The sequence below is a fragment of the Monodelphis domestica genome, chromosome 1 (genome assembly GCF_027887165.1).
Source record: "Monodelphis domestica isolate mMonDom1 chromosome 1, mMonDom1.pri, whole genome shotgun sequence".
In the NCBI taxonomy this organism is placed as follows: Eukaryota; Metazoa; Chordata; class Mammalia; order Didelphimorphia; family Didelphidae; genus Monodelphis; species Monodelphis domestica.
In genome coordinates, this window is record NC_077227.1 from 100692213 (window position 1) to 100922123 (window position 229911).

Below are 229911 nucleotides of genomic sequence, written 5' to 3' on the forward strand. Positions count from 1 at the left end.
GCAACAAATCCACAAGACCCTCAGAGATCATCTTCATAGGAGGGTGCTATGGAGGAAATCACATATGGAAAGCCAGAATCTATTGCAATGTGTTGACTAGGGCAAATAGTTCAGAGCAGGTAGGGGATAAATGATGGAAACAATGTACAATTGCACTTTTACCACCAGTGTAAGTGGGGAAGGATTGAATTTCCCAATGGAAATCCTGAATTTGAATCCTGACTCTGCCACTTGTTTGAGGCAGGTCATTTCACCTTTAGGGATCTCAGTTTCTTTCTTTGTAAAACAAGGTTAGACCAAATTACTTCTAAGAGGTCTTCTAGCTCTAAATGTATGATCTATGATGTAATTAGAGACCAGATCACCAATGACTGTTTGGTGTTCCAACAGATGGGTTTATCTTTAGTTCGCTTCATTTCTACAGCCTATAATTGAGCACTTGGGACGTTCAAGGCAGTATGGAGTGAGAGCAAGTAGAGACTTACAGCTTGACTGGAGAGATACAAGCTCCACAGGTGGAATGTAAAGGAGCCCGAGACTTGCTCAGTAGCAAAAGCACCAGGGTCAGTGTGTGCGTTTCTCTACCAGGATTTCAGAAACCTCCCTGGAATCCTCCCGTCGGCTCCAAGTCACTCAACTGTGGTTTCCAGCAGCCCCCTGTGACTTCAGACTTTAAGAAATCTCAGAAGTGTGTGTGTATGTTTAAGAAGAGACAATCTGTCTGCAGCCCGCCCTGTTCCTCCCCGTTCCGCCTCGCCCGTCCCTGGTGTCCCGTGGAGTTTCAGCCACGCGGGAAGGGCGTGGGCAGTAGCAGCAGTTGCAGCAGCCTGGGCAGGGACCCCCGCGGTGCGCTTGCCCTGGGCGGCTTCAGGGAATCTAGCTGGGCAAGCAGTTCAGGCGGGTCCAGAGGCTGGGCGTGACCTTGCTGGGAGGGGCCAGCGGGGACTGAGGGAACGAGAGCTCTCCAGAGCCAGAGGGAACTGAGATCCAGGAGCGGGCTGTGGGAAATTGGGAGCTGGAAGTAGAAGTGGAATCGCAGAGCCCGATCTTCCCCTCAATTCAGTCGGAGGGCCCCCAGTGGCTCCCGGGACAGCCAGAGCGGGAGGGGGCCGGGCCACAGATCACGGACCCAATGGAGAAATACAAAGGTGAGGGAGAACCTGAGGCTGCGGACGCGTGGGCCTGCGGGCGGAGACCCATGGCCTGACACCCCATTCCCAGGGAAGCGCTCTCTCCATTCCCCCTTCGGAAACTTGCCCCCTGGCCAAACTAGCCTCCAAGTTGGGAGGACAGTTGGTGGGGTACCATCCACACCCGGACGGCAGGTAAAGAGAAGCCGGTGGCCTGAAGCCCAGGAGGGGAAGGAAAGGGGCGGCGGCGCCCCGGCTCTCTGTGTGGGTGGCCCCCGCCCAGGGTCCTTTGATCCTCCCTGGAGAACGAGCCAAACGGGAGGGAAATTGGCTTGGGCGAGACTTGGGATTTTTGGCTTGGGGGTGCGGGGCGCGTGTGCGAGAATGGTTGGGTTAGGGGTACGGCAGAGCGGCGACTTGGATCCTCCTTGAGCGTCCTTTCGCGTCACCCTGGGAAAAAGTCACCTGCTGGAGTGGCAGTCCCCGGAGATCCCTTTGTTGGCTGAGGAACCTTGAAAAATGTTTGAAACTAAAGCAATCCTCCCCCACTCCCACTCCCCAATAGAGGGGAGGACTATGATTTCTCTTTTGAGGGAGAGGCAATCTGGGTGGGAAATTTAGTTTGCCTGGGAACGGAAAGGGGGAGGCTTCCTCCTAGTAGAAGGGAGATCGCTTTGGTTGTGTGAGTCTTAGTGGTGAGATGGGGAGGACGACTTGGATCCTGGCATGAATTTGGTCCCATGAAGTTTTTCCAGCTGCCCTGGGAGTGATGCCTAAAAGCAAGGAATTCTGCTCTCTCCCTGTTATTCCTTACCATAGAAAGATTTCAAGGGATTATACCCTCTGCATTCTCAGAACAAAACAAACAAACAAACAAACAAACAAAACAACCTTTCTCCCTCTGCCTAATACTAGTCAGGTGGGCTGAGCTGGAGTGATAGGCAAATAGGGGCAGACTGGGAGAAATTGTGTGTCCCTGGATCTCACCAGCCCCAACCACAGGGCAGGTCTCTGCTAGTCAGGCAGAATGAGACAATTATCTGGTTAGACTAAGCTGACTGTTGCACATAAATTGCCTCATTTTTCATTAATGTGTAAAGACTGGTTCTAGATCAACCCCCTTTCCAGCCTGGCTACACAGTAGGTTCTTAAAAGCAACCGACTAGTTGGGGCTTAAAGAATGCCCTTCCTCGCTTGGTTTGTTGAGCAAACTATGAGCTGGGGTTTAGGGGGGGGGGGGCAAAATCCCTCTTCTCTTAAACTCCTCCCTTTGCTTTTCACCAACAGCAAGAAAGGGAAAGGGTCTCCATCCATAAAAATATCGATAGGTGATTCTGGAGAGACTGTTAAAGCAAAATGTTGAGGTTCTAAGGAATTGCTTCTGTTCATAAAAAGACATCTTCCTGCTTTGTTTCAATTTCCAAAGTTGAAAGAGATGGATAGGGCTACAACTAGTACCGGAGTATTTCAGTGGATAGAAAGATGAGTTCAAATCCATGCCCAGATTCTAGGTATGCGACCTGGGGAAGTTAACTAATTTCTGTTTGCCTTGCTTTCCTCATTTGTAAAATAGGGATGATAGCCACTTACCATCTAGGGTTGTAAGGATAAATGAGATAATATTTGTAAAATGCTTTGCAGACTTTAAAGCTCTACATAAATACTGAGTAGTATTACTGCTCACAGTGCCAGAGTGGGGTGGAGTGGAGTGGGTAGGAGGGTGGCTTTCTTGCTACTGATAGCTCTGAGCATTGCTTTTGCTTTTTCATTGGAGTCACCCTGAGGCTCCCATCACAATGCTTCTCTCTCTCTCTCTCTCTCTCTCTCTCTCTCTCTCTCTCTCTCTCTCTCTCTCTCTCTCTCTCTCTCTCTCTCTCTCTCTCTCTCCCTCCATCCCCTAACCCCCAGCTATTGACTCTATCCCTACCTGCAAACTGTACATTTACATTTGATATTCAGATATGTAGGGAACATTTGAGAGTAAGAGACAGAGCATCAGAAGTCATAGATAAGTTCCTTTCTAAAATTGGTGGGAAGGCAAAGGTTTTATGCCTTAGAAATTGAAGACTTGGGGCAGTTAGGTGTCTCAGTGGGTAGAGAGGCAGACTTGGAGACAGAAAGGTCCTGGATACAAATGTAGACTCAGACACTTCCTATCTGTATGACCTAGGGAAAATCATTTAATCCAAATTCTCAATCCTTATGACTCTTCTGCCTTGGAATCAATATTTAGTATTTACTCTAAGAGGGAAAGTAAGGAGAGAGAGAGAGAGAGAGAGAGAGAGAGAGAGAGAGAGAGAGAGAGAGAGAGAGAGAGAATCCAAGTGAGAATACAATATTAGGTTCTGTTCTTGGATTTCATGAATAGCTGAAAGTATTTGCTTTGTGACCCTTTGATAATAGATGTCTTTTTTCTGTAAGCCATTTTAGTAGCCTTCCTTATATCTGTATCCCCCCATCCATTTTTTTTTTTGCTAGTGACTCAGGCAAATAGAATGTCATAGTGGAAAAACACTTGATTTGGAGTCAGAGAACCTGGGTTCACCTTCTGGCTCTGTTACTTGTAAGTTAAGTGACTTAAACAAATCACTTAACTTATCTGGGCCTGAGTTTTCTTTATCTTTAAAATGAGGAGATAGGTCTCCTGAACTCTAAATCTATGACTTATTAAAAAAAAAACCCTTACCTTCTGTCTTAGAAGCAATATTAAGTATTGGTTGCAAGACAGAAGAGCAGTAAGAGCTAGACAGTTGGGAATAAGGGACTTGCCCAGTGTCACACAGCTAGAAAGTGTTTGGGGCTACATTTGAACCCAGGACCTCCCTCTCTCTAGATCTGGTTTTCTGAACTACCAAATTCCCTCCACCCTCATATCCAATGACATATTTTTGCCTTTTGTATCAGTTACCAAACTCTTTCCTTACCTATAAAGAAAAAAGTTTATCAGCACTGAGCTCATAAAAGAAAATGAACGAAGTTACAGATTTTAAGGTCCTTGTTTGAAAGCTGCTTTTGAATACAACATATTTATTTCTAAGTTAGAGAACGTGAAAATATTTGTGGTTTCTCTTCAGAATGCTCAAATATTGTCAGGATTTCCTATTAATGGCTTTTGCCTGACCCCTGACTAGATAACTAAGCATTTTTATAAAGATATATATCCCCACAATATTTTTCTACTGTGAACATAAAATACTCTGAAGTGCAAAAAGAAAATCATTTAGAGAATTTTGTCTAGCCAACATGACAAGTCATCTTGCATAAGATTTTAGTTTTAATTAACATAGCACCATAGTTTAAAGTTTCCAGGGTTCCCTCTTCTTGATACATCTTGGTTTGTAGTAACTTAAACAACACAATACTTTAAATATTAAGCTAAAAACCCAAGTCCCAGGGAATGAGTATATACATACATACACATGTGTATATACATACATGTATATACATACCTATACACATAGATTTTTTTTGCTTGGAATATAGATTTCCAAATTATTTTGTAATCAAATGAGGTAACATATATAAAGCACTTTACAAGCCTTAAAGGGCTTTAAAAATGCTAGCTATTATTTTTCTTTTTTTAGAAGACTAATGATCTATATCACTGATGGCAAATCTTTTAGAGACTGAGTGCCCAAACTGTGCCCTCATGCCACATGTGAACTACCCTCTTATCCCAGTCAGGGGAGGGAGGAAACACTCCCATTAGGCTGTTGGGCAGAGGGGCAGGAGATGTGAAAAATCTCTTCAGGTGGGGTGGAGAAGGGGAAGGGAGCAGCCCCCTCCAGCATGCATGCCATAGGTTTGCCAATATAGATCTCTATGTTCCACTTTTCTTTTGAGGAACTTGGGATATTTGACAGATGTTTAATTCCTCACATTATTCCTGACAGATTTAGATCAGTTTACCTTGAAGATGTGTCAAACAGTTTCTCCTGTGTTAAATGGAGGTCCTTATGAAAACTCTAGCTCTAGGCACTCACTCCCTGATTTGGACCTGCCTAGAACCTTCCAGAACTTCCTACATGTCACAGAGATTAGAAGGCAATTTATTTGCTAAGCCCAAATAGCTATGGAATGACCAGGCAACTGTTTATAACAATTAAATTAAAAACAAATCAACGTACTTATCACAAGACATGGAAGAGTTGTTGGGAGGAATTATTACTATTTGTGGCATTTATTATTATTAGACATTTAAATGCCTTAGTTTCTTTCTAAATTCTTAATTCCTTCCCCTTAATACAAAAAGTTTCAACATACAGAACAACTTACTTCCTCCTTCATATCTTCCAATATGTTTTTGTATTTTTTAGGTTTCATAAAGTAGCATTAACTTCAATTTTAATAGTTCTGTTCTTGAATATCTACTCTGATCTTTTCAAATTGCCCTTACGTCAGGGAGAGTGTGTTTGTGTGTGTGTGTGTGCTGGGGGGGGGGGGGGAGGCTGTCCTTAGGACTTCATGAGTGATGGTCTATACCATGGGCTGTGTGTGTAAGCAAATGTTTGGAGTCTGTTTTGTCTTGAAAGTTATTTTCTTACTAAAATTGACTTGGTTCCAGTAGAGTAATAATGGATTCTACAAATATAAACAAAATAAATTATCCTTCCTAAAGAGGTAAAGCTTTCCCAGGAAATAGTCCCAAGAAGTCTCCAAAATGCTGCTTCGTCCTTTCCTAGAGGAAGTTTAGGAATTTGTGGTGCTTAGATCCTTATGCTTCTATGATAGGAATTTGAGAAGATTCCTCTCCTCCTTATGTTTACATATTTATAACACATACAGTTATATCCTTGTTTCAATTAATGTGGGCTCATTGGGTGGAATTGAATCATGTGATCTAGAAATTTGGTTCCTACTGCTCTTCCAGCTGTGGAGTTGTGTCTGGTGCCAGATGTTAATGACCCGCTATCTCTTGGCTGAGCTTTGGAATGCCTCAGTAAGGGGCAACTAAAATTGTAGCATGCTTTGAAAAGGAGCCTTTCCTAACTGAAACAAATTGACTTTAATTTGAGCAATGGTATATTGAAAGAGTATCTTTATGGATGTACTTGTGTTTCCTAATGCAATCACACAGCTACCAAGAAGATGTACTCATTCAGGGACGTGATTGGGAGAATATGGTTTTAAGCATATTAGATAAAACTCTCTCATGCTCCTATAGTTCCTTAGGGAGTTCTAAGAGGTATTTTTAGTGAGGGTCTAAAAAGATTAGTTTTTAAAGTAGGGGTCTAAGTGCAATAGATAGAGTAAAGACTCACCTTCCTGAGTCCAAATCTAACCTCAGACACATATTAGCTATTGTGACCCTGGGCAAGTCACTTACCCTTGTTTCTCATTTTTCTTATTTGGAAAATGAGCTGAAGAAGGAAATAACAAACCAGTCCAGCATCTTTGCCAAGAAAACCCCAGACAGGGTCATGAAAAGTTGGATACTACTGAATAACAAAAATTTTAAAGGTGAGGTGGCAGAGGGGGGCTGTGGAGAAGAGAGGGTAGGGTTTTTTTTAAACCTTAACCTTCTGTTTTAGGATCAATACTGTTGGATTAGTTCCAAGGCAGAAGAGTGGTAAGGACTAGGCAATGGGAGTTAAGTGACTTGCCTGGGTGATACAACTGGGATGTGTCTGAGGTCAGATTCGAACCCATGATTTCCCATCTGTAGGCCTGGTTCTCAATCCACTGAGCCACCTAAATGCCTCCCAGTAAGTAGGTAGGTTTTTAAAGGTAGGTGGAGGTAGTTTTCCATTTCAGTTTTAGGAGTATCATTCCCTGCCCCCCCCCCAATTCTAAAAAGCATCAACTTTCTCCACTTTAAAGTTCTTCATATGTTGTTGTTCATTCATTTTACTCATGTCCAGTTCTTTGTGACCCTATTTAGATTTTTCTTGGCAAAGATACTGGAGTGGTTTGCCATTCCCTTCAAAGTCCAGTTCATTTTCTAGATGAGTAAACTAAGACAAACAAGGTTAAATGGCTTGCCCAAGGACACAGGTAAAAGTATCTGAGACCACATTTGAACGCAGGTCATCCTGACTCCATGCTCAAGACTATCCACTGCACCAGTTGGGTGCCCTTTCCTTCATATACCCTTTTAAAAAAAATATAGCACAATTTCAAAAGTGGTAGAAAGTTAAGGAAATTCTGGAATCCTTTCATATTCACTCAAATTTGAAAAGGCAACTTGAATGTATTGGCAAATCCAGTTATTTCAGCTCTGAAGCAAGTTTGTGGGAACCATTTTTTTTTAAATGACAAACCTAAAAATGGGTACACTGAAATCCTCAAAGCTTAAGTTTTGTATCTTTATAGTGTTATGGCCAAATCTTCATTTTTTGCCCTAGATCCTTAGCTTTTGGGACTTTGAAGTTTTTTGTGTGGGAGATATTTTGGTGCTTTTGCAAAGCGTTGTCTCTAAATAGAAATGTTGAAGGGGTCAGCTTTCGATTGCTTTAATAGAGGGTGAAGGAAGGTCAGGAGAAGGGATTCTACTGTGGGATCTTCCCGTTATTCTAAAGGGGAGGGTGGCTCTGGGAACCTCACTAGTTCCAAGCACAATTAAAGGGCCAGGAAGGGGATTGGAGAAGAGGGGGTAAAGCTTCAAAGTTTAGTAAGCTGTGCCAGTTTTCTTCTAAATATCTTAATGATGGGAAATGTTTCTCCGAAGACTTTTGTGGATACATGTAACAGACTTTTAGGGGAAAGGGGAGGCTCTTTCCCAAAACAGAAGAAGATGGTTGTTTTAAAGAGCATTGGCTTTGGCATTTGGAAACTGGGAAAGAGGAGAGGCAAAGGGCATCGTGATGTGGAAAGAATAATCAACAGATGATGATGATACTGGATTCTAGTCCAACTCTGCCACTAACTTGCTGTGTGACCTTAAGCAAATCACTTTACAACCTTGGGCCTTAACTTTCCAATCTGAAAAATGAGAGACTTAGAAGGGATGACCTCTAGTTCTACAATTCCGTGATTTTTAAAGAAGCTTCATTTAGCTTCTTCACTGATTTTGGAAGCTGTGTGGGTGTGGGGGCAGGGAGGTAAGGTCAGACAGATGATTTAGGATTGTAGTTCTTAAAAACAAAATAAATTTCCTGTAAGAGCTTAAAAGTAGCCGACTTAGTGGGAAGAATATGTAGTAGGATGTGTGAGGAATTTGCTTCTTAAGGATTTTTTCATTGTAGTGTCTCCAAGGAGAGTTAGCTCAGTCTGAAATACCCCTCTGAAACAGTGGTTCATTTGGGCATTTTCTAGAAACAGATGAGCCAAAGTACAGAGAAGTTAAACAATGTCATTCCCAAAAGGGAGGCAAGAGAAGAAGAAACATAATATTGTGTGTGTGTATGTGTATATATGTGTGTATATATATGTATGTGTATGTAAATACATACACCTATGTGTATGTGTATATCTGTGCAAATATAATGTATAATATATAATATAATGAAAATCTTATCCCCTAATCAGTGAAAACCCTGAAGTGAAAAATCTTAGAATTCAGAGTTGCAAGGGACTTTAGAAATGAGCTAAACCAGTGGTTCTCAAAAGTGTGATCTAGGAACCAGTGATGGTCCCTAAAACCCTATCAGGGAGTCTCCAAGATAAAAATTATTTTCAAAAGAATGCTAATATATTTTAATTTTTTTGTCCAGTAATTATCAATAGGCATAAACAAAAGCTCTTTGGAGTTCTCAATAGTTTTTAAGAGTGTAAAGAAATCCTGAGACCAAAAAGTTTGAGAATCACTGGTCCAAATAAGCCAACATCCTCACTTGAACGAGAAGGAAAGGGAGGCTGAGTTGGTCTGAAATCATGGAAGAAGTGGCAAAACCAGGACTCAAATGAACGTCCTCTGAATCCATATCCAGGGGTCCTTCCAAAAGATTGAAGACGTGGAACTCCCTCTCTAATTGATATGTTAATATCTTTGCAGGAAAAACTCAGAAGTGTTTTCATATCTGTGTGAAAGAGAGAGGGAATGGTCTGACTCCAGTTAATAAAGGGGAAAACTCAGCCATAAAATATTTAAGAGTCAGGTGCAGAGCCAGCATTGGTGCAAAGGTCTCCAGCCTAGCAGCTGACATCTCTAAATACAATATCAGAGCCTCCCTCACCATGAATTAGATGCCATTCTTGGTGGAAAAGGTTTACATTTCTGTGGAGTACCCAGCTTCAACAACTCATGCTGTGACAGCCACGTTCAAGAGTTGAAAGGTAGGCCTTCCACCTGTGCAGTGTCACCTCGACTAGAGTATTATTTCTGTCTGTTCCAGCACAGAAGTGTTGCTGTCTGATGGTTCACAGAAGGATTCTTCAGGTTTCTACTTGTGAGTATTTGAATCTCTCTGCCCTCTTCAGTAGCCCAACTATGGTGACTCCCTTTAGGCATATTGTCCTACCTGATCAGGGAACATTTTGTTTAGTGCAGTGGGAAGTGGCAGACGAAGGACTGTTTTGAGTTAAGAAACCCAGAGCTCTAATCTTGTCTATTTGACTTTGAGTGGGACAATTAACTTCTCTGGGTCTTGATCTTCTCATGAGTAAAGGATAAGTAAGAGTAATACAAGATAATGTGAAGATACAGCTTTCTAATCTTCTAATTCTAATAATTGGCTAATCAGGTGAATCTTAGAAGTTATTGTTATATTATTTATAATGAGTAATAGGGGAGGGTGGTGGGGATGGCAGGGGAACAATTGTTTCCAAATATGTCTGATTTGGGGAGTTGACTTTCCTTTTTTATTAGAAGTTTTCAAATTTGCTTCGATTATAAAATCCCCTATCACTTATATTGCCAATCTCCTGGTAGGCTAGGAATGGAGAATTCTATCTAACCAGCAGTCTAATCAGTTTCTGAGAGAAAGAATCTTGCCACTATAGCCAAAGAATTGGATGTAAGGGGCATAGGACAAATTGCCTGGAGTTCTAAGAAGCCTCCATACAGTGAGTGGTAAGCTTTAGACCTGTAGCTAAAAGTGTTCTTCTGTGTCCATTTAATGTGGGCATAACTCTGACCTCTAATAATATCATTGGCCTCTCTCCCATTTTTCTATCACTCAGTTCCTACCCTTTTGCTAGATTTTACCATGTATCTTAGAATATAAACAAGTAAAAAGATGTTGGAATGTTTAGAAAAACCATACAATTGGGAATTGTGACAGAATAGCAACTGATGATTCTGGACTATATAAAACAGATTTTTAAAGCACAAGTCCCAGTCAGTTCATCTCTCTCCATGGGGGCTCAAGGATTAGTCTCTCACTTCAAGGAACCAAGGGCCAAACCCCAACAGAAGCATTACATCTGCAGTTTTCTGAACAAACCAGGACTATAGTCATTTCTTCCAGCCTGCTCCTCCCCTAGACTTCAAAGGCAGCTGCAGGCAGAGAAGAGCCCTGACTGGCTACATACATTACAACAGTCTACCCCAGCAGTGGTTGGTTACAGAGCTGTATCAGTCCCTCTGTTCATCATGAAGCCAAAAAAGAATACTCAGCCATTATCAACTCAGTGCAAACAACATACTGATGATCGGAAGAATAGGAATTGGAACCTTTGCAATGTTTTGAGCTTGGTGAAGGTCCAACGTCATACTAGATGAGCTTTTCTGTTAGCTAAACCAGTGATCCCAAATACTATTTGGAGGAGTCTGCTTACAGATTACTAAATCATTATATACTATGCTTTGTTCTGAAGAACAAATAATTGGATTAACAGACTTTTGGGAAGGAGTAATGGAAAATAGATTCATTAAGGGCTGAGCTAGACTATACTTGGATCAATATTAAATATGTAGGAAAGATAATAGCCATTGATCCACATCTAGAAACCCTAAACTAGCATTTCATTAAAACTATAGTGAAAAGTACAGATTTCATCAGATATAGAACTGGCTATCAAAGGTTATAATCAGATGTCTTCCTGGGTATATGATTTTTTGAGATACAGTAAAAGATAACAGTAATTATGAAATAGGAGACCCATGCTTTCCAAATATTTTAAATATCAGAGTGGGACAATAGAACTCTTCTGCTAAATTTTCTTCCATAGACAGAAAAATCACCTTGCTATGGCAGTTAGTCAATCAGTAGAGTACCAAGGGACTAAAAATCAACTATATAGTATCAGGAACTGTGCTAAATGCAGAGGATACAAAGTGCCTGTTCTCAATGAGCTTATAAAAGGGGAGACAACATGTGTACAAATAAATACATACAAAGTAGATAGATAGTGCTACCCCTAGAAGATCTTGGAAGGAAGAGTCAGGGAAGACCAGGAAATCCTCTCATAAAAGGAAGCTTTGAGCTGAGTCTTAAAGGAAGCTAGAGATTCCAAGAGGAGAAAATGAAGGAGACATGGGGGACAGCCAGTGCAAAGATGTGTTATATCTGAGCAATTGCAAGTTGGCCATAATAGCTGTATTGTAGTGTTAGAAGACTGGAAACAGGAAGGATCTGGTTTGTGAAGGGCCTTAAATGCTCCCCTTTGCTCCCCAAAAGGGGATTTTATATCTTATCCTAGAGGCAACATTATGAGTCTTACATTTTAGGAAAAACACTTTGGTGGCTTTGTGTAGAATGTGTTGAAGTGGGGAGAAAGTAGTCATAGAGAACAATTAGAAGTTTATATTTTAATAATCCAGGCAAGAGAGAATAATGAAGCATTGAATTAGGGTGGTGGCTATGTAAGCAGAAAGAAGAGAACATATATGAAAAGTACTGTGAAAGTAGAAAGATTTGGTGAATGATTGGATATATGGAATTAGAGAGTGAGTGAGGATTAGAGAATGACGCCAAGAGTTTCAAGCCTAGATGATTAGGAAGAGAGTAATAGAGAATTTAAGAGAGAGTTTCAGAGGAACTATTATATTTATTTTGAATATGTGGTATTTAAGAAATCAATAGGACCCATAGTTCTATTCTGTTAAAAATGCTCAGGAGAGGTAGATACTGAGGCTGGACATATGTAGATCTGGTGGTTACCTGTGTAGAGGTGATACTTCAATCCCCTTAAGCTGATGAGATCACCTAGAAAGATTATATACAGAGGAAAGAAGGTTCAGGACTGAACACTGGGGGATACCTCTGGTTAGTGGACACACATTTTTGAAGATCTTAGAAGGGAGACTGGAAAAAAAAAGAGATGACAGGTAGGAGCAGAACTACAAGAGAGCAGTGTTACTGAAACCCAGAGAGGAGAGCATTCTAGCAGAGAAGTGATGGATGAATAGTGTTCAAATGCTGCAGAGATTTAAGAGGGATCCGGATTGAGAAAAGACCAATAACCAGTAACCAGTAGTAATAGTAATAGTACAATTAAGAGATTGTAGAGTCTTTGCTCCACTTGTCCTCCCCATTAGGGGGAGTGCAAATTGTCTTTTCACTTTGCTGTCTCTTCTGCAGAGTCTTTTTGAACAAATACATTTTCTTGATTAGAATTTGAGTACTCAGAACCTGCACTAGGACTATCTCCTAATTGACTTAATTTTTTGGCAATCTTGGCTATCACTGGAAATGATATCGATAAACATAACTAAGCATTATTTTTTAAAATGGGGGGGGATGATCATGACCTTGATGAAATTTTGAAACTGGATGGGAACCTGTAGGGATACACAAGCAAAGGAAATAGTAATTAGACTTCTTCAAGTTGACTTAAATGTCATAATGTATAAAAGGTACTTTAAAAGTTTTGTAATTCAATGTTTATTGTTAATATCAAGGTTTTTAAAATTCTTATTTTTGGGGCTCCAAAATGGTGATTTCATTAGGGCAGGAAATTCTTAGTGTGGAAATGCCCTCTACTGATGAGTAAATAACTGTAATTTACTGTCCTTTGAATTCCTGGGGTCCTAAGAGGTTAAGTGACCTTGTCAGGGTCACATGGCTAGTCTGTATCAGAAGACCTAAAGCCAAATCTTCTTTACCTCCTAGGCCATGCTATCTCTGTTATTGTTTAGTGAGAAGGAATAAAATGAGAAACTGGAATGGACAGCATTGTGCTTATGATGAAACTGATTTTCTGGTGGTCTGTATAGAATATTTTGAGATTGCAGAACAATTAAAATAAAATTCTCCTCTAGAAATAACAAGCAAATTACCCCTTTTTGTGACTTTGGCACAGAAAAATCATGGTGTTTCAAGATATTTTTAAAATTAATTTATTTGTTATATTAAAATTCCCAGGTATCTTCCTCCCTCCCTTCCTTTTCTCCCTGCACTAAAGAAGGCATCATTTGACAAAAAGGTATATGCACATATAAAACTACAGCAAGATCTTTATTTAGTGAATAAAATTTAGTGCTTATAGAGACATAGGGTTCATTATTACAAGGCTGCCAACTACTGTGACTCATTTTTATGAAATTAGAGTAGGGCCTCTTTATTTATGAAGGAGTTATATTCAGAGACCTACAACAGATAACTGAAACCAAGGAGATAAGTGAAAAACTGCTCTCACCATAAATATAGTGTGGTTTTCTTGTACATGCATATTCCTAAGAAACTTTCATTGATAAATTAAATAAACTGTAAGGTATTACCAAAATTAAATACAGTAATAATAAAGCTTATTGTACATTATTATATAGTTCTGACCCTTCCCTTATCTGTGGGGGATGCATTCCAAGACCCCTAAAGAATGCCTGAAACCATGGACAGTTCTCACTTTGAGTTAACTTTTACCATCTATGTTAACTTTATTGTACAGTGCTGTACTTTCTCTCTGTTCCTGTCTCTTGACTAGGAGTTATGTCCCCCCTGACACAAACTAAAAAACCAAAACTACCCTCTAAGTGCAATTAGAAGAGCTGGCATGCAGAACGACCCTGCTATTGTGGACAGTCCACTGCCATAGTAGAGAGAGGAGACCTTCCCCCTACTCTGTTCACTCAGTTACCCACTAGCCAGCCCTCATATCTGACTTCTATCCTGGTCTCCACATGCCCTTGAACTGTGTGCTGGCCTCCTCCCTCATCTGGTGGCAGCTCCCTCCCTGCCTTCTTCCTTCCCCTGGAATTCACAGAGATAACTGAAACCTCAGAAAGAGAAACTTTGACTACGAGGGGACTACTGTATATTTGCTCACCTAGTTTAGTGGGGAAGCTAGACTGGAAAGCATGTCTCTTGATTTCTAGTATAGTATCCTTTACACCACTTCATTCTGAATTCCAAAAGAAAAGATTGGGAGAGGAAGCCAGGAAGGGCACTTGGGAGTCAAGATCCACCACAGTTTTAGTTAGAGCTATCATTCCTGGTTAGACCACTTCACCACTGGGGCCTCAGCTTTAAGATTATGAAATTGCCACAGATGATCTGTAAGGTTCCATCCAATTTTAACATTCTGTTACTCCATCGCAACAAACTCCAGGTGTCAGGCTGAAGTTATACCTAGCAATTTTCATCAAGGCATTTAGTATTTTTCTCTGCAGTCCTGCTCCAAACTACAGAATGGTATTCTGTTTTCTACTCATTTGTGTTCATATTTTATTGACAAAACTGGGCATGTGATCCTCTTTAGCACTGAAATATTTGGGCAGCATGGGGAGATTTTCAAGTTTCTTAGCTGCCTTCCCACCTGCCTCTAGCTTCCAGTGTGGAGGAAACTGAGTACCATTATTAGGATGAAAGCCACTAGCAAATAAACCTTTTCTCTACCTGGGAAAGTATCCTGGTTAGATGTTCCCAGTTCCTTTGAAAAGCCCTTTTGGAGGAATTTTTAGTTTTTGTTTTCTAAGAACTCTCAGTAACTCTAATATGTTTCTTCCCTTGAGGAAACATGGAAGGAACATTGAACCTAGAGGTGGGAAAACCAGTCCACAGAACTTTCCTAGCAGTGTGCAAGAACCAGTTCCAACTTGATGATTGTCTGGACTTAAGAAAGTGATGGAGAAAATGTTAAAAATGGTGCAGATTAAACTTAAAGTTTGTAGACTATGCTTTTCCCTCCAGAGTGCCAATTGTTAAAGTGAGCCAGTTGTTAAATCTAAGATATCACTGAGAATTGACCTTGGGCAAGTAAAACCACCTCTTTGAGCCTCAGGTTTCTCATCTGGAAAAAATGTGATGATGATACTTCATATCTCATAGGGTTGTAAGGGAAATGTTTTTCAAACTTTAAAGTTCTTCCAGTGTGTGAGATAATTATAATCAAATAATGTCCTATAGCAATTTTTTGTCCTTTTCCTTCTTGAAAGTTAAGAAATAGTTGATCCTAATTTTTAGAATTTCTATTAAATTAAAAGTATATTAAGTATTTATTCTGTGTGAAATATTGTGGTGGGTAGTGGGAAGACAAAGATGAAAGGGTTTTTGTCTTCAGTGTGCTTTCTCTTTTTCTTTAAGCCCCTTAACTTTTTTTAATTGAAAAATTTTAATTAATTAATTTAGAATATTTTTCCATGGTTACATGATTCATGTTCTTTCCCTCCCCTCCCCCCTTTCCCCCCTGTAGCCAACACACATTTCCCCTGGGTTTTAAGTGTGTCATAGATTGATTGATAGGGTGATCGTTTTTTTTTTAATTGTTAAGACTTTATTTTTTTTATTTTGTTTTTGAAATTTTTATTTAATTAGTCAATTCAGAACATTATTCCTTGGTTACAAAAATCATATTCATTCCCTCCCCTCCCTCCACCCCTTCCTGTAGCTGATATGCAATTTCACTGGGTTTTGTATGTGTCCTTGATCAAAACCTATTTCCATGTTGTTGGTGTTTGCACTATGGTGATCATTTAGAGGCTACATCCCTAATCATATCCCCATTGACCCATGTGATCAAGCAGTTGTTTTTCTTCTGAGTTTCTACTCCTACAGTTTTTGCTCTTAATGTGGATAGTGTTCTTCCTCATAGATCCCTCCGGGTTGTTCATGATCACTGCATTGCCACTAATGGAGAAGTCTGTTACATTCGATTCTGCCACAGTATATCAGTCTCTGTGTACAATGTTCTCCTAGTTCTGCTCCTTTCACTCTGCATCAATTCCTGGAGGTCGTTCCAGTCTCCATGGAATTCCTCCACTTTATTATTCCTTTGAGCACAATAGTATTCCATCACCAACATATACCACAATTTGTTCAGCCATTTCCCAATTAAAGGGCATCTCCTCATTTTCCAATTCTTTGCCACCACAAAGAGTGTGGTTATAAATATTTTTGCATAAGTCTTTTTCCTTATGATCTCTTTGGGGTACAAACCCAGCAGTGGTATAAGTCCCTTACCTTTTGCCTTAGTATCAATTCTAAAACAAAAGAGTGACAAGGTCACAATCACAATTGGGGTTAAATGACTTGCCCAAGGTCACACAGCTGGTAAGTATCTGAGACCAGATTTTGAACTCACATCCTCCTAACTCCAGAGCTGATATCCTATCCCCTATACTACCTAGCTAACCCTCTTCAATGTACTTTCATCCTTTTTGGGGGTGGAAGGAGACACAAGACCAGATCATAGAGAACTCCCTCTCTTGATGCAGACTGGGGCCCCCTCAGAAACTAGAGTCTTAGAGCATTGCTCCCAACCCCAAAACTCAAGTTGTATCCCTGGGGTCATGCTACCATCATGTGTCAGAGATGAGACTTGAACTCTGATCTTTCTGACTCTCAAGGCCAGCTCTCTAACCAGGCTGCCTCTCAGGGACCTAGTACATTCTGCTAGATTTAAGGCAGGATATTTCCAACCCTAAATGATGGCTTTCACCATGCCAACTTTACTATAACACATTCTTTGTATGTAATTCTTCTTGCACACAGATATTTCCAAGCTACCAAGCCCTCCAGCTAGACTCCAAAGGTAGTCTCCACTCTTCTGGGTTTTGTAGGAATGTATTAATGCATTCATATTTGTTAGACTTGTCATAATTTTAAACTGATATATTCTGAAGGAGGATCATAGCAGTAAGGATAGAAGGGACTTTGGAGGCCATATAGTCCAACCCAAGTTTTTTTCTTACCATTAAAGAAACTAAGACCCAGGAAAAGTTGTCATTTACCCAAAATCATCCAGTTAGTAAACATCAGAAATAAGATCTGAACCCAGCTTCATTGATTCTGAAGCCAGTGTTCCTTTCATTGTACCTGAAGGCAAGAACATTTTTTAATGAACATTTAAAGGGAAGTAGCTGCTCTTGATTCCTATATCAGCTTCACTGTCTTTTTTTTTTATACTTGTTCAGCTGGTCTCATGCACTCAAAGAAGATACTTGCAGCCTGAGTCAAATAACAGTGTATTTGTCCCATGGTAAGGAGATTTTTTCCCCTTTAAAAAGAAACTGAAAACTATGGGTAGAATTGCCTTTGCCAGTTCTGTAATGGGAATCCCAAATGCCTGCCTCTATCAGGCTTCCCAGAATATCCCAGGAAAGTTCTAACATATATTTGGGTTGATTGGGTTTGGTCTTTTGTTTCCTTTGTTTCTTTGTTGTGCCCAGAAATGAGGGTAGAAATTGAACAAATGGGAATGCTGCCATTCCTGTCTGTGCCCTCTTTCCCCTCCCTTCTTTGACTTCCTCAGCCTTACACAACAGAATTTATTCATTTTGACTGCATTCAAGTCCCCAGATGGGGAAAAGAGATTATGTTTTGAATGAGCTTATTGTTTGGGGGTTTCACTGACTTCTTTTATCTCATACGTCTTGGAGCATATTGAGCTGATTTGCAAAAATGCAAATAACTTTTTTTGGAAGACTTCTAGGATATTTTGTGCCTCTGATATTAGGGGGATAGGCCCAATGATGTAGGGATTCCTCATGGTGCAAAATGTCTTCTGCCCTTTATGAAGCATGTGTCATCCAAGATGGTACTGCTCCCCCAGATAATCAGAGATTAAATCTTAGAGCCTGAGTATTGTAGGGGATTTCAAGAAATCTTGTCAAGGGCAGGTAGGTGGCACAATAATTAGAGTGCCAGGCCTGGAATAGGGAGGACCTGGGTTCAAATCTGACTCTGGATACTTTCTAGGTATGTGACCCTGTGGAAGTCATCCCTATTACTTAGCCCTTACTGCTCTTCTTCCTTCAAGTGATACTAAGACAGAAGGTAAGGAGTTTTAGTTTCTTTAAAGCTTTCCTTTCCATCCTAGCAACAACTCTAAGACAGAAGGGCAAGGGTTCAGTGACTTGCTCAGGACCACATAGCTAGGAAGTTGCTGAGGCCAGATTTCAACCCAGGTTCTTCCAACTCCAAGTCTAGCTCTCTCTCCACTCTGCCACCTAACTTCCCTAAGGTAAAAAAAAGTCTTATATGCCTATTTAGTGTAATTTATTTGTTCTTATTTGTAAATTTTGTTATTTATCACTTGATAATGGTCTAAGAATCTGAACAGGCAGTTCTCTAAGAAAAAAACCAAAATGGGGGCAGCTGGGTGGTTTAATGGATTGAGAGCCAGGCCTAGAGCTATGAGGTCCTAGGTTCAAATCTGGCCCTAAACACTTTCTAGTTGTGTAACCCTGGGCAAGTCACTTGACCCCCATTTGCCTAGCCCTTACCACTCTTCTGCTTTGGAACCAATACACAGTATTGACTCCAAGATGGAAGGTAACAGTTTAAAAAAAAAAAGAAAAGAAAAGAAAAAAAAGTTGTTTGTAGCCCACATGAAAAAATACTCTGAATTGATAATGATAATTAAAGTCAAATTAAAACATTTGTGGGATTCCATCTAATACACATCAGAGTGGCAATGGTGATATTATAAAAAGGAAAATGACAAATGTTGAAGGGGAAAAATGGCATGCTGATGCTTTATGGGTAGAACAGTGAATAGGTCCAAACATTCTGTAAAGCTGTTTGGAATTATGCACAAAAAGTTACTAAACCTTAAATATCTTTTATAATATAATATATGACTACATTATATTTTAGATATGATATATTATTATGTATCATACAATATAGAATAAAATTAAATACTCTTTGAGCTGGCTGATGACCATTCAGAGTCTTTGGATGCTATTTGCCTATTAATCTTAACCTTCAGATGTTATTTCCTATAGAAATAATATAGTTCACATTTCTTTGGCATTTTAAGGTTTACAAAACACTTTTCTCATCATTATCCTTGACATATTTATAGCCTAAGTGATATTCTTTGATAGCCTAAGTGTTGTTTGCCTCATTTTTTTAGTCCCATTCTTGTTCCTTTTACAAATGAGAAAATTGAGATGCAGAAAGATTGACTTGAGTCAGGTCACACAGCAAGTTAGTGTTGGAAGTGGAACTTGAGCCCAGGTCTTTTGACTGACCAATGTGGAACATCACAAGGTAGAAATCTGGATCATTAAATCATTATTTCCCTATGTGGTCATTACAACAAGGATCAGGGATTTAGAGCTGGAAGGAATCAGAGAGAACATCTAGTCCAGCTCTTTCAATTTTCAGATGAGAATACTGAGCTTCAGTGAAGTTAAATGGTTTACCCATCCAAGATCACATAGATAGAAGGCGTCAGCCAAATAAAGAAAATGAGTTCCAAGATGTTAAGTGATTTGCCTCAATTTATACTGATAGTAGAAGAGACAGGTTTTGAAAGTAGGCTTTCTAATGCCATATCCAGTGCTCCTTTCACTCACTGTAAGGGATAGTGTCTTGGATTTTATCAGGGGAGGATACTCCCAGATGAGAAAAATTCTTTAACCATTCAGATCAATACCTTATACAATTTAAGAGTCTTCTAGAACTTGCTCAGGATCTCATAGCCTGTCAGAGGTGGGATTGAAATCTAAGTCTTCCTGGTTCTGACACTACACAACTGGTATTAAACTCAAATAGAAGTAGGAAAGTCACATACTAACATTATATTTTAATGTATTTTTATTTTGTAAATATTTCCCAATTCCATTTTAATCTGGCTCAAGCCACACTTGAGAGTGGGTCCCATGTTTGACACCTTTAAACTGTATCATGCTGCCTCTGTACCAAGCTAGGAAATATTGTAAGGAAGTGAGAGATAAAAATTTGATAGGTTATAGGATCATAAAGGGCAACTAGGTGATACAGTGGACAGAGTATCAGGTCTGAAGTTAGGAAGATTCATCTTCCTGAGTTCAAATCGAGAAACTTACTGGGTTTGTGACCTTGGGCAAGCTACTTAACCCTGTTTGTCTCAGTTTCCTCATCTGTAAAATGTATTGGAGAAGGAAATAGCAAACCAGTATCTTTTCCAAGAAAACCCCAAATGGGGTCATGAAAAGTCAGACATAACTGAAATGACTCAACAACAACAATAAGAATCATAAGTGACATCTTGGAAACATCATAAAGGTCAACCCTCTCTCTTTACAGGAGAGGAATTGGAGGTGAAATGATTTTCCCAAGGACAAACAGGTGGACAAGGCAGGATTCAAACTGAGGTCCTTTTAAAGTTTTTGTTTGTTTGTTTGTTTGTTTTTTAAGGTAATAAATAGACAATCCTTCAGCAAAAGTGAAAACCAAGAAGCCTTTTGAATGTTAGCTGTGTGGAATTTTGCTAGTTACTTTAGGGCTCAATATCATGTTGAAAATGGGTTCTGTGCCCTCAGCACTTAGTATATCTTAATTGAGTTGACTTTGGGATGGTGATGTTAATGGAAGACAGAAGTGTGTGCCCTCCTGGCTAAATGGCTTTCACACTTTGGTATTTTGGGATTGGAGCTCTCTTCTAGGAAGTGGCAACTACTCAGAGTTATGAAACTTGCTTTTGAGTCATGTCTTAAAATCTAGATTGGCAGCACAGATAAGTAGGTCTCAGCATTCTGCCTAAGGCCAAGCAAGTTTCATGTATAACAAATTCTTGAGTTTGAGAATTATGTACATATGGGGCTGTCTTTTTCTTTTTCCCAGGTCTCTGTCATTTTGTCCTGAGTCATAACCTTCTTTGTCTTCAGTCAAGAGCAGGGATTTTCTGGCCCAAATTGGTATTCAATTATGATGGCCTGGTGAATTTGAGAAAATAAATGCTCAGAAGTTTGGTCAGGATTAAGGATGTGTGGAGTGGAAGCTTGCTTTAGGCATAAAGTATAGTGGAGCAGGGGAGATAAGCATGGGGAGCATATTTTTTATTGCTTTCTAGAAAGGCAATCTTTTTTAATGGAAGAAAACTCCACTCTGGCATCTTGGCTACTTACTTTGTGAGCCATGTAAGCACTGGGTTGGTGAAGTCTCAAAGATTCTTCTGGGTTTTAACAAAAGGATGGGATCTTCAGACCTACCTATAGTGCCCAAGTAATTTGTGTGTACTCCAATCCAGAGACCTTCATTGTCCATCTTGGCCCCAGACATTGATTATCAATTAATCATGCCTAGAATAGCATTTCTATCTGTGTGACTCTGGGCAAATCACTGGACTTTTCTTGGTTCCAGATATCTAATTTATAAAATAAAAGATGGTGTACTTGATGACCTTTGATGTCTCTTCCCAGCACAAATTCTTATGATCCTGGCTATTCTTACCTTTCTCCCACCAATATGACCTATACAAAGATCTTCTCAGTCAGAACAGGAGCAACTTGTTTTTATGGTCTGTGTTGCAAGAAGGGCTAAATGGAAACTCATTGGGTGCTACCACTCTATCAAGTCCAAAGATAAAAGAGAAGGCAGAGAAAGTTATCCCCAACCAAGGGATTGGCAGATGACTGATAGCCTGAGCTAAAAGGGGTAGGAGACTGATTAGCAATTCTGGAATCTTACCAATAACTTAAAGTATCTGATCCTAAGGTATAGATGGAGTTCATGTCATAAACTGTGTCTTTGGGGCAAGGTAAATAGAAATAGGATATATACTGTATGGTAGGATTTTAAGAGCTAGAAGGGACATTGGAAATAATTTAGTCCAGCCCCTCTCAGGAAACTGAGACCCAGAGAATTTAAGAAGATAAAACAACAACAACAATAACAACATCAACAACCACCACCACCAATTGGATCTCAAAATAATCCCAAAGGACTCATGATGGAAAATGTCATATTCTCCCAGAGAAAGAACTGATAGTCTGAATGCAGACCAAAGCATACCATTTTTCACTTTGTTTCTTAGCCCTTTAAGGCAAAGAGATCAAGAATAGAAAATAACTCTTAAAAAATCTTCTATTTCCTCCATATTGGAAACTCCTAGTAAAAGCAAAAACAAACAAAACCAACTTCCTCTACCAATGCAGAGGTAGATAAGTGCATTTTCTATAATTTATAATTTTAGAGAATTGCCTTGGGCACTGAAGCACAGAGACCTTGAGTGACTTGCCTAGGTTCACACAGCCAAAATGTATCAAAGACAGAACTTGAACCCAAGTCTTTCTGACTTTGAGATTAGCGTTCTGTTCACTCAACCAAGACACTAGACCTCTAGTGTCTTCTTGTTGACAATAAAGCAAAGGACATTCATAGAATCATAGGCTGTTGGGTTTTTTTGCAGCAGTCTAAAAAGCCTAATGTAAAAATCTGCATTTGAGGGAGTGTTGGAATCCTCACAGGGAGACCATGAGAACTTGCCATTGTTTTGGTTAAAAGTTTCAAACACAGAGGATCAGCATTCCCTAAAATAATTTTTTCCCATTGACCTATTGGCTTCTTAGTGGGCCGACTTCCATCTCCCACCCATCTGATGTTGGTTTGGTGCAAGATAATTGTAAACAGCCCTGGCTAAAAGAAAATCTTGCAGTTTTATGGGATCTATGTGCTGCTCCCACACTGGGTATCCACTGTCTTGCTTGTACTTGGAAGAAAGTAGTTATTTTTTCAGACAAAGAATTTGTTGGTTCTTCGATCATTTCCTCTTAAAGGACTTTTGCTGCCAATCCCCAGCCCCTACTACTGTCACTTTATTCTTATTCTCCCATATATGTAACTGAGGGAGACTCTACAGATTCTTTTCTGTGTTAGCAATTCAAGTAGTATTTAGATTTGTACTCCTGCAATGTGAAGAATGGGGGGGGGGTATCAAGAAGCCCCCAAAATGTTAGAAGACACTAAAATGTTTGCTGATTGAATTTAAAAAATTTTAAAGCAAATTGACAATTTATGTGCTCTCTTATGTATCTGTAATGGTCAATTAGCATTAATTCATTAATTCGTAGCTAGATACTAATAAAGCTAAGGGTACAGTTCCTCCTCTGGAATAGTTAGCAGGACTCTATTTCCAAACCAAAGGCATTAACTCCTAACCCTGCCCAAGTTATTTTGCAAATGCCCCTTCATAGACAAAAGAGGAACCAGTTTGATGGCTCAGGGCAAATTCATCTCTGCTCTGGGAGGAATAACTTTTCAATTCTTTAAAGGAGTTTCAGGTAATCCTGGACAAAAGTGTAAGAGAATGATTTTGAGCAGGAGAGTAATTCTCCTTGCTTCTGAAAATGGATTTGGGGTCAGAGGACCTGTGTTTGAATTTCTATTCTATTACTTCTATTACTAATAGTGGGCACTTCTTTTTCATTAGGTGATTACTTAACTCATTATACACAAGAATCAAGCCAGTATTATTCACCATAAATAAACATTAATTTATCTCCTGCCATATGTAAGGAAGTTTGCTAGGTGCCAGGTCAAAGCCACTTCATTCTTAATGGTTGTTAAGATTCCTCCAAGGTCATATTGATGTTATTCTAAAGAGGATCCAGCTGTCTCACTCAGAATGATTCTGAAGTGATTTGCCTGGAGCTGGCATGTTTTCCCACCAAGCCAAGGTTTGGAAGACTTTTGGGAAAGAAAGGCAGCTATAGTGGGGATATAAGCCAATTGGGATTGGAAGGAAATACCAGATTTCCCTATAATTGACTCCAAATTTTAATGCCTGGATGATACATGCATGTGAGTAGTTCAGGCAAGAAGAAAATGAACTTAACATTTTACCTTGGAATGAAATATTCCCTATAACTTGCTTTTTTATAATAAAAAAATTACTATTATTGAATGTGAAAATGGTTAAGATTTAGGAGGAAACAGCTGGCTGGCAGAGATCCTGATGGGTCTTGAACAAGATTCTGCTGTGTCATTAATGACTTTATTCAGCTTACTTCCCCACAAGCACACTTGGCAACTTGGAATTCTTGTGGTTGAGAAATTCTATCCATCTAGAGGCAGTAGGAGCAGACCTCAGCTTAGTCCAGGAAATCAATTCCTCCATTCTGTTCAAGATAAACCACAGAACCAACACCTTGATGGGTACCTTGAGCAACTTACTTGAGTAGATGCTATCATCTTCCTCTTTCAGAACCTTCTATCCTTAAATAATAATAACTCTGGTACACAGTTATGTATTATATTTAATATATGTGTATACATACCTTACATTTATCTTATTACCACTTATGCCATTTCAGTGGAGTCTCACAACAATTCTCAGAGGGAGTTAATGAAGGTGATATTATTCTCAATTTTACAAATGAGGAAACAGCCTTAGAGAGGTGAGGTGACCAAAGATACATATCCAGCAACATGGTATCATGATGCAAAGGTTCCCATTCCCTCTTTGAGACAGCCTGTTTGACCTTGAATAAATCACTTAAACTCAGACAATTAGTCACCAAGTCAATAAACATTAATTAGTTGCTTACTATATTCTAGGTGCTTTGCTAGTAATTGGAGATACAAAGAAAATCCAAAACATTCTCTCATGGAGCTCACAGTGTAATAGGTGAGACAATGTACAGACAACTATGTACAAACAAGACGTATACAGTGTAAATTGAGGGTAATTTTGGACAGAAGGCTCTAAAATTGAGAGAGATTAGGAAAGGCTTTTTTTGTGGAAAGTAGGGTTTTAGCTGAGACTATAAGTCAAGGAAACCAGAAAGTGGAGACAAAAGGAAAGAATTCTAGGCATTGGCAGTGGTCATTGAGAAGGCATGGAGTGTCATGTGGAAAGAAGAACAGGAAAGCCAGAGAGTTAGAGTCACACTATCATAGAATATGCAGAAAAAAAGAGGAGTGTAACATGGTAAGATCTATGCTTTAGGAAGATTACCATAATAGCTGAGTGGAGGATGAACTTGAGAGAGGAGAGATTTGAGTCAGGAAGACCAACCACAGGCTATTGTAATAGTCCAAGGCATGAGGTGAAGGATTATATCAGAGAGGTAGCTATATGAGATAAGAGAAGATGACTTGTATGAGAAGTTTTGAAAAGGTAAAAGGAGGGAGAGTAGGTTAATGAGAATTTTTCCCTCTGAAAAGGAGTTTGAATTGTGTTGTTGTTCAGTCATGACTGGCACTTCATGACCCCATTTTGTGTTTTCTTAGAAGAGATACCAGAGTGGTTTGCCATTCCCTTCTCCAGCTCATTTTGCAGATGAGGAAACAGAGGCCAACAGGATTAAGTGACTTCCCTGGAGCCATAGAGTAAGGGTCTGAGGCTAGTTTTGAACTCATGAAAATGAGTGTTCCTGATCCCAAGTCCAGTGCTCTCCAGTGCACCACCTTGCTGCCTGTTAGATTGGGCTCAATGGCATCTAGGATAACTTCCAGCTCAAGATCTGTCATCCTATGTGGCAGACTCAAATCCAGGGCTTTTGACTCACAAATCCAGTTTTCTTTTCATCATGCCATATCTACATCCATATTTATAGAGCTAGAAAATGTATTAACAGTCTTCTCCAACTCCTTCATTTTACAGATGAGGAAACTGAGGTCCAAATAAGTTAAAGGATTTCCCCAAGTCACACAGCTAGTATCTGAAACTAAACTGTTGCTATTATATTTACTGTCTGTTGCTAGTATATAGTGTCATTGTCAACTCAGGCTCATTCTTGCTGTCATTAACCTTAACTACCCATTGAACCAACTTCTTGGTATGCATTTCTACTAGAAGCCGCCATTGTTTTCTCTTGCCTTCTCTCTCCCCCTCTTCTCTCTTCTCTGTATGTATGTCTGTCTGTCTCTGCCCCTCTTGCTTTCTTTCTCTCTCCCTCTGTGTGTGTTTGTGTGTTTAAGCTAATAGAGATTACAGAAACTGTATGATGTAGGGAATAGAGTGTCAGGCTTGGGATCTGGAAAACTAGATTCAAGCACTAATTCTGACACAAGCCAAATATGTGATTTTAGACAAGTCACATCTTATTACCTCCAGGCAACTCTCAGACTGTACTGATATACCAGAGGAGTATCTCCAGCAGGAAGGCCCTACAGTGATGAAATTGCAGGTCTAGATTAAACAAACAAAACAAGAAAACGTTCCCCAGCAATTATATGTCTTCCTGACGAATTTAGGAAAGATTGAGTTTGGCAGTCGATGCTGAATTTTATTATTCCTTTCCTGAGGAGACTTTAAGGGACTAATTTGATTAGAGGGCCTTTCGGGTCAGCAGCATATGACGAGGTCCCACATTTTTGGTTGTTTTTGTTTTGCTGCTATTCCCGTGCTTTCTGTCCAGGCTCCCCTGCTTTGCCAAGGGTGGGGCGTGGGGTCAGGGAACTGAATGGAATCCAAGTCTTGTGAGTGTGGGCAGGAGCCTCTCCACTTTGTAAAGCAGGTAGATAAAAATCTCGGGGTTTGTTTGAACAGAAATTCCCAGGAGGTGTTTTTCAGCATAACGTTGGGGGGGAAATCACGGAATACCATGTAAATTACTGTATTATTAACCCTTTTTGTCACATCATTAGATGACACAGTAAAAAGTCATAATTTCAGACATATTCCTGAGTTTCATGTGAAACTCACAGCTCTGAAATGCTGTGGTTCTATGATCTAGTTCCTGACGACTAGCCTGTCATATATTGTTCTTTTATAGGTCCTTTCATGAGGATTTCAAAGCACTTTGTAAGCTGTGAATTAAGCTTCAGAGCTGTTCTTCCCAGCATGAAATATCATTTTTTCCCTCTCAAATGGGTATAATCATAGTGTTGATTTTAATACATTGGGCTGATATAGTTCCTTTCCTCCTAGAAGTTCAAAGAATGTCTCCTAAAGTTAGCTCCTTAGTGTTCACCATTAATTCTGAGAGCTGAGAAGAAACAACAGTTCTATCACAGTGATCCACATTTTAATAAAGGAGACCCAGAGAAGTCAGAGTTTTGTGGGAGGTCATCAACAAGCACCTGGCACATCCAGGACTGAAATCTGGGTTTCTTGGTGTTCTTTCTATGAGGCTATTAAAGGAGCTACAGGAATTTGATCCTGAATAACCCAGAATCTTTGAATATTTCTAATTGTTTGCTCCTTAAAGGGCAAAGTTAAAATGATTTATTCCTCACCAATTGGAAATTCCTAGGGTTAGTCTTGAGCTAGTTAAGATCCTTAAAGCCAAGGTACGATGAAACAAGACTTAAAATTGAATTTGTTCCTCTGGATGGAGTCACAAGACCCGAGTTCCAGTAATGACTTCATGTATCTGCAGTGTTATTTCCTTAAAGAGACTGTAAGCTTCTTAGTAATTAAAATTTTTCAGATTGGCCTGAAAAGTACCTTGAAGGCAGGGCTTGTTTGGGTTTTTATCTTTGAATGTTTATAGTAGAAGGGTGCCTGTCAGAGAGCAAAGACTTAATTAATGCATGTGAATCATCAAATTATATGATCCTGACCAATCCCTTAAATTCTCAGAGCCTCAGTTTCCTTATCTAGAAATTAGGGATAATAATTGCTGCCCTGCTTTCCTCATGGAATTGTCCCAGGGAGGAGCAAACAAGATAATTTATATGACAGCCCTTCATAAAACAGCAAAGCACTAGACAGATATAAGGAATTATTATTATTATTTCAAGATTCAGTGTCAGGAAATGTAATCCCAGGGGTGCTAAAAGTTACCTCCATTAATGAATGCCGCCATCACTTGTTAATTAGCTGATGACTAATTCCAGTTCCTACAGCATTTAGGACCAGTTAATATCATAGAAGATAGGTCTTCTTGGTAGATTGGAACCACAGGGTCCCCTAGGGTAGGAGCATATCTATTTAAAATTGAATGATAAGATCACAGCTGGGAGCTGGAGGCTTAAGAAAACAGACTCATTCAGGCTGGTGGAATTCATTCCAGCTCAGTGTGAAAATGCTGCCCCTTCCCTGCCAGCATGCCTGTCTGTCTGCATGAATACATTCATTCTGCATAGCAGTGATCATTGTAATCCCTCTATAATCAACAGGATGGGTGCACAAATATCCCGGGGTGAGAATTAGGCTATAGGACTAGGATTAGAATGAATGTCCCTCATCCTGAAAGGAGGTATTGGGCTGGGTTCTAGAGCCCCCAGATCTAGGTGCAGTTCCTTACTCTGAGGGAGAAGTTCTGGCAATTTCTTATCCAAGTTGGAACTGCTTGAGATCTTGGCACTGGACATGGTTTTTCCCAAGCTTCTCTTCTTCCTATGCTACAGTTCAACAGCAAAGGTAGGAAGATGTCTGTGAGGGTATTTCCACTTGTTCCATTTAATTCACTTCTGGGGCTCTACTATCCAGAGTTAAAGTACTGTGTTGAAGATTTAAGACAACATTCTTTTGCCTTATGATAGTTTCCTCTTTAAAGGGACATTCTAGCTCAATTGGTGAATGTCTCCAAAAAAAGTAATATTTAACAATGAAAAATAATTCTTTTATTTTTAATTTGGAGACTTTTTAAAAATTTCATTTTGGGTCTTTATAATATCCCTGTGAGGTAGTTAGGATGGATACATGATTCTCGTTTTACAGATGGGGGAAATGAGGCATAGATGTCTTAAGTAACTAACTCAACGTCACTCTGCAAATTTTTTTTTTGGAACTGTCTAGAATTTAAGTCTTCTCTTTCTAGCCTCAGAGCATTTTTCTCTTGGGCTGTGCTGCTAATGTTGGCAGCTTTGGTCAGTATTTATTAAATGTCCTGTCACCAGCAAGGAGCTGAGTAGATCATATCCAAAGCATTGTCACTATACTCTACTGGATAAGGCTCTTGGCCACATTAAAGTACAGACTTCAAGTAAATTTAAGTAAATACTTCCCATTTTACTATGATAGGTAAACATGTTGGTAGTAGCCACAAAAAAACATATCTGGAGTAAAGTAGCAATGGGAAGCCAACTTTGTTTAGGAAAGAGCACTCATGCTAGCCACTGCAGGAAAGGGTGCTTGTCTATGTATGATTCCAAACCACTGTGATAAGCTTCTAAGCTCTGGAAGTCAGCCCTTCTGAAGTAATGTAGAATAGTGGAAATGAGCAGGCATAATTCCCAAACTGACTATGTTTGAGGGTGGAAGGTTATGTGGCAGTATTGGGGAAAGAGAAGAGCTAGGTTCATGTGGTTCTGGGTAAGTTTCATTTCCATATATATCTGCCTAGCAGAAAAGGGCCACCAGAGCCCTTAATTCTGATTAAGCCAGTTTTCATGTTGTGAAGGTATTGTAGAGAGTTGCCAACTTACCAGGCTCTCCAATTTTATTTTTGCTTGGCACATCCTCCTCTTGTTACAAGGGTGATTCAACTTCTCTCTCTTTCTTAAAGCCCTATCTTCTTTGTGAAATATTCCCTAGTGGCTCCATTTTTATATTTTTTCCTTCTCTGGCTTTACTTGTACTTGTTGCCTATATGACCAGATCACCACTTATTCTCCAGTTATTTCACATATTTTTATGGTGCCCTATGTATCTCCAAGACTATGTCTTCTGTGCTTCTCATATTTTCCACAATTCTCTTTTTTGTATTGGCACAACAGTGGGCAAACAGCTAGTACTCGATAATTTTTAATTGTTCACCAATGGATAGAATTTCTACCCAGGAAAAGGAAGAATCTTCTAATACTTAGTTATCCCCAAATAGAATGGATTACTATACTAGACAGTAGTTTCCTACCAACAGATCTGTTGGGTGACCACTAGTCAGGATTACCAGGGAGGGGATTTGAGTTTGAGATAAGAGTTCATAGGTTTACAGATGGCAGGGAAACTTCCTTCATTTTACAGAGGCCCAATGAATGCTTACCCAAGGTCAAATAATTAGTAAGTAGCACATTTGGAATTTGAAAAAACACTTCTTTGACTCTAGATCTAGTGCTGTCTTAATTTAGGGTTGGTTTGGGAGGATTTTTGGAGTAGTTCCAGCATTCACTTGCTATTAAGCCGCCATCTTGGTTCCCCTCCAGCCCCTGCTGTCTGCATTTAGATTAGCCCATATTACAAATTGGAGAAAAAATCAAGGGAATGTATTACCTACCATTTAGCAAAGAAATCTGTCCGTAAGCAACTTTCATCCACATGCTCTTCTAACTCAACAGCTGTATTCCTTTTATTGGCAAATTTTCTAAATGATGAATGTCATCCATCCACACTTGCAGGCAAGCATTAAATGAAGTCTTTGGACAAATTACAAGGAAACAATGGTTCTTCTGAGAGTGCAGAGTAGTCCCCGAAAATGAAATCAGTTCATCATTCTGGGCTGAGTTAGTGTCACAGAAAAGATGCCATTGATTCAGTGAGTAAGGCAAAGGATGGTATTAAAGAGAGCATGGCTTAGCACAGAGAAAAACAGAAAAAATGAGGGAATTCATGAGTCTTAGAAAAGGGTTTGGTATAATCACAATGTGAACTTATTCTAGTCATCAAATACTAGTCTTCCAAAGGGAGTTTACTGAGCAAAGTGGCATTCCATACATTTACAAAGCACTTTCTAAACATTATAGAAACATACAATTTTAGATCAGTAAGTATCTTCAGATTTATGTCTTCTAACTCATTCCTTTAATAAATTAAGAAACTAGAGAGGTGATAAATGACTTTTCTATGGTCATGTAACTAATTGGTGGCAGAACTGACAATAACTAGGTGTCCTCACTTCAGTGTCCTTGGGAGACAGACGTGGAACGAATGAATGAAAAAAGCATATTAAACACAATATGTGTCAAACACTGTACTAAATGAGGAAGCAATAAATAGAAAATGCAAGTCTAATTGAAAGAGACGACATGTAGAGATAAAACATACAGTGAGTTAGCTCAGAGTAAAGGAGGAATGGCCTCTGAGCCAAACTATTATCTGTGGATGTTCATCTCTATACCAACAGTTCAGACCAGTCAAATTGCTGATGTTTAATAGATAAACCCAGATTTTCATTGATTTTTTTCTTGTGGACTCATCAAGACTGAATTGACTTTTAAGGGACAATTAGGTAACTCAGTGGATAGCCAGGCTTGGAGATGGGAAGTCCTGGGTTCCAATGCAGCCTCAGACCTTTCCTAGCTATGTGACCCTGAACAAGTCGCTTAATCCCAATGGCTTTGTCCTTTACCACTCTTCTGTTTGGAACTGATACTTAATATAGGTTCTAAAATAGAAGGTAAGAGTTTAACAAAAAGAAAGACTGAATTGACTTTTAGAGTAAAAAGTTGACAAGTAACTGGTGATTAGATGTGTGTAAATATGATTTGGGGCTTTGTTTTTTTTGGGGGGGGGGGTTGGTGTGCCCGTTTTAAGACAATTTAAAAGAATTGCAAATAGCTGCCAGTATTTTAAATGGCAAATCTGTTTTGGACAGGTGTACTGTAGAATAATTCTAAAATCAATTTCATCTTTAAAAAACAAAACAAACACCTGACCTTCTGTCTTAGAACCAATACTATGTGTTGGTCCTAAGGCAGAAGGGGGTTAAGGGCCACATAGGTAGGAAGTATCTAAGGTTACATTTGAATCTAGGACGTCTCTATCTATCTCTATCTATTGAGCCATCTAGCTACTCCTTGTCAAATTCCTCTTAAGGAGCTTTTTATTATTATAAGTCCATGTGGGGTTGTGCCCCACATGGTACAATCCAAATTATATTAAACTATTATCCTTCTCTCTAAGAGCTTTTAATTAAAAACAAGGACAGAGAAGAGAGAGTGAGAGAGAATCTTTAAAATGTCACATAGCATGCTAGAACTATACCCTAAAGAGATATTTTTAAAGGGAAAAGGACCTATTGTGAAACAATATTTGTAGCAGCTCTATTTGTGGTGGCACAAAATTGGAAACTAAGGGGATACCCCTTTGTGTTGTATATTTGTCTTTTTAAAATTAAATTAAACTTTTTAAATTTTAATTAAATTTTTTTTATTTTAAATTACATTTTAAAATATTTTTCCATAGTTACATGATGCATTTTGTCTCCCACCCCTCTTCCCTCCCACCTCCTGTGGTGTATATTTGTGATTGAATACTATTGTGCTATAAGAAATAATGAGCAGAATGATTTCTGAAAAACCTGGGAAGACTTACATGGCAAAAGCAAAGTGAGCAAAGAAGAACCAGTAGCACATTGTACACAGTAACAGCAATATTGTATGATGGTCAATTGGTGACTGACTTAGCTCTTATGAGCAATACAATGATCCAAGGTAGTTCCATAGGACATGATGAAAAGTGCTCTCTATTTCTAGTGAAAGAACTAATGGAGTCTGAATGCAGGTAGAAACATGCTATTTCTACTTTATTTTCTCCAGGGTTTGTTTGTTTTTTCGGTGATAGAATCTTCTTCTGCAACAGGACACATACGGGAAATATGTTTTGCTTGATAGCACATGCATAACCTAAATCCAATGGCTTACTGTCTCAAGAAGGAGGGAAGGGAGAGAGGAAGAGAATTTGGAATGCAAATGTTAGAAAATGGATGTTAAAAATTATTTTTACATGTAATTGGAGGGAAAAGCTTTTACTGAACTAAAAAGAAAAGCAAAGAGGTGTTGCATAGAATATATTTGTTTAATAAGAACAATAGATCAAGTGCTTGGTGACCCAATAAATAGAATGTAGGACTCTGAATCAGGAAGACATGAGATTAATTCCTGCTTTAGTCACTGAATAAGCTAGCTGTGTGATTTTGGACAAGTTTTTTTATTTTTCTGTCCCTCTGTGTCTTCATCTGTAAAATGATAATAATAGCACCTCTCTCTTAGGGTTTTGTGAGGGAAAAATGAGAGAATATTTATAAAGCCCTTTGAAAACCTAAAGCTCTATTGTTTTTAGCATTATTGTTTCCATTTGCTGGGGCAGAACTGTGGGAAATCACCATTTATATTCAAGATATATCACAATCCTATCAATAGATATACAGTCTTCTTAATGGAGAGCTCACCCCCCTTGAAACACAAAACTAAACTCATAGCTTTTGCCTCAGGATACTTTCATTCCCCAGAAGGAAATGGCTACAGAGAGGGCAGACAGTTGGAAAGGGGTTAGGAATCTGGCCACAGTCTCTTCTCAGATTGTGAAAATCAAGATTCCTGGGCAGTATCAAGATTCTTTTTTTTTTTTCTTCTTACATATAAAAGGAAAGAAAAAAAGCAAACAAAAAGCAAGAAAATCTCCATAAAGTCTCAACCAACGAAATCATCTTTTCTTCCTATCCAGAAACTCTTCTGGCTCCATCTGATTCCTACTCTCTAAGGATCTACAGAACAAAAATATGGTATATGCTTATGAAAACATCCCAATTTTAATCCCACTCATCAGATTTTGTCAATACTTAGAGCAAGAAAGAAACATTTTGAGAACTTTCTTTAGAAGTTTAAGTTATATCTATGCAAAGTTAATTCCTTAGTTAAGAAATATGGACTTGAAAACTGCCTCTGGCACTTACTAGCTGGTAGCAAAGGACAAGTCTCCAGTTTGGGTCCCCATATTGTCACCTGTAAGAGAAGGATAATAAAGAATGAATTAGCTACTTTATAAAGTTTTGGAACAGATAATTGACATTTATCAAGTGTGTACTATGTGGAAGGCGCTGAGAATACTTTGACAAAACAAACCCAATTTAAAAGGATTAAGTAAAGGATTGTGCCTATAAATGGGGGGTATCAATTTAAATATTGAAGCAGTACTGTTACATTAAGGACTCATTTAAAATGGGCAGATCTCTTTGGGAAACCACTTAAACCATTTATTTTGCAAGGAAGTCATTTCTGAAAATTTTTCTGGGGGTCTTCATGGCAGGTAAAGTGTTAAGCCTGAGATATTTCTACTACTCTGAGCTTAATACTTTAGAAGCTAGATACTTTCTCACATGAGAGTTAGATGTTTTCCCAAATCAATGAACCATAAGCCATGCTATGATTCTCAAACTTCTGGGAACAGATAAGATAATGGCAAATCCATTTCATTGTTTGCACATAGAATGCTTATTACTTTGTCCTAGTAGATGCACTTTTTTTTTAATTGCAAATCTTAGCCTTTCTTGGAAGCATTTCAGATGTCTATTAATGAGTCCAGAGTGATGAGGTTGTGCATAAAAAATATGGCTAATGTTCAGAGATGCTGATATAATTGATGACTATTCTTAAGTTTTCCCACTATTAAAATGAGCGATTTCCTTTCTTAAGAGTATTGGGGAGCATTTCAAGAAGTGAAATATACTAAAATTTTTGATGAAAAAGTGTCTTTTGGAAATAGAGAAAAACAGTGCTATATACACTTGCTCCTTGTAAGGGGTTTAATAAATTCAGTATTATTCAGCATTTCCTTGCATAATTTGTGGGTCATAAAATTCTGACATGCAGTCACTTTTCCCTACAGAATTATGACTCCTCTTGCATTGATTTCATGGAAAATCCTATTAGATTTTCATTTAAGTCTATTTCTGCAATAGCTGCAATACAAAGGTCCTCCCTTTCTCTGAAGGACAATAAGAAGGTTGTGAGGTCAAGGCAAACAAAGGTTATTTCTCCTATTCCTCCAGCACTGCTGAAATCTAGCATACAACTTCTTTGCAAGTGACATTTGGATAGGAGAAATATATTTTCTTTTTTCCTTTCTTAGAATTTCTTGCTCAGACCCTTAACAGCTTTGGAGAGAATTATATCAGTGCAATGTGCAACACTTGTATGTTGTTTGCTATGATTTTTATAAGATCACAAATGTTATATAAACATTGATTGCTCATCACTGAGTCCTTTTCCTCTCACTGAAGGCATGAATAAACTTTAAGTAAGAAATTCATGTAGTTTCAGTTGTATTTTGCCTGTGGTGGCAGGAATTGGGTTTTTAACAAATTACAATCTATACCTTTTTTACTAAGTCCAAAATTATTCTATAAAATCATAAAATTGTAAACTATCAGGTTTCTGATGGACATTAGAGAATCATTTAGTGCATTTAATAGATGAGAAATGGGAGGTCCAAGGAGAGAAAATAACTTGTCCAAGGTGAAACATGAATAAGTGGCAGAAGAGTGCTTTCCATCCACATCTTATGCCTCTAAGTCCAATACTATTTCATTCTCTGGATGGCTTTCTTTCCTAATAATCTGGGAAGATTATTCAGATTTACTTAATTCTTTACTGGAAACTTTGGACACTAAGGTATTAGTTAAAATAGCAGGTTCCTTGCCATCAAGAGGTGTTGATTCAGAAACATTTTATTGGCTTGAGAACTAGGTAGGAAGAGCAAACACTGAAGCTAATGAAGAAGCTATTTTTCTTCACTTTTGTGACCATGATACGTGCAGTGTTTTTGGTAATATTTGAAAATACACAGATTAAGTAACCTACCCAGGTCTAATTAAGTCATTGCATCTTCTTTTCACTCATTTATCAAATGAATAATCTATCCTCATATTTTTTATCTTTATTATAGAAATATGAAGGACCAGCAAGTAGAGGTTTTGATGGGCTATGGACAGCTTGGGGGCTATTTGTCCTTACTGGCAAGCATACTCATTCTCCTCCTTCTACCCCCATCTTGGTTTTCTAGCAGAGTGGGTGGTGATTCTTCAAGGGAGGGCTGAAACCTCAGATAGCTCCACTGTCTGTGGCTGATTCAGCCTGGGTGGTCTGCTATTCTTCCCACATTTCTCTTCTCTTCAAGTTTTCAATATTCCTAATCCTTGGACAGTGTTGAAGTGATTGTGTGTGCTTTTAATTGAGTGTCGACAGTTCTGCATAGAACAGAAGTCAGAGACTAAATATCAGTGTCTACATTTGTAATGTTGGGGTGCTATTGTTTTTTTTTTCCCCTCTTGCAAAGAACTTTTTTAAAGCCCTTTGCTGTTGGGTGGAGGTAATAGTTTCATTAGTTTCTTAACAGAAGAGTTGATTGTATAGATGAGTTGGTTCTAAAAGAGACTCACAAAGCTGTAAGAGTAGATGTTTAAAAACTGTTTCACTCACTACAACTGCTATGGGAACTAGACACTGCCTTGTGAGGTTGCTAGTAAGCATTTAAATGGTACCATGGATAGGTGACTGGGGGAAGCAGTCAGGAAGACAAGTTTCAATCAAGCTTAAGGCATTTGCTGGCTGAATGACTTGGGCAAATCACTTAACCTCAGCGTACCTAAATTTCCTCAAATGTAAAATGAGGATAATAATAGCACCCATCTCACAGAGTTGTGAGAAAAAAATGAGGCAATATTTGAAATCACTTAGCATACTTCCTGGCACTCAGTAGGTCCTTAATAAATGCTTGTTGCATGATTGTACATGTAAAATCTATATTAGATTGCTTACCATCTCAGGGAGGGAAGAAGTCAGGGAGGGTCAGAAGAAGAGAGATAATTTGGAAGTCAAAACTTAAAAAAAAGAATATTTTAAAAATTGTTTTTACATGTAACAGAATAAAAAGAAAATATTATTTTGAAAAAAGAAAAAAATAAATGCTTGTTCCCTTTTCTCAATCCTCAGTATTATTTCATTTTGTATTGTTAAAATTTAGTCATTTATAAATGACTGGAGTATAAGGAACAAAACAGATCTGTTTCAGTATTTTGCACAGAGTAGGCATTTGGCAAATATTTGATGTTAGAAGTGAAGCTTTGTGTCTGATCTTTTTAAATGGGTTACTCTGAAAAACCAACCATAGCCAGTTGTATCACACTTATTCTAGAACTCAATTTTGATATTCTTGTGTTTATTACCTGTGTGACTTTAGCCCCCTGGGCTTCTCATCTTTATAATAGGGGGTTGGACTAAATGATTTCTAAGATTCCTTACACCTTTAGATCTATGATACTGTGATTCTGCTTTTTCCTCCAAATAGACTTTGAAAATGTTTAACATAGGGAAACTGAGGTTTGCCTTCATTCCTGTTCCAGGGAGGATACAATAACCACAATCTAATGCGGTACCTAGAATGTAGTAAGCTCCAAGAGGGGAGGACCTTTTTCATTTTTATTTTGGCATTCTCAGTGAGAAGTGCCTAACACATAGTAGGTTCTTTAAAGTGCGGATTCTTGCCATGGCACTCAGACTGAATTTGAATGCTTGCTTAAGCAGTTGATGGTGTTTCAGTAACAAATTTTTATCTTGCAACAGCTATGGGACACTTTTACCTATAAATGCCCCTCCCTTCTTGGCCCTACAGCCCCCCCCCTTTTTTTTTCTTTTAAAGCAGACATAGCTCTCTAAACAGCTGTCTAGGAAAGTGTTGCTTCAGGATATAGCATCTGATTTCCATTCTGTTTCCAGCTTTGTGATTTCCCCAAGGATAGGGAAGCTGGGATGGTTGTCGGCTACATTATTTTTTTTTCCTCTCCTGATCCATAAAGAAAGGATAAGTTCTGGACTCTGGCAGCTTGTGTTTGTGACTGGCTAAGGACGAGGCAGAAAACTGGAGAGAGGGCCAAGGCTCCTGAAGCCTAGTAGAATGGTCTCTCTAAAATTGTGGGCTGGAGCTGTCTGTCCTTTTACTGGGGATGAGGGTGGAGAACCTCCATGGGGATATTACCCGAAGGATCTGCTGAGAACCAGGTCACAGACACTTACTGTAGCTCAGCTGGGGAATAGGGAAAAATTTCCAGGGAAGAGCACACATCTGTAATCCCTTAAATGAGACCACTGTCCTGGTTTGAAGCTCTACAGCCCCTAGCATTAGGGTCCTATGCCAGAGGTTTAGCCAGCTGTACTCTGGAATATTAAAAAGGTTTACAGAAACATTCTCCTTTCCTCCCTCCAAACATTTTCAGAAAAATCACACAATAGTGTGCGGGCGTTTCAAATCTGTAACTTCAGCTAAGATGTTTGCATAATGTTGCCTGGGAGATTTATTCAAGACAGAAAGTTACTGTCTGTAGGATCTGAAGCAAAATATCCACCCAAGTAACTGACTCCAAGGAAAAGGAGAAAGTTTCTAACAGCTGGAGCTTATCCCACACCATTCAGAAAACAAGAATGAATTATTTTCTTACTGTCACATTTGTCATCTTGTCTCTGTCACTAGCTGATAAGTTCCTTGAGAACAAGGGCTGTGTCATCTTCTATGAGTCTCCAAATCAGCTAAATACAGATGTTTTAATAAATACTTGACTAAATTCTGATCCAAACCCAGTCAAGCTTCATTCAGTGGAAAACTTTTTAAGCACCTGAAATAAAAAAAAGTTAAAAAAATTTTTAAAATTAATTTATTTAGTCAATTTAGAACATTATTCCTTGGTTACAAGAATCACATTATTTCCCTCCTTCCCCTCCCTCCACCCTTCCTGCAGCCGACGGGCAATTTCATTGGGTATTACCTTGTCCTTGATCAGAACCTATTTCCACAGTTTTTCCTCTGACTGTGGATAGTGTTTTTTCTCATAGATTCCTCTAAGTTGTTCAGGATCACTGCACTGCCATCAATGGAGAAGTCCATTACATTCAGATACCACAGTGTATCAGTCTCTGTGTACAATGTTCTCCTGGTTCTGCTCCCCTCACTCTGCATCACTTCCTGGAGGTTGTTCCAGGTCACATGGAATTCCTCCACTTTATTATTCCTTTGAGCACAATAGTATTCCATCACCAACATATACCACAATTTGTTCAACCATTTCCCAATTGAAAGGCATCCCCTCATTTTCCATTTTTTTGCCACCACAAAGAGCACAGCTATGAATATTCTTGTACAAGTCTTTTCCCTTATTATCTCTTTGGGGTACAAACCCATCAGTGCTATGGCTGGATCAAAGGGCAGACATTCTTTTATTTCCCTTTGGGCATAGTTCCAAATTGTCCTCCAGAATGGTTGGATCAATTCACAACTCCACCAGCAATGCATTAATGTCCCGAGTTTGCCACATCCCCTCCAAGATTCATTACTTTCCGTTGCTGTCATGTTAGCCAATCTGCTAGGTGTGAGGTGATACCTCAGAGTTGTTTTGATTTTCATTTCTCTGATTATAAGAGATTTAGAGCACTTTTTCATGTGCTTATTAATAGTTTTGATTTCTCTAACTGAAAATTGCCTATTCATGACCTTTGCCCATTTATCAGTTGGAGAATGGCTTGATTTTTTTGTACAATTGGTTTAGCTCTTTATAAATTTGGGTAATTGGGCCTTTGTCAGAGGTTTTTGTTATGAAGATTGTTTCCCAATTTGTTGCTTCCCTTCTAATTTTGGTTGCATTAGTTTTGTTTGTATAAAAACTTTTTAATTTCATGTGATCAAAATTATTGATTTTATATTTTGTGATTTTTTTTCTAGCTCTTGCTTAGTTTTAAAGTTTTTCCTTTCCCAAAGATCTGACATGTATACTATTCTGTGTTCCCATAATTTACTTATAGTTTCCTTCTTTGTATTCAAGTCATTCACCCAATCTGAGTTTATCTTGGTATAGGGTGTGAGATGTTGATCCAAACCTAATCTGTCCCATACTATCTTCCCATTTTCCCAACAGTTTTTATCAAATAGTGGGTTTTGGTCCCAAAAGCTGGGATCTTTGGACTTGTCATAGACTGTCTTGCTGAGGTCACTTACCCCAAGTCTGTTCCACTGAAAGAGTTTTATAAAATGTTTTTATTTTTTAGTTAACAAAAAATTCTATTTTCCCTCTCTCCCACTTCACTTTTTAGCCTCATTTAAAAGGAAAGAAAAATCTCTTGTAATAAAGAAAATATGCATAGTTGAATAATACAATTTCCCACATTGCCCATATTCAGAAAATGGCTTAGTCTGTACCCGGAATCCCTGAATTGTCTCTGTCAGGAGGTGGGTAGAATTCTTCATTACTGCTTCTCCAGAATCATACTTTATTACTGGTTCTCTGGAATCAGTCTTGGACATTTCATTGTTCAGGGTTAAGTCTTTAAATGTTACTTGTCTGAATAATGTTGTTGTAAATAGTTTTCTTGATACTGTAGATGAGATTGCACAAATCTTTCCAGATTTCCCTGAAATCATTCTTTGAGTTCTTTTTTAAAGCACCATCATATCTATTACATTCATATATCATAATTTGTTCTGTTAGCCCTCAGTGGATGGGCACCCCCTTTGCTTCTAGTTCTTTGGAAAGGCAAGATTTTACTAACTCCTTGCAGAAAGGCTAAATCAGTTTTCATAGTGAAAAAACAATGGGTGGATTTTAGGGGTGTGCATAGGGCAGGACATAAAGTTTCTCTAAAGAGGTTCAGTAGAGGCAGCATCCAACAGTTAGTTGGGACTTGCCTTATCCATCTGGTCACTGGAGGAAGTATTTTTATCTGGAGCAATTTAGAGTTGGCAGGGATTTCAGGGGACATTGAGTTCAACTCTTTTATTTTTACTGTTGAGCAAATGGAGGCACAGAGAGATAAAGTTGTTGGAGTCAATATACCAATAAGTGTCTGAGTTGAGTTTTGAACCAAGGTCTTCCTAACTTAAGGTCAGTGTCTTCTCTACTGTATCATGCTGCTTCATAGGTGTCCTTTCTCCTCATTGCCAGTCACAAAACAGATATCCCCTAAGGTAGTTGGATTCTTATGGACACCTTAACCTCCACCAAGTGCAGGAAGTCTGTGAAATATTTGGGGAAATTGCACTTCAGAAGCATAGTAAACTTGTAGCTGCATATTTGCTTCCATGCATATTTCCTGAGAGGGTTGGCTCCAAACTCTTCTGGAAATTCAGATATGAAGAATAATGCAAAAGAAAACATTGCATTTTTTTTCCCAAATGTAGCAAATCCCACCCCCACCCCCAGCCCTACTGTGTACAATTTCCCTTATCTAAGTTATAAATCCTAGGGGAAACAATGGGGTGAGTCAGCCAGAGGGGAGGCTTGGTATTTATCAAGGGAAAAGCTGGAAAAAGCTTGGAAAAAATAAGTGGTGTGTCCCAAAGCTCTCTGGTGAGAATGGGTGGGGAGTCAGAGTCCCTATATATTAAGTTGTAAGTTCAGGGAGCTTAGTTTCTCCACGCACAATTTGGTCCAATATATGTGAAATTATGTTTTGGTGTCATATTTAAAACAGAAACACACAAACCAAGCCTGAGTTGGGCAGAGGCACAGTTGTTAACTACATTGGAAGCAAGAGGATAACCTGGAAAGATATGGGAGAAAAATGGAATTCTTTTGTTTCAGCTAAGTTAAAGAAAAGAAAGAAATGAATTACTCCTCTCTCTGATTGTTGAAATGCTAACCATTTTATGGTTGTGTGTGTGTTTTTAATTTTTGATTAAAATTTTTTATTTTTGTTAATTTTTAATACTATATAGTTAGTTGTATTTTCTTTCTCTCTCTCTCTCTCCTCCCCCCCCCCCCCCCCCCCCCCCGGCCACACACACACACAGAGCAGAGAAAATAAAATTTTATTCAGTCTGGTTGAGTTGCAATAAGATTTGTCCTTATTTCATGAAGGCAACAGTGCCCATCCTCCAGTTCTACCCTCCTATCCTCCTACCCCACAGTTCTTCCCCCCACCCCTTTGTGCAATGAAAAATGTACTAAGCGAAAGCTGGGAATTTTCCATGGCTTGAGTCCTGACTTCTCAGTGTTGCTCCCTAGACCATTTCCCTGCCCTAAGGAAGATCCCTGCCCACTGTAGCACTTGAGCCAAGAGCACCATCATCTTCAGCTGTTCACTGCACAGTGTTTCTCAGATTTATCTTGGTCCCAGTTTAGGTGAATTTCTCTTGTAGGGATGGTGGCCATAGCACTGAGGCCTCTTCTCTCGCCCTTCAAGTAAGGTGTGTTTTGACAAGCACATCTGACTTTCTCTGAAAAGTGACAGTTTGATAGATTGAACCATTAGTGGTTTGGGGAAAGTTTTAGCATATAACAGCTTTTCCTTGGTACCACAGAATCACAGAATAGCAGGGCTGCAAGGAACCCCAGAGATTTACTAGTTCAATTGGTTCTGAAAACAAATCCTTGCTCTCACATACCTGATAAGTGGTAAGCCAGCTTTTGCTTAAAAACAAAAAGAAAAACAAAAAACAAGTTCAAGTGAGCAGGGAGCCCACTACCTCCCAAAGATTATATTTTTGGATAATTCTAATTATTTATCAGAAACACTTTATGGATAGCCAGAGTAATCCATTGGAAAGAGTTTGTGAATGAGAGAACTCAGGAGTTCTAACTACTCTTGGTTTGGCTGGCAACAATCAAATCAACAAATATGAACTGAGCATCTTCTGTGTACCCTGTCCTAGACTAGGAACTATGAGGGATATAAAAGAAAAAAAGCTCCCAGCATGATAGATGTGTCATTAATACACCCAGGATTTATGCTTTGTGGTGGGAACTTCTTCCACCAGTGCAGATGTTAATCATGTATAACTTGATAGAACCTTGGGAATCACTTGAAACTCAGATTAAATGACTACCTGGAGTCCCACAGCTACTAAGTATCTGTGATTTTAACTCCAGTCTTTCTTTCTCCATGCCCAGTGACATGCCTCTATTTCCTTAGTTATATTCATTGTCCTGCCTCTCTACATGATAAATAGGTTTGTCAATAAATATTGGTTGAATTAATTGCCCTTGGCCTTAAGGAGGTGGTAATCTACTTGAAACAAAATCAATAGCCCTCAATGATTTGTGAAAGAATATACAATGGTAGTTTGGAGATAGGAGGGTAAGCACGAGTAGGGCTTTGATAAAAGGAAAGGAAAGATGGAGGAAACACATAGGTGTGTAGAAAATATTCTATGTAGTCTGATAACTGTAAAAATGAAAATTAATATGTAATAATTAAAATATATTTAAGAGATTTATTAATGATCATTAGAAGTAAAGGAATAAAAAGGTAACAAAAATTTTAAAAACCATGTGCCCATGGCTAATCTACCTGTTCAAAAACCCCACTCTACCATGGTCACAATAGGAAGAAAAAAAGAGTGAGACCAGGGACCCCACCCAATATATCCTCCTGTCTATAGGAAGCATGTAATGACAGGAAGTCAGTGGACTCCTGGGAAATACAGTTTTTAGGGTAACAGATTTCCAATTATACAATAGCCATAAAACTTTTCAAACTGGAAGGAAAATTAAATTGGAGACCACTTAATCTAACTGTTCCTCCTCCCCACTTTTATTTTATGGGTGATGAAACTGAGGTCCAGATAGAACTTGTATGAAAAACACTGCATGAAAAACATAAAGAAAAAATACTTTAAAGTTCTTTTTGAACATTAGTAGCTCAGATTATTACTTGTTTCTTTATTATTGTTACTTTTATTATTACTTATCCCATAACATCCCATATCCATCCTCTTTTTTCTACATGGTGCTGTGGGTGTTGTGAGCACTGTGGAGAGCTTGGTCAGACATCGAAAATGCCAAGGTCATACGCTTCATTCTGAGCCATTATCAGTCAGCTTGTCTTTTGTCTTGCCACTGGACTTTGATGATTCTACTCTGGAAGAGAGAGTGAAGCTGATATCTTTAACTCTGCCTTGCTTAAATCCAATTCATGCTTGAGTCAAAAGACATTACCCATGATGAAAAAATCCCTTTTTAGGTCTTTATAACATCTTTCTTGGACTATTGCTAAAACTGCCTAATTGACCTCCCCAACTTATCCACCTCCTTCACAAATTTCTCTTCTGCACACATGCCAAAATAAGCACAGGTCTAAATGACTCACTTTCCTGCTCAAAAATTTCTAGGACTAATAAATCCCTGAGCCTGCTGTCACTTAAATCAATGATCTTGAAAAGTTAAGGGGAAGATGGTGAAGTAGTGCATGGAGCTTTCCTGCCTTCCATTACCCCCACAAACAATCAAAAATAACTCTACAGAATCAAAGCTAAAAGTAGCAAAAACAGATGGGAGTCAGGAGTGAAGTTGAACAGCCTGGGAAAACTAGGGAGGAAGGTTTCTGACTTCCCTGACCTCAGGCTTACCAACATAGGCCCCTGGGGACAAGAACAGAACAAACAGTAGAATCAACAAGAAAACCAAACCCTTAGGGCAGGAATTTAAGCCTTGCTGCTAGCAAAGGAGGGACTCTGGAGGCTCAAGGAACCTGAACTAGACATCTGCTCTGTCCTGGACTACAATAGTAGGAAAGGAAAAGTGAGGAAGGAGCATGCACTGTGCAGTTGCTGAGGGACTGGGGCCCTATCAGCTATTGTCATTCCCAGGAGAATAGAGTCTCTGGTTGCTGCCCCAGGGGGATACAGACTGGCAGTTTGTAAAAGCAGTGACATACTGCCCATAGGCCCTGGTTGGAATACCTGAGGTGATATTGAACTGGGGCTTGAGCAGAGGACCCAGGATTATAACTGAACATGGACTATAAAACCTGGAATAACGAAATAGGAAGGAGGTAAAAATAAACACAAAAAACATGCCCCAACAATAGAACTCTGGGACTCCAGAAAAAAGTCAATCATTAAATCCATTAGCTTGGCAGCTAAATTTTAAATAAATTAATCAATAAAAATGAGTAAGCAAAGGAGAAAGAACCCAACTATTGATAGTTATTATGGGGACAGAGAAAATCTCAAATTCAGAGGACAGTGAAGTAAAAACACTTACTTCAAAAACAGCAAATAAATACAATGAATAGCCACAAGCTCAGAAAGAACTTTGGGAAGAGCTTAAAAAAGACCTTAAAAACCAAATGAGAGAGGTTGAGGAAAAATTAGAAAGAAAAAAAAATGGAGCAATATAAGAAACTCAAGCAAATTATGAAAGAAAGATCATCCAAATGGAAAAAAAAAGATCCAGAGATTCATGGGGGGGGGGGGGGGATGTGTTAGTTAAGAATTAGAATTTGACAAGGGGAAATTAATGATTTCCTGAGACAAGAAATAATAAAGCAAAATCAAAAGAATGGAAATAATAGAAGGAAACATGAAATATCACAAAAACAATGATCTTGAAAATATGTCAGAGACAATATGAGTATAGTTGGACCCCTGGAAAGTTATGGTAAAAAAAGAGTTTAGATATCATGCTCCAAGAAATTATCGTGGAAAACTGCCTAGAGGCTAGAATCAGACACTAAAATAGAAATTGAAAGGACCCACCAATTACCACCTTAAAGAGACTCAAAGATGAAAATGCATAGGAACATCATTGTTAAGTTCTATATAGTCATCCCTTGCTATATCCCAGTTCATTTATCACAGCTTACTGTATCATGGGTTTTTAAAATATATATATCTAATTCTGTGTCACAGAGTTTTTGCTATATCTTGGGATTTTGAGGATGAATACTTTACTGTACACAATGGAAATGCAAGTTTGCCAAGTACACAGCACACTTTTGGCTGATGAGATGAAAGGTGACCAACCACAGAGCTGTGTTCTGTATCCTGAGCACTGATTGGCTCAGTGACTGTAGCATCAGTCTGTTTGTTTTCCCTCCCTGTACACATACGTTCAGCATCTTTCCTTGTCCCCTTCACATGGATGTCTGATCACTGTGTGTAGTGTTGCTCTGAGGTATTGTGTTTTTGTAAAAGTTTGAATTCATTTCAAGCCCTATGCCACCCAAAAGTTCTGTACCTTCTAAGGCTTCTGGTAGTGAATACTTCACGAATTTTCACTTATTGCAGGGGCCTCTGGAACGTAACTTCCGTGATAGGTGAGGGATCACTGTAGTTCTTAGGATAAGGAGAAAATACTATAAATAATCAGGAAAAGAAATTAAATATGGTGGAGCTATAGTCAAAATAACACAAGACACAGCAGCTACAATATTAAAAGAACCCAGAACATGGAACACAGCATTTCAGAGAGCAAAAGAACTGGGCTTACAACCAAGATATCCAACAAAGATGAGCATAATTATAAAAGGTGTAAAATGAATATTCAACAAACTATATGAGTTCTATATTTCTGGAGAAAAATTCAGAACTCAAAAGAAAATTTGATCTTAAGCAACATACAAAGGTAATGAAAGACTAGCCATAAGCAACCCAAAAGGTCTGAGAAGGGCATCATTGACTGAGTAGTTTAAAGGGGCATGAATGGATGGAATATTATGTAATAGAGCAAGTTAAAATAGTAGTGGAATTGGCCAGGAATGGAAAGGTTATCTCATATGGAGAATGAATGAGAAGAGGAACTGCCATGGAGGAGAGAAGGGAGTTGAGTGTTGGTAGCACTAGAAATTTACTCTCATCAAACCTGGGATAAGGAGAGAAAAGCATACTCAATTAGAAGGGTAAACATTTTCTTAATGTATAGAAAAACAGGACAGATAAGAGGGACTAGGGAGTACATATCAAGAGGTGGAGGGAAGGAACTATGAGGGGATGGGGAGGGACTCCTAGGACAAGATAGGGGAGAAACTTTTTTAAACAAACTCATATCAAGAAGGCAGAAGTCACAGTTGGGGGGAATAGGGAGGGGATTTTTGGAAAGGTGGCTCAGTGGATTGGGAGGCAGGCCTGGAGTTGAGAGGTCCTAGGTTCAAATCTGACCTCAGATGCTTCCCAGCTGTGTGACCCTGGGCAAGTCACTTAACTCCCATTTCCTAGCCCTTGCCATTTTTCTGCCTTGGAACCAGTACATAGTATTGATTCTAAGATGGAAGGTAAAGGTTTAAAAAAAAAAGGTAAGGGGGAAGGGATAAGAGAAGGATCTTTGGAAAGGCAGGACAAATTGGAAGTAGGAGAGCAAAGGGAGAGAAAAAGGAGAGAGAAAAAATAATTTTTGAGAAGGGGTGTGAATTGGAGAGATATTGATCAAAGGAAATTAGACATCTAAGGAAGGATATAATGGAAGGAAAAGAAGAGAGGAACAGTCTGGGGGAATGGATTAGATGGAAATGCATAGCTAGTAGTTATAACATTGAGTGTAATGGGATTAATTCACCCATGGTAACAAAATGTATTGCAAAAAGGATAAAAAACCAGGACCTGACAATGTGTTGTTCACAAGAAACACTGAAAATGAGAGGTACCCATAGAGTGAAGGTGAGGGACTGGAGCAGAATATACTATGTCTCAACCAGTCCATTAAAGGGAGGGTTAGCAGTCATGATCTCTGACAGAGTTGGGGCTAAAATGAATGTAATTGGAAGAGATGAATATTGTGTTGGAGAGGGGGCCTTTACTCTAGATAATGAAGCTTTATCAATATTGGACTTATATGTACCAAGTGTTATAGCAGTCATATTTTTAAATTAAAAACTAAATGAGATACAGATGGGATGGAAAGAGATAACAAAATAATAATAGCAGAGAACTTTAATTTTCCTATTTGAAAACTAGGTAAATTGAACCAAAAGATAAATGAGAAAGAAGTTAAGGAGATGAATAGAACCTTAGATAAGTTAAGTATGATAGATATCTAGAAAGCCCACACAACATGCATGAGTTTAGTGGTAGATCTAAGCCTGAAAATAAATATAATCCAAGCATAGTTACTGATGGGACAATGGTTTAGACAGCATAAATATTTTGCAAAAGCCTTATTTTAATACATCATACTGTAAAGGTAATCCTGCATTCCTGAGGGTTGTGGCATCAGAACAAAAGTTCCACTGGGTATGACCAAGCTGGAAAGGCTTAGTTTTGGAAAGACTATGATCCTGGCAACAGATTGTCGCTAAAAACCAATCTAGCTAAATATGGCCCTGGTAATATATGTTAACTGAGAACCAGTTGGGTTGAAGTGATCAAATTAAATGCTTATAGGAACATGGAGAAACAAGCCTAATATTACATTGCAAGAGCATTTGTGATTTGTTTTTTTTACAAGATGGAAATATACATTGAGGTGTAAAGATGTTTGTGCTCATTGACCTAGCGATTTTATTACTAGGATTAGGTCCTAAGGACATTATGGAGAGGGTAAAAAGCTATGTATACACAAAAATATTCAAGGAAGCTTTGTTTGAAATGACAAAATAAATGGAAATAACATAAATGCAATGAATGGGAGACTCTGTTCCAGGCAACTTTCTAAAGCTATTTTGTAAAGCAGATGCCAATCTGTTTCAGTGGATTTAATTTTTATCTAGTATTCCCTCAATGGATGAAATCATAGATTGTAAGCTTAATGTTATCCTCTGTACTCCTCACTCTTCCTTATGCCACATACCTAATCATTTGTCAAACCTTGCCATTTCTTTTTTTTTTTAACCCATACCATCTATTTTAGAATTGATATTAAGTATCAGTTCCAAGGCAGAAGGGCAGTAAGGGCTAGGCAATTAGGGTTAAGTGACTTGCTCAGGGTCACATAGCTAGGAAGTATCTGAGGTCACATTTGAACTTGGGCCTGCCCAACTGTAGGTCTAACACTCTTATCTACTGTACTACCTACTTGCTCCTCAGATCTTGCCATTTTTACTTCCACATACTTCTCTCTTCTCACATAGCTCCCACTGTAGTTCAGGTTCCATCACTTATCACATGGATAATTTCAACAGCTTCCTAGTTGGCCTCTCTGCCTCAAATCTCTCCAAGTTGTTCCCTCCAATTATTGTTCAAGCAGATCTTGACAGATTATAGTGACTAGCATAGATCAGGCAGTGTTATTCTGCTACTCCATAAACTCAAATGCCTTTTTTTTTAATCTCCAGAATTTGAAGCCAAATGCAACTTTGCACCAATTTCATTGTGCATTATTCCTAAATTCTAGAATCCAACCAAACTGGCCATCTCTCTGTTCGTCCCACAGGGCACCTCTGTGCCTTTCTCTGCCTGTCCTCTGTTCCCAGAATGTACTTCTTCCTCCCCTCCACTTCTTGGAATCCCTCTCCTTGAAGAAGCAGCTTAAGCACAACCTCTATATAAAGTCTTAGCTACTAGACTTTCTCTCAAACTACCTTGTGCTTAACTACTTTGTTTTTATTCTTTTCCTTTAAAAACAAACAAACAAAACCCCTTACCTTCTGGCTTAGAATCAATACTAGGTATCAGTTCCAAGGTAGTAGAATGATAAGGGCTAGGCAATTGAGTTTAAGTGACTTGCCCAGGGTAACACAGCTAGGAAGTGTTTGAATCTACATTGGAACCCAGGACCTCCTGTCTCCAGGTTTGGCTCTCTATCCTCAAAGCTACATGGTTGCTCTCTGTATTCATTCTTTTTAATATTTATTTCATGTATAGCTGTGTATATGCCTCACTAGTTAGAAGATAAGTACCTCAGGCAAAGATTGATTTACTGTATTTGTTTCCTGTGTGTACAGATCAGTACCTGGCACATAGTAGACAGTACATGCTCATTGATTGATCTGAGCCTCTATCTAGGCTCTGTATTAGGTACTGGGTACACATGGATAAAAGCTTCTGTGCTAATGGGGGGAAACAACTTATACTTACAAACACAGACTGACTACTATTTTAAAAAGTGGTTTACAAAATAAATACAAAAATATGCAAAGTAAGTACAAAGCTTTTAGCTCTTTAGCCCCTTGTGGGTAGGGATTGTTGCATTCTTTGTACTTGATACTTTGTGTTCTTTTACCCCAATACTTTATGTCCCCAGTGCCACAAAGCAGACACTTATAAGGGTTTTATGATTGATTTCGAAGGTGGGGACGGGGAACACTTAAGGAAAGGGTTTCTCTTGTGACCCTTGAAGGGAGCTAGGGATTCCAGGAGTTAATAATGAAGAGTGGGAGCATTCCATCCAGTCCTTCCATCTGTAACATTTTATTTTAACAACTAGATTTCTTCTTTTTCCAAAAACTTTTTTTTTTGCTTTTCACAGATACACACAATTGCTGAGGTTTGTAAAAACAAACCACTTTACTTAAAAAAAAAGAAAGAAAAGAAAGGAGTAGAGAATGACCCTTGCTGCAGCCTAGAAACCAGGGAAAACTTTGACACAACCTGAGATAACTTTTCCAGTTCAGTCAGGGAGTCTTCCTTCCTCTAGTGTTGGCAATTAATAATGATTTATAGATGTTTGCTGGGCTGCTGTCTAGCACTGACTTTGTCCTTATGTTATCAGCTTTTCCTTAGACTCTTTGCTCATTATTGGCTTTTTTTCCCCCACTGATCTCCAGACAGCCCTTTTCATATTTAACTCCTGCTGACAACCTCATCCCACATCCCATGATTTCAGTCTTGGCCGCCAAGCCTAGTGATCTTTAAGCTCTCTGTTGGCATAGTGAAATGAGCATGTGCAGTAGGGGAAGCATCTGAGAGCTAGCATTGATAAATAGTATATCATGCCTTGAGTATTAATAACAGCATTTTTAGGTAAGGAATGTACCCCCATGACTCCCTTTCTGTCAGTTCTGAGTAGGTGAAGCAAATGCACAGTGCAGAGGAGTAAATCCCACAAATACTCCAGTTGCAAACATCTGACTGGGTTCTTGCTAAGATTTTGACAGGGTATTTCCAGAGTTTTGTATATGGCCTGTCTTCCCCCATTTGTTCACTGGACTCAAGTTACAGAAAGGGCTTGGGAGCATGCCCAAAGCTCCACTTTTCCTTTGGATCAAGCCATAATGATGTGTGGGCTTTAACCTCCCACACACAAAATCTCAAATGTGGAAGAACTCATTTGTGAATTTACATCACTGTACAGTTTTTCTTTATTTATCTTTACAAAAGAGCCTCTGACTTAACTGTGTTTATTTGGGGGGGGGGGGAGGTAGAGGCTTGGTCACTGTTAGATACAGTGTGAAATCTATGTTCAAGTTATGAAGAACTAAAAACCGAAAAGATGTCCTATTGGAGCAGATGCATAGCTGCCTTGTCTGGAATTGAATCTGCATTACACGAGGGTAGAAAGGAATACGTGGAAAGATATGGTAGAGGAGAATTCAGCCTCACAAGATTGGTGAAGTTTCTTTCCAGACATTACGAACTTCCTTTCATTAGCCACCCCTTCACCACTGAATGTTCAATTTAAAATGAATTCGTTATAACCTTGTGGAACTCATTGATCCCCTAACTTATCACATTGTATCAGGTCTTGAAGCTTTTATTTAGTTACTAGCCATTAAGTAAAGTAGTGCTTCCTTCTTAATCATCCTAAAAGATGGCCGAATGGAGAGTTCTGGGTATGGAATCAAGAAGACCCAAGTTCAAATCCAGCCTCAGACAATATGGTCTTGGGTAAGTTAGTTAAACTCTGTTTCAATTTATTCAACTCCAAACTGGGGATAATAGCACCTACCTCTCAGAGTTGTTGTGAAGACCAAATGCAATATTATTTATAAATTGCTTAGTACAGTGCCTCATACATTGTAGTTGCTATATAAATTCTATCAGGGTGGCCAGATGGCACAGTGGATAAAGTACTAGAGCTGGAGTCAGGAAGACTCATCTTCCTTAGTTCAAATCTTGCTTAAGACACTAGCTATGAGACCATTTAACCCAGCTTGCCTCAGTTTCCTCATTTTTAAAATGAGTTAGTCAAATCATTCCAGTATCTTTTCTAAGAAAATCCCAAATGGGGTCATGAAGAGCCAAAAGGACTGAAAAAATTGCCTGAACAACATTATTTTCATTAGTTATTAAAATTGAGACAGGTAAGTGATGCAGAAGATAGAGCACTGGGTTTAGAATCAGGAAAATTTTTCTTCATATCTTCTCTGACACTAACTGTATGACCCTGGGCAAGTCACTTAATCTTGGTTGCCTTAATTTCCTCATCTGTAAAATGAGCTGGAGAAGGAAATGGCAAGCCACTCCAGGATCTTTGCCAAGAAAACCCCAAATGGGGTCTCAAAGAGTTGGACACAACTGAAAAATGACTGACTAAAAATTATTAAAATTATCTTTCAGGTTTCCAAGTCATAGTATCTAAGGATCTTATCACCAAGTCAATTGTTCATCTTATTTATAAGAGGGAACAAATTGGTATAAGAGGAAGGAGTGCTGGGTTTGAAGTCTAAAGACCTGGATTTGATATATGACTTGCATGACCTTGAGAAAGTCACTTCTCTATGAAATACAATTTCCTCACTGTAAAATTAAGTGATTAGGCTAAGTGATCTTAAGTTCCACAGGTTTAAATCCTATTATTTATGACTTTTTTTTTTGCTTGTAACCTTTCTATGCTTTTATCTTTTCCAATTGTCCTTATTCAACCACAAACATTTATTTGGTATCTACTTTGGGTTAGGCCCAGTGTTAGGCCCAGAGGATTTAAAACAAACAAAGTTTGAAAGTCTCCTGCCCTTCTTGGGGCTTACATTGTATTAGGTCACCCAGCACAGAATGAGATAATGAAATTCCAAGCAACAAGACAAGGAGGATAACACTCACCACTGGAGAATGCAGAAAGGCTTCAAGTAGAAGGTGACATCTGAGCTAGACTTGAAAGATTCTAAGAGATATAGCTGGGATCTGGAGAAGAAGGCAAAGAACCTCTAGAACCTCTTTGCTGAGTGGTGGGTAGAAGGAATGAGTTAAAGGGAAAAGAGAATTTTTGGAATAGCAGCAGTGAGAAATGTGAAGGATCAATCAGGGAAGAGTGTAGTATCCTGTTGAGATTAAATAACAAATTGGCTCTAGACCCCTTTGTCTTGGCTAGGTGACTTCCTCCAACTGCAATCTGAAATCATTCAGAAGCATGAGAATAAGAGTAAAGAGGGCAAATGATAGGAGTAATCTGGGCTTGGCATTTAGCAAGGCTGGGGAGGTAGTCAAACAAGTAGACAAGAGATTTAAGAGGTAAGAGAACAATATAACATTGAACTGGTTAACTACAAAGTTAAGACTGACAAGAAAGTGAGACTATGGCAGAGATAACAAATTAGGAAATGAGGGAACAACAGGGGATACCCCAAATCAAGGAAGAATGAGTCAGAAGGAGAAATGAAAGGCTGAGGGGAAGAGGAATTTCACAATTATGGATAATAAAAGTCATTTCTAGTTAAGAGTCACTGTTGTTATTGTTGGTGGTGAAATAGCCCATTGGGTAGCTGAGGTCATGGAAGTGGAAATGATCAGCAGGGACTTTGTGGAAGCAGCATGTATACTGAGGGCAGGGTTTGGGGTGGAGAAAAAGACTCTTGAGGCAGGTATGGGAATTCTTTGAGATAGGAGGGAGAATGACCTAAAGAGGGGCAGATAATTGATAGAAGTCTGGCTCACAGACAGAATAAATATTAAAGGAGGGGAGGAGGGTGCTGAATGACAGTGACAGAATGAGTCAACAAGTCAACAGAATTTATTAAGTAATTAGTGTATAAACCAGTCACTTCTTGTTCTAAACTATACAACCTTCACTTTGTCCCCTAACTCTGTGTATTCTCGTTCCCTTTTTGGATATAAGCACTCTGAGGACAGGCACTGTCCTTTTTGCTGCATTTGTATACCTAGCACTTAGCCCAATATCTGGCATACGGTAAACCCTTGATGAATGCTTTTTTAATTAATTCATTAATTTATATGGGATTAGCTGGAAAGGAAGCATGGAGGAACTAACTAGAGATCTTGAACAAAACAAAAAACAAAACACTCTTATCTTCTATCTAAGAATAAATACTAAGTATCAGTTCCAAAAATGACCAGGGCAAGGCAATTCTGGTAAAGTGCCTTGACCAGAGTGCTACAAGCAGGAAGTGTCTGAAACCAGATTTGAACTCAGCTCCTATATTTTGGCTTCACTATCAACTAAGCCACCTAGCTGCTGCCCCTCATGAATATGAAATTTTGAATAAAAGAGGATATGGTTTGATAGAAAAGACTAGAGTGGCTATTTTCCTCCCATTCTTAGTATGTCCTCAAATTACATTCTAGCAATTTTTTTGTAAAATTTTAGCTTAGTTATTTGTGGACATATTGCTCCCCATTCCCAGCAGAATACAAACTCCTTGAGGGCAGGAACTATTTCATTTTTGCTGTTGTGTCCTCAGCATCTAGCAGAGTGCTAGGCTTATAATAATCACAATAAAATGTTTGTAAAATTGATTTGAATTCCAATGGAGACAAGATTATGGGATGGCTTGAAGATTGCAAAGTGCATAGTCATTACTATATGGGCAATTAAATGACACAGTGGATAGATAGAATGCTGGGCTTGGAGTCAAGAAGAACTGAGTTCCAATCCTGACTCAGATACTAGCTGTGAGATCCTGGAGAAGTCACTTAACCTGTTAGTCTCAATTTCTTCAACCGTAAAATGGAGGTGATTATAGCAGTTACCTCATCAGGTTGTTGGGAACATCATATTAGATAATATTTATAAATTGATTAGCATAATGCCTAGTTGATAGTAATTACTATATAAATGCTTATTTTCTTCCCTCTCCCCCATTCATGCCTAATTATTAACATACTTCGTATATTTATAATAGTTACATAATAGATATAAATTTCCAGTAGGAGTAAGGCAAAAGTTTAAATAGAATATAAATATTTAAGCATCTTGAGTACAATGTAAAAGTTAAAATTAAATCTCAATAATAAAAGTATTATATTTTAAGGGATTTATTAAAGATCATTAGAAATCAAGGAATAAAGAGGATACAAAATAAAAACCACATGCCAATGGCTGGTTAGCCATTTTTAAAATCCCCATTCACCATCATCACTGCTGCCTGCAAGCCCAAGAAGAGGCAGGACTCTCTCTGTCCTCACATTATATCCTCTGTCTACAGGAGCTACGTAATGATAGGAAGTCAGTGGGCTCTCGGGAAATGTAGTTCTTTTTTTTAGGGTAACAGATTTTCAATTATACGGCAGGAACTGTTTTATTTTTGTGTCCCCAGCCTCTAGCTCATAGTAGGTACTTTTAAAAAATTCTTATTGATTGATTGCTAATAGTTATTTATCCTTACCAAGAGAATGACTGGGAAACTCACATAATTCTGGTTGCCTAGCCCCTGCCATTCTTCAGTCTTAAAACTGATACTAAGACAGAAGGTAAGGGTTAAAAAAAATACTGGGCCATTTCCATGCCATGATGAAATATTTGTTAGAATTTAACTCTCTCTCTCTCTCTCTCTCTCTCTCTCTCTCTCTCTCAATCTCTCTTTCTCTCTCTCTCTCTCTCCATATATATACACACACACACACACACACATATAGTTTATAGATGGCTAGATATGTAGACATAGATCTATATATATGTATATATGGAATACCATATAATAGACACCTAATAAATGTTTATCTAATTGAACCAAATTCTATATGGGTACAATGAGATTATGAGATATCTTGGAGATTGCAAATGATACTATACATACATAATTATTTCTATATTTAGGATAATCTATAAAATCTGATAAATGAGGTGGGTATATGTATACATATAGATAGAGATATCAAGGTGTGTGGGCGGGAGAAGTAAAACGAGATAAAATGAATGGGAATTCATTTCTTTCTTATGAATACTTAGCACATAAGATTTGCTATCAGGCCAAATCCCACCTTCTATAATAATGCTTTCCCAGTCCTCCTTAATCTTTTAGTGCCTTCCTTCTGAGATTACTTCCAGTTTGCCCTGGTTACATCTTATTTGTACGTAGCTGCTTGTGTATTATTCCCTGATTCAGACTTGAATCTGTCATTTACCTTTCTGTTTAATTCTTAGCACCTAGCACATGGCATAGCACATAGTAGGTATTTCATAAATATTTACTGACTGACAAACTAGTTTTGTAGAAGATGATACTGTTGTGGCTTGTGGGGTTGTGGATATATCTTGAGTTCTACTTGAAAGATGGAAGTGACTGTCACCAAAACAAGACCAAAGGTTTAGAGCTGGAGGAGACCTTGTTGTTGTTGTTCAGTTGTTCAGTCATATCTGACTCTTTGTGATCCCATGGACCATAGAACATGAGGCCACTGTCTCCTGAAGTTCATCCAAGCTCATGTTCTTTGCTTCCATGGCACTATGCATCCATCTCACCCTCTGCAGTTCCCTTATTCTTTTAATATTTCCCAACATTATGGTCTTTTCCAAGGATTCCTATCTTCTCATGTGGCCAGTATTTGAGCTTCAGCTTCAGTATTTGATCTTCCAATGAATAGTCTGAATTAATTTCTTTTAAGTATTGATTGATTTGGGGAAGGTAGGTAGGTGCTACATGGAAAAAGCACCAGCCTGGAGTTAGGAAGAACTGAGTTTAAATCTGTCCTTAGACACGTGTGACAAGTCATTTAACTGTTTACCTCAGGTTCCTTATATATAAAATAAGCTGGAGAAGGAACTACAAACCATTCTGGTGTCTTTGCCAAGAAAACCCTAAATGGAGTCATAAAGAGTAGCACATGACTTATTAAATAAACAAGAACAAACTGATTTGCTCTCCTTGGTGTTCAAGGGACTCTCAAAAGTCTTCTCCAGGGGGCATCTGGGTATCTCAGTAGATTGAGAGCCAGGCCCATATATAGGAAGTCCTAGGTTCAAATCGGACCTCAGACACTTCCTTGCTATGTGGGCAAGGGCTATCTGGGCAAATCACTTAATTCCCATTGCCTAGCCCTTGCCATTCTTCTGCCTTGGAACCAGTACATAGTATTGATTCTAAGGTGGAAGGTAAGACTTTAAAGTCTTTCTCCAGCACCATGATTCAAAAGTATTGATTCTGTGGTATAATGACAAAAAAGTTTGGTCTTTCAGTAGAGAGAGAGAAAAAGAGAATGGAGAGCTCCCTTCTCAAAGCGGGTTTCAGGGGAGATAGCAGATGTAATAGAGAAAAGTTTGGGATGGTAAAGGGAACAGGATCTAGGAGAGGATAGCTGATGTTTAGGGTTGGCTCAGAGGGAGGAGAGGGGGTTTGAAGATTTTTCCCCTTCTGCCTTCCCTCCTTTGCTGTGGATGTTCTCCCAGATTTGCTCTTTTCCCTCTTGTTTCCCCTCCACTTGATTCAATCAGGGTAATACAAAGAAATAACTGGCAGGGGAAAGAGTGCAAAAGGAAAGTGGGGAAAAGGGGGCCCCTGTCTCTATCTAAAACCCTTTTCCCTCCCTCCTTGAGTTTGGGGGGGGGGAACTCAGGCTTTGGCAGCCTGATCCCCCTGAAAGTCAGGTTAACTGACCCTGGATTTGGCCCCTTGGCCACAGTTCAGACCCAGGGCAACAGTTGCTGAGGTAAAGTCTGAAAGAGATTCAAAAAGACATTTTTCAATGTTCTCTTCAGTGAGTCTCTTCAATTGGGAAATATTTTGGGGAAGGATTTCCAATTACAAGCAGGAAAAAGTGGGTAATCCTCAGGAGAAAGTCTTATTACACCTTATCTCTTTGACTTCTCCAGACTGAGAGACCAACTTCTCTACCAGCCAGAATCTTCTGCTCTTCAAGATTCCACTCTCCTGGGGCTCCTCCCCCAACAAGGAGATCAGTTCCACACACTCTTCAGTCTGGCACTTTTTATTTAGTGCCAGCCTTTGTCACAGTTTTATGTATATATATAGTCTAGCTCTCACAGCCATACATTGCTACTAGAAAAAACCAATCTTTGATAATATGGATCTTTGTCAGCAAGGTGATGTGTCTACTTTTTAGTATACTGTTCAGATTTGCCACAGCTTTCCTTCCAAGGATCAAGTGTCACCATCTGCAGTGATTTTTGAACCCAAGAATATAAAATCTGACATTTCTTCTTCCTCCATTTGCCAGGAAGTCATGGGACCAGTTGCCATGACTTGGGTTTTTTACATTAAGCTTCAATCTGGCTTTTACATTTTCCTCTTTCACCTTCACCAAAAGTCGTGTTATTTAGACTTCATTTTTTGTCATCAGAGTTGTATCATCTGCATAATTGAGACTATTGATATTTCTCCTGGAAACCTTAATTTTGGCATTTGATTTATACAGCCTGGCATTTTGAATGAGGTACTCTGCATATAAGTTAAATAAATAAGCTGAAAATATACAGCCTTGTTTTATGCTTTTCCCAATCTTAAACCAATCAATTGTTCCATGTTCATTTTTAATTGTTGCTTCTTGGCCTGCATATAGGTTCCTTAGGAGACAAGTAAGATGATTTGGTATTCCCATCTTCTTAAAGACATCACATTTTGTTGTGTGCCACACAATCAAAGGCTTTAGTATAGTCAGTGAAGCAGAAGTAGATTTTTTTCTGGAACTCCCTTGCTTTCTCCATAATTGAGCAAATATTGGCAATTTTGTCTCTCGTTCCTTTGGGCCTTCAAAAACCAGCTTAGTCTTCTAGTAATTCTGTTTACATATTGTTGAAGCCTAGCTTGCATAATCTGCTGGGATGTGAAATGAGCTTGATCGTTTGATAATTTGAACATTCTTTGGCATTTCCCTTCTTTAGAAATGGAATAGAAACAGATCTTTTCTAATCCATTGGCCAATGTTGAGTTGTCCAAATCTGCTGGCATATTGATTGCTGTTAAGCATTATCTTTTGGATTTTTAAGTAGCTCAGCTAGGATTCCATTACTTGGGGATACTAGAACCTTTCCTGTATAGCTTTCTGCATATTCTTGCCACCTCTTCCCTTAGAGAACATCAAGTCCAGCTCATTTGTTTTACAGATAAGGAAGAGATGAGACCCCAAGAGGTTGTTATTTTCCCAAGATGACACAGCTAGTCGGTGTCAAACCCAGCTCTTGACTCTAAATCCAATGTTTTAGCATACTCTCGCATGCTATCTTGTATAATGATTAAAGCATCCTCTCATGGCAGGTGTACTTGACTTCCATGGCCATATGAGTGATGAAACATGAGCTTACAGCTGCCTGGTCTTCCTATCTCCAGTCTTCCTCTCTTCTAATATATACTTCTTTGAACCATCAGCTGATAAATCCAAGCACTGCTTTGATTAACTAATTTTCTTGCTCAGAAACTGCTCATATATTACAGGATGGAACTCAAAAAGCTTTCCAAATTCTAAATCCAAAGACTATCCTACTTGATATTTCCTCCATTCCCTTTAACTATTTTACACACACACACACACACACACACATACACACACACACACACACACACACACACCCCATATTTTTTTTCTCAAGCCTTATCTCTCCTCTGGATCCTCCATCTTCCCCTTCTCTACCTATCCAAATAATAAATACCTTATAATCTTATAAAATGAAGGCAACGCTTTGCCTTTCTCCATGATTCTTCCCTGAGTTGTCTAACCTTCCCTATCAAGAAGTCAGTCACTCAATAACCACTTATTAAATAGTGTCTATAGGCTAGATGATATTCTGACCTGCTAGGTACACATGTACTCCTTTAAAAAAAAAACATAGTAATTGCCCTCAAGGAATTCACATTATAATGAAGGAAGAGGAACAATGTGCAAATAACTGTGGATATAAAACAAGTCCAGTGAAAATGAGAGGGAAAACCCTAGCATTTTGTTTGGTTGGTTGGAGAGGGCTTCTCGGGAAGGTCTCATGAAGAGAGTAAGGTCTGAGTTGAGTCTTGATTCAAGTTGAGTTTCAGGAGAAGAGGGCCCAGGGCAGAGTCTTGGGGGGCACCTGCAGTTTTTTGTCTTGGCCTGAATGAGACTGAGAAGAAATGATCAGACAGATAGCCAAAAAAAGCAAGAGGGAACAATGTTATGAAAATGTCAAGAGGAGAGAGTAAGTAGGAAAAGTGATTGAGTGATTGGGGATATTGGGTGAGAAGAGGCTGCAGAGAGCACAGAGGATATGATCTGTGCCTCCTTTATACCATTATAACATTTAGTTTTTAACTCCTATGGGAGACAGAGCACATCTTGCCTTATTTTAAAGATAATTTTGCACAAACCTCATTTTCTCCATTAGATAGCAAGCTCCAGAAACTGTACCTAATTCATCATCTTTGTAGCTTCCACAAGCTCCTGCTTATGTATCCTAGGTTCTGAATGAATCCGTTAGTCAATGAGTAAACAATATTATGCCTTGCTAGATGCATAGTTTGGAAAATTAGGGTAGCTTAATTAGGAAGAGGCAAAATAGAATCTTGTCCTAGTTTTTGTCTTTATTTAGGCACACTTTAAGGGTGGTGGGGTGTTGTGTCAGTGGTAGAAGCTGAGCTCTGATTCCATCTCTAGCAAGATAACCACCACCACATCAGCAATTGTAACAATAACACCAACAAGCAGTTCTTAGAGTGGCAGTGCCTTTTAGACCTAGAGCAAGTATCATTTTCCTCATTTTACAGCTAGGGAAATTGAGAGTTAGCAAAGTGCCTTGTTCAAAGATATATGTAACAGAAAATAACTAAAACTCATCTTTTCTGACTTCATATCTGTTTCCTTACATATATGTCATTTGACTTGAGTAAGACTTAGTTTTTCTTCAGCTGTCAAATGAAATGGGTCAATTAGATTATCTATGGAGTCTCTTTCAAATTTTACCATTCCATGACATTTTAAGAACCTTCAGGCTATGAAGGCCAGGCTTTGTTTCGTAGGAATGAAAGTTTTTATTGAAAAGTTACGGTTCAAATATTTCATCTTCTTTAAAACTAATCAGAAGTCTTATCATTCATCAACAAATGAGACCTTTCTCAAACTAATCCAAATCTCTGTCCTTTAAGCTCTTTTTTTTTCTTTCTGCACCAAGTGAAAAAAGTTTGCTTCCAACCCCTAAAGTTGATGGCTATCAAGAAATAAGGTAGCATTTGCCCAAGAGCCGACTGCTCTGGTGTCCTTGGAAGTGTCAGAAGTCATCCATCCACCCACTTACCCAGCATCTAGAAAGAATATTTGCAAATTCGCTCCATCCACTTTTCAGGATTTCCCCACCCCAGATTTTCCCACTAAATGAGCAACAAAAGGTTGCAGAAATTGATATAGGCATAAGAAGAATGGTAATTTGGGCAAATTGATAAATATTCTTTTACCAGAAAACGTTGGCTTGGACTTCTTTTCTGGCTCTCTGTGGGAAGCACATTGTGCTTGCAGAAATGAAGCTTGTCTTCTTTTCCTGGGAAATGTTGGTATGAGTTTATTTCTGGGCTAAATGTGGGAAGCATCTGGTTCAATACATGCAGAAATGAAACCAGGGCTTGAAAGCCACAAACATTAACAGCAAACAGTTGGTTTGAGATAAATGAATATGGTCACTATCAGATGATAGCAAGTATTAGTTAGCTAGTCCCAGAGAAGGAAGAAATTGTGTTCATCCTTTTAGCTCAGGGAGAATATACATATTCCTGACAAACACTGCCTTAGCCTTATTCTATTCCAATTCCATATCTTAAGGAGTGGCATTGGCACTCTCCAAATCAAATAAGGGGATGATTTATTCTGAAGTCAGAGTCCAAATGGACACAGAATGATTTTGCTCTCCTCTAGAGAGTTTGAGAATAATTCTCCATATTGGAAGATATTTCTATGATAATACTGGCAGAAATTTTCTCTTTTCCACATTTTAATAATTTTGATGCCTTATGTTTTTGAGTTGTATACATATACACATAACCCATATGCACATTTGGTATCCATTTCTCCCATCTTTTCTATTAAGAAAAAAGGGAGATATTTCATCTTTTGTCCTATTAACAAATTTTGGTTGTTCCAAGTTTGTTTGACTTAAATTCTACTGAATTTAATCTGAATTCAGCTGCCTTAGTGTTGTTTTCATTTTCATGATTATAGTCATATTTGTGTGTGTGTGTGTGTGTGTGTGTGTGTGTGTGTGTGCGCATATTCTATTGGTTTAGCTTTCTTTGTTCGATATTGTTTCACACAAGTCTTGCCATTTGCTTCATTTTTTTTTAATTTTAGGGCACAATGATATTATTATATTTGCTTATTGAAGTTTGTCAAGTCATTCCCCAACTGAAGGGAAGCAATTTTGTTTCCCATATTCTACTACAGTATGACGGCTGCTATGAATATTTGTGTATATGTGGGACCTTTTTTTTTTTCAGTTCTTGACTGCATTTCAGGGACATGTGCAATAAAATCACATTCTCCAAAATACAGATTAGGGAGAATGTCACATATCTCTAGCCCAGGTTCATTTACTATCATTTAGGAGTATTGTTTCTTTGAGACAGAACTCATACAGATCAGTAAATCACCATACTGCAATGTGAATACTATTTGGAGAAGAGAAGATATATTTAAAGTCCCATCACTCTTTGAGCTCCCAATTCCAAAGTATCTTGCAGTATACTTGAGGCAATATTAGCTTGAATAAATTTGTTACAGAGCACCCACAAGGCATTAGAAATCCAACAGGAAAGTGGTCTTTTTTCTTAGTTCCCAGGGCTTCAAGGTCTTACCCAGAACACCTTGAGCTAGAAAATTCATTGGTCTAGAACATGCTTTTTTGGAGATGGCTGAAATGGAAATACTATATTCATAAAATTTCCCATTATATTCTAACATTCCAATACCCATCTGGAAAGAAAGAGTATGTTTAACAGGGAGAAGGAGGTAGCAACTGCAGAAATTTAAAAGAAAGCACAATGGGTCAAAATTGAGTATATTTTCCTAGCCCTTGGAGGTTGTATCAGCATCCCTACAACCTTCTACTTTAACCATGTTACCCACCTCCATTCACTTCCATTTTAGTTCTGTTTCAAATGTGTTTCTTTGTTCCTCTTTCTTCAGAGTTTCCAAATCTTTGATGTTTTGTTTTGCTTTTCTATTTTCTCTCTTGATTTTCTTTCTACTCTTCTCTCTGGCTAATTCTACAGTGAACAATAACGTCCATTGCTGGAAACCTGCTTCTGAATATTTGAAATGAATCTTAGATTGATGGATAAGTTAATCAACATTTGACTCTTTCTTTTCATTAAACATCTGACTATCCCTTGGTTACTGACACCAGGTTGAATGTAGCCAAGTAACATTGACTGCATTGCTAAAAATTAGAAAACATTTCATTGCAAAGCAAGAAAATTGGCTACTTAAAAAAAATTATGAATAAAAGTTAGACAAAAGCTAATGTTACCCTGGTATCACATATATCTACACACACACACACACACACACACACACACACACACACGCACACAAGTATAACATAGTCAGAAAATAAGTTTAGGGAGTGTTCTTCAGAATCTGAATTTACCAAAAGGTCGTTCATCATTAAAAGTATTTAAACAATAACTTCCTGCCATTTTTCTACATAATCTCTTGGCAGAGCCAGACTTCCATTCTTATCCAAAGACAGTTGAATAAAATGACGTTCTTGATTTAGACGTGCAGATCTTTAATTTTTCACAGCATCACTGAGCCTGCTTTCCTTCACTACATTTTTATTTATCCCTCTGATACATTTCAAAGAAACTGAATCTTAGAGTTGTGCTGGACCTAAAAAGTTTCTAATATAATGCTTACTTGCAGCAAACATTGATTCTACATCATTCAGTCTCTTCTTGAACACTTTTAATAATGGAAAAACACTCTCCATTTTTTGACAGCTCTAATTGTTAGAAAATATTTGTTTATATTGAGCTGAAATATTTCTACTTGTGATTCCTACCTAATGGTCTTAGTTCTGCTCTTGAAGCCAAATAGAATAAGTTCAATTTTTTGTCAACATGACAATCTTTAAAGTATTTGATTATACTCCCACACTCCAATTTTGTACTCTTTTTCTCCAGGCTAAACATTTCATATTCTTTCAATCATCATTTAATGTGATTTTTAATTTCCTCATCATCCTGCTGCTCCTTTTTAGGTGATCTATGATTTGTCCATGCCCCCTCTTAAAATGTTGTACCCAGAAGTACTCCACAGTCTAGATATGTTCTATGTAGAACAGAATGTAAGTGTATTATTGTTAATTGGAAAACATAGTACTCATAAACATAAAAGTTAGTGATAAATTTATGACGCGGAAACATTTTTCATATTTAAAAATGGAATCATAGCACATGCTTTGTCTGGAGACCATATGTGTAAAAGAACAACCATTTAAAAAACAAAGAAGATATGAAGCCACAATTATAGCTGATATTCTTTATAGACTTAATGTTTTTTGCCTAACCAAAGAGTATCCCATCCAAAATTGCACCTGGACTTAGTATCTTAGTCATTACTCTTGTAAAAATTTTGAACTCTGTGTGTGTGTGTGTGTGTGTGTGTGTTGTAGACCCTGGAACCCCTAATGGTAATATCAGGTAACAAGAGCAACACTTGGGCTTGCAAGGTAAATATCAGACATTTTCTGGTGAATGTTACCTTTCGGAAGACATGATTGATCTGTATTGCATCCAAATATGGGAATCAACAATCATAGTCATAACAAATAAATCAGGCTTTTCCAGTATGTGTGTGTGGGGGGGTTATTTTCAACAACTTTCCCTCACAGGGTTGTAAAACCATGACTCATAATCATAGTAACAAATACTTAAATATTTAAAATTAAAGATCATGATCTTTTGATTCACTTGATGTTTGGTACTGGAAATTAATGAGGACCTGTTCTTTAAATCATCAATATATACTAAAGAATTTAGTAAGTTTTGCTAAGGAACTAGGAATATCTAAGTGAATAAAATATAGTTCATACTGTTCTATTAAATAGTCTATAGTCTGGTAATACTTTTGCTCATTTCTCTTGCTTCCATTTGTATTCTCTTATGAATTAAAAGGTAGACTCAGTCAGGAGGAACCTGGGTTTAAATCTTGCCTCTGACACATACTTTCTGTCTGACCTGTGTTCTAGACCACTAGTGATGGGAAAATCAAATAGAAATTAATCCTTGCCATCTCTATATTGACTTTTGTTGTCCAGTAATCTTCATCACATCCAAATCTTTGGACCCTATTTGGGGTTTCCATGGCAAGATATTGGAATGATTTGCCATTTCCTCCTTTAGCTCATTTTGTAGATGAGGAAACTGAGGCAAACAGTTTCTGTCTGTCAAACAGACAAAATGACTTGTCTAGAGTGTATACACAGCTAGTGTGTATCACAGTTTAGATTTGAACTCTCAAGTCCTCAACCACTCTGTCCATTGCACCTCCTAGTGAACCTGACATATTGACTTAAAAAATCATGAATTAACATTCGTGCTATATTTTTATTTTGTTTAACATTTCTGAGTTACATATTAATCTTATTCAGGCTGCATTCTATAATTTTGCTGATAGACTGCCTGGAGTTTGAAATCTCTGATTTAGACAACTAACTTTTTAGGAAGTTGCAAAAGAAGTGGTATCATCATTGGTGAAGTTTCCTCATCTAATAGATCCCTGCATCAAATGAAATCACAAGTCTATTCCTTATTGCTTTCTGTACTTTTGCCTATGAACATGTTATTATTTTGTGTAACGTGTTTTGTTTTAGTACAGTAGTAGTTCTTATTAGTCGCCTATGAAATGCTGTTTTACGAACCATGGAGACTGTTCTTTTCTAAAGTCCTATTTTTGGAAGGAGGGGAGAATCTGGATCTGTGATTTAAGTACTATAGTGACCTCTCAACTTGTAAACTCCCTCTACCAGTAGAAATCAGCAATCCATCTATTGTCAATTCTTCTGTTTACTGTGGATATTTAAAATATAATATGGCACAACAGTGACATTTAAAATTGTAATAATGTAGTGCATAATATTCAGCTTAAAACTGTAATCATGTAGTTTGTAATTGTCAGACATCCTTGCTGCGGAGGCCCATGGTTTTCATTCCTGAAGAACTATTGACAATTTTGATGAGATTATTGAACAGTAGCCAACCAGATATTCAAATGAAGAAACCCTAAGGCATTTGAGGAGATTTATTTTAAGAAATTTTCCCCAATTACATGTATTGTAACAATTTAAACATGTTTTTTAAGATTTTGATTTCCAAATTCTCTCCCTCCCCACCCCATCCTTGAGAAGGCAAGCAAGTTGATATAGATTGTGCATTCATGCAAAACATTTTCATATTAGCCATGTTGTGAAAGAAAACACAGACCCAAAAAACCAGCCTTCAGGGGGAAGAAAAAGTATGTTTTGATCTGCATTCAGACTCTCAATTCTTTCTCTGATGGTGACTAGCATGCTTCATCATCAATTTTAGGATTGTTTTTGATCATGGTATTCCTGAGAATACCTAAATTATTCATAGTTGATCACTGTGCTTTATTGCTGTTTTTATGTATTTTTATTCCCCTGCTTCTGCTCACTTTACATTTATGTTTTTCAGAGTTTTCTGAAATCATACTGCTTGCCTTTTCTTATAGCACAATAGTATTCCTTCTTAATCGTATACACAATTTGTTCAGCCATTTCCCAATTGATAGACATCCTCCCATTTTTCAATTCTTTGCCACCACAAAACAAGTTGCCCTATAAATGTTTTTGTACCTATAGGTTCTTTTCCTTTTTCTTTGGTATCTTTGGGGTGTAGATCCAGTAGTGGTATGCTAGGTCAAAGGGTATAGACCTTTGGGAATTGTCCAAAATTGCTCTCCACAATGGTTGGATCAATTCACAATCTCATTATGTGCATTAGTGTTCCAATTTTTCCACTTCCCTTCCAGCATTTGTCATTTCCTTCTTCTGGCATTATTAGCCAATCTGATAGGTTTGAGATAGTACCTCAGAATTGTTTTAATTTGCATTTCTCTAATCAATAGTGATTTATAGTATTTTTTCCACTACTGTAGATAGCTTTGATTTCTTCATCTGAAAAACGCCTGTTAATATCTTTCTGTTATTTATCAGTTGGGGAATGACTCCTATCTTTATAGATTTGACTCAGTTCTCTATACTTTTGAGAAATGAGGCCTTTATCAGAGAAACCTTTAAATCTCTCCCTCTCCCCCCAGTTTTCTAATCTCGGCTGCATTGGATTTGTTTGTATAAAATCTTTTCAAAGTAATGTAATGCTCTCTTTCTCTTGTTTTGTCATAAGTTCTTCCTTTATCCTTAGATATGACAGTTAAGACATTCCATGCTCCCCTAATTTGCTTATGATATCACCCTTCTATCTAAATCATGCATTCATTTTGACCCTATGTTGGCATACAGTGTGAGATGTTGGTCTTTACTTAATTTCTGCCAAATTGCTTTCTCATTTTCTAGCAATTTTGGTCAAATAATGAATTCTTGTCTTAAAATCTGAGACCTTTAAATTTATCAAAACACTAGATTACTATGGTAATTTACTACTCTGTATTGTATACCTAATCTTTCCCACTAATCCACCACTCTATTTCTTAGCCAGTATCAGATTCTTTTGGTGATTACCACTTTTGTATTATAACTTGAGATCTGGTACTGCTAGATCACCTACCTTCACTTTTTTTTTATTGATTGCCTACATATTCTTGACCTTTTGTTCTTCCAGATGAATTTTGTTATTATTTTTTCTAGTTTTATAAAACAATGTTTGGTAGTTTAATTGATAAGGCACTGAATAAACAAACTTAGATAGGATTGTCATTTTTATTATTTATTTTTATTATCTAACCTCAGCCTACCTGTGAGCAATTAATATTTCTCCAATTATTTAGATCTAACTTTATTTGTGTGAAAAGAGTAATTATATTCCTGGCAAGTAATCTCCCATATATTTTATATTGTCTAAAGTTATTTTTAGTAGAATTCCTTTCTATCTTGCTGTTGAACTTTGTTGGTAATAAATAGAATTTCTGATAATTTGTGTGGGTTTATTTTATATCCTGCAACTTTGCTGAAGTTATTATTTCAACTAGTTTTTTAGTTGATTGTCTAGGATTCTCTAAGTATACCTTTACCTCACCTGTGGCATTTTGTTTCCTCATTGTCTATTCTAATTCTTTTCATTTTTTTCTGACTACTTTTCCAATTATTTTTCCAAATCATCCATTTATCTCCTTCCCCTTTGCTTCTGTTCCTAGAATTCTATGCTGAGGTCATCCCTACAAAGGTTAAGTCCTGATCTCTCTCATGAATTCCAGTTAGGCATTGCCAACTGCCAATTAGATGTTCCCTCATGGATGTCCATAGGTATCTCAAATTCAACATATCCAAAACATATCTCCTTAACCTCTTCCTTTTCTAAATCTCTATTTCTTTATCATCTAGTCACCCAGGTTGGTGAACTTGGGTGTAATGCTTGACTCTTCCTCTATTCTCATCCTTGCTAAGTCTTATTAATTATATTTCCATGGCATTTCTTTCCCCTTCTCTCTTCTCTCTTACAAGACGATAATAATACCTTGTACCATCATAATTTCTTTCCTGGGGTATATAATATCTGCCTAACAATTCCCCCTGCTTCTAGTACTTCTATTCTCCAATTCTTCCAAATACCTTCCAGATAACTTTCTGCTCAAAAACCTTCTATGACTTGAAATTACTTATAATATAAAATACAAACTCCTCAGCTTGGCATTGATGACTTTCCACAAATCCTACTTACTTATTTCTATCAGCTAAACTGAGGTGAATCAGATGATTTTTGAACTTGGGCATTTGTATGGAACATTGCCCATGCATGGATAGAACTTACTTCTCTCATAGCCACTTGCCAGAATTCTTAGCTTCTATCCAAGCTCAAGTAAGGAGCTACCTCCTTTGTGAAGCCTTCTATGCTCTTCCCCCAATTGTTAATCTCATCTCTTTTCCTCTCTCTCTCTCTAATTTGTTTGTGTATATGATTTATTCTCTTAGTAGAATGTAGGCTCTTTTAAAGGACCAAAACTGGGGGGCAGCTGGGTAGCTCAGTGGACTGAGAGTCAGGCCCAGAGATGGGAGATCCTGGGTTCAAATATGTCCTCAGACACTTCCTAGCTGTGTGACCCTGGGCAAGTCACTTGACCCCCATTGCCTAGCCTTTACCACTCTTCTGCCTTGGAACCAATACACAGTATTTATTCCAAGATGGAAGGTGAGGGTTTTTAGAAAGAAAAAAAAAAGACAGAAACGATTCATTTTTTTGTTTCTCTGTCCCTAGTGTCTATGACAGTGCCTCAGCTGCATTGAATAAAGTGAGTAATAATAATGCAGGACTTTGCAAAGTGATATGTTGGAGGTAGGCAAAGGGCATGTATTTGGTGGAGGGTTTGACATGCATTTTGCATCAGAAACAGAATACAGATGGATGGATAGAAGTAGGAATAAGCAGGTCATATCTAGGAACATGATGGATTAGCTTGATTGTAATGCAGAGTCCAGAGAAGGGGATAAAGAGAAATTAAATCTTTTGTGCAGCTTTGAATGTGGACTTAATGCAGTGGATATTAAAGAGTCATGAATTAGTAAGGGTGGTGAATATAGTGCTAGAAAATTATTTTATTTCATAGGAGAAGAAGTTCCCAAGAAGGGAACTTAAGAGAAAAATCTAGTCCAGCCTCATTTTACAAGTTAAGAAACTGAGGCCCAGAGAGGGTAATACTTCTCTAGGGTGATACTGGTAAGTAAGCCTGTCAGTCAGTAGAAAAGTTAGGATTTGAATACAGGTCTTCAGATTCTAAATCCAGTGTCCTTTCTACAACATAACATCTACAACATAAACTCCTTTTATCACTTTCCATATGTTGAAATCTTAGCCATCCTTCAAGACCTTAAGCGCCAGATCTACCTTCTCCATGATGCTTTTACTCTAGCCACTGTTTTTTCCCTCATTCTGAATGTTGCTGTTGTTCATATTGGTCCTTACCATATACTCCCCCGTATTAATTTTCATGCTGCCATGTATCTTGTTTCTGTAACTAAAGTGTACCCTCCTGAAAACCATGGACGGTGTCTTATTCAGACTGCTCACATAGCTCAGAATAGAGTTTTACACTTCATTCAAGCCAGCCAATGTTTAAATGCCTTCTAGGTGTGAGACCCAGAGCTGGCCAGCAAAGCTCTCTGACAGTGGTAGTAGCTCAGTTTCATTTAATCCCAATTTCAAAAGATAGCATGTGGCTTATCTCACATGACCCTGGGGCCTTTACTCTTCATACTTCTTTACTGAATCTAGGCAAAGTTAGTAACTGTTATTCCCCTGCACCTCACCCCACACCAAAATGCTACCATTATGTTTCCTATCCAGGAGCTGTTCCACGTCCAGGTCTCATGCAACATATCTCGGGTCCTGTTCTCAAGCATTCTAAGGGACGAAGGGTAAAAGACAATGAGAAAAGTGCAAAATTAGTGCTTATGAAACATTGGTGGAATAATAGGATCAGCTAGATTGGAGAGACAATGGAAGGTAGAAAAAAAAAAACAAATTGGAAGGCTTTCAATAACTTCTGGGTGAGCTGATTTCCAGAGGTTTAAGTAGGGTGATCTCTACTGAAATAGGAAAGTGCAAATCCAAGAAAAGTATCACCGGAACTTAATAATAATGTAGTGGATGAGAAAGACAGAATCAGAGACTCCAAGATTATAAGGACCAGAAGGATAATGTCACCACTGATAATAATGTAGAAATTGGAAAAGAAATTAGGGGAAGATTTTTTAAACAAACAAACAAACAAACAAACAACAAACTGTGGTCCTGTGAGTTTCATCCAGGACAGACGGGGGAAGGGGTGGTTAAGAAACCAAATACACACAACCTAAATGTTCCAAGAAAACCAAATTCACTGGAAGAGTTTGAGCTGATGCATCTGTAATTCCTCCTAACAAATCTCATTTGAAGCATTAAACAATAACAGTGATCTAAGCCTGAAATCTGTGATAGTATTTATGATACCTTTAGAGTATTTGTGTAATGTGCTCTAGAGGCTTAATTCAGAATATTTTTCCTTCTCTGAATTACTGGCTCTTGTTCATGCAAACAGAGTACAGGCTGCACTTCGTAACCAAATCTCCTTTATCCAGGTCATGGTTGTTTTGATGAGCAGGAAAGAACATTTCTGTTATATCTTTTTCTTACCTTAGTAAATCTATACAAATAGAACCAGTCCACTAAATATCTGGGTGATCTGGACAAGTTGCATCATTTCTGGATCTCAGTCTTCTAATCTGGTTAGGAGGTGAACCGATGATTGCTAAGATTTCTTTCAACTCTGATATTCAATAATTTTATGAAACACAACTGAAATATAGTAGGAACAAACCAGTTATGATAACTGAGACCAGCCCTCACACTGAAACAAAGTAGGTGACTGTCAGTTGAGAGGCATATACAGCTTGTCTCCCTACAGCCATTAAAATGTCTAAGGCAAATCATTTCTTTGGTTTAATTATTTAGTTTCTACTAACTCCTTGGCTTCAGTTAGTTGATAAGCTTAGCTTGTTACCTACCACCTGTCAGAAAGTAGGCTGCAGACATTGATAAAAGGACCCTTTTTTTTGGTGTGAGGAAGAAAAAGTCCCAAGAGTATCTATACTAAGTAGATCTAGCCAAGCTGGGAATATCAAGAAGGAACTGAGCTCCTAGCAGGGTTGAAAGGAGAGGGGAAATATGGCAGCAAAGGAAAGTAATAAATGTTGGAGGGGATGTGGCAAAATTGGGACACTAATACACTGCTGGTGGAGTTGTGAATTGGTCCGAGCATTCTGAAGGGCAATTTGGAATTATGCACAAAGGACTTTAAAAGAATGCATACCCTTTGATCCAGACATACTACTGTTGGGTTTGTACCCCAAAGAGATAATAAGGAAAAAGACTTGTACCAAAATATTTATAGCTACACTCTTTGCGGTGGCAAATAATTGGAAAATGAGGTGGTGTCCATCAATTGAAGAATGGCTGAACAAATTGTGGTATCTGATGGTGATCCTATTGTGCTTAAAGGAATGATGAACTGGAAGAATTCCATGTGAACTGGAAAGACCTCCAGGAATTGATTAAGAGTGAAAGGAGCAGAACCAGGGGAACATTGTACACAAAGACTGATACACTGTGGCACAATTGAATGTAGCGGACTTTTCTACTAGCAGCAATGCAGTGACCCAGGATAATCCAGAGGAATTTAGGAGAAAGAATGCTATCCACATCCAGAGAAAGAACTGTAGGAGCAGAAACACAGAAGAAAAGCATGAATGATCACATAGTTCGATGGGGATATGATTGGTGTTTGGGCGTTAAAAGATCACTCTACTACAAATATGAATAACATGGAAATAGGTTTTGAACAATGATATATGTATAACCCCATGGAAATGCTTGTCAGCACTGCGAGGGGGAAGGAAGAAGCGGGGGTTTGGGGGGAGGGATCATGAATCATAAAATCATGGAAAAATATTTTAAATAAAAAAGGGGGGAAAGGGAGAAGGGGAAAATGAAGAGACCAGGGAAAGTTCAGAAGGGAACGTAGAGCAAAGGCAAATATTGCCAATTTACCATTTTCCTCTGTTTGCCTCAGTTTCCTCAACTATAAAATGGAGAGAGGGACAGCTAGATGACTTAGTAGTTAGAGAGCCAGGCCTGGAAACAGGAGATCCTGGGTTCAAATCTGGCATAAGACTGCCTAGCTGTGTGAACCTGGGTAAGTTACTTACTTAACCCCAATTACCTAGCCCTTACCATTCTTCTGCCTTGCAAGTATAGATTATAAAATTATAAGAAAGAGGGTAAGGGTTTAAAATTTTTTTTTCTTAATGGGTATAATGCCTCCCCACCCCCTTAGGGTTCTTGTGAAGTTGAAATAAAAAATATTTATAAAGTACTTAGCATAGTGCTTGATACATGGTTGATGCTCAATCAGTACTTGTTTTCTTCCTTCAATCCTTTTTTCTCATGAAGGGGTCCTGATCACTGATACCCCACAAGTTGGCCTTCTTTGATAGGAACTTGAACGTGATGGTTCTAGCTCCACTTGAGTAGTTGATTCTGGCTAAGTCATGTGTGGTTGAGCTGGGTCTGTAAGCAAAGAGGATGGAGTGTTTCCCCATCAAGGAGGATTGATATTATGTCTAAAGGAATAGATTTTTATTTGACATTTATTGGGTTATAAATTTTGAGTCTTTTTAACACCTGAAGAATGAACTTTCTTCAAAATCCATTTCTTATCTCAACTTTCTTTACAACTCCTACACAGCTCCCACCAAGATGGACTTTAGGTTGGTGATGTTCCTATGAAAGAATTTAAATCGAGAATATTGCAAAAGACCTGTCCATTTCCTTAATTAGCTGAGGACAGCAGTGCTGATTTGTATGACACCTTTTTTTTTCCACATTACACCTTCCCTCTAGGAAGTTTTTACTTCTTTAAGTTTCTCCAAGATTTCAAGGATTATTTTAGATAAGCATCTTTTCTCTAGGTTTCATAACTGCAAAATCTGACCACCTCCCATTTAATGAGCTGGGTCATCCTCTCAATTCAATTCTCTTGAGCTAGATGGTTTGGAAAATAGAGTTTTAAGGGTGTAAACATCTTAACATCTGTTTTATTCCCTAAGCTTAAGATGATGTAGCTTCCAACCTTGTATTTTTTCATTCCTCCAGCAGCCGTGGCTATTTCTAGAGAACTCAGCCATGTCAAAAGATATCAGCATTAGAGTTCAAGATCCACATGGCACTGATCAACCTTTTGAAGGCCAGTGTCAGAGAATACCACTTTGCTCATCTAGCATGGCTCTTTGGCTTTCCTCATACACACCAGATGCCCCGTTATTAGAATTAGCATTTTAACTTTGTCATCCCTCTTTCCCCTATTCCACTCTAAAGAGTCTCCAATATAGTACTCTACCTGGCATTTAATTTTTAATCTATACTCAGCCCACAACAAAATAGAAACTAACATTTATATAGCTCTTTAGGATTTGCAAAATGCTTTATATAATACTATCTGATTAGATTATCAAAACAACTCTGGAAGAAAGGTGCTATTATCATTCCCATTTAACAGATGAGTAAAATGAGGCAAGTTAAGTGACTTGCCCAGTGACAACCAGGAGACATCTGAGGCTTGATTCTAATTTAAGTGTCCCTGATTCAGTTTGTCAGGGACACTCACTTTGTCACTTTTGTCACTATACCCTACATAGCTGATCTCTGTGCCTTTATTAATTCCTTCAAGGTCCTACTACTTTCTTCTACTTAATTTAATAATTTCATTCATATGGAATGGGGATTAGATTTGTTTTGGACCCTGGAGGATAGAATTAGAATCAATGTATGGGAGCTACAGGGCATCAGTTTTGTACTTTAGAATAAAAGGGAGAGCTTTCTATAAGTAGCTCAGTCTAAAAAATGATGAACTATATTGCTAGAAAATGAATTCTCTATCATTGCAAGTCTTATTTTGCTAGATAGTGAGATCTCTATCATTGGAGGGCTTGTTTGGAGTACAGTAGTGGGATCACTGAATCAGAGGATATGAACATTTTGTACCTTTTGATGTTTAATTATTTCTAGAATGGTTGAGCCAATCTAACCTCTACCAGCACTAAATTAGTATGTGTATTTTATGACAGTCCTGCCAACACTGAATTTCTCCTATATTTACCATCTTTGCCAGTTCAGTGGGCATAAAGTGATACTTTAGAGTTGTTTTAATTTTCATTCTTTGGATTATTAATGACCTTCAACATTTCTTTTTTGATAGGGGTCCTAGATAGAGAAAAGTACAGATACTCAAAAGGAATGACCCTTACATTAAAAATTGCAGTCTGGTGACAATGAATGACTGCTTCTCAAATCATAAACCTGGTTTATTTCTATGTATTTTAAAACCTTGAGGCCAAATGGTAGTAGAACGAGAAGCTCCTCTGCTACCTCAGTAAATTTCTACTCTGTTTCCCTCAAAACTGTTTTTTTGGAGCAAGAAGACATTTTTCTCCATCTCTCAATAAACATAGTACTTCAGTGAGTCTCTAAGGAATTATATTTCAGTTGTTACTATTAACTTTATAACTTGTAATAACTCTTTTCTGTTAAGGTTCATGGACCTTTAAAAACAAACAGGAACTTTTCCCATCACCTTTTGGATTTGAAGGTGGTGAGAATTAGAATTTGATTTTTTTAAACAATCCTCCTCAAGTAAATGAAAGGTTCTCTAAATCCAATTTGCAAGAAGATTTGGGTGACTATGGAGGAGTCCAAAGGGCAGGAGAAATTTAGGTTTGATATAAGAAACAATTTCTTGGCAAGAGGGGCCAAAGCCATTATCATTGAACTGTATATGAAAAGATAATTGTCTCTTCCTTGGATGTCTGCCTGAGAAACTGCCTGGGAACTAGACTCAATAACTTGTCCCTTCCACACTTTTATTTCTGGGCTATTGTCATTTTTGGGTGGAAATGGGACATGTGGAAATAGCTATGATGGCACCCGATAGCTCTGTACCTGGTCCTTTTGTTTGTCCCATTTCTTCATGTGGTTCTCAAATTCTTAAGTCGGAGCACTAAATTAACAAGAACCAGGCAGCCTATCTATCCTGTTACTGAAGTCATGTTGGCCAGTTGCAGTATTTCTGAAGCTGGAAATATGAACTCTAGTGACCCCAGCATCCTCTTGTATTAAGACCGAAGTTGTTTGTGCCACTTGTGTGATTTGCCATGTAAAGAGCAACCAGGCTAGACCTTTGCACCTCCTACAAGAATAGTGGGCCTCATCTGACTATGAATGAAGCTACTCTTCTGAGGGATTCCATTTAAAGAATTTTCTAATGCTGTTGTGGGCAAACAAAGCCCCTTCCAGGACCCAAAGAAAGCCTTTGTCTGGGTGAGGCTGCAGCAATGCTTGTCCCTTGCAAGGCACGTCTGTTTTCAGTGCCCTTCTATCCTATTGCCCTTCCACTCTGAGATCCAAGTATCCTGAGATAGTGGAATGTCTGAATGTCTGGTGAGATAGGGTGATAGGAAGCTATCATAGAATGGTTTAAAGAAAAAAAGGAAAGGGGGGAATCAAAATCCATGGACCTGAGTTCAAATCCTGACCCTGCCACTTCTAAGCTATGTTACTTTTGGCAAGTTGCATAAATTCCCTAAGCCTCAGTTTCCTCACCTGAAAATTGAGGGTGATTGATTAGATGCCTCATGAATCTGTGACTTTTTAGTTCTGAAATTTCCACTTAAACAGGACAGTTTAAGGAGCTCTTTAAGGCATGAGGCAAATGCCAGAAACTGATCCCTACGGAGACTATTATTTTATTCCCACCTGCCCATCCTCTACTCTCCTGTTACATGTTCTTGTGAAAGATTAGTATTTAATTAGTATATTTTTTGTGAAATTATTTTCTCTTTAACTTCCCCTGAAAAAACCTTCTACTTTTAAGCTCAGGCTATAGTTTCTCTCCTGTGCCATGTGTAAAGATAATTTTAGTGTTGTGACTTGAAATCTAGATTTAAATGGTTGCCAAATAAAATTCCCAAGTCAGTCTGGAAATTATGGAGATTTTAATTAATATATAGAGAAATGGAATTAAGGAAAGGAGAGAGAGAGAATTAATTTAAACTGATCTGGCTCAGGTTGAGCCAGGCAGTAGTTAAAGGCCTTGGCCAAAGTGGCCTCCCTGAGCCTAAAGGTAAGGGAGTCAGTCTTATCACTCACCAGGAGACCATCTCCAAGCTGGGTTCCAGTCCTCCACTGAACTCAGTCTCCTGAACTGATTTCAGAATCCAATTCCACTCCAAACTGAATTGCCTGAACTGACTTTTTACCCCTTCCCTTTAAAGACATTTTCTCTTATGTCACCTTCCCTAAATTTTTACATCTACCAATCACAGTAGATGCTTTTTTTCAGGACTACCCATTCTTAGTTCTCACCACTCTTTAGTTCTCATCTTCTCTGGTTAGATTATATCTTCTGAGTACTTCATACTTCTTTGTTAAGCTTGCCTTTTGTGAGTTACTTGGCCTTTTTGTGATTAATTTAACCTTTACAGGTACTTAACACCTTTTTGTGATCTAAAAATAGACTTAGTTTAAGGTTCTAACTTCACTATAAGGTATGAGTTAAGTACCTTCATTGTTCAATCAGGAGTTTACAACTTTATCTTCCCCTTAAGTATGTCTAAGTAGGGTGGAGTAATGTAAAGTTCCCAAGACATTCCTGATTCTTGTTAGATCAAGTATCTCCATTGTTACAATAAGGGAATAGCAAAATCAAATCTTTCTAAAATACAATCTGAGTAGTTTTTAAGATTCACACATGAGGCTTGATTGGGATCTCCTTTCTTTTGCTTCAATCTTGGAAGGATAACACTATTAGGGATAGAGTTGAGCAGCCATTTGACTCATTTGAAAGATTCAATCAACAACCTCCAGCCACCATGTTGGGTAGTATGGTAGACCCTGATTTAGAAAACCCTGATTAAGAGAGTATGTTGGCAAGACTTTCAGGTCTCAACAAGGATAGTCCTCTTTTATGTCTTGTGATATTCAGGGGAGGGAATGAGTGATGAGGTCACAAGGTTATATATGCATCTGCCCCACAGGAACTCTTTCTCTTTTGCCCTGCTCATACTCCTTAACATGTATTTGGATTATGGAGGGTGTCAAATGGATAGTTTAGATTTCCTTGATTAATAAACTAACTTAAAAATTATGAAATACTGCCTGTTGAGAATTCAGTTGTTATGTCCTCCTAACAAATATGCTTTGAATTATCTTTGTAGTAGGTTGATATTCTCCATAGTCTTGGCAAGAGGCCATGGAATACAGTGGACTGACACAGAACACAGAAATTAATCTAGAGACATCTATAAAAATTTAAATTATCCATCATTGTAAAAATTAAAATATTATATTTTTATAGATTTATTAATGATCATTAGAATTAAAGGAATAAAGAGGTAACAAAATAAAAGCACATGCCCATGGCTAATCTACATGTTCAAAAACCACACTCCACCACAGTTGCAACCCATGAAGCAAAGAGACCGAGACCAGGAACCCCACTCAATATATCCCCCTGTCTACAAGAAGTACGTAATGACAGGAAGTCAGTGGGCTCCTGGGAAATGTGGTTTTTAGGGTAACAAATTTCTAATTACACATTCCTCCCTGAGATCTGATGGAAGACTGGTCTCACCAATGGATCTTGTAAACATAACCAACTTTTAAATTACAATAATTTGGGGATAAGAGGAAAAGAGAACAAAACCAATGATTGCTAGACTCATTGACAAAAGGCCAATTAGAAGGAAGTCTCCTTCAGCATAAGAGTATACATACAAAACAAATGCATTCGACCCCATACAGTTCAAATCACCACATCCCAAAGTTCACTCTGGATCTTCTGGTGTAGGGTGTGGTCTCTGCAGGCATCTTGATGGTGCCTTCTCTAAATAATTCACTTTCTGGATTTGAAGAGGTAGCATGTTTCTTATCCTGAAATTACTCTCAAAAGGAATTTAAACTTTGCATTTTAGAATAATAATACACATCCTGCCTACAGAAGATATCCCCCTGCTCTCTACAAGTTTAGCACTGAACAAAGAAATATTTAGTCAACCAGCCAGTGAGCATTCATTCACTTCTTTATATGCAGACAAGTCCTGTGAATACAAGTATAAAAAGGATGAAACAATCCCTACTGCAAGGATCTTACATTCTAATGGGGAAAACCAAGAAGGATATGTGTACACACATATGTATATACACACATATGCAGAATAAACATGGAGAAAATAAATAAAAAATAGTTAAATCCATGGTAATTTGGGATTGGGCCACTAACAGTAGAGGAAGTCAGGAAAGGATTCATATAGAAGGTGGTACTTCAGCAGAGTATCAAAGGAAGAAAGGAAGAAAGAGAGGGAAGGAGGGAGGAAGGAAAGAAGGAAAAATAGAGGGAGGGAGGGAGAGATTCTATGAAATGACAGAGTCTATTAAACTAGCGCAAGTACAAGTACACATATATGTATATATACATATATGCAGAATAAACATGGAGAAAAATAAATAAAAAATAGTTAAATCCATGGTAATTTGGGATTGGGCCACTAACAATAGAGGAAGTCAGGAAAGGATTCATATAGAAGGTGGTGCTTCAGCAGAGTATCAAAGGAAGGAAAGAAGGAAGAAAGAGAGGGAAGGAGGAAGGAAAGAAGAAAGGGAGAGAGGAAGAAAGGAAGGAAAAAAGAGGGAGGGAGGGATTCTATTAAATTACAGAGTCTAGAAGACTAGGGCAAGTACAAGTACACACACATATATAAAAGTTGTCTATATATATAAATTAACCTTGTTCCTGACTCCTACTTGCACTGATGAATCAGTTTTATCCAGAGCAAGACTAACTACATCTTCCCTTCAATGTTCTGGAGAACAGTACTCTCGAGGGACTGAGGTGTCACTCTGCTGTTCTTGGCCCCAATTCTTAAATGTTCTCAATATCAGGGACCAGTTACAGTTAGTAATTCATATCATTGGTCAATCTAATGATTAATGCCCCAATATCATTTACCCAGTTAATATCAATTAGCTTTTTAATAAAAAGATAGTTACGGAGAAGATATGGCAAGAAGAGAAGCACATTCACCCCACCCCCAAATCGGGGGCACATGCTTCCCCATCCCACTTCCATCTCTAGAGAGAGTGAGTTCAAACTTAAAGTGGTGGCTACAAAAGATTTAACCTCATCACGCTCACTTCCAAATGCAATATTGCCAAAGGAATGAGTTGGTCCCTTGTGAAGCAGGACATGGTGTCTCCAATCAATGGTAGGGTCAAACACTGCATTTCGGGGCCTTTTTGGTATTTCACCTGGTACAAGTGCCAGGAAACTCATTCTCCTGACCGTTTATTATTATTTTTTTTCAATTAATTAATTTTTTTTTGCTAACCTTTTGAAGCTTGTTGGGTTACAGCCTAATCCATTCCTTTCTCCAATATTTCACCTAAGAACTGAAACAAACAAACAAACACAAAGAGGCAAATAGTGGTCCCTGGTTCATAACCTTGTATCGCTGGCAAGAGGAGGTCACTGCCAACACTTCTCATACTTCTCTCCCCACCCAAAGGCTTATAGGAATCCCTTATTGCCATCACCAGGAAAGAAGGAGAACGAGAGATTGTCCATGGAAGTCTTTTGCATTCCTACTTGTAGATGGGCAGCCAAAGAGGCTTTTTTTTTTCTTAACCATGTGGTACAGAGGCAGGAAGCAGTCATAGAATACTTGGGTTTACTCCAAAGTCTTTAAGGGACGGCATCAGAGTATGCTGTACATGTTCATAAGACTGGACTCTCATTGGTCACTCCCTTGTTACAATGAGCCATGTTTTTGGAAATTATGGAAATTAGCTTTTTTAAAAAAAGTTAAGCCCTTACATATACTTCTTTTTATAAATACTTCTATTTTAGTATCAGTTATAAGACAGAAGAGTGGCAAGGGCTAGGCAACTGGAGTTAAGTGGCTTGCCCAGGGCCATATAGCCAGGAAGTATATGAGGCCACATTTGAACCCGGGGCCTCCCAACACCAGGTCTGGTGCTCCACCCACTGTGCTACCAAGCTTTCCTGGAAATTGGCTTTTTATTTTATTTTTTTAAACCCTTACCTTCCATCTTGGAGTCAGTACTGTGTATTGGCTCCAAGGCAGAAGAGTGGTAAGGGCTAGGCAATGGGAGTCAAGTGACTTGCCCAGGGTCACACAGCTGGGAAGTGTCTGAGGTCAGATTTGAACCCAGGACCTCCCATCTCTAGGCCTAGCTCTCAATCCACTGAGCCATCCAGCTGCCCCCAAAATTGACTTTTTAAAGGAATGGTTTGTGAATAACCTTGTAAAGTGAAGAATCTTTTGGAAAAACCAATATTTATTATTTCTGAGCTTGTGTGAACCTGGGTTTTTATGTATTAGGTTTACTTAAAACTTTAAACTTTGCCAACACTATTTAGGAGTTTGAAGAATAAAAGACCTGATGGGGATAATACAGAATGTGCTGGAGCCTGCACAGAAGCTCCCTTAGTCCCAAGGTATTGAGTATTTTTTCACTTGGAAAGCATTTCCCTCCTTTGGACAAGGAAGCATTTGCCAGGTGGCCACCTCTTTGATGCAGTATGTCAGCTTTCTGGAAACAAACCTTTTCTCAAAGATCCAGAATTATAGTACTTGGATTCTCCAATATAGTATGCCCGGTGACTTGTAGGGAGAGCTGGGTTTTGCTTAATGCTCTTTCTTTTTATTTCTTTAATATACAATACAAATAAAACAAAACAAAGATCACTGCCCTCATACTGCTCATAGGCTACCTCATTAGGTCACAGGATTTAGCATGAAAGAGTACCATAGCTAGTCCAGCTTCCTCGTCCTATAGAGGAGAATACTGAAGCTCTGAAAGACAACCCAAATCACATTGATAATAAGTAGCATAGCCAGCAGTTGAGTCCGGGTCTCCTGGCTCCAAACTCAGTGCTCCTGCAACTCCAAACAGCTGGCTCTGTCTAGTAGGGTGAGAGAAGGTACCAGTAACCACCAGAGAGGGCAGAATGGATGCATAATAAGTCCTGTAAGAGAGCCCCTAGCAGAGTGCCTTGTACAATGGAGATGACCTTGTACATGGCCCTCAGTCCTCCTTGGTTTTAATTTCCTTATCTATAAAGTCCATCAATCTATAAAATATAAATCTATAAAATGAAAGTGCTTTATTGTGGTGCATATTGAGAATCCCAGGCAATGTCTGTCAGATCTTTGAACTCAGGACTTCTGAATTCCAATGGGCTTTGCCATTTGAGAATGTGCACTACATTTGGCATGAATATGGCAAGACTTGGGAGGGGAGTGCCACCAGATTGCATAAGGAAGGATGAACCTACTCAGACTAGGATGGAGGTACATGTGTGTTGGAGAATGGGGAGACAGGGAAGAAGGGGAAAACTGAGAGAGAGAGAGAGAGAGAGAGAGAGAGAGAGAGAGAGAGAGAGAGAGAGAGAAGAGAGAAAGAAGAGAGACAAAGAGAGAGAGAGAAAGTGAGAGAGAGAAAAGAGAGAGAAAGAGAGAGAGAAAAGAGAGAAAGAAAAGAGAGAGAGAGAGAGAAAGAGAAAGAGAAATGGGAGAGGAGAGGAAATGAGAAAAAGAAAAGAAGGGGAGGAGGGGGGGAGACAAAAAGTGAGTATAAGAAATGTACACATCTGCCTATTTTAATATTGGGGTGAAAATTATGCTCTATTGTGGGCCTCAAGCAAATGCAGCTGAATAAATACAAATATGTGTATAAAACGGCAGGGAAACAGTTGAAGAATAACTTTTTTTGGTGTGATGAGAAGACATTTAAGAGTGTGAACCCAGTGACCAAAAAGCAAGATTACCTCAAGATGAGAAAACCTGGGGGAGGAGGCCAGCTGAAGAGACAAAATTTCCTAATGGTCACAGCCAATGAATTGAACAGTTGAATTGAACCAGATTTGCGTGGGCCTTGGAAGTTTTAAACAAGAATCTTATTGACGAGCTGTCAGCCCTGACCAAAGAACTCTGAACTTTAACAGAACAGTGATGGAAAGTACTCACAAGGGCCTTCAGTTTCGAGAATGAACAACATAATTATTACCCCAAGCCTTCCACTGGAAGATGAGGGAAAGCAATGAAAAAGCAAAAATGTGGGGGAGAAAGGAAATGTGAAAGACCTCCCTACAGCCAGTCAGTGGTACAGACAATGTTCTGCTAAGGAAAGCCTCACCATTTTGAATTTGCTCTAGCCTAGATGGAGAAAGAAGGGGCCACAGGGGTTTGGGGGATTTCCAGCCTTCCTCTTGATGACTGTCATTTCTGAGGCTTTTTCATTTATTTTTTCCCAGAGATAAGAGCCAATCATTAAAAAAAATTGAGCACATTACTATGTGTTAAGCACTAAGTAGATAAAAAATCAATAAGTTGGATACTGTCTTCAAGAAGCTTACAATTTAGTTGGTGAGAGAATATGCACATACACTAAGCATTAATAAATAATATAGTATATAATAAGTGCCAAAGGAAAAGAACAGACAAGTGCTATAAGAGTTTTGAGGAGGGAGAAATCACTTTGGGTGGGGGGTAGTCTGAAAAAAGTTCACAGAGATGAGATTAGAGCTAAGCCTTGAAGGAAGGGTAACAACCTACTGAAATTCCTAAGATTTCTAAATTACTTCCCTGCCATAGTCCTGTAAAGTAGTTACTGTAAGTACCCCACGTTTGCAAAGGAGGAAACTGAGTCTTGCAGCCTTTGAGGGCCCCATAATGGGTAGGAATTGGTTGGGTGAAAAAGGAAGAAGACTTTCCTACTTTTGATCTACTTAAAGAATACTTTTCCCTGATAATTGAGTGAATCGAGTAGTTCCTCTCTTAAGGGACAGTCTATGGACATCTTATTTTATTGCTTAATCATGTCATAGAGTTTACATTGGGTTTTCAAAGACTTCTGCAGTCCAAATTAATGCAAATAATGAATCCCCTTAAGTAGTCACATACTTTTATTTTGGACTGCATATTTGTACTAGGTGAGGACCAACTGCCATTTTTTTTACCATATTTACTGCCATATTTACCTAATTAAAAATTTAAATACTGCAAATTAGAATTTGACTACTTCATAGAAGAATGGCACTAATTGACTCCTAGCTGTAGAAGTTCTGATAGATTCCACTACTCTAGAATGTTTTGTTTTTAATACCATGTATTGGTTCTAAGGCAGAAGAGCTGTAAGGGCTAGGCAATGGGGGCTAAGTGACTAGCCCAGGGTCACACAGCTAGGAAGAGTCTGAGGCCAGATAATCTTGGTTCTCAATCCACTGAGTCACTCAGCTGCTCCCTAGAAAGGTTTTTGAGTATAGACTTGGTGGTGGGATGTATCTCAGGACTCTGACTAGATTAGCATAGCTAAGCTCTGGGAAGTGGAATTTTCTTGTCCATAGCAATTGTTGTCAGTGTTGGGAACAATAGCTTTATAAATAAGGAGCTGGAAAATGAGATATTCACTCTAGAGTATCTCTAGTCCAACTTTCTTGTTTTATAACGACAAAGGAAAGCCCATCTAGGTAGAGTGATTTCCCTTGGGGCACATAGGGAACATGTGTTTGAGCACAGACTTGAACTGAGGTTCTCTGACCCCAAATCTATGTTCTTTTCACTGTACCACAGTATCAGTGACTTGCCCAGGGTCACACAGCTAGGAAGTGTTTGAGGTCAGATTTGAACCCAGGGCCTCCCATCTCTGGGTCTGACTCTCAATCCACTGAGCTACCCAGCTGCCTCCCTGGTATCATTTCTAAAATGGAAGGAAGTTGTGTTTTTTTTTGCTTTTGTTTTTTTGTTTTTTAGAAAGGAGAAGAGGAAAGAAGATAAGAGAAATACAGCTCCTATCTTCAGACCAATCTTTTCTTACTAACAAGTTTAGACCTTCTGATCCAAACCAACCAGACTCTGTCAAACTCATGCTTGAGGATATGATTCAGACCTTTGAAATCTGGTCAGGACATAATTAGTATTTGTTCAGTGTTTATAATGGACCTTGTGTGACCCAGAAGTGTTGGGACTAAAAAATTAAGAACCAAATGAAAGTTAGAAGGAAGGAGATAATGAGAGAAGAGAGTAATTTGTGTCTGTACTGATTGGCCTTTTCTGTGTTTCATGTGAGAAACAAGCACTTCAAAGCAGGGAGGCATGAACAGGGCAAAACTTAGAGTTGCCTGCGGTCAGGAAAGAATTAATTCCTTCATGTTTAATCCAGGGCAAAGCTAAAAGGGAAGAAAAGTACAGAAGACTCTTCTCAGGTTAGCGGGTGCTGTTAGTGCCTTTAGGAAGTGAGTTCTGAGGTTCTCCCTTGAACTGGTAAGTCAGAACTTCAGGAAGCCCAGTGAGGAAGAGTTGATTTTCTGTAGACTCAACACTGTCCTAATTTCCTCCTATTTGCCCCTAAATCATGAGAATCTGCCTAATCAGCTGTTCCAGTCTCACACGATTGTTCGTGCAGTGACCAGACTACAGATGTGTCCTTGGAAGGTTTCCCTTCTCCTTTGTGGAGACCATCAGGCTCTGTTGCCAAGAGGTCGTGTGTAGAGCTTCTCATATGTCATCAAGTGTCTGAGTTCCAACCCAAGAAAAGAAAAGGCCCTCCTTGCAGCCTCTGAGTTGCTGGCTTCTGTGCTTAGAATCACATGAGCTGCTGGTTGTTTTGCAGGAATTAATTAGGTAGGGTTACTGGAAAAGGCAGTTTTTAGGAAGTTACAGTCTCAGGAATGTGCTGGTCAATTCAAGGGGAAAAGACACTGTTTCAGTTTTTGTTTGTATAAAGACACAATGTGTGTGAGAAGGAATAGGAAAACCTTCCTACTGTGAAAGGATTTGGTAGGCTCTGACTCTTCTCTTGGCTATAATCTGAATTCAGGAGAGATACACTTTCCCATTAGAGTACCCAGTCTAGTTCAATTGAAATCGAGGAAGTTTTTCCCTCAGTTTACTTATTTATTTATTTTTTTATTTTATTTGGTCATTTCCAAACATTATTTATTGGAAACAAAGATCATTTTCTTTTCTTCCCTCCCCACCCTCCCACCACCTCTCCCATAGCCCACACGCAATTCCACTGGGTATCACATGTGTTCTTGATTCAAACCTATTTCCATGTTGTTGGTATCTGCATTAGAGTGTTCATTTAGAGTCTCTCCTCAGTCATATCCCCTCAACCACTGTAGTTAAGCAGTTGCTTTTCATCGGTGTTTTTACTCCCACAGTTTATCCTCTGCTTGTGGATAGTGTTTTTTAGATCCCTGCAGATTGTTCAGGGACATTGCATTGCCACTAATGGAGAAGTCCATTACCTTCGATTTTACCACAGTGTATCAGTCTCTGTGCACAATGTTTTCCTGGTTCTGCTCCTTTTGCTCTGCATCACTTCCTGGAGGTTGTTCCAGTCTCCATGGAATTCCTCTACTTTATTATTCCTTTTAGCACAATAGTATTCCATCACCAACATATACCACAATTTGTTCAGCCATTCCCCAATTGAAGGGCATCCCCTCATTTTCCAATTTTTGGCCACCACAAAGAGCGCAGCTATGAATATTCTTGTACAAGTCTTTTTCCTTATTATCTCTTTGGGGTACAAACCCAGCAGTGCTATAGCTGGATCAAAGGGCAGACAGTCTTTTATCACCCTTTGGGCATAATTCCAAATTGCCCTCCAGAATGGTTGGATCAATTCACAACTCCACCAGCAATGAATTAGTGTCCCTACGTTGCCATATCCCCTCCAGCATTCATTACTTTCCATAGTACTTATTTATTTTTAACTTAGTTTCACTCCATCAGTCTTAGGAGCTTGGATCACAGACTTCAATCTAAAAGGACTTCAAAGGGAACCAATTTTTTTTCAAATCTAGAGGGGGCCTCACTGTATAAATGAGGAAACTGCGATCCCAAGAGTATAAATGACTTGTCCAAGGTATTATCACACAGGAAATGACAGAAGCCAGTTTTGAATCTGGGTTCTTTTGTGTCCCAAGCCTTTCCCCAGTAGCATAGTGTTCTTCAACTGCTTGAATATTTTCAACTCCCCCCAAATTCCCAAATATCTGAAAACAATCATCCTCACCTTTCCTTCAAGATCTCATTTGACTCCCACCTTCTCCATGAAGACCTCTCCAACCTGCTGCAGCCAGTCATTGATTTCTGAACTCCTAGGGCAGTAGTATCAAACAAATAGAAATGGAAAGATTCTGATAAGAGGCATATTAATTTAGACATGAATATTGTCCATGTTGTATTTTTTTTAATTTTGTTAAGTATTTCTCCTTTACATTTTAATTTGGTTCAGGTCACACTAGAATGTTTCCTGGCTGGTTCCTGGGGACCTTCTGGCTGGGAATTTGACCTCTCTGGTCTATACTACACTGGTACTATATAAAAGTAGAAGCAGCCTTAAAGAGTAGTCTGGAGTAAATGGCACACATCGTGAGCTCTTACTCAAGAGGAACCTAGCCTCAGATCCCAGCGTGTAGATGTACTAGTTGTATGACTATAAATAAATCTAATTATTCTCTCCGTATCTTATTTTCTTCATATATAAAAAGGGGGATCAGATATGATATTGACTCCTGCTCACCTATCCCTAGTTGTGGAAAAAAAAAACACATTTTAGGAAATGAGTGTTGTACACTACATTTGGAAATAAGATGAAGATTCAAATTCTACCACTTCTAGGTTTAAGTAAATTTTGATGAATTGTGGAATAAGACCCAGGTCTTCTGACTCCAGGCTCTTTCCACTCTGCTGTAACCCCTCAGCCTGGCTTATAAACATTATTGTTTCATCCAGTTTTGTTTCACATGTATTGGTCTTCTCTCCAAGACTGATAACTTCTCAAGAAAGTAAACCTTTCATGTTTTTCTTGAATTCTTCTCCATGCTAAGTATATAGTAAATACTTGGTTATATTTGTACATATATATATTCAGTAAGCTTTTATTAAGTGCCTCAGTTATATATTAATATATATATTCAGTAAACATTTATTAAGTATCTACAATGTGCCAGGTGCTTAGTAAGCACCGATTACATAGCATGACACTTTCTGAGGAGCATCACAAAACAAAAGCAATGTAAAATTCACTAAGATTGTTATCAAGATGCCTTTGAAATTTGGGTTCAGGTTAAATCTCTAATTTTGTCTGGACAAGACCATTTTTACTTCTTGGGATGATTTTGACTTGATGCTCTCTAGCAGTTATGTCTTGATCAGTTATGGAGCTTGAAAAATATTAATAAATGCTTGATGCTTTGAAATGATTTTTGGGAACTAATGGCAGTGCTCCCCTGACACTGAAGAACAGAGATGAGACACAGCATTCCTTTCTCTGTCCAGGGTTACCCAGTTTTTTTTCCCTTTGCTTTGCATTTGGTCCCCATAATATCTGTTCTGCTCTTGAGATAATGAGGGTCATCATTAATCCTGCCACCCACTTTGGGAACAAACTTTATTTTCACAGTTCACTTTGGACCTCTTTGAAGGAGATTCTTTCCTTAGTTTGAACTGACAGAAGTACATTCTCTGAAGTCTGATAGCACAACTCAGAGATAGAATTTAGTCCTTTATGTTTGAGAGAATCAGCAAACAGCTGATATTTCTCTGTATATTATTCAGCCTTTCCAGGGTGAGTCATTTTTCCTTTCATATTCCTACTGAAGACCACTTAGGTTCTTCTCATAAACACCCTGAATCCCAGTTTGTTGTTGTTCACATTTTCTCCCTTTATCACTGCTTTCTTATTGAAACTTACAAATTCCTCTTCCCCTCCTCTGTTCCCATGTCCCTGTGTTCCCTCCCCCTAACCCTCCCACCCAACTGGAATGAATGAAGATATTCATTTCAGGGAGAGTTTATTTTTGCAGGTATCAAGTTCAGAAGCAAACTATCCCACTAAGATCAAAGAGACATCTGAATAGAAACAGGCCATGTAGGCATTCCTTTTGGGTCAAGAAAGGATGATGGTTTCTTCCTTTAATGAAATGCATGAGGACACATTCTTGAAAGGAGCCCTGATGCTCTGGTTTTGTAGCTGTGAAGCACTGCCTGAGAACCATCTCAGCCTAGTGGATAGAAAGAACCAGCCTTGGAGCCAGAGAGACCGTATAGTTCAGTCCCACCTCTGACACATGCTGGTTCTGTGTTCCTGGGCAGGGCACTTCACTTCAAAGCCTTCTCAAGCAATGCTCTAGTCCTATGAGTTGCAAAACCTTTATTGATCTGCATATATGAGGAGTTTCTTCACCAGGAGTACCTTACACTGGCACTTACTGGATACAGATCCAGGCTGGCTTTTGTGATGTGATAGTCAAAGGGATATTTAAAGGTCTTTTTCCTTCTTGACAAGTGTTCAGCAACCTCTCTGTAGGTACTCAATAAATATGTGTAAAAATCCACCAATAGAGGATAGAAAATAGCTATTATCTTATTGAAATTATTTAATCTATTTCTCATATACATATGCTTTATGAGCTTTAGACTTTCATTTCCTTTCATATTAAATATGGAATATAGGAAGATTTTCTGAAGGCCAGTGAGTATATATAGGGCCTGAGAAAAGTTGAAAAGTATCAGATTAGATGATTTTAAAGTCTTTTTCAACTCTGAAGTGAGATGAGTTTGGAAGAAATGAAATTTCTCATATTAGAGCAAGAAGTTAGGGGAAGGGCAGTGGAAAGTAGTTCTGCACCATTCTTTTCACAAATTAACTTTAGAATTGTTCCCTGATAATGACTTGTCAGTAGAAGGTTCACATTTGAATTCTGGACCCCCTATAGCTCACCCCTTTCCAAATTTTGGGAGGTGTTTGGCTTTGGTGTTGGTCATTGGGATGATTTGGCATTTTTACTTCCATGAATTACTTGGCAAAAACCAGATTAAAAAGTCTTATTGAATTCTTCATGACTCTAAATGGAGCCTGCTTCATACGTCTTGCCAAAAGAATCATATACTTATGCTTTACTTTTGTTAGATTAAAATTAATATCTCCAAGTTCTTATTTTCCATAAAGTTTATTAATAATCACTTGAAAAAGAAAAGGCAGATAAGCATAGATTTAAAGTCTCTTTCTTACTCTTAAGTCTGACGACGTGTAGCTCATCCTGCAGGATTCTATGTCCGGCTCACCTGCCTGCTCAGGGAAGCAGTAACTCCGGTGGGCTCCACTCACACTGTTTTATTTACGTTCATGGACTCAGCTCTGGCATTTGAAAAATGGAATGAACTGGGTTGGCAGTCTGGGAGGGTGAGGAGACGAAATTCCTTTTCTACACACTTTTCCTTGGTATACCTGGGCAGTAGCTGATAATTTATCTCTCATTTTCCTATCCTTGTGAAAGGGATCTGGGGGGCAATTATTTAAAATGAAATGCAGTGTATTCCTATTCTACAGTGTAGACTATGATTTGCAATTCATCAGACTGTTAATTAAGCATTTACCCTACCAGAAACTTTGTGGGTTATCAAGGCAATGGGGTTATCAAGATGAAAAATGGCATGGCTCCCACCCTCACTGAGCTTGCAAACAAATAAGTGGGGAGGAGAGGCTATGGCATGTACAGGGAATAGGATATGATAAGGGTCAAGAAGTGTGGTATATCTAGTGTTCTAAAGAAAATGGAGGAGAGTAAGGAGGTCACTTTCACCTAAGAAGGACAAAAGAGAGCCAACAAGGGAAAACTGACTGTATGACAATTGTAGCACCTGAGCTGGGTCTTGGGGCACATTATTGCCTCTTATCTGCCAAGCAAAGTTCATACTCAAATACTTAGTAATTAAGACCTTTGGCAATCTGGCACCACTCCCCTTTCCTCCTCTTATTCTTTTCCATGTATTCCATGTTCCCTCCCAAAAGATGATGCTACATCCCCTTTATTCAAGCTTCAAAAAAGTGTTCCCTTGATTTCTTGTCAAAAATTACTTAAAAGTCCTCATACCCACATATTTCATGATTTTTAAAATTGATTTAGACCGTTTGTTGTTGCTGCTCAGTTGTGTTCAACTATTTCTGACTGTTGGGTTTTTTTTGGCAAAGATACAAGTGATTTGACATTTCCTTTTCCAATTCATATTAAAGATGAGGAAACTGAGGCAAACAAAGTTAAATGACTTGTCCAGGGGTATAGCTAGTAAGTATCAAAGTCCAGATTTGGATTCAGATCTTCCTGACTCTAGGGTCAGTGCTTTGTCCACTTCATTACCTAGCTGTAGAAGGAACTGCTGGGCTTTTATTTATCATCTTTTCATACTTAACAATGTTATTTTTTGCTATCTCCACTGCCTTGTTCATTCAATTGCCCTTTCCTGGAACCATTATAATTCCATCATATCTTTCTTTTAGCAGAATGACATTCTATGTGTGGGATTGGCATAAGTTTGGATTTGTTTCTTGTTTTTGATTTATGATTTCATGAGGGGAAGGGGGTAGGAGGAGGTAAACTTCTTATGTGGAAATTCCACCTTCTAATTATAGATCATCAGCAACTCATCTATCAAAAAGAGTTTGAGAGATTTGCCTAGGATATTGAGAAGTTAAATGATTTACCCAAGATCATACAGCCAGTATGTGTCAGAGTTAGAACTCAAACCCAGATCTTTATTACTCCAAAGCTGACTCTCTACCCACTATTACCATGGAGCTATGGCCTATTGTAAATAACTTTTTCATTGAAGTAGTCCAAGTGACTTCATGATCTTTTTCTTCAGTATGAATTAACATCATGAAATTGTAAATTACAAACTGGAAAAGATCTTAAAGGTCATCTGAATCTAATCCATTTTTTAATATGAAGAAACTTGAAGCCTAAAGAAATTAAATAATTTGTCTAATGTCACACAAGTAGTTAGTGACAGAAGTGAATTTTGAACCCTAGTCATCTGATTCCAAAAGTCAATGCTCTTTCCACAGTTCCATACTGTTTCCATTAGTTCCACTAATAGTTGGAAACTAGAATCCTATAATTGTAATGAAGATTTTTTTTTTATCAAAACTTTATATTGTTTTGGGTTTGGTTTTTTTAGTCTTTGCCCACATTTCTGTGTACTCATACATTCTCTTACTCTCAGTCATACTCTATTTGAGTGGTCTAGTAGAAAGAGTATTGGCTGGCCTTGGACTTTGGGCAAGACATTTCCAGCCCAGTGCCCATAGCCATCACTCTGGCAGGCAGCCCTTTAGGATATATAGCCACTGCTCTTATAGGGGCTATAGTCACAGCTACCTGAAGACCCCCTAATAAAGTCCTTGCCCCAAAGTCTTTAGCACTGTCAAGCAGTCCTACATCAGAAAGTGCTATCATTTTACCAGTAGAGATGACATTAAAGAAGAACTATTATTTACTTTGTAACTGCATCCTAAAGGACTGTGGGACTTTCCCATCTGGCTTGTAGTAAAGCCCTTCTTTATGTGTTGATTCCCCCATTAGAATGTGAACTCTTTAAGAGCAGGGATAGTCATTCTTTTCTAACTGTATCCCCCTGCTTAGCAGAGTGGTTTTCCCATAGTAGGTGCTTATTAAACATTTTATTCATTAATTTCACTTTTCTGATACTTTATTTGCCCTTCTCCCAATGCTATGAGGATCAGATTGTTTAGCAAGCGTCTGACATTAAACATTTGTTAACCAATAATATACAAGATGTACCAGAGATCTTAGTGCAATTTTAAGTTTTAATAGCTCAAAAGCTATTAAACTTTAATAACAACTAAAATGATCAAGGCAATGGGGATAGTAGAAAAGTTAGTATTCTTTGGTCCCCAAAAGTCTTAATGCAGTTCTAAGCTAAGATTTGGGGGACATTCTGAATATATAAAATATTTTGTCAGACATGAACATAATTAGTAACATACTCATGGTTTATCCTCAGTATGTTGGTATATCATACCCTGATATAACAGTGTTATCTCTATACTAGCACCATTTTACCTTTGGTTGATTACTTGTAAAAATGCCCAAGACAGATGCTCACAGAAGTCAAGAATTCCCGAGACTTCTTGACCATCCTTGCACAAAAGTGCCAGTTTCTCCCTAGTATCTAGTAGGAACTGCTGTAAAAATTAATTCTTGTTCATTAAATTCAGAGAAACCTGGTTTGGTCTGCCTCTGATATAATGAATGCAGTAGTGGACAAGCAAGTCTTCCAGGTGATGGAAAAGTAGTTGTGTTTTACTTTGGGGATCAGAATGTTTCATCCAAAGAGGTGTCACGATGGATTCATTCAGACTCTCTGGGGAAGGAGGACTTGAAATTACATGTTTTAGTATTTAGTAGTATAAATTAGGAAGATTAAATATCATGTCTCCTAAAGAGCCCCATTTCCTTGTCTGCAATGTGTATTTGGGGGCAGTGATTTGCTCTTTGGAGGCAGTGGTTTGCCCTAGGTAGTTGCTGAGGATGCTTCCAACGCTAACATTCCAAGATTTCTGAGTTCTAATGCCACAACATTACACAACCTGTTAGATGAACTTTACTTACATTAACTTTCCTATAATTATATGCCACCTAGTGGTCAGGTCTAAATTAGAAAATCTTAGTTTCTTAGAAGAGGGTCCCTGGGGTTGTTGTGATCCAAAGGTGAATAGGTTGAGGAACTCTCAGAGGATATTAAGAGATGGAATGGACTGCATTAAGGATCCATTCATTTACAACTAGGTGATATCTGTAGCTAGAGAACCAGACTTGGAATCAAAGAGTCCCAAGAGCCAATCCTATCTCAGACAAATTATTATTATCAGGAAACCTGAGGCACAGAGAAACACAAAGATGCCCCCAAATTACAGAGTGATAGTGTCAGGACTAGAACTTGATGTGATACCTAAGTTTCCTCCTTTCAGTACATCTTTCTGACATCATCCCAACACTGCCTTTCTTTTACACTGTATTATAATGACTTCTTCCTCTATTTTTTTTATTCTTTTAGCTCTAGAACAGCTGCTTACAGAACTGGATGCCTTTTTGAAGATCTTAGACAAGGAAAACCTGAGTAGCACAGCTGTGGTGAAGAAGAGCTTCCTTACTGACCTCCTTCGACTCTACACAAAGACCAGCAGTGAGTTCTGAGTCATCCTTTCCTGAACTTGCTCTTCTTGGGTCATGTTGATACTCTTCCTTTTTTGAAGTCCTGTGGGAAGGAAAAGATTATTTGTGGAGTCATCTTTCCATTCCCAGATAACTTTTCTTTGGAAAGTAGTAAAAGGACTGGTTTGTGGTGATAAAGGTTTGGGTGAGTAGAACATAAACTCCTTGAGGACAGGAATTATTTCACTTTTGTGCCCCAGGTCCCAGCACATAGTAGGAAATGTTTTTAATGCTTGCTTGGTTAATCAAAGAGCAAAATGGTAATTGGCCTACACTTTAATTCCAGAAATGTACTCTAGATATAAAGAAAAAATTATCTACATGTCTACAAGGAGTGGTGGTGGGTTGAGGTATTTCTTAAGTCCAATTAGTTAAAGTGTCAGTGCCTTAGAGCAGACAGTTTTCAAATAAGCTATTCTTTGCAGTTACTGGCTTTTGTGGTTTAGTGTGTTTACTCTGGAAAAGTTATTGATGTAACCATGACTTGAGGCAGAAAAGGAAGTTTAAGGAAACATGGTTTGGAGGCTCTGGAAACCACAAAATCCTGAACTCTAGGTGTTTTTCAAGAGGGAAGAAGGTGGCAATTATCAAGGATTTTTGTTTTGTTTTGTTTTCCTTTGCTTTTTTTCCTTAAAAATATATTAGAGGGGGCAGATAGGCGGCTCAGTGAATAGAGAACCTGGAGGTTCTGCTTTCAAATCTGGACTCAAATACTTCCTAGCTATGTTACCCTGGGCAAATCACTTGATTCTCATGGTCTGTATGTTAGAATCAGGGCTAGTACAGGAGGATTTCTCTATCTCTGTGTCTGCTTGGCAGAACCAGACTAAAACCATTCTTGGAGGTGAAAATCTTTCAGAGTAGGAAATGCCTCAACCCATTACCACCCTTTCCTCTTCTCTGAGGAACTTCTTCATTATATTTAGTCTAAATCTCAAAGGCTAGAGCTTAATTAAGACCACTTTCTCATCTCTTATTCTGTTCTTGTAGGAAGTTGTTTTGATCCTCTGATTTCATGTGCTTGAAATTCACTGTATCCCCCTGTCTTCTCTGGGCAACTGGTACCCTAGTCCATTCAAAATATAAATGGATTTAAAGAATCATTGAATTTCCTTATAACCTTTTGGGAACACATCAGTTGTATAAAGCAAAGTAATCTTATGACAGGAAAGTGACCATATTCTAAACTGTCTTGGTGGATCCAAGTGTAGTGCTTTCTTTGTAAAACAGGATTACATTGCCAAGCCACAGTTTGCCTTTATCCAAAGTGATCTCTGGACATTTTTTTTAATGTTGTATACAAAATCAATACCACAATGATTTCAATCAACATGTTATTGATCAGAAAATCACAGAATTTCAGAGTGGGAAAGGGCCTCAGTAGCCTTCAAGTCCAACACAAGCCCCCAAAGAATCTCTATGACAACATTTCAAACAAATAAGCTAAAAAGCCTTTCCTTGAATAACTGCTATGAAGAGTTCCCTCACGATCTACTTTTGAGTAGCTTTAACTCTTTGTAAGTTCTTCCTAGTACCAATTTCCTCCTTTGGAACTGCCCTTCTGGGACCAAACAGAACAATTATAACCCCTTTTCTACATATCATGACAGAGTAGATAAAAAGTTGGCCATGAAGTAAGGAAAACCCAAATGCAATTCCTGCCTCTGCCTCATACTGACTGTGTGACACTGGGCAAGGCAATTCTCTAAAACTAGACACTGTCAAGAAAGTGGCAAATCCGTATTGGAAAAGAGAGATTCCTCATCCAGAAATTCCCTATTCCAGTGAAATTACAAATCTCTTTGTGACAATAGCCTTTCAAGTCCTTGAAGACTTCTACGATATCATCTCTAAGTCTTCACTAGGCTAAACACCGATTCTTTCAACTGATCTTACATGGTATAGAGTCAAAGACCTTCAACAGCTTTTTGCTGAACATTCTTCATCTCATCATGATCTTCCCTACTGGGGAAATGAATGTACTAGTCCAGAACTTGTTTGACTAGGATCAGGGACTATATTCCTAGAAAGCATACCTTACCTAACACAGCCCAAGATCACATTAGCTTTTTTTAGGGGATAGGGAATGTCATATCACCTTTTTGACTCATATTGAGCTTCCATGAAAATCCCCAGATCTTTTTTTTTTTAAGTAAATTGCCCTATAACTATGCCTCCCTTCACCTTGTATTTGGGGGAGTTAATTTCTTGAACCCAAGTATAAGACTTTAAATTTGTCCCTATAGAATTTCATCTTTTTATATATTCATTGTAATGTTCCAGCCTGTTGAGGTTGTTTTTTAAATCTTAAATCTGTGTTCACTTAGTTTTATGTCATCACCAAATTTGTTAAGTGTGGCATCCATGCCTTTAAAATTATTACTGTTTTGTACAACTGTTCGCACAAAAGATATACATAGGGTGAGGGGGAGGTAATCTCAGAGGGGAGGCATGAAAATACAAAAGTATTTTCTGTACTTAAAACAGTACTTGGAACTTAATAGGCAACTAAATAATAATTGTTGGATGAGCGTTAAAGAGCTCAAAGTCAAGCATTCTCCTGGAACTATTATTAATGGCTTTTTGAGCCCAGCCCCATAGTGTTAATATGTATCCTGGTCACTGTAGGGGGAAAAGATGAAAACAGCATACTTCCTGCCCTCAAGGCAAGATTCCCCACAATCCTGGGGAAAATATAAGTCATAATGACTACAAGTAACTACAAACCAGAAATAAATTTGAAGTAAATTTATAAAGGATATACCAAAAAACATTCATAAGGACATGGAAAAAAGGAGGACTCTCCTAGATTCTTACTTGTTTGTTTTTGCATCCTCAGTATTTTTCACAGTGCTTAGCAATAAATATTTACTAACTAAATGTTTTTTCATTTATTCATTATAGTTGGATTAAAGGGGCAGGGCACACTATCAAGAAAGGCAGCATTTGAGTGGGTCTTACAGAAGACTTTGAGCTTCATAGGATTTAAAACAAGGAGGCACCTTGGAGATGAACCTATCTTTCATTTTACAGATTAAGAAACTCAGGTCCAGAAATATAGATGAGACGCAGTTGCCAACCAGGTCCCCTGTCAACAGATCCATCACTCTACTGTATTCTGCTGCTATCCCCCTTAGCACCCTGGGGACTACCTTTCCTTTTGTTCTCAACAGACTAATATGTAATCTGGCCATTTGATACATATATTCTCAGGGTTAACTCAGTGGCTCAGTAAATAAAGAGTCAGACCCAGAAAGAGGAGGTCTTGGGTTCAAATGTGGCTTCAGATTCTAGCTGTGTGACCTTGGGCAAATCACTTAATCCCCAGCTGCTCTTCTGCCTTGTAACTGATATTTAGTATGGATTCTAAATCAGAAGGTAAGGGTTTTTTAAAAAAATAAAAATACATATGTTCCCAGTTTTATCATCCAGATGACTGGTGAAGTAAGTAATCAAGCCAATACTGAACTTCACACAAATCCCTCCAGCCAGCATCATGCTTTCTTAGTCAACATTTGTGTATTAATAATAATATTCTAACAACATGCTCTGGCCATTTAAAAAATCCTATCTAATAGCTATTGTGGCTTAGTCCCTAGATTGCCTTTTCCCAGTTTATTTATAGATGTTTTATTCAAGATGTAAGTCACATACCTACCTACCTCCTCAGTCTCCCAAAGGTACCCATTTGTCCTACTAGAGAATTAGATTAGTCTTACAAGATTTTATTTCAGAGAAAAGATGCTTCCCCCCCCCATAAACCTTATCAAAATTTTATTTTATTTTTTACAGTGAGAGGGTAGAAAAGTATTCCCCATACTCTTATCTTCAATTGTCTAACATTGTGTATATTTCCAAACATTTTGGAAGGGGGGTCTAAAAATAAAAGATTTTTTTCTTAAAGATCAATAGTTATTTCATGTCATGAGATCTCCAATTTTATTACTTTAAAATTATCTTCCTAACATCTTTGGCAAGCACCTATTAATGGGGGGATTTCACAGTGGCATTTATTTATTAAGAACTTGACTACAATTTATTTTACTTTATGGTTTTGTTCAGCTAAATGTTCTCCTAAATGCCACAGAATCATAGAATTTTAGAGCTACAAAGACTCTTGGACACCATCTTATTTTCCAAAAGAAGACACTGAGATGAAAGAGGGTTAAGGGTTTGCACAGGATCATACAGGTAGCTAGTGCCAGAGTGGAGGTAAAATCTCCTGATTCCTGGCAATGGCACTCCTTTCCTACTTCCCCTCACAGACATCCCGTTGCCTTTCCTTATCATGCTTCAGTAGCTGCCTTGTCAAATGGAAGGATGTGTAAAATACTCCTTTGGCTCAAACAAAATCACTTTTTCCTTTTTCAGTTCTTCTCAAAAACTCCAAGAGCTTTCCCTACCCCCAACCCAACCACTAAATGCAGGAAAAACTACTCCTGTCCCCACTACAACCCTCATTATACAGTGAAAAATTCTAGCCAAGTATTGGCTTACACAAATAAGCAGTTTGCTCACATTGAATGTTATCTCTTCTTACCAGATTTGTTGCATAATTTTCCATTAATAGACAAAGTTCTTTAAGCAGGATCTATTCAAACATTTTACATGCTATGTAGTAGATCTAAGTTATACTAGAATGACAAAATTATTTAATTTGGCAAGTAATTTAACTATCCTGTACCTCAGTTTCCTTGATTGTAACATTAGGGTGTTATATTTCTGTGGTCTCTGAAGTCCCTCCAACTATAAATCTATGGTCCTTACCTTTTGATAATCTAGACTAATTGATTTTATCTAATTGAGTTTTTGTCTGGGTTTATCATAAAGAAGCTTTCATGTCAAGGGTCAAGAGCACTTGGGCTCCATGCACCAGTGTTGGATGGAACTGAGTACGCAGGTGGTTAATCTTAACCAAATACATAAATCTGTGATAATGAAATAAATACCACTGAATAGACCTTTCCATGTGTGGAAGCATGCCCAAGATAAGAAGACATTATTTGTTAAAGGAGCAAAGTTATTTGTTACTAATAACAACAAGAGCAACTAATTATCCGAACTGGCATTTATATAGCACTAAAGCCCTAAAGGGATGCTCTCAAAGGCTCTGCTTAGGATACACAAGCTGTGTCAGGTCCCACCAAGCTGGAAAGGCTTTCAATACCTGCTAGTGATACATCATAGACCCACCATCCAGGGACAAACCTTGCTAAGCTTGGAGAATCTCATCACCAGGGGATGATGTGACGAGTTGTTGCAATTGGCATCTTTGGAGGGAATTCCCACACAGATGAAATCATAGCTCTGTTAAGTATTGAGATAAATGTTTCTACTTTTTCACTCTGTCCTCAATAATATTAATTCATTGTTAGCTTCAAAAACCCTATGAAATCAATAAGGTAGTATCATTATTATTACTAGCATCATCTCTGTATTGGAAATGAAAAGAGGGAAACAGATAGAGTAAAGGAGTTATCCTGCTCCACTGGGAGGAGAAGAGGAAAGGAGAAGAAAAAATAGAATTGATTTCTGATTTCATTGGTTTAGGAATCTCTCAATCAGTGAGTTAGTCAGCAAATATTTATTAGGTGCTTCACAATGTGTAGGTCATTGTGCTAAGCACTGGAGCAAAAGCATCATCCCTACCCTCCAGGAGCTCACATTCTAAAGGAGGAAATGGTACATAAACAACTATGTACACAGAAGATATATGCAGTGTGGATGGAGGGAATCTTGGGAAGTGTTAGACTGCCAGGCAGTCTTGTCATTTTCCTTCTAACTGTCCAGACCTCCCCACCGTAGTTCCAATTCATATCAGTACTGTTGCTTTATGCTTTAAAGTTTCTCCTCCAAACAAACTCCTAATTCATTAGGCCAAAGAATAGCTATTTGATTCAAGTAGTTCACTTTAAAGGGTATAGAAAACTTGCCTTTTACTAAGGAATATTTGTATTTTAAAAGAGGAGTGGGGGCAGCTGGATGGCTTAGGGGATGAGAGCCAGCTCTAGAGATGAGGTCCTGGTTCAAATAAGACCACCTTCTCAGACACTTCCTTGATATGTGACCCTGGACAAACCACTTCATCCCCACTGCCAAGATCTTATCATAATATATATCATATATATTAAATTAAATATTAGTTTTAATTACTTAATATTTTATTTACTTTTAAATTTTATTTACTTAATATACTTATTTATTTACTTAACTACTTAATATTAATTAGTTAAATAATAATATATAAAACATATATAACAAAGTATTTTAATTATATATAATATACATATTTATTTTTATTTTATTATATATACTTTTATTATATTTATATTTATTTGTTATATTTATGTTTATTGTATTTATATTTATATGGTTATATATTATATATACTTACTTTAATTTTATTATATATATATATGTATGTATATATATATATATATATATATATATAATACACATTATTGATCCTAAGACAGAAAGTAAGAGTTTTTTGTTTTTATTTTTAAAGAAGAGTTTATTACACCAAAGTAATTTCTAATGGTTAGAACAGGGAAGGGGATTTTGAACAGGGACTTCTTCCAAAGTGTTTATTCACTCCAGTGGCCATTTGTGATACATGCATGCCAGAAAATGAGCTTGAAAAAGGAATGGCCAACAACATGGCACCCCCTTTGGAAAGGCTGCTGACCCCCAGCACTAGTTTCTATTGAGGTGATGAAACTCTTCCTGGAAAAAGAGTCATTGAAATCAACATGTAAGACTGAAAAAGCAGGAGGGATATCTGTCATACTTTAAAAAAACTTTTTTTAAAAAGTATCAAATTCTTGATTTTTTTTGCGCCTATTGTTTAATTTTTTTAATAAAACAGGTAAAAATAGGGTCTTCTCAACGTAATCAATAGTAACCAGGCAATAGAAGCAAGTTCTCCATCATCCTTTCTTTTGGTCAAAGGTAAAGTGAATCATGCCCTCTGTTCTTCTATAGATTCCGATGAGGAATATATTTACATGAACAAAGTTACAACCCATAAGCAGCCGAATGTGGAGATAGAAGGCAAAGGAAAAGACAAAGACAAAGGTATGGGAGCTGGGCCAGGCTGCTGATTGGTGGGGTGGGACTCATATCCTGGAGGGGAGTGGTGGCAGGGAGCATCTGCCACATTCTTCCATGACTGTAAGCATCAAAGCTTTGGCTCAGACTGGGGAGCTATTCCTGGGAGCTGCATTTTAAAGAATGGTATTTTGGGATGGCAGCATTCTATTCTTCAGCTGGAAGACTATATTTTGGGATGACAGTACTGTATTCTTCAGCTGGAGGATGGTATTTTGGGATCACATTATTCTGATTTTCAACTGGTCATATGCCCAATTCTTAAACTCTGCCTATGTGTTTATGGCAGGGGTTCTCAACCTTTTGTGTCATGGGTTCCTTTGTCAATCTGGCATAGTCTATGGACCCCATCTTAGAATAATAATGTTTTTGAATACATAAAATATATACATAGGTTTTTCAAAGAAAACAATTACATAAAATATAATCATCAAAATGTTTTTAAAAATTATATTCTCAAATCCCAGGTAAGAATTTCGTCTTTAGGGACAGTTGGATAGCTCAGTAGATAGAGATCCAAGCCTAGAAAAAGGAAGTCCCAGGTTAAAATCTGACTTCTGACATTTTCTAGTTATATGACCCTGATCCTTACTGCTCTTTGGCCTTGGAACCAATCAATTATATATTGATTTGAAGATGGAAGGCAAGAGTTTTTAAAAAATGAATTCCATATTTAGAGACTGAATGTCTATCCTTAGACCCACTTTATCCATTCATATAACATCATCCAGATGAGGAAGTAATGTTTCTAATATTGTAAACTGAACCACTGTGGGTACTCTACTTCTGGTCATGTATTGTATATCTTTTGTGGATTAATGTATTTGTTTCCTGCCCTTAAATTATCTTAGAATCTGAGTAAAAAATAGTGGCTTTGGTTTTTGTATTTCCAGATTTATAAGCACTTTAAAATTTATTGATTGATTTAGAATAATTTTCCATGGTTACATGATTCATGTTTTCTCCTTTCCCTCTTATCTCCCCACTTCCAGAGCTGACAAACACTTCCACTGGGTTCTACATGTATTATTGCTCAAAACCTGTTTCCATATTATTCATATTTATAGTAGAGTGATCTTTTAAAACCAAAACTCCCAATCAGTTCCCATAGAACTGCATGATAAATCATATGTTTTTCTTCTGTGGAAAATATGGTGTTTTAAATATGTATGAAATCTCTTATATTTCAAAAGCATTCTGACAACACATTATCTCATTTTGTATTTCTAAAGAACTTTGAGATAAGTAATGAAGTGAAATAAGGTAAAGTAATTTTTACCAAGATTATATATCAAATTAGTTAGGATGTAGATGTTTTGACTCTGGTGCGCTTGCTTATTCTCTCAAGCCCACTAACATAAAAACTTAGATTGAGTTAGCAGAAATGATATTCAAGGGCTTATTCTTCCCTATTTCCCCTCTATTCTTTCTTTTCTTCCCTCCATCCATCCAGATTGTAAGTACAGTGGCCATTTACAGATCCATTCCCAATATTGTTACGCATAGTACTGATCTTTTCCATTTCTAACCTAGGCTAATTTGCCCCTTCTTAGCCAAGGCAGCCTGCTTCCAGGAAATCGCTATATTGGATGTGAGACTTAGTGTAGACACCCAATTATCTTAGCCTACTGTGGCTCAGAACTCCCTAGGTCAAGTGAACCACCAGTGTCAGCCTCCCTGATAGCAAGGATAACAAGCATTTGCCATCATGATTGACTATGGCTCATTCTAAAAACCCTGATGGTAACCAGCAGGCTCTTGAATTGACTGTATTCAGTGCCTTACACATATTTCTCTTACAAATAAAATTTGGCAACGTGTTGCTGGTTGAGTTGTGAACTGATCCAGCCATTCTTGAGGACAATTTGGAATTATGTCCAAAGAGCTATAAAGGAATGCATACCCTTTGATTCAGTAATAACACTATCAGGTCTGTATCCCAAAAAGATTTAAAAAATGATAAAAGACCTGTTTGTACAAAACTATTAATAGCTGCTCTTTTGTGATGGTAAAGAATTGGAAACTACAGGAATGTCCCCCAATTGGGGAATGACTGAACAAATTGTGGTATAGGATGGTGATGGAATACTATTGCGCTATAAGAAATGATGAACAAGATTTCAGAAAGATCTGGAAAGATCTACATGAACTGATGCAAAGTAAAATAAGCAGAACCAGGAAAACATTGTACACAGTAACAGCAATATTGTGGAATGATCAAATGTGAAAGACTTTGCTACTAACAGCAATACAATGATCCAGGATAATTCTGAGGATGTATGAAAAAGACTATCCACTACCAGAAAAAGAACTGTTGGAGTGGAAATGAAGATGAAAACACATTATTTATCACTTGTTTATTTGTGTATATTTTGGGAGTTTGGGTTTTATAAGATTATATGTTTACAAAAATGAATAATATGGAAATATGTTTTGCATGATAATACATGTATAACCCAGATTGAATTGCTTGCCAGATCCAGGGGGAGGAGGGGAAAAAGGGAGAGAGACAATTTGGATCATATAAATTTAGAAAACTTATGTGGAAATTTGGTATTAAAATAAAAATAATAAAAAAATTTTAAAAAGGAATATTCGTTACCAAAATTTAAAAATTAGCAGTTTTCCCACAAAACACATGACTATTTGGTGCCACTGGATTTTAGACATGATTACCTAACCCTATGCCCCCAAACCTCAGCTAAACTACCCCTTCTCAGTGGTGGCCAATCTGCCAAAAACAGTTTGACTGCTGGATAAATTATGGGATGGAAAGAACCATAATCACAGGGTAAACACTGAGTCTCTCTATATAGCAATTGCTCCTACAGGTCTAATGATTACTGAAGACACTGTGGTCTGTACCATTTTTGACCCAAAGGACTTGGGGGAGGAACATTCCAGAAATCCAAAACAGGTTCCTCCAAAAGAATTTTCCCTATAGTTGAGGTGATACTGCATTGTATTCTTAGAGAAAAGACAATATAGTCTTCAAAGTAGCTCCTGAGCATGTTCTGACAGATTTTTTTCTCAGATGCAATTCCTATGCATAAGATTGCATTCTACTGTGAGACACCTCACTAATCTTTCTCCATTTTCTTCATCACAGTACTGAATTTCTCAGATCCTCTGACCAATGGAGAGTTGGTACAACACTTATCTGCCCCACAGAAGAGTTTGCCTGATCTTCCACCTCCTAAAATAGTAAGTGGCCAGTGCTGGGTCCTGATTCCCCAAACTTAGACCTCCTTTAGCTTTTAGTGGTTAGTATATGTTATAATCAATTAGTTAATCAGTTAAAGTAATTTTTGAACACCTATGTGTTTAGCTTCGTAATAGACACTGTGAAGTACATAGTAGCACAATCAACCTTTAGCAACAGATAGTTTATAATTTAGCTAAAAAGAAAAGCTCATTGAACTTAAAATTGTTATAAACAAGCATATGGCTTTCAACCTAACCCTTCTTTTGAAATTTCTCTCTCCAATGTTAAATATGATCCTCTGATTCCTAAATCCAAAGGCTGTTTCTCATTTTTTCTCCTTGACTTTTATGCCGTATTTTACACTCTTGGGCACCTCTTCCTCCTGGGTACTCCTTCCTCACTTGAACATGACCCTGGTTCTCCTGATTCAGCTACAGTTAGAAGACTTCTCTGTTTCCTTTGCTAAATCATCATCTATGTTCCATCCCCTAAAAGGTATTCTCCAAGGCTGTGTCCTGGATCCTCTTCTCTTCAGCTTCTCAGTCTTCTTGATGACCCCATCAGCTACCATGAATTCTTTATCTGTGTGCGGATGACTCCTAGATTCTTCTACCTGGCCCTACACTCTTTCCTGAGCTCCAGTCCTATACTTGTTGACTTTTCCAAACTACGTTTCCAGTAGGTAGTTAATACTCAATATGTCTAAAATGCAATTCTTCATCTTCTCCCCAAACACACTTCTCCAGACTTCCAACTTCTTCTTATTCTGTTAAAGATACCACCTTTTTTACCCTCCTCAGGTTTGCAACATAGATATCTTTCCTTGCCTCTTTCATCTCCATAGCTTCTTTTACAAAAAGACCATGGCTGGTTAGCCATTTTCAGCCATCCACTCACCACCATCACTGCTGATTGTTGCCCCAAAAAAAGAGCATGGGAGAAGTTACCGCCAGTCAAATACCAATAACGTGATCCCTTCAACTCCCACCAAGGTGGAGACACAGGAGAGACTATAGGGAATTTGGGGAAATACTAAGGACTTCTGGGAAATGAAGTCAAAGGTTCAAAATCTCCATTTATACACAAGCCATCTGCTACACAGCTGCCAAAATAATTTAAGGGCACAGGCTTGACCAGGTCACTCCCTTGCTCAAAGAACTTATGGTGTTGCTTTATCATTTCTACAATAAGATACAGACTCCTAAGGCATTTAAAGTCCTTCAAATTCTTGTTTGGCCAAACTGGCCTCCCTAAACTTGGCATGCTAAGCTTTCTTTAAAAACAATAACAGCAACAACAACAACAACAAACCCTTATCTTCTGTCTTAGAATCAATAGAAATATTGGTTCTAAGACAGAAGAACAGAAGGGGCTAGGCAATTGCAGTTAGGTGACTTGCCCAGGGTCACACAGCTAGGAAATGTCTGAGGTCAGATTTGAGACCAGGACCTCCCATCTCTGTGTCTGGCTCTCAATCCACACTATTGTATCAGCTAACCACCTGTACCCCTCATTCGCAAAAAAATTTGTAAAGCATCTACAATGTGTCTGGCACTATGCTAAGACCTGGGCCAAAAAGAATCAAAAGATACTCCCTGCTCTCAAGAAGCCCATAATTTAATGGAGAGACCACAAGCCAACAAATATGTACAAACAATCTATTTACAGGATAAGAAGAAAGTAAATAAGAAAGAGAAGACACTAGAATTCAAAGGGAAAGGATTCCTGGAAAAAGGTGGGCTTTTTCTTGGGACTTGAAGGAAGTCAGGGAAATCAGTAGGATGAGAGGAGGGGAGATGAATAGGCATAAAGAACAAGGAGAGAAAATGGCTGAGAGATGGAGAGTCTTGCTTAGGAAACAGCAAAGGAAGCTTGTGCTCTTGGATGTAATAGAATTGATCTTCTTGGTAGTCTTAGCTCATGTGCTGTCTCCTTTGGGAAACCTTTTCCCTTAGGTATTAATAATACTCATCCCACTTAAAATCAGGGTGGATATCCTTCTCTGTTTATTTGTGGTGCTCCCCATGCTCTCAGGAAAGTGTTAGCTCCCTGAGGTCTCTATCAGTGCTTTGATATGGTAGTCATTTAATAAATGATGTCTAGACTGGAAAGTGGATCAATATAAGTAAGTCCCAAAGGAGAATTCAGTAAAAGTAAGAGGAAAGCTTCGTGGAGAAAGGAGAGGACTTGTGTGAAGACATAAAGAGTGGATGGCATTCCAACTACAGCATTAAGCAATATGACATAGGCATCTGCTCACCTCCATTGTAGTTTCCATGGAATATTGGTTTATAAGAGATGACTAGTAAAGTCTCTGCCATGGGATAACCACAAAAGTAATTTTGTTTCCTTTTTTCTTTAAAAAAATTTCTTTGCCATATCTTAATATTTCATCCTCCTCTAGCCCAGTGCCACAATGCTCTAGAAGAGTATTTTCTTAGATGCTTAATTTTTTTTATTTTAGTAGGAAAAAAATTACCTCCTTTCCTCCCCCTCCTTGGGGAAAAAAAGGACATCTCTAGCTGCTTTTCAGTATTTTTAGATCTTCATGAAAATTCTCATTTTAAAACTGAAAGAGCCCAAAGGTTTGTCTCATTTGAGGATTCTTGAGCCAACTTTTGCTGCTCAGTTTCCCAGTGAATAAGTCCAAGGCAAAAATTGGAAGGTAACACCATAAAGCAGATGTTACTGTTGAGCACTTGTCTACATCTAATCAAATATTTCAGATGTCTTTGGCTAGCTAGAAAAAGCCAAGGAAGAAGTTGGGGGAATTTTAAGGGAACCAAACTGTATCCCAAACAACAAAGAAGAGGAAAGTCAAACTACCAAACATATTGATCGTGTCTTCTGTCATATGCCTCATTTTGCACTTTTTAAAATAATCTCCCTGCTGAGATGTTGCTGTATTTTTTTAACCTTCATCTTCCATCTTAGAATTAATATTGTGTATTGGCTCCTAGGCAGGAGAGCAGTAAGGGCTAGGCAACTGGGGCTAAGTGACTTGCCCAAGGTTACATAGCTAGGAAGTGTCCAAATTCAGATTTTAACCCAGGGCCTCCCATCTCTAAGTGTAGCACTTCTAGCTGTGTTCTAGTTGTATTCCTGATTTTTATTTTGAGAGATTATATGTTCTTCAGACTTTAGGACAGAGAGGAATAGGTCTGTGGGGGATGGCTCAATCTGTGAATCTAACCAAGGTAATTGAGGACAGGTCCTGAGTGGCTCATCATTGCATCCAATTTGACAAGTGTCCTAAGAATAAGGGAATAGAAAGGCAGATGGAGGCCTTCAACAGCCCAGTACTTGGAACATGCTTCTGGCTCATGATTTGGGCCAGAAGCCTCTCATTGCCTCATACATAGTATTGATGTTAGATAAGTTCAAGTTCATCCCTGTTTCTTGGTGAGATCAAATTTTATGAGTCTCTTTTGTTCAGCAAACATTTATTGAATACCTGCTATGTTCATTTCATTGTGGCATATCCAAAAAGGAGTGCCATGGTCTTGTTCTTAAAGAACCTAAATATATGCATAAATAATTATATGTTAAAAGACTAGAAGTGTATAAAAGAAAAAAAATAAGTATATGAAGAAGATATGAAGGCAATGCTTTGAGAATTTGGGAGTGAAAGTGAACTGTTCACACACTCCTGGAACTGAGGGCAGGTCTCATGGATAATGTAACCTTTGAACTGATCCTTGAGAGGCAGAGACTGGAAGTGGAGGGGGACAGAAGACATCCCAGCTTATTGGTGATCAGACCAAAGACACAAACGTATGAGATACATTCCAGGGATGAGGAGTAGTATGGTTTGATTACAGTGAGGGACATAGAATTCAATTGCATCCAATGAACTTTCACCAAATGCCTATTATAAGCAAGTTGAGAGTCAGTATGATGGAGTGGACAAAGGGCCATCCATGAGGCTTAGTCCAAGTATTGCCCTATCCAGCTGTGAAGCCATGGACAAGTTGCTTAACCTCCTGGTACCCCGCAATACTGTTTTAGCCAATGCTTTACATATGGTCTAATTGCATTATTTTCTCAATGTGAATTTCTCACATTAATTAATGAAATCACAGGTTCAGTGAGGAAATACAAAGGTGGTTAGTTCTAGGGCAGCTGAGGATGAAGAGGACACTATCAAAAAGAGGAATAAGGAAAAGCTTCATCTAGATGATGCCATCTGAGATGATCCTTGAAAGAAGATAAGGATGAAGAGGGAGGGAATACATTCCATGCCTTGGAGAGTTCCATGCCTTGTGGGAATTTAAGGAAGCAAAAAAGGACGTATCCATTTGGAGAACCAGCTAGTGGTACAGTTTTTGAGTAGAACACAAAATTTTGGGGGAAAATAGCTGAAATAAGTATTGAAAAGGTAGTTTGGAGCTGAATTGTAGAGGACCTTAAATTCCAGACTGAGGAATTTGTATTTGATTCTAGAGGTAACAGGTAACTACTGAAAATTTTTGAGCAAGAGAGTGACTTGATCAGGCCTCTGCCTTAAGATTATTTTGGAAGCTATGAGGATTTTAGATTGGAGAGGGGGAAAGAAAGGAAGCATGGAAAACAGTTAGGATGCTACCAGGTAATGAGGGACTACATTAAGGATTGGGGAGAAAGGAAAATCTGTATGATATTGTAGGAGTGGAAATGATAAGAATTGGCAGATGGGGAAAGAATTGAAGTTCACTCTCTGGTTGCAAACCCAAATGATTAGAGGGATGGTGGTGCCTCACCAGAAACAGAGAAGTAGGGCAAATGGATGTTTTAAGAGGATATACTAAGAAGTTCTGTTTTGGTCATAGTAAGTTCGAGATGCCTGCAGGATACAGGAGGAGATAGCTACTGAGGAGCTGCTACATAGATGGAGCTAATCATGGTATATTAGAAAGACTCTGCTTCTACAGTCAGAAAACACGGACCCAAATTCTACATTTAGTGTAACTTACGTATTTGATCTTGGGCAAGTCATTTAATTTCTCTTGACCTCAGTTTCCTCATCTGTAAAATGACCATTGGATTACATAGCCAACTCTTTATCAATGATATCATAATAAAGGTTACTGGAGTCATGCAGAAATAATATTTGAACCCATGAAAAGTGATCCAATTTGTGATCAGGTATAAAGAGAAAGGAGAGGAGGATCTAGTACAGAGCCCTAAGAATCAATACTCACAGTGACAGGTTAGGATAATTATATACTTTCTGAGTGATAATCCAGCAAAAGTAACTAAAACAAAGCAGAAAGGCAAAATGAAGAAAAATAGGAGAGAGCCATGTCTTGGGAGCTAAGGGAGGAAAAAGCACATATCAGAAGGAGGAGGAGTTTAATAGTAGAAATAGTTGTAGAGAAAGTCAAAGATGATTAGATTAGGTCAAAGAAAAAGCCATCAGATCTAGTAGTTAAAAGGTCACTGGTAACCTTGATGAGAGCAGTTTTGGTCAAGTGGTAGGAACAGAAGCAATATTGCAAAGGATTGAGGAGCAAGTGGATGGTGAGAAATTTGGAAGCAATGAGTTTTGATTAGTTTTAGTACTTTGGCAGTGAAAGGAAGAGAGGGAAGAATAGAGTGGTTGCTTTAGGGAATAGTAGAGCCAAGTGTAGGGCTTATTTTCTCTTTTTAGGATAGGATAGATCTGAGCATATTTGTAGACAGTAGAGATAGTAAACAGAGATATTGAAAAAGAGAGAGAGGGAAATGATAGAGTGGAGACTGAGCAAGCCCTGGGAGAATACAGGAAGAGATAAAATCAATGACACAAGTAGAGACACTGACCTTAGAAAAGAAAAGAGATATTTCTTCCTTAGAGAGAGAAGGAATGGAAAAGAAGGGAATGATTAGTGGTAAAGGCTGAGTTGATATACTTTGGTAACTAATGAAATGTAGGATAAAGGGAAAGAGAGAAGGAAAGGATAAGAAGTAATTCCCAAGTTTTAAACCTCAGTAACTGGCAGAATGAATGGAAATTCCATTAATAAAAATAGGAAAATTGGGAGAAGTAGGTTCTGGGTAAAAGTTCATTGTGAGATGTGTTGAATTTGAATGCTGATGAAACAACCAGCATGAAGATGTCCATTTAACAGTTGTAATTGTTGGTTTGAATATTGAGAGAGAAGTTAAAATGGAAGGAATATTGGAGAGTTATCCGTTTAGAGGTAATTATTAAAATTGTTGTATTAAGTGAAATCAAGGAATTTAGTATAGAGAGAAGAAAAGATATGGAAAATATAGAGAATTTAGATGATTATATATTAATATGTCATGTACTAATCATGATAATATAATTTTACCATTGTGTTATGTTAATAATATAGCAATTATAAAGAAAGATAAAGTAAGTGGATAAAGAATAAAGATTTGGATTAGCAACATTTCATAAAGAAACAAGAAGTCTCACAGAAGCCAACAAAGGAGACTACATCAACAATGGCAAGGTCAACAGTGCTTCAAAGATCAAGGAGAATGAAGACTAAAATAATTTTGATTTTGAGGTCAGATTATACTTTTTCCAAGGCCTTAATGAGGCATTTTGTCTCTGTTCATGGCATTCAGGAGCAGGCTGCATTGATATTCAAAAAGGAAGGGATTTGAGAGGGAACAAAGTACCCTGGGGACAGCTAGATAGTTGTGGATAGACAGTGGGCCTAGAGTGAGGAAGACTCATCTTGAATTCAAATCTGGCCTCAAGACAATAGCTCTGTGTCCCTGGGCAAATCACCTTTTTGCCTCAGTTTCCTCATCCATAAAAGGAGCTGAAGAAGGAAATGACAAACCTCTCTAATATCTTTGCCAAGAAAACCCCAAATCGAGTCATGAAGAGTTGGGCAGGACTGAAAAATGACTGAACAATAATAAAGCTACTGGAAACACTGGATTTAGGAAAACTGGATGTGAAAATCCTGAGTGGCCATGAACAAATCACTTAACTACTCTATAACTCAGTTTTACCCCATGGTAAAAGGAATAATACCATTAGTACCTACGAGATTGTTGTAAAACTCAAAAGAGAGGACACTTTGAAAACCTTAAAGCTTTGAATCTCCTGTACAAAGGACATGGGGAAGAAGTAGTAAAAGGAGGAGGAATAGGAGAAAATAATTTGGGCACTTTCTAGTGCCAGTGAAGAAGCAAGGAATGTAGTAACTTCTCTGAGTGAACTGGGTCTGTTGTTATAACCTGACTATAGCTCTTCTGCCCCCCAAACCCTTAGTCCTTGCCAGATAGAAACTCCATTACTTGCTTTGCCTCTAGGGGAACAGCTGTTCACAGGTTAACAAAAAATGAGAGGAATTTCCTGAGTTGGAACCTCACTCCAACTTTATAGTATCAACTCAGACCCAGGAATTTGTGTGTGTTTAAAACAGTAAATGCATTTGCCTGAGGATTTCACATGGACCAGTTGTAAAGTTCATTAGGTTACTGTGACCAGCTTCCGAAGAGACTTAACTTCTAACTTCCTTGACAGAGACAGCTCCCTTTAGGGCAGTGGTTCTTAACCTGGGGTCTATGTACTTGACTTTTTTTCCTTTTTTAATCTTTTGAGAACTATATTGCAAATTAAATTGGTCTTCTCTCCAGTGCCATGCATGTATTTTGTGTATTTAGAAATATCTTCTGAGAAAGGGGTCTCTAGGCTGCACCAGATTGCCAAAGGGATCCATGACACACCAAAATGTTGAGTCTCCTTGCCTAAGGGGAACCCAGCTGGCCAAAGGGTTTATCTACTACCTAGGAACCTGTCCCTAGGCAGAAATGACTCTTGTAGAGAAAATAGAGGGATTTAGAAAGATGTGTGGGATGGAAAGAGGGATGTGTCCAAGGTAATAGAAACTAGAGAGGAGGCTAGCCCCTTCTCTAGAGAAAGCACCACATTTCTAGTGGAGTCTGTTATGGAGCAAGGAGACAGGAGAGGTTTGTTTAAGAGAAAACTAGTCAATGGAATTGATGGGGCAAAACCCAATGCAATGCTAAGGAGAGCTCTCAGATGTAAGGCAGTTGTTCTAATGGATACATTCCAGGCCCTGGGTAGATTTTCCAGAAAATCCATCCAGTTTTATAGTAGAAGCCAGCTCCACTTTCCATGGAACAACTGCTGAGAAGCAGACAGTCTTTTTCAGCTTCTTCAAGGGAATCACCTTTTCGCTGTCCAAGGTTCACTCTCCCTGAGGGAAATGCTTGTGCAGTGAGTGAGTCACAAGATGGGCTTGAAAGCCAGGATGACCCAAGAGCCCAGTGACCCCTTTTTTCATCTTCTTTGTAATGAATCCCAACCTCCTCACAGCCAAGCCTTGCTCTTAGCATGAAGCTCTGGGAGAATCTGGCTTGAGTGGAGAGGAGAACAGCTGTAAACGCTGGCGCATTTGGAGGTGGAAAAACGGGGTAGCAGTCCCTGAAGAGAAAATGCAGTGGATGAAAGAGCAGAGTCCTAACTCAGCTGTTCCTAGGTACGGGGTGAGCCTATGGTCTCTCATGCCATATATATAAAAACCCCAAAGTTCATTCCATTCTTTGACTCCAGCATTCATTCATTCAGTCAGTCAGTCAATATTTATTAAGAATCTGCTAGGTACCAAGTACTGTGCTAAGTACTAGAAAACAAATAAGGTAAAGAAAGATAGTCCCTGCCCTCAAGGAACTTACATTCTAATGGGGGAAGACAATTCATCAAAAGAAAACTGAAAAGAGGATAAGAGGAAGAAAGTACCCAGTGTGTGGAGACATGGTAGAGATGGCACAATGGATAGAATTCAGGACCTGGAGTCAGGAAGACTAATTTTCCTGAGTTCAAATCTGATCTCAGATATGAGATGATCAGATGAGATACTAGCTGTGTGACCCTGGGCAAGTCACTTAGCCCAGCTTGCCTCAGTTTCTTCCTATGGAGATATGTTTTGCATGATTTCACATGCATAATCAATATCATATTGCTTGCCTTCTCAAGGGGTGGGGGAGGGGCAATAGGAACTTGTTAGGGGTAAAAATTATGGTTGGACTGAATATTTGAGAGTTGGTCACCAGGGATTTAATTTCTAAATCCCAATGAATTGCTCAAGTCAGAATGGTTTTTATGGTAGTTTATTTACAAATAGAGGGAAGAAATTAAGGAAATGAGAGCGAGAAAGAAAAAGAGAGAGAGAGAGAGAGAGCTGCTCCAATCTGAAAACAGGCAGGAATTCAGGGGCCCCAGCAAGGGGTTAAGGGGCTCAGAGGATTAAATTTAACAAGGCTTCCAGCCCGAGGCCTCCTCCAAGATGAGGGGCCTCTCCAGAGGCTGGTGCCTCTACAAAAGTCAAGGAAAGAGAGTCAGCCTTTTCACTTACCACATGGCAGTCCAAGGGGAAGCAGTCTGAGATCTCAAGCCCAAGGTGAAGATGCCCTCACAGGAAATGACCACAAAATTTAAAGGCAGTTCCTTGCTTCACTTCCTGTCCCTTCCTTCCACCTTAAGGGGTACCAATGGTGGCTTAAACTTGGCTCTGGACAGCCCGGGAAGGCAGTCAGTTGTTTCTGATATGTCACTTGCTAGCACATGTGGGTCATAGACCTTCCTCCCCCACATTTAATCCTCAAATGGGGGTGTCTGTCTTCCTGGTGGCTAAAATTCTAAAGAATAAATAGGGTGGAATAAATCTCAATTTCACAGAGAGAATTTGGAATTCAAAAAAATTTTAATGAATGTTAAAAAAAAGTTTTACAGTAGTTGGAAAATATTTAATGAAATAATTTTTTAGAAGATTATTGATTATCTGGAATGTAGCTAGGACAATATGGACCAGAATGGCAAGGGAATGGCAAAGTTGTGCCTTAGAAGTATATATGTATCTAAGAAAGAATTGGGTATTCCAAATGGGTATGCTTAACCTGGAAAAGAGATGATGAGGGGAAGAGATAGGAATGAGCATTTATATAAAGACTATTATGCTAAGCATTTTACAAATATCTCATTTAATCTTTAAAACAATTCTGCAAGGTAAGTGCTGTCATTATCCCCATTTTATTATTGAGAAAACTGAGGCAAATAGAAGTTTAGTGATTTGCTCAGGGTCCCACAACTAACAAGTATCTGAGATCAGTTTTGAACTGATGTCTTCCTAACCGCAGGACAAGCATTCTATCCATTATGCTATCTAGGAGGGGCATGATAATAATTTTCCAATATTTAAAGGACTGATAATGTGGAAGGGAAATTGTACTCATTTTGCTTAGCCTCATAAGGAGAAACTGTAGTCAAAATTACAGGAATGAACATGTTGGCTTATTGTAAGGAAAGATTTTCTTTTTCTTTTTTTCATTTCAAACATTTACTAAATGCCTGCTATGCGCTAGGCACTGTGCTAAATGCTTTACAAAATATTTACAAGTATCTCATGTGCTCTTTGAACCTCCCCTCATTCCCATTTTACAGTTGAAGAAATTGAGCCAGACAAAAATTAATTGGGTTCTCCAGGGTCATACTGCAGCAGCTAAATTACTTGGCCAGCAGGGAAAGATTTGGACCTTCCTCCTTTAGTCCTGGCTCTCAATCCACTAAGCCATCTAATTCCTTCACAGAGAGTCTTATCTGTACCCAAGTGGGGCTCATTTCTATTTGAGCTACCCCTAAAGCAGATGGCTTATGAGGTTTCTTCTAATTCTACTTCTATGATCTTTTTGATGTCAGAGCTTAGAAAAGTAATTTTTTTTCCCCTCTTGCTCCCCAGCAGAGGAATTCTCAGGATCACTTCACTGATCATGGCTTTGGACTGTCTCTTCTTTCTTCTTCCTCAAGAAAAAAACCCTAACCCTCTCACAATTCCAAAGCCTTTCCCTTTATTTCTCCAACTTCGTGTTTCAGCCTGGTTCGACCTCCTTCTCTTTTCCTGTGGGAGGAGGTAGGTGGGTTTCCATATTCATCTCCAGAAGCTGCCCCCATTTCTCTTAAACTTTTATCCCTCAATTCTCAGTATTCTGCTTGAAACAAATCCCTCTAGTTATACTAATTGTTTATGGTCCTCACAGGAGTGAAAGAAAATGCTCCCTTAGAAAAGACAAGGGTAGGGGTCTGTTGTGACTGTGTGAATGTGGCCCCTGACTCCAGAGCAGCCAGCTGCTCTGACTGCCTCAGGAGAAACAGATGTTCTCAGGCTGGTTGCCATCAAATTTCTCTTCTTTACACCCTTCCATCTTCCCCCAGACTCTGAAAATGAAAAGATAAAAGACTAGTCCTAAGTGAGTTAACTTAATTGGGAGAGTTTCACACAACTTGTCTATTGATATAGCTGAATGATTCAGCCATGACCTACCCACTGACCCTTTCTCCTCTCTCTACTCCCAATCCAAAGGCAAAATTCACCAAACTGACTTCTTGAACTTCCTGTACACTAATGTACATTGTGGTTGTTGCAGCAGTAAGGAATTGGCTCTCGCTCACAGCTGGGTCAGAACTCTTAGAAAGTGTGTGTTTATTACACTTGGGAAAAGATTTGTTCAGACCGGACCTAAGCATAGAAGTTCAGCTTTCTTGTACTAGAGAATGGGACATCACACTAAGATTATAAGAGTCCTCATCTGAATCCAAAATCCTGGATGTCTGGGAAATTTCAAAGAAATGTCAGAGTCTACCAGGAAAGGGGAAAGTTTTCAGCCCAAAAGTTCCAGTCTTCCCACCCAATGAGGGCTGATCTGGCTTCACTTGAAACCAAGCTACCTCAGGAAGTTACAAAACGAAGAGTTAGCAACAGCTAACATGAATTTTACCTAGGCTGACCTCCATGTGTCTCCTTTCTCAACTCTTTGTCTTCCAAACCCAAACTTCATTGAAGAATCAGCTCTGGAAAATCTGCTTAAATTTGTTGGCCCTCTCTTCCTACCAGAGGAGGTCTGGATTTTTTTTTTCTTTTATATAGTTTATAGTACCTTCTGTTAAGTATTTGGTCATCAGCTATATGTAGGTCAATATTAAGATAGCACTACATTTTTAGACTCTTTGTGTCATCAACTGACTTTTGAGTTCTTTTCACAAACTTTAACTTTTTATTTATTCAGCTTTAACAATTTTTTGTATATGTTGAACTTATATAATACTATACATATATTTTATGCATTTCTGAGTTTCTAAACTTCTGCAAAATCCCCCAAAATTCCTATTTAATTTCTTATGGAAACCGTGATGGAGAAAGTTGTGATGTAGAAGGGATACCTGTATATCACCAGTCCCCTGGACACCATATATTCTATGTGATCAAAAAGTGAATGAGTTAAGCAAAATCTATGGTTTTGGTGCTACCAAGCTTTGAGGCCACCTATTGCTCCCAAGTTTTGCAGTCAGACAAATTGTATTCAAGACCCTCTAATAAGAACTATGGAGAATACAAAGGTGTATAAAATGTGGTCCCTGCCATCACAAGAGAATTGAGATTGATAGAAATCTGATGAGTAGTCAAGGGCAGCCCCCTATATTTTGAACCCTCTGCCTTCCTTAATTTGGTATGGTTGTACATAATGAAAAATAGTCATTTTTTCCCTCTTATGTAGCCTGGTTATTGCTGAGGGGTCAAGTAGCATTTCTCTGCTAGTGTATTTGTGTGTGTGTGTGTGTGTGTGTGTGTGTGTGTGTGTGTGTGTGTTTAGACAAGTATTTTCAGCCAGTCTGAAAGAAAACAAAGGCAAAGCTCCAGGCTAATAGCAGGTTTATCAAGAGAGACCAGTGTGTCAGTAAAGCTGGGTCCTTAGTTTCCTCATACCCTAAGAACCTGGAATGTAGGTTTTCTCCATTTTTTATACCCTACCATTGCTCATTATATCATGATATAATTTATGACAATGAGTAGGATTTACATTTTCCTGACAAGGGGCGGATGATACATTTTCTGACAGTGGGTGGGAGATACATTTTTCTAGCAATAATTGGGTGCTAGCTTCTTGAGGAAGTGTCTCAGCTACTTACTGAGTCCTGGTTGGTTAAGATAGTCCTCAAGCTGATATGCTAGGTTGCAACCTTATAGTCATGAGACATCCAAGGCTACCATGTTGCAGTCTGGATGTGCCTTATAGGGTAGGTTAACAAGAAGTGCCCTATTTCAAAATACTTCTTAACATAATTTCTGTCACCTAAGTTCATCTTAATAATGCATTAGTTTTCCTTATAATGTAATAAACTATGTTATTATAATTCTAATTATCTTTCTATAGTTCTTGTAATCCCTAATTAATCATTGTCCCAGATTAATCACTTTTTTTTTTTTGGCTAAATACTGATTGATTCTAACATCTGGAGTCTTATTTAAAAGGGTCAAGGGATTCTTATTCTCTTCAGTTCGTGTCGTGTGTGTGTGTGTGTGTGTGTGTAATGTGCATTCAAGCTTGAATTTCCAAGAAAGGTCATAGAAATCATGCTGGGTCTTTTCTCAGGTTCTGGAATCTTTTCAAAGACTTACTTTAGTGGCATTTATCTGCTTACTTGATTTGTACTCCTATCAACTTAAAAGATGTCCGGTATGTTTCCTAGGACAAGCTTACTTGACCCACTGACAATGCTGTTTTGATTGTATTGAACTGAGAGTCTCTGTTAGCAAGAGGAAGTGCCTTTTGCGTGCCCCAGCTCATAAGGAGATAATCAGATGCCTCTTGCCATTTGCCCGTCATTCCTCCCCCAGTCCCCACCCATTTTCCAGACAACAATTCAGTCTTCAAGAACTTCTGGCTGGTGCAGGCTCCTGGGTAATCATAGGTGGATCTAAGATTATTCTTGGAAGGATATTCTGTATAGGATAGGAATATTCTGTATAGGATAGAATAAAGGTCTTGACTCAGAATCCTCCCCTCCAATTAAGTATAGTTCTTTAGTCAAATATCCCTAAAAGTTAATACTCTTTAGGACATCACCCAGGATTAGTTAGAATTAGTTAGAATAAATATCAGGATATGGTTTTATAAAGATATAGTTATAGAAGATAATGACATCTCTGAAGAGAAACCCTAATGAGTGCTGGGCTACTGGTCTTTGTAATAATAATTAATTTTTCATAGTGCTTTAGGGTTTATAAAATCTTATACCCACAAATCTTTTTGAGATAGATAATATACAGTAGTATCATTATTCTTATTTTAGAGATGAGGAAGCTGAGGCTAATGTGGTTAATAAGAGACCCTAGTTAGTGAATATCAGAGCTGGATTTTGAACCTGGATCTTCTAATTCCAGGACCAATGTCCTTTAGTACTATTACAACCTACTGATTTTTTAAAAAAGCATTCTCCTGTAACATTGGGGGAGAAAAGAAAAGGGTGGTTTACAAGAATAACCAAAGTTTCTGATGGAGTTTTAGTGTTCTAGCCCTCTAGGGTGTCTCCATCTTTTCCATTCTTTGCTTTCAAATTCCCTTTTTCTAAAGCATAAAGAATACTTTAGCCAAATTGAAAGAAACAGGCATCAAGCAGTTCTTCCACTCTATAGCCATCTCTTATATACTGAAAGCCAAACACATAAAGTATTTTAAGGCCACCAAATATAATAAAATAACATTCTAGACTTCTTTGATGCAGAATTCATAACTTAATCGTTACTACCTCTATTTTCCATAGATTTCTAAAATTTAAGTTGTCATTGCAAAGATGTTTCTCCTTTTTTATTTTTTTATTTTAAACATTTTTCCATGTTTCCATGATTCATTTTCTTTGCCTTCCCTCTTCCCTCCCACCCCCAGAGCCAACATGCAATTTCAGTGAGTTATACAAACGTTATCACTTGATACCTATTTCCATGTTATTCATTTTTGCTATAGAGTGAATGCAAAGTTATGCTTATAGATAATATGAAATGTTAAAACATTACAGTCATTTGTGCAGATGCTGGGTGTCATCAGTTGATTGGAAACATTTATTTAGTAGTTCTTTCTTCTTTCTTTCCTGAAAAATCTTACATTATCACAATAAGATAATAATAATAATAGGAAGTATTTTTAGAGGAGTGGTGGATCTGGATTAAAATCCTAGCTCTTGGTGACCATGGACCTGCCACTTAACCTCTCTGGAAGCCTCAGTTTCTTCATTGTGGAGGAGGGGGATAAATGTTTTCTGAGTTCTCCTTTCTGTATTGCTTCCTCATCTGTTGCTCCTAGCCCCTAACCTAGCTTCTTCTATATTTGGTTGAAATTAACTGATTTCAAGACTATATGGCATTTTCTTCTTGGAAATTTTATTAAGAAACTCCTTCTATCCTTCCACTGAAAGAGTTAATTCTGAGTTTCTTCTTCTGTATCTTTATCTGAAAAAAAAAAAGTTTGTTTTATTTATTCATTCCACAGATTCCAGAAAGGAAACAGCTCCCAGTCCCAAAGATCGAGTCTCCAGAGGGATATTATGAAGAGGCAGAACCATATGATACTTCCTTAAATGGTACATCCCAGCAGCTTTACCACTAAGGGTGATTTAAGCACTCCATGCACATGAGAAGAGAAATGCTTCTAATACCCCAGTCCCTGCAGACATGTCTGCCGCATAGCTGGAAGGCAAGAGAAATCTGGTTGGGATTTTAGTAAGGAGAGGTAACTCTCTCATCTTGCGTAGGGTTCAACGTCAAGTGTGACTGAAGGGTTGTCCATGCAGTCAGGGCAGTTCCCAAGAGGGCTCTCCCTTGTCTAAATGGGGGGGCCAAGACTAAAGCAGGACATGGCTGTGACTAGAGGGCGAGCTCGAATTGGCTCAGGATCAGAAGATTTATGGGATTTGATGTTTCCTGTTCTCATGTTCTGCTGAGCATTGCTGACATCAGCACGTACAAGGAGAAGAAGGGTCAAGTGTCTGTGCCAAATGAGGTGAAGTCTGAAGCAGTGAGAGATGAGAAGCTTCTTTGTAACCAGGCGCCAATGAGGAGAGGGAGTCTCTTAGCAGAGCTGGAGGCATAATCCGGGCTCCTTCCTGAACTTGACCTGTTCAGAGAATATAGAATCACAGTCATAGATCTAGAGCTGAAAACGTCCTTCAAGATCACTGAATTCAAACCTCTCATGTTACAGATGAGGAAACTGTGACTCAGAAATTCTGAGTGCCTGTCCCACAGTCCCACAGATCTGAGGCAAAATTTGATCCCACATCTTCCTGACTTCAGGTCATATATTACAACTTTTAGAATTGGTTGGGTAAATCCCAAAGAATCTCCTCAGATAAGCATTTAAGGTCTCCAATGAATCTTGACACAGAGGGGACCTAGGAGGTGATCATTGTGGGCTCTTCCTCTACCACCACCTTCTGTTTTCTCTCTCTCTTCTTCTTTTCTTTACTCTTTTCCCTAATTCCATTTCCAATGTCATAGTCTCACCATTACTTGGCTACCAATTGAGTCTTCTAGGTGAAGGGTATCACTGAGTGCTGCTACAACGCATCCCATATTCTTTTGGAGTGCCCCAACTCAACACAGAATAGTATGATTTGATCAGCTGTCTTACCCTTTGGGTGAATTTATATGGCTTAGCCAGTAGCCATTGTGGATCTGGTTAGAGGATGAGACTTCCCTGCAACACAGGACAAGAGTGAAGTGGTTGTCATTTGTATTGTTATTTTAATAAGCCTTCTTTGGCACAGATTGATTTGGCCAGGAAAGTCCAAATGATAAATATGCTGAATAAAGAGAATATGATACAAATAAATAAATATAAAGAGATATGATAAATATGCTGAGAAAAAAATCCATCCAGAAGATCCTCTTTGGTCTTGAGATTGTAACTGATCATTATTCCTTATGGTTAATCTACCAGGAAATAGAAATGAAATAGAATTTTAATTTTAAAGGTGGAAGAGACCTTAGAGATCATTTACTTCAATCATTTTAATTCTCATTTGAAGAAAGTGAGTGGTTGTGACTTGTCCAGTGTCATACAGCTATGTATGTATTGAGGTAATTTCTATCAAGATCAGAGTTGAAATTTTTAGTCTTTAAGTCTAACAATAGGATTGTGAAATTGTCAGCATGAGGCCTTAGAAAAAATGTTGTACTTGAGATTATTTAGAAATCTATTTCATTTTAGACTTAAGTTTATATTATCAGATTTAGTGTGTTTTTAATAAAAAAAAAACTACTGTTTACTAAATTGAAAAGATTGTGGATGCATGAGAATATTTGGTTACTAGTGGAGTCCGAATAAAGAGAGGGACCAAATAATTTGTGGAATGTATTTTTTTTCTTTAAGCCTTTGGAGGATTAAGAAATTCCCACCCATTACTATCCCTTTCCTACCCAGCACACATTTTGGCCACATGTTTTCTGGGCCAAGGATCATAGGATTCTGGATCTAAAACTCAAAAGAATATTGGCGACCATCTAGGGCAAACCCCTTCATTTTACAAAGAAGAAAACAGAGGCTCAGGGAAGTCACATCTATTGAGGGTCCTAGATCAGGAGCTGGAAGGTCATCTAGTCCAACCTTCTAACTTTACAGATAAGAAAACTTGGGTGTAGGGAGGTTAAGTGACTTTGCCCAAGGTCATACAGATAATGTGAGAAACGAGATTTAAACCTACATCTTCTGACTCCAGGGTCAGTCCTCTTTCCCCAGTACCACAATGCTGAGGGCTTAAAATGGAGATAGCTAAGACAGACACCTATCTCCTTGCTCAAAATTCATGTAGCCAAACCACATAGCTAGCATTAGCCCCAAACCAAGCACTGAAGGAACAGATATAATGGAACTCAGGAAAAATGAATATCTGCTTAATTTTAGAGATTCAGAACTCCAATTTTCTAATCTCTTCCTTCTCAACATGGTATGACCCTTGTGACTGAAATTTTGTTTTGTCAAGAGAATACTAAATTTAGAATCAAGACCAAAATACCAAACAATAATAATGGAAATATACTGGTCCATCATGGAGCAGGAGACCTACCCAGATTCTAATTCCAGGTGTAATACTTGGTAACTGTATAATGTTAACAAGTCACTTAATCTCTCCCTCTCTACTCCCCCTCTGCCTATTTCTCTGCCCCCTTTTCTCCCAGGCTCTCCTCTACCCCCTTCTCCCTTCTTCCTATCTCTATCCCCTTTCCTAAGCCTCATCACTAAAATAAGGGAAAATAGTTGTTCTACCTTACCTCCCCAAGCTTGCTATGGAGGTGAAATGAAATTAAAGTAGAAAGCAATATACAAATGTAAAAGATGATGTTTTTTCACTATATCAATGACCATAATGAATGAATATTACTAAAGGAAAAGCTAAGTCACTGGGAGGGTCAGTGAAGAGAGGTGATACTATAGACCTTTGGACAGGAAAGTCCAAATCTAGTGAAACATGATAAGTATACTAAAAAAAAAAAAAATCATCCAGAAGATCCTCTTTGGTTTTGAAATTAGAACTGACCATTTTTCCTAATGGTCAATCTACCAGGAAATAGAAACCCCAATAGAATTTTAATTTCAAAGCTGGAGACCTTAGAAATCATTTATTTTAATCACTTTATTTCACACTTGAAGAAAGTGAGAGGTTGTGACTTGTCCAATGTCATACAGCTATGAGGTAATTTCTATCAAGGTCAGAGTTGACATTTTTAGCCTCTAAGTTCTTAACAATAGGATTGCGAAACTGTTAGCAATGTCTAGGGTGAAGAAAGAGCTACAAAGTCAGGGACTGAGATAAGAAAGAGATAGGGAAGAGATAGGTTTTTCCTGGCTACCTCTGCTTCTCTTATCCCATGCTTTCACCTACCATCTGGTTCTAGGCTCTGGAAAGTTGGTCCAGTTTTGCCTGATGTAATTCGAAGAACAGAGTCCTTATGGTTAGATGTCTGTCTGTAATTGATGTGTTGAACATTTTCTGCCTTTTCAAACCATTGGTCTGGGCTGTAATTTCAGGGCTACTTTGTTAGCGTCTGACAGGCAAGGTGAGGTGAATCAAGAACCCGCAGGTTGGGACGCCTTAACAGGCTGACGTGGTGATTCACTGAAGCATCAGCCTCTGTGCATTTAGAGAGACCTCTTTCTCCTGGCAAGTACCAGCTTGAACCTGTCTTGCAACTAGTTGGAGAACAGGATTGGAAGGAGGAGAGCCTCTTCATAATATAAACACTTCATCACGAGTTTTGCTTTGGAGAGGCTCAAATTGTTAGGCTCCTGCCTTCTGTTGTCCATCACTGGATTAATTCATTAATGATGGTGAGATTTTGGGTCATTTCAAGGACATCTTTACGAATTTGGGTCCTACTAACTTAGTAGGCAACTATATACGCACAGGGAGAAGTTGCTAAATTAGCAAGGTGGATATGGGAAACTCAAGTTCTCTTGGCTCTCAAGGAAGCGGTGATTTGGGGAATAAAGAGCCAAATTGCTTCAAAATGATATTGGTATGTGCTCAGGTTGAAAATTGGTCTTTTAATGAACTGAACATTTGTGATTCTCCTTTGGTCTAATTAAGATTATATGAGAGTGGCGATTGCAATACTGCTTTCATCCACCATACCTCATCTATGATGAATGAAAGTAATATTCCATTGACTTTCTGAAAGTCAGAATGGTTTCATGTATCTATTTCTCTGTCCATGCCTGACCACTCACTGTTAAGTATGTCACTGAGGGAAGTAAAAAGCTGTTAGTGTACCCCCTCACATCTCCAGAAAAGGAAAATTTTCAAAGGAAACCAGGCTGTGGCATCCTTGCTGGAAACTTAAGTCCTATTATTTGCTCATCTCTTTCTCCTTTCTTCTCCCCCCCTTCCCACACCTTTTTTTCTTTCTGAATATTGTACAGGTTATTCTAGTACATTTTCCACCACTGAAATCCTAAAATGGGTTCAGGTGTCTGAGGGAGTCATTTATGCCACAATCATCTTGGCTATTGCCCTTTTCTGAATATGGAATGCTATATAAATTGTACACTTGCAGAGTAACTTGGAGAAATGCTGTCAACTGTCCAAAAGCGTATTCATTACTCCCCATTTCTCTGCCTAAAGGTATGCCTCCATCCTATCCCTTACGATTGTGCCCTCACTAATAGTTATGTTTTATGTTTGCCTCTCTAGGTTGATATTGCTTCTGTAACCAAAGGGGCATATGCCCTAGCATGGCATCTCTCTCATCATATTCCCAAGAAAGTCTAGGGAAGGGACTGGAAAAATGAGAGTCCACATTTTAGATGTCTTTGCTCACTATGGCTTAAATGATTACATAGTGGGGAATAGCTCTACATTCCATTCTCAGAGTCTTGTGACAGACTGAATTTTGCTTCTAGGAATATTATTGCTCCACCTTATCATTAGTACTCATGGCCCCCAGTAATTATAGCAATACTGAAGTCTTGAATGCTATGCAAGGTATGTAAAGTACTGTTTTATGATGTCATCTCAGTGACTTTTATAATATACCATTGGAGTAGAATCATAAACGCCTAGAATTAAATGTGAGAAGGCCCTCACAGGTCATCTAGCCCAATCTTTACCTGTCCCTGTTGTTCAAACACCTCTAGATGTTTCATAAGGCAGCACATTCCATTTTAGACAGCTCTCATTATTAAAAAGCTATTCTTGGGGAGCCACTGGGTAGCTCAATGGATTGAGAACCAGACCTACAATCTGGCCTCAGACACTTCCTAGCTGGGTGACCCTGGGCGAATCACTTTACCCCCATTGCCCAGCCTGTACCACTCTTTTGCCTTGGGGCCAATACATAGTATTGATTATAAGACAGAAGGTAAAAGATTGAAAGGGCAAAAAAAAAAAAAAGCCATTCTTAATATTGTGCCACTAGCTTTCTCCTTGAACTTCTGGCCAGTGATCAGAGATCTTCCCTCTGGAGTAGACAGAAATTTGTAAGAATTCATTTAGCCTATGAAATTAGTAGAGTGTAGCTAAGAATAGGGGGAGGAATTGTGAACTAGTTGATTTGGAGGTCTTAAGAAAGACATAAGAAGCTTTGATGGCATCTGAGAACACTGTCCAGCTCTGATGTTGCTCCTGCCTGCTTCCCTTTGTCCCTTGCCTGAACAGAGCATGTTTGAAGACAGCCTTCTTGCCTTCTCAGGCAGACAGATTGTAACTAAGCTGATCTTTCTTATAGAGGATGGTGAACCTGTGAGTAGCTCCTATGAATCGTATGATGAAGAAGAGAGCAGCAAAAGCAAGTCAACCCCCCACCAATGGCCATCCCCAGAAGCCACCATTGAGCTGATGAAGGATGCCCGGATCTGTGCCTTCCTGTGGCGGAAGAAGTGGCTGGGGCAGTGGGCCAAGCAGTTGTGTGTCATTAAGGACAGCAGATTACTGGTTAGCAAAACACTGTATTTTGTACCTAGCATGAGTGATTAGTCCTATTATTTTCCCTTGGTAGAAGAGACAGATAATTAATATCTGAGAGTCGGGCTCATGCCTGAGATGGTTCTGTCACTTTTAGCTCAGACCAATAAGGTGTATTAACCTCTGTTGCCCAGCTGAGGACTTGACAGTAATGTACAGACAGCTCTCAATTACATGTGAAGACTGCTGTTATGCTATGGCTATCTTTCCTTATATTGCCCAGTTGCTTCTCTCTGACTTTTGTACTTCAAATGAATTGTATCTACCTTTCTAGCTACTTTAACTTGGTGCATAATCAAGGTATCACAGGAGATGTCACTGTGGCAAAAAAAAAAATCCTAATTAGAATATTTATTATTTTATATTATCTATAATAATAGTGCCCCAATGAACTCAATATGTCATATAGCAGAGGGAAGGTGTTGTGAGGATATTCCAGAAACACTGGATAATAAAAAAATCTATTAGCTTTAGTTTGGGAATGACCTTTCATTTTCTATTATATTACCCTTCCCAATGAGATTTCATCAAAATAAATTCCATTGACATCTTTTGTTTTTCTATTACCCATGTCTCCCAACATATCCATTTATCTCCTCTTCCAGACAGCCATCATTTTAATGAATAAAAAACTAGTTCAACAAAACTATTGATACATCAAAAATCTGACATTAAATGCAATTTCCTACACTCAAGAGTCCTCCTATTTCTGTAAAGAAGTTGAAGAGATACTTTTTCATTTCCCTTCTTTGCCCAGTTAAGTTTTACTCAGGCTAATATTAAACTTGGGGTTACATTGCCTAAACCCACAACACAGATTGAAGGGATAACTAAATCACATTGTGTTGGCAAACAGAGAGAAGCTAGTTTTGAATTAAAATTCTTACTATGGATAATATTGCTTCTATGATATGTGAGAGGTGGACCATGTATTGTGTTTCTCAGGAAAGCCCTCTGGAGTAGCTCCCCAGCATAATGTATGAAGTCATTGGAGTAACCATGACCCTCCAGAACTTCATCTAGTTGAGTTTCAATCTGATATGTATATACAGCATCACCTTTGCTTACCTGATATTGATAGGACAGATTCCATGGAAAGAGAAAGTGACCTATAGGAATTATATGTAGGGAATGGTAAATCCTAATATCCAAACACTAAATATCTGGGGCTTCTCAGTTTCATAACAGAGATGAGTTTTTCCAAAAGATGGATTTTCCAAAAGTGACAGTTAGTTGTCCCTGCCTCAGTGATTTTCACTGTTTAAATCTGGCCTCTTCTTTCCAGTGCTACAAATCCTCTAAGGATCACAATCCCCAGCTTGATGTGAATCTGGTGGGCTGTAGTGTTGTCTACAAGGAGAAACAAGTGAGGAAGAAAGAGCATAACCTGAAGATCACTCCAACAAATGCTGATGTGATTGTCCTAGGACTGCAGAGCAAGGACCAGGCAGAGCAGTGGCTCCGGGTAAGGAGAATTCTGAGAGCACTTTTTTATATTTATCCAGGAAATATTATTGGTGAATAATTGAGAGAGACAGTACATTGTGTCTCCTCACTCTCACACTCTGTTCTTTCCAGGACTACTCATAACAACTATTCTCTATTCCCTAGTAATACTCCTTGGGCAGACATATAACCTCTAAACCACTTAATTACAAAATATCTTCTCTTACAAAATCTCTTACTCCTCCCTGACTCTATTAGCACTTGTAGGTAATTCTAAAGGATAGTCAACAAGAGAAAAAAGAAACTTAGAGGAGATGACAATGTTTCCTTGGTTGTCACCATATAGTATATTTTTTAAACTCTAATCAAACTATGTATTGGTTCCAAGGCAGAAGAGTGGTAAGGGGTAGGCAATGAGGACTAAGTGACTTGCTTGGGGTCACATAGTTAGGAAATGTCTTCAAATGACTTCAGTCAAATTTGAATTCAGGACCTCTCATCTCTAGGTCTGACTTTCAATTCAGTGAGCCATCTAGTTGCCCCCAATCACTATATGGTATTAATACACTTCATCAATTTGTCACTTACCTCTTCAGCCACAAAAATTAAATTTAATTCAAAAAGTATTAATTCAGTACATGAACTTCACACTAGGAGGCAAAAGACAATACATATAAACTGACTAAAGGACAATACAAGATGATGATATTTAAATGTTAAATGTAAGAGAATGTCAAAATAGATTATAAAGATAATAAACATTCTGCTTTAATTATTTGCCAGAGTAATTGGGAAAGACGTCACAAAGAAGTTGGGATTTACAGGATGTTACATACATAAGAAATTAGGTGTGTTTAAGGTATTTTTGTATTGGGAGACCCTAAAGGAAAATACTCAGTAGGAATGCTGAAAATGATGTAGTTAACCTCCCTCAAGCAGAAGGTATTCCTTGGGGAGGAGTAGTGATGAATGAGATTGGAGAGGTAGGTTGATACCAAATAAAGGGTCTTAACTTGCTGGGAGAATTGTTTAGGTATTCCAATTTCACGGGCAATGATCAGACATTTATTTCCTTGCTGAAAGCATATACTTATGAGGGGCTTTGTAAATGCTTCTTCTAGTTGTTGCTGTTGACATGAAGAAAAAGCAGCATCCAAGGGGGAGACCTTAACTATCTGTCACTGTTCATATAAACAAACCAACCTCACTGTGATTTGCACCAGCAAAGGAAGAGAGACACTATCCAACTCTTACCCTCTTCTAGATTCCAAAGGATTCTCCCTACCCTGAGCCTTGTCTGGCGCCTAGATAAGAGCACTTGGAAGAATCTGGCCCAAAGCTGCCTCTCCCTTTTTCCTCTCCATCCCTTCTTCCCTTCTCTACCATTTGTGGGTGATGCCAATTAGATGTGTGTCTATTCAGGAGAAACATCCCCCTACAGCTTGCTGGATGTTACTGGCTTGGAAAGCACTGCTAAGGCTTTGCAAACTGCAATTAAACATCCAATGCCTTATTAAAAAGAAACAGAAAACAACATCTGCTGGAAGCACTAGCTCTCCCACTGTCAATACTCGGTAACTTCAGAGCTGGAAGGGAGAAAGGCATTGCAAAATGCCTTCCGTGGAAAAATATAGAATGCCACCTCCCTACACCTCACCTGCTTCAAACTTACAAGCATTGGTGCTAAATAATGTGCAAAAAGAGGAGAAAATCTGAGAGGTTTGCCATGCAGCTAAGTCTTGAGGGGTATTGCAGGGTTGACAATATTGCAGGTGACTGAAATGAGGAATTTAGAATGGAGCAGGGTGGGAAGAGACACTGCTGTAGCTCAGTTAGTTCAGATTGATAAAATTCACAGGATCATATAGAGAAGGAAGAAACTTCTGAGCTCATCTGGTCTATCCCTCCATTTTATAGACAAGGAAATGGAAGCTTAGAGGGTGTAAAATGACTTTTCTAAAGTCACACAGGATTTGAACCCAGGCCACCCAACTCCCTCCTCTTTTCCAAGTGTGTTCAGTGTTCCCAGTGTGTTTTCCCAGACTGTGTTCAGAGTAAAAACACACAATTTTAAAAGAGAAAACATTTCTCAAAATGCACAGTTTCTTAGTTATGTTTTTATGAGGATCTTCTTTCCTCATTCCATAAAAATGCTTAGAGGCAGTAGTGAAACAACTTCATAGCCACATGGTTAAGAGGGCTCCATTCACATGGTTTCATTCTTAAGTGGCTGATCACATTTTATACTAGAATGGCCTGGCTGATTAAGTCACAGATAATGACTTCTTCCAAGGGGTCCTCTGAAGTACTGACAGACTCAGGGTCCTAGCTCCTTTTTTTTTTTTTGTGCCATAGACCCCCTTTGGCAGAATGGCGAAGTCTATGCACCTTTTCTCAGAATCATATATTTTTTAAAACTAGTAATTGAAAAAAATGCTAAACTCCAGTTAGAGGTTAGTGAAAATAAAGATTTTCCCCCATTCATGGTCATAGAACCCTCGAATTTATTTAAGGGGGGCTGTGAACCCCAGATTAAGATTCCCTGGACTAAAGGCATGCCTGCTGTCTGAGGTGTGAGTACTAAGTTTTTCTGTAGTTGGGGGGAAAGACCCAATTTAACATTGCTTCTGTGTACTTGAGAGAATCCAGATAATCAGAGGCTGAGAAGACCCTTGCCTCATCTCTTCCCACTTTAAATCCAGGGGGACCCTGTTGGCTGGTTCTGTCGTTGCTACTGGAGTAAGTGGAGGTATATGTAGAGGGGAAGGGATAGTGAGGAAGCTGTAAGGCAATGTCCCTCCTATTTTAAAGAGGTGAGACCTTTTTGTTTTTGGTCACTTATCACCTCCAAATAGATTCAAGGAAGAGATATATGCCAGGACTTTTTAGAGGGCAACTGCCTGCCCTGTTTTCCTTTGGAAGTTCAACAAAACACTTAACTTAGTGTTTCAGAATCAAGCCTGAGTGAGCAGCAGCTGAAGTGAAACATCTGGGAATCTAGAGGGGGGCTTATGGGAGGAAGAGAGCTCAAGAGGCCCCAGAGAGGAGAGCTGGGAATTGGGAGCGGAAGCCCTGGGCTGAGGACTGCCAGGAAGGGAGGGAACCGCCTCAAGAGAGAGGGCAGACTTTGGATCACAGCAGGATTCAGTTTTACACCCAGAAGCAAATAGAGAAAACCAAAGGAGATACCTTAAGTCTAAGTAGAGTCCCCAGAGCTGAAGAGCAATAGCAGCCAGCTGTCACATTAGGCTCCTAGAATTGAATAAATTTCACATTATTAGTGTTTCTCCTAGGATTTGAGAGGAGCTATGAGAATCTCCCACTGTATGGGTAAGAGTGAAGTAAATTTAAGGTTTAATTTAACCCTTCCTGAAGTATCCTCACCTTAGTTCTCAGACTCAAAAAAAAAAAAGTCCAACTGGTTTGAAATCAATCTCTAATGGATCAGCTACAGCCAAAGGACCAGGGATGAAAGAAGAGATTCTTTAAGCAATTCTGCCTCTGGGGATGGAATGTTGTATAAGTAAATGTGTGGAATGAGTGCATCTGGCTTTATCTATAGACTAAGGTGTTATGAGAAAGGACAGGAGGAGGTGACTGTAGGAAACTCCCTTGAAGTAAGAGCTCTGGCTTTGGTCATCCTGTAAAGTCATAGCTTCTGTGGGTCAAAGAACCAGCAAGTCTGTACTTCCAGTTCAACCCTTTAGCCATGAATAAAGAGCTTCTCCCTCCTTAGAAGCATGAAGCAGACTCTGGAGAGGATATTAAGGGAAATATTTCTTAGAGGCACTTTCTTGGGTATGAGAATATGCCACAGAGAGGGTTCCAACACACTAAAAAAGGAGACTGGCTGTTCAGGAAATGTGGTAATTTTATTGAAACCACAAAGAAACAACTCTTAAAAGTAATGGGGACCAAGGAGCCAATAATGACCATTGGCAGGCCTGAGTGTGACAAGAAGTTTTCACTTGTGTTGTACCGACCACTGAAATATGAGTGACCAGGATCGGCATCTTGACTCACGTCATTCTCTACAATCCAAAACTCCTTCATCAATGCCCCCTTCATCTTTCTGTTAACGTGATCATATGGGGTCTAAGAACCCTAATAAATCTTTTCCAGCTGGGAAAACCCAGCTTCCAGAGTCCCAAGGTGTAGTTTGGGTTTGGCCCTGGAATGGCACTGAAATGTTCAGGTTGGGAAAAAAATTGTTTAACACACAACCATCTGCTGGTTCTCAAGAGACTTCTAGGATCGCTGGTACTAGGACTTCTGACCAAATCATAGTATAAGCAGGAAAACTTGAGGGAGTAGCAGCTCAAGTCTGATCCACCAAATGGCTTTTCTCATCCCATTCAGGTCATCCAAGAAGTCAGTGGCTTGCCTTCTGAAGGAGTTAATGAAGGAAACCAATACATTCCTGATGCCCAGCGTCTCAATTGTCAGAAAGTAAGCCTAGGTCCTCTTCCCAGGGGGGATTCTTAATTCTTTTTTTTCTCTTAAAATGAACGTGTAAAATTAGGAGCCTTATTTTTTCATTTCCATCCAATTAATAAGAAACACACACTGCTTAGAGATGAGTATGGTGACTTTATTTTGGCTAGAAAACAAGTGAAAAGGGCATGAAGTATTTTCTTGCTTGAGGGGAGAAAAGCTTTATTGGAATAATATTAACTTTGTTTTATATTCTTAAATTGGGAGATTTAGTTTGTGCGGCTATTTTCTCTCAGTAAAAACTCAATGGTGTCTGTGTTTATCAAGGAATGAAGGCTCTTACTTGCTTTTAGACAGTTTAAAAGACTGGAGTCCAGGGCAGCCTTGCTTGAACTCCTAATTTTAAGGAGTAGGTTCAATTAATTATGCAGCTTTTGCATCCTACTGGTGAAAACAAAGGGAGTAGATGCTAGAGCTAAAGACTCAACTCTCTCTGATCCTGGTTTTTCTCATCTTTATCTGAGCTGAAAGGAGAAATATATGCCAAGGATCTGGAGGCTAGAAGTTACGACTGATCCTTTTGACAGAGCATTTTTATACTTCTATGAAAGTTTTCCATTCTCGTATCTATTAAAAAGCAATGATCTCCCTCCTCCATCCTTTTTATGAATTGGAATGTTTTAAACTTTCCTTATTAATAATTTATTATTGAAGAACTTTCTACTAAAGTCCCACTCATGTGCCTTATTGGGGTGTGGAGGTAATTCTAGGTTCTGGGTTTTGCCAGCAGAACCTACATTCTGGTTAAAACCACAAAGTTGGGAAAGATGTAAGAGTGGTCTGGTTGATTGAGGATGAGCCTAATTAAGTTTGTAGAGGCTCATTACCAGAAGGTTGGTCCCCAAATCGTTATTTTTTTATTGCCACAACAAAGATTGATTTAAGATGAGATGATTTAAGATAAGATTAAGTTGTGATCTAGGTTTGGTAGAAGGAATACTCATAGGAAAAAAATATGGTACCATAAGGCAAAAGGATATTGCTGAAGGGGAGAAAAATATGGGAAAACATGCATACATTGATCCATCACCACAAAAAGAAAATCTAGGCCAAAATTGAGAACCATGTTTGAGAAAAGGATCTTTTCCTTGCTATAGAGAGGTGTTAGGTAGGCTATCATTGAAACTGTTTCCACTGAAGGTTGATTCCTTCATTGGGGATGGGGAGCAATACGTGCTGGTTTCTTTTTCAAATGCTTTTGCAATAGCTCAGTTGTCAAGTTTTCTTGGATTGATAGAATGATCCCCAACTAGCTATTTTTTTTCTTAAATTAGTGCAAGAGAAGATTTAACCTTAATATTTGACTGCTCTACAAATACACCAGATATCGTATATGTACTTCTTTGTGTAAATACTTTAACATATTGAGAGTAGCATTAAACAATTAGAAATGCTTTATTTTTCACTTTTTTGTTATTGGTGGCTGCTGACTTCTCAGCACCCAATTGGTTAATACTCAATTCCTAAAATAATCTGACTGCTCCACTCTCCTGCAGCAAGTATGAATAAAATCACTTTGAATGCTAATTTTTTTCTAGTATTGACTAATCCCTTTGGATATTTGGGAACCAAGGAGGAAAATGACTTCTATAATGAGGGGTCCAAACACAAGAGACCAATGAGACAAACTTGGGGAAGCTTCAAGAGACACAAGAGCTTTCAAGGTCCAGGTCATTGGACCTTAGAGTTGGATGAGACATTAGAATTTATTTCTGATTCATGGGTAGGATTACCACTAGTTCACAGTTGGGAAAATTCTTTATTTTTTCCCAACAGAGTTATCTGATCTACTTTCAGCACATAGTCAGGCTTATCTTTTCTCTTTCCCATTGACAGCCAGATATAGCTGAAAAATACCTCTCAGCCCCAGAATGTGGGAGTAATGTGGATGGTCATCCTGAGACCACAGAGACCAAAGATGGTAATGGAGTTCCTTCCTTGTGGGATGGTGAGGGAAATGGCTTTCAAGGGTGACAGTCAATGGCTCAAGTGGAAGTCATTTACCAGCCTTCTTCAAAAAGATGGTTTGGGGGAGCATGTACAGCATCCAAAGAGTTAAACTATTAAGTTCATATCATTTTTTTCTGAGATTATATAAATTACTTTTCATCTATCCCAATGAGTTATCTTTTAAATCTTAAGCATTCTCTGTTTCTAGCCAAGGTATTCCTAAAAGATTCCCATGCCCTGTCCATGTCAGTGGGGAGATGTCTTTATGCAAACTTTTATGTGAACTGACTCAGCCTATGGATTTGTGTGGGATGAAGAAGAACAAGAGGGGAATATCTGAGATCTTTGGTGGGCTTTGGGTGAGGGTTTACTTATGTGATATGTATGATGCCAATTTCTTCTTCCCATTCTTGTTAGTTAAGAAGAAAGGTACAGCAGGTCTCAAACTGAGCAACTTGATGAACCTGGGGAGGAAGAAATCTGCTTCACTGGAGAATTCTGAGAGGTCTCTGGAGACATCCAGTAAGAATCATAGACTCTTAAAGCTGGAAAAGACCTCAAGAGGTCATCGGGTCAGAGCCCCTGCCAACTGGCAGGTGAACAATTAAGCCACAAGAGAGAGTATTCTTGATTCCTAATTTAAAACATCTCTGAGAATAGAGATTATCCATCTTTCCATGGAAGTCTCTTCCAATTTTCCTTCACCATCTTCATAAACTATTTTTTATTTCTATTTAAAGGGGGTATACAAGCTAGGATTGAAGTCAGGATAACCTGAGTTCAAGTCCTGATTCCAACAAATAGTGGCTATGTGACCTCAATCATGTCACTTAACCTCAGTGTCCAAGAAAGTTCTGAGACTAGAAGGTGCTGACCTATATAGGTAGTGAGTTTCACCAAGGCATTTTCTAATATTGCTCATTGGTCCAGTCCCTTTTCCTGAGTTTAAAAACACTTCCTTCTTGCTGCAATTTTATCTCATTACTTTCTATTCAATTCTTTGCAGATTTGGATAGTTGGTCATCACCCTTATAATAACTCACTCAATACATTCATTCATTTGTCCAACTAACAGTTCTCATGTATAGATGGCTCTATAAAAAGTGCTTGAGAAGCAGCATTGGAGAAAGAAAGAAGTTTTCCAATGAAGGAACTTTGAAACTGGAGTTAGAAGCCCTAATCAAAGTCCCATTCCAGACATGTCTGTCTTCTCAGACCTGGAACTTAGAGGAAGGCATGATATAGTGGAAGGACACTAAATTTGAAGTCAGAGAACCTGGCTCTGGTAGATATTGTCTTTGTAACCTTGAACAAGCCACACAATAACTTGTCTGCATCCCAGTTGCTTCAGCTATAAAAGGAAAATGTTGAGCTTGGTGGGCTTCTAAGGTGTCTTGCAGCTAAAAATCCATATTCCTATCTATTTCCTTCAGTTCTCTAAGGCTTGGCTTCTTCATTTGTAAAGGGGGAAAATAATATTTAGACTGCATTCCTCCAGAGGTGGTTATGAGGGAAATACACCTTTAAGCATCACATAAATGTGCACTTTCTTCTGGTGAATACCAAGAAATAAAATACAGTCTTTGAAGCTTTTAATCTGGGAAGGCAGAAAGACATTTACCAAAAGCTATAATTAAAGGGCAGCATTTGAGTGGTACAGACAATAAACATTATAGGAATTCAGGGGAGAAAGAGATGATTTTTGGATAGAGTCTAGAGGGAAGACTTTCCTGAAGAGATAGGTCTTGAGCTGAGTAAGTATGGGCATTTAGGAATGGGGAATTATGAGCCAAAGATGTGTAATGAAGGAGGGAAGAACACAAAGCAACCTTAGAAGAGAAGTAGATAAATTTAGTTGTAATGATGTTTTTGTATAGGTATTAGAATTGGAGAATGTTAAAAATAGAAGATTCCTTTGAAGTTCCTGGTCTAATTGCCCTTATTTTGCAGATGAGAGAACAGGTTCAAAGAGGAAAAGGTCTTGCCCGGGTTTACATGGGTAGGGTATAGGGTAGAACCAGTACTGGAATATAATTCTTATGATTCCCAGGACATTGAACCATAGCTATACCTCTTCATTTTTTCAGATGAAGAAATTAATACCCAGAGGGGTGTTGGAAAAAACATTAAAATTTGTTGTCAAAGGAATTTGAATTCCAGCTCTGCTATTGAAAACCTCTCTGATTTGGGGGCAAGACACTTTCTTCTCTAGGCCTCTACTTCCTCACCTCTAAAATGGGTGATATTAGATCCAGTTGATTTCCAGTCTTCCCCACCTCCAAGTCCTACAATGCTATAAAATTAGTGATTTAGTCAAGACAAAGACCAGGTATAAAGTACTCTCTTTCGAGGAAGCTGTGATAATTGAAGGTAATTATCATTAGTCCTTGGCTCTCTCTTGGCCAAATATTTCACCTTTCTTCATAAGATATAGTTTTTTCCCCCCTTTAATCTTTTAACCAATCAAGTGATTTGTTTGTTGTTTTTTTGTCCATGGTGGTCTGGATGTTGTTCCAAACAGTGAAACTATTTTCCCCAGAGTTCCCCAGAGGTGTTGAAAATTAAGGCTACAATGGGAAAAGAATCTGAGTTTGTCTTTGAAGACCATGTGTTTTTCCAGCAAGGATGTTGGGTGTCCTTTGGTGCCAGTCTCCTGGTATGGATATTGCATCATCGCAGGGTGCAGCCTCCAGAGGGCATGGTTTGTGCTACATGAGAATAGTGCCAATGAGTCATTGTTTCTGGGTGTTGTGGCAGTGTTATTTCTGGAAGTATACTTAGCAATGAAATGTCCTTCCATTCCCCGGGGGAAGATGGAAAGGCTTGGGGAGAACAAAGTAGCTACCCTTCCCAGGGCTTGGTTGATCCTTGGACTAGGCTGATGTAAGTTAATAATAATATTGTCTTGCATTTATACAGTGAGTGCTTTAAGGTTTGCAAAGCACTCTCATCCCATCCCCCATTAATTTCCCTCTGCTTCCAATCCAGGTTCTAGTTAGGACAAGCATCATGACTCCAACTAGCTTCCATTTGGGGAAGGAAGCATGGAGATATTAGGACATGTTTCATTTTGACCCAAGAAGGGAATGGGATGCATTGAACAGAATCACTAGGCTTATGACCCAGGCACTAGCCAAGGGGGATAGTATGTGCAAAATGACTTTAAAGTTGATCCAAGTGTCTTAGAAATATACTTTTTTGTTAATTAGATAATGAATACCCACAATTGTCTGGGGCGATACTAGAGACCATGGGGGATATAAGAACAATAAGACAGTCATTGCTTTAAGTTGCTTAGCTTATGGTTTGGTCGAGGAAGCAAAGCTAACACATAGAGAACACAAAGAAAACATCATATATGATTAAGTGCTAAGCTATATAAACTAGATGTGCCTGTACTATTTAAGAGCTGGAGCAGTTGGAAGACTTCATGGAGGATGTGGGAACTGAGATGAAGCTTGAAGGATAGATAATGAACAGAGGGAAGGAGAGAGAGAGAGAGAGACAGACAGACAGACAGAGACAGAGACAGAGAGAGAGAAAGAGACAGAGACAGAGAGAGAGAGACAGAGACAGAGAGACAGAGACAGAGACAGAGAGAGAGAGAGAGAGAGAGACAGAGACAGAGACAGAGACAGAGACAGAGACAGAGACAGAGACACAGAGACAGAGATTGGGTTGTACAGGAAACACTGAAGAACTTTCTGTCCTGGAAGCCAAGAGGTTAAGGGGCTTCACACAGACTTTTATTAAAGAACAAGAAGTGGGAGCCATCTCTCCATTAGTTAGCAGGTTTTCCACCAGCCTACTGCTTAGATAAACTAAGAATAGCTTTTGGATAAGAATCAAACCAGAGTTCATTCTCTGTTGTCAAGGGGCAGCATTCACATTGAAGCTTCACCAAGTCTGCCTGGGCTATTTCCTTATAGTTCAGTCAATTTATATTTTGTATTATTATTTGGTATTATCTAAACTTTGACACAATATACTTCCTACTCATCAATCATAGATTTAAAACAAAAAGGGATCGTAGGAATCATTTATCCAGTTTGACACCATCATTTTAGAGATGAGAAAACTTGAGGACCAAAAGATCCTCAAAAGCACCTAGCACTTAATAAAATGCTTCTTGATTCATTGATTAGCCAACACCAGAGAAGCATGTTAAGAGATGCTATCATTTAGAAGGTTGGCCACTAGGAGTGATTTTTTTTTTTATTTCAGCAATGGGAAGATTCATTTAAGAACTGAGGAGGTTTTTCTTCCAAGGTCTAATTCAGTTGCTACTTTCTGGATGTGGAAGACTTGAGCACAAATTCCAGTTTTGTTGCTTGTTATCAGTATGATAGTCTCTCTGGGTCCTCCCTTTGTGAAATGAAAGGGTTGTTCAAAAATTGTCTCTAAGATTGTTTCCAGCTCTAAATTCTGTGATCAATGTGCCCTGAAAAATACTAGTTGTGGGTTCATCTTTGAACTCACAGTCTCAGATTCCAAATTCAGGACTCTTCCAACCATACCATGCCTGGCTACTATAAAAGCAATCCATAAATAGAATCACCTTCCTCCATCATCAAAACCCATAGAAATGCCTTTGGTGATAAGGAAGCTCCTTAGATGCAAACCAAAAAAAAAAGTCAGACTCCATATTCCCAGGGCTGGGGCTTGGATACGAGTGATCCTACTCTTATTACAGATGGTCCTTTTCTGGCAGGTTACCTGAACGTCCTGGTCAACAGCCAGTGGAAATCCCGGTGGTGCTACGTGAAAGATAGCCACCTGCACATCTACCAGGACAGGAACCGAACTAAATCAGCCCAGCAGCCACTCAACTTGGTGGGATGTGAAGTTGTCCCAAATCCCAGCCCAGATCACCTCTACTCCTTTCGGATTCTCAACAATGGAGAGGAGATAGCCATGCTCGAGGTAATGTGTGTGTGCTCGATCATCACAGCCACTGATGGTTGGTTATATACAGACAGCACTTTTCACAGACATGGTTTTGTTCTTTACAAGCTCCCCGTGAGGCAGATAGTATTATCCCCATTTTATAACTGAGGAAACTGAGCCTGAAAGAAGCCACATGAGTACCCAGGCTCACAGTGTCAACGAGTGGGGAATCCAGGCTCCCATGTCTGGCTCCTTCCAAAACATGCCATCTCTGCTTAGCAGGAGCTGAGAGCTGGCTTGTGTTTAAAGATGGCAGGAGTTAACTGGAAATCCAGAACAGCACTGAAAGCTTCAAAGGGCAATTAAATATAGCCTGGTGTTATTTTAACTTAACATTTGTCTGAGATTGTTTTTTGTTTGTCTTTTTGTTTCTTTTTCTTTTTCTTTTTTTAATTTTTATACCTCCCTTTCTGACCTCAGGGCAGTTATGGTAAAGTAGGAGGACAATGAGAACGACTTCCTGCATTTATGGTGGAAAAGTTATTTATAGCTCCCAGAGCTGCTAAAAAGGCTTCTAGGGATCCCAAAAGGGGAGGTTTATTTAGTTTATGCAGCACCAGATGGAGGCTTCTGTGCCTGGAAAATAAAAAAATGTTGTGACTAGAGCTGATCTGAGAGATAACTGGGCTTGAGAGGCACGTATGCAGCCTGCTGGATAAAAACCTCATCCTTCCATCACTGCTCTTGGAGAGGAGATACGGGTATAAAAATGGGAGAGGACCAAAGGATGATGGGAGGCTAAGATGATGAAGGACATATTGGTGCTGCCTTATGTTCATCGGAGATATGAGCGTACATACCTATCTATCCTTAATTAAAATCTCACTCAGATGCCTTTTGCTACTAGGGGGGAGGGAATTAGCATTTAAAGAGCACCTACTCAGCCCTTTTTACAACTATTATCTCATTTGATCCTCATGACAACTGCGGCAAGGTAGGTCCGAGTAATCAGCCTCATTTCAGCTAGAAGCCTGATTTGAGTTCTGTTTTTCTGACTTAGAGCTCTTAACTGCTGTATCACCAGCTGGATCCCAAAGGCTGTCACGGTGAGGTACAAACTTGGGCAGGTCTCACCTGGGGGTTCGTTGTCAGCACATAGAATGTTAAAACTTTTTGAGAGCAGGTCCTGTTTCTTTTTTGTCTTTAAACTCTTAGTGTCTGGCACATAGTCACTTAATAAAATGCTTCTCGATTCATTCATTAGCCAACTTTAGAGAAGCACATTAAGAGATGATATCACTTAGAAGTTTGGCCACCAAGAGTGATTTTTTTCAGCTTCAGCAATGTGAAGATTCATTTAAGAAGTGAGAAGGTTTCTACTCCAAGGTCTAACTCAATTGCTACTACTTTTATAACTACATTATATTTATTTGGTATAGATTCCAATGTTTTTATATATATAAAGATAAATATTATTTTATATATTATACATAGTATTATATCATATATACATACTTACACATATATTATACACGTTTTCCCTTAGAATGTAAAATGTTGCAACAAATAAAATAAAATTTTGCAAACATATTTCAATAAAAATAGTTTTCCAGTAATTTTAAAATGTTGCAATAAATAAAATAAAAATTTGTAATCATTTAAAAATAAAATTCCTCAATTTTGCTTTTGTGTTATTACACGTACAGCACTGCTGTCTTTGTTTTTGACAAACTATCTACTGTAACATTGTTCTGTCATCTTTTCAGGGACTCATTAATTGCTGTTAGGTGGGTGTATCTGTGTGGACACGAGTAATTTAGGTGCTTTTAGTCCCAAACCCACCTTAATGCTAAAGATGTTTTTGTTAAAATGATGCTGCAGTATTGCCCTCTAGTGGGAGGACAACCTCCATACAATTGCTTTAGGATCCTATACATCTAAAAATGCCACATTGGATACAGTCTAGGTATCTGTGGTTGCTTGTTTCATCCATTTCTTTTCATTTAAGATAATAGACGTCCAATGGAATCCTGATTCCTTAATTTTCTGACTCTCCTTCCTATTGTGTGGCATTCTTTCCCTAATTTGTTTTGTACTGATTACATATATTTAGAAAGATGGCCAGGAAATTTACACAGTAAGTGGGAAGCAATTGTACTCTCAAACTTGCCCTTTTTAAAAACTTTTGTCACGGATTACTAATATCCCATATCATACAAGAGATTACAGGGTACATGTTCCACCTCTTTCCCTAAAGGGAATCATATTCTTTCTGGAAGGATTTTCACTATATTTAGCAAAGTATTGGTTTGGGGATCAGAAGACCAAGGTTCAAGACTCAGATCCTATCTGTACTAACTGTGGGGTCCTAAGAAGTTCAAAAAGACTTTCTTTGCCTCAATTTCTTAAACTGTAAAATATGGATAATTATAATCAATTGAAATTAACTTGTTTAAAATACTTTATAAATCTTAAGGTGCTATATAAATGCCACTTACCTCATAAGATTGTTGTTTTTTAGTTCAATTTATTATAAATTTATTGGGTATCTTCCTCCCTCCTCCCCTCCCCACACTAGAGAAGGAATCATTTGGCAAATATATGTGTATGTGAAAAAAAAATATATATATACATATACATACATTAAGAAAAAAATGCATATATAAACTATCTCATGTATATTTCTATTTATCACTTATAAATAGAGGAAATTTATAAATAGAGGAAATCTAGGAACAAAGGCTCTCAAAGCCCTCAGAATGCTATTTTTACATTCACGTGGGGATTTGGTTACAAAGGCAGCTCCGACACCTACAGTCCAGCTGCTTTGGGGAAAGAGTGATTCTTTTCAAATGCACACATGCTGACCCTTTCCCTGGTACACGTCTTACCTTGGCAGTGAAAAAAGCCTTTTAGAATGTATAGGAGGCTGCTTTCATTGGACTGGTCTGTTTTCTCCATTTTCAGGCCAAATCATCTGAGGAAATGGGCCATTGGCTGGGCCTCCTCCTGTCTGAGTCGGGATCCAAGACAGACCCAGAAGAATTCACCTATGACTATGTGGATGCAGATCGAGTTTCCTGCATTGTGAGTGCAGCAAAGACCTCTTTCTTGTAAGTTCTGGGGCAAAGCTTCTCTCTTCCTGTCTCAGGTAGGATTCCATATGCAAGAAAGGGGACGGAAGAAAGAAGATCCAGCTCTTGCTTTCAATTATCATGAAATTGGAGTAGGGCCATCCATGAGTTACTTTTGGTGCAATTACTCCTCATTGAAAGTGATTTAGGAGGCATCTAGAGGACTCAGTCGATGAAGAGCCAGGTCCTGGGTTCAGATTTGGGTTCACTTTCTGGCCATGTAACTCTGAGCAAGTCACTTAACCCCCATTATCTAGCTCTTGCTGCTCTTCTGCCTTGGAATCAATACTTAATATTGATTCTAAGTCAGGAAGTAAGAGTTTCAAAAAAATAAGAAAGTGATTTAGTATGGCCCTAGTACATATAAAAAGCTAGTTCCAGAGTCAGGAAGGCTTAGATTCAAGTCCTACCTCCAACAGACTGGCTAAGTGATTGTGGACAAATCACCTGATTTCTCAGTCCCCCAGGGAACACTTTAATACTAGAAGTTGCAGAGATGGTTCCTTTCTGGACTGGCATTAAAAGTCCCTTCCTGGGAGCTCTCCCTACCCACCATGAAACACATGATCTAGTTTAAAAAAAATTAGTCCTGCTCAGTATCCTCAGCTCACTATCATGCAGAATTGTGGAGGAACTGGGCTCTCCGCTCCCAACAACATGCACAAATAAGAGGTCCGGGATATGAGATCCAAGTTTCCCAAATGAGGTTTGTGCATAATGCCCCATAACCTCTCTCAATCCAAGAGGAGGAAGATGTGCTGAGGGAGCTCTCATTAGATCCTACCTATTTCTCTTGAAGATAATCTGAATATTTCTAGTGTTCATGTTCTCCTAATCCCTTTGAGCTGCCCCCTCTCCTAATGTCTCGTGCTTATTATGCCTTCCAGTTTGATGCAGAGAAAGTATTCAGAGCCTAATGCCTACATCGATAACCTGCCCAAAGGCCACCAGCATGAGGAGCCTTATGATGAGGTCATTCTGGATACAAATGAGCCAACACCATTAGTAAGTTTTTTATCTTAGCAGGTGTGCAAAAAAAAAAAAGGTGACCCTTAATAGCATGCAAATATGGTGAATAATTGAGCCAGATTTCTAGCACTGTTTACTGTATGGGCACTTTCATATATGTACCAGGTAGAATGAGCAAAGAACCTGAAGGAAGCTCTCAGCATATGGATCTGTCGTGGAGCTTGTCTCCAACAAAACCATACCCATCCTTCCCCTGTTTCCTCTCAGATCACTTCATCTCCTGTGGCAGGAGCTCCTCAAGGGGCAAACCCTACACTCTGGGGCAGGGACTGATTCTCTCATATGCAAATATTTGGGGGGGAAAAGTGCATGCTCAACATGGGGGACAAGTATTAGCTTCTGATGTACTTGCTTGCATCTCTTTCTATGTCCTGTCGAGGTGAGTGGCACAGTCACAATCTAGGGAGTTAGGAAATATTTCTATGGGATGCTTTGGAGACAGAGCTATGGATGCTCATCACAGTTTAAAAAGGAGGAGGAGAATAATGAAGAAATAGTGCCAAAGACTTCCTCTATAATGAGAGAAGAGCACCAGAGGGCCAATTATGACAGGACTAGAGATGTCTGGTTAGCAAAGGTTCTTTATAGGATGCCAGTGTGTAGCTAGACTGGCTAGCCAACTGTTTAGTGCTGGGTGTGAAACGTGTTTGGGTTTCAGGCAGTAATAATCTTAGAAAGCAGTTAGTTCTTACATTCTGATTCTTTTCCTCTGGAAAAATCAGTAGCTAGCCCTTTTAGGACTCAAGCCAATAATCCTTTAGCCTAAGTCTTCTGACTGCAGAATTGGAGGTAGAGATCCCCAATCTCACTAAGGCTATGAGGTAGAGTGTCTTCCTGTGGTTTCAGAAACACTAGTATTACAGTGTAGCAGAGATCACTAATCATATTATGAAGAAGGCACATTTTTCATTCTCCTGAAGTCTTAAATGCCCTGAGCAAGGGAGGAATGTATTCCCACCCTCCATCCTGGCAGCTGCATTTCCATCCCCACTGGCAATGCTTGAGACTTCAGGTGGCTTGGCAATGTGAGGTAGTAGAGAATATTTGACTCAATTAGGAGCTTATTAGATACATATTAAAACTATAATGCTCCAAGTAGGAGGTGGCAAAAACTCTTAGCAAACTTCATGTCTCTTCTTTATTGTTTTCCTTTGCAGGTAGAACAAATACAAGAAACCACTCCTCTGAAAGCACCTACATCTGAAGAATTAGATCGAGTGTACTTAGATCTCACACCCCTTGTGTCCTTTCCACCTGGCCCCAGTCATGTGAAAGCCCAGCTTTCCCCTCCTTCCTCTCCACTTTTGGAAAAAGCCATCTTTAAGACAGAAATAGAAGATAGCACTGAAACCTCTTCAGCAGACAGGGAAACAGAATTATGCAGAAAGTCTTTGGAAATAGCACAAGAACAGGTAATGGTCAACTCTACATGAAAAAAATCCAAGCCTTGTTTTCTCCCCTTTTCCTATTCCCTCCCATTGCTTCAGAGACTATTATTATTTCCTCCAAACACAGAAACAACCAGAAAGGATGGAATCAGAAGAGCCAACACTGAGAGGCACTGGTGTCAAAATTCAAACCCAACAACAGAAAATCTCTTTTCCTCAGAGTTTCCCTGACTTTCCATTCACCACAGCAACAGGGACTCATCTACAGCTAGTCGCTACCCCTAAAGAGAAAATGGAGAAGTCCAAGGGGACCAGTGCAGGTGGGTTCCTAGCTATGTACTTTCAACTCAATGATTCAGCAATGTGGCTGTTTCCCATTGATCTCCCTGTTACCAAATCCATTGGCCTTTCTCCTTTTTTCATCTAGCTCTGCGCTATTTGACATGGTTGTAATCATCCTTTCGTTCCTGAAGTGTCTTCTCTCTTGATCACTCTGTATTATGGTTCACTATTTTGATTTACTTCCTAAGCTTTCCAATTTTTACTTCTCAGGATCTACTTTCTTCCTCTGTTCCCTAAGTGCAGATATTTATGACCTTCTCTCTATCCCCTGTCCCATCAAGAATGAGTTCCAGCCTTCTCTAGCTATGAACTCTCTAAGGAGGTTGACATTTATTTGCCAGTCATACTGTGCCCTCCCTTCCATTACAGCTCCTGTAGAAATTAAACTTGGCAAGAATAGGACTGAGGCTGAAGTGAAGCGGTACACAGAGGAAAAGAAGAGGCTTGAGAAGGAGAAGGAAGAAATTCGGAGTCACCTTGCACAGCTCCGGAGAGAAAGACGGGAACTGAAAGACACTGTGGTGAGATGCACAGGTAAAGTACTGTCTAGAGGCATGGAATATAGTATGTACATGTTTCAGCCAAAGTCTTGTCTTTCAGCTCTCCTCTTCCCAAAGACAACAAAGCAATCTTGAGTTTAGCTCTTTATCCTAACTATGACTTTTTGCCAAGTTAAATGAATCTATTTCCTACATCAGAGGCAGGAGACAGACCCTTGAGTGATGAATCCAAAGCCTCTTTGCCAAAATACTTTTAATCCACTATCCTACCAAATGTCCTTGTCCTGGGAATTCCCTCTAATGGTGAGCTCCTTTTTGAATTACAAACTCAAATAATTTGAGAGAATGGAAGGGACCTCAGCAGCTATTATGTCAAAAGATACCCAAAAAAGAATTGCCACATAACATGTCCAACAAATAGCTCTCTAACCTTTGCTTCGAGACTTCCTTCCCCTCAATTTCTTTATAAAATTTATAAATTTATAAATATAAATTTATAAAATACACATATTTGGATACCTTTTGATTTTAGTTTAGTCATTTTCAGGTACAGCCCCTCTTCTTCCAAAACACATATACACAGCATTAAACTCTTCTGCCTAAGAAAAATTTGTTCAGCAAAAAAAAAAACAAAACCCAACAACATCTTATACAGACACTATATCAGACAGTGTTTGCTATATCTTGTTCTTGTACACCTCTACTTCTCCCAAAAGAAAAGAGATATGTTTTAAAAATATTCTTTAAGGTTGATTAATTAATAAATTACTCAGTTTGATTTCCTTTTAGTGTCTTTTTTTTTTTAACAATTGTAGTAATTGTGTATTTTCTTCTCCACTCTTCTTACATTAGTTTTGGCATCAGTTCATAAAAGTCTTCCCCAATTTTTCCAAATCCTCAGACTTAACACTTTACCTTTTACTTTTGGGGGGCCACATCTATGATTTTATGGCTGTAGTGAGCTTTTATTAAGGAATTTCTTCTACAGTATAGCTTAGCACCTTTAAATTCCAAAGTCACACAATATTTCTTTGGTGATACAACTTGATCCTGGACCTTGAGGTTGATTCCCTATTTATGGAATACTGCCCCACTCTTTTTTTAAATGCACAATAACAATATTCCTTTATATTCACACACACAATTTGTTCAGCCATGCTTCTTGATTAATGGACTTTGTTTTTAGCTTTTGCTATTACAGAATATGCTGCTTGAATATTTTAGTATATATGGGATCGTTCTAACTTTAATCTCCTTGGGAATATCCCCAGCAGTGTGGAAGCTATTATTAATTTACAAATAATGGGACAAAGAAGAATCTCCAAATGGCTAGAAAGTGATTGCTAAGAACAGACTATAATGATGATGATGATGATAAGAGGAATAAAGCACTCCAAAGTTTGCAAAGTACTTTTCAAATATTCTTCTAAATAGGGATGTAGCTGATAGTGACAGGAATTAAAAAACCCAAAGGTGGCAGTTACTTCAGGGATTACCTACAGGAGAAGAGCTACTTTAAAAAATAAGAAATTCATGTCTCAGCCAAATAATCCGTGCTGTCCAGATAAGTCTATTCCAAGAGAAGAAAAAGGACTTGAAGGCAGAAAAATTATCCCCTAACCACTACTGGATATATAGTCCCTTCCCCTAAGGCAAAGTCTTAGTCTGGACTCCATAGACACTTACTATGGCTAAATTTCAAGGGGGTTATGAACTAGGGTAGGAAAAATTACAAATTGACTCTCACTAATCACTTCTTGGAATATAGCATTTTCTTCAACTGTCAATGTAGGCAATAAACATTATTCTGAGAAGGGGCCCCATAGGATCCATCAGCCTGTCCGAGGGAGTCAATGACACAGAAAAGTTTTAAGAACTTTTAGACTGGGCATTCTTCTCCTAGAAGGAAGATGGAAATTTTCTGTGGTTCATTCCCCCAAAGAACTTCCTCTGGGGAGAAACCAAAACCTTCTTCCTCCAAGACTTGGAATTCAAACCTTCCTTCATAAGATGAAAGGCACAGGAGAGAACAGACAGGGTTATGGATGGGGTTGCCATATGTGGAACAAGAGCTTCAGAACTGAATTATGTTGTTGTTGTTGTTGTTTTCCTAAAGGATTTGTGACCTTTCTAGGGGTAGGGAATTCAATCACGTCAACCTTGTTCCCTCCCCTTCAGATCCAAAGTATCAAGGGCCTTTGTTGGGCTTGTCTCTATCTACTAGGTGACCTTCACAGAATAATTAAATAAGAACTTGTTAATGTTTCCCTAGGGTTCAGAAACAGAGAATATTAATGATGATGATTATTACACACATCAAGCTAATTCGCTACAAAGCAACATCTTATAAGTAAGCAAGCTTTGGAATTCAGAGCAAAGAGTACCTCCTGTCAGTCCATACAGTTTTTCTCCCCATAGAGGATCAGTTGTTTATAAATTTACCAGCACTAGACTTTTATTCTTTGCATCTCTCTGTGGTATTATGGGTAGAGAAAAGGTTTCTGATCTAGAATGACTCTGCAAACCCTGGATAAGACACTTAAACCCCAAAGCCTTAGACAACCCTCTGAGTCTTAATTGAAAAAAAAAAAAGATGGTCTGCTTTGCTAGGGGGAATTTCCTTATCAGATGTCCCCTATATCAACTAAAAGCACAGGTCTGGTTTTTCTTTAAATCAAAACATTCCTAGGATCATAGATTTTTGAACCAAAAGATAACTCATTGGTTATCTAGTTCAGTGGTGTCAAACTTGAATAAAAACGAGGGGCAGGGGAATTCTGGGATTTTGCAACTCCATGTGTGACTCTTCTAATCTAGTCTACCCACCTCATTTTAGAAGTGAAGAAACTAAGATCCAAGCATGTTGAGTAATAATAATAGCAAACATTATATAGAGCTTCCTATGTGCCAAGTTCTCTGCTAAGCAGTTTTACCAATATTATTTCATTTCATCTTCACAACAATCTTGAGGGTGTTATTTTACCCCATTTTATGGATGAGGAAACTGAGGCAAACAGATTTAAGTGACTAAGGCTTGATTTAAATTCTTTCTGACTCTAGACTTGGCAATCTATCTATTATAGCTTGCCCAAGGTCTAAGCCATCCTTAGCCTTTATCATAACTGACTGGAGGGCAGCTAAGAAGCACAGTAGATAGAAAGGTGGAGTCAAGATGGTGGCCTCTGAAAACTCTTCCTTACCGATTAAAAATCAAATGCTCCTAGGGGGCTGAAAACCAAACCTAACAATAAGACAGAGCCAAGGAACCCTCCTGCTGGACTCAACTTAAAAGGTACTTCCCCAAAAAGCCTGAATTCAAGAACACTGGGGTTTAAGGGGAAGGAAGAAGGAAGGTCCCAAGACCCCTCCCCCACCTACAATACTGAGCCTCCAGCAGTGGCTGGAATCTCTGGGCGGGCAAGGGCGCTAGTCTGGAGGGAGTACCTTGCAGACAAAGCTGTACCAGGCTCAGGGCTTTGAACACAGGTGGTGGGGAAGCAGTTGGAGAAGAAGCACAGATTAGGCAGCCTAGTAGCAGCAGAGATGCTCCATATTCTCCTTCCACCTTTCCCGAGGTTTTGGCCTCAGGGCACATCCATTCCATTCTGCTGGGCTTAATCTTATCAAGCCTTCAGGTTTTGGCCTCAGGGCACATCCATTCCACTCTGCTGGGCTTAATCTTATCAAGCCTTCTGAGGGCAGGGAAGCTCAAGCTCCAACAACCCTCCCCCACAGACTGCTCTGAGAGCCTTGCTAAGCATCAAGGGTGAAGGTTGACAGAAAAGCTCAAACCCACAAATCCAACACATAATGAGAGGAGCAAAAGTACAGGCAACTATAGCGGGGGGAAAAGAAGGGACAAATATGAGCAAACAACAGGGGGAAAAAAAGAAATTACAATCAACAGCTTCTATCCAGGCAATGAACAAAGAGCAAATGTAACAGAGGAAGATCAAGGAACACCAAGCAAAAACACAAAAACTCAAGCGAATTGAACACAGACTTTGGAAGAATGCAAAATACAATTCAAAACACAATTAAGAGAGGCTGAAGACAACTGGGAAAAGAACTTAAAAAGCAAGATAAGTCATCTGAAAACAGAAAAAATGTCTTGAAATCCAAAATTAGTCAGCTTGAAAATGAGGCAAAGGAAATGAAAGATGAGGCAAAGAAGATGAAAGATGACCTCCAAAGAAAATCAGACCAGAAGGAGAAGGATGACCAAAAACCCAGGGATGAAATTCAGTCTTTAAAAACCAGAATACAACAATTAGAAGCAAGCAACCTCACAAGGCAGCAGGAAACTATAAAACAAAATCAAAAGAATGAAAAAATTGAGGAAAATATGAAACACCTCATTCACAAAATAGAAGATTTAGAAAATTGTTCCAGGAGAGACAACTTAAGAATCATTAGTCTATCAAAAGACCATAACAAAAGAAAAAGCCTGGACAGCATTCTACAGGAAATTATTTTTAAAAATTGCCCCGACATTCTAGAACAAGAGGGAAAAATGGAGATTGAAAGAATCCACAGATCACCTCCTGTACTTAATCCCCAACTGACAACACCCAGGAATGTTATAGCCAAATTCAAGAACTACCAGACCAAGGAAAAAATATTACAACTTGCTAAGAAGTCATTCAGATACCATGGAACTACAGTGAGGATAACACAGAATCTGGTTGCATCTACACTGATGGACCAAAAGGCATGGAATATGATATTCCAGAAAGCAAGGGGACTAGGTCTACAACCAAGAATCAACTACCCAGCAAAACTGACTATATTATTACAGGGGAAAGTATGGTCATTTAATAAAATAGAAGAATTCCAAGCATTTGTTAAGAAAAGACCAGACCTGAACAGAAAATTTGATGCCCAAACACAGAACTCAAGAGAATCATCAAAGGTAGTTAAGAGAGGGAGGAAAAAAAGGAAAAACAAAAAACAACTTTTTTTTAAGAGACCCAATAAGTTAAAATGATATGTATCCCTATAAGAAAAAAGGATATTGGTAACTCTTAAAAATTGTTATTATCGCCTGGGTAGCTAGAAGAATTATACAGTGACAAACTGTATAGGATAAAGTGCCAAGACATAAATATGTATATAGATATATGTATGCATGAATATATATGTGTGTATGAATATATATATATGCAATTAGAGTTTAAAAAAGAGGTTAATACTAAGAGAAATGGAAAAAGAAACAAAATGGGGTAAATGTGTATGTGACAAAGAAACACATGGTGGGGAAGGGGGGAGAACATCAACACAGTGGAAGGGTAAAGAGGTTGGCTATAGTAAATACTCAATTCTTATGTGCATTGAAATTGATTCAAAGAGGGAAGAACAATCAAATATGTTGGGGCGGAGAATTGATTTATGCCCTATAGGGAAGCAGAATGGACTGGTAGGGAGGGAAGCAATACAAGGGAGGGAGAAGTTGGGGGGTAGTTTAAAAACACAGTAAAGAAAATAAGAGGGGAATAAGAAGAGAGGGGGTAGAAAGGGAAATAAAATAAGGGTGGGAATTAGGGGGACCAATTTAAAAAAAAAACTGGTGTAGAAGGAAATAGTGAAAGAAAGGGCAGGACCAGAAGTGGAAATCAAAAATGCTGGGAAATACACAGCTGGTAATCATAACTCTGAATATGAATGGAACGAACTCACCCATAAACCGCAAACGAATAGCAGAGTGGATTACCAACCCTACCATATGCTGTCTACAAGAAACAGACATGAGGAAGGTAGACACACATAGGATAAAAGTAAGAGGATGGAGTAAAATCTATTGGGCATCAACTAATACAAAGAAGGCAGGAGTCGCAATCATGATATATCTGATAAAGACAAAATAAAAATATATCTAGTCAAAAGAGATAGGGAAGGTAATTACATCCTGACAAAAGGCAGTATAGACATTGAGGAAATATCAGTATTCAACATGTATACACCAAATAGCATAGCATCCAAATTTCTAAAGAGGAAACTAGTAGAGCTCAAGGATGAAATAGATAGAAAAACTATACTAGTGGGAGACCTGAATCTTCCTCTATCAGAACTAGATAAATCAAACCAAAAAATAAATAAGAAAGAGGTAAGAGAAGTGAATGAAATCTTGGAAAAATTAGAGTTAGTAAATATATGGAGAAAAATAAATAGGGACAAAAAGGAATACACCTTCTTTTCAGCAGCACATGGAACATTCACAAAGATTGACCATGTATTAGGAAATAAAAACATTGCAAACAAGTGAAAAAGGACAGAAATAATAAATGTAATCTTCTCAGACCACAAAATAATAATTAGTAAGGGTACATGGAGAGGCAAATAAAAAACTAATTGGAAATTTAAACAATACGATTCTCCAAAATAGATTAAAGAACAAATCATAGAAACAATAATTTCATTGAAGAAAATGACAATGATGAGACATCCTTTCAAAATCTATGGGATCCAGCCAAAGCAGTACTTGGGCAGAAATTTATATCCTTGAGTTCATATATTAACAAATTAGGGAGGGCAAAGGTCAATGAATTGGGCATGCAAATTAAAAAACTAGAAAGTGAACAAATTAAAAATCCTCAGATGAAGACTAAATTAGAGATCCTAAAAATCAAAGGAGAAATTAATAAAATTGAAAGTCAAAGAACTATTGATTTAATAAATAAGACTAGAAGCTGGTACTTTGAAAAAAACAAATAAAATAGCCAAAGTACTGGTCAATCTAATTAATAAAAGGAAAGAAGAAAACTAAATTGATAGTATCCAAGATGAAAAGGGAGACCTTACCTCTAATGGAAAGAAAATTAAGGCAATCATTAAAAATTATTATGCCCAATTATATGGCAATAAATATGGCAACCTAGGTGATATGGATGAATATTTACAAAAATATAAATTGCCTAGACTAACAGAGGAAGAAATAGGTTACACAAACAGCCCCATATCAGAAAAAGAAGTTGAAAAAGCCATCAAAGTACTCCCTAAGAAAAAATCCCCAGGTCCAGAGATGTATTCACAAATGAATTCTATCAAACATTCAAAGAACAATTAATCCCAATATTATACAAACTATTTGACAGAATAAGCAAAGAAGGAGTTCTACCAAATTCCTTTGATGACACAAATATGGTACTGATTCCAAAGTCAGGCAGGTCAAAAACAGAGAAGGAAAACTACAGACCAATCTCCTTAACAAACATAAATGCAAAAATCTTAAATAGGATACTAGCAAAAAGACTCCAGCAAGTCATCATGAGGGTTATTCATTATGACCAGGTAGGATTTATACCAAGAATGCAAGGATGATTCAGTATTAGAAAAACCATCCACATAATTGACCATATTAACAAGCAAACTGACAAAAATCATGATTATCTCAATAGATGTAGAAAAAGCCTTTGACAAAATACAACACTCATTCCTATTGAAAACACTAGAAAGCATAGGAATAAAAGGGCCTTTCCTAAAAATAATAAACAGTATATATCTAAAAACATCAGCAAACATCATCTGCAATGGGGATAAACTAGAAGCCTTCCCAATAAGATCAGGAGTGAAACAAGGATGCCCATTATCACCTCTATTATTTAACATTGTACTAGAAACACTAGCAGTAGCAAGTAGATAAGAAAAAGAAATTGAAGGTATTAAAATAGGCAATGAGGAGACCAAGCTATTGCTCTTTGCAGATGATATGATGGTCTCCATAAAGAATCCTAGAGAATCAACTAAAAAGCTAGTTGAAATAATCAACAACTTTAGCAAAGTTGCAGGATACAAAATAAATCCACATGTCATCAGCATTTCTATATATTTCCAACACATCTCAGCAGAAAGAATTAGAAAGAGAAATTCCATTTAAATTCACCCTAGACAATATAAAATACTGAGGAATCTATCTGCCAAGACAAACACAGGAACTAAAACCAGGTCTAAACAATTGGAAAAACATCAATTGCTCAAGGGTTGGAAGAGCTAACATAATAAAAATGACAATCCTACCCAAATTAATTTACTTATTTAGTGCCATAGCCATTAAACTACCAAAAAACTTTTTTACTGAATTAGAAAAAAAAACCATAACAAAGTTCATTTGGAAAAACAAAAAATCAAGGATATCCAGGGAAATGATCTCAAACTATACTATAAAGCAGTGGTCATCAAAACAATATGGTACTGGCTAAAAGACAAAAAGGAGGATCAGTGGAATAGACAGGGTAAGTGACCTCAACAAGACAGTCTATGATAATAAGCCCAACGATCCCAGCTTTGGGGACAAAAATCCACTATTTGATAAAAACTGCCGGGAAAATTGGAAGACAGTATGGGAGAGATTGAGTTTGGATCAACATCTCACACCCTACACCAAGATAAACTTAGAATGGGTGAATGACTTGAATATAAAGAAGGAAACTACAAGTAAATTAGGTGAGCACAGAATAGTATACATGTCAGATCTTTGGGAAAGGAAAGATTTTAAAACCAAACATGAGTTAGAAAAAATCAGAAAATGTAAAATAAATAATTTTGTTTACATAAAATTAAAAAGGTTTTGTACAAATAAAACAAATGCAACCAAAATTAGAAGGGAAGCAACAAATTGGGAAACAATCTTCATAACAAAAACCTCTGGCAAAGGTCTAATTACTCAAATTCACAAAGAGCTAAATCAATTGTACAAAAAAATCAAGCCATTCTCCAATTGATAAATGAGCAAGGGACAGGAATAGGCAATTTTCAGATAAATAAATCAAAACTATTAATAAGCACATGAAAAAGTGTTCTAAATCTCTTATAATCAGAGAGATGCAAATCAAAACAGCTCTGAGGTATCACCTCATACCTAGTAGATTGGCTAACATGACAGCAACGGAAAGCAATGAATGTTGGAGGGGATGTGGCAAAGTTGGGACATTAATGCACTGCTGGTGAAGTTGTGAATTGATCCAACCATTCTGGAGAGCAATTTGGAACTATGCCCAAAGGGCACTAAAAATTGCCTGCCCTTCGATCCAGCCATAGCACTGCTGGGTTTGTACCCCAAAGAGATAATAAGGAAAAAGACTTGTAGAAGAATATTCATGGCTGCACTTTTTGTGGTGGCCAAAAATTAGAAACTAAGGGGATACCTTCAATTGGGGAATAGCTGAACAAATTGTAGTATATTTTGGTGATCGAATACTATTGTGCTTAAAGGAATAATAAAGTGGAGGAATTCCATGTGAACTGGAACAACCTCCAGGAAGTGATGCAGAGCGAGAGGAGCAAAACCAGGAGAACCTTGTACACAGAGACTGATACACTGTGGCACAATCGAATGTAATGGACTTCTCCATTAGTGGCAATGCAGTAGTCATGAACAGCCCAGAGGGATCTAAGAAAAAGAACACTATCCACATTCAGAGGAAAAACTGTGGGAATAAAAACACCAAAGAAAAGCAATTGCTTGATTACATGGGTGGAGGGTGATGTAGACTCTAAAGGAACATCCTAGTGCAAACATCAACATGAAAATAGGTTCTGATCTAGGACACATATAATACCCAGTGGAATTGCACGGCGGCTACAGGCAGGGGAGTGGGAGAGGAGGAAGGGAAAGAATATAATTCTTGTAACCTAGGAATAATGTTCTAAATTGACTAAATTAAAAAAAAAAAAAGCACAGTAGATAGACCATCAGACTTGGAGTTGGGAGGTCCTAGGTTCAAATCTGATCTAAGATACTTCCCAGCTGTGTGACCCTGGGTGAGTCATTTAACCCCAGTTCCCTAGTCCTTACTGCCCTTCTGTCTTAGGATTGATACTTATAATTTAATAACCCAGAGAGAGCAGCATCAATCCTAAGTACCAATCTTAGATAGAAGATAAAGGTTTAAAAAAATGGCTGGACTGGAAGTGAAAAAAGACATTGGAGTAAGTCAAAGAAAAGCAACTCTTTATTTTATCTTTGGATCTCTGTGTCTTGGCACACAAAAAACATTGGTTGAATTGAACTGCTTGCTCTCCAAGTAGGGTCCCATTTTTCTTACCTGTACAGGCAAGTGCAACATAGTTCAAATGGAAACATAACTCCATTTGGAAAACAGGCTTCATTTGCTTTGTCCTTCCTCTTTGCAGATAGGTGCACCTTGGCCTGTCTGGAGCAGAAGTTAAAGGAGATGGAGGAGGAGTGCAAGGAAAAGGAGAAGAGACGTGTGGACCTGGAGCTAAGCATCATGGAGGTGAAAGAAAGCCTGAAGAAGGCAGAAGCAGGACCTGTGACCTTAGGCACAGCAGTGGACACCACCCACCTGGAAAATACAACTCCCAAAGTACGTACCCTACAGGCTGTTGCTGCTTTGAGTCAGCAAAGAGACCCCTTGCTGAAAGATAGATACAACTTGAGTCCAAGACCTCTTTCTGCATGGCTGTCTTGGCAGCCACTCACTAGGACCCAGAAAGAGTTGAATAGAACCATTCAGTTGAGGTATGGCTTTCATTTTGTCGTTTCAGACCAAAGTTCCCAATCCAGCTCCTGCTGCAGACTCTTCTCCAGTCAACTCTGCAATAGCTTTAAAAAATAGACCTCTCTCCGTCATGGTAACAGGCAAAGGAACAGTCTTAAGGAAAGCTCTGGTAAGCAGGATTTGGGATTGGTATGGCTGGCAGAGCAAGTGGAATTCATTGTTCTTGATGTTTCTCTGGCATTTGCTTTTCTTTCCCAAATCCTGTGGCTTCACCCAAGTGGGAGGACAGCTGATATGGTGATTGGTGCCCTACAGCTCCATTAATACCAGTGCAGCAGGAGAGAAATCTGTTTTCTGGGTAGAGTCCATTGTTCCTCGTTAGGGAAAGCCAAACCTGAAAGGGTTCTTCACTGACTTTTATTTACTAGATAGACTCAATGACTAAGTATCAGGCATGTTACATTACATTGGTGGGGCTTAAATTAATAAGTCAAAAAGAACCTCGATTCTATAACTAGCACCTAGTGAATTCAGCAGCAGCTGGAAGAGCTGTAAACTAGAGGGAAGGAACTTGAAAACCCTTGCTGAACTTACTGGATAAAAGATCACAGGGACCTCATCATCTGAGCCTCTTCCACAATTTAAGTTTTCACTGCCAACTGCTTTTCTCTTGAAATAGTATAACTTGGTTTTCCCTGCAGGCTAGAATGGGTGCATCACTCTCTGCTTTGCAAAGAAATACAACTTGCCTGGGGCTGCATAGTGCATCTTTGGGATAAAGAAAACTAAAACAAAATCTTGCCCTTATTTCTGTTCCACAACTATGCAAGAGACTTTTTTTGGAATCCACCCCAGAGCACCAGTCCAAGAAACATAATCGATATAAATTAATCTGGTTTATCTAACTTCTGAAAGTTTAGCACAGTAACAAGTCCAGGGAATGAATTTCTAACACCATACCCTTTTCTGTTGTACTAATGGTGATAGCAGCATAATGTGCAAATGCAGTTCTGATGCTAGTGAATTTAAGCCTCACCTAGAACCAGGGAAACAGAAGCTTTAGTGGAACAGAGAAGTATTTTTGATGCATAAAATTCCATTTCTTTGATCTCATCTGTGTCTCTCTACTCTTGCCAGCAGTACAGATTGCAACCCATCACCGCCTTCTCTTTGTGGGCCTTTTGTATGTGTGTTCCCATCAGTCTTCCGTCCAACCAACATGCTGGGAGGCTTTCTTTTAGATCTCTTGACATGATTTGAATATCAATGGCATAGGCTGTCCTCTGGGTATCCCTTTTCTCTCTACATAACCAGCTCACAGTCTTTTAAGTTTATACATTTTTGGCTAGTTTCTTTTATATGCTGTTTTTCCTGCAATGGATTATTCACACTCAAGGGTCTCCCATTGATCTGGGTGATCCACAAATTTCAATTGTTTAAAACTCTGGTATTAAGAATTACTGGTATTAAAAAAGATACAGCTTTGTTTCAGAGAAAAGCTAAAGATCATTCAGAGTACTAATTTAATCCATGAAATGAAAATTCTATTACCAAAAAATTAATTTGGGGGGACTGGGGGTGTTTGTGTGTTCCAGGAATGGGAGAAGAAAGGAGCAAGTTAGGAAATGGACCTTCCAATAAAAACTGACATGATTGATATGGACCTTGGATGACAATCCTCCCAAGTTAAGGTCTGACCTAAAAGCAGAGAACACTGTTCAGAAGGAAAAGAAAGGATCAAGACAACTGTGAACAGAGGTCTTTGGCTAAGGACTCCTGCACCTCCCCAAGGTAGTGGGGAGAGAGGAAGGGATGACTCCCATGCCCCTTTTCACCATCCAGGGAAATAACACAAAAAGAAAGGACACTTTTGTGGTATTCCTAATCCACTGTTGTAAACAGGAATGCTGTTGTTGTTAGGGATGGTTTATGTATTTCTACATACAAATTTATCAATTGCATTATTGAAATTTAGCTCATAGTTCCATAACAAGAAGTTTAGTTTTTGTTTTTCTTTAGAGGGAGGGGGAGAAAACATGTAAAGAATCCTAGTAGCTGAATGGTTCTACAACTTGGAATTTTGGCTTCAGCAACCAAAATAACCTAAAATCATCAGCATCATCTCTATTCAGTACTGACTGATAAAGTTCAATTTTCCTGCTTTGAGGGAGCCAAGCTCCAGGCTTGGGGTCTCAAGCCCTGAGCAGTTGTATGTTAGATAATTCAAACTCTTGTTTCAGGTTGTTTGGCTTGTGATCCCACACATGTAGAAATAGCCTAGAACTTGCTTTAAAACAAAAAACCCACTTGTGGGGGTGCTGCCTTTTCAGAGGGGAGAAAAAGACTAGGAAACTCTACTTGGGGTAAATTATTTTTAATAAAAGTCCCTCATTCACTGGTATTGAATATGTAAGAATGTTTCTTTTAATTTAATATGAGGACACGATCCTATTGGGCACTAACATTTCATAAGTAACTATGAAATCACCATAAAGCTAGTATACAAATGCCATTTTTGAGAAAATGTCATCTCACGTGTATATTTTGGTCACAGATCCAAAAATGTTCTCTTTATCCATGTTTTAAAAACAATATCTGAGAACTAGTTGAAAGCTATTTCATTAACCAGGTTCAATGAAGAGATAAAAATGTCCTTTTCTCTTTATTTGGTTAGTTCTAATAAATGGATTAAATGTCTCAAACTGAGGGATACAAGTACTCTTTTTCCTCCTTCGGTAGGCAGTGCTCAGGCTCCCTCCAAGAAGAATACTGTGGAATTTGTTGAATGGGAATAGGAGCTTATTTCACCCACCCCACTTTTAAAGACAAGCAAACAAACAAATCACAACTAATAGATGATGACCTTCCACTTGGTGGTGTTGTCTTTTTTCTTTGATAGAAAAATAAACATTGGTGTATATTTGTTGTTGCTTAAAAGAAAAGGTTTTCAGACATTTCATCATCACCTCAACCTTCCCTCTACCCCCTGCCCCATCCAAACATCTTTGTAATTGTCACTGTCTTTCTAATCACAGGGCATTTATTTCCTTTGTCATAAACTTGTTCTTGGTGTTTTAGATATTTTTTAAAAAATAAAGTATTAAGTATATTTTGGGAAGTTTTTTTAAATGTGTTATGTGGTGACCTGGGTTGAATAGACTCATGCCCCAAATCAAATTTATATTACACTCAGCAATAATTGCAGTCCTTCAAATGAAGTGAATTACTTCTAAGTGGAAATGTTGAACACATCCCAATAGATTCTAATGTATTAAAGAGCCATCTAATTTTTAAAATTTATTTATTTAATTTAGAATATTTTTCCATGGTTACATGATTCATATTCTTTCCCTCCCCCCTCCCATAGCCAATGAGCAATTCAACTGGGTTTTACATGATTCATTGATCAAGACCTATTTCCATATTATTATTATTTGCAGTAGATTGATCATTTGGAGTCTACATCCCCAATTATAGCCCCATCAAACCATGTGATCAAGGAAATATTTTTCTTCTATGTTTCTACTCCCCATCTAATTTTTTTTAATGATTACACTATTGGAAATAGTATCTTCTATCATAAAGTTTTTTTTGGGGGGGGTATCTCTTCTCCCTTCAAAAAATGAACCTTGGAACAGGTAGGACAGTGGATAGAAAGCCAGACCTAGAGACAGGAGGTCCTGGGTTTAAATCTAGCCTCAGATACTTCCTAGCTGTGTGACCCAGGGCAAGTCACTTAACCTCAATTGCCTAGCCCATATGGTTCTTCTGCCTTAAAATCAATACTTGATATTGATTGATTCTAAGACAGAAGATAGGAGTTTTAAAAACAAAACAAAACTTGCTATCCATAATCTCTTTATGATTACATATCCTCAATAAACAAATTCAAGATCTAATTAGGATGAATTCTATCACACTGAAGGTCTTTGAGAAAAAAATTATAAAAAAATAGAATGATGCCAGTCATTCATGTATGTTTCTTCTGTGATCATCTCATATACGATATTTGTTTCAGCTTTTCACTAGTGATTATCCAGTATTTTTAAAATCTGATTTTTATCAGTTAAACAGCTTCTCTCCAATGAAGACCCCAACCCCTCTATGCCTAAAGCTGATTATTTCATGAGTTTCTATGGTTAAAGCCTCCTTATAGAGAAAATCATATTGCTTAAAATGTAGGGAAAGGTTTATTACACCTTTCTGCAAAAAAGCATTTAAAAACAGTATCTCAAAAATCATTACAGAAATGTAATCTACAGCCTGTAACTACAAATTTGCATTTGTCCATTCTCTGTCTTAATTAGAGACACAGTCTTTTGTTGATAGTGAGATTTTTCTAGTAGTAGTAGTAGTAGTAGTAGTAGTAGTAGTAGTAGTAGTAATAGTACCAATCTTGTATGCCAAAACAATCCCTAAGATCAGAGATTTAGAGCTGAAGGTAACCTGAGACATCACCTAGTCCAGATATTCTATGTTCTTCCAAGGGAGCTGGGGGTAGGTTTCATGAAGTTCATGATTTTAGATAGAAAAGAATTATATCTCCCTTTTTACAAACATGTGACTGAAATTTAGCATTTCCTTCAGTTAGTTAAGAACATTATTCTGAGGAAACCATAAACTCCATTAGATTTTCAGAGTAGGTCCATGACACAAACAAAACTTAAGAAAAAGGTTAAGATCTCATCATCTAGTCTACCCTGCTCAACTTATTGATAAAGACACTGAGGTCTACAGAGTATAAGTGACTTGTCCAATATTACCCAGCAATAAAGTAGCAGAACTGGTATTCAACCCAAGACTCATGACTCCAAAGCCAGTGTTCTTTCCACCATTCTGCAATAATTAACAGTCATGAAGGAAAACCAAGATACACCGTTGACACATATGTTTTCAGTAACACACTAACACCAGAGATCATATTCACAAAGGGTAACTTGCCACATTAGATCTCTTTCTCTTTTAAAGCTCCAACACCAAGTTATACACTGAAGATCTTCAGCCTGCTTAACTAGAACAATGGAACAAAGAAGAGCTATAGGTGAGAAAGATGGCAGGGACATATGGCCAAGTCCTCAAACCAATAAATGCATTTATAGGAAATGTTCTCTGGAGAGTTACATGATTGAGATGGAGCCAATTAACCTGTCAACTTAATCACTGATATTTTTAATATATGGGGTAGAGGCTTTGCATAGATGATTTTATTTTTAGGTTCACTATTTTAAAGCAGATTTATATTTTTAAAACCTAAGTGGACTCTTTACAGGGGATCTGAATTTGGAGTATTTCTGTGCAAGGGCCTCCTGCACAGAAAAAAGACTGGAGAGCATCTATGACTGTAGCAAAATTCACTAGAAAACTGAATATTTTCCAAGCCAATCACTTTTTGTTTGACCAACTCCTGTTAAAGAACTTGCCAACTAGGCTTTCCCCTTAATATTTTGTTTTAAAACGTGGTATGTTGCCTTCAAAAAGCAAAATGTGGCATGTTCCCAAATTTATTTTTTAAATTTAAATTTAATTGAAAATTTTCTTTGTTTTTCTTCCACTCTAAAATAATAAAAATGGCAATCAAAAGGGGAGTGAAGAAAAAATGTCAAGAAGTCTAAACAGCAACAACATTAACCAAGCCTTTAGTCAACTAATAAGGACAACATTTCTGAGGGAATACAACCTAACTGCATAGATTTCCAACTGACCAAAACTCAACAGTGTTCCATTCTCCCTCTGATCTAAACCTGCTACTCTATTCTCCCTAAGTTTCTCTCCCATGTTAAAAAAATAATCGGATGTTAAGTAGTGAATCTCTATTCTGGTGGCATTAGTTATTTGGCAAGCTTCACTTAGCACTGGGAAATCCAGACTAAAGGAAAGTATAACTACATCTTACAAATCATTTACCTTATTTCCACATACCTTGAGTTAGTTTTCCAAACTTAGAGTGGCTACATCATGCTGCATGTGAAAAATTCCCCAAATTTAAAGTCCTAAAACACAGGTGTTAAAGTTATTCCATGTGAGCAATATGGAACTAACATCATGCTGGACAGCTCCCTGGGAAGTCAGGATTGCAAGAAGCATTCCTGACTCCCACACCAAACACTAACCCAAGTCACCGGCCCCTCCAAAAGGAAGGCTCCTTTTAGGTATATCCATGGAGGAAGGATGAAATGTGCTTTGGAAGTTGACATTTAGGTGAAAATAAATATTGACTTATATTTTGATGTGTTGGTTGTTTTTAAAAAGAGCAATCCAATAATTAATGTATTCATCTGCTGCTAGTAGTGTTGCTAAGTAGCATTGCCTCTGAATTAGGACCCATTTTCACCATGTGACAGTGATTTTTGGGTAGTCATGCATACTATTAGCCTAAAATGGATGATCACATAGAACTGCCACCACAAGCTGTAGTGCTGGTTCAGCTGCCCAGTTCCAAATGCCGTGATTGGTACCGTTGCTGCCAGTTCGAGGAGTACTGATGCAAGCCATGAGGCCTGGGGGAATCGCCTCTCAAGATTCCTAGGGAAGAGTAAACAAAGGAGACTTGGTCTTTATATCTTTCCTGATAAATTGAAATATATCGAATAGTCCTCTTTTCTCTAAAATGTGTGTCAGAATCTCTCAGAGCCTTCTTCAGAGTCATACAGCTAACTGTCCCCAGAACTCAATATTATTTTTAATGTTAAAAATAAATAGGGGCAGCTCTATGACTCAGCGCCAAGCCTAGAGATGGGAAGTCCTAGGTTCAACTCTGGCTTCAGACAATTCCTAGCTATATGACTCTGGGCAAGTCACTCTAACCCCCATTGTCTAGTCCTTACCACTCTTCTACCTTGGAATAAGTACACAGTATTGATTTTAAGATGGAAGATAAAAGTTTTAAATTTTTTTCTTAAATTAAAAAAATCTTATTAGAAGAGGCTGGAAGTGGGGAGGGGGATTAAGGTGAGAAGGGCAGTAAAAAAGTATCTACAACCCAGGCTTGACCATGGACTTAGACATACCTTCTAAGCTGTTGCCACTGGAGACCATGGCCCTCTACCCTCAAAGAATTAACTCAGCTCTGAGACTCCTCCTTGAGGCTGAGTTCTCCTGAATTGACATAAACACCCACTTTGATCCACTGTATTCAGTTGGCTTCACATCCCATCCAGCTATCCACCAGGATATTTGACCAGTGCAAGCCTTTCTCCATTGCCACCACATGCATACACCCTGCCATCCTTCCCAGCTTTCTACCTCTTGCCCTAGGAATGATAATCATATCAATACTACTATTGCTACTAGAGTGAGTATGACAATCCTCTGGTTTTACTCAGGATTCCCTGTGACCAAATTTTCTTTCCCTGAATATTACTTCCCTACATGTTATATGTCCCCCTATTAGAATGTAAGCTCTAGTAGCCTTACACATAGTAGGTTTTTTACAAAAGCTTGTTGATTGAGCCATGACCACTTCTTAGATGAGGATTTTAGGATCTAATAGTTCCAAAGATTTGGACAACCCTGCAAAATTAGCTCTGGGGACATCCATGTTTTACTTTCCCCTTAAATCTACCTTCTTAAGTCCCATTCTCTTCTATCCAGAGTAACTGCTGTCTCACTTACTGTTCTCACAGTGGGGACCTTCCCAACCTCTACATTCACATCGGTAGCTCCCATTCTGAAGGATGCATATCCCATCATTCATGCATGGGCTGGGTTTGCAGAGGTTGACTGGCCGCTTGGCTTCTGGAATAGAGAAATAGTTAATCTGGAAAAGACTTGGTCAAAAACAAATTTAGACTGGCCAGTAGAGATCTGAGCCTAACTGAACAAACCTAACAGAAAAGCATATGGTTGGTAGAAGAGATGATCATAGACACAATATATTTCTCTCTGGTACAATACAACCTAGGACAGTAAGAATAGACAATACCACATCTCAGCACTAAAGTAGAACTTATATACATAACACCCTTAGAATGCTGGAATTGGAAGAGGTCTCAGGATCATCCATCTACTCCAGAGGTTCTTAACTAGCAATCTGTGGCCAATTTCTTAAAATGTATTATTTTCACTAATCTTTGATTTCCTTTGTAATGTTATTTCATTCATTTAAAAACATTCTAGGAAAGAGTAAAGTGACTGCTAGAGAGTCAAAGGAGGCCAGAATTCAACAAAGTTTAAGAGCTTTTGATCTAGTCCATCTCTTCATTTTAGAAATGAGGAATTTTAGGGTCTAGGGAGAGATGATTTGACCAAAGTTAAAGAACTGGTCAATGGAAGGACCAGGAGTCTTATTTTCTTATTACAGTGCTTGTTCACATCATGCCCAGTAACTATTCAGTTGTTTGATGATCTATACTTTGTACCTCCAGCTAAATAAATTAAAAAGAAATAAATCTTTGCAGATTTGGAGATGATCTAGACTCAAAATCCCAGCTTGCTACCTTTTAGAGTCTTGATTTCCTCATCTATAAAATGAGGGGGTTTCATTGGTTATCTCTTAGATCCCTGATGTCTCCAAATCCATGACCTAGATTCGGTCAAGTACCTTTTGATGGGTAAAAAGCAGGTCCCTGATGAGAACTCAGATTTCCCACAGGTTTCCCAGTCTAGCCTTGTGAGCACATTAACAAGCCATCACAGCTCACCTTCACATATCCTTTCAATGAATAAGTCTTGGTAATTCTCGAGGTCTTCATAAGAAGCCACATGTATCAGGAAGTCAGGAGAACCTGCAAGTCTTAGGAGTGTCTCCTTCAGGACAGGTCCCACCGCTATGACCAGGACCGAGATGCCATTGTTTCGAAGCTTCTGAGCAGGCACAACTGCATCTTCGGTTCCGGTCCCTTCTGTAATCACAACCACTGCCTTGCTCACGCCGGGCCGGGCTCCCTTCTGGACAGTCATCACCTCTTCATAGACATGCAGAAGAGCACTGCCGGTGGAGCCTGCCCCATCCATGTAAGGAGCCTGGCTGATGGCTTGCAGGAGGCTCGAGCTGGTCGGGTGTGTGTCCAAGGCAAACGTGGTCTGGACTCTGCTGCCATAGACAACCAGGCCAATCTGGGTCACATCCCGGTTGATATTGAATTGAAGAGAGCTCCCTCGTACAAAACTCTGGAGCTTCGTGAAGTTCTCCTGTCCCACTGTGGCTGATGCATCCAACAGGAAAACCAGGTCCAGAGACTGAGACTGGCAACCTAATGGAACATAAAGATGCCGAGTCTTTAGTGAATCAGTATCTAGCCCAGGAGTTCTTAATCTTGGACCAGTGGACTTAAAAAAAGTTGATCACTTTAATATATTTTAATTTTAATTATATATTGCATATTATTTTATTTATATATATTATATATCAAAATTATAATTTGTTTTCTTTTTTACATTTCATATATGTATAAAATATGCAAATGTATATATTTTATATTATTTATTTTGTACATAAAAACATAAATCTGAAAAGAGGTCCAGAAATTTCACCAGACTGCCATAAAGGTTAAGAATTCTTGCTAGAATACAACTTCTCACACAACCTATTTTATTACACAAGACTAACCATTGCTGGGGGTGACTTGGAAATCCCACCTGTGCCTCCCTCTTTTAGCTGATGGCAGAGGGATGACTGCTAACTAGAAGACAATCTCCATATTTGTTCATTTCTATTCCTTCTGGGTCAGAAACAGTTAGGAAGGCACTCTTGACTTCCAGATAGAATCACATTTAGGGGGTGATCAATCAATCAGTCAATCAATATTTAGTACCTAGTATGTGCCAGGTACTCTGCTAAGTGCAGGGTTAAAAAAAAATCCTTTTAACATCAATAAACCAGAATAGACCTGTGAGATAATGGCCCGGATGGTGAGAAGACTCCAAGCCATTCTGAACATAAGGGATTTGTTGGAAAAATTAGTTCTATTTAGGCTGATAAGTGACACAGACTTGGGAGGCACAAGATAACTATCTTCAAACATGAGATTTGGTTGACCTGTGGAAAAGCAATTAAGCTGCTTCATCCCAGAGACCAGAATGAGCACCAATCAATTACTGCAAGCTACAGGGAGGTAAATTTGTGGCTCAATATCAGCTCCAAGTTGTAACCCAGGTCTGTGCAGAAATGAAATGGGTTGTCTTTGGAAGGTAGTGAATTCACTGTCACATAAGATCAGGAAGTGGAAGCTGAGTGACCACCTGCCAGGGATGAGAGAGCGGAGAATGCATACTTCAGGTATTGGGGTGCAGAACAGGGAATGAGTTGAACCAGATGGCAGGAGGCCCCTTTAAATTCCATGATTCTTACTAGATTCGCCACCATCAAGTAGAGAAGAGCTCCTGACTGGATATGAATGCTTTTTATTAGAAGACATAATTCAATGAGCTCTGGGTTATTTGAGCCAAACTGATCTTTATCAGTTATTAAGTGAACTTACCTGGCCTCTGAAGACTGCAGATTCTTTTCTGAAGTTCAGGGATTTTGTTGAAAAGATCCTGAGGGTTGGAGTAGGTTATCACTTGCTTTGGGTTGCCAGTGATTTCTTCCAGTTCTGCTCTCAGGAACTCACCACCTACTCCAATAAGGAAGAGTCCCCGGTCACGGGCGTATCTTGCTGGTCCTGCCACTAGGTCTTGGGACCTTGAGTCAGTAAGCAGGACCACCACTTGAGGTGGTTGGGAAACATGGGTCTCTCCAAAGGAAAGTATGTCCCCAAAGCCATGATTAGCAACATGCTCCAAAGCTCTGCCTGTCAATGTGGGTCCTCCGGTGAAATGCATTCTGTCCAGGCTCTTCATGAGGCTGGGTACATCCTGGTATTCTCCCATTTGGACTGGGATCTCCACCTCCTTGCTATACTGGGCCACTGCTACATTTGTTGGAGAGTCCATGCTCACCACAGCCTGGACAAACCTCTTTAGAAAGGCCTTGGCCTGAAGGAATCCTTCCAAGGTTGTGCCGGACGAGCTATCTAGCAAGAAGAGGAGGTTGACAGTGCATTCCAGGCTCAACGTTGGTGCTGAAAGGAGAGAAACCCTCATCACCATCAGTCAATCAATGATCAGGGCCATGGCACACATAAATGGGAGATACTGTCATGTTTGAGGAATAGCAAGTAGGCCAATAAGATTGGATCATAGTGTGTGGAAGAAAGATTCGAAAGTTAAAAAGGAACTAAGTTTAGCGCTTTAAATGCCAATAGACTTTATATTTGATCATGGAAGGAGAAGGGACCCACTGACATTTACTGAGTAGTTGGGTGATTTGATCAAGGAAATCACTTGAATATTTGTGTGGAAGATGGGTTGGAGTGAGAAAGAAATTTGAAGAGGAGATGCAATAGTTCAGGAGATGAAGTGGGCTTGAATAAGGATGGAAAGAAAGGAACATATGAGAGACATGATAGAAATAACAAGATTTGGCAACTAATTGATGATGGGGAGTGAAGAAGTAAAGGAACTGAGGGTGACTCTGAAGCTGCAAACCTTGGGGACTATAAAGTTGATGGCGCCCTGGATAATAAGGAAATTCCAAAGAAGGGATGCCATAAGGAAACTTTTAGTTTTGGAAATGTGACACTTTGGGATATGTATGTCACATATAGTGTGAAATATTTAATTAAGAGTTGAGGAAGTAGGACTGGAGATTAGAAGAGAAATCAGAGGTAGATATACAAATCTCCAAAATCATCTGCACAGAGAAGACTGAACCCAGTAGGAGCTGATTAGATCACCAAGTTCCAGAGTAATGTTGATTTGGTAGGGATAACACTAAAATTCAATGGCAATTTACTCCAAGAATGGCCCTATCCTATACACAGTCTCACCTGTCACAGGCTGCAAACACCCTTAAGACTGAAAGCATACTGACCACATAGCTTACTTCTACAGAAGGGAGGTAGAGTAGATAGAGCACAGGGCCTGATGTTGGAAGACCTGAGCTCAAATCCAGCCTCAGACATTTACTAGCTGTATAGCCGTGGACATGTCACTTAACCCTGTCTGCATCAGTTTTCTCAACTGTAAAATGAGTTGGAAAAGGAAATGGCAAACCACTCTAGTATCTTTGCCAAGAAAACCCCAAATGGGGTCACAAAGAATCAGCCAAGAGTGAAATGACTGAACAACAACAGAAGGGAAGAGAAAGACATCTGTAGATTCTGAGTCCAGGCTCATGCATTTATTCATAAGATCCTGGAAGCACAAGGTATTCCAGAGAAGACATCTGAGGAGGCTATGAAACAAGCCCAAACTAAAAGGAATGAGCTACTTAGGCTTGGCATAGCTCTCCAACAAGTTGCTGTTCCAGCACATTTATTATGAATCAGTTGAGATTGATGGTTAAGAGAACAAATACTCACCACAGTTGGCCTCCCCTCCAAATCCAATGGGACAGAGACAATGGTACTTGTCTAATCCCTCTAGGACACAGGTGCCTCCATTCTGGCAGGGCTGGGAATCACAAGGATCTATCCAGCAGAGTTTGCAGAAAGAGATGTGCATTAGCCAAAAATCAATTTAGTCAGAGGCAAAACAATGAATGGTATAGTATGGGGCTGAAAATCAGGTCTCAGCCATTACGTCAAGATCTCCACAGCTTTCCTGCCCAAAACAAAAGCAAGTTCTCTAAGCAATATTAGTTAGTGAGACTATGGGATAGTGGAAAGAGCATTGCCTCTGGAATAAAAGGACCTGGATTCAATAATCCACCCGACATTTAATACCTGTGGGACGGTGGGTAAAATTACTCAACGTTTCTGGGACTCAGTTTCCTCATGTGCAAATGAGGGCTAGATCATGTAGCCCTTTTGATCCTAAGGACTCCATTTGTTTAATGGAGATATTTTTCTCAGATCAATGACTAGATCTAATGTTTATAGCAAGGAAGAACAAATTAGCTAATTAATCACAGAAAATCAGCTAATTAATGAATCAAGTCTATCTATAGTTCTATTGCACTATTAGAATTTGTCAGAATCAGTAAGCCCCTACACCTCTTAATGAGAGCATGGAAAGGTGTTGATTGAACCTGGAGCCTGCTGTGAAATCTAAGGCGGAGGAAATTCAAACAATGTTTTTGTTGGTTTATAGGAATTACTGGCTTCAAATGAAGCTAGCTCTACTCACTTAAAACAAAATGTAATTAGTTTTGGACATGATTAGCACAGAAAGAATGCTGAAAATCATTATTCTCCTTTGCTTCTGGGATACAAGTGAGCATTTGGTTTTGAGTGAGCTTTACAGGGATAAAGAGCTCAATGGCAAAAGGTATTCAATATCACTGCAATGGGTTTGCTTTTTTTTAAATAACCTTTACCTTTTGTCTTAGACTCAATCCTGGGTATTAGCTCCAAGGCAGAAGAGTAGTAAGGGCTAGGCAATGGGGGTCAAGTGACTTGCCCAGGATCACATATCCAGGAAGAGTCTGAGGTCACATTTGAACCCAGGACCTTCTGTTCAGAACTGGCTCTCTATCTACTGAGCTACCCAGCCTCAATTTTTAAAAGCAATCATTCCAAAGTGACATGAATAAGGGATAAATCTGTTATTTCGCTGGTGTAAAGAAGCCCTTCACCAATGCAAGACAGCATCTCCTCTGCAACTTATAGTCTTAGAGAGAGATGCCTAGAATATTTAAAGCTTAAATGACTTGCCCAGAGAAATGAATCCAGAATGAGTCAGGGCCATGCCTTGAACCCAGGGAGTCCTGACTTTGATGCCAGCCCTTACCTATCATGCTTCTTCCCAAACATTCCAAAAGGCCTCCAAATTAGAGGCATGGCATAAAGGACAAGCTGAGTCTACTAAAACAAGCAGTCATAGCCTGTATGAAAGCAGGAATCCATACCAAAGAATTAGGCTTCAGATAACAACAAAGCTTTCCACTCCCCAACGAGGGACTCAGGTAATTGGGAGCTCCAAACACTGCATGCATCAAGCCTTTTCCAAAAGCTCTTTTACCAACATACCCAAGTTTGTTCCTGGGACACAGAAATAAAAGGTCAATCAGAAAACCATACCTGGACATACCGTTCTGTAGCATGTGGCCGGATGGGTTATAAAAACTTTCTTCCAACTAAAAAAAAAAGAAGAAAAAAGCATGGGATTTAGATTGAATTCAATTCCGCAATTATTAAGTACTTGCTATGTGCCAGATACTTTGCTAGGTCCTGAGGATATAAAGACAAAAAATCAAGATAGCTGGAAATGTCAAGGAGCTCACATTTGTAGAAGAGATACAACATATATTCAGGTAAATAAAAAGAAAGTAATTTGAGGAAAGAGTGAAAGTATTAACAAGTTGGCCTGAAGAGGGGGTTGAATAAAGACTTTCAGAAGGAGATAAAGAGAAAGAGAAAGCATTCCAGACAAAGGAAACAGCCTGGGGAAAGGTGTAGAGATAGGGGATAGGATAGTGAGTTTGAGAGATGGCTAGTAGTACAGTCAGCCTGAAACAAAGAAAACATGAAAAGGAATAAATGATTGTGAAAGGCTCTCTATTTTATCCTGCAGAATATCAGGAGCCATTAAAGGCCTCAACAAATAAATGGGACATTACCTAAATTTTAGGAATATTTGTTTAGCAGTTATGCAAAGCTTGAATTGGAGAAGGGAGATACTGAAACTAGGGAGGCCAATTAGGAGGCAATCGCAAGAGGCGATGAAGATCTAAAGGAAGGTGACAGCTATGTAAGTGAAGAGTCTTGGAGAGGTGGGAAGGATGCTGCAGGTAGAACTGACAACATGTGGAAGTTGTTTAGATATGGGGAATTGAGGAAGAGGGAAGAATCAAGGATAACTTTGAGGTTATGTACTTGAGTTACTGGGAGGATAATGATACCTCTCAGAAATAAGACGTCCAGAGGAAAGGTATAAATGGGAAAAGGAAAGGGGAGATAAAGAGTTCCATTATGGAGGTGCTGAATTTGAGATGTGGGATACCCATGTGGAAATAAATGTCTAGCAGAATAAAAATGATCATTGATATTTAAATCCATAGCAGGGAGGAGAGAAGCACTATAGAATTCATAATTGAATCCATGGGGAAAGGAAAGAGTGAGATAGAAGGAAGGAGGAAGAAAGTAGCAGAGGTGCCCCAGTCTGAGGAAAGCCTTTAAACAGTGGATGGGAGATGAATGATGATCCAGCAATGAAGACTGAGAAGAAATGGTCAGACAGGTAGAATAAGAGACCCAAGTCAAAGAAGTCAATGGAAAATTGCTTCTTGGAGCTAAGCATGATGTCAAACACCCGTTAGTCCCTGCTACTGGGGGCCTGAAGCTAGAGGATCATTTGACTTTTGGAGTTCTGAGTGGCAGTGGGCTAAGCCAATTCAGTTTCTGAAGTTTGACACCAATACCCATAAGATGGAAGGAGGGATAAAAAGATAGAGAGATGGATGGATGAGGGGTGGAAGGACAGATGGCGGGAAAGAATGAAGAAACGAAGGGAGGGTGGGAGGGAGGGAGGAAATTGCTTAGAATTTGGCTAAGATCAAACCAAGGAAAGAAAGGGTTTTTGAAGGTGTCAAAAGCTGCAGAAAGGTCAATTGAAATGAGGACTAAATAAATGCCATCAAATAAGTTTTGTATGATAGTATCTGTATAGCCCAGATCAGACTGTTTGCCATCTCTTGGAGGTGAGTGGGAAGGGAGGGAGGGAGACATTTTGGACCAGATAAATTCAGAAAACTTGTGTGGAAAATTGATACATGTAATTGATAAAATAAAATATCTTTATTAAACTTAAATAAATGCTGTCATATTTAGTCATTAAAAATAGGTAATGATTGTGTAAAAATCCATTTAAGTCTAGTTGTGAGGTCAGAAGCCAATTTGAAAAGGGCTGAGAAATGAGGTGGAGAAATGGAGGCATAAGAAATACAGATGACTCTAGGAATTTGTCTACAGAATGGAGAAGAGACATAGGATAATAGCTTGAGGGTAATGCAGGGTAAAATATTTAAGTTTTTTGTTTTTAAGGTTAAGGAAGACCTGTTTGTAGGCATAGGAAAACCGCCAGTGGAAAAGGAAAAATTTTAAATCAGAAAAAGTGCAAGAAAGAATGATTAAGGGAGCAAGTCTCTGAAGAGGAGGTAATGGGACCAAGGGCATAGGTAGAATGACCTCGGCTGCCTCTAGTCTTGGAGTCAGGAAGACCTGAGTTCAAATTTCACATTAAGATACTTATTAGAAATCTGACACAGGACAAGTCACTTAACCTTTTTGGGCCTTAGTTAACTCATCTGTAAAATGAAAAGCCTTTATTTGGTAGACTCTAAGCTCTCTTCTAGCACTAAATATGTGATTATATAATTTTTCTCAAAAAACAGGAACACCAAAAGAGAATTGAGGCATGCAACGAGTATGGGCAGCAATGAAAAGCCTTTGAATGACTGAGGTAAGGGAAAGGGAAGATGACTATAGTTGGCTTTTATTTTCTCAGTACAATAGGAGGTGATGAGAGAGAAGGGGGAGAAGGTATTGTAGAGAAATGGAGGAGAGATTTGGGAGAGTGACTATGAGAAATATGATGGAAAGCCAATCAATCAGGAAAGAACAAAAGGAGGTCCCAACCAGCATTGATTAACATACATTTGCAGTCAGCATAACTGTGTGACCTTCTCCAGCAAAGTTCAGTAGTACATGAATAGTAATGGAAAAGGAAGTCATCTAGGGTTGGCATTTATCAAGGCAGGAGCAATGAAAGCATAAGGATACAAAGGAATCCAGAGCTATAGTTGATCCAGATAACTCGTCATGACTGGAAAGGGGGAAATTAACCAGAGCAAGGATGTCGGACTAGAACAGATGTTGATGGAAGATTGAACATCTCAGTGAAGGCAAGGAATATGTTTAATATTCCTTGCAAAAAGAAGGCAAAAGAAGAAGGGAGATGCTGGGATCAATGATTGTGATTAGAAAGGGGAATTTTAGAGGATCAGAGGTAGCCTAATTATGGGGAAGGGGATCCTCTGTAGGGGTGGCTGGGGTGTCATGAATATTGTGACAAGTCATAGGAATTGATGAACTGTGAAGCCATAGTATTCAAGGGAGCATAAAGCCAAGAACAAGACAGGGGGAGGTTAAAAGGAAGACTGTGAGCAAAGTTCTGAACTGCTTGAAAAAAGAGAAACGACAGAGTTTTGTAGATCACTTCACAAGGACCTGATATACACAGATGCATTAAACTGCAAAAGGAGAAGCTGTTTTGGGGTGATGTTGGTCTGAAAGTGTTAGTGAAGAACAAGGAGTAAGCCTGGCCATCCTAGTCCCATGTGTTGGGAGTAGAGTGTGGAGCATGAGAGAAGGAGCACCAGTCTTAGAGAGAACAGCCAGGGATGCTGGGATGGGAGGGAAAGAAGGAGCATCCTCACACCGAAGCCAGCTCTAGCTACCATATCTTGCTCTGTGTTTTCCATTAGCCACTCTGCTTGGTTTCCACTCCACAGAATGCTGTTTCTTCATTCTGGGCAGCTCCTTCTGCCACCCACTTTTCAGCTCTCTTTTTTGTGTGTCTTCCCCCATTAGAAAATAAGCTCCATGAGGGCAGAGACTGTCTCTTTTTCTTATTTGTATCCTTAGTACTTAGTGCAGTGTCTGGTACATAGTAGATGCTTAATAAATGTTTACTGAACTGTGTGTGTGTATATACTCACATACACTCTTTAGATATAAATGAATATATGTAACATATACAATATATTACATACAGACAGACAGACTATATACATATACACACACACACACCTAAATGTTATTCTTGTACCTATAGTATTCAAATATCTGAAATACAAAGTTGATAATAGTTTGGCTCATAAAATATTTATTAAGACTTTATAAAATAAAGTGTTTTGATCAACTGTCCTCCATTCCTGGCTCCCTCACTTAAACTGGTGTGACAGATGTTTTTGAAGTAGGTACCAAAAATCTAAATAACAAGTAGAGTTTTTTTTTTTCCCAATAGCCTACTACTTAAAAAAAAAAAAACTGTTACCTTCTGTTTTAGAATCAATACTGTGTATTGCTTCAAAGGCAGAAGAGCAATAAGGGCTAGGCAATGGGAGTTGAGTGATTTGCCCAGGATCACACAACTAGGAAATGTCTGAGGTTAGATTCAAACCCAGGACCTCCTGTCTCTAGGTCTACCTCTCTATCCACTGAGCAACCAAGCTACTCCACAATAGTCTATTTCTTATGGGGTTGCTCTGTTAGAAAAAGTCCTGGTTTTGGAGTCAGAAAACCTTAGTTCAAAATCTGACTATGCCACCAATGGACTGTGTAACTGGGCAAATCACTTGGGCTCTGAGGTCCAGTCCAGATCAAAATCTATGATCCTCTCCTGTCCCAGTGTCTTATGGTGGCATGAAGATGGCCTGGGTCCTCAAAAACTATGCCAGTAGAGCTAAAGCTCTGACAAATCCTAATCAAAGTGGACAATCTTTCAAAAACCTGAACCCAAGGATGGAGTCCAAGCCTGCTATCTAAGGATGAGTCTAGCTAAGTTCAGGAAGGTTCATGACTAGATTGGTTGTGGGAATAAGGTAGGCACTGAATGTAAATATACCAACAAGTATAGTTTAAAAATCTCTTTTTCCATTGACCAAAATTCCTGAAGAAGTCCTGCTTTGTGACAGAGGAGTTAGGAGCTTCCCCAGTGGAGAGGGTACTCAAACCTATCGAATGAAAGCTCCTTAGAGAGTAAACTTATCTCTTATGGAGGCAGTATGGTTCAGTGACAAGAACGCTGGACTAAGAACACTGACTCTTTCTTTGATCAAGGGGATCAGGACTGCAGTCTCCATTTGGCTGTTCAGTAGCTGTGTGACAAAATGACCTTGGATAAAAGTCATTTTAACTCCCTGAGCCTCATTTTCCTTTCCGGTGAAACCAACAATTTAGATTCAATAATTTTTCTTGCCCAAACATTCTACAAAGGACTCTCTCTCTCTCTCTCTCTCTCTCTCTCTCTCTCTCTCTCTCTCTCTCTCTCTCTCTCTCTCTCTCTCTCTCTCTCTTCTTTCTGAGCTAGGGGAATTTGCTCATTCTCTTAGGGTTCATAAATATGCCTGCTGGATCTAAGGAGGCTTCTAAAACATTGTTGGCAACTCTATCAGGGGAGTGACTGGTAAGGGATGAAGGGACAGCCTGACTCATCCCAGGCAAGAAGAATTGGGAAAAACGTTTATACTTATGTAAAATGTCTATCCAGGAGAAAAAAAAACTAGAATGCCTGCCAAATTGCCAGCTCATTAAGGATCCAGTCCCATGGGCCTCATAAAATTACATGCCCAAGCAAAGGCAACTATTCATGTCTTTGAAATGGAAAGAAAACTTTGAGGGGAGGGTTCAATGGAATTTCTTCAACTGAATGAAGCTCTTGACCTAGTAGGAGGGGCCATGTTTCCTCCAAGAAAACTGTGCTCCATCTTTAGGGAAATCATTTACTGATTTGCTCTCAGAAGAGTAGAATGTTGAACTGGTCTCCAGCATCAAGATGGATGTGCATGGGTTCACCTCTGATTTCTTGGCCACTTCCTTTTACTATTTGTGTTCAAGCTTCTCCTGATGCCACATTCAAGGCTGAGTGACTTGCCTGAAGGAACAGAACAAGTGACTAATTTATGAAATTTGGACTTGGAGGGAAGGACTTGGGCTTCCTCAGAAATTTATTCTGTGCCCCTGAGTCTCTCGGAGCCTCAGTCTTCTCATCTTTAAATCTGGCTTGATAATAATAACAACCTTCCTCCTAGGGTTATTGTGAGGATAAAGTGAGATCATGTCTATGAAGATTTTTGGGAAGGGTGATAGAAATGGCAGCTGTTATATAATAAATGATTATTGCTCAGGTCTCCAGCATTCTAGACCAACTAGCCCAAACGAGTTTCACTTACAAGCCTCACATGGCAATAAATTAATGAGACATTTCAGCCTGCTCAACATTTTCCTATATCACCAGAGACCTGTCATTGGCTCTTTCCCACCTGGCCCCATTCCCGAAGCCATGTCCTCTTCCTTTCTGTTGAAGGCTCTATTGATGTATGTTTATGGAGAGCTATATTTTACAGTTCCCCTCTGCCAGTGTACCCCCTGTGCACTGCTTCTTTCAGAATTTAATTTGAGGAATCACTCACTCCTGGTTCTGGCCCCAGGACCCAAAGAATATAGTGGACTCACCTGTAGAATGGGCAGAGGGATGAAAATACTGCTTTGGTTTTCTTTGAACCTCTCCAGCACATAGAGCTCCCAGTGACCTCTCTGATGGTCTCGAGTGTCTTTCGTTCACAAAGGTGAGGCTCAACTCTGCAACCTGGGGTAAATGCCCCCAAAACAGATGCCAGGGATTTCACCCTGCTTTCCCCTGGTTGCTGACACTAACTATAATATATAGGTTCCACTCATATTTACCAACCATTTGCTCACACTTTGGGGGAAAGTCAAGTGATAGGAAAAAATTATGGCAGGAGAGCTGCTAACCTTAGAGCCAATGGAACTCTCCAGCTCCTCTCAGTCTGAAACATATTTAAGAACTTGCTAAGATATATCAAGGAGCATTTCACTACTCTCTCCAATCCAATCATCCACTAATCCATCCCACTCCAGCCATGTCATATGGATAAGAGAGATATATAAACACATGCACAGAAGCCCTTCTCTCCTAGTCACCACTATTTCCATTCTCCTGCCCCATGGTTGAAATTTAACAAAGGGGAGTAAGAAAACCTACCCCATATCAATTCTGTCATAAGATCCCAGTTGAGAAATGGAAGTTAAGAAAATTGGTTTTGGAAACAAGAGAGAAGCATGAAGGATTAAAGGGGTAACAATTTCTACCCCTCCAGATCTATGTCCTTATTAAACAGAGAGAGAAGTACAACCTACTCACAGTTAGGTAAGGAAGTCTCAAGTCTGGCCCTAAAGTTTTGCACCCCAAGATAAGCCCTTCACCTAAATGCTTCCATAAGCCTAGACTTCGAACCATAAGTCCTCTTCATCTTCAAACATGGCTAAAGAATCTTTGGGTTTAGTAAAGAGTAGCAGGAACAGAAGGCAAAAAGATAGGGCATCTTGTAGACAAGTTGCCATCTTCTCATCCTTTCCCTATGGCATTGTCCTTGGCACTCCTAACCTTTCTCTTAGAGGACCACCTCTGCTCCCTAAGTCCTGAGGCTGGGTAAGCAAGCAGGAAGAGCTTTACCTGGAGCTGTGGCATTACAGATGGCCAAGCTGGAGAGAGTGCTGTACAGGCCATTGGTAGCATCATCCACATGTTCTGCAAACAACACATATTGATCTTTGGGTTCACTTGCCAAGGTGTGAAGCTCTGTCCACCTGCCCCCAAAAGAGAAATTAAAGTGGCTCTTCTCCCTTTGATCACACAAGGAGAAAAAGAGCCTAGGTCATCCAATGACAGATTGTCTTGTTATCCCTGCTTCGAGAGTATAAGTGAGCGTGAGTTAGCTTATGTCTTTGGACTTTGGGATTAGGCAGAGTCTCCTCTTGAACAGTGTTAGTAGTTGTCTCTCAGAAGAGCTAGAAGAAGACAAGCCATTAGTCCTGATAGCTAAGTCCAGGCAGAATGTTACAGAAGATAGTTTAAAGGATTTGGAGTCAGGACTCAAAATTGTTCTCAGACACTTACTAGCTATGTGACTCATGGGGAATTTAACTTCTCTGAATCTAAGTTTCCTCATCCATGAAGTGTCAATTAACATCTAAAATCCTTTCCATCTCTATCTATGATCTAGTTCTTAATTCATCAGCATAAATAAGCATTCATGGAGTAGCTGTTAAACTCAGGGCACTGGCCAGGTTCTTGGAGAAAGAGAGGACCTTTTCCATCAAATATCTTACCAAAAAAAAAAATGCAATGTTTCCATGGAAAGAAAATTGGACTTGGGGACAGAAAGCTTGGCTTTGACCTCCTGGCTACCTTTAAGTCCCAACTAAAATCCTACCTACCTTCTACAGGAAGCGCTCCCTAATCCATCTTAATTCTAATGCTTTCCCTTCGTTAATTATTTCATATTTATTCTGTAAATAGCTTGCCTTATATATGTTTGTTTGCAGGTTCTCTTCCTCATTAAATTATAAGCAACTTGAGGCAGTCTTTTGCTTCTTTTTGTATCCTCAAGACACAGTGCCTGGGGGAAGCTAGGTAGCTCAGTGGATTGAGAGTCAGCCCCAGAGACAGGAGGTCCTGGGTTCAAATCTAGACTCAGACACTTCCTAGCTGTGTACCCCTGGGCAAGTCACTTAACCCCCATTGCCTAGCCCTTACCACTCTTCTGCCTTAGAACCAATACACAGTATTGATTACAAGATGGAAGGTAGGGTTTTTTTTTTTTAAAAAAAGACAGTGCCTGACAGAGTAAGCACTTAGTAAATGTTCACTGAATCAATGAATGAATTGAATTGAATTCTCTAGCTCTAGCTCTATCAATTAGTGTGTGGCCTGAGGTATAAAATATAATCTCTCTGAGCCTCATTTTCTTTATCCATAAAATGGAGATGATATTCACTCTAGCTACATCACAGGATAGTTATAACCAAATGAAATACTTGAAGTGAAAACACTCTGCAACTCTAATGTGCTGCATAAATGTGACTTATTATTACAGTCTATTTGGAGAGACAAATATATATATATATATATATATATATATATATATATATATATATATATATATATATAAAACAAGGAAATCTGTGCTAAGCACCTAAAGCCAGAGAGATGCCAAGGTGGTGAGTGACTGTCAATTGGTGCCAATATTGACCAATGACTACAGGAAGACACTTGAGAATTCCCAAGCCTCAGGATATCAAATGCACACACCAGTCACTTTTCTCTATCTTTTATACTACGGGATAACAAAATGCCTCTTCCTGACCATTTCTTACCTTGGGAACCTGACTCCCACAGCAAACACCATGACTCCTCTTTCCTTCAGTTGGTTGGCAGGAAGGTCAATATTTCCTTGGGATTTCCCATCAGTGACAATGATGAGGAGCTGAGGGACTGAAGAGTTCCTTCCTCCAGGGAAACCTTTATGGAGAAGGTATTTCAGAGCAAGACCTGTTTCAGTGCTCCCTCCTCTGAAAGCACAAAGATAAAAATGGGGAAGAAGGCAAAGTTAATGAGCTGAGGATAAGAGGCAAGGATCAGGATTTAAAATTTATAGCATCTTCCACTGTTCATTTTCCTCCTAGTGTAGACTTGGAATCATACTGTCTCATTGAAATAACACCACAGGCTGCACAGTATGATGGAAAAAGCTCTGGAGTAGTAATAGATTCCAGCTCTGCCACTGAAGTCTAAGACTTTGGGGATATCGGCTTCAGTTTTCTCAAAAGTAAAATGGGATGGTATTGAAATGGAAGGTTCCTTCCAATTCTAACAAACTATGGATTTATAAGCATACCTTAAGATCATAGAACTAGATCTAGAAGGACCCTCACAGGATATTTATCCCAATTCCTTCATTTTACAGATGAGGAAACCAATACTCAGTGACTTGCTCAAAGTCAAGTGGACAATAAGCATCAGAAAGGAGATCCGAACCAAAATCTGTTGTGGTATTTTGAGGAAATTGTTTTTTCCATATATGCAAATTTTCTAGGTAACTGAAACTCCTTCCTTTCAAAAACTAAAACTTAAAAAAATTTTTTTTAACCATTTTAGATGGAAACTTCCCTCAAGGGCATCCCTGACTTATAGAATGTATTGAACAAATTTAACTTTCTCCTGACATTACTATCACTTAAAAAAAATGTGCAGTAATACAGAAACACTCCCTACTCCTTCCTTTTTAGTATTTCTGTTTAGTATTTTAGTATATCTATTTAGTATTTCTACTTAGCATTCTCCCTCATGATTGTCAGTCTGTCCGAGATCCCTTCTACAGTTAACATTGAGTTTGCTTCTGATACCTAAATTCTCACCACCACTCCCCTTCTGCCCAAGCACTTGGTTCGGTGCTTCTAATCTGTTCTGGGCCAGGAAACCACATGAACAAATCTGTTAAGAGCTGAATTTAGAAGGCTTTTAGTGACGTTCTCAGAAGCAAATACTTGTGTTTACTGTAGATTTTATGTCGGTTTTTTCAGTAATTTGTAAGTCTTTTCTGCTTGCTACTGAGCTCGGGGCTACATTCTACTATCAGTGCACTATGAGTGTGAGTCAGCTCTTCCCATGCACATTGCACATATTTGTGGGAGACTATGCCCCAAGTTTATATGGAAAATGCTTTGGAGGTACTGTTGTCATCCTGTCATCTTAGTAAATGCCTTTTCTAAAAGATAATTATGTCTCCCCACTGTTTATAAGAAGCAGATCAATGGAATACATACTCACGGGGTTAAAAATCAGGAGTCACAGATACACTTTGGGGACCCAAATAGACAAGGATACATGCAAGTTGGGGAGCAGGCTGGAGGGGGCACTGCACATTTAGAGCAGCAATATCAACATGGATCTGATTTATTTCTTTGAGTAGCATCCCACAACTGCTTATTGGACTAAGATTTGAATTTAGAGTGTCAGCAGTTAAATAGAATAAATGTTCTTAAAACTCTGATTCTTTAAAAAAAATTCCCTTATTCTTCCTTTCTGCCAATCTACTACTACTGCTTTGGAAATAGAAGTGAATTTTTAATCTATTCGCTAGGTTGTTATGATCAAAGAATTCATCACCCAATAGCCAACCCACTAAGGATGAGCCACTTTATCCTTAAGCAGGCTGGTCCTCAGATAAGAAACATGATTGGGTGTTTCCATTTTGGTACAAACTGCCAGGCATTGGTGTTGACTTCAGGGAAAGTGCCATTTTGTTGGATTTAGCAAATGGGATGACTGCGGAATGTAGGAAGGTATAGTCAAAAAGTATATAGAATAGACTTAAGAGACCAGAGACTGAATCCTGTCTCTGTCACTAGCAACATGTGGTAGTTTAATCTCTCCAAGCACTTGTTTCCTCATCTGTAAAATGGGCATAATATTTTATTTGCCCTCCTTAATCATAAGGTGATGGTAGGGAAAATGATTTGCAAATCTTAAGGCCCCATAGAAAGGTGTCACTGTTTGTATTTTATTTTATTTTATTTTTAAATTTGGTCAACTTCTAACATTATTCCCTGGTTACAAAAATCATTTTCTATTCCTACCTCCCTTCCCCCATCCCCTCCCCTCTCATAGCCAATGCACAATTCCACTGGGTATTACATGTGTCTTTGACCAGAATCCATTTCCATATGGTATCCCTGTTTTTAAATCATTTGCCATGCAAGTCCCTTAACCCCCATTGCCTAGCCCTCACCACTCTTCTGCCTTGGAATCAATTCACAGTTCTGACTCTAAGGTGGAAGGTAAGAGTTTATATCAAGAAAAAAATCATTTTCCATAGGCTCTCACTCAAAGATATTCATTATGTGAATGTCATTGTGACAAATGGTATATTCTAAGCACTTTATAATGCCAACTTTCACTATATTGCTGATGTCAAAATTAATCTAGGCCATTATGATCTTCAAAGATGGCAACTACTCTCAACAAGTCTTATGTAATTCTGCTAAGATCTGGAATCTTTAAGAGCAATCTGTTCACTCATTTGAAAATCATTCTCTAGTTTTCTTTTCACTTAAAGCCCCAAAGGATCATTGTCCTAAAAACTAAGAATTAACTTATTAAAATATCAGGTTTTGTGACAAAGGGAGGGTGCTATACATGTGTCTTGTTATGATCAGATTCCCAGGTGCTTTTTTTCAAAGTTGTTAATCCCAATCCATTGTTTCAGGACCTCATCAAGGCTTGCTTACTCTACTGAAAGCAAGTGTCTTCTTGTTTGCTTGCCCATGATTTTACATCCTGCATTCTCAATCACTAGAACTAAAAATAAAAAGTACTCACTATCTGTAGCTCTTTGTTTTCTTATTTTTCATAACACATTTTCCATTGCAATTGGGTTTTTTTTATTCTTTTTGATTGAACACCTGCCAAAGGACATCTTTTATCTGATCTCCCCTGTGGATTCTATCCTCCTTTTCCACATCCGCTCACTTGTGGCTAGGGCACATTTTGGGATCTGAGAGTCAAGTAAGAAGAATTCCCAACCCTTTTGATCCAAATATGGGAGGAAGACATTCCTGTTTGTGCTCCTTTATACAGCACGTTTCCCTACACCATCATCTACTTCACCATCCAAAGTTGATGTAAAGCCACTTGAAAGCTGCTAGTTGACCAGGGTCAAACCTGGAAGGGTAGTATAACCAAAGAGACCTGGGACCCTAGGAGCCTCAAAAGCAGCTCCCCAAGTTCACAGATAAAGACTTCATCTTGTACCAGTGCAATGCCATCAAGAAATACCGACGCCACAAACTCAGGTTGTGCTAGAAGGATGCTTGAGAAGCTACCATGGCAAATGATGGGATGGATGAAGGACTGCTTCCCTCTGATTCTCTGACTCTGGGGTCTAGCTCTTTCTGGCAAAAACTCAACACCTTCCTGGCCTCATCCCAGAATACTCATCTCTCCATCAATGACAATGGTAAACAGTAAAGGGCTTGTTCTTGGCTCCTCTTAGAAAACAAAGGATTAAAAAAAATGAGGCAATATAGGGTGGTGGCGTCAAACTTGAATAGAAAGGGGCACCACTAAGCCATATGTAAGGATCACTGCTGCTTCATACTGAGCTTAAAAATGACACATAAATACATGTTTTATGTATTATGTAGGCATAAATATCATTAATACAGCAATGCATTAAAATTAGATAGAAACGGCATTTTAATCTGGTTTGGGCAGCACTTAGGAGTGTTGGGCACCATATATAAACTGTGGGTTGTGCATTCAACACCACTGACATAGGAGATTGAGTGTTAGACTTCAAATTAGGAAAACCTGGATTTGAATCCTGCCTCAGAAAATTACTGCTTGATCTTGAGCAAGTCACTTAACCTCAGACTTGTTTTATTCATCTGAAAAATGAAGATTATAATGATAACAAAAGCATTCAACGCAAAGGTAATTATGAGGATCAAATAAGATAGCACATAGAAAGTACTTGCCAAACCTTAAAATCTGATGTAAAAGTCAGTTTTTATGATTTGAGGTATCAAACGGGTTATATCACAGAGATTATGTTGTAGCTTAATGTACCACTGAAGTTCTTTTTCTAGGAGTTTAATATATATCATTTCATTTGAGACTCATAATAACCCTATGAGATAGCTGATATGGGCATTATTGTTTCCATATTACATACTGGGAAACTGAGGCTCAGAGGGGCTTAATGACTTTCTCATGGTAAGAGCAAATGGCACAGGGAAGTTTTGAACCCAGGTCTTTCCCACTCCAAGTTAATCACCCTGTACTGCCACTGTTTTATTGTTCAAAGTGATCTAAAAAGGTTTAGCAAGTACTGAGGAGTTTGGGCTCTGTTTAGTTTGTAAGGAGGTGGTTTCTGACTTTAGAATCTGGAGTCATTCAACTTGGAGGAGGGTCAACACCAGAAATGTAGATTTTATTTTCTTTTTCAAGGGACTAAATTTACTTAAAATTAAAGATAGACTTTGGTTATTGTTTTTAAAAATCTGATTTTTTTCAAAACCAATGCCACAATAATCTCTTATCATCGGAATTCTTAATGGCGTCTATGAACTTTAAAACAAATCCATTTTGGTAACCATTTCAATATAATTGATCCTTTCTAATCCTATGCATTTTATTTAGTGCCCTTAAATGCTTTACTCAGAGAGAAGGGCTCTATCAGGTTGAAAAAGGGGTCTATGACACCAAAAAGGTTAAGAACCCTGCTCTAGGACTTTCTTAGAGATTCTGCCCCTCCTTTCAAAGGATACTCTTCTAAGACTTGGAGGATAAGAATCCTCTCCCCTAAGAACCTGAATATAGGCACTTGCCAATTCTCAGAGTTGGAATGGCGTGGTAGATGATAGAGGACTACACTGGGCACTGAGAAAACCCGAGTTCAAATCCTACCTCCAACATTTACTAGCTAAGTGAAGATGGTCAAGTCCTTCCTGAGGTTAATCTATAGTAATTATAGCACTGTCCTGAGGTGCACATGAGATAATTTATACAAAGCACTTCGCAAATATTATTCATTTATATATAGTTTATAATGATAGTTATTAGTTTAATTGTAACTGTGGAAGACTAAAAGTTACATGTCTTTTAATTCACTCAGATTCCTGCCCAGAAACTCTGGCCTCATTAGCTTTCAGAGACTATCTACAAGGAACAACTGCTCATTTCTCTTCTTGGCGTTGAATGAAAATTAACTGAGATCATCATTTAAAGAACTATTTTACATTAAGGAGACTCAGAGTGCCAGGGTTATCTCTAGACCTCAAGATTTCTTTTTCCCTGAGAGAAAGATAAACTAGCATATTCTGGTTTTTTTCCCTCTAGAATTATTTGATCCAGTCCAACATTTAGATCTTTCATCGTAAGAGGGATAAACAACCAGTGCAGAGGTCATCATTTTGTCAACATTCTTTTGCTCTGATTCATAAGATTTCATCATGATGCTAAACTCCAGATTCTTGGCACAACCTCATTTTCAGTGTCCTCCAGGGCTCTTATTAGTGATCAAAAATAAGTCACTCATTATTGCCTTTGTATAACCTTCGTATGCTACATGAAACAAGGTGGTGGTACATAGAGCCTGTTATGACTCTTTTCTCCAATAAAGGACAGAGATCACAAAAAGACTTGTTTAAACACCTTTTAAATATCACTGGGTTTGACCAAAAAAAAAAAGGGTCTCCATCAACAATGGCTCTGAATGAGCATATTAACATTTTTTAATTTCTTATTTCTTAATTCTTAATTTTTAAAATGTATTTAAAAGGATAGTTGAGAGGGAATATGGGGCAGTGCAGAATTGTCTGCTATGTTGGCTGCCTCCAGAATTCCTGAGAGTTGCAAATGTTTAACAAAATAAATAAAAATATAACAAAACAAAATATTACCCATGGTTTCCTAAGTGAATAGGGACCTTCCTTTGCTCCTGAAAACTCTCTCAAACTATAAATCACAAAGAAGGTGCCAGTCTGAATTAGTAGTAGTATTCTTATGAGGAGTTCCCCCTATCAGTGAAATCACAAGTCTACTTCAAAAATGAAAATGGGCAATGAAGAGGCTAATTTCAATTCTTTTCAACTGGGTTTGCCTAACAATGGAAAGAGCCCTGACCTAGGAATTAGGAGAATTGCCTTCTATTCTCAGCTCTGCCACCAACTGCCCATGATGCTTTTGGACAAGTCCCTCAACCTTTCTGGGACTCCATCTCCTCATATGTAAAATAAGGCTGCCTTAGATAATTTCTAAAGCACCTTTTAGCTCTAAAAATCTTTGATCCTTGATGAGGATCAAGCTAAAATTTCCAAGACTGTGAGGGAGCACAGTGCCAGCCTTGAGAGGATACAGGTTCAAATCTGACCTCCAACACTTCTTAGCTATGTGACCCTGGGCAAGTCACCTAACCCTGATTTCCTAGCCCATGCCACTCTTCTGTCTTAGAATTGATACTAGGACAGAAGATAAGGTTTTTTAAAAATTAAAATAAAAAAAAATTCCCAGTTCTACAGTTATAAGCTTAATATAACAAGGGCTATGGTGTGGGGAGGGAAGATACTTTCCAAAGTCAAGATCCTCTTTCACATGCTCACCCTTTATTTCAACACAAAATTTCAGTGATTCTGACCCAAGAACACAAGAGAGACTTCATCAAAGGCTTTATTAAAATTAGGGCTAATTGTATTTCTGGTGTTTCCCCAAGCTACCCTTTTAGTAACTGTTAATATGAAGGAAATAAGGTTAGTGTACCATGGCCTGCTCCTTGGCTCCCTGATCACTCTTGCCTTTTTTTTTAGACATTCCCTAATCATCTACCTGATTCTGAAATTCTGCCAGGAACTAAAGTGAAGCTCAGCAACCTATATAATATAGAATCCATTTTCTTCTTTCTTAAAATTAGAATATTTATCCTTTTCCAATCTGATGAGAGAGAGAAGGAAGGGAGAAGCACCTACTATGTGTAAGTCATTGTGCTAAGCATTTTTTAAACAAATATCATCTTATTTGATCCTCCCAAAAACCCTGCAAGATGGGTGCTATTATTGTACCCATTTTAGAGCTGAAGAAACTAAGATATAAGAGAGGTTAAGTGACTTGCCCAGAATTACATCACTAATAAATGTCTGAAGTCAAATTTAAACTGATTCCATACTCTGTACAAATGGCATCACTTAGTTGTATATGATATAAATAAATATATAAATAATGGCAATTCCTACCCTTAGTCCCCAAAGTTACAACTTTGTAAAGCACGTGCCAGCATGGGGTAAGAGAAGGAGCAAAATACTCTAAGAAGAGCCATCTTAGAAGCCACTAACATCAAAGACTCTGGGGTTATCAAATCATACTTACTTGAAAACTATTTTCTTGATTTTTTCTTTTACTTCCTCTCGGGTAAAAAATGAATCCAAGGGAAATTCCAGCTGAGGAACTGAGCTAAACTGTAATACACCCACTCTGACCTGCAAGGAAAACACTGAATCTGAGATGACAAAATATTTACTTTCTACCTTACCCCAATCAGCAACCACAAAATTTATCCCAAAAGTTTTTTATTTTTGCTTTTTTTACAGAATTAAGAAGAAAATGAACAGGAAGAGTTGTATCTGTAGTGAGTTTTTGCAGATGAGCTTCTCCTACTGCCACTTATCTAATCTTTGTGCCAACCCCATACCCCTTTCCACCAGAGGACAGACAGACATACCTTCCCACCATGTGATAGGCTACAGAGATGGAGAAGCTACATCTGTCTTCAATAGCATGTCTTCACCTAAAAATCACTCACTTCATAGGATCTCCTTTTTGGATAACCAGCCATACTACATTCCATGAGATACCTCTGGAGCTACAGAACCATGAACAGTTCCCAAATCCATAGTATTTGGCTTAGTAACTGGCTAAGAACCAGTTAAGAGTCCAGAGTGAAACAAAATACAGGGCAGGATCTAGGGACTAATTTGAAAAATGCCAAGGTGCTGATGGTACAGGTACCCTCAAGCAAACTTTAGCATCTTCATGAGGAGAGAAGACCATATCTACTAAGGCACATAGAACCAGTGTGAGGATTTAATACTAATCTGTACCCCTTTTTTCCTTTTTAAAAGGAAAGCTTCATATTGAATTTGAAAACAACCCATTCTGTAGTGAATTGGATTTTAGTTCAGTCCTACCCTTTGACTGAATTAAGAACAAAGCCTGAAGTCCCCTTAAATTAAGATACAGGTTCCAGGGAATTTTAATCTTAACACCAATGTATACTGAGTAGAAGAAGAGAAATGCTGAGTAAAACCAATCTCTGGATCCTGGAAACAGAAAAACATGTTTTATATAAAGTGGGCTGTAAACTTTTAGGTTTCACCTCTGGTACACAAGCCCTCCATCCAATCTTTTGTTATCCAAAATCTCAGGAGAAACAATATTCCCGCACAACATTCCAGTTGCCTTTCCCTTCAATAGTACCCAACTGAGACTAATCTGAAATAGGAGAAAATATTGACAAATAAACAACCACATTTTCCATTTCCCATTTAGTTCATTTGGTCCAGTATCTAATACCGGGAGTTCTGAGATCACTAATCAAAATATTTTACTAAACTCGTCATACTGTATTCCTCTGGCTCCACTCAGCACATCTGCTTTCCTTTCTGGATGAAATGAGTTCAGAGAAGCAAACATTCAGCATTTTGAGTAGAAAGATCCTTAAGCCACTGGAGGAAAGAGAAAAAAAATGCTGCCCTTGGAAGAGGGAGCATTCGAATAGGAGTCAAAGCCCAGGAAGAATTGCTCTGGGTCATGTTGGGGCAGGAGATGACATCCTTTGAGATAAACAGCTAAATCTGTTTACAGGATTAAGCAGGAAGGGTGGGGCTTCCAAATAAGTGGAAGACAGCTTAAATCAGCAGTTCAAAAGTTAAGGCATTTAACGTAATTGGTGGTTTGGAAGAAAAATAGTTATTTTCCCCCTACCTTGGTTTTCAGTGTGTATGAGAGTAAGGTCTACATAGATCTTTAGACCATGGTATAATTATCATATTATATATGGGAAGTTAACTTCTCTGCTGTTACTTGCCAAGAGGAAGACTTCAAATACCTTAAATCCACCCCCTGCAAGATGGCAGCATTAAAATGCTTTAATTTCTGTTTATTTCAAAATTTCATCCCTAAAAGCAAAGTAAGTTACAAATCATCAGCTCCTCCTTGGAAGTAATAATAGGAAGCCAAAGATCTGTAAAACATACCAATGACAAAGCTAAATCCTATCATATAAATAGTACTGGAAAAAAGGAAGGAATGACCAAGCAGATCAAATGGTCCTGAAAACCCAATGGGTCCCCATTCTATTGGACTTTTACAACTACATAGGACCTCAGAATAGAAATGAACTTAAAAAAAAAAAAGAAAGTCAACTCATCCACACTCCAAACCCATGTGATGATCTTTTACAATATACCTGCTTATTCAGACTTTATTTTAATGCCTCTAGTGACCAGAAGCACCCTCACTCACCATTGTAGGGCAGCTCTATTTTTAAGAAAGATCTTTAAGGGAGAGCTGAATAGCACGGTAGACAGTGCCAGACCTGGAGTCAGTAGGATCTGGGTTCAAATATGACTTCAGATACTTCTTAGCTGCATGACCCTGGGAAAATCACTTCATCCCAGTTGCCTAGCCTTTGCTATTTTTCTGTCTTAGAATTGATACTTAAGCAGAAAGTGAGGATTTTAAAAAAGAAAAAAGAAAGAAAGAAAGAAAAAAGGAAGATGTTTATATTAAGCCGAAATCTGCCTCTCGGGAGTCAAGTTTTGCCCTATGGAGCCACATGTCTCCTCCTTCTTTTATATGATCACTCTTTATATATTTTGAAGATAGTTATCCTCTTCATCCCTCAAGTCTTTCCTCTCGTCAATCATTCCTTGGATAGCACTGTTTCAAGTTCCCACACCATCCCAGTCACCCTTCTTAGTTTGACATCATCTCTTTCAAAATGTGAAGCTTAGAATGGAGATACTCCAAATGTCATCTGGCACTTTCTATCTCAAAAGAAAAAAAAAATTGGACCTTTTTTTTTATCTGATGATATGGGGAACAAAATTTGAAAAAATTTCACCCATGTTTGTCTGACTGGCTGCTCTAAACAGTCTGTCAGATGGGAAAGACTCCAGAGATTCCTGTGGACAATTGTTTCTAGCAGCATCAATTTGAAAGTTCTCACCCCAACACCGGTCCAGGCCCAGTGACAGATGAACCACTGTCCAAAGAAATATCATGTCATAGTGTCACTGCCTCCCTCCACAGTGAGGAGGAATCACAAACTGGAATCTGTTCCCCATAGCCACAGAACTAGGAACTTTCTTTATTTGACCACTTCACATGAAATCAAAGGATCAACAGTGTTCTCCTTGGCATTCCAGGTGGCTAGGTGAATTGCACAATTCACTGAGGGTCCCTGGATCTAAGACTGAGTTTGTGGAAAAAAGAGGATGGAAAGAGTATACTCTGGGGTCTCTTCCAATTCTAACCTCTACAATTCCATGACTCAGCTGAGATGTGCCTGTCAGAGTGATTCCCTATATGTGTTTACATTAAATTGTGAAAAGCGAACCAGCACTAAATATGCAGAATAAGACCCACATTTTAGATATGGTCAATATAGAAATTTGTTTTGCTCAACTGCATGCTTGTTACAAAGGTTTTCTTTTTCCTTTCTTTTTTCCCCCCTCAGTGTGTTGGAAGGGGGCAGGGCAAGAGGGGAGCACAGATGAAGGAAAATGGGAAGGAGAGAAAATAAATATCTATAAATAGAAAAAAAAATTTTTAAGTAGTTTGGCATGGTGATATGTCTAAAAGTTCTCCAACTATATCTAACGTATCTGTTCCCTTCTAGGGTTTGTTCTAGGTCCACCTCAAGCTAGGGTTGCTCAGAATATAGCTACTGCTATATTGGTAAGGTGCTGAATTCTATGTTAGGTCAAACACTCTAGTGTAAGACGATCTTCCTTCCCTAATGATACCCCAAAGCAGGAAAAAGTTTGCCCTAATTTAAAAAGCCTATTGATTTCTCCGGGATTAACCTAGGAACGTTGGTTTAGAATTCTGCTTTCTTGCTCACACTAAATGTGATACTTTGATCTCTAATTCAAGAAAATTATGACTTTCCCAATGAAATTGCCAATTTTTAGAAATGAGATCCAAGCAAAACATATATTGTTCACAAAGAAGCTAATTTCAGCAGATTTGTTAAGGGGAGAGGGTCTATAAATTTGGAAAGAGCCAATCTTATTCCTGGGATCATACAGTTAAGGTTTTGAGGTTTAATGGGAGTTTTATAAAGACCAACAAAATGGATACTTACTCTATCTGGATAGATGGCCAAGGCATCACACATTTTGATGGCAAAGTACTTAGATCTTTCAAAGCTTCCTTTCCCAATGCTGTGAGAACCATCCAAGGCAAACAGGACATCCAGGGCAGCAGAACACTGCATCACTAGAAAAGAGAAGAACCTAGATGCCAATTTGGATCCTTTACAGGCCAAATCAACACATGGGATTCCCCCCAAAATAACATCAATTGATATTGATAACTGTGAACATTGTCATGGCCGTATTCACCCTGGCAAGCAATATTTGGACTTTGACCTACACTTTGCAACCAACCGGGGAACCCTACTTCCTACTATGCTGAGAGCATACAGGGTCTGTAAATATCCAAAGAAAGTAAATTTGGTACCTAAAATGTAGCAACCCTAAATTTAAGGAATCAGAAGACTTGGTTTCAGGAATTGCCTTTGCCTTGTTACCTAGACAAGCCAGTTAAGTCCTTTGACTTTTTTTCCTCATCTCTTACCTGAGGTTAATAATTTTATTCCATACATCATAAGATTATTGGGAGAAAAACACTTTATAAACTATTAGATCATACATAAATGTGATCTGTGATTACTCCCAGGGAATCTAGATGTGAAGGTTACCCAGCAAAGGAGTGTGGAACCAACAACCTGACTACCAAAATAAATAAACTGTAACATGTCTGAGGATTATGAGGAAAGAATAATACCCATGGAGTCTTGTTCAATGTGACAATTTAGCAACTCAAAGGGTTCAACAATGTGGACTGGGATTTGGCTGTTGTAGAACAGGGTCATGTAAAAGGTATGCAAAGGGCCATAGCCCTACAATTTCACTGTTATAGGGAACTCAGGTAAAGAATTTCTCTCTAATAGTACAAGTTCTCTCTGTGATTTAAAGTCTTAAGGAGTTTTCTTGAACACTGAGAGATTGTGACCTGTTCAGAGTCACAGAGTCTCTATGTGCCAGAAGCAAGATTTGAACCCAGGTCTTCTTGGCTTTAAGGCTAGTTTTCTGCCACACTAAGAAGTTGAATACTTTAAACATCAGGACATTTTACTGACCCTTCCTCTTTAAGAAGAAGGACCCATCTTCTGGTACTTCAGACCAAAGAGGCAGAAACAGACATCCATCCTCTCTGTCTCACAGATCCTGCTTTAGATGGATCAGCTGATGCCTCAATGTCATTCCACTGTTGCTCCTGCCCTATTCCCTTCATGTTCTTTATCTAAGGTGTTTCCAATCAAGCTACAGAGATGTCCTTTAAATAGATCAGAAAAAAAGCTAATCACCTTCAGCATCAAATAGATGCTCTAATTCTCCTGAAAAAGCTCCCTTTAAATACCAGAAAAACTGGAACAAGTAGGCTATGGAAACACAGCTGTCTTCCCTCATTTATGTGATTCTGAGTGCCCTTCTTACTTTTACTCATTCTAAAAATAATAGCATTCCATAAATACTTAACTTTCTAATATTTTTCACTGTTTCTAAGTCTGTGTTAGTTAATTCCTTGACAGATATTACATTTCACTTACTTTTCCAAAATAGGAAAGATGATTTCATTTTCCTCTATCCAAAATCATACAGATAGTTCATATGGATATTAAACCAGTCTAGATAATTGCATTAAAATGGTCTACTTGAGTTCTAAACTTAACTATCTCAAGACTCTGACATGACCTGGGTTTAGGGTGAATTTGTTTAGAGAATAAAGGTCACTTTGGAAATAGGCTTAAGTGCAGCAGCAAATGATTTTAGGAAAACATAGTTTATTAAGCCATGGCAGGGACATAATAGTAAATATTTTACAACTGGATCCCAGAGGGGGTACACATAGCATAAGACACACTTTTAAATTTAATCTGCCTTATTAAAATATCGCCATCTCATAAAAACTGCTGGGAAAATTGGAGGACAGTGTGGGAAAGATTAGGTTTAGATCAACACCTTACACCCTACACCAAGATAAATTCAAAATGGGTGAATGACTTGAACATAAAGAAGGAAACTATAAGAAAATTAGGCCAACACAGAATAGTATACATGTCAGACCTTTGGGAAGGGAAAGACTTCAAAACTAAGCAAGAATTAGAAAGAGTTATAAAATGCAAAATAAATAATCTGGAATACATCAAATTAAAAAGTTTTTGTACAAACAAAATCAATGTAACCAAAATCAGAAGGGTAGCAACAAATTGGGAAGCAATCTTCATAAAAACCTCTGACAACGGTTTAATTACTCAAATTTACAAAGAACTAAATCAATTGTACAAAAAATCAAGCCATTCTCCAATTGACAAATGGGCAAGGGACATGAACAGGCAGTTCTCAGCCAAAGAAATCAAAACTATTAATAAGCACATGAAAAAGTGCTCTACATCTCTTATAATCAGAGAGATGCAAATCAAAACAACTCTGAGGTATCACCTCACACCTAGTGGATTGGCTAACATGACAGCTATGGAATGTAATGAATGCTGTAGGGGATGTGGCAAAGTCGGGACATTAATTCATTGCTGGTGGAGTTGTGAATTGATCCAGCCATTCTGGAGGGCAATTTGGAACTATGGCCAAAGGTGATAAAAGACTTTCTGCCCTTTGATCCAGCTATAGCACTGCTGGGTCTGTACCCCAAAGAGATAATAAGGAAAAAGACTTCTACAAGAATATTCATAGCTGCACTCTTTGTGGTGGCCAAAAATTAGAAAATGAGGGGATGCCCTTTGATTGGAGAATGGCTGAACAAATTATGGTATATGTTGGTGATGGAATACTATTGTGCTAAAAGGAATAATAAAGTAGAGGAATTCCATGGAGACTGGAACAACCTCCAGGAAGTGATGCAGAGCAAAAGGAGCAGAACCAGGAAAACATTGTACACAGAGACTTGTGGTACAATCGAAGGTAATGGACTTCCCCATTAGTGGCAATGCAATGTCCCTGAACAATCTGCAGGGATCTAAAAAACACTATCCACAAGCAGAGGATAAACTGTGGGAGTAAAAACACCGATGAAAAGCAACTGCTTGACTACATGGGTTGAGGGGATATGACTGAGGAGAGACTCTAAATGAACACTCTAATGCAAATACCAACAACAGAGAAATGGGTTCGACCCAAGAACACATGTGATAACCAGTGGAATCGTGCGTCGGCTATGGGAGAGGGAAAGGTGGTGGGAGGGGGGGCGGGGAGGAAAAGAAAATGATCTTTGTTTTCAGTGAATAATGTTTGGAAATGACCAAATAAAATAATGTTGAAAATTAATTAATTAAATAATTAAAAAATCTCCATCACTTTAAGTGTAAACAACCAACAAACAAAATCAAAGAACAACAAACCAATCCCTAATTTGTAATGTTTGCCAATTTCAAAGTTGTAAATGTTCACACTGAAAATTTAACAATTGACTTTCTGATTGGAGCTGGTTCCCATACACCCTTGGTTACATTAGTTACAACTCAGCTTGACAAAATAAAAACCTGTTCTATATTTGTGTGCAATTTGGGGAAATGAGAAGTATGCAAAGATGTGATTATAAAAGGGAGATTAAAAATCATTTCACTTACCTAAAAGCCCTTCAGATTAAAACTACCTTTTACTAAAATTTCAGATATTAAGAATCGGGTCTTTGAAGCATCATCATCACAAAGTTCCAAAACATGTTATACAATTTGTGCCTCTAAATGTGGATTATAGAATGATAGGATCACAAATCTAGAGCTAGAAGGGACCATAGAGACCATCTAGTCCATCCCCTACATTTGACATCTGAGAAAACTAAAATCCCAAAAGGTTAAATGATTTGTCCAGGGTCATACAAAGCTAGCAAACATTCAAGGCAGGATTTGAAGCCTTGTCTTCTTGATGCTAAATCCAGTACTCCAGCCACTTCATTATATTGCTTCTCAAAAGTTGGGAAGGAAAGAAAGTTGGACCTGGATCCCTAGGATTTCTTCTGAGTCTTTTCTTTACTAGGATAACCTCATCTCTAGGCCACCCTGGCCATCCTTAATGGTTATTCCAACTGAAGTTATAAATAGTTCATATGGACTGAAATTAAGTGCCCTAGAAAAGTGGATCAAGGTGACCAATATTCTCACATTCTGTTGCTACATTTTTGTCACTATTAAATATTTCTTCCCACCTCTACCAAGCAAGTCAACTTGAGTGGAATAAGATTTAGTGAGTGAGGATAGGACCAGAGAAGATACTCTTTTAATGCCAGTGACTACTATTTCAGATTCTAGCCTGGCACTTCCAGAAGAAATGGATAGAGCCAAGTATATAACAAGTGCAGTTGTCAAACCCTAACTGGTAAAACCTCATTTGAGATGGTCCTAAGTTGATCTCATTTTCAAAACGGAACTAAAAGTTCAATGCAACATGGTGTAGTAGGAAGATCCTAGGATTTGGAATCTGGAGATCTGGGTTCTAATTCCGGTATGGTGACCAACTTGTTATGTTCCTTTAGACAAAGACTTTCACTTTTCTGGACCTCAGTTTTCTCATTTGTAAAAAGGGAAGTTAAGACAATTTCTAAAGTACCTTCCAACTCTACTTATGATTCTACATTCCAATGAGTGACTCATTAGCTAAGGTTGCATCCCCCATACTCACATGGACACTTCACCTGGTGTTTTCCACTCTACATGCTTAAAACTGTCTCCTTACCGCTAGATTACCCTAACCCTGCAAAATATGCAAGAAACTACCGTAAAACTCCTAAGCAACGTTCAGAGGATCTGTGAACTGTCAGAAGGAAGGGCCACAGGGGTGGGTCATCAAATGGTTTTGTTAAAAATGATGATGACTTATCTAGAATAGGAATGTCATCTCGGCACATGGAAAGTCCCAGAGTCCCAAGGAAATCAAAAAGGAAGCTTTGTGTTTAAAATAGGAACTTACATTGACTGGCAGATGAAATCTTCACAATAGTCTCCTGGTTTGCATGGAGTTCCTGGACAGTTAAAGATGGGAGCACTTTGGGAACAAATAAATAGGAAAAAGTTATACTATTTTTTTAACTTTATGGTACATATATATAATTAAAATAATAAATATATAATATAAAGTATATTAAGTCAGGAACACATTTCTCTTTAATATAGAATTTATCAAATATGAAGGGATAGATAATAGAGAAAATAGAAATGGGTTATTCTTAGAGTTTTTATGTGATTTATCTCTTGCCAAGTTATTTGAAGAATATTGGTAATAAGAAAGGAGAAAGTATGACTGAAGGACAAGACTTGGAATCAGGAAGATCTGGGTTCTAGCCTGGCCTCTGACATATACAAGAATAAATCATGAAACCTCTCAATAATCTCAGGTAATTTCCTAAGATTATAAACCCTGACCATATCCCAACTCCCTAGACCTTCATTATTATGTAGAAATTTATTTAAGTAATTTGAAAATACAGTTTTCATTCATTTTGCTTTTAGAATATCTCTGTTAGCTTCTGCAAGATAGCTAGAAACCTCTGATGGAAAAAGCCTGTCCCTAAATGCATGATCACATCTTATCTTTCTACCCTAAAAATGTAAACTTTGGCTGGCTGGGGTTAGGGGAAATCTGTCAAGGCAACTACAGACCCTTGGGAAAATGTTAGTAATCAATAAGAAAGGAGAGTCAACATCATGGAAACCCAGACAAGGAAAGCGAATTTCTCATTTGGAGAGTGTGTAACTTCCCCTCCTAAAATATTTTTGGCTTAAAGCAAAAATAGCACAAGAACTGTCTTATCCATGTTAAATACAAATGCTAATGCCTCTGTAAAAAGTAATGGCATGTAAATGTAATGTCACACACAAATGCAAGTGCCTTTATATGAGTGAGTCTAAATCAACTCATTCTATTTATAGAGGTCTCGGGAAGAACCATTCAATCTGAGAAAGGGACCACAAGGGTGGAATGACCTTCCAGGGTGAGAAGGTATTCTAAACCTGTTTGTTGAATGAAGAAATCAAAATAATTTCTGCTAAAGTACTAGACTGATGAAGGGAAGCAGCTAAGGCAATCCCAAGATATTGCAACACCCAGAAAAAGACTATTCCTTTAAAAAAATGTTTTATTGCTGTTTTGGGGCTTGAGGCTAGAGCAAAGCCAAATCTATCTCTGAGGAACAGGGCTCTGATGAGAACTAAAAAAGGCATTTGGCCGTAAGAGATCATAAACCTGTCATCATCTGAAGCTAATTCTCTATTTATGTGTACATCCAAGTACCTGGAAAATACAGCATGGTGCCAGTGCTGAGGTATAGCCTTTACACTACCTACCAACTACTGCTCCTTTGGTAAGCTAGCCTGGTGAAATGAAAGAAGATTCCCTGGGAAGCAGGCAAATGATGCATGTGTTCATTGCTGAAGGATCTAAATAAATGGTAACCTCCGTTACTCTTCTGAAGTTGGTCCACTCAATGGGATGCAATGGAAAGAGGTAAACATTGGAGATTACATCTCTCCAATGCTAGAAAAGCAAATCACATTGACCTTAGGAGCCAAAAAGTCCAAGCTAAACCTCTGGCCTTGCCATTAATTGGTTCTGTGACCAGAAACAAGTCTCCCAACACTCAGGACTCAATTTCCTCAACTGTAAAATGAGAAGTTTGAATCAAAGAGATTTCTTCCAGCTCCAAGGCTTTAGCCAAACTTAAGAAATAACAGAGGGTTTTGCTATACCCCTTCCTCCCCAAAAGTGGAAAGAATTCTTTTTCAAACTGAAAGAGACCTTAGAAATCCCACTTTCTTCAAGAAGTCTTTCTTGGTCCCCCTAAATGCCAGTGCCTTCCCTCTGTGTGTTTTTAAAAAATTGTACCCCAGACTACATCCCCCAGAATTCTCTATTTTTCCCAGAGTTCCCTTTTCTTCTGGCCTGGTGAATGGGCTGATCCCATGCCAGGAGGGGTCTTTTGCTGGGACTGGAGTAGGCAGGTTGCTGGAGCTCTGGCTCTTGTCTCCCTCACACCCCTTCCTCTCTCTTACCCCTTATTTTTACCCAGACATCTCTGAGATTATCTCCAATTTATCTTGGATATTCCTAATTTGTACATACTTGATTGGGTATTGTCTGGGTCATTATACTGTCAACTCATTGAGGGTAGGGTCCAAGTTTGCCTTTGTCTCCCCAGCACTTAGCACCATGGCTGGCACATAGTAAGCTCCTCAGAAAGGCTTGTTGACTTGACTTAGAAATTATCTGGTCTAATCACTGCATTAGCCAGTGAAAACACAGCTGACCAGAGAAGTCGGCTACTTGTCCAAAGTCACACAGCTAATTAATTGCAGAGCCAGGACTCAACTCTGGGTCTCAAGTTCCCACTCAGTACCCTTTCCACTCTACAACACTGTCTCATATAAGCTTTTTCTATAATCTGGCCACTTGTTAAATTGTTAGGCAAATTGCTTAGCTAGGGGAGATGGGTGTGGATCAACAATTAGTCTTGAGCAATTATCCCAATTCCACAGCACCTCTGGTTTCTATGAGGCATGTAAGGCCTCAGGGATAGTTTTGGTGGCACCAAACCTGCTTGGATTCTGTCTAATCTAATTGCATGCAGCAAAAATGAGAACTCAAAACTTGAGATTCTTCAGCTATATTCAGGAGGATTTATTCCAATTTCTAAGCCTTCTATGGATTTCTTAAAGTTTTTCTGTCATTTAGTGAGTGTCATCTGGCTTAGAACTTAGTGAGTGAAAAAACGAACAAGAAGGCTGAGATAAAAACTATAGGAACATACCTTTGCCAAATAGAAAAATACAGATGATTTCCAGGAACAGGATCAAACTCATGGTGATCAAACTGAATGGTGGGGGGAAAAAATCACCATTAAGTAATTTATCAATCTCAATAAATACCCCTGCACATACATTTTCTAAGCACAAGTAGGCCATATTCAAACAACAAATATTTTTAAGCTCTTTCTATGAGCCAAGCACTAGGTACTGAAATATAAAACCAAAAGTAAAATACTCCCAGCCTTCAAAAAACTTAGTTTCCATAAGAGAAGCCAACATGTACATATATAAATTGATAGATAATAGATGCAGAATAACTACAAAATAAATTTAGGGCAGTTAAACACAAGCTATAGGTACCCTAGCCTATTTGCTGTTCCTAACACACATACCTGACTTATTATTAACTTCAGCATAATAATAATTAATAATAATTGCCTACCTTGAATGTTTTCCTTCTTCCCTTCAAACTCATGTTTTCCTGGAATGCCTTCCTGCCCTCTGAGATCATTTTCTATTTATTCCGTAGTTTTCTGATATGTATTTGGTTACTTATATGCTACATCCCCCATTACTATGTGAATCCCTTGAGAGTAGGGATTGTTTTTGCCTTTGTAGCCCTAATTCTTAACACAAAGTCTGATATGAATAAATGGAATGCTTGTTGACAAATGGTCTTAGGTAGTGAAAGAGGGTATTAGAAGCTGACGGAACCACAAAAAAGTCCCGAGTAAGATGGTATTTAAGCTACATTTTGAAGTAAGTGAGAGATTCTATGGTGGAATGGAAATATAGAGATATTTAGAAATATGGGGAAATTACAGAAATATGAGGGATTCTGTAGATGTAAGGAGGGAATATAGTCTACACAAAATTGGTGGCTAGTGCAAAGGCACAAAGATAGGTGGAGATCCAAATAGTACCAAATTTGAGGAACAGAGAGAAGACCAGTTTGGCAAGAGAGCAAAGTGTGAGAAGGTGAGCAATGAGGTGGGAAAGCTAAGTTGGGAGCAGCTTATGAAAGGCTTTAGAAGTCAGAGGAGTTTATATTTTATTCTGGTGGCAACAGGGAGTCATTGGAGTATATTGAGGATATGATATAGTCAAATCCATACTTAAGGAAAATTACTCTGGCATTCTTATGGAAGATGGGTTTTCACAAGACTAGACTCACAGCAGAGAAAACATTTAGGAGGTTGTTTTAATGTTCCAGGCAAGAGGTAATGAATATCTGTAAGAATGGAGTGAAAGGGTCAGATTTATAGGTAGAAATGGGAAGATATGGCAACTGATTGGCTATCAGAGGGAGAAGCTGAGGACAACACCAAAATTATAAACCAGGACATGTTTGAGATGCCTTCAGAATATCCAGCAACAATCAGCTCAAACCAATGTTGGGAGCACTGAAAACTTGCAGGTCCCCAGCCTATCCAGAAATACTGGAATAGCATAACATTCAATATCTGTCCTCCAGAAAGGCCACACAGCCTAAACCCAACATCAGATCTGAAGTCAGGAAGTGGACTGGAAGAATGGGCAAACAAAAAAAGAACTCTGTTATAATGAGCTATCATGGTGGTGAGGACTCTCAAGAACCAAACATAAAAGAAAATGACTACAAAACAGCTACAAGCATTGTCTCAAAGAAAAACACAGTGTGGGTACAAACTAGACTTCCTGGAAAAGATGAAGAAAATTAAAAAAATAAATAAATGGAATGAGAGAATGCCTAAGGAATAAAATTGGAATAAATGAGAATAATGGAAGGAAGAATTAGAAAGGGATATTAAATGTTTGGCACAAGAGGTATAAAAACCTTACTCAAGAAACAAACTCCCTTAGGAATGCAAATGAAAACATATGATTTATCACTTATTTATTTGGATATATGTTTTAGGGTTTTGGTTTTATAAGATTACTTACAAAAATGAATAATATGAAAATGTTTTACGTGGTAATAATGCATGATTGAATTGCTCGTCAGCTCTGGGAGGAAGGGAAAAATGGAGGAAGACAATATAGATCATATAAATTCAGAAAACTTTTTGCAGAAATTTGCTGTTAAAATTAAAAAGAAAAGAAATAAACTCCCTGAGAATTAGAATGAACCAAATAGGGGCCAATAACTCCATGAAGCAACAATAAATATTAAAACAAAATAAAAATGCTGGTAAAACAGAAGAAAATGTAAGAAATCACATAGTAAAATGAATTGACCTGGAAAACAAAAGGGAAAAAAAATGAGGGTGTGCAAATAGAAATCTATACAGACAAGGAGGAGGGAGTGGGTGAAATAGCTGACATTTCAAGTTCACTCTCATATGAACTGGTGGAAAGGGGTAGAGAAATGCATTTCACTTAACAGGGAAATAGGAAAGTGGAAAAGAGAAGAAAGTGAATTAGAGTGAGATAAAGGAGGGATTCATTCTAAGCAAAACAAATTCTAAATATATTAAAAATACTTATAGCTCTTTTGAACTATATGAGTAAATGGGAATTAAGGGGTATGAATAAATTAGGCACTACATAAGCAGGTTATTGCTATGCAAATGCAATAGAATACTATTTTGCTGAACTCTTATTTGTGTAATGACCAACCAGGATTCCAGAAGACTAATGATGAAACATGTTTCCCTCCTCCTGAGAAAGAGGAAAAGGACCAAAAATGCAAAATGAGGCAAATATTTTTTAGGACATGGCTAATGTGGAAATTTGCTCTAATTAACTATGCATGTATATAATCGGTTTTGATTTTCCTGTGTTCTCATTTTGGGGAGAGGGAGTAGCAGGAGTTGGTGTGAAAAGAAAAGAAAGTAGATCTTCACTATCAAAACAAAATACAAATTAAAAGAAAAAACATGAAAATTCTGATCACAACAACAACTAACCTCAATTCCTGAGGACACATGACAAAACATATTGCCCACCTCTTGAAAGAATTGTCAGGGACTTGAGGCATTGAGTGACTTTTTTTTTTTAAAGACATAGTCAATGAGAAATTTTGTTTTGCTTAACTATACATGCTTGTAATGGATTTTGTTTTTCCTGTATTTTCAAAGGAGGCAGAAAGGTAGTGGAAAGGAGAGGAAGCTGATCTTTGTTAGAAAATAAAACAAAACATAATTTTAAAAGTATAAAAACAACTTTTGGAAAAATATAAACATAATTGAACATATCAACAATCAGAAGAAAGTCATTATCAATAGATGCAAAAAAAAACTTAACAGGATACAATGCCTTTTGCTGTTAGAAACATTAGAAATCATAGATCTAAATGGATTTGTCCTTTATGTGATGAAAAGTATCTGAAATTAAGTGCCAGAATTATATGTAACAGGAACAAACTAGAGACTTTTCCAACAATATCAGGGGTAAAGCAAGAATGTCCATGATCACATTATTATTATAGTGCTAGATATGCTAACTATAGCAATAAGACAAGAAAAAAAATTGAGATAAAAGTATAGGCAAAGAGGAATCAAAATTATTAGTTTGTTTTTTTTGCAGAAGATATGATTTGCTTCGAGAACTCTAGATCCAACTAAAAATTAATTTGAACAATGAACAATTTCAGCAAAGTTGAAGGATATAAAATAAACCCATATAAGTCACTGGTATTTCTATCAACATAATCTAGCAAGAAGAGCTTGAAAGAGAAATAACTTAAAGAATATGTAAAATATTTGAGAGTATAGCAACATCAAAGGCAAGACTGGGGTGTACGAAATGTCATTCTGTTGCTATTCTGGCCCAAAACTGCCCACATTACCTACAGCTCCCTGGAAATATGTAACTTGAGCTATATATTATTTACTATTATTATCCTTCAGTAGATCTGTGTTCTCAATAAAGTGGAAATAGTCTCCTACCTCAGTAGATTATTGTCTATCTTTGCCTTCCCATCAAAATTCTTTCATAGATTCTCCACAGAGAATATATCTACAGTGTGAGAGCCTTCCTTATTCTTTATGTACTTTGTCAGGGACAGTGCAACACACCTAGGATCATAGATTTAAACCTACAAGGATTCTTAGAAGTCATCAAATCCAGACTTCTCAGTTTACATTTGGGGAAACTGAAGCTCAAACATATTAAGTAATTTGCCCAGAATCTCATAAGACAGGATTCAAAACTGGACCTTCTTGACTTTGAGTCATTCTAATCCAATGATACCATGCTGTCTCACTCAGGCCACCTTTCTGGCTCTCTCTGACTCTTGTTACATTACTGGTCCATCGGTTGGTATTCCTTAAGCTCTTTCTGAGTCTAGGGTTAAAATTCTAAAAACACCCCCACAGCTTTCCAGGAAACATGCCCTAGAGGTCATTATCTCCACTGTCTGAAACCTGCATGAGTACCCCCAAATTTCACTGCCCCAGTAAAAAGTGCAGTGATACAGAAGATTTATAAAAGAATAAAAGGTTTCTGTATTTAATTCTTGTTAGATTCCTCCCTATAATTCTGCCCCATTGCCCCCACAAAGAGTTTTGGAAGCTATTTCCAGAGCTATCGAATGGTCTTCTACTGGGAAAAGCAAGTTGGGAGAAGTAGAGCTCTAAGATGAAACTAATAAGAGAACAATGGCTATAAATTTCTAGGAATGTTCTTTAGAAATGCAGGTACTAACAATGGTACCAAGGCAACCTGTACAAAGAGTTAATAAAGTGCTAAGATACTGAAGAGTCTGAACCCAAAGTACCTTGAATGGTACACACAACTGTCAAGTCAACAAGCATATATTAAGCTCTGTCTATGTGCCAGGTACTTTGTGCTAAGTGCTGGAATATAAAGAAAGACAAAAATAAATAAACAAATAAATAAACAAACAAATAAACAAACAAACAAACAAATAAACAAACAAATAAACAAACAAATAAATAAACAAACAAACAAACAGATAACAGTCCCAAAGTCTCTCAAGGAGCTTATGGTCTAATGAGAGAGAGAACATGCAAACAACTATGTACAAACATGATACGGGAAAGATAAATTAGAGATAAGTTAAGAGAGAAGGTACTTAAAGGGAATCTGGAAAGAGAGTTGGCATGAATTACAGATATTCTTTCAATGCAAAAGATCACCCAAAGTCTGATGTGCACAGTTTGTAAAGTCCAAGAAATGTCAAACATGTTAAAAAAAAAAAAACAAAACTCCAGTCAGAGGCACCAGGACTACCCAGCGTGTGCCTTGACACGTTTAAAGTCTTTTCCTCCCTCTCTGCTCACTTCCACTTCTCTAATTGATCCAAAATATAATCAACATGATTTGATCATTGTTAGCTCAAAGACTGTCCATCTGGATCATCCTAAATGCTGGCTTCTCTGTTACTCCACACACTCTATCACACACAAATCAACCCAAACCACAATACTCAGGGATGAAGCAATTCAGTGAGTTTAGGGAAGAGGCATAGTTGGATGCTGAAAGCCATATAACTCTTAATCCAGGCAAATATACTGCAAACTTCAAATGTTCCCCATCAAATTTGCCTGCTTTCAATTTCTTGAAAGGCTCTGACATTCAAAACACATAACTCGTGTCTATAAAGGTATTAAAATAAAGGCTGTTGTCAGACATAAATTTCTTTTGTCTGGTGCCTCCAATCACAGCAAATGACTCCAGGGGAGGGAGAAAGAAGGGTTCAAGAAGCTGGGAGTTGCCTTTCAAAGAGAAAAACAATGATGGACGGGGCTTTCATGAGACTTCAGCAAGGGGTCCTTCCCCTTGTTTGTCATCACCCTAAGCCTTAGGGGGCAAGATGATGAAAGGAATGAATGGGGGGAAAGAGAAAAGACAAGACATGAAAAGAAAGACTGTGCCATTGTCAGCTCGTACCAGTTAATAGGGCTTTCCACAGTTAGAGCTTCCTATCTAAGCTTCAACCACATGCTCCAATAATTTCTTAATCTCCTGCACCAGGAAGTAGAGAAAGAGAAGCCTATCTTCCCAATGGCAAGACCTAAGATTTTATATTTTATTCTGGAGATAATGAAAACTGAATGGCTTTCATTAAATGGGGGTGGAGGGAGGATCAGATGGACAATCACTTTGGTAGCTAAATGAAGGATGGACTGAAGTGGGGAGACTTGAGGCAAGGAGACCAGCCAGAGACCTAGTAAAATTAGGTGATGAGAGCAATGGTGGCAATGTCAGAGAAGATAAAGGAGCCTATATGGGAGATGTTTCAGGGCAAAATCAAATGACTTGACAAGAGACTGGATTGGGATTGGGAAGAAATGGGGAGGAGAGAAAACTAGGTTGAACTGAGGTCACTTTATCTCTTTGGAATTTTATTTATAGGCTTTAGATAAGAATGGGCTCTTAGAAATAAATGAGTTTAATCAAACTCTTAATTTTCAGATGAGGAAACTGAGGCCCAGAGAACCTAATGTACTTGTCCAAGATCACACAGATACAAAAAGCAGAATGAGAATTCAAACCCAGATACCCCTGACTTCAAATCTACTTGTTCTCTCCACTAATTCACAAATGAACAAGCACAAAAGAATTCCAGATGAAGTTATTGCTAATGTCCTTTTCCAGTTCTAAAATTACATTCATTCATGCTATTATTCTAACTAAGGCAACTACCATAGATCACTTTGCCTCATTGGGTTTTCACTAAACTTAATGGTGTTCCCTCCTCTGATTTTTAGATTTTTATCTGAAAAAAGTTGGATTTCAAGTCCCAGTTGGTTCAGTTTGTCTTAGGATCTTCCTGTCTCAGATGACAAGGGAAGTGCAAAACTCTGCATGATCAAAGAAAAAAAATCTGATACCCAATATTGCAGTCAAGAGTTCCCCAAACATGATCAAAGGCATAAGGGGAAGAGAGCAACAGAAAGGATATGGCCCTGCCCTGCCCAGGCAGCCATTACATTCCCTGAGAAGTTAAAGTCTCCGAACATACCAGGCAGACAGGGCTATGTTTTTCTAATCGCCCCCATCCCCTCCACCCTGCCTTCCAAGATGTGTTTTCTTTTTAACTTCAGCACAACACAGTGATGCCTGAACAAGCCCTCACCTGCTCCCTGGGAGCTGGGAAAGTACTTGGCAGAGGGAAAGATGGGGGCATTTTAGGATGGAGGAAACAAGGAGGGGGAAAGGATACCCAGAGGCAGCCTGAACTTGAAGCACAGACTTGGTATGTTTTTAATTCTTAGTGTCCAGGGGAGAAAACTTGAGAAATAGATTCAATCTATCATAATCATTATCATCATCATAGCTAGCACTTATACAGAGCCTATCCTAGTTTTGTGACTCCAGGCAAGTTACTTAACTGCTCTGTGCCTTAGGTTCCTCTGTAAAATAAAGAGTTGGACTTGATGGGTCCTAAGACTCCTTCCAAGTCAAAATCTATGATCCAGTCTGTAAGAGAAGAAACTTGAACCTTAGAGTCTTTCTGATTCTAAGGTAGGCTCTCTCTACTATACCATGCTGTCTCTAACATATTTATCATCTCATTGAATATAAACAACAGAGAACTTTCATGCCCTTCCTTTTGAAACCACATATCTGTTCATAATAATTAAAGTTTATATTTATATGGCACTCTATATTTAATAAAGTACATTCCTCACAATAGTTTTGTGAAGAATATTATTTATTCCAACTTTGCAGATAAGAAAACTGAGGCTTAAAGAGGTAAAATGACTGGTCCATATTTACAGAGCTATTAAGTGTAAGACAGGAATGTAAACCAGGTTTTCTTTTTCTGAGACTTGTGCCCTTTCCACTGAATCACCTTGTCCATCTATGCCCACATATAAAACATACCTATCTATAGATAAAGTGAATGATCTGATTGCCTTAACTTTTTATATCATGATATAAACATTAAGCATAAACAAGGCTTGAAACCTTAGTCTTTTTTGACTCTCAGCCCTCATTCAAAAAGTTGCCAAATCCTTTCCATTCAACCCACAATGTCTTATGCATACGTTACAAAATGTAAGTTCCTTGAGGTCAAAGATTGTTTCAGTCTTTTTTTTTTTGGTCTTGGTTTCTCTGGTGTAGATATTAATAAAAGCTTGTTGATGAAAAACCTTTGTCATGGGTCCCTTTTTCTCTACTCTATTATGTAGACTACTATAATGCATAGACTGTAATATGTAATATTATGTGGACTGCCTTTCCCCCCCCAAAGAATAACTTTATTAATGTCTTTTATTTTCATATGAAATTTACTTTCCCTTTTTCTCTTCATTGAGCTGTCTTTCATGCCTCCAATCTAGTTCCTCCCTACCTCCACCTATTCAAATGCTTCTCTTCCTTCATGGTAACAACTCATCTTCTCTACAATGTCTTCTTTGATTTGATCTACAATTCAAAGGAAGTTTTCCTCCATATGCCTTTATAGCACTTTAAATGTCTTCCTCCTTTGCCATTATCATATTCTATCTTGTAGTATATTTTCTTATGTATACATGGTCACCAGGGTCAGTTTTAAAGTTACATTTTCATTAAACTTTTCAATTCTATTATAAATACAAATGCTATGATAACTATGACCCAAGAGGACTTGTACAGAACCTTTTTTCATTTTTTTCTGAAAGGATGATTCTCCCACTATCCTTTCCTCTAATGCTTTAAAACAATGACAACAGAAATCTCTATGGAGTCCGGGGGGGTGGGGGGGTGGGGGGGGTGGGGGGGGTGGGGAGTAGGAAGAGAAGACACCTTAGAAAACCTTTTCAAATGTGTGCATTTGCTTTGGCTGGCAGTTTCAGACCCTAGGTTTAAATTGCTGACTATGGAGGACGATGCCTAGTTAGAAATCAGCCACCCTACAAACACTCCATTTGGCAGATTTCCACTCCACTGTAGGGCTGCCAGAAACTCCAATATCTTAGTCACAGAACTCTAAAAGATTAACACAGACACTGAATTCCTGACAAGGCACGTTACAGTGATCTGCCCGGAAAGGGCAGAAAGCTGATTACTTTTTTCTGGCAACAGTTTGCTTTTCATGATGATATAAGGTTAATTCAATTTCACACAAATCATTACTCTTGTCAATCTGGTAGTAGAAAAAGCACTCAATTGGAAGTAAGAACACTGGGGCCCTCATTCTAGTTCTAGGTTGGGCTCTACTATGTAATAGCCACAAGACCTTGGGTAAATTACTTCTCCTATTTGGGTTCAGTTTTTTCTTGTTTATAAAATGAGTGGCTATAAGAAATGGTCAGCAAGATGATCTCAGAAAAATCTGGAAAAATCTGCATGAACTGATGCAGAGCAAAATAAGTAGAACCGGTACAACACTGCACACAGTAACAGCAATATTGTATGATGACCAACTGTGAAAACTCAGCTACACTCAGCAATGAGATCCTGAAAGACTTACAGCAGGGAATACTCTCCACCTTCAGAGAAATAACTGTTAGAATAAGATGAATGTGGATTGAAGCATACTATCTTTCACATCAGTGTGTTTATGGTTTTATTTTGGGGTTTTGGTTTTGTATGAGTGTGCTCTTTCAACAATGACCAATATGGAAGTGTGTTTTGCATGATAATAATTTTTTTAAGAAATCTAAAAAATAAAATAAGTGGTAAAGAATGATAAAATCTATAATTCTATGATTACTTTTACTTTTTTAAAAAATGATGAACAGAATGGTATCCTCATAATTTCCCTTTATTCTGTCCTTAAAAGAAGACAGAAATGCCTGTGTTCTACCCTAGGAATATTTACTTCAAACAGGGCTGACTGAGAATGGGATTGGAGATGGGTAGATTGATTCTTCAACAGAAAGGCTCAATCTGAATCCATCCCAAGAGTTGGCATTTCCTGTGACACAGGAAGAAACAAAGTCGAAATCATACCTTCTTGAGGAAAAAAAAAAAGATGGATTTAATTGATAAGCACTGAAGGATACTTGGAGCCTCAGAGCATCTAATCTGTGAAAAGGGAGGAAATTGAGGAAAGGAGGTACAGGAAGGATAAAAAAGAGAGAGAGAGAAAGGGAAATCATTTTCATTGCCTTAAAAATTTAAGGGGAAAAAACTAATCCCAACCAAAAATCTTAGATTATGTTTTGGCAACATTCTCTGAGGCAGCAGGATAGTAATCTGAGCTATCTATAAGAAAAAGCCAGTCCCTGAATAGGAAGCCTTGAAAAATCAGAGGGACAAGACCTAGGTCAGGTCTTTAAGCTCTCTTACCATTAACAATTGTTCTCCTTGTACCTTCTAGCAGTAAGCTTTTCAATCTGGGCTTCATTTCAAGTAGCCAGAGGAGGTAGAAAAGGCTCTCTCCCCTGATCCCAAAGAATAGAATTTGTAAAATTAGATTTTGTGCTTTTTCAGGACCACAGTGAACAGTACATAGGAATGGCGAGAGTAAGAAAGACTCTGCTTTGTGTCCAATCCTGTACAGCCTGGGAGAAATAGCCATGCACACAATATAAATAAGAGACTATGGGCTCGTTCTTGTAAACTGCTCACTGGATCTGCTGATGATGCATTTGCAGCTAAAAAAGGTCTCAATATTAGTTACCTGAAACCAAATTCCTGTTATGTGTATATATATTTTAATGTTGCATGTAACTAGACTTTCACTCACAATGACATTTCTTGGATGTAATTTGGTAGGGTTAAAGGACACTTAGCTACAAATTAAGATACCGTCATCTAGAAATCCTTAAATGAAAACCCAACAGAATTCAAGCTAGTTAAAAGGCAAAGGCTATTTCTGGTTTTTGTCTTTGTATCCTTAGCATGATGCCTGACACATAGTAGCTATTTCTGGGCTTTGTCTTTGTATCCTTAGCATGATGCCTGGCACATGAATGGTTGAACTGAAGTAAGATCTAGGGCTAGTCCTTGAACATCAGTTTTCTAGTAGTATACAATAAATAACTATAGTAAATGTATACTAAAAATAGTAAAACAATGTAATATGGTAAAATATAGTATCTGTCCTAATTAGACCATTAGCTCTCTATTTCCTCCAGTTTTAAATACTTTTTTAAACCTTTACCTTCTGTCTTAGAATGGCTACTAAGTATAATTCCAAGATAGAAGAGTGGTAAGGGCTAGGCAATGAGTATTAAATTACTTGCCCAGAGTCTCACAACTAGGATGTCTGAGACCAAATTTGAACACAGGATCTCCTTTCTTCAGACCTGACTTCTTATCCATTGAGTCAGCTAGTTGCCCCTACCTCCAGGATTAAGCTTAAAAATTCTGGCCTTTAAAGTCCTTCCCAACCTGGTCTCTTCCTACCTTTCAGCCTTGACCTTTACTCTTCTTCATATATTCGACAATCCAGAGATGCTGGCCCTCTTGCTAGCCCTCAAACAGTACACACCATTGTCCTATTTATTTCCCAAGTCAGTGCCTTTCCTCTGGTTGCCACAGGTGCCTGGAATGCTCTCCTTCCATTAGACTTTCTTTGTGAGTTCATCTAAAGCAGACTGTCATTTGTCTTTATTTTGGGCACATATCAGTACTTAATAAATGTTTGTTGAGGGGCAGGTAGGTAGCATGGTGGAGAAAATGCTAAGGCTGGAGTCAGGAGGACCTACCTGGGTTCAAATTTGGCCACAGACACTTCCTAGCTGTATGACCCGAGGCAATTTACCTAACCCTATTTTGCCTAGCCCTTTGCCTTTCTGTCTTAAGAGCTGGTAGTAGGACAGAAGGTAAGGATTTAAAAAGAAATAAAAATTTGTGACTGACTCTTCACCTCTGTCTACTGATGTCCCAGGGTTCCTTAAAGACTCAACTCAGATGCTACCTTCTCTAAGATGCCTTCCAGTTTCCCCCCTCCAAGCCCCAGGTCTTCTCTCTGAGATGACTTTTCATTTACACTGTATATATCTTAGTTGAATATAATTGTTTGATTATATTATATGACATTATATTCTGTTATATGACATTATATGACATTTTAGCATATCTTATTACTTATATTGTTATATTACATTATATTACATTACATCATATCATATTATATCAGTCATCTTTAAGGCAAAGGCTTGTGTTTTTGCTTTTCTTGGCATCCCCAGCACTGCTTACCAAAGTATCTGACACCTAAGAAGAGCTTAATAAAATGCTTGCTGACAGACTGTCCTCTAGTTGCTTCTCATTTATTCTAGTGGAGGAAGGGAGGGATGGAGAGTCTAAAATACACCAAGTCATAGCAAAAAAAATTTTTAGCATTAAAGAATAGAAGATTTAAAAATGAGAACAGAGGGGAAGAGACGCTTGATTAAAAAAACACTACTTAATCAGCTGTTCAATGGGACTGAATACTTCTGGCAATAAAGGCATGTGGATCAGTGGATAGAATGCTGGCCTGGAGTCAGAAAGACTCATCTTCCTAAGTTCAAATCTGGTCTCAGAGCCTTACTACCTGTGTTACTCAAGACCAGTCACTTTGCCCTATTTGCCTCAGTTTCCTCATCTGTAAAACGAGCTGGAGAAGGAAACCACAAATTACTTCAGTATCTTTGCCAAGAAAGCTCTAAATAGAATCACAATGAATTGGGTATGATTGAAAAAACTGAGTAACAACAAGGAAAATAGCAAAAGCGGTGATAAGCACAGTTGCCTATTTATTACCTTTGGGCCAGAAAACATTTTCCTAGCAGGTAGTGACAGAAGGGAACGTAATGGCACAGGCAGCATCATTTATGTATCTGGACCCATAGTAATGTCTGGCACAGTAGATATTTAATAAATGCTTGTGATTGATTGGCCACCAGTAGCTTTTTAGGGATTGGGATGCAACTCCAGCAAGAGGAAAGGGTAAATAAAGTCATTTATTCAGAGATCAATGTTCTTAGAATTTTAAAGCTCAACCTTTGAGATGGCTAATACAGAAACATAGTGACTATTTTTTAAAAATAATGTATAAACAAATAAAAAAAGATGTAATTTTGATAACATGACTACTGGACTTTAAATGAGTGATTTTCTTAGCTTGTTATTTGTTTGGGATGGGAAGGTAGGGAGACTTAAAGGCATAACAAAATTCAGAAAATCAATCCACTGTTTAAAATAGGTCTTCTGAAATAGAAAAGTATATTGTTAATTAACATTTTCATTCACCTTGGCCAAAAGGACCCTGAAATGATACTCATTTGGGGGGAAAAAAGCTATTGAAGTTAAAGAAAATATTGAATTCTTCTATACCCAAATGATTAAAGTGTGTTTGTTTATCAACAAATTGGGAAAAAGTCTTTATAACAAAAACTTCTGACAAAGATCTGATCACTTAAATTTATAAGGAGCTAAATCAATTGTACAAAAAAATCAAACTACTCCCCAATTGATAAATGGGTAAGGGACATGAATAGGCAATTTTCAGATAATGAAATCAAAACTAGTAATAAACACATAAAAAGTTTTCTAAATCTCTTATGATCAGAGAAATGCAAATTGAAACACCTCTGAGGTATCACCTCACACCTAGCTAACATGACAAGAAAGGGAAGTAATAAATGTTGGAGAGGATGAGGCAAAATTGGGACATTAATACATTGCTGGTAGAGTTGTGAATTGATTCAACCATTCTGTATGGCAATTGGGAACTATGCACAAAGGGCTTTAAAAGAATGCCTGCCCTTTGATCCAGCCATAGCACTGCTGGGTTTGTACCCCAAAGAGATAATAAGGAAAAAGACTTGTACCAAAATATTCATAGCCGTGCTCTTTGTGATGGCAAAAAATTGGATAATGAGGGGATTCCCTTCAATTGGGGAATGGCAGAACGAATTGTGATTCATGCTGGTGATGGAATACTGTTGTGCTGAAAGGAATAATAAACTGGAGGAATTCCATGTGAACTGGAATGACCTCCAGGAACTGATGCAGAGTGAAAGGAGCAGAACCAGGAGAACTTTATACAGAGATTGATACACTGTAGTACAATAGAATGTAATGGACTTCTCTACTAGCAGCAATGCAATGACCCAGGACAATTCTGAGAGACCTAAGAAAAAGAACACTATCCACATTCAGAGGAAGAACTGTGGGAGTAGAAACACAGAAAAAAAACAACTGCTTGATCACATGGGTAGATGGGGATATGACTGGGGAAGTAGACTCTAAATGATCACCCTAGTGCAAATATCAATAACATGGAAATAGTTCTTGATCAATGACACACGGAAAATGCAGTGGAATTGTGCATTGGCTATGGGAGGGAGGTGGGAACAGGAGAGGGAAAGAACAAGAATCTTGTAACCATGAAAAAATGTTCTAAATTAATTAATTAAGTAAAACTTTTCAAAAGTAAAATGTTTATGATTATTTTTAATACTTATAAATGAAGGAATACAACATTAGTCTTCAATTAAATTCAATAAAATTTTATTTAAAGGCTACTACTATATTCAAAGAACTGTGCTAGGTACTTGGCATACAAGAATAAAAAATGAGAATGGCCCCAAGGAGTTTATATAATTGCACTTGCTTCTGTATGTATGTATGTATGTATCTTTGAATATTCCCAGTCAAGTAGGAGTAAAAAGACAAATTTTGTTAGCTGTGGAATGTTCCCCATCTAGGATATATGTGTATAAAGACACCTACATTCAGGATTTTTGTGAATAAAGTTTAATATATATGGCTCTAAAAAAAATAAAAGGGTTTGGTGACCACATCATAAATCCAACCAGAGAAAATAAGAGAACTAGTTCATCCTAGTAAAAAGGAATGCCTATAACTAAAATGTATTAGTGAATATCAAGCTCCAGCTCAAAACAAATGCTTTTCAGTTTTTTACCTTGATTTTTATCTGGCACAATGAATATGAGCTTCTCACTAATAAAGTACATTTAAGCTGTGACAAGCAAAACATAATAATAAAAGATGTCCTTATTAAATATTTCTGGGCTATATTTAAAAATAATTAAATTGTATGCATTCTCTTATTTAATAATAATTATATATGCTTATATTTAGGTTTCCAAAATGCTTTCCTCCCTACAGACCTGTAAAGTAAATAAATCCATTTATATGCAATTTTATTGTTTATAAAGCACTTTTCCACATTTGATCCTTGACACAACTCTTTGTCTTTGGTATTATCCCGTGGTTTACTTATGATGAAACAGAGGTTGAGGGAAGTGAGTTGACTTGCCCAAGATCATACAATTCTTAAAAGCGAAGCATCCAGAAAGCATCTAGGTCTTCTTGTCTCAGTGCTCTTCCCAAAGAAACATGCTGTACAATTAATTCACTAATCCGAATAATAAATTTCTTTCTTTTTTAATCAACCCACGTGCACAAACACTATGAGAAATGGATGGAGGATCAAAGAGAAAAACAATCAAGATCTGCTTGCATTTCAATTAACAAAGGGCACGAGTGCCCTTTCTTCCATTTTCGTCTGCAGTTGGGGATTTCTGAACTAGTACAAGGAGCAAGTTTTTACCTCCAAAATTCCACTGCAGGTGGTTAAAGGAACAGCCTGGAGTCTCATCACTCTCCCCTAGGTCAAGAACAGCTGTGTTAAATGACCTTCCTACCCCTGGGATGTTTACATACGAAGATTTTAATTAGAGAAACAGTTTCGGACTTTCCAATTGTTCGCCTTCCACACTACGGGGGAAGAAAGGCTCTTTCGCAGCTGCGGAGCCCTCTGTTGGCTGCGCTCCCCACTCCTCCGGGAGAGCTCAGCCCCTGTCTTCTTTATGCAAGCTAAATTTAAGGGTCCCCAGCGCAGAGGACTCTCAATCCAAGTTAACACTGTAAAGGAAGCCACGGAAAGCGGAGGAAGAGAGAGAATCAAACAGTAGCAACTTACAGTGAGTTCGTCTTCAAAGTCGAATAGCTCAAGAACAGCCCTCTCTTTGGGGCCCAGGTAACCCATACCTACCTGGGGCCACTAAAAGCGCCCACTGGAGGGGGACCCAACGCCACTGCCACAGCCTTCGTCCCACACGTGTATCTGAGGGTACCCGGGAGAGTTCGGCCACGGAGAGTGAATCCAATCCTTCCTTTCGACCTCCAGAGAAGTCTGGGGAACGCAGGTGCAGGGGTGTCGCCCCCGTGCTCCTTCCACCCAGACCCTCCTACACAGCAGCTTCTTACCCCTTCGGCTGGTTCCTCTGCAGCTCAGCTAGTCTTCCCGGGGGTGGGGAGAAGCGGCTGCAGGTTCCCGCCCTCTTTCCCTTCCAGGTGAGATGAAAGCCCTCCTTCTCATTCCCGGTCCCGCCTAACGCGGCTCTTTTGTTCTCTCCTCCCCTCCCCCAGTGAAAGGGAAGAGTTGTGTTGGGAAGTAGGGGAGAGGCGAGAAAGTTAGGACGCTTCCCTTCCCTGGGTTCTTCTTCCCAGCCCAGGTGCGACCTGCAGATAATGAATGGTTCAGAGCTCGGGGACCGGAAGGGGGCGATAGACTCCCCCTTCACCAAATAAAACCATCCTTATTGGGACCCGTAGACCATCTCCCCACAAACCCCAGGTCGGAAAGGATCAACTCAAATTCCTCCACGCCGGATCCCTCTGCTGCATGCTTTTTGTCTTTTCTTTGGTAACAGAGTCGGGAGGAAGGTAGTTTTTCATCTTTCTTGTTCGGATCGCAAATATCTTTCCCCACCCCCTTTTCATTTCCACCAGACCTGAAGTTTCCTTCCTGTGACGGACTTTTATCCACAACTGGCAAACCAGCAGTTCCCTCTCACGCTGTCACTGAGGTGAGAGGGGAGCTTCTCCCGAGGTTCCCGGGCTGATGCTTGGAGGCTAATGACTTACGTGACTAGCAAGGCAAAAGAAGCCCAGTCCTTTGTACTCCTCCCACCTTGGCCCCTCAAGTTTTCTTAGCAAGCCCCGTAAATATCTGGTAGTTCTAGGGGTGTTGCTTGCGCGCAGCGCGAGGCAACTCGGTTTGGGGGAGGGGGTTGTTTTTATTATCTCCTCCGAAAGACTTTGGCTTGTAAACCTGTCTTTGTCTCTGGGCCAGAAAAGTCACTCATTCCTGAAATCATTGTACTTTTGCCTCCTTAGAGGGATTTGAATCCAGAAAGCATGAGATCCTCGGGGGATGAAATTCCCAGTTCTGGCAGACCAGGTACAAACAGTGGATCCACTTTGGCTTGCTTCAATTCTGATTGGAGGGATGGTATCACAGGAGAAAAAGTCATTCACCTCCTTCCCTCTCCTTTTCCCTCATCCCAAACCACCTACTCCAAGTTGAACCACAAGCAGCACTAAAATATTGAAGTTTCTAATTTCTGTTTTGACCAGCCAGACTTCACCAGCTGAAATGTGGTATCAAATGCAGCGCATTTAAATAAATTACCGGGAATTTTCAAGGTCTTGCAGATCGAAGTGGGGGGATGCAGAACCCTTCCATTCACTAGAATCTTGCAAATATGATACACTTAATTGGGATGCCAAGGACCTATATTGGAATCCCAACTGCTTTCAACCTATGTGACTTTGGGAAAGTCACTTTAAGTTCTCAGTAGCTAGCAATTGAGTGTTGTAAGGGATATTGAACTGGTGACCAGGGTAATATAGTTAATCTCCCTTGTCTAGTCCCTACTCTCCAATGGGCAGCCACTCTTCCCCAACCCCTCTGTCTGGCTTCCCCTCCTCAAATCCCGATTGCCTGGCTTCAGTGCTAACCCTTTGCGGAAAGGATTTTCCTTTCCAACAATGAGGACAGGGAAATACTCAAGAGAATAACCTCAGGAAAGCTAACTCTCAGCTAGTTTATACATATTTTCCCATCAATACCTCTAAGATTGACTTCTTTAGGGTTGGTCTGGATCCTTGTTTTCTTTCTCTTTTGGGGGGAAGCTATAAAAAATATGAGTCTATATAACTCCTCCATCTATAACTCTGAAGCACTAGCCAGGAAATTTCCCTGAGGATAAATATATATGTAAGTATACATAGGTAATTTTAAGCAATCTTCTGTTTTTCTTTCCCTGGGCTTGCACCCCCACCTTTCATTACTTGACTGTATCCAGAACACACAGATCAGCAATTCAATGGTGTCCCAGAAAAACTGTGAGACAGAAAGCAAATAAAGCTAAAAAAATATGGATGGATCAGCAAGATCGTTTTTTCTTTCTCTCAAGTGAAAGAACCAATATGAGTGGACAGGAAAGTATAAATTCACCAGTTCTGCATCTAGGAGAATGTCCTTATGTGTACCTGATGTTCTGTATGGCTTCCACTCTTTCTCACATAGTTGCCCCATCTAAGGGAATCTTCTCCCTCAGTCTTATGGCTCTACAGGAAGTCAAGCAGATAGCTATTGGCATATTCCTGTCCACAATAAGTCATGACAACAGCATTTATTAAACATTTACTAAGTGCCAGGCACTATGCTAAGAGCTGAGAATACAAATACAAACAGAAAGACAGCCCTTGCCTTCAAGATTTACATTCTAAGAGGGGGAAGAAAACACATAAAAGGTAGCAAAAGAAGGGTGGGCAGGAGGCAGAAAAGACATAGCTAAAGTTCAGGAGAGTCATTGGGGGGGGGGGGACTGGGAGGGGAAGGAAAACATAACTACCTTGTCTAGGCATTCTTTTTAAAATAAAGGTTCTGGGAGGAGTTAGCCAATCAAAGAGAGACCACAGGAGAGAAAGCTAGTTCCAATGTGTAAAATCTAGGGTGAACTGAGTTTACTTAGTAAAGGGATTTTTGAGACATTGTTCAGAAAAGTATGCGTGAGCCAATAGTAGAGTCTAGAGAAGAATACAAACTACAAGAAGACACAGGTCTCCAACAATGTCCTGTTCCATTTTAAAGGAGGAGATTGGACTATTTCTAGGTTCTATCTAAAGTCTCTTCCAGCTTTATATATATATATAAATATATATATATATATATATATGATTCTATGAGAATAGGTTAATGAGGTTAATGAGGCTTGGAAGTTGGGGAGAAGTCTTCAATGCCACTAGACTAGGTGCATGAGAAACCTCTTAGGTCGAAACTTAGGATGAAAAACATTCCTTACATTTAAACACTTACAAATTTAATTAATAAGCTACCAAAGGACCCCATGACTGAAGGTTTGAAAACATCGTGTCCAATTAATAAACATTTATTAAGCACCTACAAAATACTACAAACTGCTTAGTTCCTGGAGATACAAAGGTAAAAGTGAAACAGTTCTTGCCTTCAAAGAGTTTATATTCTATCTGGGGAGACAACATGGACTCATAAATCAGCAGACACAGAATAAAGACAAAGTCTTTAAAAGGAGGAAAGCCAGCCACACAAAAAGCTGGGAAATGAGGAAAGGCCACATGAAGGATTGGACTCTCAAACTGAGTTTAGAAGGAAATTTGGAGTTCTAAGAAGTAGAGAGGAAAGAATTTGTTCCAGTGGGTAGGAGAGGATGCAGAAACTTGTGCAAAGTGGAGAAATGAACTATGTGTGAGGAGCAACAAGAAATTCAGTGTGGGGGGCAGCTGGGTAGCTCAGTGGATTGAGAACCAGGCCTAGAGATGGGAGGTCCTAGTTTCAAATCTGGCCTCAGATACTTCCCAGCTGTGTGACCCTGAGCAAGTCACTTGACCCCCATTGCCTGGCCCTTACTACTCTTCTGCCTTGGAACCATTACACAAGTATTGATTCCAAGATGGAAGGTCCTCCTCAGTCTCCTTTGCCAAATCCTCACCCATCTTATATCTTCTAATGATGTATATCCTCTAATACTCTATTCTGAGCCGCCTTTGGCTACATTGTCAGTGATTTCATCAACTTCTGGAGATCACCTCTACAGAGATAAATGAAAAAAAAAAATTAAGTGCTTACTATGTGCCAAGCACTGATCAAAGAATTGGTGGTAGAAGCATAAAAAAAAAAGGTTAACTGCCTTCATAAAGCTGATACTCTGATAGGTAAATACAATAAAAACAGAAGAATGGCATACTGGGAAGGGAGTTTTGGTCTGGGAAGCCACTGAATGAATGAATGAAAAAACATTTATTTTTATGTATTTCCAGAAGCAATGGCACTATTGTTTTATTGATTTGATTACTGTGCCCATAGCCAGAGGGAAGTTTGGCCAAGATTATTATATGCCCCAGTGCAAAATGACCTCTGGGTGGAGGACTGGATGGCTAGATCTGATGTTAGGATAAAACCAAGTTGGTGCCTAGAGCCAGCTAGTAGATATAGCGAGCTGTGGTCAAGTTTACAATCACTAATCAACTGGGCTGCACCCTAGAATTAGAGCTACAAATAGTAGTGGATTACAAATATTAGTAGATTAATTTTTCCAGGGACTCAGGATATGGCCTCTCCAGCTCCATGGTCCAGAGTTCCAGATTTGGAGGTGTTACACCTCCTAGATCTATATAGTCAACCAGAACTATCTACCGAACATCTCCAACTATATATCCCATAGGCATCTTAAATTCAAAACATCTTTCCTCCCAAAAGCACTCTTTCTGAATGTCCCCATTTCTTTTGATGGCATCACCATTCTTCCAATGAACCCAGGTTCACAACATCAAATTCGGTCTCAATTCTTTATCCTAACAAATCAAATCAAGTCATCAAGTCTGGTTAATTCTACCTCCATTTTAATAGTCAAATATATTTCTATCCAAAATGTTCCTCCACAGCCATCAGTCTCCTATATATGTTGCCTTTTGCTATTAGAACATTTATTCCTTAATTCTCTCTTTGCATATTTATCTCCAGCACAATGACTGGCCCATAGAAAATACTTAATGATTTTTTTTCTATTGCTTATTCATTCTCTCCATACTCAGGGCTACCACCTTCATTCAAATTCTCATCCCCTCTTCTCTGGACTATCTAATTGGTTTTCCTGACTTTAATCTCTCTTGTCTTCAATACTGCTGCCACACAGCTGTTGAATTCTTGTTCTGAGAGTACAGTTCACTATACTTATTCAATAAGCTCAACTGGCTCCCTGTTATCTCAAGGAAAAATACAAATTTCTCTGTTTAGTATTTAAAGCTTTTTATAACCTTGCCCTAGCCTACCATTCCAGTTTTTAATATATATAACTCTATATAAACTCATGTTTTGCCAAACTATTTTTTGGCTGTTCCTCATATTCTATATTTCCTCTCCTTTCTTCATGCTTTGTTTGTCCCCAGGCCAAAATTCACTCTTTCCTAACCTCTTAGAATCCCTAGTTTCCTTTAAAGCTCTGTCCAAGTGCTACTGCCTGTTTAAAGCCTTTTCTGATGGCCCTTCTCTCAAAGTCTAGTACTCTCTCCAAATTACCTGGTATTTTATATTTATTTTCTCTGTGTACATTTGTATCCTCATTAGAATACAAATTTCTTGGGAGCAGAGAATATTTGTCTTTGTCTAGTGTTCCTCTTCTCTTTCATGGTGCTTGGCATATAGTAAAACATTTTAATAAATCACCTAGCACAGTGCCTGGTACATAGTAGGCACTATATAAACATTAGTTATTATTATTATGTACTTGTTGGTGGATTAATAGACAGTGATAAAACAGGAGTGCAAGTGGCTGTTGAGTAGAGGATAGTTTAAAGTTGAACTGGTTAAGTATAAATTAAGGAAGAAAAGAAAATGAATCATGAACAGAGATGAGGACCTAAGAAAGCACTGTGAGATGGAGTGACTGGACGTCATGATGAGGATAAAATAGGTTTAGGGAAGAAATGGAATGTTCTGACGGTGGAATTTCAGAATTCTTGAGCAGAACACTTGAAGAACTGGGAGGCCAGTGTGTTTAATGAAACATCAACATGTATTCTCAAGTTTCTGATATAAGGATTTGGAATGGTTTGAAAGCAACTAGGTTGCAGTGTGGTTAGAGAGCCAGGCCTGGGGATGGGAGGGTCTGGGTTCAAATGTGACCTCAAATACTTCCTAGCTATGTGACTCTGGGCAAGTTACTTTAATTCCCTTACCATTCTTTTTTTAATGATGTATTTTATTTTTTCATTTTTAAAAGATATTTAATTTTACCAATTATATCTAACAACAATTTTCCACATAAGGTTTTGAAATCATGTAATCAAAATTGTCTTCCTCCTTCCCTTCTGTCCCCCTGTCTAGAGCTGGTAAGCAATTCAATATGGGGTACACATGTGCTAACATACAAAACTTATTTCTGTATTGTCCATTTTTGTAAGAGAATACTCAAATAAAACTAAAACCCTCAAATAAAAACCCATACAAACTAAAGTGAAAAATTGTATACTTTGAACTGTATTTCAACTCCAACAGTTCTTTCTCTGGAGGTGGATAGTATTCTTTGTCATATGTCCTTCCTACATTTCTCTTGAATCTTGTATTTGAATATCAAATTTAGATCTGGTCTTTTCATCAGTAATTCTTGGAAATCTATTTTATTAAATGACCACTTTTCCCCCTGAAAGAATATACTCAGTTTTGCTGAGTAGATAATTTCTTGGTTGTAAACCTTATTCCTTTGCCTTTTAGAATATCATATTCTAAACCTTTCAATCCTTCAGTGAAGAAGCTTCTAAGTCCTGTGTAATCCTGACTCTGGTTCCATGATATTTCAATCATTTCTTTCTGACTGTTGCAGTACTTTCTCTTTGGCTATAATAATCCTTGTAGTTGTCATTTGGGGATTTATGGCAGGAGGTGATGGGTGGATTCTTTTCATTTCTATTTTACCCTCTTGTTCAAGAATATCAGGACATTAGAAGGAAAGCAACAAACTGGGAGAAAATTTTCATAACAAAACTTTCTAACAAAGATTTAATTTCCCAAATATATAAGGAACCAATTCACATTTACAAAAAAATCAAGTCATTTCCCAATCAACAAATTGTCAAGGGATAGGAATGGGCAGTTTTCACATGAAGAAATAAAAAAAAAATAAGCCCATGGTAAAATGTTCTAAATCCCTCTTGATAAGAGAAATGCAAATAAAAACAACTCTGAGGTACCATCTCACACGTAGCAGATTGGCCAATATGGCAGCAAAGGAAAGTGATAAATGTTGGAGGGGATGTGGCAAAATTGGGATGTTAATTCATTGTTGGTGGAGTTGTGAATTGATCCAGCCATTCTGGAAGGCAATTTGGAACTATGCACAAAGGGCTTTAAAAGAATGCCTGCCCTTTGATCCAGCCATAGCACTTCTGGATTTGAACCCCAAAGAGATAATAAGTAAAAATACATGTACAAAAATAATATTGTTTGATTTGAGAAAATCAAATGCATGACCCTTGTGTCTTTTTTGCTCATTTACAAGTTAGAAGGGACAGTGATAGTGGTGGTGATAGAAATCAATTGGTCAAAACTACCCTGAAGTTCTTTTTTAAAAATTTATTTATTTTGAATATTTTTCCATGGTTTCATGATTCATGATTTTCCCCATCCCTCTTCCTTCTCCCATTTTAGATCTGACAAGCAATTCCGCTGGGTTATATACATGTATCATTGTTTAAAACCTATTTCCATGTTATTCATATTTGCAAATGCCAAAACCTCTATTATATCCCTATCAAGCCATGTGATCAATCATATGTTTTTCTTCTATGTTTCTTCTCCAACAGATCTTTCTCTGGATGTCAATAGCATTCTTTCTCAGTGTTATGTTCCACTATAGACTACTGGGACTTGGGACCGTAGTGCTGGTGTAGGCAGGGATCTGGATCTGGGTCTCCACTTATAACACCAGTCAGAGGACTGCCTTGCACTGGAGTTGTTCTGGGTTTTGGGTCTTTACTGCTTGCTTGGGCAGGGGCTTAGAGCCTCACTTTGGGTTTTTCTCAGCCCCAGGCACTGTCAACTGTCCTGCAATGGAGCTTGTGGCCCCACCACAGGTTTGGGCAAGGGTTCTAGGCCTTCTGGGCCTTCCTTTAGGTTTGAGTAAGCCAGGTGCCATGGACTGCCTTGCGCTCAGACTTGATACCTCACTACAGGCTTGTGCTAGGGCTTGGAACTTCAAAGGGAGGGTATGGGCTGCTTTGCTGTTGGGCTAGGCAGGGTCTTGGGGTCTCAAAGTTGGCTTGTCTCAGCTTTGGTACCTGGAGCAATGGGGGGCTGGGAAGTAGCTTGAACTTCTTGATGCAGAGCTTTCCTCTAGTCACCCCGGTGAAATAGCCCCTCTGTTCACCTTTTGAGTTGTTTTCTGCAAGAGAGTTACTTCACTCCTTCCCCTACTGGTTCTGTGACTTCAGTATTCATTTTGAGAGGCTACTTTAAGGTTCCAGCTTTTGGGCTACTCCACCATCTTGGCTCTACCTCTTAGCCCTCCAAAATAATCCACATTTAAATATTCTGATGCTTTTTGTTCCAACATAGTTAAAAAACCAATGATTGGAACATTTTCCATTTTTCTCCAAAATGAAATTCAGAATGCTTTTAAAATTGTATAATACTCAGTGGATTAGTGAGTCACTACGTTGTTAGAAAAAAAGGTTCTAGATAGCATCCCCTTTCCTTCATCTCTAAGTAGGTTGTGCTATTACTTCTAGGTTTTTTTCTAAACCAGCTAGTTAAATATCAAGACTTTTAGGCTTCTAATGAAATAAGAACTATTTAGCATATTTTAAGGTGGGTTTGGGGAGGGGGATAGTTGGTCTTTGACCAATTGATTTCTGTCACCACCACTATCACTGCCCCTTCTAACTTGTAAATGAGCAAAAGACCACATGGGTTATGCCTTTGATTTTTCATGGGATTGGTGTGGGACATTTGAAATAAAACAACCCACAGGGGGGAAAAGATATTTAATGAATTGAATATTAAAATCTTAAATGCAGCTATTCAGTGTTGAGGCAAAATATTTTAGGTAAGAACAAACCTTTTAAATTATAAAATGGAAGTCAATGAGAAAATTATTCCATAGATACTTATTTTACCCAGAATTTTGTAAGAATCTATCAACAATTTATTAATGGCTCACTATGCATCAGGTACTGTGCTATTTGCTTAGATTACAAAGAGAAAAAGTAAAGCCCTTGACTCATATTGAGGGTAAACAATATGTACATTAACTACTATGTAGTTTATACATCAATAGTTAAAAAGTGTACATTAATGCAGCCAAGGGGAGTATCAAGACCTAGCAGGGGAATTAGAAAAAGTCTCTTGTTGTGTGACTTGAGCTGAATTTTGAAGGAAAATAGGAATCCTCAGATGTGAAGTTATAGTGGAAGTATTCCAGGTATGGGAAAGAATCCATGTAAAGGTACTAAGTCAGGACATGAGGACAATAAGCAGGGCAGTTTGACTGGATGGGGAGTAATGTGTAATGTCTGGAAAGGGAAACTGGAGTCAGGTTGTGAAGGGCTTTAAATTAATTGAAATATAGCATGGACAGATTGATGATTTATTTTTTCAAATATCAAGGAATTGTCCATCTCCCAAATTAAAGGAGCACAAGGGTGCATTTCTACACCTAACTCTTGTTTGTTTCTTCCCTTTGAACATTTCAAATTAAAATGAGGTTCAACTGATGCTTCCTCTCCTTCTTTGGGGAGACATCCTGATTTCATGAATTAAGCCCCTATACTATTCTTCCCCCCTTTTTTCCAACCCTTTCTTCTTTTAAGATAATCAAAACATAAAAAACCCACTACCAGACATTTCTTATTTGACTCCATGATTCCTAATGATATGAGTATTCTAAAGGGATACTTGTATCATCCTGTTCCCTCTCCATTAGAATGTTAAAAATTGATTTTTAGTAGTTCTAACTCCTCATTTGTATTTCTTTCTTTATAAAAAAACAAACCATTATCTTCTATCTTAGAATCTATATTTGTATAGATATATTGGTGCCAGGGCAGAAAAGAGGAAAGGGCTAGGCAGTTGGAGTTAATTGATTTGCCCAGGGTCACACAGCTATGAAGTGTCTGAAGTCACATTTGAACCCAGGACCTCCAATCTCTAAGCCTATTCCTTGAGTCACATGGTTTCCTCTTATTTCGGGATTCCTTGAAATATGATATCCAGGCTTATTTTAGTCATGGTTTTCAGATAGTCCAATTTAAAAAAATGTACCTGATATTTTATTTTTACCCAATTATGTGTCAAAACAATTATTAACATTAATTTTTAAACTTTCAGTTACAAATTTTCTCCTTCCTTCAACCTTTCCAACTCCTTCTTCCATGGTAAGCAATCTGATATATATTTTACATATCATGTAAAACATTTTTCCATATTAGTCATTTTGGGAAGATATTTTTTTAAAGTGAAATCTAGTATGTTTCAGTCTGCATTTAGACTTCAATTTTTTCTTGGAGGACAGATGGCATTTTTCATCATGAATTTCTGGGAGTATCTTGGGTTACTGTATTGTTAAGAATAAGTAGGTCATTCACAGCTGTTTATGAAGTAATTGTGACTGTGTACAATGTTCAGGTTCTGCTCATTTCACTTTGCATCAGTCCAGATTTTTCGGAAATCATCCTGCTTGGCATTTCATGTGGCATAATAGTATTCCATCACAATCCTGTACAACTTGTTCAGCCATTCCTCAATTGATGGACAACCCTTAATTTCCAAATCTTTGCTATCACTAAAAGAGCTGCAATTAATATTTTTGTACAAATAGGTCCTTTTCCCTATTTGGGGGATCTCTTTGGGATATATACTATTAGTGATACTGCTGGATCAAAGGGTATGCAGAGTTTGAGTTCTTTGGTCAAAGTTCCAAGTTGAGCTCCAGAATGGTTGGATTACATTACAACTAAATTTTCCCACATCCCCTCTAAAATTTATCATTTTGCTTTTAGGTTATACTGCTCAATCTGATAGGTGTGAGGTGGTACTTCAGAGTTGTTTTAACTTGCATTTTTTGAGTTGTGATTTAAACTATTTTTTTCATGACTGTAGACGGCTTTGATTTCATCTGAAAACCTATTCATATCCCTTGATCATTTTATCAATTAGAATGACATATATTTGATTTGGTTCTCTATAAATTTGAGAAATAAGAGCTTTATTGAGATACTTACAAAAATTTTTTTCATAGCCTTTTGCTTTCTTTCTAATCTTGGTTGCAGTGGTTTTAAAAATCTTAAATGATTTCTCTTTGGATGTGTTTTCTATGTCAGCTGATGGTTTTTTACTTCGTTTTTGTCACTTGGAGTCATTGACTTGTTTAATCTATTTCAATTTTCAGGGAGTCTTATTTTTGGGTTAGGGTTATACTTATGTTAAGCTTTTAATTTTTCTCCAAGGTTTTCCTCTATAGCTCTCATACCCCACTCCCCCAATTATTTCCTCCAATCCTCTCACATCATTTATATCACTAAAAGGAATTTTTTTATCATTTTTTTCTAAGAATATGAATTGATTTTATTAGGGTAAGATGTGTTTTTCAAAGCTGTCCTTATAAGTGTTTTGGAGTTATTCTTCTGGGTTTATCTTGGGCAACCTTGGTATCATAATCATGCTTTATATTTATTCATTCATTCTTCCAGCCTAACTTCCAGATTTAAACTTTGTGTTAGGTCTAAGTTCTGTCCACTTCTGGTGGAATTGTATCTGGTGTCATGCTATTAGAATCTGAGAGACAGTCAACAACTCACCTCCAATGGGGAAGGAGATGGAGGGCGATGACTGGCTCTAAGATCCTGGGCCATGTTTATTCCATATTTCCTGTCCTGGTCACTTGCCTGTGGGTCAAATATGTGCTCTAATGTGGAAAAACCCATTGTGGCCTCTCCTTTTGTTTCTGATCAGTACTTGATTTCACTTATCTGAGATCTTTTTTGGAGTAGTTGAAAGAGAGACTAAACTGCATTGCTTTTCATCTGGTTGCTCCTAGCTTGTGCTTTAAAAAGAGAATTCAAGTAGCCATGTCATGGTTTATAGACAAGAGAATCTAGAGACAGGGTGATCAATTAAGAGACTATTCTAATAGTACAGGTAAGAAGTGCCTAAAACAAAGGTGACAATTGTGGGAGCAGTGAAACAACTGACCTCAAAAAATGTAGGAGTAGGCATAAAACTTGGCAACTGATTGCCTATGTAGGGTGAAGGAGAATGAACATTTGGGTGACTGGAAAAATGATAGTGTCTTTAACAAAAATAGGCAAGTTCTGAAAAGGAATGGATTTTGAGGGAAAGATAGAAGACCTAAAATTCAGATGGATAGGCTAAATTTTAGATTTCTATGGGACATCCAGTTAGAAATGTTCAGTATGGGACTGGAGCTCAGGAGTGCTAGGGTTCCATGTAGAGAGAAGCAGGAAGTAATCCGACTAGAGATAACTAAATTAATGGGTGTTAACAAAGTCACCACAAGAGAGCACAGACAGCAAGAAAAAGCCTAGGGAAAAATCTTAGAATACAACCAAAATGAGGGGATTTGATGTTGACAATGATTCAGCAAAAATGACTAAGGAGAGGCAAATATGGAGAAGAATCAAGACAAAATTGTCATGAAAATCCAAAGAGAGGAGAATATCCTAAAAGAATGGACTCAGTTTAACTGCATAAGTATCTTGAACTTTAAGTATTGCACTATAACTAAAACAGGATAGAGACAAAAAATAACACATAAAGATCTTTCAGAATCTTCAAAAGACCTCTATAATAAATAATGTAAGCAAAGATACTATTTGCAATTTGAATTTATAAAAATGAAATACAGAATTGTTATTTTACAAAAGCACACAGGATTTCTATGACTTCTAAGTCTTCCTTATGTGAATACAATTTGGAACATTATTTTTAGAAATAATTTTTCAAAAATAGTTTTATTTTAAAGTTTTACATCTCTAAGCCAATCATACAAGGCCATTAGTTCTACTTTCAGGGTTTGGAAATCTACCGATGATTAAAAAAAAAAAACAACCAATTTTATTATAAAGATCACTGCTATAAGAGTTACTGAATGCTTTCATGGAAATTTTCATTTATAATGTTCTCATCCAGCTTAGTTACCGAATGCTTTCATAAAACTTTTCATTTGTAATGTTCTCATTCAGCTTAGTTTCAACTTCATAAATTCATAATTTTTTATATTTCTCATACCTGCTATTATAATACATTATAACATTACATATAATTCTTTTAGCCTTCATCTCTACTGTTAGACATTTAAGTTGCTACTAGTTTTTTGCAATTTCAAAAGAAAACCTCTAAATGCTATGAATATCTTAGAACAGAGAGCTTTGATCTAAAAAAAAAAAGTTTAGTCCCAACAATAGAATTATTGCATAAAAGGTACAATTTTTGCTAGTCGATTTCAAATGGCTAGACTCAGAATATTTTACTGGTTTTCAATTCCATCAGCAGTATCTATTTTTTATTAAAAACCCTCCCAGCATGAAAGCAGGTTTAATTTTTGCCAATTTGATGTCATTATGAGGTTAATAGAATAGATACCTCTTGACTAGAATGAGGATAATTATTTTAAATAAATTTAACAAATTGTTTCTTTTGAAAATTATCTCATTACACACTTTGATAATTTATCCATTGTGACCCGGAGTTGCCTTTGTAAAATTTTATACTTACTTATGTTTTACAGGTCAACTTTGTCATATTTGCCATATTCCTAAATTTAATTTTGTTCTTGTGTTTGACAATTTTGTTGTGGTAGAAATTTATATCTAATGCACATTTTATTTTCCTCAATAAGGTTATCTCCCCTTCACAACAGAGATGCTAACTCTATTTTCTAACATGACTTTTACTATTTCTACAAAGTGTGTTATCCACTAGAATGCAATGAGATGTATCTTATGTGCTGTGTAGACTTAAAGCTTCTTTATCTCTTGTTTCATGGATCCCTTTGGCAGTTTGGAGAAGCCCATGGACTTCCTTCACAGAATGGTTTTTTGAAATGCCCTAAATATATAGAATTACAAAGGAAACAAAAGATGTAACCCCCCCCAATAGTTGATATAGTTCAGTGCCTACTGAAATTTATGAAATCTATGTGAAATTAGGAAACAGAGTTAAATATATTTTTGTACTAAAAGGCTAACCAGTTTTCCCAAGTATATTAATTAAACAATTCTTTCTTCAGTTTTAAGTCTGTAAGTTTTGAAAAAAATATTGTTTTATGTGGATTTGGTTAGGTGTCAACTATTTTAATTCTATTTCATTGCTCTACCAAAATTTTTTTTAAACCCTTACCCTTCCATCTTAAAATCAATACTGTGTATTGGTTCTAAGGCAGAAGAGCAGCAAGGGCTAGGCAGTGGGGGTTAAGTGACCTGCTCAGGGTCACAGTTAGAAAGGGCCTGAGGCCAGGTTTGAACCCATGTTGTCTTTAGGCCTGGTTTTTCAACCACTGAGCAACCCAGCTGTCCCTACCAGATAGTTTTGATAACTTCTCTGTAACACGTTTCAGTGTGTGGGAATGAAAGACTAACTTAATCAATGTGTATCTCCCCTTAGCATGCCTCTTGATATTTCTTGCCCATTTACTTTTCTTCATACATTTCATTATCATTTTATCCTGTCCTATACAGAAATCCCTTCATTATTTGCTTTTTTAAAAAGGCATGACCTGCGATTTCATTGGTATACAAAACTCTTGGAGAAACTCCATCAGGGCATATCAGTAACTATTTGCCATTTATCATCTGAGTTCGTCTAAGCTAAGCAAAGGCTAAATGTCTGGGGCAAAGTCACTAAACCCAGGTCTGGCAGAGGTAATGCAGAACCAGCAGTCAGCTTTTCCTGACACTGGATCAAGTCCTGATACGCCATATAACTATAAATTGTGGAAATATTTTATCTAATTTCACCCATAAATATTAAATCTCTTCAGTTACTTCTTTCATTATTTCAATCAGAGGATTAGTTATCTACATAAACAGGGCATGTGTATTTTAAGAGGATTAATTTTTCCACATTTGGCTATTACTATAAATTGTTTTTAATGCTTTCTTGTTCCATATTGATGCTAAGTAAGAATTTGAATGATTTTTAAGTTAATCTTGCATCCTACAACCTTAACACTTTTCATAGTGTCATCTGAAAATAGTTTGCATTTCCAGCATTAATCCTTCTAACATCTTTCCGCTGTTTTATTATTACTTACATTTACGAAAACCTAAAATTCAACAAAAATGGTTGGTATAGACCTGTTTTGTATATTCAGTGCATAGTTTTTTCAATGCTTCTCCAAGGTAATGTAAACTTTTGCAGGTAAATTCACTAAAATACCAGTTTGCAACTTGGGGGCTGTGTACTTACTTGTAGAATTAAAAAATTATATTTGCTATTTTAACACAATTTGTTTCCTTTGTAATTCATGTATTTTATGTACTTAAAAACTTTACTCTGAGAAAGGGACAAACCTCACCAGACTTTCAAAGGCATCTATAATACTAAAAATATTAAGAGCCAATGCCTTAAAGCTTTATTCATACTGCAAAAAATTAAAAATAAACCATGGAACTGCTGGTTCTACTTCTGACTTTCAAGTATGTGACTCTGCAAGTAACAATGTCTCTGGGTCTTATTTTCCATATCTGGAAAAGAAAGGAGTTAGTCTAGTCTCTTTTGGTCTCTTACTGCTCCAACCTTTCCATGTTGGGAAGAACAATATATTATGACTAAACTGAGGTAAAGGAATGAAAAACATTAGTAGAGGGAGGAGATGAAGAAGAAAAAGAGTCGCAAAGGCACAATGAATTCATTTAGAGGAACCAAAAGATCCAAGTTGTTCTTGTAAGTCTGAACAGCAACTATTGGCATGAGAGGGGAGAAGGGTGAGGAGATGAAAGAAGACATAATGCATAGGAAATGAAAAAGAAACACCAAAGAAAACAGAGAGACCTAATTCTATAGCTCTGGCAAGATAACAAACCCTAGGAGAGAAAGGACTGTCTATTAAGAGAAAGAAGAGGATGATGTACCACTTTCCATTACAAAAGTCAAGATTCAATAGGCTGAAAGCTGGGAATAGGGTGTTAGGGAAATAACACCCAGTTCTTAACACTGAGATTTAGAATTTATTTTAATGGAATATAGTTTTCTATGTGGTATATTTTGTTTTTTTGGGAGTGTCAGGCAGACTTGACTGAATATAGATATAAAACATGGCTTTCATCCTTAATCAAAGGAAAAGGAACAAAGTCAAGTTTTGTACTTATCCCTGAAATTATGCATTTTTTCACTTCACACCAAACTTACACCTAGCATGTATTCTTTCTATTAACTGTATTAATTAATAATAACTATTAACTGTACTAATTGTATTACTTGAAGCCATTTATTTTTATTGCTTTTATTTGGTTGTGTATAGAAACACACATGCGTATGAAATATGACATGACACATATGTACAAACATATGCATATATATGTCCTTTGCATATGCCAATACCCAAACTAACAATCTGTAAACTTCTAGGGGAAAATGAATTTTTATATATTTTATTTTTCAACAGAGCCCAATATCAAACAGGGGCAGCTAGACTGTTCAGAGTACAGAATGCTGAGCCTGGAGTCAGGAAAACCCAAATTCACATCTGGACTCTGATACTTCCAAGCTGGGTGATTTTGAACAAATTACAATTTGTTTGCCTAGGAAGCAGCTAAGTGGCTCAGTGGAGAGTGTTGGTCCTGGAGCCTAGAATATTTGTGTTCAAATATGGCCTCAGACATTTAATAACTGTGCCCTGAACAAGTCAGTTTGCCTTAATCAATTGAAGGAAATGTCAAACCACTCTATTATCTTTGCCAAGAAAACTCCATGGACATTATGGTTCAGAGGGTGAGGAAGATTCATGATACAACTGATTAGCTAAACAACAACAAAAATATCCAATAGGCACAAATTAAAATCCTGTTTTTTGAGGAAGGTTTTTTTTTAATTGAAATTATGGCAAGTATAAAAATAAGCAATAAATAAGTGAATGAGTTAATTCTCTCATAATGGAAACAATTGGCAGTAGTAAATTTTAATAAAGATACTCAATTAAAATTAATTTAATTGGTTGGCTGGATATCATGCTAGACTAGTCATTATAACAATAACAAGCATTTATATAGCACTTTATGCTTTACATGCTACCTCACACGAAATGTATCTATGGCTTCCTTTGAAAGGCAGAGGTATCTAACCTTTTTTGGTGTCATGGATCCCTTTGAAAAGTCTAATGAAATATAAGGACCCATTCTCAGAATGTTGTTTTTAAATAACTCAAAGAAATGTTAAACTTTGGTTAAAAGTTAGTAGAAAATAAAGATGTAATTTTTTTCCTATCCAAATTTAAAGACCCCCTGAAATTTAGGTTAACTTCTGCAATCTGGGCTCAAAAATCTAAATTTATAAATATAAAGATATTTCATCCCTTCAGTTGTTCATTCATCTATGTATTACCTAATGGGGTACAATGAGATATTTCTTGCCCACAAAGACCTTGAATTCTTGATAAATATGACCTAGAGCTTTTTGATATATTTATAAGTAA

The 229911-nt window shown here is 38.3% G+C and overlaps 2 protein-coding genes across 7 annotated transcripts; one reads left to right on the forward strand and one right to left on the reverse strand.

Annotated features, from left to right (window-relative positions):
- Window positions 1-788: 788 nt before the first annotated feature.
- AFAP1L2 (actin filament associated protein 1 like 2) lies at window positions 789-157552 on the forward strand. 5 transcript variants are annotated; one of them, XM_056803746.1, is made up of 21 exons: window positions 789-1148; window positions 9404-9457; window positions 93088-93216; window positions 100230-100322; window positions 103465-103559; window positions 118849-118939; window positions 123277-123357; window positions 124578-124786; window positions 126102-126281; window positions 130622-130711; window positions 132593-132677; window positions 133124-133228; window positions 137418-137629; window positions 140561-140706; window positions 141615-141732; window positions 142914-143168; window positions 143272-143464; window positions 143856-144020; window positions 154115-154308; window positions 154490-154612; window positions 156039-157552. In XM_056803746.1, exons 1-21 carry the CDS (start codon window positions 1133-1135, stop codon window positions 156063-156065), a joined length of 2661 nt encoding a protein of 886 aa, XP_056659724.1. In that variant the 5' UTR covers window positions 789-1132; the 3' UTR covers window positions 156066-157552. The 5 variants fall into 5 exon arrangements, with proteins under 5 accessions (XP_056659724.1, XP_007479027.1, XP_007479028.1 ...); XM_007478965.2 differs by lacking the exon at window positions 123277-123357 and having other exon boundaries at window positions 791-1148; window positions 124581-124786; XM_007478966.3 differs by lacking the exon at window positions 123277-123357 and having other exon boundaries at window positions 791-1148; window positions 9409-9457; window positions 124581-124786.
- A 177-nt stretch (window positions 157553-157729) lies between these two features.
- VWA2 (von Willebrand factor A domain containing 2) lies at window positions 157730-212916 on the reverse strand. 2 transcript variants are annotated; one of them, XM_001377590.4, is made up of 14 exons: window positions 212436-212916; window positions 196606-196667; window positions 193773-193847; window positions 188870-189003; window positions 184870-184979; window positions 177324-177518; window positions 175621-175754; window positions 174600-174732; window positions 168444-168499; window positions 166785-166892; window positions 164862-165443; window positions 163083-163634; window positions 162055-162177; window positions 157730-160965 (listed from the first exon to the last, which is right to left on the reverse strand). In XM_001377590.4, the coding sequence occupies exons 2-14, from the start codon at window positions 196655-196657 to the stop codon at window positions 160865-160867; spliced, it is 2355 nt and encodes a 784-aa protein (XP_001377627.1). In that variant the 5' UTR covers window positions 196658-196667; window positions 212436-212916; the 3' UTR covers window positions 157730-160864. The 2 variants fall into 2 exon arrangements, with proteins under 2 accessions (XP_001377627.1, XP_056659726.1); XM_056803748.1 differs by having other exon boundaries at window positions 212651-212899.
- Between the last annotated feature and the right edge of the window lie 16995 nt (window positions 212917-229911).

Coding starts and splice junctions, on each gene's coding strand:
- AFAP1L2 (XM_056803746.1), top strand. Junction 118,940..123,276: donor ATATGATACTTCCTTAAATG/GTACATCCCAGC, acceptor AATATTGTACAG/GTTATTCTAGTACATTTTCC. Junction 143,465..143,855: donor GTCCAAGGGGACCAGTGCAG/GTGGGTTCCTAG, acceptor CTTCCATTACAG/CTCCTGTAGAAATTAAACTT.
- VWA2 (XM_001377590.4), bottom strand. CDS start 196,657: ATGAGTTTGATCCTGTTCCTGGAAATCATCTGTATTTTTCTATTTGGC. Junction 184,980..188,869: donor TGGCCATCTATCCAGATAGA/GTAAGTATCCAT, acceptor TTTTCCTTGCAG/GTCAGAGTGGGTGTATTACA. Junction 175,755..177,323: donor GTGGGAGTCAGGTTCCCAAG/GTAAGAAATGGT, acceptor TTTTGGGGGCAG/GTGGACAGAGCTTCACACCT.